At 43.9% G+C, this 248564-nt stretch overlaps 2 protein-coding genes across 3 annotated transcripts; both read left to right on the top strand.

Moving 5' to 3' along the window:
• Positions 1-31286: 31286 nt before the first annotated feature.
• Positions 31287-168727, top strand: ETV6 (ETS variant transcription factor 6). 2 transcript variants are annotated; one of them, XM_051635957.1, is made up of 8 exons: positions 31287-31538; positions 78175-78301; positions 134219-134383; positions 138197-138331; positions 144520-145065; positions 161893-162035; positions 164805-164905; positions 168249-168727. In XM_051635957.1, the coding sequence occupies exons 1-8, from the start codon at positions 31506-31508 to the stop codon at positions 168352-168354; spliced, it is 1356 nt and encodes a 451-aa protein (XP_051491917.1). In that variant the 5' UTR covers positions 31287-31505; the 3' UTR covers positions 168355-168727. The 2 variants fall into 2 exon arrangements, with proteins under 2 accessions (XP_051491917.1, XP_051491908.1); XM_051635948.1 differs by having other exon boundaries at positions 78172-78301.
• Positions 168728-229492: 60765 nt separating this feature from the next.
• On the top strand, positions 229493-235064 carry BCL2L14 (BCL2 like 14). The gene is made up of 5 exons (XM_051618270.1): positions 229493-229895; positions 231767-231925; positions 232869-232936; positions 233927-234199; positions 234943-235064. The coding sequence occupies exons 1-5, from the start codon at positions 229493-229495 to the stop codon at positions 234982-234984; spliced, it is 945 nt and encodes a 314-aa protein (XP_051474230.1). The 3' UTR covers positions 234985-235064.
• The last annotated feature ends 13500 nt before the right edge of the window (positions 235065-248564 follow it).

Genomic DNA, 248564 nt, shown 5'->3' with positions numbered 1-248564 from the left:
TTGACCAACTTGTATTGAAGCAGCTTTTCTGGAGGAACTAATGATGTCCAAGGGATGTATTAATTACTCAGGCAATAGACTTTCTACAGCTTCAAAATTATGTTCTGGCCATTAGGCTTGATGGGGGGTTACAGACAATGACATACCATATAAACAGGAGTCCTTTTCTTCTTGACAGCTGTGTGCTATTTCAATCTTTGTTATAGGTGAGCCAGTTAATGGGCACAGCCAAATCTTCAAACAAGCAGACATTTAAGGACATATTCATACCACCTAAGGTTATGCATGTCTTAGATTGTCCTTCAGCTGGACATTCAGGGGAGTACACAGGGAGTCTGGGGAAGCTGACTGAGCTGACTTCACAGGCTCTATTCTGTGACACTAGGCAGATAAAATATTTTGATTGGTATTGCCCTGAAATGAGCTGTTGGATGAAGTTCCCTCCTCATCTTCCTTTGCCATCCCTGTTTCACTATATGGGGATATCTGTAACGTTTTCACTTCCCTCTTTCAGCCAAAGACAGAGCTGCAGAGGCCCAGCAGGAGTACACATCACCACATTAACTAACCAGATACTAACATTCATGGCCTGAGTGCCACTTGGGACACCTGCTATGGGAGAAGACAAAGGGCATTGTCAGGAGGTGAATGCACCTGGGATAATCCTTGCTGTGAGGGTTGTCTCAGGGAAAAAGAGCTCAGTTCAAATAAGTTAAATAAAAATCAGGACCAAAAGAGGCACATAAATTATTTGAGGCACATACTTGACTGGCAATCAGTGATCTATACATTCAAGATCAATAATGGTGATCCAACAGATAAACAAACCGCAGTACTAGGCACTTACAAAATCTCAGTAACTACTCACATGTTCCTAAAGATCCTTCTATTACTGATTTCAAGAAGTTCTAATTGCACGTCCACGCACATGTACACACACAGCTTGTTTTGGGTTAGTGTGGTGGGATTTTGGTTGCCTGGGGGGCCACAGAGGCTGCTGGAAGCCCCCCCGGCTCCACTTACGGACCTCTCTCTGGCCGAGGCCAGGCTGACCAAGGCAGCTGGGTGTGCCTCCTCGAGTAACGTGTTCAAGAAAAGGAAAACGAACCTGCGAGAAGACCTGCAGGGCAGAGGAGAGGGGCAGGTGAGAGGGATGCGGGAACAGAGATACCAAGGATATGAGGATGGAGGGGGAGGAGGTGCCTGAGCTGAGATTCCCTACAGCCCGTGGTGGGGTAGCAGGCTGTCCCCCTGAAGCCCACGGAGGAGCACGGCAGAGCAGTATGAGAATGAGCACAGCCGTGAGGTACCATGGTGGGGCAGACATGGATCTGCAGCCTGTGAGGGATCGTGGTGGGGCAGAGGTGGATCTGCAGCCTTGGAGTACCCCACGCCTGCAGGGGAGGTGAAGTTCCCGAAACGGGCCGTGACTGCGGGAAGCCGCTGTGGAGCAGTCTGTTCCTGAGAGACTGCACCTCGTGGGACCGGCTTATGTCAGAGAGGTTCGTGAGGGACTCTCTCCCTTGGGAGGGGCCCTGCCGTGGAGCCGGGGACGACTGTGAGGAATCCTTCTCCCTGAGAAGGAAGGAGGAGCAGCAGGACCAATGTGTGATGAACTGATCTTAAACCCCCACTCCCTGTCCCCCTGTGCTGCCTGAGGAGGAGACAGCAGCGAAGTAATGATTTGGGCCTGGGAAGAAGGGAGGAGGGGGAAAGGTATTTAAGACTGGGTCTTGTTCTCTTTTTCTCCTATTCTGAGAAATTAGTTGGGTTTTTTTCTCCCTAAGTCGAGTCTGTCTGTTTTGCCCATGACTATAATCGGGTAGTGAAAACCTCCCTGTCCTTGTCTTGATTCATGATCTTTGAAGTTGGATTTTCTCTGCCTATCTTGCAGTGGGGGGCTAGGAGATGAGTGAATGGAGGCCTGGTTGTTACCAGCTGGGCCTAAACTGTGACAGAGTCGCACAGGTGGCTGCACAAACCTGTCTCAGGACAAGCAGCCCTGCTCATCCGTCCGGAAGTTAGGGTTCCCCTATGTGAGAAACCTTTTAGCATTTATGTTGTTTCTGACCTAAACAGGAGTCAAGATGCTGACAGAGTGACTTCAGGCAGTGCCAAACCTGGTTTTGGTTGCTGCTGTTTCCAGTCCAAGGTCTCTCCTCTCTTCTTACAAATTTTCATACTTCTCTTACACTTCTCGTGCTGCTTCTTTGTTTCAAAACCTCCTTGAAATTCCCCAATTACTGTTTGATCTGGGTCATGACCACCTTCTTCTTTAACATTATCAGTTTTGGCCATCTGCCTTCCAGATAATTTTTGTATTTAATCCATACACTCCCTGTGTGCACTCATAATATTTTTTTTTCCTAAGACATGAGCTTCTTCAGGTCATTTGCCAAAGTTGGGACATGAGGACCTCAAAAAAGTGTCTTGCCATTGTCATACTTACCACTGCAAATCCTCCAGGTAAGGTTATGTCAGCCAAGGTAGACTTTGTGTCAGTAGAGTTAAACCAAAAAGAAAACTTCCCAATACAAATGGCATTTTCATGGTTGGTGGTAGAAGGAAAAGAGAGGGAGAGTTTTCAGCTCTGGTTCTCATTTTTCTCAGAGAAAAGGGTTTTGCCAGAGCAAAGAGGCACTTGGGAAAACTTTGTAGGGCAAACCCTTAAAGTTGAAAGGCTCTTCATGTAGAAATAACCTCAGTTCAAGCTGCAGTCCACTAGCAGATTATGGAACAAACCCTCCTGGAAATTAATTTAACATCATGTTTAACAACTTGTTAAATGATGAGCACACTCTTATCAGACTTACAGATCATGTGAAACTGAGAGGAGCAAGTTGCTGTGCTGAGAAGTAGGCCTGCCACTCAGAGAGATCTTGACAAGAATCTCATGAAGTTCAATAGAAGCAAATACAAAGTCCTGCACCTGGAAGGCAGTAACCCCATACAACTATCCAGCCTGAGGCTGACTGTCCAAGCAGTAGCTGTGCAGAAAAGGACCCAGGGTTCTTAGTGCACAACCAATTGACCATAAGCTACCGATGTGACCTTGAGGCAAAGAAGCCCATCAGCATTATGGGCTCTGTTAGTAAGAGTGTAGCTAGCAGGCCCAGAGAAACAATCCTTCCCCCCTGCATGGCACAAGTGAGACCACATTTGGAGTTCTATGCCCAGGTTTTGTCCCCCTGGGATAACGATAATAAGAGGGATAATGAAATACCGATGAAAGAATAATGGGAGAACACTGAGCTGGGTGAGGGTCTGACCCACGACATGTGAGAAAAGGCTGAAAGAGCTCAATCTGTCCAGCCTGGAGCAGAGAAGGTGAGGGCTGGACCCTATTGTGTATTCTACTATGAACAGCGTGGAGGGAGATAGTTACACTGAAGAAGGAGCTAGACTCTCAAGATGCACAGGGAAAGGACAAGAGACAACAGACCTACACAAAAGATATTCCAATTAGATATGAGGAAAAAACCTCTTCCCAGTAAGGGTGGTCTAACACTAGGATGCTGTTGGAAATCCAGCCTTGGAGTTATGCGGATCTTCACTAGAACAGGTATTGAACAAAATCTAACCTTGAAGATGGCTTTGCTGTAAAGAGGAGGCCGGAGGAGCAGACCTCTGGAAGTCCTCTCCAGCTGGAATTATCAGTGATTCTGTAAGGGGGAGAGAAGGAGTGTTAACAGCTTCCACCCTCTGTTAAAGGTTTCAGCCTGGAACCTTAGATAGTCTACGAAGGACTGTGATCCTGCAGTCACATAAATGCAGGTGCACAGAGAACAAGAGAGTGTGGAAAGGACGTGTTGTCCTTATCAGCCCCATCTGGTCTAGCATGTTCTGTGTTTTGTTACAGAGGCTGATCCTTCTAGCACTGCCTATTGCCCCCTCTAAAACCACATCCGCATCTGGGCCCTGCTCTGCTGCACTGCCTCAGGCTTCCTTGTAGCTTTTAATGAACTTCCTAGTTGCAGATACCCCTTTTTCTGGGCTTCCACGTTCTCTTGCTTACTTGAAAAAGGCCAGCTGACTTTGTCTGCTGCTCTTCCTATCTAGCTATCTGTCTCTGAACTTATAAAGGACAGACTGACCTCTGTATTCCAATATTCTCATTAGCCAGGTCCCTTTTGTCTGAATTGTTCAAGGTTACAGTTTCATCTTAGCACTCTCATTCTGTGCAGGCCAAAACCTCCCAGCCATCAGCTAAAGCTGCTTGTTACAGTGGCCAGCATGCTCTGCTACAGCTGTTTTATCCCAGTGCTCATTTGTTCTATTAGCAGTCTTTACAAACATTGCCGAATATTTACAAGTCTCTTGAGCTCCCCAGTCTCTCTTCAGTAATCTCCCCCTGCTGTGAGACAGTGGGGTGCTGCAAATCTGCAGGAGTTGCTTGCAGCTCTATGGGCTAGATGAAAGATTACTATCATTTAGAGCCTGTGGATTAAGCTAATAGTAGAGGAAAATGAAGAGTTTTTAAAGAAGGAAAAATAAAGCTAAGGAAAGTGAAGCTAGGATTCAACCTAAAGCAAATTTTTAGATTGTTTTAAAAAAATCACAAATATCCAGTAATAAAGGATGAAAACTGAATGAGGAAAAAACAATCAGGAACAGCAGGGCAACTTGCAGGCTGTATTCTTCTCTGCTTAATATCAGACCCACAAAATCTCATCCTGTCAGTGCAAAGCACAAGAATTCGTTGCTTGTGTCCTCCTTATCTCCTTTTCCAGCTGTACCACAGCTGGGGTATGAGGCTGGACCTTTTCTCCTTGTGTGATGGCTCCTGGCCCACAAGCCCCAGGATCAAAGCTAAAGCAGTGGCTGGTAGAGGTCATTGACCTGCCGGTGTCAATGACTCAGAGAGGCAAGGGGCCAAAGCCTGTTTAGAAATAAAGTTAGGAACCGAATACGTGGTGATGATATAATTAAGATGTGTTACGTCCCGGCTGTTTGGATGCTGCTGGGAGGGGCATGTAGTCAAAGCAGCCCATTTGAGACACATCTGCTGTTGAGTTTGTAACCACTAGATGGAACCCAAACACTTTGCGTTCATCCACTCTTCAGCTGTAGGGAGTTAGTTAATTACAAAGCCTTGAGGCTCCAGGTGAGATCAAGTCCCTTTTGTACTGTGTCTTGTACAAACACAGAGGAAGAGGATATTCCTTCCCTTAAGCAAGTTACAGTCTTCATAGAAAAAGGTGTACCTGGGGACAAAGAAAGCAAGCAGTGCCCTAGTAAATGCAAACAAGCCATTGCTTTAAGTGAGGGAATTTACAGGGAAGAAAGTAGCTCAGCAGCTGGTATAAAGCTGACATAGCACTACTGATGCTGTGAGTTTACAGCAATTTTTGCCAGCTGAGGATATGCCTAAGGTAGGTGAAGTGTCTTAATGTGAGATACAAAGCCTAGCCTGGAGTTGAACCATATCTTCAGAATCTTAATCACACAGCTTTCCTTTTCATGCACTTGCTTCCCCACTGGCCAAATCCTGAAAGAGCAGCTTGCTTGTCTCAGATTGTAGTCCTCTCAAGGACTCAGCCGAAACATCATTGCACACAGCTTGTAGGAACCTAGCTGGGATGTTAGATGGGCACACAGTAGCATGGAGAAAGACGAGTTCAGATTTGGAAAAGAGGAGACTGAACACTTGTAATTCATGGCTTTAAATGAGTGTCAGGTGGAAGGAAAGTAGAATTATTACTATGACTAAGCAAATTTTAAAAATAAATGTATATTCTAAGTGATGCTTGATGATTAAATGTTATCTTTTTTAATTTAATACAGTGTGATACATTGCTGTCTAACCTTTTATGTAATAATTGAGTTGTGTATTAATGGAATATATTGCTCCAGATGAACTAGTGGCCCGTAAAAGTCATAAAAGATTATTTTTCCCTGCCTGCATTGGGATGAGATTGTGACTATATTAATAGCAGTCATGCAGCACAGTGCAATATGGAGATATTTGATTTCTCAAGACACATGGGAGGCAGATGGCTACAAAATATTGCTTGATAGTTACCTTACCTTTTAAATAAAAAGCCCAAAGGAATGACTGGTAACTATTCTGAGGAATGTTCATAAGGTATCCAGCTGTGGATTAAAAAAAATAAGCTGCTTTTTTTGTTTTGCTTTTTTTTTTTTTTTTTTTAATTTGTATGTATAAACAGAAGGCACAGCAAGAAACCAGTGGAAGTCACCAGAGTATGCAAAATGGAGCAGGAAAACCTTCTGCATTAGTAGGAGGCTAATGGTCCCTCTGGTATACTGTCCTTCAGAGAAAGAAAAGCCAGACCTCCTACAAGTGCATTTTGCTAACTGCCAAAAGTGTCCCCAGAGAGTGGTAGGGAAGTTAGTTCCTAATGTAATTTGACAATTAATTGATAGCTTATATGAAGTACATTAATGGATAGTGGAGCAGTCCAAAACTGTATCTTAAAAGTTTGTGCTGTTTAGTCTTTTAATGCTCCAAATTCAGCTTACAGGTTTAACAGGAACAGTTTACAGAACCTAATTTGAAGCCAGTGAAGTTTCATCTGGAGGGGTTCAACCAGTGGAGTAAAACTCCAGATAAAACATTACTGATCAGAGTTAGTCCCAGTCACACAAAAGAGGTATGGAAAAAGACAGAGGAGGAGTGCTACACAAGCAGCAGGCAAGTCCTCCCAATTCATAGACCAAGCTAAGGACACTGCATTTCCCAGTTCTGGTGTTTTTTCCTGTCCATGCAGTGTCATTAAAGCAAGATGCAAAGTGTCTACTTTGCATTGCTGGTGACTAGAGGAATGCCAGTCAAATGAGGTATTTGGATTGAGAATAGGTTGAACCAGGGCTTTTTTATTGAGGGTTTGCACTGAGCATGACCTCTGAATTCCCTGGCTTTGGTCAGTGCTCTTTGTTTCAGAACTGCCAACAACTGAACAACTCCATCCTCCAGCTCTTGGAATTAGGCAGCTTGTCTTAGGGACTTTCTGCATTATTCTTGGAAACGACAGAAATTAAATTAAGAGAGCAAATGACTTGTGAAGAGGCAGTGGAAAGGTTATTGTAGCAGTCTCTGCATGGAAAAGAGGCCATGCTTGTAATGATAAATTTTGTTTATCTGATAAAAAGTGGCACAACTTTACGATGGTAACTAGCATTTTAATGATTCATTGCTTATCTTCCTAAGAGAGTAATACATGCTCATTCAGGTCTTTCTTTGCTTTCATAAAGCTGTCTTATAGTGACCATGCAGCAATAGTCTTCCAGATTGAGACTACTGACAGGCATACACAACTTGTGTTTAATTACAAAATCCCTGTGGTCTTAGTTGGAGAGAGTTTTCCTAGACTTTAGGCTTGATGATCTTGTATGATATGCAGACATCTATTTATTGGAGGACACAGGTCCCTATAAGAAAGCTTGTTACTGATGTGAAACATTCACAAATGATTAAGGCTCTACATTTAGTTCAGTCCTGTTCCATGTATTCTTGAATAGTTCTGCCTGCAGAAAAGGACTGCCGATTGATTTTGGTTTTCCAAGCAACCAGTTTAAAAATGTGTTTCTCCAAGTGGACTATACTCTCACATTTGGGAAGAAACTGGAAATTGCATGGGGGTTGCATACTGCTGCAGTGTGATCTTACCAGCTCCAGGATGCTTTCAGTTCCAGATCTGAACGCCTGCAGAGACAAAGTGCAAAAAAATGGTGAGTGCTGGGATCAGAAACAGAAAGGGGAGTGAGTTATTGTTGGTGTGGATTTCGTTAAGCTTTTTCTTCTATTTAACCAGCAGTTGTGATCATAAACCAGAATTCACAAGATTCACTGACACAGGCCTTTTATGCATGGCACAGATCCATCTGACTGGAGTAGGTGACAAGGCTCTGTAGGTGGAACTCAGTTCAAGGATGTGTGCAGGATGCTTCTGATCCCCTGGTTTCCATAGTCAATATTGTTCTAGAAGAATTCCAGAGGGTGACTCATCTGTGATCAGCCATTAAGTGACTTATTTAGGGTGAGATGAAGTGTTCTTCAGGTTCCCTTGACCGTATCAGCTAGAAGTGCAGCTCAGTCTCCCAGTCCCAGCCACCTAGGACCATCCGAGATGTGATGCCTTATCCACCAGCTTTCAAGGCAATACTACAGAAGGTCACTGAATGTCCCACAGACCCTGTGCCATATCCACCAGTCCGAACACCCTGTAATCTCAGGCTGGCTACTTCCCACATAGACTGACAGACATGTAGAAGTGGGTGTCTTCTCTGGAGGCAAATTTCCACCCCCTTCTACATTCATGTTAGGAGCCCAGCAGCCGCTTGAAAGTCCAACATTTGCATGTCAAGCAGTGACATTTCAAGTACTGGCTGACAACCAGCAGTGTGCCCAGGTGGCCCAGAAGGGCAATGGCATCCTGGCTTGTATCAGGAATAGTGTGGCCAGCAGGAATAGGGATGTAATTCTCCCCCTGTACTCAGCACTCTCTTCAGCTACCTGAAGAGAGGTTGTAGTCAGGTGGGGGCTGGGCTCTTGTCCCAGGCAACTAGTGACAGGACAAGAGGGCACAACCTGAAGCTGCTCCAGGGGGGGGTTAGGTTGAATATTAGGAAGCAATTCCTCACAGAGAGGGTGATTAGACATTGGAACGGACTTCCCAGGGAAGCGGAGGAGTCGCCGTCCCTGGAGGTGTTTAAGGGAAGACTGGATGTGGCACTTAGTGCCATGGTCTAGGTGTTGTGGTATTAGGTCATAGGCTGGACTTGATGATCTCAGAGGTCTTTTCCAGCCTCAATAATTCTGTGATGCTGTGAAAACCATTGCACAGTGTTGGTGTGCAGTAAGACCACAGCGTGACAATATCCTGGAGGAGCTCTGTACTTCCCTAAAGACTGAACAAGCAAAGATTAATAAAATTAACTACCTTAGACCATTGGCTCAAGACTAAAAAAACCCCTAAGACCTCAAATTATCTCTCATAAGATATGAAATATGGTTGACAAAGGCAAAACTGGAAGCTTTGATCTAAATCAGATATCACAAAAAATAAAAGGTGGCCCACAATTTTTACTATGTGGTGGTGAGTGATGGAGAATGTGAGTGCAGCATTTGTTAGCAAACCAGTCCTGGAAACTACTTAACTGTTCTGAGGTGCAGAAACTCAATCTGAGGATGAGGCAGTAGTAGTCAGCGTTTTGCCTGAAAAATATTACCAACACTTTCTTATTGTGAGGTTAAAATTATAGGAAATATAAATATGGCAGATTAATGTAGGAGCATATGTTAGAATGGATAAAAACCTGAAAGAGAAAAGGAAACACTGAGCTAATGGGAGCATTCATTCTGGGTTAAAAGGCAGTGATGTCTTGGGGGCACTGAGTCAGTGTAGTGTAGAACAGATGAAGTCTGCAGCACAACATTGGAATTGGCATTTGAAGTTCTTAGTTTTCCCACAATTTTTCTTTAGATTTGGTCATCACCTGGAAAGATTTTTACATATATATATATATATACACACACTTGAATCTAAAGATGTACTTAGGGTTGTTTTCAAGAGCTTTTGGATTTTTGCGAATCTTACCTAACACTTTCCAGCAGCTGTGATCATCCAGTAGCTATGTGGAAAAGTGTCCTTGCTTGCTACTTGTCCTGTGTGTTGCCTACATGGGAGGGTCACTCAGGATCAGAGGTTCAGTGCCTGTGCGCACTACAAAGACCAGCCACTGTGGCTGTGCCTATACAAGCAATTTAAACAGTGTCAGGGAACATACCCCACTATGGGAACACAGTCACCTACCCTGTTCAGTGGTTAGAGTGGTCCTTGGCGGCACCTTCTGGTTTATACCAAGCAGCATGCTCCTGAGCAAAGCCTGGGCATGGTTCAGGAGTTCATGTGGGACAGGGACCATACCTCAAAAGAGGTCTGGATGCAATCAGGTGGATTTGGAAGGGTGAGCTTAACAGTGAGGTTGTTGGCTGTCCACATGCCAGATGGCAGCCAGGCCAAAGAACTGTCTTGGCTACACTATGTTTACTTGTATGCACATTACCTGAGAGTACCAGATGCAGTTTGGATGCACTGGCTAATTAACTTTGCTGGGAAAGGGAAAATACTGTTTCAGTTAAATCACTACACTAACAAGGTTGCAGCATCTCCATTACCTGCAGTGCTATGGGCATATCTATTTGTCCCATGGTGACAGGCACTACCCAGACACAGATCATTTCTGCCTGTCAATGGGCAAGAAAGGTTTGTATCTAGCAGTTTTCCTCTCAGCTGGTACCATGTGCCAAGGCAGCATATTTTTTGTCAACATAGGCTTTTGCAGCACTCAATGTGTGTGATGTGATGGGCTAGAGTTCTTTGTGAGCATTAGCATGAAGGAAGGAAACAAACCTTTTTCCTGTCCCATAAGATTTATCATCCTTAAGTTCCTAGTGACACTCATCAGCTTTCTCTGCTCTGAGACAGAGTGCACTGAACTTTCTCCAGGGCTCAGACTTTCTCATATGCTGTAGACAGGCCAACAGATGAGCCCCTAGACATCTCTCTTGGCTCTCAGCCCTTTCTAGCTTAGGAGAAACTAACAGATGTGCCCTTTTGCTGTTCTGCTCTGAGCTCATTACAGATTTCCAGGCAGGGGAAATTAGCAAAGTCTCCTTAGCATCTGCCTTATCCAGCCCAGAAGGAGTCACATGCAGACAAGCTCCTCAGTCCTGGCTATCTGATCTTATTTTGGCACAGATCACTGTAAGTTGGCTGCCCAAACTGTTTCCCTTCTTTGCCACCTGTGCCAGCCCCAGCTGGTCCTCTGGGGTGTGTGTACCTTTTGTCTCATGGGGAAATGAACTTTTTGTGTTTCAAGAGATCACTGCCTTCATGGTGTTGCTCCAGAGAATTTGCAATTGGCTTAGATGAGAAGTCAGAAAACTGAAAAAAAAAGGTCCAAGGCTTTTGTTGTATTTCTTTAACAGTGGTAAAAGAAGCCCTGGATCTGTTGCCAATCAGTTGCCATGGTTATTTATTTCTCTTAAAGCCTCTGGTCCTGTAGCCCAGTAATTACCTGAGAAGGTTGGTTCTTGCTTTAAAAGGAATTAAAATAACAGCTGTGGATAAAGACATGAATATACTTCTTCTAACAAGCAAAACAAGAAAGTTTAAGGCAAAAAAACCCCACAACAGGCACATTCATGGATGTGGAGGGAGGAAGAATGATGGCTGACTGGGCCACATCCTGGGTGGCACATCCCCGCACCAAATCATCAGATGAGGAACAATCTCAGTGTCAATTCTTGTGACAAGGGCCCATGCCAGGCCCAGTCATATGACAGGAAGGGGAACACTGTCCACTCTATCAGGCCACACATCAAAGGCCAGATCATCCAGTGACACGAAGAGGAAGATCTCTTCCTCCACTCCCCTAGCTGCATCACCTTGTCTGGCTCCAGCACAGGCAGAGGCAGGTTGTCACATTGGGCTTTGAACCAGAGAGATATGAGCACTTTGAGCAGGCAGCAGGAGCCAGGGAAGGGCAGGTTCATCACAGACTCCCTCATCTGGCAAAGCAACATCACAAAGCAAATTTTGCAGGTGGTGCTCTAGAGCTTGATGTTTTAAGTAAGTGTCTACACAGGGAGCAATCCTTTCATCATTGATCAACTGTTATTACAGTTGATAATCACGGGGACTGTTAACACTGTTAAACCCATCGTGGCAGTGCCTTAGAAAAAATAGGTGAGACAATATCTTTGCAGTTCTTGTTTACTTCTAGCAACTTCAATATTAACAATGAATTATAGAAAAAAACTTTATGCCTATTTCTTTCACCAGCAAAATATTACTGGTATTATGTTGATGTAAATCTTCCTGTTACAATAGAAGCCATGATCCTGTAAACTATTTGCATGTCAGAGCAAGGCAGACAGCACCTCTTCCACTGCTGGATATATTTTTAGATTTGGAGATGTGATAGACCATGGTAATATGAAGCAGGGGCAAATACACTGCAAGCACAAATGGAACAGCCTGGAATATATGTTTGCATGATGTTGACTAATTGCCTGAACTTCTGCTATAGTCAGTGGAGACAAAGAGATAATTCACCTGTACTTCTGGCCTATTTCAGACACCTGTGGTAGGATGAGATTGAACTTCCAGTCAAAAGCAAGACCTTTCCCTCTCAATGCCATGAAGTGATAGAGAGGCAACAAATTTAGACCCCCAGCTCTGTTAATGGCAATGAAATTTTTTTCTTGGTGTTCATCAGTAAAGGTAACAGCAGAATTAAACCCTATTTGAAGAAGGAAAGAGCATCCGAATTTGGTATGGGTTTGTTGTTGTTGTTTTTTTTTTTTTACTTTGGATTCTGCTTGACTATATTAAGAACTGACTAGTACTGAATGAGTCAATAGAGTTAGGAACAGGAAATATCCAGGTATCAGAACAAACAGGTAAGAATATTAATATGGGAGTTAACCATTCAGATTGTGTGAATGGGAAATCATATTAATTGAAATCTGGAAATACAAGATTAATGATGTACATTTGACATTACAACAGAGGTCTCTGTACTGGGTCAGTAACTCCTGTATGCACTGTGTCAATGGTCACACTGTATGGGCTACTTTTGAAATGCCAAATGAAAGGCTTTGTCTTTTTTTGTGGCAAATGGAAAAAAAAAATTAAAAAAACTGTAATTAATCAAATTATATAATGGTCAAAACAAAGACAAGACAAAACTCTCCCATTTAAAATTAAATCAAATGCCTTCTAATATGACACAGATAAATACTTTACAATTATGTGATGAAACATCAGTGCCTGTTGGGAAACAGAGAACAATATATTCCTAATGCCAGACACTCAAGGGACTATTTATTTAAATTGCACAAAGCTTTACATGCCACTAATCTCATTATGAACCATACATAGGAAGCATGGGATGAAGCACATTATATGATAAAATTGGGCCTTAAAAGATCATCACATTCACAAGGATTTTCTCCTAAATAAAGGTAGCAAGACAGTTTATAGTTTGCAACACCTGGCTCCAGAAAATAATGCTGTTAGAAAACATTAATGCTGTTAGACTTGTTTAATGAGTAATTTCTCTTTCAAGATTCCTTTTCCTATTGAAAGCCATCATTAACACCTGTCAGATCGATATAAACACATTCACCTTTCAAATTGTGTGACCTGGTTGTATTATAGCTTATGTGTGTTGCAAATTTATGTCTCTGAGGGTGATAAATTAAGTGACAAACTAAACCTTTTCTCCTACACAATGATAATATCTAGCTCTTGTGCTGTCTTTTTTCTCTGTACGTGCTCAGCTGCTGTAACACTATTTTTATGTATGCTCTGTGAGAAAGCTGTAACAGAGAGGTAAACTCACAAGTGAAAGGTACTAAACCCCAAGATTTTGTGTTCTCCGGGTCCTTGGAGGTAGGGACGACACTGTAGTATCACACTGCTGATGACACTGTGGCATTAGTACAGTCAGGCACTCTGGGGTTGACCAGTGCCTCCAGGCACATTGGGCAAATCTATCAGCAGCAGTGGGCAAAGTGGCAGCTTTGATTTAAAATCATGTGTCTATTTGAAAGGACCAAGGAACGTTCTTATCTGTTTTATCAGCCATCCGTTGCCAGGAGGATGCAGGAGAATTGCCCAGGAGGATGGAGGACAATTGCCCGACTGGGGACTTCACCCACTGTGGCTCATTGCATTCAGGTAATGATATTTTTAATGTAATTGTCAGACACATGAATCTGTGTATCCTTATCATGCTGCATCAGTGGGTGCTCTGCACAGGCATCTCAAACTGCTTCAGCTCCTGGAGCTCAGATCAAAGATTTGTGCTTTCTACCTGGTGCAAAGAGGCCAAGGAGGCCCTCCCACAGATAGGCATGTTTCAGCATAAACACTGCTAGAACATGAAACGTGCACATGCCTGACCTTAATCCTAATTATCTTATCTATAGAATCAGGGTATGTGTACATCCATCATGCTGCAATCCAGTCAGGGCCTCGGCAAATATCAAAGTAGGTGTTAGGAGAGCCATAGCAATTAATTCAAGGCTCTGGCTTGGTTCAAGGGCAGAGATCTGCCAGGTTTCACAAGATGAGAAATTCATGCCTCTGTTTCATAGGTCCTTCTTGCAGCCTTTGCTGCTTCTTCTCTGCTTTTTGCCCAAGGGCCATGGCCCGTGGGCCCTGAAGCTGTGCGGGGTAGCTGCAGACCCAGGTGGGGGACAGGATGAGGAGAAACCTTCCTTGGGTGCCAAGTGGCCCACTGCGAAGAGACTCAGCTCCTGTCTTATTGTATGGCCAGGAACATGAATTTGAGTAGGCTCAATCAGAAGACACAGTTACTGAAGGACATAACTGCTGGGGCTGTAATGCCTGTGGCTCTTCCCTGCTTGTTTTTCCCATTTGTTCCTGTGCTTTTGCCTCAGGGAAGCTAATATATCACATCCACAGGGGAGGGAGTGGGGAGAGTAGAGTGTAGACAGGCAAGGACCATGATTTAAATGACTGATTATTAACATTACATTTCTTAAAGGAGGTCCATTGAATCAGACTCACTCATATGCAAAATAGATTAAAATACCCTGACACGGTCTGCTGCTTCAATATTTCTCTCTCTAGAAAATGATATAATACTACAGCATTTTCCTTCATAAGCTACATCTGGTTCCCAAACCCAAATTTAATTCATAAGAGTCCTTGTGCACAGAGAAATCACCTCTTATATACCTGAAAAGAGTCTTTGTGGGTCCATGTAACTTACCTTTTTACAAACAGCTTGAGGCAACTTTCCCATTTGCTATTACTAAACCATCTATAAACTGATGATTTATAGACAATTTGGATTTTCAAATGCCAAATTATGAAACAAGCTGGTTCTATATTGCTGTAGAAATCCACTTGTTGCAGCAGCCTTTATGTATAGTTAAATGTTATTTCTCCCTTTGAGTCTGATAGGACTCTGCTGGTCTAGGTGTCAGCTGTTTAGCCTCTGGAAGAAGTTGAAGTGTTATTTCATGAAAGAGCAGCTAGATTTTTTTTTTTTTTCCCCCACAACTGTTGTAGGTAATTTGATATTTTATTGAAATTATTTTCTCACCTGCTTTGTTTCCTTTAATCTTTTTCAATTGGCTAAAGAAGTGAAAAATCTTATAAAAGTCAGCTTTTGATTTATTTTTTTTCAATTGGTGGGAAACTTTTTTTCCCCACACTTGAGCACACACATATCCATAAAAACAATTTTTCTTAAGCAAACTGCAGAGAGTCTTGTCACTCATCAAGTACTCATGGCACTGACCTTTAGCATTTTAGATTATTTTAATTCTATCTCACACAAACTAGGAAGCAGCCTTTCAGCTGGCTTATTTTTTATTTATTTTTATTTGTATAATAATGTGCCACTTGGCCTCAAATGAGGCATTTTAAATAGAGCCAGCTGGTGGCAAGTGTTTTCGGAGATGAAGCCTGGACTTGTGATTTTCCTCACTTTCCTCATCACAGATTTGATATCTTTAAACTGTAATACTTAGTGATTTTCCCCATCCTTTCCTCTATGCTCTGTTGGTCAGAGTTTGCTGGCTGGTGGACAGCCAGAAGAATTTGGGGCTTCACAAAAAATATGGAAGCCAGCCTGTTGATCTGGGATCTTTGGAGACAAAGGTATTGTAGAAATTACATAAACTGCTGTGGGGGCCAAAAAATATGTATTAAGCAAACAAAAAAACCCACTCCACAACAAAACAAAAAAATCCAAACCAAAACATGATTTCTGTTGCACAAATATTTGGAAGTTTTTCAGCTTGTCAGACATTAGTCTGACATTGGGACATTAGTCTGTGGGAAGGTGTATCAAAAAGGAACAGTTACCACAAGCTGTCTTAGGCTTTCTGGACAGATTTGGATGGAAGAAGCATCTACCTGTGAAGCACGAGGATGTGTCATTCGGACTTATGCATGTTATTATAGCCTCTTAGCTAGTGAGAGATTTAGTGTTATACAGCAAGAAAATCCAATCCCTTATCTTGGATACAAATAGGTGTTGTAATTTCCATCAAATATAACAAATGAAGTAGAACATCTGTCTTAAAAGGAACACACACCTTCTGAGAAAATAGGCTGCAGCATGGGAAATCTTTTATTGATGAACTTTATATCCTTTACTGGATGATTAAGTTGTGGGGTTTTAAAATTTTATTTTATTTATTTAAGGTATCCAATGATCAACATTAGAAAATTGCTTAAGCAGCAGTGCCCCAGGAGTCAAACAATGGCATGAAGAGCCAATAGTTTTTACTTGTGACAAATATTATCACCTGAAGACACACACTTGCTGTTGGTCCCCCAGAGAGGAACCAAAAGTAAAACACAATCTTTGTGGAAAGCACCTTCACATTTGAGATTCATTCCTTTTTGCAGCCTGTGACAGCCAGTTTTGGCCACTGAAAAGTGTGATGCAAGACATCTCAGTTTGCCATGGCTTCCTCTTCATCTAGGCAAGTAGCCAAGATCTGTCTCATGGGTGGAGGTGAAAAAGGGAAAGACAAGTTCTGATGTGTCAAGAGCTTGCCAATTTGGAAGTTGTTTGGTTTTAATTTTGTGAAACACATTCCCATGGCAGAATGGTGGGCATAATAGTAGATGTGGTGTTTTCTGTTTGTTTTTGCTCTTTAAATAAATGAGCACTTGGTTGTGGGCAGGAGGGTAGGTCAGAGGAAAAGAAGGGGTGGTTTATTTTTGAGAGGTGTAGAGATGCTACTGGATTTCTTTTTTTTTTTTTTTCAAGGGGAAAAATTTGTGAGCTGTTTAGCTTTAAAATATGGATAGAGATTAATTTAAATCTATGAACTTAAGTAAAACATTTTTTTTAATGTCAGCCCAGCATACAAAATTTACATGTATATACAAGGGCCCACCTCTAAGAGTAAGAAAGAGAAATGGATTTTTAAAGAATGAAATAGTTCTTGTCTACATGTGTCACAGGTGGCCAGAGTCTCTGTGCTTCTTGTGGAATGATCCACATTTGTAAAAAGTGAGCCTGGTGTTGATCTTCAGTATATCCACATCCACCTGTTGGAAACTATGGACCTACTCAGATCTATACTGTTATATACATATAGTACAGTGAATAACAACCATGCATAAAACTATCATTGCATTTGGATAGGTTTGCTTCTTATAGTGCAAGTGGCTGCCCAGTGTGTAAGTGATAATACATGATGAACTGGTGTTTGTGTTTCTGTCTGGGGCTATTCAGCCCGGAGAAGAGAAGGCTCCAAAGAGACCTTATAGTGACCTTCTGGTACCTGAAGGGGCTACAGGAAAGCTGGGGAGAGGCTTTTTACCAAGGTGTGCAGTGATAGGCAAGGGGTAATGGTTTTAAGCTGGAAGAGGGGAGATTTAGGTTAGACATGAGGAAGAAATTCTGTAGTGTAAGAGCAGTGAGACACTGGCACAAGTTGCCCAGGGAAGCTGTGCCTACCATCTCCCTGGAAGTGTTCAAGGCTGGGTTGGATAGGGCTCTGAGCAACCTGGTCTAGTGGGAGGTGTCCCTGCCCATGCAGGGGGGTTGGAACTAGATGATCTTTAAGGTCCCTCCCAACCCAAACCATTCTATGATTCTATTATTAGCTCAGCAAGCTTTGGAAATGAGACCTGCTTCTGGCAGACTGGGATGTTGAAATTATCTCTGGTGTTCCTGGAAAGAAAAGGAGGATATAATAGAGGTCTATACAAACTATAAATGCTGGGAATAGACTGAATAAAGCTACTCTTAGCCACCTTTTCCATTACAACAGGCAGGGGCCATCAGATGATGCTTATAAGAGTCAGGCTGGGAACAAACAAATGGAAGTCATGTGGGTGTTGGTAGATCTGTGACACTCGTTGCTAAAGCATGTGGTACATGCAAAAGCCTTACAGGAGCTCAAGAAGCAATTAGCCAGCTACTTGGAAGAAATATCCATTGAGGGTTACTGACAAATGACATGAGGTTCAGAAGATGCCCTGAGCTAAAAATAGTCAAAACCTGGGAAGAAACTTGGGGAAGCATCATACATGCTTCACCTTTTACTACTCTTCCTTACATATCAGCTTATGGACCCTGCTGGAAGTAAGCTGCAATAGATGAATCCTTGGTCTGAGCCAGTATAGTCATTCCTATGTTTTATACTCCTCCTGGGAAAGACATGGGGTGCCACTCTACTTGCAAGTAGTGTCTGAATGTGATCATGTGGAAATTGGCTGTTTTCTGAGACTTTCCCAGGCTTAGAAGGGGGAGAATGTAACAAACCAGTCCCCTTTTCAATTTCTTTCTAACACCAGGCCCACAGGACTAGACAGATGCTCTCTAAACCAAGAGATTCTTCATCAGTGAGAACTTACAGTACTAGCAACTGGGGAATTCAGGGTAGGGAACACAGAATATTTCCTTTTCCCAAAGACATATCAACAGTTACAAAATGATACAATTCATAAGATAAGATAGGGTTCTAAAGAGTCCTCTCACTTTGAACCTAAGTTGTGAAATAAATAACATTACGGGCACTCTGGGGTTGTCTACACATAGAAATTGTAGGACTTCAACTACACTGTCATTGACACAGTAGTTTAACCTTCTAATATGGATTAGCAAACTTATAAAAATGCTAATGCCTATATAGCTATTATCAGGCAAAAAACAGGCTATACACTACAAAACATTGTACCATAATATTATTGCATCAAAGGAAAAAAAAAATTCCATGCTTCCAGCATGCATTTTTCTACCAACAGAAAACTCTACATAGAGGCTTAAATTACTTGGTGGGACAGCTAAATTCTTACTTGATTAAAATGGTATTTTCTGACATCTTAGTGAACCAGGTTCTTTACAGGGTTACAGAGGCGTGACCCAGTATGCTTCCACTTGGCTCCCACCTGTATGCTGCTGTCACAAGCCTAATAGCATCTTCAAAGAGAGTTTGGAGAGCAGATGATGAGTTTGGGTGAAGTCCCAGGGAGCACTACACTGTCAAATCCCTCCTTCTGGCCTCACCTGCAACACTTATAGGAAAGGATGTGCTGACTTGTCACCTGTAAGTAAAGACTACATGAAAGAGATGGTAAAGAACAGTGAATGCTTTCACTGCTCCTTCAAACCATGGCCAGCATGATCCTCCATCACTCCTAAAGAGATATAATGCTGGTAAAATCCTGCAGGAAAGCGCTTTGTCACTTATGCTCCTCATGCTTCTTTGTCCTGTAACAGCTGAAAAAATCCATGGTTTGCTAATCAAAAACCCCCGTCTTCTGCAATGTGCCCTCTAAAGTTTGAAGCCACCTTTTTGCCAATGAGATTGTTTTTCTCTTTGTGCTCTTTTTCATTGCATGCTTTCTTGCATAAAATAAGAAAAGTTGGGAATTTTTCAGCAAAATAAGTTCCATCTGCTGATGTAGTAGTAGAACACCAAATAGTTGTCATATTCCAAGCACTTTAGGATTTGGTCAGAAATTCTTCTTACTCTTCCTGTCCTTCCCACCCCATAACCCCTTTCTACTTCTTGAGAAATTAGCTAGTCATCTCAGTGCACCTTCTGAGGCAGAAGGTGCCTCATGGACAGAGATGTCTGCAGGAGTCTCCATGTTGGTAGTGTCAGTACAGAACAGCTTGGACAGACTGCAACACATCTGGGCATTGTTATATCCTCGTGCTCATGCAATCAAAACCCTTCACTAATTCATCACAACATCACCCATGTGCAAGAGCTAAGGTGTACAATCTCTGGTGTATAGCTGTGCAGCTGACATGCAGGAAGATACAGTGTCTTGCTCAGGGTACCATGGAAGGTGCCATTCTAACACTTGCATCTTAAAAAGCCCCAGGAATGTCTCATCCCCCAGAAGACATCCTCCAAAGTAGGAATCAGCAGCCATTCTAATAGAGATGGTGCATCCTTGCACGGAGCAATGAACTCACAGGCTGGCCACATGTGCTGGACCAGCACAGGACAAACCCATTTGGAAATGTCGACCTTTGCATCCTTCACCCAGATGAAGTCTCTTCAGAAAAGCAAGTGATCAAAACAGGTGACGTGTAGAGCTGCATCAGAAGGTATAAATCACTCTGTCTTTACCGAGTACACCGAAAGGCGGCATTTGTCTCGCAGAGAAGATGTAGGAGGCAGATGGAGAGCACTCCTGCAGAGGGAGGATTGTGGTGTTGACGGTGGCCAGAGGGTGGTAGCACTGCACAGCTGAAGTGCCGCGGCCCTCCGCACCAGGAGGAGGGAGAGAGGTGGGATGAGGGCCCTTCTGATGCTCCTGAGTAGCGAAGGCAGCAGAAGAGGTGATGAAGTTGGAATAAATGAGGGAAACTTTAGTACCAAAAGAGTGTTACTAAAACCATGCCTTATCTTTTATCATGCTCTTCCCTTATTCCTTCCACAGATGTGTTACACTGGTTTTATCCTCTGTATTGGAGGATGCTTCTCTGCTTATCTCAAGCTATGGTAAAAATAGCTGTGGCTTCTTCATTTATTGTGAGGAAAAGAAGAAGAAGAGGTAAGGAAAGGCATTTTTTGAAATTTATAGGAAATTTTACTAAAGTATCTCACTTTCTTAGATCCAAAACCACTGCTACCTCAGACACTACAATCCACCAGTAACACTGGTGGCTATTTTCTGGGCTTCTACTTTTTGAGATAATGCTTCTTCTGGTGTGGCAGCCACAGGCTGTCAGACATATAGCTTCTGCCCTGTAGCACATAATGACCACAACAAATGACCCCACCAGGATAGTGGTCGTGTGCAGCTTCCAGACAATTGTAGGTCTGTTACAACTGAAATATTCTATTCTTATTCTATTCTAACCTATCTCAAAGGACTTGGGGAGCCTAAACATATCTGGTGTTGTGAAAACCTTCTGGAGAATAGGTGTGTCTTTGTTTTGTAGTTGTAGGTACAAATTGTTACCTTAATTTTGTTGAAAAGAAGAACAACTGAGGAATTAACTTGTTTAAGGGCACAGACCACACTAATACCAGTGTGAGGACGATTGTGTGCATGTGTATTTGTGTGTGTGTGTGCATATAATGGTGTGTCTGCCTGTTAGAATTCATAACCTTGTCGTTTAAAGCACAGAGGATCCAAAGCTCACAGCCTCCACCTGTCATCTCACTTGGCTTTATGTATTCTAGAGCTATAATAAATAGAATTGGGCTGCTGACATCAGCCATCTCTTTTTCTCTCCTATGCCACTTTGTGTCCCTGGATGCCCCACTCTTATTTCAAGTTGCATTTATCATAATAGTTTAAACTGGAATAATATGTTGGCCTTGCTGCGTGACCACAAGCAAGCGCTTCACTGCTCTGAGCCTTGGTTCTCCCATAGGTGAAACAAAGGTAATGATGCTTATCCCGCTCTTTGGGAGGCTTCAAGTTCTCCAGCTGCTGTGAAAGAGACAACAACATGATTATAATTGCCCAGGCACTGTAAGACCCCAGGCTCAGTGGCATTTCTTTGTCTGCCTCCTAGTGCAACAGCTTTCAAATGCCACTGTGCATGATCTCACTGGGTTTTTTTCTTTTTCCTCATCCCTTCGTCTCCACTCTTTCTTGCTTGCTGCTTCTCCTCCTCTCCCCGAGGCCTCTCTCAGGAAATCTACCTTTTCTATTGACCTGTTTTCCAACACTGTCATTGGGTTCTGGTTTGCTGGCTCCCTTCCCTTCACAGCCACTTGTATCAATAGTTACTTCACCAACATCCCCTTTCTGGCTTCCCTCCTCCAAAATTCTCCCTCAGTCCTGACACTTTCTCTAGAAACAGCCACAGGCTATTTCTAAGCTTCCTTCTCTCATCAAAGCACTTGAGAAATCAGCTTGCTTTCATCTCTCAGCAGGAAAGGTGCCACGCTGCCATGGTTCACAGCCCAGGCTGGGCTGGGAACCAGGAGCTCTGGGTTGATGATGGTGGCACCACCACTGACTCATTGCCTGGCCCTTGGCAAGCTGCTTGGCCTCTCTCCTCCCCTAGCTTTAAAATAGGAGTGATAATTGCACACTTACCTCACATGGGTGTTGTAAAGTTAATTGTCAGATGCTATCTATGAGTGAAATGTGTCTTTATCTCTTGTGGTAGTAGCCATGACCACTGCAATCTGTGCTTAGTTCAGGCCCTGGCAAAAAAAGCTCTCTTCCCTGGGCAGCTGAAGCCTTTCCTCCTCCTGGTTACAAAGGCCTCTTTGCCATAGTCCTCTCACACAGAGGAGTCTCCCTGGCTGTGGGCCATTACCCCTGAAAAACAAGCAGGGAGGTGGAATTCCCCTCCAACTGAGGTCACCTATCCCGCCGCTCCTCAGATCACTCCCTTCCTTTCCCCATTAAATCACTGGTGAGGCCTCTCCTGAACCAAAACCCTGGTCATTTTCCCCTCTCAACTGCCTCTTCCATCCTCACCCATTGCCTCACTCTTCTCTTTCCCTCTGCTATGGCTGACAGAACTTGTCCAAGCCACCCTTCCTCCTCCCCTTTCCTGGCTGCCCTCTCAGCCTGTCTTGACTGGTACAACCCAAGACTTAGCCTCCACTTTCCTCAGGCAGTGGCTGCAAAGACAGGTCCATCTAGTGAGATGCTGTCCACCCTTGAGAGCGGGAAGGGGTGGTAGACCAGATGCCATGCGCTGGTGATGCTGCCACCCCAGCACTGTCCAAGTGCTGAACCACAGGTCATGTGGAGAACGGGGACGGCAGTGAGGGACACATCCAGAGCCCACTGCCTCTGTCCTCCACTGCATGCATGTGAGGGCTCCATGGTTTAGTCCTCCAGCACCATGTATGCCCTGCATTAAGCAGGAGTAGATACATCCGGACATACTGCCCCTGTTCATTGCACATAAAAAGGACACAAAACCCACTGGAATTGATGTCACGAAAAACAATGCTTAAGCTGAGATCAGAAGGAATGGGCTGGGGGCCCTCTGTAGCCACCAAAGACCTGTGCAGAGTTGGGCTCAATAAGGTCAGGCCTCAGCACCCAGGTCCACCCACCTCTGCATCTCTTCTCAGTCATCTCCCAAGCTAATATTGGGTTCTGGTTTTAATTACACCACTCCCTACACACACACAGACAGACACACACAAAACCAGCAAGTTGGGCTGATTACCACCCCTTCCCTTTGAGGGGGTGACCTGTTTGGGTTAATGGAGATTGCAGAATATGCAGCACCTGAAGAAGCTCAGTTAACCCTTCTAGATGTGACATGCTTTTGGAAATGGAAGACAACAACAGAAGTAAAGGCCGTTTTAGATCAGGGCAATCTGAATGACATGTAGCTCAATTGGACTAGAAAAACTGCTTTTTTTTTGCATTTTTGGCCAAAACCTTTGTCTTTGGGGTGGATTTGGCAGTTTCTGAGCTAAAGGTTTAAAAGGCTGTGAGGTCGGACTAAGACCCATGAGTGGAAAGTGCTGCTCAGCCACAGAGAGGCTATGCCTATCCATAATACATGCACTCTAAACCATATCCATAAATGTCAGGCATGATTTAATAGGCTATAAAATCCTACATCACGATGCCACTGGAACTATTGAAAATAAAAGCAGATAAATCACAATTCTGTGCAACAAGCTGTATTCATGCTGCTTTTTTTTTCATTTGCCAGGATTTCATTCTGCTGTTTGCTGAGCATGTACTACTCTCACTCAGCCTTGAATTCAGTTTCCGTTTCCTTTTCCTTTTTCATTTCCAAGCTGGAGTTTCTACATCAGCCCTCTAGCTTGGCAGATGTGTGGTCATGCTGCTGTAAAACCCTGCCCTGGAGGGTACAGAACTGGGCAGAAACATGCTGAGTTTCCTTAGGCTTGGAGCAGCAGTACCCTTTTTTTTATTTTCCCCCAGCAATACTGGGCAATCATTGTAAGCAGATTGACTGCAGTTGCTCATATAATGCTATTCCTCACATTAGATTATGAGTATTAAATCTACTAGACAATGTTTATCTGGCAGGAAGACAATTTGTGTCACTCTTTTACTGCCAGCAAGATATAGAGTTACAATGACATGGATGACAGAGTGTGCACCACAACTCTGAATAGGCACGACAGCTGTAATCCTGTCGCCCTGTGGAGAAAATGATGCTGAAGAAGGAGGGGTTGGTGAGGCTGTGAAAATACTACTAATAGAGAGGATTTGGTTTTGAGAAAAGTTTGCTTCACCTCTGCAGCTGAGGTGAGTGAACTAGAAAAGTAAAAACCATCCATAGTACATGTAAAATGTAACTCAATTTGGACTTACCTGTCAGGAACCCTGTCCCTTCCACTTCTATATTTTTGTTTATTTTTGTTTAAAATGCTTTGCAGTAACAGAATATAGCTTGATGATTTTTTTACTTGGACCTTGTTTCATCACGTATCTTGTTATTCCTTAATTTTCCTGGTCTGAATCATGTAATTACATATGAAATAAGAAGGCAGGTTGGAAGGCAAGAAGGAAGGGGAGGAGGGAGGGAGAAAAATAACAAATAAAAGAATTTTGCCTCTCAAAATCTTGTAATTTTGAGGTGAGACACAAGTAACTCATAATTTTGAATTCATGAGGTTGTCAATGTTGACATACATTTCACTGTGCTGGACTATACAAGAACAAAACATGAAGGTACAGCTTATGTCTGAAATACGTAGATGAGGATCAAGCACTTTGCAGAATTGTCTTCCCAAAATCCTATTTTTGGTAACCTTTTTTGCTTCCCCTAATTTACTGGTGGTTTTCTGCACCCTGTGGAGCCCTGCCTGCTCAAGAAATGAGCCCACATCCATGACAATCTGTGGCATCGAGGACCTTGGACTGGCTGTGCATGTGCTTGACTGACATAGCTCTGCCCCTCTCACTGCACGTCTTTGGATGATGTCAGGAAACTCCTGACGTATCTGCAGAAATTTAAATTCCATTTAAACAACCATCCCTGCTAAAGTAGGTCGAATGGGAAGGTTTTGCCTGGCACAGGCCTGCCTCTTACCCCAGCTCCTCTGCAGCTCCCTGCTACTGATCTTGACCCCCAGCAGACTTCCCTCCGTTCCTCTCAGCCTTCCCAAACTCAGGAGCTGCTCTCTCTCCCTCCTCCAAAGAGCCTCTGATACAGTCAGTCTGGCCTTGCCCACCTCCAGCCACAGGCAGAGGTCCCCTACTTCTAGTCCTTGGCCCCTGGCATCCCTTCCACACATTCTGTCAGGGAAATATTTTGTAGGGTCAGGGCAATGAGCAGTGTTTGGGCAAGCCTCTCATCTCTGGTAGCAAGCAAGAGGGTTACTAGCATGAGCTGATGGGGGGAAGCTGTAGCTGTGGCTTCAAGGGACCACAAGATTCCATTTTAATGCATCCCTGGCAGTCTCCATCTGCCTGCACCACAGCAAGGGGAACTGAGCTGGCTTTAAATACAGGGATGGACACACACAGATGATGTATTCCTTGTGCCTTTTCACAGTGCTAAAGGCAGCAGCTGGCACAGTGAAAGGAGGATGTGCTGTGACTTGCACAGCACAAGTGTAGCATGGGGCTACACTTTGACAGGGTGGTAGCCCTGGTAACTTTGATTTGCGGTACCATACTGTAATCAGAACACTAAAAGAGATAGACAAGGACTTGGCTGTATCAGCCTTGTGGTGCCTGGTGTTGCTCCACACTGATATGAGAGGGGCCTGTGGCTTCATGCAATTTAGTCCAACCTGATAGTCAGGTTTAGCTATTGCCAGGTTGGTGGCACCAGAGCTAATGCTCTCAGGAGCTCTGTTAGGGCCACTCTCTGCCTCATTTTTACATGCTGCAACCTGAAAGTATGTATCAGGAGTAGCACCGTCAACACGTGTCTAAGCAGTGACTTGTGCAATGAAATCCGCTTCTCAAACACGACTATAAACTTGTCTCTCAGAAGATGCTGAACTGCTTTGAACGGCAAAGAGGAGTTAAATCAGTACACTTCTCAATCCCCCTTCCCCCTTTTCCTAACATAATAGTTACACATACAGCAGTAAAAGAACATTTATCTTATTTACAGAAGCAATATATTAGATGATTCAAAATAATCCAGTATATGACAACGTGTGAGGATGACATAGCTCAGAGCACCAAGCATCCTCAGGGTTATTTTTTTTACATATATTTGCCACTGGATGAATAGGTGTCATACCAAGATTTTTGCATTTCCATTTCGACTGTGCAGGTTTCTGAAATGGGAAAGTTATGCGAGTGCCTCTGTAAATTGTAGAAATATCTTTAGATCAAAATGCCTGCAGCTTTAGAGAATGCACTAGTGTTGCTATTTGTTTTAAAAACAAGCAAACATTTTACCAAAATTATTATACTGGTGCAAATCCTATTCATAGAGACAGCCCTGAGCATCTAGAAGACCACTGAGTCTCAAAGGAGATTAGGCTCTTAGGTGAACAAACAAGAATGCAAATAATATGGATTTAGCATTTCTCACTCTAATACCCCAGATTGAATTTAATACCTTTTCCTAAAAAGCCAAGGGTTTGGGACTTCTGCCACAAGGAACATTAACCTGGCTGAGTCTTGGAAAAAGGACTTGCCTGAGAATATGAAGTGAAAACTAATCTTACTGCTCATGATGAGAAGCAGCACGACTGATGCACACTAAAGCCATAAAATGCAATTTGGTTTCAGAAACCAATTTGGTAAGGGAAAAATAATTGTAGTGTTAACTGTGCAACATGGATCACTTCTGCAGCATGTCCGTGCACCAATGCTCATGGATTTCCTGGTGTGTTCTCAGGACCAAAAAATCTGTTGCATGCTAACATCAATAAACCCTTTCATGTTCTTGCAGTTTACTACTGTCTCTTACTGCATTTTGCCCCATAAGAACTTGATCCTACCCCTCAACCTGGAAAAATCATTTCTGTCAAGGCTCAGTAATGTCAGCAGAGCAATCAAACTACATCAAGCAACTATTTGTATCTGCTGAAACATTAAAAGACAAAAATAAAACTAGTAATACAAATGAAGCAAAGAAGTGAGCACTAAATAAGTGAGTCAGTTAAGTTGTGCTGGCGAAAGATAAAGGGAAGGAAAAGATAACAGCAGAGAAACAGTAGAATGAGTTCCTGATAACTGGGCATCAGGAACTAGCAAATGCCTTTGCAAACATAAAGAGGGAAGTAAAAACACCACCATAAACAAAGTTTCCTTAATAAAAGCAAGGTGAAGGCAACAATTCTTGCGAACGTCTGAGGTACTGCTCTACACTGCTGAAACCAGGAAACCAGTACACAAAGGAAGATATTAAAATCTTGGCTTTCGGCTGGATGTAGATCCCCAAGCATGTAACTCCTCTGGGAAAAAGGCTCCAACTTCCTTTAGGGACATACGAAAAAAAACGAGCCTAGCTGCTTAGAAAGTGCGGGTAGGAAGGCACTGGGAGTCTCATCACTCTAAAAGAAGCCCAGGTGACTGTGGAAACTGGTATGCAGAGGCACCACTGTGGACAGAAAACGACAGGTCCCACTGAAAGGTTGGCTTGCCTCCTTTTGTTTTTTTTTTTTTTTTCAGTGCTGGCTCTGTTTTCAGGGACAAACTCTAGATGAGAAAATACAAGCATCCAAAGCTAGATTTTCAGGTCACTACAAGGAGAAAGAATGTACTTCTGTCTATGGGTTTTTTCATCGTGCTGCTGTCCCCAGCGTGCCATCCATCTCCCTCTCCTGGGAGATCCCTAAGCCAGGCAGGAACTTGGCCTCACCTGCCCAGTCAGAGTATAGTTACCTTTTGCCTGGATTAGTGTTGCCACTATCTACCCTAGCAAAAAGTTAGGGGATTTCTGGCTAGGGTGTCAATGAAAGGTGGCTCTGTGGGATCATAAAGCCTGCTTTTAACTAAAGGGTCCTCCCTGGAGATAAGCTAAACAGTAGCTTCTAGGTGAGAGGGAAGGAAACTAACCGGGAGCCTGTTCAAGGTTTAATACAAGCAAGTGGACTTCATTTCTGCTCTGTGCAATCTCCATGCAGAGAGGAGCTAAAGGGGAGCTGACAGCTGGAGGAGCTTTCTCCTCACATTTCCAGATAAACTGTTGTGCAACCACAGACCATCCTGCTCACCAGATTTGGTAGCATTTTCTGTCTCCTGCAAGAGTAACAGCTAGGACCACGTAGTCTGAGGTGTCAAGTGATGTAACTAATGCAAAAAACTGAGAAATCAGGTCAGAGAAACGAGGGTAGAACCAAGCAGAGTAGCTAACACATTACAAGGAGTGTGACCCTCCTTTTTCAAAGGGTTCAAAGACATTCTCCAGTCACTGTGGCTAGCATCTGCCTAGCATGGTTGAGGCATATTTGCTTCTGGTGGTGGCATGTTTTGTCCAGCCACATGTCCTTCCCCACCTTTCTTACAGCAGCTTCAATGGATTGACTTGTGGCTGGATGGGTGCTGCACTCACAGCTGTGGCCTTCTCTACACATTCACCACTTCTCTCCCTACCTTTTCTATTTACCATCCATTGCATGCACATTTAGTGGAGTAGTGGAAAAAAAACCCCAAACCAACCAACCAACCAACCAAAACCCAACAGATGAACAGAGAAAAAAAAAACAACAGAGAGTAACTCTAAATGAGGTTGTGATCTTAGACAGATACTTGCAACTATTCATACTGGTTGAAAGGTCTGCCAAGACGGATCAAGGCCTGTACTTGTAAGCACCATTAATCAAAGTGGGAGGAACAGCAGGTAACAGCAGCCCCAGAAAGATGCTGAAACACTAGCCAGAAAGATGAGACTCAGGACACACAGCTTCACCACAGCCTGCAAGGGGAACACTGAGGAGTAACAACACCAGATCTGACTCAGGGTGATGGCAGGTGACAAATTTTGTAAAGCTTCTGAGGTAACTTGGAGACAAACTAAACTGTGATGAGGTTTTGGCTGCATTCACAATGGGTTGGGCAGGTACTTGTCCATAAACGTGGGCATCCATGGGCTGAGGAGATGATTGATGACCGATTGGATGGGAATCAGAGACCAACAACAATGATGAAGTGGCTGCAGGGACTGATTAATGGAAGGAGATAAAAAGAACGCATGGCAATGGCTAGGAAAAGAAGTGATACTTGAGTGCAAGGCACAAAGAGCCAGAGAGGAGAACAATTATTTAGGGGAGTACAATACATCATTATAAACAGAAGGAATTGGGTGAAACTGGACAAATGAAAATATAGGCCAAATATCTTCCTGACTTGGAGACTTGTTGGACTGTGAAGTAAGTCTCCAAAACAGAGGTGGAAGCCCCATTATGTGAGGCATTTACAATGAAAGTGGACAGAGCAATCAAGCATATGCTGCAAATCATCTACCAGTAGGAGAGTAGATAGCTAGACCTTTTCCAGCTCTGATTTCTACACTTAGGATAAGGCATCACAAAAAACCCCAGCTGGCCATGAGATACAAGATAATGACTCAGCACTTGGGGAAATCCAGTGGTAATCACACAGGTAGAAAAGGAAAATGTTATTGTGATGAAGCAGAGAGTGTAACAGGGGAGAGAGCAACATTGCAAAACCAAAAGAGATGCAATGACTCTACTCCAGCAGTTCAGCCATGCTGAGAGAAGGTGGGTAAATATGAACGGATCCTTTATGACCGAGTTGATCCTACCTTAAGAAAGGGTCATGGGTTGCTACACTGAGAGGAAATAGCACCTTCCCTCTCTCGTCCTCATTTAGCTTCAGGGTCTGGCCAAAACAAAGCTGTAAGAGGCTGTGGGGAATTGGTCCTGGTTTGCAAAACGGCCTGTGGAGCCCCACCAAGGGATGCCTTCAGGGAGACCCCAGCAGTTGCACCTCTTGGCCGTGCAGGTGAAACAGCACTGCATGTCACAGCTAAGCAGATGCTATGTAACACGAGCTAAGGCTTTCTTTAAAACACCAAGGTAGGATTCTCTCTCGCTGGCTATTTTCAGTAGAACTGAAGCAATTATGAACAGGAGCCTATTCTATCCCAATGCACAGCATCCTCACAGCAGACTCCAGAGGTGCTTCTGCCTCGCAGTGACACGGCTACAGGCAGGGCTGCCCTCTCAGGCACGTTTGGGACTTGAAATACAGCGGGTGCACGCAAAAAGCAGCCAGGACATCAAGAAACCATCTTGAAGAGAAGGCCGAGTTATTGATTATTTTTTTTTTTTCGCCGTTTCCCCCGCTCTTCTCCCTCGGGCTCGGGCTGTACCCCGTCCCGGGGGTCCCCAGGAGGCTGAGGGACAACAGCGCAGCACCAGAGCAGCTGCAAACACCGCAGGTCCGGGGACACCTCCCTGGCGCCGAGGGTGACACGACATCCCCCCCTCCCCAGCCTCTCCGCCGAGCTACGAGCCACCCGCCCCGGGCTTTCAGCACAGCCGGAGCCCCCGGGGCTCCCCTCGGAGGAGACCCCGGCGAGGCAGAGCCGAGGGGCAGCCTCCCTCCCGCCCCCCACCCCCCCGTCTCGGTCCCTCCAGCTTTGCAGCGCCAGGCGGGAGCTCGGCGGGGAGGGCGGAGGGGCCGGCGGTCCCCGTCAGTCCGCCCCGGACTTCCCGTGCCCCGCGGTAACCCGAGCCTCATTTCCTGGTCGGGGCTCTTAAAGGGGCAGCCTCGGCGGCGGAACAAAGGCCATTGTGCTGCCTGCCGCCTGCCGCCCGGCCCCCGCGCCCCCCCCCCCGGCCCCCTCCCCGCTGCACGGAAGGCCGGTCCCGCCGGTTTCAAAGCCCCAGGCGACCCCCGCCCCTCCCCCGCGACGGCGAATTCAGAGCCATAAAATGACGCGGCCTCCCGGGCTCCCCGCCGCTTCGGCCGGCGCGCAGCGGCACCCGCGGGCTCGGGCGGCTTCCCGCACTCCCGCCCCAGCCGCGGGGCACGGGCAGCGGCAGCACCGCCCCGCCCCCGGCCGTCCGTGCCGGCGGCCACCTCCGGGCGGCGCGGCCCCTTTAAGGGGCGGGGCGGGGTGCCGGGAACCCGCGTCAGTGCGGGGCCCCGAAACTCCGGCTCAATGAGCGGCGCGGGGCGGGGCGGGGCGGGACGCGGCGCAGCGCCCAGGCCCGGCCCGGCCCCCGCCGCCTTTCGCTTTCTCTCTTCCAGGAAGGAAAACACCGGCGGGGAGCGGGGCCGCGCCGGCAGCCCCCGCCCCTCCCCGTCGGAGCCCCCGCCCCTTCCCCCCCCCCCCCTCCCCGCTTCCTCCTCCCGGGCTCCCCGCACTCGCACACGCACACGCACGCGGAGCCCCAGGCGCGCGCCCCCGGGGGAGCGGCGCTGAGGAGGGGACACCGGCGGCGGGGGGGCGGGTGGGGGGGAACGGGGCCGCCTCCCCCGGGCAGCTCCTGGGGCCGCGCCCGCCGCCCGGCGATGGTGGTGGCGGCGGCGGCAGGAACTTCCCCTTGAGGGCTCGGGTCGGGCCGCGCCGCTGGGCCGGGAGAGGAGCGGAAAGTGGGGAAAGCCTGAGAACTTCCCGCCCGCCCGCCCTGCCGGGCTTCGCCGCTTCCCTCCTGAGAGATGTCTGAGGCTCCTGCTCAGTGTTGCATCAAGGTAAAGCCCCGTGTCCCTCTGTCTGTCCCTCTGTCTGTCCGACCCCTGCCAGCGCCGCCTCGGGGCGGGGGGCGCTGCGTTTTGCCCAGGGCGGTTTGGGTGAAAAAAAATCACTGTTTCTGCCTTTTTTTTTTTTTAACACCCCCTCCAGCGTGAAGGGCGGTCGCGGGGGAGGGGTGGCTGGGGGGCAGGTCGGGGTCCCTCCGTGTGTTGTGCGGGTGCGCGCAGCCCGCACGCCGGGGCGCGGCGAGGTTGGCGGCTCCCGGCGGCTGTCAGCGCCGTGCGCCCGCCCCGGGGCAGGCAGGGCAGAGCCGCGGGGCTGGGCGGCCTGGCTCCCCGCCGCCGGACCCGGCTGGGCGCTGGGGACCGAGCCACGGAGCCCCCGGCCCGGCCTCCCGCGGGGACTCGCCGTGCCCCGCCGGCAACTTGGCGGAAAGTTTCCTGCCGTCGGGGAGATGCCGGCGCCGCTGCTCCCACCGGCAGCGGGTGGCGGGGCGTCCGGCTTTTTTCTTTTCTTTTCTTTTCTTTTCTTTTCTTTTCTTTTCTTTTCTTTTCTTTTCTTTTCTTTTCTTTTCTTTTCTTTTCTTTTCTTTTCTTTTCTTTTCTTTTCTTTTTTTGGTGTGGTGTTATTATTGTTGTTGTTGTTCCTGCCGCTGCGTTTCCTGGTGCCGCTCGCCCGTCAGCAGGTAGGGCAGCCGGGGCTGCCCCGGCGGGGCCTGGGGGACCCGCTTCCCCGCGGCCCGGCCTGTCGGGAGAAGGGGGTTGCCCCGTGAAGTTTCTTTCTCCTTTGAAGTGGAGGCGGTATGAAGCTGAGACAACGGAAACAAAACTGAGTTGCCTTTTTTTTTTTTTTTTTGGTCCAGACCCTTCCTCTCTGGCAGCCTGCTAGAAGTAGTGCTTTCCTCTCTCCTTCCCTCGCCCCTCGGTTTTGTTTCACTGATGCGGTTTTTTTTTTCAGGAGTCGCGTTGCCTTGTTGCCAGCCTGGAATCTCCCTTCTGCTCACAACTAACTCTGTCTGAGTAAGAGTGCCTTAGCGGTTGTCTCTCCCTGCCTGGAAGGAAAAGGTGACTTCCAGACACTCTCTGAGGGAAAGAGCCCGGAATAAACACTTACTCAGCTTAAAAGCATGGCAGTTTTTTGTTTGCTTGTCCCGTGCCTGTGTGTGTTTACCGTGGGAGTCCTGCCTTCTATATGGTGTGACCACCATTTGAAAACTTTTGGGTGTGTTTTTTTCTCTTGCTGAGTTCAGTGTGCTTGGGCCTGTGTCCCATGGAGTCTCGTGGCTTAAGAGAGTCTTGTTTGACTTTCCGTAGCACCGATGGACAAACTGGATATTAGGGTATTGTACGTGTGTTAGAGGATGGTAAAACGCTAATGCAGGCAAAACATGTACAATTAACTGAGCGGATCCCTAGATACATAAACTGAAATACCACGGGAAGTTTTTTCTAGTAACCCTGTGGAAATGTAGGATGTGTTTAGGCAGAAGAACATACACGAATGCCGCAAAAAATATTGTCATACGAGTTGTGTTTCCTTGTCTTTGACATGGGTAGTCTTGAAAATATGAGGCTTACTTCTGCTCTTACTGAAGCTGGCAACAAAACTACTGTTGATTTCAGGAACAGTAAAACTGGTCTTTCCCTAACCTCACTAAGGTATGTTAGAGTCATACTGTAAGAGATCAGCTATGTAGCAGGAGAGGCAGAAGCATGATTCTGTTTGAGTCTTGAAATGATTGAGTGCCAGTTTTTCATTACGTTTAGAGAGATATGATGAAACATATTTTAAGTGACATTCTAAACATCATGGTATAAACTAATTTTTATGTTTTAATATGTGATTCGTTTACTTGTTGACCCTTGCAGTTACCTTTGTCAGAGGATAGGAACTAGTGTTGGCTTCTCTGTTGGTGATTATTTTAGTAGTTTCAAATAGAGAAAGTACCTATTTTCAGACAGAAATGTGGATTTCAAATGGTAGCATTTATTCACCAGTCAAAACCATTCAGGATAACTTTCTCTTCAGTTTTTCTGCCTATCATTGTGGGTTTTTTTGGATGCTTCTTTCAACCAGGCAGAGTTAAAGGTGGTTGCAGTCAGCAGCTGGATTTAAGAGATCCAACAGGTAGTTGCGATCACACCAGTACGATAGATTCTTTCTTCAGCGTGTCAGTGGGGCTCGTGGCACAGAGCAAAAGGTTGAGGCATAGGAGCAAGCTCCAAACCATACTCCAACTTTGCTGCTAAGCTGCCCTGTTCTGAAAAGCAGCCAAGCATTGTGCTGCAAGGGTGTTGCGGAGTTGCATTAGGAGCCTGTGAACTGGCAGCAGCGGTGCTGGTGGACGTATTTTCTTTCCTTTTTTCTTTTTTTTTTCCCCTTCCTCCAACACGGGGCAAGGATGTGTGCAGTAAATGTGACAGCAGCGGGGGTGATGGACCACAGAAAGCTTCAGTGGAGGGAGTGAAAGATTTGTTTATATGCATGCTGCTCAGTGCACAGTCTCCCCGCTTCACCTTATTAGAGAAGCACTCTAATAAGATTTATGAAAATTTGAGGAGGTGAAGTTTTAGTATATATTTAACTACTGGTAACAGTATAAACTTGCAGTAATGTCTCTGTTCACATCAAGTACTTATCAGTATGTATGTGTGATTGTATGTTGATATGTATTTGCTTTGTGGCAAGTATGTGTGCTTGCTTACATTAATTCTTGCTCTGAAAGAGGAGAAATATCCTAATCTTGCCAAAGCTTGGGTGTATGCTTGCCTAGCTGATGGCAGGCAGACCTAGCAACTCCAACTGTGCTGTTGTGGCAAGCAAGTTAAATGTGTGTGTGTAGTCTAAAGCTGCAGAGAGGAGTCATCATTGAGGTTTAGAAAAGAAGATCTTGGGGGTCAGAGAGGAGCGTGAAGGTTGGACTCTCAGTATTCAATACAGCTTAGGGTATCAGTGTACTCCCCATGTGAACCCATATACTTCGGGCTTGTGGCATACTCCAGCTTGAGATGGCCTGAGGGCTTTGACTCTGAGGTGGGTTGGGAAGGCATCTCTGGTGTGGTTGTTGTGTTTGGATACAATTTTCATCCCAGCTCTTGGGATGTCTACACGGGTAGTAAACCTGTTCCTCTGATCCAGAGCCATAGTAGTTAGCTGATTATATTATTGTAAGTACTCCTTACTCTCAGTACAGCATTGGCAAGTGATCCTTATGGCCTCACCTCTTCTCCCCCAGATCGGAGAAATGAGGCACAGGGAGAGAGTGTAAACATCTTGGCAAGGCTTACGTGAGAGCAGAAGTTTAAAGGGAGATGGGACTGGAAGTTTAGACACAAATTATGATTTCTATGATTAATTAAAGTCCGTGTGGTGATGAGTTCTGTTTAAAACCTCATTTGGAGCTTTCTGCTGGTGAGGATCTCCCTATTCTTTCTCTGAAATTATAATAACCTTAATAGTATCGTACATAGGCTCAAAATTCAGCAGGCAAATAGAAGTGTCTCAAAAGGCACAGTTTAATTTGTTTATTTTACTTTTTATAAATCTGGCACTTTCAGTTGCTTACTCTAATTTACCATGTGACCACACAATTGTGCTGGCACAAGTGTGGAGTTGTGGGGGAACTAAAACTGGGAATATGGGGTGGGGGGGAACCCAGGAATCCCTAGTGTGCACTTTGATGCTTGAGAGCTTTCTGTGGGCAGTACTAAAGGCATGGAACCTTTCTGCAAGTGGGGTTTCACAACTGATTCCAGTGGAGACTTTATGACTTTATCCTCTACAGCGTTGGATGTGAGCCCTTTCTCTTGCAGTGAGCTGTATGTAGTGGCCCTTCTGATTGCATGGGCACCAGAAGAGTCAGCTCAGGGACTTGTCTCATTTATCATCGTTTTGTATTTGAGGATGTATGTTGTAATCATTAAAAAAAAAAAAAAAAAAGAGGAAAAAAGCCATCCACAACTGATGGTGTTTGCTGGAGAGCAAAGAATCAGCATTCTTCCCCAGATTTACTTAATTTGTAAGCAGTGCTTTATGTCTCCTAATACTTCATTGATGCTGTTTCTGCAAAGAGCTCTCTCCCACTGAAGGCTTCCCATGCTGAGGGACTGTTCAGCACTTTGCAGCCAGAATCCTGTTGCCCTTAACTGAGGCTGAGTATCTGTTAGTGCACAGTATGTTCGTTAATGTTTATTAGTGAACTTGTGTATTAGGGGAAGGATTCTTATTCTGTTAGTATTAATGAGAAAACTCTCAGTAAGTTAGTGTAGGTTTGAATGGGAAAAGACCAGTGTTTAGAAGTACATGCTATTTAACACCTGATTAATCACTTAATTCCTTGGCAGCAACTAAATTTAATCCCTCTGAAGCAAAAATTTACTAACACTGCCCCAGTTAAACTGGTTATTACAATTCACTGTGTCATTACAGGTGAAGTCAGTTTCCTGGGAGGCAACCCATTCAAACAGCAGCCCCAATCTGAAATGGCCCAATTAAACAGAGGATACTTTAATGTTAGTGTATGTGCATTTGCACGTTGCATCTCACAGTGCCTTTTGGAGGGAGTCAGCTAAGCAGCGCTCTGCTGATAGAAATGATGATCAGCTGGAGGTAGAGTCTTGCACAGTTACAAAGAAGTGAGGTTTCTGTCTTTTAGAGAAGTTATCTGGGTTCTTGAGTGCTTGCCTTCTGAAGTCTTCTGGCAAAAGATTTCCTATTAACGTGCTTATTGTGAGAAAGGAGAGTTAAGGCAACCTGTGTTTTTTGGCCAAAAAGTCCCAGTGTGTTTTGGCGTGGTTCTGACCTGCAATCCAAAAATTGGCTAATTTGGGGTTCTTTGTATGCATTTCTTTTTGGAGTATTTGTGGTTCAGTGTTTTCAGATGGGAATCCCTAGAGCAACAGCAACTCAAAAGCAAGGGCTTCTGAAAACGCTCGCTTTGCTTTCCCTGTCTATGAAACAGGCATAAAATAATAATGAACTCACCTCTGCAGGACAGTAGCGAGGCTTTGTTTTGGTAAGGCAGCATGGAAACAAATTGTGTTTATTATAGAAATCAGTGACAGAGTGGCCTGATTTGTTCCTTGGTTTCTGTTTCGCACTGTGTTGGGGAGCAGGGGAAGCAAGGGTGCTGTTTGGCTGTTGGCTTCTTTGGTAGAGACTACCTACTTCTGCAAGCAGTCAGAGCAAGATACTATGGCTTCACTGCGTCCCAGCGTCTGGATCTGTAGGGTGGTGTTTCTGTACCTACAGCCTGCATTGAACTTGTTTTTGGGAGAGCTGCTGTGTGGTGCAGGTGTAGCTGTTGTGCCACAATCCTGCTCCTGGCTCTGGGCAGGAGTGCCTGGAGGGACAGCAGCCAGAGGTGACTGCCAGAGCAGTCCCCACTGCCTTCCCCCGACAGCTGTTCTTCCCAGGACTCCCTGAAGTCATACGCAGAGCAGGCTGTGTACTCGGTTGTCCCAGGTACTACTTTATCATAGGGATAGGGGAGCATCCCTCTCTGTTAGATCAGATACACCATCATCATCTGCCAAGGGAGATCTCGCTAGCAAAGGCAGTGGCTGGTGGTCAGCTGTGAGCATTGTCACAACAATTTTTAGGCCGATGCATCTCTGTCTCCTGAGGGAAAGAGGCCACCCAGGGCAGCCCTTGAGTAGGATGTTCCTCTAGGCAGTCGTGAAGAAGCCAAACCAAGCCCAGGTATGTGCTCAGGTCTAGCCTAAGAAAAGAGACCAGACAGGCCACCAAAACTCCTGTGCTTTTAAGAACAGAGTTGTGGCAATTAATTCCTTTTATTGTGGGCTATTTTTCAGGTCTGTGAACTGAGGCAAATTTAGATGATATTGGTTCTGGTGTTGCTGAGTTGTCTTTAAGCAATGGTTTGTTGGAGCACAGAGAAGTTACTCTCTTTATCTACTTCTTTGGTAACATCGGACTCAAGGTTAGATTATACTGTTTTGTTTTTTTTCCAAAAATGCCACTGCTGACAGGAAAATAAATGCAGAAAACTCCAGCTGGAGTTGAACTTGTTTGTGGAATGTTTAGAGCAGTGATAAATAAAGGATTCTTAAGGGAGTTAAGCTTTTCACTGATAAATGGTATTGCTTTTCTTCTGTAATGCTGCTGAGCTCCAAAGTGAACTGGGTATAGCAATTAAGTAAAGCTATAAATGATTCTTCATCCAAATTACTTTCTAAAGGTTATTCCTTGTTAAGCCAACATGCAGTAGCTTTGTTTCAGTGTTGTTCTTGTACAGTTTGCAACTACTGTGATGCTTAAGACAGTTTGGAGAGAAAATGGATATGAAAGAGAGAGATTCTCACTGTGGTGTTTGTTTGTTCTCTATGGAATGTTTGCGCACAGAAACAGATAGTATTGTAAAGATGTATATAATGCCAGGAGTACTACTGGGTGTGACTGCAAGAGCTAAGTGTTAATACAGCTCCACAAAAATACTTTGAATGTTACAACTGGGATTTACACGTTAAACTATTATCAGATGGCTAATACTAAATCTCGAGTTTAGATTTTTAGTTTTACAATAAAATTAAATGTGGTTATAAATAGGAAAAATGAGTGATTTCTTGGTGATTTTGTTGTTGTTTATTTGGGGTTTTTATTTTGTTTGGGTTTTGTCTGCTTTGGTTGTAGTGTTGGTTGGTTTTTTGAGTGTTTTTTTTGTTTCTTTTTTTTTTTTCTACCTAGCTCAGGTAGGGTCTAATCAAGCTTGTAAATAACTTTTTTAAAAGCCTTGAGAGTTTAATTTGGAGAAAACCAATTGGCATCCAGTAAGGAGTATCCTTAAAACTGATTAAATGCTACAGAGAGATTCTGTACATAGTTTGGGTTTCAACAGAGTATGGCTGAAGTGATTTTTCCTTTATGTATTCAGTGGGATCCTCTAAAACATCTGTTAACAGAAACTAAGAATGTTTTAAAGTGGTATGGGATTCTGTGGAAATGCAGGAGCTTGAAGTTCTAAGAGATAAATGAAATGTTTAATAAAAGTACCAGAGATAGTAGTACTAGAATTCAGAGACAAATTTATACAGTTTGTAGGGTCACAACAAGGCATTCGGTATCTGCAAACCACATTTCCGTTTTATCTTCCTCCTGTTTTTCCTGAAAAGGATTTCACGTAAAAGAGGTTCCTGTCATTGGTAGAGTACTGTGAATCTCTGCTGATGTGCTTGGAGGTCAAGTGGAACAAACCCCCAGTATTGCATTACAGCAATACTGGGGAGCTCCTTCCCACTTTCTAGGAACTCATCTGAGGTTGGTGTTGGGATTCCCCCTCTGTGACAGAAGTAATCCTTTCTTCTGGGGGATTAGGATTTAAGATTGGTGTTTCACCATATTCCCTCTTAATGGCAAGCTCTTGTCTTCCTGCTTGCCTTGTGCCTCAAAAAAACTTGGGCAAAGCCAAGCCTTCTCAGACCTGCGCAGGAGTTGAGGTTAGAGGTGGTAGGATGCAAGGAACTGGAGGCTCTGGAGTGAGGGTATTGGTCCCAATCAACACTGGAGGCTACTGGAAAAAATGTTCCTTGATGGATGAGTCCTCCCTGCCACATCCATGAGAAGCCGCTTAGGTATTTGCTGTAAGCACCACTGCACGAGACTGGCTGCAATGTGAAGCCTGCAGAGTGGTGAGGGTTGCATTGATGGAGTGTTGTCAGCTGTGCCACTGGCTTGCTACCATGGTGGCTCTAGTCCTAGCAGGCTCACCCCAGCTCCACAGAACCAGCTCCCTCCAGTTTAGAGCGCTGTTGTGCTGGGCTGGACAGCCTGGTGTAAGCACGTATAGGTGCCAGGCACCTGATGGATCCACCGTCTCCCTGGGAGTGAGGAAATGAAGGGCTGGACAGTTTTCACAGAGAGATGAAGATGCACTCATTCTTGCTAAGTCCCAGGGTGGCAGGAATTGCACCAGGCTGCAGGAACAGGAGTGCTGATGGGTGTAAAGGATCTTTCTCAATTGGCAGTCTGAGTGGTTGTGTCACTGTCAAATGGCTTGAGCAAATGGGTTCTCTGGAAGAGGCTTCCAGGGGAAGAAGGTTATGGGCTGTAAAATATTTCATGGCATGTGGCCTGAGATATGTATCACATATTGCACAGTAAACACTGGGCTCACACACACTGGAGACAGTGTCTTAGCTACCTCACACCAGCTGAGTCATCAGAGCCATCCGTGACTGACCGTGCACTGGCTTTTATTACCTCCCAGCTGGGACAAATTACAACTTCTTTTAAACCTCAAAGTAAGAAGAGAGTGGATGGATAGCGTACGCACAGCCAATTAGCACCGCCAAATGAACCATGCTGATGGGCAGTGGCTGAGTTTTGCAGGACTGCAGAAGTGGGCAGAAAGTGCAGTATTTTTCTCTTTTCCTCCTGTTAGTTTTGAGTGAGGCTCTCTTAGTGCTCTTTTGCTTAACAGAAACAGTGAGATGTCCTTGAGCTTTTCGATTCTGTTTGCTGATAGACCTCCCAGAACTGGTCTGGCAGCTGGGATTGTATTTTAGGAAATAGTTGGTGAACAACAGAGAAAACTGAGCTTAGTTTTCAACTTGGGGTCAAAGAGGCAAGTAAAACTGTAGTGGGAAGGGAGTAGGAAATGAAATAGAAATAATCTGTATGCTGCAGTTGGAGCCCATGCTGTGTATTGGTTCTGATTACAGCATACTTTCCTGACTACTTGGAAGATTTGTAGCAGCACCAAAAAAGATACAAAAATGAGCAGTGAAGTTGCCATAGGAAGAGAAGCTACATTGTCTAGGAGTTTGTCTTGGAAAGGAGACTGCTGAGGGAGGTATAATAGAAATCTACAAAATGGCACAGTAATATAGTATGGGGAGCAGTTATTTCTCATAGTACAAAACTATAGTAGGCAATGAAATAACCAGCCAGCAAGATCAAAACAAGTACTGTTTCCATCTCTGCTGAATTACGGAACTCACTGCTGCAGGACATTGTGGAGGCTAAAAATACCAATGGATTTTAAAAGAGGATAGAGGAATACAGGGCAAATATTAAGCCTAACAGTCTGTATGTGGGGGAAAACCCATCATTACACAGGGGAAATAGTGCTTTTTCTGTCTGTTAACACCTTTCCTGAAACACAGACTTTTTGTGTTTTGGGGACAAGATCCTAGGCAAGATAGACTTGCTCTGATGATGAATAGGCATTGAGATGCTTCAGTGTCAAATTTTGCACCCTTGAAGGCTGGTTGTGAGTGCTTATTAGTCTCCTCTGCATTGTTCCCCAAGTTGCAGGCCCAGCAGTCTTGATTTCAAGAGCACTAGTTAATTGAAGTGGGAAGAGAGCTAAGGAAGAATTTTGTGTCTGTGACTCAGAGATTTGTGAAGCCTCGATTGCTAAGACTAGCAAGAGATTGGCTTTGTCAATTTAATTACGCAGATTCAAATGAAAGGGGGGAAAACCTTCAGGGAATACAGAGGAATTACAGGTCAGCATTTGAAAAAGGGAAATTTTCTGGTTATGGAGAAGACACATTGTTTGCTTCTAGGAGCCAAATGTGGGTTGACCTGTGCTTTTCCAAAGGTCTCCCAGTTCCCATTATTGTCCATGTGAAATGTTTTCCTGAAGCATTAACTCTTTTTCACTTGAGCAACAAATGGTGTCTCAACCGGAGCTTGCAGCCTAGGCAAGAGAGTTGCTGCTTTCAGTGGCTGGCCAAATGTTGCAAGCAGTAACTGAACTCTCTCACTCACTGAGAAATGCTGTCATTTGTGCAGACCTTCCATCATGCTTTAATTGTAACTTTTCTTTACTTTTCAATTTTAAAAAATTTTTATTTAAAAAAAAAGGCAAACAGAATGGCTATACAAAATAAATGCTGGTGTTGTCTTGCGTGTGTACTTTTTAGTTACTTTTCCAAAAGAGAGGGTTATTGACAGTGTTGGATAGCCATTAAAACATACTGATGTGCAGCTAAATATGGCCTTTAACCTAAATTTAGTTCTCCTTTCTGCTAATCTGTGCAATGTCCGCAAGTATCTATTTAAGTAATAGGATAGCCTCATACAGATGGTTAGGATTTTATTTGGGAAATTAACAAATTATTTTATTTGCTGGATGATTTTTTTTTTAATTTTATGAGCTGTTTATGATAGACTGCACTTGGCTTTGCTGTGAAATGTAATTACAAGTGCTCTCTCCCCCATCAAAACCCTGAGCATTAAAAGTAGTTATTAAAATAAAAAGTTTTGGTAATTGTACATGAAAGGAAGTATCTAGTACATTTTGAGGTAATAAATAACATGCTTTTTTGCTAAGCAAATTAAATATTATCCCTTTTATTTTTTAATGTCACTGATTGTTTCTTGTCATGCTGATCTAGTACTAGCAGATTTTACTCCCTGACATCTCATTTTTATTTGTTGACTACAGGAACAAAACAAGCTTCCTGTCTCTGCAAGTCCAAAGCATTTTCCAGCTTTGGGTAAACTAGCAATTGTAGTGAACTAATTGAGTAAACTGAAAGAAGAAAATATTCTCTCTGTATTGCTGCCAAAAGCTGGCTTGGCTCTTTGGTAAGCTTGGGCTCTAAGGTGTAGAGTAGTGGCTCTTGCTCATTCAAATAGTAGGACTTTCTTTTATGCTTTGGCACATAGATTTGTGCTTGAGATTTGCCTTTAAAATTTCTGCTATTAAAGTTGACTCTTGCTATACTTCAGTTTCACGTTTCTTAGGTTTGTCTTTTTGTTTGTTTGTTTTGTTTGTTTTTTTAAATAAAAACCCCCTAAACTTAAAATTGAAATTTTAAAAGAAGTGGCTTAGAAAAATTATACATATTTAGACACAATGCCTTGGCAGATCTTGAATACAGTGCTAGTCAGAATGTCTTTGTGTCCTCTGCATGTTACCTTCTATACTGAGTTTTCATTTAATGCTTTAGTGGCGAGATCCATCTTTAGCTGTGGAGGGGTAAAGCAATGGAAAATTAGCTGACTTGAGGGTTGTTTCTCCAGTTTAGTGTGAAGGTTTGTCTTTGCAAAAAAGAGGAGAAGCCATCATAGATGCAGAACAAGCTTCCTGGTTTCAAATAAAACCAAAATCCTTATAGTATTGGTGCTGTTGGAAAGAAAAGGCCCTGAAGAAACAGGTTTCAACTTGTGTCCTGTAGTAGAGGTGTCTGTATGCTTTCTAAGATATGCATTAAGTCTCCATTAGCTCAAGGTTTTAATGCATTTGTTGTCACAGCCAGTTCCCTGTGAGGTAGGGAACTAGGATTGTCCTGCTTCACAGATGGGGAGTGGAATGGTTTTGCATAGTCTCTTGGTACCTACAGTTGGAGCAAAATAATGCTGTCGTCTCCCAGTGCCATCTCCTTGGGCCCTTTGCCTGCTGCCTACCTGGGATTCCCTCTCACTATTTGCTTGGCAGATGATGCTGTGCTTAGGCTGGTCTGTCCTGTCACTCATACTTGCCCTTCCTGCTTGCTGGGGTCAGAACCTCATGGTCCTACTGTGTGTCCCTAGGAAGTGAAGACTTACGTCACTATCGTTTCAACTAGTCCAGTTAAAAAGGTAAACTGAAATACTGATGGAGTGGGCTAGTTTCCTTCAGTCTAGCCTGGAGTTTCCTAATTCCCTGTTCATTTTCCATCTGTGGTCCACAGAGCACTCTGTCATATACAAAATACTCAGCTGGATAGACCTTGGCCTCCTTTTTATTGAAAAAGAGGGGAAGGCTCTCCCCCAACAACAGATGAAGTTCTGCCACTTTCTTAACTTCAATTAAAAAATAAACATAGGTAGACTCAGGTTGTCAGCAGATGGTTGGCACAGCAGTGAAGAAGGTGTGAAAGCCATGGATTGAAGGCACTGAGATAGCTCTTTTGATGATTTGTGTGCAAAGGCTGCTGAGCAGCTGGCCTGGACTAGTGCTTGGTTTTAGAATATGTTTAAATTTAAGCTTTATAGTGAGCACATACATATTAAAATTTTCAAAGAGAAATAAACCAACCCCAAGAACCCAAAACCCAATAAAACTGAAAATTAATGATGAGAATTAATTAGTAGAGGTGGTTAGAATTGTGACTTGGGAATGGAGGAAGTTCCATTTTTGGGTTGCTTTCAGTGTAACACCTGAGAAGCAGGGCCAGCCTGAGCAGTTTTGACTGGTTAGCAAAATTTTCCTTGCTCACTGTTCAAATTACTTGCTTGCAAAAATGGATGCCCTGGTTAGTGTCCATGTTTTGGGAAATAAAATGATTACATATACTTGAAAAGTGGACATATTTTTTTGGTTGAGAATTTGTCCTTGCGGGTTTCCTGAGAAAACTTTTTATCATAGTCTTGAAAGCTCCAACAATCTGGTGACCTGCAGGTTTATCTAGACACATACTGGTGATGGCAAGAGTCTAGGTGAGCAGTCCTGCACTTTGGAGCTGGAACTTCTGTGTTGATTTCCGCTGAAGCTCCCAGAGTATGCTGCTGTCAGCCCCTTCAGCTTCACAGCCAGACACACAGAGGCAGATACTTGGCACAGAGGTAAGATGCGAGCTTTAACATGAGGTAGCTCTCCATGCTTATGTGGATAGGGAGCTGTTTGAACCAGAGATCTGATCTGTATTTCTATATACCTACTTTAAGCTATGGGACTGGAGGTTAGTGGAGGAAGGAAAACAGGAGCCAGGGAAAAAGGGTGGTTTGAGAGTGAAGGAACTGAGGAGTAAGGGGGAGGAGTTTGCTGTGGCAGCAACTGCAGTTGGTCCCATTGCAGACTCCTGTGGAAATAGTAAAAATTTGCTCTAGGAGGTCATGAGAGGCAGAGGCAGGGAGGAGCTGAATTGGGAAGGGTTATTTCTCATCGTATGGAAAAAGGGAGGATCAGATGGAAGTATCTAGGAGTTATAAATAGTGGGAAGTATGTGTTCACATAACTTGCAATGAGGTTACAAACTTACTGCCAGGAGTTGTAATGCAGAGCCAAACAGGAAATTGGTTTCAAAACATGTTTCATACTAGATGGATCTATTCAGGACCATTAATTGCAAAGATACAGCTGCAGTCCTTTGGTCAGAAAGCCCCTATCCCGAGGGTTGCTGGGGGAGCATGCAAGGGAGAGTTTATCCCTTACGCTCTTTCCCTCAGCATTTCCTGCTGGGTGTTGCAGGAGGTGTGATACTAGTTTAGGCAGACCTTAGGGCTACTGTGTTTGTCCGTTTTCATTTAGGGCTTTCATACTTTGGTGCTGGAGTCTCTACAGATTCCTCTGACAAGTGGAAAAACAACAGTTGAGAAAATCTCTCATGTGAATCATGGAATCGGACTTTCTGCTGTGTTTCTTGCTCATGTTGTGCTGTTTCCTCAGCAAAGGTAACCTGACCATCTGAAAATCATGGGACAAATGTTCTTCAGATTATGAAGGACTTATCAGTGATTTTTTTTTTTTTTCAGGAAAATTCTTGGGGATTTTCCTGTCCTTGACTCTCCTCTTGGGCTGTGATGCCATGTATTGGCATAAGGTGCCCTGACCTATTTTATTTCTCTAGGTTTTTCCCAAGATTTGGCTGACACAGGGTGGAAAAAATAATTAGATTCTTAGATAATTCAAATGCTACGGTGCTGTGTCAACCGCACCTCTTCTGATGGCTGATAAGAGACAAGTGAACACAGTTCCTTGCAAGATGAGGATGCATTTGTTTGGATGTCACAAACACGTAACTGCATGACTGTGTGGCTGACGAACAGGTGTTATACAACACAGGGACAATTCTAGCACTTCCATTAATTTATTCCATCAACATGCCTGAAACCTGCTTTGGAGTGACTATCTTGATTTGACAGTTCAACCTCTTTGCTTTCAATCCCTGACTCTTCAAGTTCCTAATACCTGAGAAAATTGAAGACAAAGTATTGTTTACTGAGTGTCTGGACTTCATTTTTCTATACGTAATGATTAAGAAATGACTAAGCTGGCAGATAGGACCTTCTCGTGGGACCCTGCATACACCAAATGTTTTCCTTTGGTGCAAGTTGAGCTATTTCTCAAACCATGCTTGTCCTGCTCTAATACAGTTAGTGAGCAATTAGAACTAGAAAGATGAGCAGAAAGGTGAGCTGGCTACAAGAAAAAAAAACCTGACACCTGCAAATCCTTGTGTATCCTTTACCCAGCCCCACATGTAGAATGGTGTCCTGCAACAGCCAGGTACCACAGCAGATTGTTCTCACGTGATGTTTACTTGCCTATCTTTAGGCTGAACTTAGTTGTGATGTTTGTGCTGTGCAATCTCCCCTTTAACTTTCTCCTGGGGTCCTGTCCCACCATGCTGGCTTGGACAGTCTCTCTGGGGATGGGCTTTTCTCTTTCTGTTCCCAAGTGCTGGCTAGATAGCCTGAATGTCTGAAGATGTTATACCTGCTACCAACACAGTAAAACATAAGCTGGAATTCCCAAAAGATACTGATAGCTGAAGGAACTATGTTTTCTCAGTGTTAAACACAAATAAGTTAATCTTATCATTCCATACAAAAGTGAATTGAATGTCCATGTACCACATGCAGAGGTGGGACAGGCACTGTCCTAACTCAATGTTCAAGCACAGCAGTATCATGATCCTGGGACCAAGGACTGTATTGTTTGCCCCAGTTTTGTAGATTGTCTTTAATTTTTTACTGATATCCTAGCTGTTTGCATTCAGCTGTTAAAATCCTGAATTTTCCACTCAGGCTTTGGATATAAATATGGTTCATGGTGCCACAGGACTGTGTGCTGGAATGCCAGCTGTGAAATGACCAGTTAACAAAGCACTCTTGAATGCAGCCCTCCTTCTAGTGAAGCAGGGCTAAATTTTCTCATGCCTACGTTTTGCGGTTCTCAGCCTGCCCCTTTCTCACTGTTCCAAATGGATAGCCTATTCATTCATGCAGTTGCCTTGCTTTCTTTTCCTTCAGGTTTGTACCTCAAGTTTTACCTTGCCTTTCACATGTTTGAGGCCACAGTCCTTAAAAGCAGTGATGGCTTTTGGGCTACTGGGAAAACACAACCCTTGGAGATTGTAAAGTCTGTTTGTTCTTCAAGTCGCTTGAAATAGGAGCTAAATGATATGCCTGGTTTTAGAGATCAGCAGTGGTCTATCTGATCGTGTCCTTGCAGTGGAAAAAAAAGTGGAGGGTTTGATAATCTATATGGCAGTACGGTGGTAAACTTGGAGTGATTGAGACCGTTATTGGAAAGTACTTTAACTTTGATTTCTTAACAGTGTGCCAGATAAAAGGATAATCTTGCCCTTTGTGATTTCCCATTGCTGCTGGCTTGCATAGCATCTGCCTAAAATGAAAAGGCAGTGCACAGATCCCAGTGTGCAGAAGTAGCAGGCTGCTCAAATGGCCAGGTCATTAACTTCCTTTCCTCCGTTTCTTGATTTTGGGTCTTGCTGCCATCCATTGTTAATTACTCTGGCTGTGGACTCATTAAGAAGTCTTGAATGCCAAGCATTTTTCCAGGCACAGGTCTTTTGTGCCGAGATATTTGTTTCTTCTGTGGCTGACTGCTTGTCTAGCCTCCTCTTTTGCCTTTTACTTGTATGCTCGTCATTGCCCTTTTCACAGGGTCAGGGTATTCTCCCGAAACTCTGCTCTAAATATTTGTTGGTTCAACATGCACATATGAGGTCACAGGCTATATTGTCAGCTTATGCCATAAGGTGTGGGCCTTTTTTGAAGCGCAGTGGGATTTGGCACCACTAGAGATGAGGCTGTTTAAGCATGATGTGAAGAAGAGTCCTGCTCAAGGTATGGTGAGGCAAGCGAAAATTGTGACTTGAGCAGGAGCCCTGAGTCTTCATCCTAGGTTGCTGGAATTCTGTTACTGTGTGGCTGTACTAGACTGTCATACTCCCCTTCTTTTGATGGTGTCTATGTGAAGGAGTATTTGGCCATATCCAACCTTGGGCTGATGTAAAGCTGGGTACTTCGCAGATTTTTAGCCATTCTTTAAAGGCACTACAAAAGTGCACCATTGCTATTTTGCTGAAGAAGTAGTTTGATGAGACTCTTAATTCAAGATAAAGTGGTAGCACCCTGAGAGATCTTGTTTCACCCTTCCCCTTCCTCCTCCTGTGGGCTGGCAGAAATGCTTGGGTGGATGTGTGCTTGACGGGGCAGCAGATCTGGATTAAAATGGGCAGCTTGTGCTAGAGCAAGAGAGCATGACGTGAAGGTGGCAGTGAACAGCTGGGAACATGAGGAGGGCAGGGCACGTTTTTTCAGCGGTGGTGCAAGTTGATCTGGGATTAAAGCACTGATGAAACTTGGAATCAGGCTTTGGCCAGATCTGCGTTCCCTTACATCAGAACCAAAGCTTTCAAAGATTCACACCTACTTTCTTTACAAGGACTATTCCTTTAGGCTAGATAGAATAACTACAGAAAAGGTGATCACTAGTTCAGGAAAAATGGTGTTTCTTGTCTTCAGAAGCCATCTCTTCTTTTCATATGCCAGCAGAGACCAAGCCTTTGGGGCAGCATGGGTTACTCTTGTGGTGTGAACGGTAGAGCTGCTGCCTGGAGGTATGAATGAGCCTTCTGGTACCAGCGGGAGGCCCTGCTGCTGTCATCTGTGCTCTTCCAACCATGCTATGGCTTGCTTTGTGTTTCTGAACACACCTGGCTGTGCTGTTTAGGTTTAATTGTAGAGGAATGCTGCTTTAATAAAAGGAGACAAATTGAGTCTTCTGAGGTAGACTGAGAACACTAAATACCACTGCCCCCTACTTCGATTGCAAATTTATGCTGTTCTGTGCTGCTGGTGCTGACAGACCGTCTGGACCTGTTTAACCATGCAGCAAAGCGTGAAGCCTCTCTGGGTCAGGGGAGGAAGTTTGTCCCATGTGTCCTATCTAGAGGTCATTTTAGAGTTTCAATTACCTATTAAAATTGTGTCCTCAGAACATGCAAACATGGAAGTTACACGTTCAGGCCAGAAATGCTAGCTCTTTATGAGCCATGCTCACCTCAGCTTTCGGTATATATGCTCTGTATCAAACATGGTGTGAAAGATACTTGTATATGGTTATAAAAATACACCAACCTGCTGCATATACTCATTATCCTGGACAAGGAGGATAGATGTGCGTACTGTACGGAGATACAGGAGGGTGTATTTCAGTGCCTGCTCTGCTACTTCATTCCCTGTGACCCTGAAGTCATTCAATGTGATTGCCCCTCCATAAAGCGTTAATGCCTAGGAAAATGGAGTCAGCTTGTGCCTCTGTAATAGAAATAATTAATAATTATATTGCTGTAATCCCTTGCTGGAATGATTAACGTGGGATTATTGACAGTAGGACCCAAGGTTTAGTAGTACCAGGATAGGATTTTTGGATAGTTCACTTTTGGGTTTTTTTGTTTGGTTTTTTTTGTTTGTTTGTTTTTAAAACTTCTGTTAGGAGCTCTGTCTGAAGAACTCCTAAAGATACAACTGTGTTGGTTGATGCCTAAAAAGAGTCCTGAACCATGGCTACTTAAAATTTAATGAAAATTTATATTAAAATCTGCACGGTGTCAAGGTGTCAGTTTGGTGTTACCCTAATGCTGGCGTTTTGGGTAGCTTTTAGTGAAATGGCTCCTTGTGGCTGATGGCAGCTTAGATGGTTGTTGTGGTGAAGACTTGAAAAATTGTTCTCCCTCTTGCAAAGTTACTTGAAAAACTAAAACTTCTGCAGCTTAAGGAGGAAAGAACTTGCTCTTCAAGACCCAAGTATTTACCAGAGATTTGTGACAATTGTGTTTTATTGACCTTGATCTCTCTGCTCCACTGAGTTCAAGAGGATTTGGCTGAAGTCTATAGTGATAAGTGAGCAAGAGATAACTGATAAAGGAAACTCACTATTAGTCAGTGGCACTGGTCATAGTGAAAGCTGTCACTATTTTTAATTTGTTTTCTGAAAGTTCAAACAAGGAAGGGAAACAATGTCTTTGGCTTAAAAAAAACCCACCAAACCCTTAGAATTCTCGTCAGGTTCCTAGGGATTAAGAACAAGGTCTGTTTATCTCTTTTTTTTTTTAAACAAAATTACTATTACCTTACACACAAAGCAGAATGATTCAGCATTTCAAAACTCCATTCTTAATTTGTTGTTTTTTTGTTTTGTTTTTTTTTTTTCTGACTAAGCTTGAGGAAGTTCACTGAAAACACCTATCCCTCAGAATAGAGATAATGTGTTTTCTAAAAATGATAATTTCTGATTACCAGGTCATGGCAATGACAGCAATAAAAATGGAAAATGGTGGTACAAAGTAGCACCTTTTTTTGTAAGGACAGGGGGCTGGTAAAAAACTGAGTGGAGTTGATTGCATCTCTTTAACCAGTGTTTTATGTCTAACCTGTGACACCTGCACAACAGGCAGATGACAAACCCTCCAGGTTTTTTTTTTTGTTTTTGACCCACCTACCCAGGTACCTGTCCATATCCTATGTCCAATCTTTAGTAACACTGGTGACCACCTGAAAGTGCACACACTGCTGTGTCTCTTGAGCCTGCTTGATGTCTCTGTCTGGCAGGCAACCTGGTTGGGGAGGGGTGAGTCACTGACCATTCTTGCACCCCAGCAGTGAATAGTTCTGATGCTGTTGCTCTTTTCACTTGTGCCCTGTGACAGGACGAGGGGCAACGGACTCCAACTTGAGCACAGGAAGTTCCACCTTAACATGGAGAAGAGTTTCTTTACTGTGAGGGTTACAGAGCACTAGAACAGGCTCCCCAGAGAGGTTGTGGAGTCTCCTCTGGAGACTTTCAAGACCTGTCTGGATGCCTTTGAGTGATCTGCTGTAGTTGTGTGTGGCTTTTTGGTCCTCCTCTGGCAGAGGGGTTGGACTTGATGATCTTTGGAGGTCCCTTCCAACCCCTAATATTCTGTGATTCTGTTATTCTTTGCAGGGGGAGGTGACTTGCTGTCTGATTACGTGGTGTCTCCCCTGCACTAGCTATAGACTTTGCAACTTGAGCATCAACAGATTTTAAGGCTGACCTTGCCCTGGATGAGTCTCTCGCACTTTTTGGTGTGTGTGCTCTGTTGGTGGGAGAGAAAGGAGGCAGGGATACTGTCTGGCTGTGATAGAAGACTGCTTTCCACTGCCCTGTTTCAGTGCATCAGGTGGAGGCATCTTTTCTTCCCAAGGCCCTGCATTGCTTCCAGGTTGGAAAAGTTATTGTGCTCCCATACTGAGGAAGTGTTTGTATTCCCACCACCCTCTCCAAAGTGTAAAACATTAAAAATGTTTCTGACAAGTATGAAATTGCTGCAGGAGCCACTTATTAATTTGGTTGACTGCTATCCACCTGTCTTTCATTCATTTGGCTATTATTTTATTGTCAGTTCCTTGTGTGTACTGTGATTGGAAGAAATATTCTTTTTTTATTACATCCCTTTCAGGTTTATTTGAAGTGCTTGTCTGTCTTAGTTTTGTCTCCTATCCCATCTCAGATGTGATTCCCTCTTTCCTCTGCCACCCCTTACCAAACTCTTGGCACCATAGATAGGTTCCTAGGTGCAAAGGTAGACTTAGTAGTAATGTAAACCTTATAAGCATGGACTGAATGGATATTTGACAGTGAAGAGGTCCAATGCTGAAAGTTTTTGTTTTGTTTAATTTAAAAATGGAAAGAAGCCTCAGCTAGGATACTTCCCTATGAATAGGTAGCCAGAAGCACTTGGAACATTGCAATTACCAGAGAGAACTCTGAAATACCTGAGAGTGAGATTTTTTTATTTATTTTTGGCTGGAAATAAATTATGTAAGAATGGAAATCCTCAGTTTGCAAATGTTGCTTCCACATTACTCCTTCTGGACGGCACTGCATTGCCCTTCCTGCTTCTCTGGAATAAGTCCTGCCAGTACTGCTGCCTCACTGGTAGTATGGACTCTCAGATGTGTTAAGGGACAGCAGCTCTGACCTGACAGTGGGCTCCCAGGAATTTCTCCCTTTTCCCTTTCTAGGCTGAAATGGGCATTTTTTGCCGCCTTGTTTCAGAACAAGCACTTTCCAAACTTCAGCAGCTGTTTGTACAGAATCTACATCCCTCTTTGAGTAGCTGAACAGAGGATTTTCGAGCTGCCCCTGCTGGTCTTAAGTTTCTGAGAGTAATTTTTGTTGTCTCCATCCTTGAATTAGATCAACTCAAGCAATGTTATTGCGGAGTTTTTTACTTGGGACCAGTACAGCAGACAAGGAAAGGTGTGAGTATGTGTGTGGGAGGATATCTTCAGCCCTGTAAATAATAATCTCCAACCTTTGCAGGTCACTGCTTTCTTTCCTCTCCCCTTACTCCCAGAGATTGTTCCTGCGTATTTTACTGGTGAGAAGAGGTTTCCTTCGGAAGTCAGTGCTTTCACTCAGAGGCTTTATGAAAAGGTGGTTGAAGTGCTGCCGGAGAGAGCTCCTTTTGAGCATCTGCCCTTCCTGCAGGGTATCCCTGTGAAGAACTGCTTGTTCTTAAATGCCCTGAGAAAGGGCAGGAGGATAGGTTCCTGGAAGAGTTTTCTTTCCCTGGGGGACCACTGAGGAATTTTGCTTCCACCTGTAGCCATTTTGTGGTGAGTACAAATGCACCTTGCTCTGTGCTTCTTGGAACTGAGTCTGCCTCACCACTTACATCTCAAGCAGTGGTTCTGCTGTGTGTTTTCGTATACCCCTCCTGACTCCCACGATCCTGTGGTTGTGGTGGGGTTTTGGCCACCTGTGGTTTGAAGCAGAGTTGCTGAGGATTCTGTGTGTGTATATAGGAATAGCAGATTAGAAAATGAGAGGTTGAGAGGCTCAAACGGCTTCCTGAAAGTGTGGGAGTACAGGCCAGGGAAGGAAGAGAGGTCTTTTTGAAGCTATATCAGTGCTTTACACTGACAAGAATAGCAGACAGAGCAGTCTGAGGATAAATGTGGCTATGTGGCAAAGCATTAGTGCTGTAAAAATCACCACTGTCCACTAGTGAAACGCATTCTTTCAGCCTGAGTGCAGTTTTGCTGGTGTGGTTGGGTGCACGGTGTGTGCATCTGCTGGCATAGTTAGGCTAATTAGAGCTGATGGACATTGGTGGGTCTGCATGTGTCTGTAGGGTATGCACAGCCTTTCTAAAAATTGAAGAGGTAGTGCAAGGGATAATTCAGATCTTGTCTTGTGACATACTCTGCCCCTGGGAGGAGAGGTGAGATAGCTAGGTATTCTATCACAGGTCTACAATGTGTAAGGTTCATGCCAGGTACTGGTCCATCAGTGCTTGAATCCTTCCCCCAGCTCATAAAAGGTACTTCCTGGGAAAGATCGAACTCCTTGTCTTAAAGCCTGTAGTGCTGGGTATTGGGTGGGCAGTGGGTCTTGCTTCCAGTCATGGTAGCAACCAGTGCCCTAATTTGCAAGACTTCATTTACCTCACTCTGCTCCTGAGCTGCCTTCTCGAAGAGTTTTCCTACCCTTTTCTCAGCTGCAGCTTACAGCTCAGGATTGTTCCCCAAAGCACAAAACTGCTTTTTTACTGTATTAGTGTTTCCTTGTTTTCCCAAGTCCATGTTGTCTTGCCCCTTTGCCTTTCCATCTCCTGGATGGCCCAGCAGTACTCTGTTGCCTTTTTGAATGAGCTCCTGCTCCTTTTTTATGGAGCGTGTTTCTGGATAATGCAGTAACAAAACTAACTGCCTTTCCATACGGCACAGTCAGAGGGGAATAGTCCTTCCTTCCCTCTTAAGCACCCAAGAAACAGCTGAATAGACAGAGGTCCACCAGCTGTTTTTTTCTTCTAGATTGTTTGGAAAATACCTCATAAAATAGCTTGGCTTCTGGTTGGCCTCTAAGTGAAGCAAGCTTTTGTTTCATGTTTCATCCAGTTTCCAAAGGGGAAACTGAGGCAGGGGAGGACTGGTGGAAAGGGAACAGCTTATTTAGCATCTGCCATTCTGAGATAGGAATAACAACCTCATTTGTTAGATCCCAGTGCATTGGGTATTTATGCCCATGCTTGCTTGATGATAAGCATGACGTTAGCTCCCTTACCATTCCCTCTTTTCAGAGCATCATGAACAGTACTGTTCACTGAATCCAAACTGCAGGACCTGCTATCTGCAGGTTGACATTTTTCTACTTAATGCCAACCCATTAGCATCACCCAAGCTGCCAGCCTAGTCTGTATTTGCTGGTGTAGAGGATGTCAACATCTGGCCTGTAGAACCTGTCTTATTATTAAGGGTGCAGGAGATGGAGCAAAGAATCGTCTTTACAGTGAGGGAAGTGTTATCAGTTGGGTTGTAGGAGACGGAGACAAACAAACGTGCCCTGACAAGCTGGTTCTTGGATGGAGTTGACTTGAAACTCTTGAACCTCCAGGTGGGCTCAGAACAGTCACAGAGAGGCAGCACAGGGTCACCAAGCACACACTTTCATATAGCAGTGTAATGACCTCTGTTAGTCATGCCTTCAGCATTTAAGCAATGTAGTACCTCTGTTTTAGAAAAATAACAGCATACAACAACAACAAACCCCAAGCTAAACGAGCAATGACTGTTCCAATACATCTCTTTGCCTGTCTTCAAAGAGAGTTTTTAGTCTTTGTAATAGTCCTAGTGTAAAATGTTTAATGATTATGCTGAGGGGCAGACTTTGGTCAGCGTTGGAAGCTACTTTAATGAACCCTAAGGTTTGACAGCCAACCTATCTTTTGTAAGTACAACAATCAATTATTGTCAAGAAAATTACCTTTTCCAGGATCTCAACTCAGGAGCTGTTTGCAGGGTGGCAGGATTACAGTGCCTAGAAAGACTGTTACAACTCCATTTGCTACTTGAGATCTTATATATCATGTGAGAGACCACTCTTTCCCCCCCCCCGTAGGCCAACCACAATTGAGTATATCCCTTCAGGCAGTTTGATCATCTAGGGGTCTTTACCACTGATTTCAGAAGGATGTGATTCAGAACTTTCACCTGGGTTGGACTTCTTCCATGAGATTGCTTACAAGAGAATGAGTTTCAGGATCACATCTCAGGAATTCATGTACTTTTGTGTCTTTCCATCTATAGATCTGGGATTTTTGTGGGTGTTACAATCTTAGTATCAAGAAGTAATCCATTCTAGTTAAAACTGGTGGGAGTTTCCATTACTAATTGCTACTGATAAAAATTACAGTTCATGAATTTGGGATTGAAATGTGTGTTGTGTATGTTATTACGTGCTTCAGTAAGTGCAATATATGGTGTTGCCTGCTGCGTTTACTTTTTAGTATTGTTATTTTCTAAAATTAGAGACTACTGTATGCTCTCTAAAGTGTTAGTCTGAAGTGGATTTTTTGTCCAATCATGCAGGCAGCTGGATTTTCTTATGAGTGATTCCTTGAGGTCTCTGTGTGCTCCTCATCTGTGCCTCAGTATCCCCTGCATAAAAAAAGACAAAAGGAGAAATGCTGCTCTGTAGCCTTGAAGTGCAGGAAGGCTTTAACTGTGCTGCTGCCTGAAACGCCTGAATCCATGGAATGTAAGCAAAGGCCAGTAGCAGTGATGTACTAATATTGTCTGTGATGTTTGAAACATATCGGTAACTTAGTTTCCACTTTGGAGAAACAAATTCTATGAGGGATTAAAGGATTGGATTGATGTCTAAAGATGAGTTAGAGGTGAAAAACTGATGCATGGGGAAGAGAACTTGGTCACTGTCATATAGGTACTACCAATTGGGTTAACATTTAATTCCATAGCCAGAATGGTTAAGAAATATTTAAATAATATCTGTCTACATAGTGATTTATTAAGTGGTTAAATGATTTATTAAAAAGTTAAATCTATTAAATGGCTAGTATAAAGCTAGAGCCATAATACAAGGAATATTTTCTTGCTTTTCTCTTTTCTTTTGGGGGATGCATAGAGCGAATGGAACTCATGGTTTAGAAAGGAATTGCTCATTTCTCCAACATCTCTGAAGGTCAGGATTAGCAACTAACAGAGCCCAGCTGAACAAAGAGAGAGGAACATACTCTCCTCTCTCAGAAATTTGCAGTTTGTGATGCAAACTGGGGGGAGGTGTGCATACCAATTTTGAAACTTTTCCCTAGCTCACCCAGGTAATTGCCATACCTGAAATTTGTGTAAAAAAAAATTGCTAAACTTTCATAACCGAACTAGCTGAATTGTTCAAAACTTGTGTGATCTAAGGTTTTGTGGTTTAGACTTGGGTACTGAGACTTTCTGGACCTGCACTTAGTTTTGGCCAAATATAGATTGAGTATCTTGAGGGTTTGAGGGTGAAATAATTGAAAACTTTCATGTTTACAGTGATGAGCATGGCTAAAAGACTAAAACAACAGCTCTTGATCTGAACATTCCCAAATTTGGAAGTCTGAAATCCACATCTGGTTAGAATTTTTATATGGAAAGATCCTAAAAAAAAAAATCCCTGATGCTTAAACTTAAAGCAACTACAAAATAAATCCCTCAGGAAAAAAGCCAAAACATTGTATGGAGTGAATTTTTTTTGAAGGAATTGATTGCACTACATGTCACCTTGATGTTTGTAATTCACAATACTAATTTCATATTGTTGAATTTATGAAAGAGGCAGGTAGACTTTAAGCAAGGTGTATTTAATGGTTGAAAATGCTTTCAGACTTTCCCTTGGACAGCCTCTCAGTGAGAAAGTTAAGGGTTAATGATTTGCTCTGTCTGTTCTTGATGTATGGATGTAGTCTTCAGACACCAAGAACATAGTTCTGCAAATGCACATGGGTCCCACTGGGTTTGGTGGGATTACTCACGTGTCTGCATGCCTGCAGGCTTGCAGCTTGGTTTTATGTGATTTTTTTATTATTATTTTTTTTATATATATTTTTTTTAGAATCCTTTTTAAAAATACACCGGAATTAAGCAATTTCCTTTACACAGTGCCTCAGCCAAAGCCCACTGAAGTCGCTGGGATGACTCCCACTGTTTCTTAGTTGGCATTTGGATCTATCCCATATTCCTTACGGCCTAGTCTACTGGTGTGTGTATGGGGGTGTATAACTATCTTAGTTCTTCTAGAATGGCTATCCTGCTGTAATTTAGTTACTATGGATTAGATTGCCCACGTTACTAGTGGCGTAATTATTCTGGAACAAACATACTTTGATTCCAGAACTGTCTCTGTGTGAGGAGCTACTGTGGCATAAAAATTGGGCAATGGCTTAACGTGCAATAGCAGTTCTATGTGGTTGCTTTTTGTAGGCAAGGTGTTTCAAACAGGGCTGAAAAGCAGTGATGGGAATCCCTTTTTACTCCAGCACAGCCTGTCTGCTGCAAATACGTGCTGAGTTGTAGTTACCCTGGTTTACCAAACAAAGCACCCAAACCCCCAACCCCAGGTGTAGATGAGCCTTTAGTGTGGACTTCAGCCAAACTCCTGATCCTGCAATCAGATCTGTGTAGGTGGACCTTTGTGCCTGTGACTTCAGTGGGACGCTCTGTGTGTGCCGATACCCACCTACGCAGGTCTGATGGCAGGATTGTGGCCCCACACTAGCAAGAGAGCACAAGTGTTGCCCTTTGTTTAGGGATGAGTGCACGGGGAATGTGGGGTATGACCCGGGTGGTTCAAAGCATTGGAAGTGTGCTATCTTCAAGATCCCTGAGCAAATCTACCCACTCTCACATTTTAATGGGAGCCCTATTTATGGCAGTGTTGATAAGCAATCTGGAGGAAAAGCTTTATCTGTCATTGCCTTTTTGCATTACTACGGATGAAGCAAACCACTCCTTAAATTAAGTCTTCTTGTAATGTGTGTGTGGACTTGGAGCAGACTTCAAGGCTTGAGATTTACACGTTTAATGCCTGAACCCATGGATCTAACAAGACCTGTAGGCCTAAGCATCTCGGGCTCACTGTCAAAGCTGCCACATTACTCTTTGACTCTAACTGTTCCTTTAACACCCTGACATTTCTATTTATGTTAGCACTGGCTAATACAGTACGCATATGAACATACACAATATTAATTCCAGACATTTCACAAGACAGTTTTTAGAAGTTCACCCATATGATGATGTGTTAATGTTGAAGTATCCACTTCAGAAATAAAGCAGAAGTTTAACTAACAAAAAAGAGGGAGGGGGAATTTAAACTGAGATTTATTCAGTCCCTGTCTTTGTAGTACATAAATTCCTGCACAAATATGGAATTTGCAGGAGGAGATGGGTTAGTGTTTCTCTGCTGCCTTTTTTTTTTTTTTTAGATTAACCAGATATATTGAATGTGGTGCTTATTCTTAGATGTGTGTAGCGTGTTTGTTACATAGAAACAGAACTGGTATTAAGTGGCATTTCCCATGAAAAATGTAAAAAGAAATTATTTTTAATAGATTTTTCCTTTGTAATGGAAAAACAAAAGGTTCTTTTATATCCATTTTCAGCAGAAATACTTTTGTTCATAAGTGCAAGGACTTACTTTGTTTACCACAAACAGAACCAACCACTTTATTACTTCTCCTCTTAAGATCTCTGTTGTGAATGCCTGTCCCAAAAACTACTGGGTGTCTTCAACTCTCATCAATTAAAATAGATACGGAAGCTTATCAGTATGTCACTGGGTTGGACTTGAGAAATCTGGCTGAAGACCCGGTTAGACGTGATGTTCTGGCTGCAGTTAATTCAGACTGAAGAGGTGCTGCCTCAAGTACTTACAACCTTATTATTTCTCCCTTCCACCTCCAACCTACTTGCCTACAAAAGGTTCTTACTCAGGTTTGCCTGTGTAGTTGCTTCCTAATTCTTGCTGGCAAAATTATCAGTTATTTTTGGTGTTGTGGTGTTGGGTGTTTTTGGTTTTTGTTTGTTTGTTTGTTTGGTTTTTTAGGTTATCAATTTATTTAAATGGTGAAATTGGGAAGTTGAGATTCCCATCTTGGTGGGATTTACCTCCCACTGGCCCTGGGGTCTGTCATGGTTTCCTGAGCCAGATTTTCCCTATACCTAAAGCTCATTTTCTTAGTGGAATCTACATATTGAGGTAAAGATGTTTATTAAAAAGCAAAGAAGTTTAGACTGCAAACTAATTCCATTTTAAAAATAGCAGAGAATCTGTTTTTCCATTATAGGGAAATATGGAAAGCAGATGGTAGGAATTTTTGGCAGTGGGAGTTACTCTGTTTGTTGGTGGAAAAGGGCTTGTTCTGGAGAGGGTGCACAGGGAGGGACTTGATCTGTGTGCTCCGGTGCTGCAGAGCCATCCCAGATGCATCTTGAGCCATGCTGCAGCCAAAGCTTGAAGTGGTTCAGGGAGGCTGCCTAGATGAGGTGTGGAGGGGGACAGCCTGCCTTCTCGGGTCGGGCTTCTCTAAGCAAAAGCCAGCCTAGACCTCACTCTCCGCGGAGCCTCTGTCTCTTTGTATTTTCTTCAGAAGCAGCGGCCCCTTCACCGTGTGCCTCCTTGGGCTGCGGCACCTCAGAGCAGCGACCGTCTCTACCGCAGGCTGGGTGCGTACCACCTCTTCCCAAACACGCTTGCCATGCCTCAGCACCCCTGCTCATGGCATGGCCGTGCAGGGGTGATGGTGAGAGGGAGCTGGGTTACTTTGCTTGCCTCTGCTGTTGGCCAGAGGAAGAAACTTGGAAACATGCTTCACTTGGTTGTGCTAATAATGTGGGTGTAAGATGTGGGTCTCCTCTGAAAGGCGCTGCCTGGAGAAGGCGGCAGTGCGGCTGATGTGGTACCTTGTGTCTGGCTGTGCGTGTGCCTGAAGTCTGCCCAGTGTAAAAGAGGTGTTTTGCTGAGACCCCCTGCTCTCTCACAACTAAAGAGGAAAGGAAAGCGTGCAAGCTCATGCTGGTGTTACAAGCGTGGCTGCCGATTGTCCGCCCATCAGCTGGGCATGCAGGGTATTTCTGTGTGCCTGGTCTCATCCCACTTCAGGCCTTGCTGGGGAAGCAACGCATTTCTAGTCTGTTAGCACTTCTAGTATGGGCTTTGCCTTGCAACAGAGTCCTCTTGTTCTGTGGGCATGAAGAGACTCCTCTCCCTCAGCCTAAACTGTGCTGTGAACTTACATACTGCTGGCATATGGCTCTGATTAGGAGCTTAGCTGCCATTCCTCTGTGCCTATAGGCTGAGTTTCAGGTTCAGGTAACTGAAATTATCCCCTACTAGCTTTAATCAGCAGGTAGTTCATTGCCATGATGTATTTTGTGATCCCAGAGTCGCTCAGGCTGACCTGCTGGCATCCATCTGCTGGCCTGAGTGGGCAGTTACCTCCTGATGTCGGGAGGTCTTCCTTCAAACCTGGGCTTCTCTACCTCTCCTCCTACTATGCGTGTACTCTGTATGTTAATGCTCATCACCTTCTATCATGAGCTTTGCAACATCTGCTCAGCTCAATTTTCATCTCCCTGCTAGCTAGCAAGGAAGTGCATGTGCTCTCCAAAAGGGCAGGGGAAGGAAGAGAGGAAAAGAACTAAAGCAAATGGGCTTGTGAGCCTGGTGGTGCAAAGTGTCCCTTCTTTCAGGCCTTCTCTTTTGTACTAAATTTAACTGTTGTTGTGATCAAGCAGGCTTGTGCTCTGCAGCAGTGTGTAGTCCCTAAACTCTGTTTCCTGCTGATTTCATGTTTTGCTAGGAAGGACATGGCACAGGACGTGACATACAATTAAGCAGTGAGCATGAGGGTTCGTGGAATGACCGTAGTGAGAGACAAGCTTTTTCTCTCAGTTCTGTTTGAATGGAGGTAGCTGTGACCTATCATGTAACAACAGGCTTTTCCTCAGTGCTGGAGCAGTTCTCTTGTGCCATGGTTTAGTTGTGTCCCAAAAATGCCTGGTGCTGAATATTTATTAAGGGCTTAATGATCAGATGTTTGCGGTTTGACAGAAGCAGCTGACACTGGTTTTAAAAGAAATATGTTGTAATATTTCCTCTATAGAGCCACTGAGGAGAAACTTTGGGCAAGATTTTTACTTGACAGAATTCTGTTCCGACATAGTTGAGAGAGGCAAGAGAGTTCTCCTATGGCTTTTCATGACAAATAACATCATCATGAGAGCAGCATCTTTTGCATCTTGAGAATCTGTCTGCCCCTGCTGCTGTTTCCCCGCCTGAAATCTTAATTTACCATGAGTGTCATTAGAAGCACTTCAGCAGCGGCAAGCTGTGAAGAGAAGTGTGAACAACCATCCGGATGATATGGAGATTAAGAAGAGCAAAAGTTTGTTTAATCTATGGTTCAAGTAATTTTAAAGGACAAAGCCATGTCCAGGTTGTCCGGAAGCCTGTTTTCTGCATGAAACTTGGAAGAAAATGAGGCTGAAGTTCAGATAGGCTCTGGGGATTTACAGTGGTAAAGGAGATCTGTTGCGTCAGTGTAGGTAAATTTTAACTGAAGAAATAATTACTTTTTTTTTTCCTCTGAGGTATTTTTCCCCTTTCATTGGCTTCAGGGGTCTTGGAATAAAGATATGTATTTCTGAGTTCTAGCTGAATGGCAGCAAGGAAACAGTGTATGACATCTAGTGTTTGTACAGTCATCCTTAAAGTGCTCTGATATCACATGGAATACTCAGGTGTGGATTTTTTGATACAGTGTTCTGAAGACTGAGATGGCTTTTTGGCCAAAGTTTGTATAGACACAGCAGAGAATCATAACCTCAAGTACAGTGCCAGAGCATGTGGCCCTACCCCTTCTACTCTCAAGACTCGGTCAGGTATTGCTTCTCAGCAATCAAAGCTTATTTAGGTTTTACTATCTATACTGTTGTGGCAAATGATAGTTAGCGTGAACAACTACAGCCTTATGTATATGTTTAGAAATCAGACTGTCTCTCTGGGTCCTGATGATTTGCCTGACACCTGATTTGGTGTCAGTGTGTGTAAGTGGACAAAGCTTTTTTGTTTGTTCTTGTGAACAACAGTCTTGGAAATTGATAGGTAGAAAAAGTCACAGAGAAACAATAGATAGGTAAATAATCATGTGGATGCTAATGTTCTTTAATGATACAAATTGCCTATGAAAATCTGTGTCAGGGAATAGAACACTTGCTCCTGGGATTACCCTTATTGCTGTACAAATTGGCTTCCAGGAGTTTAGAAATAATCTGTGGATATTGGGAAGGGGGAGGTAGATACTTTAAATGTATACGGAATATGTGAAAACACAGATTGGCTCTTTTATGGCAGATTTTTTGGAGTTGGGAAATGTGGTTTGGAGGTTTTGTTGTTGTTGTTTTTTTTGGGATAGTGGTGTAGATTCCATGCTTTAAATAGCACCCTTTAGTAGGAAAAAAAAAAATCAAAACATCTTGAAAGATTGACCCCTCTACTCTCACTGCTCTGACAGTATAACTTTTAACTCCAGTTTCCCCGACTACTCTCTCTCTCTCCTGTTTATATGTACATCCTTACCTCCACTAGTGTGTTGCTTTCTACTTCAGTTTAAGAGGCTGAAACTCCCTGTTGCCAAAGCTCAAGTTACTAAGATAGTAGAGAGTGAGCAATCCTAGTTACATTAACTCTGCAACTCCTACTGCAGTCCCAGTGTGTATCTAATCAAATGCCTCAGTTTAACTGGATGGTCACTTTTGCTTGGGTTCAAGCCCCTAGTGGCTTCAGGTAAGCCCCTGGACTTTGCTCCGGAGCAAATGAAAGAGCACTCACACATTGCCTTCTGCCTAGCCTGCTTCGGGATGGTAACTCCAGGAGGCAGGCTGGTAAGGAGCAGCTGCAGGGGTAAGAAGCAGCAGTTAAACCCCTGCGATTGTTTACTATGCTCTGAGCTTTGACTAGACAGGAATTTGTGGTCAAGTGTAAATTTAAATATTGCAAATTGACTCCTATTGACTACCTGTTCTCAAGTTTACTAACTAATGTTTGCTCCAGGGCTCCTGCTGTGGGTAATTTGCCTATGCTGACACACCGCGTTTGAGACCGATGGCAAGCCATGTTTGTTACGGGGTCTGTGGAGTGTCTGAGTACTGAGACATGTTAGTTTGAATTAAGACATGACAAAAAACCCTCTAGATGACTCCTAGCATGGCAATGAGTTTTATTGCCAGATTAGCGTGAAGTTCTCTTTGTGAAGAATGAGGTCTTCATCTAAGTCAGCTGGTGTTAATGGATCCACACTGACCAAAAGAAATCTTCCAATTTTGGTTTAATCAGAAGGACTTATTTTGCCAGGGTTGTGAGGGTAGAAAAAAGTATTTTTTCCATTGTATTAATAGGCACCTGTAGGTATTCTGAATGGTGGAACACATGCATATTTTGGTCTCTGTTCTGTACAATTTGCTGAGGTAGTTGCATTTGCATCTGAAATCTGTGTGTCTAGTGCCATTAGATGCACCACCTTCAGTAAAAATACATTTATGCTTTTTTTGACTGTCATAGCTTTCATAGTTAAACCTCAAAGGTAAGAGTCTTAGCTGCTTTTGTAGATCAGGGAGCTTGTGGGGTTTCCTTCCACTTGCTCTCAAGGATGTCTTGTGATTCCTTTTCATCCCCATCAGTGAGATTTGATTCTCTTAATGTTCTTTTCTGTATCTGAGGCTGTCAGTGTTTCCCATTTTTATTTTCTCCCATGTGCTAGAGAATTTACTCCCCTAAATTCTCGCTTGTTTCTCAGTAATAGGCTTTCTCATTCTCTCCCCAAATTAGGAGCTATGTGTACATTTCTTAATTTATATTTTGCCAAGGGTGTTAGGTGCATCTCCCAGCAGGGTTGATGCATTATTTTCAGCAGTTCTGTTATTACAAACTTAGCTATGGCAAGGGGTATTGTCATGCCACAATGTATCACAGACTATGTCACCCATCAGCTATTGCAAGTAATAGGAGCAGGTACTTCTGCTCCCTAAAGGTACTGGTATCTCCATTTCCCACTTTTGCAATTTCCAGTGTTCAGCAAAACCTGGAGTTCTCTACATCAGCAAGAATGCACATACTTGCTCACAGTTACTTTTTAAGATTAGTTCATTCAACACGAAACAGTAAGATCTTGCATTTATTTTTACAGACTTACAGGTTGAGATGAGTTTCAGCACAGGTTCCTGATTATTATTGTAATTTTTGACATTAAGGTTAAAGTTGCAATGGCAATATGTAATGGTATGCATATGTAAGTGTATGTACACATATGCATGCAAGTGTTGAAAGATTGCAGAACTTTGCCTGGGAGCCATCTGCATCAACTAGTCCAAAAAAAAGTTCTGAGTTTCCATACAAACCAGGCTACCCTACTTTTAAATGTGTTAGTAGCTTTAGAATTTCCAGTCTGGGCCTTTAGATCATGGTATTTTTATTGATAGGATTCCCGTCTGGATGGGACTAGGAGTAGGAGAAGCTTTGAGGGTAAGTAAGTAAATAAATGTTTTCTGTGGCAGCTCACAAGGTTAGGTAATTTTAGCACTGGACTAGCAGGCAGGAGGCAAGTGGAGTGCTTGCTGGTTGCATGATGAGCACAGTCTGTTGCGTGGATATCATCCTGTTGCACATACAGTGTGCATGGTTCTAATTCAGACTGGATTTCTCCTAGTGCAAAGAACCACGCTTGAGTGCTGTAGATGAGGAGTCTGTGTAGGATGGCTGCGTTATGGCTGTGAAGGCAGATCCACACAAGTTTTAAGCATCCAGGCTGTTAAGAGGGATCCTTTCTTACACTGCTATGTGGTTATGTATATAGATATTACTCTTGGACCCTTTCATGGTGTCCATGGAGGGAGCTGGACCAGCTCAGACAGCTTACAAGCATAGATGAAGGTGTTTCTGTGTGGCTTGCAGGATCAGGAGGTCTGGCTGTTCTCATTTAAGCTGATTTTAAGGGCTCCCAAACAGCTGCCTTTCTGGTGTAACTGGAACCTGGTGCATGATTTTCGCTTGCAGGTGTGTCAGCAGTGGTGCCCATTCACTTGTTGCGCAGTGAGTTTGTAAATCCCTCATAAATTGTTCGTAAACTGCTTTGGGTTGACAGGCAGATCCTGTATAAGCACATCACCCAGCCATGCTGAGGCAGCCCTGCAAAGCCCAAGCCTTTGGTAGCAAAACCAGTTGCCAAAGAAGCAGGTGTGTCAGTTCAAAGTGGCCCATGAGGAGCAGCTGTAAGCTTGAACTTTGCCCATTTATTTGCTCAAGGTTTTATCTCATCCTTTATTATACAGCCCAGTGAAAATGAATATTTACCGTGTCAGTTAAACAAGGGCCATCTGAGTGGCAGGCTCTGTGTGTGCTTGTTGGCCTCACGGATGAGAGAACGGAGTGATACTCGAGTGTTGGAGGGGAAGGCCGTGCTTTCTGTGCCATCAGAGAGGATAGGGACACCTGAATAAACAGTGGGCACCCTGGATGACTGGTTTGGCACACTCAATTGATTTATTTTTTTTTTTCCACTTTTTTTCCTCATGCTCATATCATTTTTGTTCCATGGGGAAATTCTGATATTAGAGCAAGACGAGTACTTGGAATAGAAAACTAAGCTTGCATTTTAGTTTTCATTTTGCTTCAGGATTTTGAGTGTGGATAGCAAAATTAATATTGAAACAGAAATTTCCTCTAAATTGAAGATCAAATATTCCACTTGGAAGGTGTAGCAGTGCAGTCTGCTGCAGTGCTCGAGATAAGTAATTCTGAAAAAAGAAATAACCTTAAAAAAACAACAACCCATGTAGTAATTGAAAGGCAAATTGAAGTGCAAACTTTTGATTTTTAGCAAGTGTGTGCATTGAGGGAAATGTTTGCTGTTAAATTTGTTACCACTTCTGGTAAATTTTTCGTCTTGACCATTGTAGGAGAATAAAGCAGCATAATTTTCTAGGATTAGGAACTGTGTGGTGTTGAAGGTGAAACATCCACAGTAGCCCAGGCTTGGTTGGGAATTAGGCACATGTACATGGGGGAAGTGGTGTGACCTAAGATGCAGGGAGCCAAGTGGATATTCAGAAGACCTGCTTTCTGTCCCTGGCTCTGCCTACTTTGAAAACACCTGCTGTACTTCAACACAGTCTTAATAATAAACAGCCATGGTCTTTGGATATTCAAAATAAATTTAGGAAGATTCTGGTTAATTTTTTATTTTTCAGCTGTTTTAGCAAGGGTTGATCTTTGGACCTATATAAGCTAACTTTTTCCTTATTTGCTTTGTTATGCTGCCTTTCGAAGGACTTTGTGGAAAAGAAAGCAGCATAAAAATCACACAACCGGTTTGGCAGGTCCTGTATAAACAGGAGAAATGCCAGGAAAAGTCTCATGTCTTTGTTGCCAGCTTTACAAAAAGAAAAAAAAAATTTAATTTTCCCCCAACGAAAACCTCAGCTGTTGCAATGTGTGAGCAGGACTGTGGGGAAGGGCATGTGGTGGATGGGGCTGGAGGGTGCTTGCTGGAAGGAACGTGTGTCCTCAAATGCTGGGAGTGTTCCTATTCTTGGGCAGTTGTCCCAGCAAGTCACCTTCTTGGCTGTAGGGAACAGAAGAAGTGTTTTGTCATGCTTCTTGTAAGCAGGTTTGGTGGTTTTTTTTCTTCCCTCAACTCCTCTGACAGTCTCACAGCTCAGCCTGAGTGTTAAACACACCCTGCTTGATTACATGGGGTTGATTGATGCCCCCCTGTTTTTCTTTGCCTGTGCCAGCAGAAAGCTGTGCTGGTTTTTGAGGCTGTTTAGCTGTGAGTTTGGTCAAGGAAGGAGACCTGCCTTCCTGACTGGATCTGTGCTGTTGCGTAACTGTGGGAAGGGTTGGAGTGCCTCTGTCCTGATTCCTGTGGCAGAGGAGGGATGTGTTTCTGGAACGAGTTGGCATCTCTCTGCCGACACAGGGCATCTCTGCTACCTCTTGTGAGTCTAAAGATTTCCGTGAATGCTTTGACATCAGAAATGCTCGTGGGGAGGGTATTTAAAATCAGTGCTAAAATGCAAAGTGAAATTATGCCTTCTCAGAGCTTTTGCGTGATGTCTGTGCCATTTGACTCCTCTCCTACAGTTCATCCTTCTGTTTCCAGAGCAGCAACATAACCCCAGAAACTCGACCAGGCAGGTAGAGGGTCAAAGTGGGATTTAGGCAGCTTGCTGCTTCCTCCTGCACCTCTGTTCCTAATTGTAACACAGGATTCAAAAAGTTCGTTCCTCTGGTGCTTCCCTGTCTTGACTATTTTGCTTTGAGTTCTTCAGAGCTCTCCTCTGCTCAATATTCCTGCAGTGCCTTGTGGGCAATGGCCGTGTGGCTCAGTTTGCCTCTCCATGTTATCACTGTGTAAATGTCAAGTCCTAACAGTTGCTTTCAGATCCCGATAGAGTTCTTAGGAGACAATAAAAATGTTGAGGAAGGTTTTTGCTCGGCCCCTGTGCTCCTAATGGGCTAACCACCTAATCTACTTACGTTTTGGTCCCTTCACTTGATGAGCGTAAGGTGAGTGTAATAACACTATTCTTCATTGCAAGTGGCAAATGACATAAAATAGGACATATTTAAATAGTGTGATAAGGACAACCAATCAAAATGGGCCTAGGACTAGCTCTCCATTCTTTTTCTTAAAGATGACTGCAATTTACTCAGTTTCAGCTAGTTCAGTTTCCAAGTTTGTCTCTTACTTGGTAAGGCAAAATTTGCAGCTCATAAGCAGTCTTATGGTAAGGGTGGAGTGGCTGTCACAGCAATGTCCACTTAGTTATGAACCAGCAATGCTTAGCTGTGAAAACAAGCCAAAGATAACCAGAGTGAAACTTCAGCACTTCTCTTCTGCCAGGAGCAACATCATAACCAATGATTTGGGATTATGAGCTAAAACAAAATAATAATTTGAGGAAGAACAAAAAGCAATGCAAAGGTTGAAAGGAACAATTAAAACAATTGGGAAACTTAACAAACAGGAAAACCTATGGCAGAGGAGAGCAGCTAAGCTGAAATTTTTGTTCTTAGCCATCCCAGGGCTTCATAAACCTGTGGACTCAGCGTTAGCCCGCTGCCCTTTTGGCATAACCAAGGCAATCAGAGCTCCAGTAATGCCACAACTTGTTTGAAGAGTCAGTAGCAGGTCTGGGAACAGACTCCTGTCCCACTCATCAATTCTTTTCAAAACTCTTCTGCAGAGCTTGTTTTTTTTCCTGTGCTTTGTGGTGTGGCATCTGCCACTGAGCCCCATACAGCAACATTATGCAGGGGGTGATCCACTTCTTGTTTCCCTTCTGAGTGCTGGGAGTGCCGCTGGAATTTCCAGAGTGAAGGAATGAGGGCTGTGTGGGATGTACCCTGTCACATGGACAGGTTGTACCTGGAAGGCATCTCTTGTTTTCAGCCTAGTTGGGAAAGGATTGCTAATAGCTCTCCTTACACAACAGAATATTCACCCGCTTAGTTCATTACTTATTAGCTCCAGGCAGGGACATTGCAGATTTGTTAATGGTAATGGCCAAATCATTAGAGTGTGCAGCAGTAATGGAGGAGAAAGCATTTAATAAAGAGCCATCGCTCGGCCCTGTCATTGTCCCTGGAATACAGACCATATTGTTGAATTCAGGCTCTGTTCTCCTTCTGTCACCAGCTCTTCTTAAAAGGATGGCTTACTCAGAAGCTTCAGCTTCTTTTCAAACACGCGTTCTTTTTTTCTTTTGAGTCAGATATGACCAGCTGTTTCTGTACAAACATATTTGAAAAGTCTCCGTAAAGTTCTGCCAATCCTGATGGTTCTGTGCTGGAAGGACCATGTTTTAGATGAGATAAAGGATTTTGCTGTGCCTCAAGCTGTGAGGTGGTTAAAAAAAAAACAGGTGTTTTTTTTCCTTCTTCTAAGTAATATTTTGTGTCTGATGCATGGATAAGAAAAAAGTTAATTTTCTTCTAGTTTGCATTCTCATACCACTACCCTGCTGGCTGGAGAGACCTTCCAAAAGCTACTAAACAGCTTGTAAAATAAATTGTAAAAAAATAACCTGATTCTTGTCCAGGTTCACCTGTCTGACTTTCTTTTGATGTAACTCAGCTTCGTTCAGTGGTCTCTCATTGCATCTTAATGTTTTAGTCACAGCTTCTTATTAGCTCATCCTTCTGCAATATGTCTTCCAGATTATATCCCATTTCCTCTAGTTTTATTTCCTTTTGGCTGTTAGGCTGTACCTGTCATTTCTCTCTCTTTCCCTTTAGTCCCATTATTCCTTCCTTATAAGCTAGACATTCTGACTCTTGTAAAACTAGTCTGGCTTGCATATATGGGGTGTGTGTGTGTGTATGATGCAGCGTGAAGAGCCTCCAAATGTGCAGGATGCAATATTTAAGTGAAATCCTACCTGCTGTTTTTTATATACTCTCCTTTGCCATTTAGAGTTTCCTTTTTTTTTAGTCAAACTGATCTCATGTTGTTCACGTTAAACTAAGTGGCTGGAGTAGGTGAAAGATAGTGGGAAAGGAAGATGTTTCTTCCATATCCAGTTTCTATACAGTAGACAAGAACAGTGCAAACACAGCCCTTTAGAGGAACTCCCTCTGCATTTAATGTGCTAGGAGTCAAATGATCTGAATCCTTCTGAAATTTTATAATGGCAAACATCCATTGCCACTTGTTTTTGGAATAGCTTATTAAGACAGTCTTTGAGAATATTTTATTTGGCTGTCTTGCTCTCTTTGTGGATTCTGTTCAGTTTTCCTGAGCACCCAGTTGGATCTGCCCATTTTGTCACCAAAAGCCCTTATTATCCCTGTCTTCTTCCCAGCCTGGCCTAGATTCCCTCTGGAAGTTGCCTGTACCTAGTTAGAGGTATTGTTGAACAAGGGGATATAGCATGTGCCCTGCCATACTGTGTATGCTGGGTTACTTTTGCAGCTTTTGAACCTTTAGGAGCAACAACTACAAGGTGTAGGGTTAGACTTAGGCACTGCTAATTCTGTCTCTCTGTGGTTGGTATGTTCTTTTTCATGGCAAGTCTGTCAGAAGTCTGAAGTGTGGTGAAATGCTCTATTGAAAATGTGGTGGTGCTGTGTGTGTGCCAGTAGTGTTTTGTTTTGCCAGTGAGGAAAGTTGTAAAAATGTCAACCTTGTGGGATTAAACTGTTGTTTCCCAGTATTATGGATAGATACACCAGTTCTCTGGTCTGAAATGGTCTTCCAATGCCAGAACCCAAGCTTGTCTTCTCAGTGCCTCCAGTGGCAGGTAATTCTTCTTTGTAGAGGAGAGATGTTCTTGTGCTTACCAGGGTAGTCACCTATGTGATCAAACATAAACAATTTTTTTCCTGTTTGTTATAGTAGCTGATTTTTGGGTGTGCCTGTATTTTCAAATGGTAACAGATACAAGATAATTATGGCATATCATGATGCAATTTGTTTCCAAACAGGCATATATGCACACTGTTCACCCTCAGGTTCAAACTGATCTCATGTAGTTAAGGAGAGTAAACTTAAGTGACTGAACCAGAGACAATTAAGATTGAGGCTCGTATGTGGACTTCCACTACTGTAGATCAGGAAGAAAATAATAGTTTTTAAAAAATTTCTGGAGAACTTTACAGGTATAGATGAGAGCAGAGTCCAGCCATGCAATGGGACTGAGAAAGGTAATTTCTTACAGTTTGGAATTGTATTTTTAAAATGTGTATTTCAGAGTGTTACAGCTCCTCAGGAATTTTGTTTCATCAGTGACTGAGGATTAAAAGAAGCTATGACTTTAATGTGAATTAGTCTCCCATGACTTTTCCACTGCTTAAGCAATGGATACGTAGATAGTCCATGGCAGTGAATGAGTTGATCCCATCCATGTGACAGCTCTGACCTGTGGTTCATGCTGTGGAAGTACTTGATATGCCCTGTTGTGAAGGATCCGGTTCATTAATGGCAGCATCAGTAAAAATGTTCAGAAAGCAACACTTTTCTTGTAGAAAGACCAGGAATTATGCTTGTCCTGGCAATGTGTTTGAATACAAGGTAGCATTGTAGCTTGCCAGTACAGTGTCAGCTCCGTAACACAACTGGGTGGAAACACTTGTGCTGCCATGCCAGCCAGCCCTGAGACGCTGCTGAGTAGCTCCAGGATTCTCCTTTCCCATAACCAGTGAGAAGGCAGCTCCCTGTACACCATGTTACCCCTTAGTTTTTCCATCTCAGTTTCATGGCCTCCGGAAACTTTGCATTGAAATGAGTGCATGACTTCAATCCTTGATGTTCAGGGTGTGAATTCCCACGCTTACAGGCAGGATTGTACAACCACCGTATGTTACAGAGGTGAGGCTCCTCACTGTTCCCTGTTTGAGAGAAGAGAACATGAAAAAAATGCAGTGAAATACCTCTGAAATGTAGATATCTAAACCTGGAAAGTCTTTCTTTGTTGTCCTCCCTGCTTCCCTGATGCTTACTCACTAGCCACAGTACTTCAAAGCCTCGTGTGTTAGCTGTGCAATAAGCTCTCAGCCTTCTCTGGTGCTTTGTGGTAAGTGAGCGTGCTAACGAAATCATGATGTAGGCACAAAATGAGTTGCCTTGTGGATCAGAACAGTGTCCCACCTTTCTCTGTGTCCTGGTTAAAAGAGGTCAGTAGCAAGTTCTTCGGAGGAATGTTGCAGTGACAACCCCATAACGCAATTTTGGAGTCACATGTGGAAAAGAGCCAGGGGCAGATAGTTTCTTAACATCAGGCAGTTGAATTTGTGGCTGACTTCTGCCTTGAAGTAGTAGGTCAGGTGAGCACAAAGTCCCAGCTTTACTGCCTCTTCTTAGAGTTTCATTGCAGAAGGGTGGTGGAAGAGTCTCCCACTTCAAATTGATAAAGCTTTGCTCCTGTTTTGGAATGTGACAATTCTGCTTCAAATTCTGAACCAGAATCTGTTTTCTATATATGTTTTATGCTGCCTAGCTTGAATATCTATGGATAGCATTATTTAATATTAATATAAATGAGTAATACTTTCTTGAATCTTATTAAGCTCTTTGCATTACTATTATATTGTAGTTTTACTTGATATTATCTTCCCACAGCCTGTCTACTCTCTAGTCCCCCACATTATCAGTGACCTCAGCAAAGACAAGCTTTCGAGCATGTGGTTCAGCTAGTTTTTTCTTCATTTATATTTGCTAATTTGAGATATTTTGCAGTGCTTAGACAATAATGCAACCATATCACGACATTTTCAACAACAACATTGACCTCCACAAGCTGCCTTTTCACAGCACTTGAGTGCATCGATATTGCTGTCTGTATTATTTTAATTTAATTAGAACAGTGGCTGTAATACTTTTGGGAGCAGCATGAACTTCCCCACTGTCTTCCTTTCCCTTTTCCTTTTGTGATGAACTGTTGCACCTCTGTGGGTTTTTTTATTTGCTTGAGTAAGGGTTGAGACATGAGAGGGGAGCTATCTCCTGCCCCTGTGCTGGAAGGTTCATCAGGGGCAGACTGAAGGGAGGAGGCAGGGAGGAACTGAACTTCACAGAATCAGTAAGGTCACTGAGACAGTCTCTGCTCTCTGTGTGCAGGAAATGAGATGTTAATCTTTTCCCAGTGCTGCTTTGCATAAGGTCCATTCCAGAGAACTGTGTTTGTTTTAATTTCTGTAATTACTGATAGTGCGCTGATTATGCTGCTGTAGATTTGATGTGAATTGCTGGATTAATGGGATCAAAAATGAGGAGAAGTCTGCCATGGAAATTAAGAAGATGACAGCAACTGGGGGAAGGGAGGAAAGTGGTGAGTTTAATTCATACCCTGTTATAGCAGAGCTCTGTTTTTCTTTTTCTGGGGCCTGATCCTTAGTTCCTGGCAGAAGTTAGAGTTTACAAGCTGTAATATTGACCCAAATCCCAAAGGGTTTTAATTGTGTACCTGGTGTCATAAAGTCTGTAAGCGGGGGCTGATCTCCTCCTCCTCCCTGTGGTAGATTCTGTAATGCATTTCATAGTGGTCTTTTGCACTTTTGTATCCAGCTATAATTTTGCATACAAAACACTGGTGAACACTGCATAATGTCTTCCTTCCTCTTCCCCTCACTTGCTTCCCTAATGATTAACTTACTTGAATCTCTTATTGTCGTCCCCTGTGCTACCCTGTGGCCTGTTTACCAGCATTGCCCTGCTGAGTGCCCAGATGTGCAGGGCCTTCTGAATCTTTCCTGCAAGCACCTCATTCTCCTCAACAACCCTTTTCTCTAAGGCAGTTTTGCCCTCTACCATACCCAACACAACTACTCCTAGGAGGATCCACAGCAGCAAAACCAGACTCCCCCAGACTAACCCCATCTCCTGGCCCCATGGCTTGTCTTTCCTCTTTCCTTGCCTCAGTGTGCTTGTTGAAAAAGATAGCAGCCCTGGTCCTGTGTACTTGCAGAGCTGAACATCCTTCTTGATTTGGGGGTGTACAGTGTTGCATCCAGAACACCAGCTTTCATTACAACTGTGTTTCAAACCTGGATTTGCACAAGGCAGGGGTGTGTTACTTAGGGGCTTTAAATCTAGGGCTTCCCCATAAAACTAAGAGGGCAGCAGAACATCTGCACATCTGCTAGCACTGCCCTTTCTGAGCTTACATCCTACAGGTGAAGAGTTGGAGCAGGGTGATGGGATGATATTCAGGGAGCTGGAAGCATCCCTTAAAGCAGCATCTCGCTATCACTGTCCTACAGATAAGCAAGGCTGGCCTGTGAGGACAGGCTGCCAACTGTTGGCTTTACAATAGTTACTGCAGCACAAATTGCTGCATCTTCCACCTTGTCGTAACGCGTGCTTCTCCAAGGAGCAAGGAAAACCTGGGCCATGTGGAGAAGCAAAGATGGACTGGAAATGCCACATGACAGGCATGGAGCAGCACATGTACACCAGCAACCTAGGGAGCAAGCACGTGTCAACTTTCACTCTTGCTTAACTTTGCCCTGTGTAGTATCATTACATGTAATATAGGAATAGGTTTTTACACCATGATAACAGGCAGCTGCCTTGTCTGTCCCACACATAGTATTTGCAGACTGTGCTGGCCATTTTGGTTTCCTGAAGACACACTGCATAGGTGCTGTGTTTCTTTGATTTATCAATTTTGAAAAAAAGTCATTTTAGAATACCATCCTATCCAGGGTGTATACGGAAGTAGTCGTGTCTTTGGGGCAACATGATGGCTTGCTTAGCATGCTTTCTTATATATTTTGTTTCAATTTCTGCAAAAGCATGTAATCCTTTGTGCTTGCCATCTGAGTGGAGTTAGAAAAAAAGAAAAAAGTCTGTCAGGTGACAAGCTGGAGAACATTCATGATGAAGGCTGCTGCTTTGGAGTTTAGAATGGCATAATTTTAGCAAAAGCATAAAGCTGTTTTTACTTGCAGCTTCACTCGTCCTCAACTCTTTGAGATTTTGCCATTTAAAAACTATTATTTTAACAATATGAAATACTTGGGTTCCTGACAGAATTTTCTAACTGCTCAGGTAGAGTTTGTGTGTAAAGGATCCACCCCAGTTCTTCAAACTGAATTCATTGTGTGCTTTGATGCATTTGGGAGTCTACCCAGCTGTTGCATATGTTCCTTCCAGATAGTTGTGATCAATATAGCTTTTGAGTTACCTTCCTTTTTTAGACAGGATGGTTTAATCTAAGGTTTTCTCATCACTTGGATATTTAGTGTTTTGTACTTTTGTCGTACAAAGAGGAAAAAAAAAACATAGCTCATCTTGATTCTTAATCATGTTTGAATATGTTTCTGCTAGCTTGGGCAGGTGAAAGCATGCCAGCAGACCTGGCTGGTTGTCTAGGTGGCACTGTTGAAACACCAGCCACTATTAGAGTAAACCCCAAGGAGGGTCTCTGCAAAGATTGCCTTAATGCATCTCTTCAATTATTGTAGTCAAGGTGAAATTTCATGATGAAACTTTCCTGATTCACCGTGAGCTGAAGAAGCCTTTAAAAAATTATGGCAGCAACCAATATGCAAACTATTTTATCCACCTCATTGTAGCTACTGGCAAAATATTAGGGAGCTGCTATTCTGAAGTTGCTTTTAGATGGCAGTTGCTTGGGGCTGAGCCATTTGGTCACTTGTGGCTTTAAATGTCTCCTGGAAGGCAGCAAATCTGGAATGTGGTAATGCCAAGCTCTTTCCTAGCACTCATCACCAATAATCTCAAAGGACCACATCAAATGTGTATTGATTTAGTCTCTTTTACCAGTAGACTAATCTGCAGCAAGGCTGTTTGCTCAAGTACACACAAGTTTTGTGCTGGTTCTGCCACCAGCACTACCTGTCCTTCCTCCCAAGCTGTTGCTTGAACATCTCTACCATTGAACCATCTATTCTTGGCCCTAACCCAAGGGGGAATATTAAACTGATAGGTTAGGAAACTGTTTCAGAAAATTTCTTAGTAATGGAGTGTCTGGTTGCATGACCTTGGAAGCATGAGACACCAGCCATGTTTTTGTTTGAGGGATCCCATGGAGAAAAGCACTAGGGAGTTTGGGAGCTGTGAAGATTAAAGCAAATCTGTTCTCAGTGGTGTTAGCACAACAGGTACCTCCTGGAGGTGTGACTCTAAAAAGCCTTAAAAAGCCTGGAGAAGCATATGTGACCTTGTGCATTCAGGCGTCTGCGTAGGCCAGGAGTTGCGTGTGGCTGAAGCTCAGAGCTGTGGCCAGTTGCAGAACTGGACTGACGTTTGCAGTTCTGCTTCCAACCTTGTTTTTGACTCATTCTGCAAACAGGGACGAAGCTCATTTTTCCACAAGCTCAGTGCCTTGACCTCCTTGTGACATTACCATTCCACACCTTTTGGAAATGTGGCCAGGACAGTTACAAGGACTGCTCTTTCAGGATGCACTTGTTAAATGTATTGCCCTTGAGAGGCACACGCTGTCCTTTTTCAAGACAGCTTAAGTCTGAAATTACTTAGCTCATTTGAGCTTTGCTCTTTCTGTAATTCAAGCTGTCCATGAGTTTAATAAAAAGAGGAAGACTTACCTAATGTCTGTAAATTGCTCTGATATTTAGGTTAAAGGTGCTGGAAAAAAATGCAGGTTTGGTAAAAGAGGGCATTTCAAAGGCACTAATAAGAGTCGGATATCTAACTCTTCTTTGTGTTCTGCAAGTATTACCAAGTCACACATTACTGTGGACATCCAAGATGTGTGGAAAAAGTGACTGTATTTCCACGACTTCTTTTTGGTGTTTACTGTCCTGTTCTTATGAATACTAGGAAACAACTAATCAAATATATTTATTTATAACAGTAAATATCAATGAAGTTATCTTGGTATAAATCGGGTTACTTCATGCCTTTAGGAAGTTGTAAGTGTGGAGAAAAAGGCAGCAGGTACTGGAAGCCTGATGTCTTAGTTTGATACAGCACCTTCTCGGTGTTGAGGAAAGTGCACAGGGTTCTGGATTTAATTTCATCTTCTGCTTGCACTTTCTTCCTGCTGTTGGCCAACGAGAAGGCCCTTTGAAGCCACTGAGCCTTTGTCTTTGCAGTGGTGAGTCACTATTTCTATGAACATGAAATGTGACCTGAGTTTGGACTGTTCTTTGGGAGGGAGGAAAGGAACTTCAGGTCTCCCAGCTATCCTCTAGTGCTTGTTTGCAGAGGCAGGCATCGGTGTGGCTACATTTCAGATATGTTCTTCTCTTTTATAAATATCCCATTCAATAAACAAAATGAGCAGCTGCAGTGTGGTTTGATTATCGAGCTGTGGATCACACCAGGAAGTGCCAGGAAGTGGCCGGTCTTGTTGGGAATGTCAGGTATATGCCCCATAGTGAGAAGGTACAGATGTGCAGCAAGACTGCAGAATGGGTACAGAGAGCTGCTCCTCGCATGGAACCCAGAGTCAGCTGCTTTGGGTCAGGCAGGGAGCTGCGTAAATGGAAAGCATAATAATGTTTTGTAGCTACATAGGTACATCTTTCACCACGTCTCAATGAACATCCCTGTTTGTTGACTAAGAAAAAGTAAATTAATATGAACTGGTGGATTGCTCTTGCCTGGACACTGCTGGATAGAAAGAAACTGAGGGACACAGCAGGGTGTTAAAGGGCTTTGTGGGAGACTGGAATATAAGATTGAGCAATTTCTGGTTATAAAGGACTTAGCTGAAAGCCATGGAGGCTGGACTTGCAGAAATAACAACATAGTGGTAGTGGAGTGACCCAGGCCTGTCTCCCCACTCCATCTAAACCCAGAATAGTTAATGTTGAGATGGAGCATTTATTCTCCACATGGCGTCAGTCTTCTCTGCCATGACTGTTAGCAGTGGTGGCTATAGTCTAGTGGTGGGACTCCAGACATTGAGGCAAATCTTCTGGTTCTGCATGAGCTCCTGAGCAGGAAGCTGGTAGCGGTGCCTGGCACCAGAATGAGCTGGGCTTGCTTTGAAGTGGTGGCTGAGAGGTGCAAGACTTTCTAGGTAGTTCCATGTCCTGTTTCTTTTTGGACATGTCACGTAGTCTGCCTGAAGAATTTTCTGTCCTTGGTACGTTTAGTTATTTACTCATGTTGTACAAACCTCTCCTTCACCTTGCTGGTGGTGAGGGTGCTAACGTTATGTTCTGCAGGTTCCCTGCCACGCTGCTGTGGTAGTGTTGTGGTTCGTAATGGGAGTAATCACCTTCTCTTGCATCAGCACCAAGTTTCTTTTCCATTTGCCAGAGATCAGGGTCAGGGTGGGGAGCTGCATGTGTACTCTCCTGCAAATGCTCAGAAATGAATGTAGCTCCTTTTGCTTCTGCATGTATCTGGATGTAAATCCACACTGTTTGCACTGCTATCATTAAATGTCAGCAATGCAGGTTTGGGGAATAACATGCACTGTCTTCCAGGAAATCATATGATAATGATTTTTTTATGCTCCTGTAAAATTGCGGCAATGTTTATTTACAAAAGGGTATAATATGTGCTGTGATTGAAGCACAAGCTTAGAGTATGGAAGAATTTTCCCTTCAGGTCAGATGAAATTTCAGCCTTATATTTCTTGGCAGACATTTCCAGAAATAAAAACCTAACAGTGAGAATTATGAAACTAATGCAACATTCACAAATTGCCCTTTAACTCTTTGACTGTCCTTGTGTAGCTGCTTTCTGTATGCTGACTTAATTAGTTGCAAGTTAAACTACTTCAAAGAAAGTGCTAGTAACTAGTTTAGGCAAGGAAGAAAAGGTACTACCTTAATCAGTGGTAAATAGTTTTTAGTGATAGAGTATGGTTTTCTGCAGCAAAGACAAAACTAATAGCTTAATGTCTTCAGAAGGCTATGAAGGAGTAAAGTGTTAAATATTTAATAGAAGTACTCAGATCACGACTGATTTGTTAGCATAAGATTAAGTGTTTTTAGCACTTTCTGTAACTATGCTCTTGCACATATCATGGAGTTGCCGTCCGATTTTTACCAACGTAAAATCCTCAGACTCTCTCCGCTTGTGTGTCACTTCCCTTTCCTCCCTCAGCAAATTTCTGAAAAGACCCTTGGAAACTTCATGGACCTTTTGAAAATGAAAGCTGTCACCCTGAAAGCTGCTGGGCCCCTGGGCAGCACACTGTACTTGCCCACAGGGGAACGGGGCTGTGAGCTCCGAGGCTCCCGGGTGCATCGCTAGTGCTGTTCGCCCCCACCACGCGCGCACGCTTCCTTCCTTCCACCCACTTCCCCCTCCCCTGACTCGGTTTCACACCTCTGTTCCAAAGTTCACGTTGTCCTCTCTCTCTCTCTCCCCCCACCCCCTGCTTTCTGTTTAACAGCAGGAAAGAATTTCGTACACACCTCCAGTGAGCCCGGTACCAAATTACACTTCCTCGTCACCACTACATGTCCCAGTGCCTCGAGCCATCAGGATGGAGGAAGACACGATCCGACTGCCGGCACACCTGCGTGAGTGTCACCGTGGAGGCTTCTTGCGTTCTTGGATTGTGAGGAGGGGATGGGGTGGGGTGAGGAGGTGCCTCTATTTTTATGGAAGACAGCTGGTAAACCCCCTGGCTTTAGACTTAAAAAAAACCCCAAACCAACAAAAAAGCCTTAGCTGGTTTGATTTTTCTAAAGTCTCTTGTTAACCAAAGGAAATTACTCTTAACTACAAGTACATTGCCACCCCCCATCCCCTGCACCTCCTGTCAAGGATTTGGCTTTATTTCTCATGACAGGCACAAACATGGAGGTTTTGTTTTGACTGGAAGTTCTATATTTCTTTCCATGGTATAGGAATTGCTCAGCAATGTGCTGCAACTCAAGGTCAGTGTTTCACGAACTGTGGCAAGTAGAGTGAGTTTGTGCCATGGGCATTTTTCAGGTTGTTATGGGTCTCAGTATGAAAAGCTCCTGCTGTCCAGGCTCTCTACTACATAGCATGTGTACTGACAGAAGCAGTGAGAAAGGAGGAAGAACGAGCTTAGCTGTGCACAAAAGGATGCTGCAAAGGAGGAAGGGCTTATCACTGACGTTGAAACAAAAACTGGAGCTGGGGGCAAGGTGAGAGCCAGGCACTTCCTTGCTGATATGAGTTATGTTTGAGGAATAGGAAAGGCTGAAGGCTGCAGGCCAACAGAGGTGAATTAGTGAGATAGGATGGGGACACAGAAGAGTGGAATTTTCCTTTTTGGAGGGGAAGCAGTTCTGATGTAAATCAAGAGGTTTTAAGTAAACTTTGACAGGTGTTACATTCCTGGGGTACTTGAGCAACAACAAGCAACATGACCATGAGCAAACTTAACTTTGTGAGTTGCTATTCGACAAATGGGTTTGGGATTTCAGAGAGAGGGTAAGAAAAGTCCATGTTTGTCACCAAACATTCTCATTCCTGCCCTTAGCTGTCTTCCAGGCACTCTCCTTTTCTGGATGCAAGCTGTTCTCTCAGTACTTCTGTAATCCCATGCTTGCTCACTTGCTGGCCACCAAGTTGCACTGCAAGGCCACTTGTTGCCTACACTGCACGGTCCTGTTTTTGCCTGCTGCTGCCTCTTACTCTCTTCTGCCTGTGCTGTCATGTAGCCCGGGTTGTACTTTTTCTGTGCTTTCTAACAGAAATGGGAACAGACGCTGCAGCATTTCTGATAGTCTAGTCGCTGCTTGAGTATCCCTGAGCTCCCAAGCCCTGCTTGCCTGTGCATGTGGCTGCTGGCCTGATTCCTCAGCCCAGGGAGGATGGAATTGCTGCCACATTTACAGGGCATTTCTATGTCTTGCCCTATATGTAGAAGTGAAGAAACGAATGCAGAAGCAGTTGTTCTTTTACTGTTCTTTTTTCCAGTGTGGTTTTTAATCCCTTAGATCTCCTCCCCTGACCCTCTCCATTTCTTCAGTTGGTACTATTTGCTTCTGCTGTGGGAGCCACTGTCAGTCCTCTCCACAGCTGGGATCACAGCTAGCTTTCCAGTTACTTACTTCTCTCCCACTGGCTCTGACAGATGCACAAGGCAGGAAGGCAGAGACCCTTGATACTGAAAGCAGTGGGGCACTGGGTTTACTGCCTGCTTCCCTCCTATCAGATAGCCAGCGTGCTAGGTAGTGTGTAGCTTACAAGGCTTCTGTTCAGTGAAAACTTCTTATCCAATATTTTTAGGTGTGTTCCAGCCTTTCACCTTGAGTTTTGTTTTTTTTTTTTTCTTTTGGCACATTTTTAAACTTGCAAGGAGGCTTCTTTCCCATTAGTATTTCCACACTGGTCTGACTTGTAATATGAAAACACAGACAAATAATAATTTCACAAAGTCTTCCACAAAGTCAATGTCTTAGGTCATAAACAACATGAAGCATGTTCACATAGCCTTACTAGTTGTGGTATGCGGCAGTACAGTATTTTGTAGCTCAGTGGTAGTTGATATTGACCCAAACAACCAACTGACCCAAACCCTGTTAGAACCACTGTTTGAAGTGTATAGATTCATAGCTAGGCCAGGAGGGACCATTATGAATTCCTAAAACAATCTCTGTTATAACTTGAATTACAGAACTTCACTCTTGACTTCTGTGTTTAGGACCAGTAACTGTTTGAACTACAGCATGTTATGCAGAAGGATTTCTGCTCTTCATGTAAAGATTTCAGTGTTGGGGAGGATACAAGGTCTCTAGATGTTCTTTCAATGCTTAATTATCCTCCTTATTTCCTTTTTTTTTTTTTAAGTGCCCTATTTATAGTTTGAATTAGTCAAGCTTCAGTTTCCAACTATTAGATCTCATTATCTCCTTTCCTGCTAAATATTGTCAAAAGACTACTCCTGATATAGGTGCTTTTAGATAAAGTAACTTCTTAACCTTTTCTTGGCTAAACTGGATAGGAGGAGAGGTTCTTAAGGCTCTCAATCTTACTGTGAAGTTTCCAGATTTCAAATTCTGTTTGTATCATCTCTGTGAACTGTTTCCCACTTCAGTCATCCTTCTTAAAGTGAGGACAACAGAACTGAAGATTGTATTCCAGTGCTAGTCTTCCTAATACCAAGTATAGGAACAACTAAGAGCCTTTTGAATCTTGGGTCATGAAGTTTAAGAGGTATTAACATGGGATTTTGCAAGTCCTACATGGACCCTTCTCATTTTTTTTGAGATGTGTGTAAATGCAAACTGCCTTAAAAGTCAGGCAAAGTAGCTAATTTCTAGTTCAGACTGTGGTAGTGTGTGTGAAGATTTGGTCTAGATCTGCAGAATTTGAGGGGGTTTTTAGGTCTGAGATTTTTTTGGTTCCAGCCTGATTACTGATTAAGGCAAAGCATGAGAACCTCCCTCAACCCTCACTCCGGTGCCACAAAGAGATATGGTAAGTTTTTCCCGCCACGCACAGAGCTGGCAGCTGGTCTCCACTCATTCTCTGTTTCTGTGACATTCTGCTGGTATTTACTGAAATAAAGGTGTGGAGTTCAGTCCTCGCTCGTACATCTTCGTTTCTGCCAGCGTGCAAGTTGAAGACCTATGCTAAGGTGCAGCTGAAGCAGCAGTTGGTCCAAGCAAAAGCAGAAATGTTTCATGTGGAACATGAATGCTCTCTGTGGATTCAGACAGTTTTATGCCTTCCTATTAGAAGTGTCACTGTTTCTAATGTTTAAGAGCGCTCTGAAGGTGCTAAAAGCTGATCATATCAAGACAATTAGTAGAACAGTTTCCTTCGGTGCAATAAATTTTCTCACTGTTTGGTAGCAAATGGGTCTCAGCTATGCTGAGCTGATTTGATCCAGAGGATGGAAAAGGGAGATGTGCAAAGTTTAGAGGAGTAGAAAGCAGATCCCTCTTTGTTACAAGCATGCAGAGGACTCCTCTTTGGTCAACACAGCTAGAAATATAAAGAGAAATCCCTTTTCCTGGGGGTGGTGTGAAGACACCTTTCCCCTTCTTGCACAACCTCTCTCATTTTAATTAGCTGCTTTCTTTCCAGCTTGCCCTATTCCTATAGCATAGAAGTACAATGTAATCAGTCTTAACTTTAAAGCTCTGGGAGAGTGACAGTAATTTTCTCGAATACACAACTTTCTCTGATGCTGTACTTCTCTGTAATGGGCTTTTGACCCATACACTTGTTTGCCTAACTTCCATTTCTTACCTAGTAACCGAGTATGGGAAACATTATAAAGAAGCTATCAGTGGGGAGGCGGAGAATATGCTTTCTTCTGGTTTAGGTGTGTAGTCAGAAAGTACAGTGATCTCCAGATTGTTCTTTCTCCCTGATGTGTATGCTGTAGTAGCTTTGCAGCATATCTGATCTCCACTAGACTGCACTAATGTCAGACAGGAGGAGTGTTTGGAAAATTGAGATGTTTACCAAGGATTCAAGAGAAGCAAGTTGAGCCCTCGCACAAGGCTCTGCCCTTGGTGCCTTCTGTGACCACGGACATCTTGTTTTCATTTTCGCACTGTAAAATTAAAAAAACCTGAGTGTAAAGATTCTTAAAATTTGTGAAAACTAGTAAAGTGACTGCCCAGATATTGTTAAAATGAAGAATCCTGACATAGGTTCAAGTCCTAAAACTATTTGCATACCTCTTATCTCTGAGGAAGCTTACTCCACATTACCATGGAGAAGGAAGTGCTCTTTTTTTCCCTCTCTTTCCTTTGGTTTAATTTAAAAAAAACCTAAAAAAAAATAAAATATTTTTCTCTTGTCTGGTACAATGTTATAGCTACTCATTTTGTGCTATGGGAGATACCTTGTGGTAAAAAGTTTTTTGGAACTGGATAGAGGATACTGTATTTAAGAGATCGATATGAGAATGTGTCCCTGTGTCTATTAATATGCTGTGAATCAGAGAACAGCTTTTTCCTTTTTTGTAACAAAAAATAAGGTGGTTTTGTTTCCTACAACAGCAACTGTAAATGTGTGCTAAAGGCTTCATGATATTCATCTCCTTCAACATAAAACTTCAACAAGAGGGACAGAAAGGAACTTGTTGCATGCTCTGATCCTGTGCAGCAGCATTCCCCCTTGCACGTTTCTGTCAGTTTGTGCAGTCTGATTTTGATCTCTGAAGGGCATCTTTCTTTGCGAACTTATGTGTGTTTGTTTAGGGAGAGGGAGCTCATGGGCAAAGATTTCAGTGTTTTTTATTGATACAAGCGTGAACAGGAGATCCTTTCTCCAAACTAATTACTCTTCTTTCCTTATTGTTGGCATCCTTCACATGCCTGCAGCCCATTGCACAGTGTGCCTTGCTATGGTGTGCTTTGCTATACTTTTCTCTACACATGAAGAAATTATTCTTGCTGCTTCTCTTTTTTTTTTTTCTTGCTTTTTCCTGAACCCTCAGCAGCCTTAACTGGTGTTCAGAGTAAAATTACACACTCAAATTGTCAGGGTACATGCATGAGACCTCGTAGGGGAGAACTTTTACATCAGGAACAGTTGTGTTGTTGTCTTCTTGCCTGCACTCACTTTTTGGGGGGAGTCATGGTCATCAGGGAAGCCAAGGATCTATTTGTAAAATTAATTGAGTACCTTATGTTTCAAAATGTAGGCTTGAGTTCTTATCTTGGTTTTTCTAGTGTGTGATATATCTAGGCTACAGCTGATTTTTATGAACTTCAGAGTACCCAGACCTGGTCACATACAGCTAGTCATATCACATTTTTTATTTTGGTGCCTCTGTGTCACTTGTAATTACTGTCTGTTCTACTGCCCTCCTTAAGGAGTATAGAAGGGAAATTTTAGTTTTCTGATATGAGTGTATTAAAGCCTTTTAAGTTTGCAGTGAGTGCTTCATAGGAATCTCTCTGCATGCCTGTTTATATTGGTATTTGATATTCTGATTAGTGGTGACCAGTCTGCTATAGCCCTGTCTTGGGTTCAACACCTTTGTGACCCTGGCTGTACTACATTCTGCAAGAAAACCCCTCCGTTTAGGAGTAGCAGAGCAGGCCAGATAATTGGGCTCTCAGATGGGCAGGTCCTTTAAGACATTTATATCAGGCCTGAAAGCAGTTTATTGAGTTTCTTTTTCCTGATCACACATTGTTGCTTATACGCATCATTTGTGTTCTAAGGGCACTGTTTTTGTTTTTTTGAGGGAATATAGGAAACAAGAGGAGGAAGAAACAACAACATTGTCAGGGTTGCCAGGGATCCATTGTTCTTTCTAGTGTCACTTAATTATGCTGCTCCTTTTATTAATCCTTTGGCACCTGTTAATTATTCTACAATTTTGGCTAGCAGCTGGAAAGCCACTTTGAAGCATTAAGCATATTGTTATTTAGTTACTATAATATTCAATGCATTGAACTGAAGTATCTAGTGAGATGGGAAAAAAAGCCCTTCACCCTAAGCCACATTTAGAGCAGCAAGCAATAAAAATATTTGCTTTGGAAGAACCTTTGTGGAACAAAACTGACTGACGCACATACAGGAAAAATAAAATAAAAACTGCAGAAGAGAAAAGGACTGTGAGAGGTGGCCAGAATGTCAAATTAATGTCTCCAAGACTAGTCCTGATCCCACTGAAATGAGTGTGATCATACAGACAGGCAGTTTGGATGGGTGGGAAGCCTGCTCTCAGATTCACTCTCGTGCCATGACTGGGCCCAGCATAGATGCTACTGTTTTGCTTGAAGAGCTTTGTCTGGAATATGTTGGACTGGTAAGCATGAAACCTCAATATTCTTCCAGCTGGGAAAGCCATGGCCTTTGCATCAGGGAAATCCTGCTTCACATTTTCTGGCATTGTCTTTGTTCATCACCTGTGAGAAACTGAGCCCCTTGCCTCACAGGATTTGCATCAAGGTGATTCAGGACCACCTCAGCTGTCACCCTTGATGTAAACAGTTGCCAAGTTGAACCCTAAAGGAGCAAGCAGCTCCTTGCTGCTGGCTGGTGACTATAGTGGAGCCGTCCAGGTTAAGTATGAAAAAACTAGTCGCAAAGGGCCACTGCTGTGAGCTGGTTTCTGGTCTTGAGAGAGAATTGTAGAGTCAAGTGCCTTTTTTTTTTTCTTTTTTTTTTTTTTTTTTGTATGTACCTGCTTGTTACCCAAACAGAGTTAACACAATGGTTTCCTCCACCAGCAGTCCCCAGTGGAAGTGTATGGAGGGATGAGATCTGTCCTGCCCCAGTGGGAACTTGCAGAGCAGTTGTGAGGCAGGAGGGTGAGACACCTGAGCTTCAGGGCATGGGCAGCCTGCAGTGTGGGAGTCCCAGTGGTGCTAAGCCAGTCTTTCACCCTCCTGGAAAGCTTCACCTCAGGGTTTTAAATCTTCAAAATGCAAAGTCACCTCTATTCAGAGGGGAAAGGGAGCCGTGTTGCTTTAATCTGGGATTCAAGTTGATCCCTTGTGGAATTCCCCTGGAAAGCGTAGGGAGTAATAAGAAGCAAAAGCAGCAAGACATTTATGGTATTGCTGCATTTGAAGCATTTTTAGCTTTGTCTTAAAGGGATGCTGTCGAGATCAGTGAACCTAAAATTAGCTTGCTTTTCTCTTTCCATCCCAAATGTCTGTTTATTTTTTCATTTGTATTATAAGTGCTTCCATGTTAGTTTTAGTGTTGGGTTTTTTTTTTTAAGAGATTAATGTAAAGAACCCAGTGTTCATAAATAGCCCTATAATTAAAGAAAACACAGAAGAGAAACTGCATGTCAGCCCTGACTAACAACTCCACAATAACAAACCATTGTGTGGTGAGCACCCTGCAACAAAACACAAATGTGGTAGAAAACCCTGCAGAAACAACAAAGCACGCGTGCAGTGTCCACTCCCCTAATAAAAAACAGAGCTGAGTCTCTGAATATTGGAAGAGAGCACTACTGTGCAGCATTTAGAGGAGCATGTAGTGTCTGAGGGAGAACCTGCTGCAGGTCAAGGTACCAGGGATTAATGTAATCTGTATACACACACACACAGAAAACAACTATTTATTTGGTCCTTTATGAGAGGCTGGATTTCCTTCTGCTGTAGTTGTGTGGCTTTGCTCCCCTGTGCTGGCAGTCATTGTGCTACTGAACAAATACAGCCTTACAGAATCTCAGTTAAATAGGATTTTATATCCATTTTGCAACTCTCCATTTTACTGCTGAAGCAGAAGGACTAAATGATTTGTAAGTTTGTTGAAGAAATTTTTTGTTAAAATGGTTCCATCCAGATTTGGAGGCCCAGTCCAACACCTCAACCAGGAGCCTCTTCTCAAGATTATTTTCCAAGTGTACTGGGGAGAGGGAAGCACTTGTGCATCAGCTATTCCCCTGTTGTGGATGCTTGTGTGCTGTCTTTTATGGAATGAGTAAGTTTGAATGTGCTCACTCCTTATGTAAACTTTGTTTCATGGAGGGCTAGCAGGCTGCTATTAATGTAGCAGTGATTTGTATACTTAATAAGTATATGGTTGATGATGTTGTGAGTTTAATAAACAGATACCATTGTTTGACTTTCTAGAGTCAAAGCACTGAGAATCTCAATGGAGCTCAAGCTCCAGATCTTTGTTTGGAAGTCTTTATGCATAGAAACCATACCATAGGGAGTAGCCCTAAGCACCCAGCTATATTTGCTGCATGTACCTGTCTGTTTTTGATCTCCAGTTACCTTTGTATCCTGTTGAAAAAGTGTCCATTCTGCAGTGGAAGCAGAGTTAAGCGGCTCCATGACAATTATACAGACCAGAAAAATGAAAACCTTCAATTACACTATGGCAAGTTAAAATGAAATTTATATCTCTAACGATTAACCAATGCATTCTTCCAGCCTTCAGAGTCCACAGGCATGGTATGGGATGTTCTGTAATCAGTGGAGAGGTAGGATGAGGGACTGTGGTAAAACCTTCAGTGTTATGGGGGATGATTTGGAGACAGTGCAGGGCTTCCTATTTGAGAATTTACTGAGTGGATTCCTGTAGCTGGAGATTCACTGCTGAAGTCCTGGAGTAACTTGTGGCATTGGATTACATGCACTTAAAAAAGCTGGACCTGTGTCCTGCAGGCAGCCACTATTCTACCCATGTCCTACATGGCCTTTGCCCTGTCATGGTGCTGTGACATACAGAAGGGATGGTATTCCTGATAAGGGCTTTTGGCATCACATATTCCTGTCTTAAAGAACAAGTAGTAGTTTCGCTGACTTTTGGAGTGTGCATCACTGGAGGTGCCCTGGGGGTGGAGGAGGCAGAAGTATTGGGTAACAGGAGTTCAGTCAGGAGGCTCTGACAACTGGACTGACCACAATGGAGACCTGGCCTGAACAAACCAGTTGTAGTCAGCACCATGAGAGTCAGCTCTTTGCAGGTGCTTTCTAGTTTGGATATGCTCTAGAAACATGGTCATTTCAGAGGGAAATGCTATGATGCTGGTAAAGAAATTGCACTATCTCAACCTCCTGCAAAAAAGGTTTATTTTCTTAACTTATTAATATGTTCACAGCATTCTCCCTTTTTCAGCTCTCTAGAAGCATTTTTTTTTTTTGTTTCCCTCAGGTGTCTCAAGGCTTCTTGTTTGCAGAACAAACTTCCCGAGGGGCTGTGACCTGGTCAGAGCACTGACATTTTATTTTAAACCCACCAGCAGCAAAAAAACATAGAATACTTTTGAAGGGAAATTTCCTTTTTGGGTTTTTGTATCCCTGAAAGAATTTCCGATGTAGGCAGACAGTAATTCCCAGCTACATACTTCCTGATAAGGAAACAGCTCCAATAAATGCAGCTATAAATAGCTTCCTTTTTATTTTTTAAAAATGTAGGGAGATTTGTTTAGCTTTTCTTTCAAACTGTTGAAAGAAAAGGGGCAGTGTAAGATAAGAGTCTTAGGTTTAGCACCCGTTTGCTCTCCAGATCCACAAATTAAGGTTTTAATCTGCATGTGTACATTTAATTGCATAAAATTTAGATGTCTTTAGTTCTGCTCATCCTTCTTACAACATTGTAAAACAAGAAAACACATTATTTTTGTGTTGCAAATATAAATTGCATTTTGCCCTCCTCATAAGGGAAAAGTATTACCTGCTTGAAGCAGAATTCATAATGCTTTTGCTATGTATCTATATTTTAGCTCTTCTTTTTCTATATATAGTTTGTTAAGGTGCCTTGTTGTCTCAGAATAAGTAGCATGATCTTCAACTGCATTTTTTTGTGTTTCCTGTGGATGTGCTAAGACAAATTCATAGTGAGACATAAATCCTCTCTTTTCTAAAAGTAACTCGCTGGGACAATTTTGTGCAGTTAGTTTATAAACCTGAATTTTCTGTGCTGTCTTTCCCCTTTTTATGGTTCTGTTTAATTCTTTTTTTTTTTAATTTCATGCCTTTGCCTTTGGACTCTTGCCAAAATTTTCCTTTGCCAGTCTGCTTTTCTTTGTTCTTTTAAAAACACCAAACGCAAAGTACCTTCAGAAAAAAAATAAAAATAGTTTGCCTACACAGAACTTGTAGAGATTAATAAATTTAGTGCAGGAGTTAGTAGGAAAGTGTCTTTGCAGGTTAGATTTCAGGCCAGCTGTACCTGTCATGCAGATTATAGTGGAAAATACATACTTGTCCACTAGCTTGGTTGTTTTATAGAGGGATGAGTCTGCTTCATAAATCACCTTGATCAACACTGAGACCTTGGTTTCTGTCCTACAGCAGGGAAGGGCTTGTGGGTCTTTTTGCAGGCTGGCATGTCCTGAGTGGCTGCTGATGGGCAGGTGTCTCCAGCCACACCCTGAGGCACATCTGGGTACGGGCTTCTTCACAGGGGGTGTCAGTGGCTGGGACATCGTCTTTTCTCACTTGACAGGAGGCTCTCCCTAGTTTTCCTGGGGGAAGGAGGTGTGGTGCCCATGATGGGCTCCCTGCCATGTGAAGCACCAGTCACACCATGGCCAAAGCCCCTGAAAGGATGAGAGTGCAACTTCCTCAGTGTCAGGAGTCAGCGAGGAGTTGAGGCTCAGCACAGCAGAGAGGAGTTTGACTAATCTCCCTTTCCCTCCTCCTCCCTCCCCGGCTGCCGCCCCCTTCCAGCGATTTCACAGGATCTTATGACTTGTGGCCAAATCCTGCCCGCAAGGGCACTCAGCTGCCATGGGCCCCTCCTCTTGGCCTGTTGGTTGTGCTCCCAGTTGGCCCAGAGCCGAACAGATTGCACAAGGGTGCAGCTGGTGGAAGATCCCTCCTTGCCCTTGTCACTGGTCATCTGCCATGGCCGGGCTCAGCCTGCACCCTTCTCGGAGGTCTGTTGTGTAGCCCCTCAGCACATTGCTTGTACTGTTTTCCTTTGTAGGCACCTGAAGGGATTTTACCTTCTCTTTCCTGTGCTTCTCTCTTGGCTGCACCAGGAAGGTTGATCTGCGTGTGCAGGCCTTGCCACACCTCCTCAACAGGCCCATGGAACATGCACAATTAATACGGTATTAATTAATTATGGGGAGAAGTTGCTGCTGGCACAGGAACCAAGGCTTGCAGCTTATAAAGTGAATGCTTTGATGCTGAGCTTTAAAGAACGTTTCCATCAACTCAAGCCAGCAGAGTGATTCTGTGATATTTAAACCCTCCCTCCGTACAGACTCCAGAGCTCGTGGTTCTGCCACTAGGAACAAAAATAGAGGTGGCAAAGGAGGGTTCAGAAAGCACACCTGAGGATCGGCCCTCATGAGCAAAACTGCGTAAGTCCTAGATGGAAATGTTGGGGCTGACCCAGAAATGGTTTTTTGAGCCAGTTTAATAGATGCTTGTAGTGTGGAAAAAGAGTGACCTTCTGGACCCACTGAAACAAATAGGAGTTGTCTCACTGAATTTAGCAGCTACCATGGTTTTATCCAGAATATATACATGTGTGAGTAAATGTGTAGGTTTGTGGTGTGCTTCTACTTATTTGGCCAATGTTTGGGGGAAGAGAGATGAAGGAACGACTGTGCCTCTTTGGTTTTATGCAATACTGAGAATTTCTCCCTTTCTACTTCCTCCTTCTCGGCAGTGAAGAAGGAAGTAGCCCTGGTCCCTGCAGGTCCACAAGCCAGTTACTCATTTCAGTTCTGCTGCTTGACTAGCCCTCGTGTATTTCCTAGTGGGGGAAATCTCCCTTTATGTATATAAGTTCCTCCTTCCTATTCTCTCTTTCGTTCTGATTTCTTCCAAGCCATCTGTCTCCTTCAGTTTTTAACCTCCTTGCTGGCTTTCGCTTCCTCCCTGTGCTTCAGTGAAGGCGTTCTGTCAGAAAAACCCCTCTGTGCACAGATACTTCTTTGTTCCCCATTTTTTTTTTTCTGTGTCATACTTCTTTGTATCTTGCTTCCTTGGAAACTTCCTTGGTAGTCTTATTACCTCTGGGCTTTTAGCTGCATTACTCTGGGTAGTCATTACTGTGTTGCTGGGTGTGTAATTGTTGAAAGCATCTTACTCTTTTTATTAGAGGTTTTGTGTTTTTTGGGGGGTTGGGTTTTGTGTTTTGGTTTTTTTTTTTACTGCTTTTAAATACTAATAGGCAGAGGTGACAGATATTAAATTAACATAAATTTAAAATTAAATACACGAGGCTTTTTTCGTCACTACTCTACAGCTTGCTTGGTTTTCACTTGTTGAAAGTGAGTGTAACCAAATCACAGGAGTCATTCTCTACTTCCACTTTGTATTGTTCTCAGGGAAGCATTGCACCGTGTGGGGTAGTGGTGAATAGGTCACATGTAGAAGAAGTCAGAGATTTGGTGCAGGATTTGAAGCCTTGGAGCTCAACAAAATAGGAACAAGGAGAAGCACTCAGTTTCTATAAGAGCTGGAATATTTACAGTCCTCTACCAATTTTTATACCCTCTCTCAGTTTTAAAATAATGCAGAATGAAAAACAAACGGAGGGACTGGGAGCAATAGCAGAGGTAACAGTGACAGCAAGATGAGCTGTGTTTGTGACAGGCAGACCTGAAGCAGCTGGGTTGTTAAAAGAGTCAGTATTTGCTGTTGGCCTCCTGCCACACCATTATCTGTGTGCAGTGGTGATGGCTGAATCTCAGAAAGTTTGGTGGCTGATTTCAACAGAACACCCAGAAATAAATCCAGGTGTCTTTCACATTGGTTGGATACGCAGTGTTGTGCTGAGTTCTCCATAATCATGATTTTCTTGTGAGAGTTTTGGGAGAATTTAGCTAGTCCAGAATTACCCTATGAACACAGCTTCTCACCCAAGGCCCTTCTGGTGCTCCACCACTTGCAGTGAGAACATGTACGCACAAAAAACTGACTTAAACTCAGAAAAGAGTTAACAATCCAGATTTATTTTAAAGCTGAGAAGCTTCCGGTTATTTTTTCATCTGACACACGTCACGTCTCTCTGTAGATGTGCATATTTATATCCAGCAGAGAGAAGGCTAGCGAAAGCATTGAGGTTTTAGCACTTTTAGTCTTTGTGCTGTTTGAAGCTGATTAACACAACACGTTACAATAATTTCTTTTAGGCAAGGTTGTAAAATTACTGCCTATGATCAGAAAAAATGGATGCAGAAGGTGGTGAAAGGCACCTTCCACATCACACGTGCTGTCCAGTAGGCTCGCAATGCTGTCCTCCCCATATTTCTGCTGTGTCAAGCAGGCTCCAGAGGGTTAGCCTGTGTTTGAGACTAGAGAACCAGGTTTCAAATGGTCTTCCAATCTGTTTTTATCCGACCAAGTGTATGGAGTCAGCAGTATTGTGAATGTTTTGAATTCTCTCAGTTGGCTTAAAATTGTAGATGGGGCTTAATCAGCTGCATTTAATGCTTTCTTACTGAGTGCACTCCATGGGCCACTTCCTGAAGACTACTGATGTGAAGGCTAATCCACCAACAGTCTTGGCACCACTTTGGAAACTGAAGTAATCAGAGTGGTGTAACCTATTGTGAGTAAAGGAAGCTCACACTGATAAATTTATCCTGAAATGACTGGGCCCCCACTCTGATGCATTTTCACAGTACAGTTGCATAAGTCGATACAACATCAGTAGTGTAAAGATCCAGTGAGTGGTAGAAAACCTGTCGCTTAACCGGCCCTAACTTGCACATATGCTTTGTTTAATTTGAGCTTCAGGACAGCCATGCTCCAATAGAACCTGATAACTGGAAGAGCAGAGGCATCGTCTTTCTCTGTATGAATAAAATGCCCACCATGTCTTTAGCACTTGAAGTTATGGACATCTATTAGGTGTCATTCAGAATTGGGCTGAAAGTAAATTATTCTTATTTTAATAGTATTTTCTCAATTCTTCTTGAGAGACAACTCACATGGGACCACAGCACAGGAAGATCTCATCCAAAAGGATGCTGTGGTTATTCAGCAGAAAACAATTATTGATGTGAGTAGCTCATGACTTTCATGTGGTTTTACAGTAAAACCTGTGAATGTCCCTTGACTTTAGAGTTAAGCAAAGATACTTGTCAAAAGCCAGTCACCAGTCTCAACTTTGTTTAGCAAGTCTGCAGCAATTTCATTGTTTTGCACCAAAAATGTAAAAAAATTGAAGTTCTAACACAGTCTTCTTGAAGCTTATGAACTTCTAGAGAGCTTTCTTAACACCTCCAGTTTGTTCAAATTCAGTCCCACTCAGGGTGTGGTGGTCTCATCTGCATGGTCATTTTTAATGTGAAAGGGGACCTAGCCAGAACAGGTGACTTCCCCAGTTTTCCCATCTCTGGATATTAGAGGGGCAGATAAGACTCTGCAGTTTGAGGAAGAGGTAGTTTTGTGAGTGAATGGGTTGGCAGGGAGAATGTTATCATGAGGCTATGAAATCATACTTGGTATGGAGAAGGTGAACAGGGAATTATTATTTGCAGTTTCTCACAGAACAGCAAATCCAGAGATCCGAGATAAATCATTGGGCAGCATTTCTAAAAGAAACAAGAATGAGGGTGCATCACTACATGAAAGAAATAATTGCAGGAAGATGTTTTAAGGGCTGAAAATGGAAATAGGCCTCTGAAAGAAACTAGATAAACCTGTGGAGAGAGGGATGGCCATTAGGTCAGTATGGAAACAGTGGCCTGGATGCAACCACAGGTCATGACATCCTTAAACCACGGGTTACCAGAGACGGAGATAAGCAGTATATAATATGGAAGACATTACTTAGTGTTTCCTTATTCCTAATACCTTTTGCTTATGCAGCCATTACTGGAGACATTTGGCTAGATGGGTCGGCGATCTTTTCTAGTATGGCAGTTTTTGTATTTTACCCAATCTCATAACCAGTGATTTGACAGCAGTGTGGATGCCATCCAAGCAGATATATATTCAGTATGCATACGCTATGCCAGAGGGCTCTTTTAGGTGATAACTAACTCAGCAGCTAGAGGCCACGGATAAAAGTTAAGTGGGGGGATTTGCCTTTAAGCAATTCTGACAAAAGTCTCTTTGCACAACAGCTGACTGAATGTAATGCCAAGGGCAGCAATAGAAAAATAAGTTCATGTAAATTAGCTGGCGAGAGAACAGGGCAAAGCTATCTGGTGAAGGAGGGAATGGAGCAGGGGGCAGGCAGCCACCTGCTGGAGCTTTGGCTTTAAGGACCAGATCTCCCCCATCAAGTGTATGAAAAACAAATCTTGAAGTTGAGATGGAGGGGGAAATGTGGAGAGTCTCTCTCGAGCATATATGCCTCGATTGGGATTATTCCTGTATCCCTAGCCTTTGTTTCTCCCACATGCCCTCAAAGGGTTGCTTTCATTTTCCTTCTGTTGTCCACTCCACGATCCAGGTCAGCCCATGCCCCTCCGGTGGCCTTGTCTCATCCATGTAACGTGCAACATGAATATTAGTTCTGCTTCCTCTCTTGCCCCAAACAACAGTTTAGGTTTCTGGGCATAGTCATCAAAGAAAGTTATTATTCAGTGTTACTTGCCATTTGAAACGGTAAATTAAAAACTTACTGGAAGTCTGGCAGTGCTTCTGATCTGTGTCCCATTTGCTAAGGTGCTTCGTAAAATACCGTATGTTGTTATTCACTCTGGTCTGGATGTTCTTGGCTCTCTCCCACTTAGTGATTCACAAGATGTCTGGGAGATTAATTTTTGTAAATGTGATTTCCCCCCGTTTCTCTGTGTATTCTCCCCTCTGTTCTCAGCTAGTCAGTCTTCACTGCACAAGTTCATTAAATAAAACCCCTACTACGTGTAAAGGACAGACCGCTTCTCTCTTGGAAGAGACCTAAGATATGGTGCGGTTTTCCCCCCTAATTTCCAAGTAGGGGATTAGAGTAGTTTGGGAAGCTTTTCTACACCTCCCCTTCCTCTTCCTCTGCACTTGTATAGCTCTCCATGTGTGCCCTGTGCCTTTCTCTTGAATAAAGAGATTTTTTGCTAGTAAAAGCTCAGCAACTCATCTCTGAATGGTCCTGGCTGTCTTTGGGGAAGGGAGAGAAGGAGAAAAGCTGGGTATGGTGGAGTCTCCCCACGCCAGTGCAAGGGCAAAGCTGCTGATCCCGGCATGCTGGCTGCAGTAAGCAGGCAGGGTGTTTGCAGGGCTTGCATGCCAGAGTCTCTTCAATCAGCTCTGCTCAAAGGCATGAGCTGGGCTCGCTTCTGAGGGAAATTTCCTTTTTGGGGAAGTTGCTGCAAAGGAATTTCCTGTGTGGGCAGACAGAGCTTCCTGACTTGAAGGCTTCTTGGAAGGGAAACGGTTTCATAATGAAATGATAAATTAAAGACATACCAGCCTGGTTCGCTTCAAAACAGCTATTGAGAGAGCTCAGGCAGTGCACCATTATACTCCCGCGCAGAATGAAAATAAATTGCATCCTGACAGGATTCTCCATAGTGGAGCATATCCTTCCTCCCAGCCTTCCTCCCTGTAAGTCTCGCTTTCCTACCTCCCCCCCCCTTTCCCTCTCGCCTGCTCTTTGCTGCCCTCTCATCTATCTTTTGCAGCCCCCTGTAACCAACAGGCCGAGGAGTGTGATGTTGGAGATGGTTTGCTAAATGTACTCCATTCTCCATGGAGCAGGCAGCTCTGGTTTAAGCTGTGCTGGCTGGCACAGCAAGGACCCTGGAAGTAAGGCACAGAAATGGCACTTGTGTGCTGTGGCTGCTGACACACTTGTGGCAAGGACAAATTAGGGGTATTAACAGAGTTTAAGTCAGTGCCTACAATAAGGAATGTCTTGGTGTGGTCGTGAAAATAGCTGGGAGGAAGGGTTGCAGATACCTATTTCCTGTTAAATAAGAGGAAAAAGGACCTTTGCTCCATTGCAGCCAAGACACAATGGAGGGAGGGCATCCCCAGGGAGCTCAGGCTGTTAAAGCAGAGTTTTCAATAGGCACAAACTGGCTCACTTTATTTCCTTGCTCACACTGTCCTGATCTGTTGAAAAGTAAAGGCGAGCACTTGTGGATCTCTGCCCCAAGGGATGCCTGTAGTTGCAAACTCAGGTGAACTGGGTGAAGAGCTTTGATTAGGCTGCCTGTGTTGCTGAACACATTGTACATATAGATGGAGGACATGGTTTCAGAGGGCACGGGGCGGGGGGAGCAAATAAGTAAGTTTCATATCACCTTTCTCTGCCTCAACCATGTTGTCTGTAAGTGTGTTGAGCTTCTGCTCACAGTTTTCTAGTTCCACAAAGTGATCTGACATGCACTGCTATAGGTGTGGCATCAGCATTTTCTTTTTCCCCTGATAGGAGGCCTTTATTTCCTGCATTCAGTTTGGCTGGCAATTAAAGATGCTTTTAATTCTTTCCAAGTGTCCCCTGAATTAGTGTAGGTTATGTGCCTTGTTCTGCCAAAAAGGCTTTATCCCTCTCCATTGCTTAGGGAGTTTCTCAGGAATTTTGAAACACTGAAATTACTGGCAGAATGTTGCGTGATTTTTCCAGTGTGTTGCAGTTTTGGGAAGTTTTCCTTAAAAATGCATTTGCTGGAGTCTCCTGAAGATGAAAGAATTTTGAATTTTTAAGTGTATTTTTTAAAGCAAGTTTCTGGCCTCTGTAAAGAAAAGCTAGAAGAGGTGATTCACGGGGCTCAGAAGTCAGATCTAAAGGGCTCTGAAGAAAAATCTTTATGTGTGCGATCATATGTATATGATACAATTTCATAGCTTTAGCAGTTTTGTTTTTGCCTTCTCTTTGTTCAAGACATGTTGCCTCATTTTCAGATTCTTGGGTTTGGTTGTCCTGGAGGTATTCAGGAGACAGGACTCCAGTATTCATTTTGGAAGTTATCTCATCAATAACAATGTGTAACCATTCCTTGTATTGTACAGATACTTGAAGTGTGAAATCTGAAACGTAGAAATTTTTTTGTGATTGGTGTACCAAACCACAGCCCTTACCCACATGGCACCATGAAGGCAAATCTGGCTGTGCTGTGGCCAGAGCTGTTTTACAGCTGTCTGAGGAGACAATGTTGTTGCTTAAATGAAAGTTAGGGAGGATCTGTCCTGAGAAGCCTGTACTAGGGACATGCCAGCCTTGGAGCTACAGCATAGAGGAGGTCCCCAGAGAAACAGGCTTCTGCTGCATGATACGAGGCTCTCTTCTTCATTCAGATGTATCATTGGGCCAGACTGTGTTGAAAGCTAAATGGTCCATAGCAGGAGGATCCTCACCATGGCTTGTATTTTGAGGTGCTCTCTTTCCTAAACCAAGGAAAGTTGTATTGAAGTACTCAAATGGCAACACCCAATATAGTTGTAAGTAGTGCTGGTTTTAAGGAGACATTTTGTATAGTCAAGGTGTGTATCAGCATAGAACAGTATAGAAATACCTGCTTTTTAAAAACCTATTTTGTAGGACACCTGGTCATTTTTACTTGTAGTGTTACTCCTTGTAGAGGTAGATTTGGAGCTAAGTATAGTCTCTCAGAAACAGCTTCCAGGCCATGTACAGTGCCTGTTCAGTTTGAAAGGACTCAGAGGCTAAACTGTTACCATTTGCCTAATGTGGATGACGTACCTTGGATGGAGTCTTGTGTGGGATGTTTGACAGGTGTACTGCTCAGCCTGTTTTGCTTTGAGCTGTGAGGCACCCAGAAGTGTACTAGGCAACCTGACTACAAAGGGTGGATAAATAATGGGCTCAGGACGTTTATGCTGTTACCACCTCTTGATAGCATTACATTGATGATTAAAATCAACGTACCACATACTATTTGCATAAATGGCTCCTCTTTCTCCCCTTGCTAATGCATTTTGTTCAGCTAATCTTCACCTAAATAATCTTTATTGCATGTTCTTTATTTCCTGCCTCTTTCTTAGGATAGATATGTGATGTGTGTGTTTCTCAGTCAGTTCTGGGATGTGCCATCTCTCCTTCCCAAACTGTGAACTCCCAGTCTCTTTCTCCCCAAATAACATGGAACTCATTTCTGTGCCTTATTTTTTTAGCAAAAACTAAACAGAATTACTTACAGTCTACTCAGAACTATTATCTAGGTAACATCCTGGAGTGATGGTATCTGTAGCCACACCAGGAGAAAATCTGAGTGGAAATCTGAGGAAATCTCAACTGTTGAGCTGCATGTAGGACAGAACAGTTCCACTAAGGTTGTGTTGTCTGTGGGTTGTTTTTTTTTTTTTTTTGTAACAAAGGTTTGCATTGTTAATCAGGTGCCACTCCAAGCTCACTATTCAGCTTAATGATAGTGAGTTCCAGTAAAATGTGGGTGGGAGGGCACTTAATTTGTGCTGGTTTTTTATTGCTTTAAACGCACACATTGTTTGTTCTTGGCATGATATCAAAAGAGTGCTGGAAGGAAATGAGGTAGAAAAAGAACATAAAAATCACAACCGCATGACTGATCTCTAAGGGTATTGTTCCTACTTCCACGTGGAAAGCCCAGAGATTCCTAGTACATGTTCTTGCTGGGTTGGCAGGAGATGAAAATCTTATTCACTTTTGGCAATAGTGGGTCAATAGGGATTTTTCTAATCAGCTAAAAACTAGCAGTGATGACGTTTAAATAAATTGTAGGCAATTATTCCTATCATAGGAATAGCTCCTACAATGCAAAGGTCTTTGAGGACAAAGGAAATACAGGAGAGGTGAGGTAGGATGCATCTTACTGCACTTTCTCATGCAAGTACTAGAGCCTTATCTTGACCCCTGTTCCTTTGTGCAGCGTGCACTTCTGCTTGAGATGAGAAAGCTGGAAGTGGCAAGCACATGTCTGCACTCCGGAACAGTTAATTTCGTTACGTGCTTGTCTGCTTTGGTGTAATATCTCTGACTTCTCTTGAGAGACAAGTCTCACCCATAGGAGGCTGACATTCAGCCTCCATTTTCCTTTGATCAAGCTAAATTCTGCTTTCTGAATACACTGACTTGTACTACTCTAAATCTCTTGCTTGGGGAGCACTTATACCAAATATTTGCAGGCATTTCTCTCACTACACTGTCCGCTTCTCCTACGTTGCTGCATGAAGTATGTGCAGCGGTTTTGAAAGCTCAGCAGATTTGGTATCAGAAAAGTTGGGGAAGGAGTATGTGAGCCAAAGATAATTTCAAGGTAGCCATTCTTCAGGTTCTTCTACTACGCTGACTTGCAGGCTGTCAGGAGAGTAACTGGTATTTTATCAAGCTGGATCTCGCCCTGATCATTTGAAATGCTTCCTTTTTCACCTTAGTGTAATTTATAATCACAGATCTATTGCAGCAACAAATATTAACAGGAAAGAAATGTAAACACTCTGACTGTGTTTGACTTCCTCTAAGTAACTATATGTGTTGACTGTGCTAAGAATAAAAGTAAGAATAAAACAAAGCTTTACAGTCAACCCTGGGAGAGCCTGAATTTGAGATAGTTTCATATCTTGGATATCTGGAGGGAGGACTACGTGTGCAGCAGTGGTAGTTGGTATGTTGCCCATGCTGTCACTATGACAGCATTTCAACATGGCATCAGAGACAGCTCTACACCAGCTGCATTTGCTTCCCATGAGAAAGTGGATTGGCACGGAGAACCCTGAGGTTGAAAGTGAAAATTATGGACATGAGTTTCCTCTCTTGCAGAATCCCTATTTAAGGGTTTTCAATTTCTATGCCTGCTTGTGTATGAAAATGCTTAACTCCTTAACTGCTGCAGGATGTAATGATTTTCTCCAGGAAATCTGTCTGTCAGTGTTTGTTCAAATGTTAGTTGAAGGGAAGGGGTGAAAGAAGATGCAGCTCCCCATGTGCTTCACTTCACTAAAGCATGGATAACATACCAGATCAGTGCACTACTTTTTTTAGTTGTAAAGACCTGGATTAACATTCAGCATCAAGCACAGATAGGATAGTGTCAGATTCTTCACAGTCTTTAGCCATTTGCAGGTTTTTTTCAATGCTGTTCTTTTTCTTTTTTTCCAGGGAAGGTGGCAACCAGTGTATAGCTAAGCAAGGCATACTGGCAGTGGGTTTACTTTTTCAATTATCTTTCAAAGCCTTCCTGGAAATAGTTCAAAAGACTCACTGAAATCCACGAACTAGAATGTGAAAAGGAATTACTTGTCCTTTTCACAGAACATATTCTCAGTTAAGTAGCCTTGGGACTATAGCAGGACAGCAGGAGTTGTGGCAGGCTCGTACTGAAGAGCAGTCTCAAAACACATACAGACTTAGAGCTGGAATACTTGAAACCATAATCACCTGAATTTCCCTTGTCACTTTTACACATGTCAAAGATTCAGCTCTGCCTAGCTAGACTCGTGTGCGTAACTGTCTGGCTTAAATGCTTTTGGGGATTGGACAGTTAGCCTTTCTGAAGCAGGTGAGGAGAGTTGATCTCTCTCTTCATGCTGACACTAATTGCTTATACCTGAAAAAAACCTGCAAGAGACACAAAGTGATACTGTTTTCTTAGGGAAATTTCCTTTCTAAGGAAGTTAGTCATATAAAATAATTATTATTTTAAAATCCAGTATGAGTCGAGGGAGTGTCCTGATTACACATTTCCTGGAAAAGGCCAATGATGACGAATCTATTGACTAATGAAAACTTGCCAGTTAAAAGTAGCTCTTTTCTGTTAACTGTTTGAAAAGGCAGGAGTATTTTAAAAGTACAGGTCTTCAACTTTTCCTTGTTTCTTCTTTTTTAACCCACCATCAGTGGGCCTTTTTGCATCATCAGCAGCTACAGATTCATGGCCCTGATTGGAAAATACTAAACTATTCGGATACAACAGTATAAGTAAAATCAAATCCTACTTGCTGTCATGTTGCCAGTAATGAAGCTGTGCAGCCTAATGCCACAATCGAAAATGCAGGAAGGAAGAGAGAAGCACAAAGGAGGCACAGCAAGCATGACAGCTGATCGGTCACTTTACCTATGAAATCAGGATGATGCTTTAGCTACTGGTGAGTGGCAGCCCTCAAAGAGCTCTGTGGTCACTGCCTAGGGGTTAAGGACGGAGTTTTGTACCTGTATGAGAAATTTAGGGGAGGAAAGAGAAAAGCAGTAGAATTGAAGTTCTGTATTCCATCAGTACTAATGCACATCTTTCTAGCATGTGTTAAATCAGTGTTCAGGAAATAAGGGATTGGATGAGCCAGAACTTCCAAATACCATTTTAACTGTTATGTCTAAGACTCTGGGAATTGTGTTGCTTATGCTCTGAAGATCATGACTTGTGACTGCAATTTTTTCAACTCAAAATGACCTCCAGGCATTACTGGAAGTTAACTTAAAAAAAAAAATAAATAAAAAAATCCCCCCCTCTCCTTCTGCCATAAGAGATTTTTTCAGTTTTAAAATAATCTTCATGCAACATTTTGTTTTGAGTTTAACCCCAACAATATCAACATGACAGAATTACGCAAACAAGGAAATTTCCATGGGCTGAATTGCACAATTTGAAGAAACAAACCGAGTTATTAAATAAACATAAGCGCTGATGCCTTAGCATTGAAGGGCTGTGCACTCTCTGTAGCTGTTGGAGCAGAGAGAATAAATATACCTTTCTTCTTCCCTGTTCATTGACTGAACACACAAGTGGGTGTGAGCACACAAACACCTGGCTAAGTGTTTGTGTGCAGTGCCAAACCACAGAGGTTGTTTGGAGGCCTTAGTGCATGAGATACACTGGTCAAAAAAGTAGCAGTAAGAGGGAGATATGAGCAGTGCTGCTGTATGTGTCAGAGCTGAACAATGAGAGTCTAAAGTGTTTCCTAGTGCACTACAGATTTTCCTTTGTACTTCCAAAGGATTCTGAGTGGTCTATCCTAGAGCTAGCTCTAGGATATAGCAAGAATTTCCAACTCCACCACAAAGATTTCTGTGAAAAAGATGCAATACAGGCACCAACCTGGCAATGGGCTGCATTTCAGCTTTCAGCAACATACTGGACTTAAATCAAATAACCTTATAGTCTTGCCTAGAAACCTTAAGCTTGCCCACCAGGCTGTATCTTAGGTATGCTGAACTACTAAGCTGTATAGTTTTACTGGTGTTTCCACTGTGTAAATTCTCATCCGGTTCTGTCGAGCGTTATGCCTGTAAGGGCAGAATACCTTTTTTGTCTCTCAGTACTATAGCTTTCATTATTACAAGGGTGCTCAGCTATGGGAGGTATGAGTCTTACAGAAATTAGGATAATTAAGTGATTAAGGTATGCAAAAACTCAGTAGCAACCTCTGACTTTTTGCATGAATGATGAGAACTAAAACCAGTAATGGCCATGAACAAATTGATCTGGGGTATGTAAGGTGTATAACTCTCAGAGGACTGAGATTGTGGAACAGCCATCCAGCAGGATTAATGGCTCAAACAGTCTACGCAGCTGATGGAGCTGGTACTATTTCGAAAGGGATTATTCTGAAGGGTGATTCACTTAAAGGTCCTTTCTAAACCAGTGCCTTGTGGCCTTAAAAATCTGTGTGCTCCTCGCACAAAATCTGGAGCTCTCAAGTCTTCCAAGTAATATTTAAGAGGGTGCCTGAGGTGTTTGCAAAACCTGAGATTGACTTTCCTGTGGTTATCACGTACCTCAGAAACTCTTGTCTTATGCAGACTGTAGGTGTGTATATTTGTGGAAGGGATAGGAGTTGAGACTGAGAAGATGAGAGGTGAGATGAGCAAAAGTATTACATCTGGAGTTAGGGAATTACAGAATAGGTGTTTCTGTTATACCAAGAGGAGACAGTAGGCAAGGTATCTCCAGTCTGCTCTGTGAAAAAAGAAGAGCAGGGATCCAAGCATAAGCTACCTGCCTTGAGACAGAAGAGTGGCATATTTGGCATCATGTGACTTGCAAATGTGCAAAACATATTATTCCAGCAGAAGAAGTTGATTTTCTGACAGCTTAGTCAATGAATATGAATGAATCAATATACTCTTACATTTTATTGGGTAATAAACTGGTGAGACTCATCAGCAGAATGACAAATGTGGCTTCTTTATCTGACTGTCAAACAGAGAGTTTATGTGTCATTCTTCACTTATGTGAGTTTGCCCAAGGCTTGCATTATTGGTGAAAACTGTCCCATTTGCTGTATTTAATGATCTACAGGTTATCAAGCCTTCTGCAATACTTTACGGGCTGTGACACTTTATTGCATGATGCTACTTACTTCCTCTACCTACAAAAAGGTCCTTTGCAAGGATAAACACATTAATTCCTAGAAAATATTTTTAAATCAGCTGATGGAAGGTGCTGCTTTCCACTAACTCCGGAGTATTGGCAATAATTTTGTCTGAAGAGGATGGAAGAATATGCAGTATGGGTCAAAAGCCGCTGACAATTAGAAGTTTAGCCTCCCTTTAGTGTAAAAGAGCTGCAACCATTTGAGGAAGGGTACCTGAATGCAGGAGGATGCCTTAGCACTGAGCAATGTTGAGAGAGGCTGGAGCCCTGTGATATCGTATCTCCCCACATCTGTGTTTCCCAAGTCTGCCCTAGATGGATGACATGTCACTAACTTGGGAGAGCATTCAAGAGCTAACAAAATGTGATCCAGGGAGATCTTTCCTCATATGTAGTCACGAGGACTTTGAATATGGCTACATTGTGTTGACAGCTTAATTTTGCTCCATGGTCCATCCCCAAAATGATACCATGAGTCTACGTACAGTGACAAAGGTGATGACTGCATTTTGGAAAATGTTCTGGCACAATTACTGTAAGTGAGACCAGTTGGTTCGGTTTTTTACTTGTCACACTGAAGGCACATGCTGGGAACTTGAGAAAGAGTAGCTCTGACATTGTTTCCTGTGTGGGATTTTGCTGCAAATTTATCTTCAAGCACGTAAATACAAATGCATTTTTTTTCCACAGGGTTTCTGTAGTAGGAAAGGCAGTATAATCTTAATTCATTTCAAGAGACATGGATTTGTCTGTGTTTGATGTAAAGGTGGTTTTAATCTTACTGATGTTGTTTCAGAAGGACAGCAATTGAACAGATCTGCTGCAATGCAGAACTTGTGTAAAAGGAAAAGAAGAATTAAACTCGGGTATTTAAGACCAGAACCAATATTTATCTTTTGTATTATTTTAGAGGCCTTGACGTATATTACACTTACTTGCTTCCCATTTGTTACCTCACGTTATTGGTAGTTTACTGACCTGGTTGGTTTCTATCAAGCATACATTTTCAACTATTTACTTGCTAGGCAAGTATAAAGATGACTACTAAACATATGAATGTGAAGAGGTGGCTGTTAAAACGAAGTAGCCAAGTCCTTGACAGTGCCAGAGTGGCTAGTTGAGGGCTATCTGGTTGTTTTATGTGAGAGTCAACAGAATCAGTCCAGTAATGCACAGAAATTTCCAGCTTAAGTAAAGCTTCACTGTAAGTGAAGCATTTCATAGTCCAGATATCTTAGAGAGCTTTAGAAAACAAAGAAACAGTGTTGCCAGGGTCAGTTCAGAGCCAATATTTCCAGTCTGCTCTTTCCCATGAGGCTCTCTGGTGTTCTTAAGGTTACAGGAAATTAGGATGTTCAGTCTGAGTCTACTACTCCTTTGTCCCTGGTTGTCCTGGACTGGGTCTTGCTACATCATATTCCATGCTTATTGTGAGAGAAACAAAGTACTGATACTGGACTCTCCTTTGCAGAAATAGTAAAGAAGATAGGTGAGGGAATCTCAGGCTGCACTGGGGGAATAGTTCCAGTGAGATGATCCATGTCCTCTGACTCTCAGCCTCTCTTGAAGCCATAGGCAGACACACTGAACTACTTCAGCTGGATGAGCTCTGCTTGCAAGACCTGATGCTGCTTCTTCAACAGCTTTTTCTGTTTCATTGCTTTCCCCCCTTTCCTCCCTACCCCCAAACACACTGAAATTCAAATGTGTTTTGAAGATGAGGTTCCTTATGCCTTAGTCCTCCTATCTGTTGGGTTTTAGGGTTTTTTAAACTTTGTTATTCTGTTCTTCGTATTGGTATAGGCTTTGTTTGCTCAGTACTGCACCAACTCCACTTCTCCAAAACCCACAAGATGGCCTAGCATATGGGGACTAAAACCCATGTATCAAACATCACAGACCCACTGAACATTGATTTTTATTCCAGTCACAGATCAGTCCTAGGGGGAGAAATGGGAAGGGAGTGGCAGTGAGAAGGGAGAACTATCTGGCTCAGGAGAACATTAAAAGATTGGGAATGCTAGTAATCATGCTAGTAGTGATCATAAATAAACACTTGGTGGTGATTCAGTGGCTTCCGTTAAATAATCTGATAGTCTCTCTCCTGTCCTCAGTGAAGAACTAACTGTTCTTGTGCATCCATCCACATCATGAAACCAACTGTAGGTGTAGCCTTGAGCTCAGGGCTAGTCTGCCAAGCCCAAGGCAATTGGAGAGCTAAACAGGTTTCCACAGCTCAAGATGGCCACTCCATGCCATGCTGAGGCAAAGTCATGTAAACTAGCTCTTCTCTAGTCTATGTGGTATGGACCTTGTTGATCATGCCTGATGCTTCATGCTTTTCTACAGCACTGACTGTGGTGTCACAGAAAGTGAGAGAAAACTCAACTGAACGTTGCGCATCAGCAAGGGGAGAGAAGCCAAGAAAAACCCACTTGTCAACTGGAAAAAAAAAATTAAATTAGAAAAGTCAGCATTTTGTCAACCATGCCCCAGTATTTCCTTCACGGTTAGGACTTTAATCATCAGTAAAACAGTAATAACAAAACATGTACAAGGAGTCCAACTATCAGCTATTGTAATTCTCTTCAACACAGCAAGACGCTCTTCAACAAATAACCATTAAGAGATTAAGGCTCTTTTATGAGTAAATTGTTTGGTATGCCAAAGGCAATTTGTTTGACATTATTTTTGCAGGATTAAGGAGTTGAAGACCTTGACAACATGCTAATTGTCTCTACCTGGCATACATGCAATATTAAAGCCTTGATAATACTCCATGCCATTGTGAGAAGCAGCACTGACAGGAGATGTTTTGCTAATGCTAATGTAGTCCTTGGTTTGGCTGCTAATAAAAACAAGTGAGTCTATGTTATGATGATGCTTTTCATCCCAAGATCTCCAAATACTGTTTTTGCTGAGGGTCTTCCAAAACAGCCCCCCAGACAAAGGTGGTATTAGTGTTATTACTGTTGACCATTTCAGAGGAGGTGAAAGTCAAGGCTGCAGTTTCCCCAGATACTGGATACCAGGGTAACATAGTGCTACTGCTGGAAAATGCCAGTGCTGCCTTTCCATAGCACTGGCTGTTTCTGCCCCCTGCTTGCTGACCACTGGCAGTATTCATTTTTCTGCTGTGCAAATACTCAGACTGAAAAATTTGCCTGGGTTAAAACTAATGTTGGGAGAAAACAGTTTTTTCTTATTTTACCTGGGTCATTTCCTTGATCAGTCTGCTTGTACAGCGACTCGAACACTAACAAGGTTTCAGTGAAGCAATGTGAAAACTGGAAAGTAAGAGGGGGATAGGTGGGACTGATTTATTGTGGCAGTGCCACTTTAAACCAACCTACAGTACTCATAAAACTGTGGCATGAGGTACAGTTCAATGGCACGTTTAAGGGCTTGCTCGCATCACTCTCATGGACTTCCCCAGGTCAACTTTAGTGAGCTAGCATGCACAGGGTCCCATTCAAATTGAATCTTTTGCTGCTGCATCTGAATTGCAGCCAGCCTGGCTGGCCATACCAGCTGCATCTAAAGAGGTTAGTACAGAGAAGAGATGTCATCGTGAGTGCAGAATCCAGTAATCCTCATCTGTGTCCTCCAAAATAGTGAAAAAGACACTTCCCACAGCCTGATAGTTGTACTTTATTTGCTGTGATGTTTTTCTCTTCTTTTTAAAACAGTTGATTTACAGGTGTGAGGCCTCCATTCCTCAAAAGCAAGAGCCAGGGAGGAAGGGGGCAAGGAAGCCATTTCTCCTGAGGCTTATTTCCTGGTGAGACAGTTTTCAGTTTTAAAAGGATGTGTGGGGCAGAGAGAAGTCCTGTAAACATGTTTACATTTGCCAGAGCTCCTTGAGCTTTTGCCTTAGCCTGAATCTCACAGGACACACTGACTGTCGTTCATTGTCCTCTCAGAGGAACTTGGTATTAATTTGTAAATTCCATACACGCAAAAAGAGAAAAGAAGTGAGGCTGTGTCAGATCTCATAAAAAAATCCTGAGTCTTCAATATTTCCTGTCCTTGCTTTCTGAAATACTTGTAATCTAAAAATCACAGAAGCTGAGATCATACCAAGGAAAGGTAGAATAGATGTGACTGGAAAAGGCCCCTTTTGAAGATGTCTCGATCTCCTGCTGCTGTGCAGTTGTAAAAACCTTCTACCTTTTCTCGGCAGCTGAGTAGGTATCAATAAAGTACACAACTCAGAAGAGTGAGACAACTGTGCTTTCTGAGAAGCATGTTGGGAGATCAAAAGAATTCAGGTGGCAATGAACTCTGTGTCAGCAATTTGCTTTACTGTGTACCTGTCCAGCATCTGCTTTTTTTTTTTTTAGTGTACTGCATGGAGGAAAAACCGCTCCATTGTTTTATTCAGGCAAGGCCCTTGTTTCACTGCATTATGAAAGCATTTGTTGGTGCATGTATGAATGGTCTGTGTATGGCTGTTTGTATGGGCATGTTTAACATTGAACACTGGGTCTCTGTGTTCTGACTTTTGCTGATGACACTAAGTGAAGAATGTCACATCCCTCTGTGCTGGATGTAGAGGCAGACACCATACACCTAGCTGGTATAGGAGATGTCCTCTGCAACTTGTCAAAGGAATCTCATCCAAAATTCAGGAGGAGTTCACATCCCTGGTGCTGGTCATCACTTTACAGTGAACCTCACCCAAGCTTCTGCCATGTCAATGGGGGACAATGTGTTTTTTAACTGCAGAACTGACCACTGTGCTTTGGATGCTGAAGGTTCCAGCCTTTACTCTTATGTGTACTATGAGGGAGGCTGCACACCTCTACTAGTGCCATCTATGGCCACTTTTTGGTTTAGGTAAAAGTAACAGCTTTTAGGAAGCAGAGAACAAATAGCTGAGGTTATGACTTTGAAATTACAGCAAGGGAATCACTTCCAAGTGACATTCCTCAGTGTAACCCGCTGGGATAACCAAGGATGGGAGAGGCTGGAGGATATACACATTTCTCTTAAGTCCCCCTAGGACTGTCAAAAGACCATTGCAATGAACTCAGGTGTTGCTGTGGGTGGGATGATAATCAGGGAATAAAAGAGTAGGGCAAGGAGCTCTCGTGGCACCAGGCTTCTGCAGCCACCTGCTATCCGTCTGGGGCTTGCAGCTAGTGAAGGCTCCTGTTTCTCACTTTCTGGAGAATGGGTCAGAAGCTGTCTCTTCTCACCTGTCTGTCCTCTCCTGCTCCTTCATTCTAAAACACATCCAGGTCCTTGGTAAAACGCTGTTAGGAGCAGAGAAGAAAAAGCCACAGTGCTTTCCTCCTGTCGGGCTTGGTTCCTGGTGGTTTTCCTAGGAAGTCACATTTTGGTTGTTGCAGGCTGTAATCTTCTAGATTACTGTGCCCCACTCTGAGAGCACTTTTTGAAATAAAACCCCTGCTCACAGCTCTAAGAACATTTAATTATATCTCAGCTTTTGTTCTTTCAATTTGGGGGACTGTTTTTAGAAATGGTTATGATAGTTAATAGTAAGCTTTGACCATTAGGACTCACTCTAAACACCAGGAGGCTTATTTTTCTTCAACGGGAAAGAGGTGCTGAATGACATCACCCTACCAATAACTCTCCTCGCTTATTGATTGCATGAAATGTGCATTTATCAGCAGCTGATAAGTAAGTGAGAAGGATTTTGTTGTGATGTAGATCACAGCAGGTCTCAGAGTCAGTCAGCAATTTTTTGTCAGTGGGAAGGAGTGAAGTGGTCATCAGTGAACGTACCTAATAGATCCACGTTTTCAGTTGATAGCTGGGTGTGCTGATTGAGTTCTTTAGGTCGTTCAGTCTGTGTGTGTATGCGTCTGCTTTGTCAACTGTTGGTGATTTGCAGAAATTTGTTGCTGCCTACTGTGGGTTTTAAAAGGTGGACCTTGATCAAACAGGCAGTCATCATCCTGGCTACGTGATGCATTTCATCTATACTGTGTACTATGTCCACTTCAGAGACTGCAGTCATCCCCATGCTACTTTGCACTGTCTTTCTCTCTCTTTCTCTGTATTTACTTGCAGATGCATGTGTTTAAGTATATATTTAAGATTCAGTGCCTTTATGTCTCACTGTCTGAGAATGGGAGAGGAAGACAGAGAGCTGCCAATGCGGAAATAGTGTCTGAAAGCTAGAAGAATGGAAATAGTGAGAAGCCAGGCACATTTTTAGAGAGATGTAATGGGGAAAACAAAATCCTATTACGAATCTAAATGTCCCTAAAAGTCTTGGAATCCTGAGTGGAAACTAACCCCAGGTACTTGCATATGTGCAGATGATCCGTGTATCAAATTCCAAGTCTTCTACGGATTGTGCAGTGCCCACACCGGATTTTTCAAAATGTGTGAGGGTAATGACTTTTACTGGATAGGGCGTAACACTGGCACTTTCAACATAACAAATTGTCTGGTCCCGAGAGCAAAATATTCTGGGAAATGGTGCAATTGTATATTTAAAATATAATAAAGAGATCACTAAAGCTTTCATGGCATTATTAGACATTCAGGACAGTAAGTAAAGCACTGAACTGACTGAAATTGTTGTGGGTGCCATGGGTTAAATCTATTTTGTAGGACAGTTCTCTGTCATACTGTTTTCCTTGGAAATGGGCAACATCTTTTGTAGTGCCTGCTGTTTTAATGGGCTGACACTTCTCGCTGCCTTGAATGGCTGAGTATTTGCAGAGCAAGGTACAGCCATCAGCCTGTTGTGGGGGAGAGCTGAAGTCTGGGTGCTGTGCTGATACCTGCCTGGTCCATCAGGGCTTGCTTGATGACTCCTCATACAGACTTTGTTTTGCAGCAAACTTAGCTCTAAAGTGTCTTCATTGCCTTGGTGATTTTCTGATTTTTCTTTCTTTTTTTCTCTCTCTTTTTTTTTTTTTTCTTTCTTCAAAGACCTTGTCCAAAGCAAATCAGCTCTAAAAAATTATTTGTTCTTTATCCTTAGTGATGCATTTTCCTTAGAGACTAAATAAAAACTTTGGCTCTAAACCTGCACGTTTGAACTCTGCTAATCTTAAATGACCTGATCTAACATTTGACATTAGGATCTAACATTTCTGTTGGTGTCATAGAAACACAGGATTTGTTCTTCCTCAGTCTCCCAGATATGCCAACAGCATCCTGGAGTGTGTTAAGTAGAGCATGGCCAGCAGCTTGAGGGAGGGGATCCTTCCCCTCTGCTCAGCCCTGGTGAGACCGTCACTGGAGTGCTGTGTCCAGTCCTGGCTTCCCAGTATGAGAGAGACATGGATGTACTTGAGGAAGTCCAGTGAGGAGCCATGAAGTTGATATGGGGACAGGAGCATCTAACACATGAGGAGAGGCTGAGGGTGCTGCAGCCACTTAGCTTCAAGAAGAGAAGGCTTGGAGGTATCTTATCAGTGTGCATAAATATTTGATGGAAAAGAGTAACGAAGACAGTCTCAGACTCTTCTCAGTGGTATGCAGTGACAATGGGCACAAATGGGAATACAAGACTTCATTTATACATAAGGAAGACTTCTTTACTGGGAGGATGATCGAACAATGCAACAGGCTACCCAGAAAGGTTCTGGAGTCTCTGTCTTCGGAGGTATGCAAAACCTGACTGGATGTAGTCCTGAGCAACCTGCTCTGGCTGACCCTGTTTTGATCAGGGGTTGGACTCAGAGGGGATCTCTGAAGACACCTTCCAAACTCAACTGTACTGTGATTCTGTGATATGTGCAGGCTGATAAGCCAACCCTGGGAAGAGCTTAAAGTAAGGAACCTCACGCTACTGTTGACTTTTATTCTTAGTCTGCTGGGAGGTTGAAATAAACTAAGCAAAAGGAGTAGATGAAACAGGGAGAAGAGGACTGAATGGGACTGTGGTTGCAAACTGAGTTTCAGAACAGTCTGGAATCACAAGTATTCCCTAAATTGTTTTAAAACCTAGTTTACAGGTTATCATCTCTTCTTAGTTCACTGAAGTTCATTCAAAAGTTCTGTCTTTTAGATGGGATAGTAAGCTCTTACTCTGCTCTTGCCATTTACAGGGAATTAGAGGCTGAAGTGTTGTCAAATTAGAACTTTAAAGGATAGTGAATCTAATTTACAGAGGTATTTAGGATCACAGAGTAATTCCAGTTATAAAGGACCTCAGAAGGGCACTACTCCGACCTCCTGCTAATAGCAGGGTCAGCTATGAGGCCAGACAAGGTCCCTCAGTGGCTGTCAAGTTGGGCCTTTTAAACCTCCAAGGATGGAGATTGCACATCATCTCTGGGCAACCTGTCCCAGTGCTTTGGGTTTCCTCATAGTGAAAAGATTTTGCAGTCTGAATCTTCTACTCTTCAACTTTTTTTTTTCTTTTTTTTCTTTTAAGTGACTATATAAGCAATCTGCATCTCTTACTCTCTTGGCACTTCTAACAAGTCCCCCTAGGCCCTTAACTTTATTCTGAAGCATCTGAAAGTATGTCTGAAAATCTTACTCAGTGTCTCCTGGTAAGAATTTTGAAACTGAAATCTCTTCCCTTTCCAAAATTTTGTTAATTTTCTTGTGTTTATGAGCAATGATTAAAGATTTGGAGAGGCTTTGATTACAGAAGAGTGTGTCTGATGAAATACACCCAAAGCATTTAATTTTGAGCATTTCCTTCTGTTAGCTTTGCTGACGTTAATAATTATTAGGTAAGATCAGAGCTAGGGCCATAATTACATGAATTTTGCAAGGGGAGGAAAGATTCAGAATACCTTTCACACTGCCTAGCACATTTCTAGGAAACTGCATTAGTAAAATGTTTTAAAAAGACAAAGAAAACTTGCGTGTGGAATCTTAAAAACATTGTGTCTGTGTATATCAAGCAGGCTTTATTTCTGAATAATATTTAAGGTAGGAAACCTCACGAGTCAGCACCAGTAGCATATTTTTTCATATGTGGCAGAGACTAATTTGGTCATGCTTTTTACCCTAACCATAACTGCACTTCTTTTTTTTTTTTTTTTCCCCAGCAGTGTTTTCTTTTGCTCTGTCCGTTTCTTGTTGTTCTTAAGAACAGATACTTGCCAAAACAAATGCATGTGAGTGATAAAAGGCAAAAGGAATGTCTGTTGGACCACAGGAAATTTCCTGTGCAGGAAGAGATCTTGGGAACTTCCTGTGGAGCAGAGCATTGTGGGTCTGTTGGCAGAAGTCCCTTCACCACAGCTGCAATCAACTAGAAGAGGGTGGAAAATAGTTGGCACTGCCTGTTGCAGTTATTAGTTCTAGAGCAGAGTCTGGACTAGACACCAACCACTACATGAGCAAATGTTAAATCAGAGTTGTGGGTTTGCAGATTATTACTCTCATAACCAAAAAACAAGCAAATAAGAATAGTGCAGAATTACAGGTCATCTCTGCTCATACTGCCATTTTTCATGCCCACCTTTTAGTCTACCTTGGTGTACATGGGAGTATCCCATGGTTTGATGCTGTTGCAAGGAGACCTCTTCAAACTTGGTCCAGTATGCCTGAGAATGAAATGTGTCCTTAGTCCCTGCATTTCGTACACCACTGTAGCCTAGTACCTTCCAGGATTTGAGACATGGCTAATCAACCTGTACTCTTCAGCAGGGTTTTCCCATGTCAGTATTATCCCTGCACCTTCCATATGGCTTCCAAGTGAGTACTTCCCAGGTAATTTCAAATCTTCAAGTGAGCCATATCCCATGTATTGTATTAAGTCTGCCTGATGCTGGAAAATTGTGTTGACTGATAGATGTTCAGCACAGCAAACCCTTAATTTTGGGTCATCTTTATTTTTGCCTCAGCAGACATGCATTTCTTTCCCCACCTCTCTCAGAGGACACTTGCAGAGGGTAGGGAAGCTGCTTCTGTAGAGGCGAATGAGGAGACAAAATCTGGGTTATGGGATGCTAACATAAAATGCTATTGTAAAAAATTAAGGGAGAGACAACTGGATAACAGGAGGAAATGAGTATATATATATATACTCATTTATATAACTATATATATATATAACTATAACTATATATATATATAGTTCAAAGGGCAGAAAGAGAAGGGGAGAGAAAGAAAAAGACACCAGAAGCACAGATTTTATAAAAAGGAAAACTGGGCAATCTGGAGACAAATGTATTTTTTCTAACAGTATGTACAGAGCATTATTAGATCCTCCAGGAGGTGGGATTTGAGGGGCAGGGAGTGTCAAAACCCATTAAGATCCTTTCCAACCAAAACGATTCTATGATGAGGTGATGGCAAAGTGAGCCTGATGTGGACACTTGGAAATACATCCTAGGCTGCAGTCCCAACTTAGTCTGTGAAGACAGTTGTATGCCCTCCAGCTGTATCCAGTCCTTGGCCTTGCTGGAGAAGGTGCCACAGAAAAGGCCACTGAAGTGGTGCTTCAGGTTGTGATCTGTGTTAGCTGTAGCATTAAGGCCATTGACTCTCTTCATTGAGGACAAACAGCAGCTGTTAACATCTGAACTTAGCCTTGCAAGTGCAACCTCAGCATAATGGTCTCACCTGGTGATTTCTAAGCTCCAGCCTCTCACGTAGCATGGTTCTCCTCATAGAGTTTGGGTCCTGTGACCTAGGGTCCTTGCCTGTGCTGCTTCAGCATTTGGGTTTTTTCTTACAGCTGTATGCTTGTGCAGTTTTCTTTCCAAGGAGCTCTTTGTTTGCCTTGTAAGTGCTTCCCCACAGGAAATTTCCTGTAATGGAAAACTCTGGGGAAGCTTCCTGTCAGCCAAGATGCTGCAGGGGGCAGATAGCAGAGAGGGTCAAGCCCACAAACCGCAGCAGCTGAGGAGACGTTGTCACCTGGTGCTTTCTGCCGGAGGAGGTTGGGTGGCAGGAAGAGTCAGCCACTTTCTTGAGTGATCTGGGGTGATAGGACAGGGGAACCGCTTCCTGGAAAACCCACGACTGCTGTTGATGGAGGAAGTATTTGCTAAGGCTGGGCACTGCAGTTTGGTGGTGTTGAACCCAGCGCCCTGGAAGCTGTGGATTAATTTTTGTTGCCCAGGGACTCTTCATGGGTCAGCTAGCACTTCTCAGGCTCTGACGAAGGCTTCTAGTTAAGTGTCCCATTGCAAGCTGGGTACCAAGTGTGGCTCCGAAGCTTAAGACCGGTTGAGGAAGAAGCCTCATCTTGCCTCATGGAAGATGCCCACCAATTGCTTTCCTGAAGAGGGAGGGACCTGCAGCCATACCGTTTTTGAGCCTGTGGCTGTCCCTGGCAGTGTGTGGAGAACCGCTTTGTATCAGTTACTGGGATTGTTCTTATGTTGGTACAAAAAGAGTGGTCTGTTGTCAAGTAACTGTTCCAACGAATGGCACCCCAGGCTCCAGCAGAGACCTTTTGTCATGTTGGGCAAGGATTATGGCTGGGCAAAACTGAAGCTTGGTGACCTTATAGGAGCTGTGGCCTGCGACTGTGCTGTGGTGGTTCAGTCAGTCCAAGGCTGATAGTACAAAATTTACCTGGGGAAACCACCCTAATACAAGAGAGCTCTTCAGGCAAAGGCACACAATGTCAAAGGTCATGGCATAGCCTGTGTGGCTAGGTGAGGCCTTGGTGGACACCGTGACCAAGAAGGTAGCAGAAAATTACCTACATCCTTCCATGACTCCTGCCGTTTAGCCTCACAGTGCTGCAGATTCCTCATACATTGTCAGGATGCTAGTGCTTCTTTCTGCCCCCATTGACATCTGATCTGTCAAGATGACCAGTGGTGTGAGGAGATAGGACTTCAGAGTTGACAGTTTGTCAGCACAAAGGTATGCCTGCTCCATAAACAATCCTCTCACCAAACTACGCTCTGCTCTCCACAGTGTCCCTTTCAACTCTTCAAAGAAATGTTTACACTATCCCTACAATGCCTCAGCTTTCCGTGCTGTCTGCTGTATTCATCTGTACCAGACAATGATTTTTACAGTTACCTCCACAAAGTTATTGGTTCCTGGTAACATTTCTTAGACCTCCTTTTTGATAGTACTCTCATCTCCATTTGTGATCAGTTGCCTAAATATTGCCTACACAATGGGGTTTGTTCTTTGCTTGTAATTCTTATGTATGTTGATTTATGCTAGGAACCTATGGCAATTTTCACAGACTCACAGAATGGTATGGAAGGGACCTCTGGAGATCATCTAGTCCAACCCCCTGCCAGAGCAGGATCCCCTAGAGCAGATTACACAGGAACAAACCCAGTTGGGTTTTTAATGTCTCCAGAGATGGAGACTCCACAGCCTCCCTGGGCAGCTTGTTCCTGTGCCTTGTTACCCTCAGAGTAAAGCAGTATTTTCTCATATACAGGGTGAATCTCCTGTGTACCAGTTTGTGCCCATTACCCCTTATTCTGTCACTTTTTACCAAAATACGGAAAAGGGAGTAATCTTCCAGATATTTTGACCTGAATGTTCCTGTTTTTCTTCAGCACTTGGCCTCTTGAATCTGGTGGAGGCACTTCATTTGCTTTATTGCTTTCTTCTTTGTCTTTTTTTTTAGAAATTCAGGCTGAGATCAAATTAAATTGAACTACAAAGTCCTAAAAGGAGCTTAATTATGTCCACTAGCCCTAGACTAGAAAAGGCAGATGTTTTAAGCTTTTGGTTTTCAATATGGCATAATTTCAATACAACCTTCATTCAACCAACTGTTTTAGTTTGATTAATGGACTTGACTCATAGATGTGTGCAGGCTGGCCAGCTGGCCCAGCAAGCCAGTCACTGGGTTGTTGAGATGGGCCAGCTGGCTGTAATTTCTTGGCTGATAGGCGACCCCAAATTGCAAGTGCTGCTTCTCAGCTATGGGGCAGACAGGAATGAGCCACTGCTTTTGGTCCCCTGGTACGACAAAGGAACAACTTCAGGGTTATACAAAGCCATCAGACCCTGTGTTGTGTTACCTGCCGTGGATCAAAGGCACCCAGGAAAAATGACAAGCTCTTCATGTGGGCTAAATGGTTGCACCACTTGTTTTTCAGGTTTCCAGGCACTTCCCATGATAAGAACTTGGTTGTGATGGTTTTACAAATTTTCTACTTTTAACTGCTGTGGCTGATAATTTCTTTGCCAGGACAGAGAACAATATGTCGGTGTTGAACTCTCAAAATACCTAGTGCAGATCTGGAAGAGACTTGTTGCAACAGAGGCAGTCGCTCCTGTGCTCTAGATTACCTTCTGCCAGGCCATGCAGATGGGAGAGGAGTCTGGGTGTTCACAGGCAAAAATGAGAAGAGCTCAGACTTGGGGGGCAGGGGCAGGAGCCTAAAGCAAGGAGGCTTGTCAGTGAGACTGACGTTGCAGACTGGCACAATTAGTAGTTGAGCTAGGAAAATTGATTTCTGAATATTGCCCTTCCTCTGCTGTCATATACATCCGCTGCATACCTGCTGGCAAAATGAGCCTGGGTTATGGCAGGGTGTCTCATGCCCTCCTGCCAGTGTTGCTTCCTGTAGCAAATTACAGTATATTCCTGCTGCTATCAGTTGCCCCTTCGGCAAAAAGTGACAAAGGTCTGTAGGTTGAAAGTAAAAGTGCTAGCCCTGCTGCTGACCCATGCAGGTTTTGTTATGATGCTGCCATGGTGGAATTTCTGAGGGTTTTTTTCCACCATCACTGATACTTTAAAAACAAGGGAAAAAATTAAACTCAATATATGTGTTCTGCATTACAGCTACTAAGATTGTCAAGGTGAGAAAATGTCAGAATTAACATTGCCTGTGCGTAGACTGATCCTTCAATTACATGAGCTTTGCATATGCATCAGCACATGCAGTGTCTAGCAAAGTGTGGACTCTGGGGACTGCATGAATAACTTTACTAAATACTTATAAAGAGGAAAGAGGATAAACCTTAGTCAGTAGAGAGGATTATTGCAGGAGAAAGCTATTAAGTCTGCAGGGACTTTCATCTGCTCACTGGTATCTCAGCATGAGTGGTCTGTTTTGCAGCTCATGGGTTGTCTGTAACCACATCAGCCCATACAGCTGGGCTGGAATGGTTGTCTTGAAGCATGTGAGTTTCTTGCTGGCTGCACTCAGTACATGTGGGTTTGCTAGGTCAGAAGTGGTTTGTACCAAGTCACATAGGAGGCCTGTGGCTGAACTTGGGTTTTCCTGGTCCCTTGACCAATGTCTTCCTTGCTGAATGCTGCTTCTTTTGCAGCAGCACACAGACCTATCTTCCCTTCAATTCATATTCAGTATCCCTGTGGCAAGTAACTCAGCTGTTTACATGGGAAAGTAATAGTAGGAAAGTATTTATTATATTTTTAGCAGTCTGTAATGTAATTTAGCAGATGGAAAAAAGGAGGAGGAGAGCCAGCTTTCTGCAGACCACCAGTATGTGCTTTGCAGGCTGGAGCTGGAGAATTGGTAAGCTAAACTAACTGAGACAGTGCCAAAGTTGCTGAACAGATGTAGGTACTATCAACCTGGAAATGCATTCATGAGAAGACCTGCAGTTAAAATACTTAAAGAGTAAGCTCTTCCATTGACTGCAGTAGGCTTTGGTTTAAACTCCATTAGGTCTTAAGATGTTCGGTGCAGAGATCTGTGTGTGTTTGTGAAGTGTTTGTCATGCTGTGGAGATAATACATAAACCTCACCACGTATTTGGACAGAGTAAGTGTGCTGTGGGAAGTCCAGGATGAAGCACTGTATTGCTCATTCAAAAAAATTTAATTTGGTTTTCATAAATTCTATTGCTTAGCAATACACTAGGAAATCTTCTGTAATATATTGTGTAAACATAATAAGGTGTTGGGAAGATTCAAGTTCACTACAGATTAACTGTTAAATATTTTCGGTGAAGTAAAGTCAAACAGCACAAAGCTGCAAAAAAGGATCCTACTGGCAGGTTAGTAAACTGAGAATTTGCACTGTTAATTTGTAAATATAATAGCGAATTTCAGAAGTGAAGGTATTAAGAGATCTTATCTGTCAGTAAACTTTTTTTGACATGAATTTTAAATACTATATTAACAAAATAATAATAAAAATAACAAAATTCTTCTTACAGAAGGTCATGTGAAATTTTTACTGTTGTTTCAAAATATTCAAAGTTGGGGGGGGAAAAGAGCTTTTAGCAATGGTTATCAAGCTGATTCTTGTAATAATTACATAAAACTTTGCTTACCCCAAAACTCAAAGTAGACATTACAGTAAGTGCTAAAACAAAGCACCAAAAAGTGGTTGCATCTTGAATGCAATGATTAATGCCAGCCTTGAAATACTGCATTTTTTTTCCTTTTTATTTTTTCAGTGGATCTGACATTAAATATTCAAATGAACTTTGTTAGGGGCTCACCAGTCTTTTGAGTGCCCTGAACTCTTTTTTTTTTTTTTTTTTTTCCCCTCTCTTATCAGCTATGGAGACCAAGATGCTGCCTCCTATAGCAAAATCTGTGATGTTACCCCATCATTTCTGTTTTTCTTAGCTTACATGGGCTGGAAATTTGCAAAAAATACCAATACACTACAACCTCTTAATAGCTCTGATTAGAGATTGCAATCTAAGGAAACTCTCTGGACAAAAATTCTCGCCTGTTTGTATTCCTTACCAAGCACATTGGGGCCCTGGCTGATGATTTCAACACTACAGTTATGAACAGTAATAATACAGGCCTATTGAATTAGATTATGAAGATCATTTGATTTCAATTAGGACAGCACGTCCTGGCCCTTCACATGGACCATGGCTTCATTGTGTGAGATGCTGTAGTTACTGAAATAACTGTTCTGTCTTTCTGTACAAAAAGGGCATCAGGCTCACTGGTCTATAGATACTAGATATTTTTAAGCTGCTATGAAAAATAAGATGAGGGCTTGTGTTGTTAGAGAAAACTTTAGAATGTGCCAAAATTTCAACATAATCCTTCACTAAACAGAAGATTTGGAATTAAAGAGACACCCCCCCAAGTTTAAAACATGTATTTTTTAAAAACACTCTTAACCGAGAGAAGGACATATTTTTCAACCCTTTTCTTCCCTGGAAGGCAGTTATCCAAGTGAGACATCCCCCTGAAGTCACTGTAACTGCTTGTGTAAGTAAATGCTCACAAGAATATGGGTTAAACTATGCAACCCTCAGTGTCTTGTTTATTACTTCAATGTCATATTTACTTAAGTGGATGCACTTGGATATTCATCTTCCTTCTCTGTTTATGAGGATTGCTTTGCAATTTTATCTCAGTTTTAAATATGCAAGTACGAATATCGTATACTTCTGCTTAGAATTGCTTTTAGTTTGAACAAATTTCAGTTGTTTCATTTATGCAAATGTAATTAGCAGGCTTTCATTTAAAAGCAGAAAGAAAACCCACTACCATCTTGACTAAATATGAAAGAAACCTGTGCAGAGAAAGTAAAATTCTTTTTGCACTAACAGCACAATTTTCTTTATTTAACATTGTGCAAATAAGAATAGAGTTACCAAAATGGACACTGGCTCTTTACAAGAAGTAAAAATAAATCAATAACTGTATAATAGAATGAATATTGGGATTAACTATAGATAAGGTTTTTCTAGGGCTTCTCTGTCACATGGAGAAATGTCTGAGAACTGACAAAGTGGAGAGAGAAGGAAAAAGAAATTTAAAAATATATGCAAAGCCACTTGGGTAGAGTTATGCAAATGACCTTATCACGGCAAGCAAAAGGACTCTCTCTTGTGCCTGCCAATTAGGAAATAGCAGCCATGGACATTCTCAACTCCTTCTTCCTGAGAAGCTGCAGCTTTAGGCGTTGATGTTGGCAACTACACTGTGAAAGGAGATTAAAAATTGCCTCCTCTTTTATATCTTTTGAAGAGGTTGGCAGAGATGCTAAATGAATCCTGGACAGGGCAAGCAGACTGTGTATATCCAGTACCATTTTTTCAGTTTTGTATGGATTCTAGCAAACCAACAGAGCAAGAAACCACTAGGCTTTGGCAGAGGTACAGAAATAGTCCCAGGTTTCTTTGAAGGCACTGGTGTCCCTCCATCCTGACTCCCATTCTGAAGAGGGACAGGAAGAAGAAACACTTCCCACTGTTCAGCCCAGCTCAGCCTGCCTGGCCCAGGTGTGCTGCTCTCTCTTAACCTCTTACGATTAAATCCACTCATAGTTATTCAAGCTGAATGGAAACACAGAAAAGCAGCATCTAATCTCATACAGTGTTCTCCAAACACTGAAGTGTGTCAAGATTTATGAAGTGTTTTGATAACATAAAAGGAAGACATTGTGTTCAAAATGAGTAACATGAACTTTCTGATGTTCTGGGAAACTTTTCTCTCCCTTGTGGTGCCTTGCACACTACTCTTAGCATTGCAGCTAAATTGTCAGGATTCCCACTGATTTTCACAGGAGACATGCTTTTCAGGATTGAAAGCCAGTGTTTTCATAACCTGGAGCGTGCATTAACTCATCACTCCACCATTAACATTTAGCTGGGTGGAATAAGTTAATGGTCAATATGATGTGTTCATGGGGATTCTTCATAGCTAGTTTGACTGTGCCCCCATTGTCTGGAGACAGCTAGAGGGTACAGTCAGATGAATAGGTTGGCTGTAGTGTTACACTCTGGATTGGGTGCACACCCAGTGTGTTAATGCTGCTTTAGTCAAGTTGCAGCTTCCCAGCTTAAAAGATAATCACGCAAGTTAGTACTACTTCAGCAAGAGGGCAAAGACTGAAAAGAACAGGGTGATCTTTCTGCATGTTAAAGCAGAGCAGTATGCAAAAATAAGAACCCAAACATTTTGTCTTCCTCTCCTTATCCCCGTAGTAAGAGAGAGAATGTCCTGGGTGGAAGAACAGGATTTAGTGGAGGCCAATAGAGTTGGCAGAAACGTGTGTGCAGTGGAACTGCCAGGGTGCAGGGCTGTGGGACCAACCAACCCTGTGGGGAGCTGCAGGGAGAGGTGTTCCTCAGTACCCAACAAAATCTCTGAGCCTTGAAGGTCTTTCTTGTTGCAGAGAGTTGCAGGCTGTGCAAAAAAATCAACTCAGGCCTTCAAATTGATCAGTGATGTGAACTAGAGTGAGAACTAGGAAGTCTGAGGCAGAGGAGTTGAATTCCCTCTGTCCCACTTAGCATCAACACAGCATCTGCCTTTGTGATGAGAACCCAGTCTGGGGGCTGGGTTCATGTGTGCATCTTTGGCAAAGGCAAAAACAACAGACAAGGAACTATGTCTCAAGAAATGCTGGTATTCCATGTGCAGCTCTGGGCTAAGTTTTCTGTCAATCTTTCCTCTGTTGTGAAAATCCCTTCTCTGGACACAAAACTGAAGGGACAGCAGTATGCCCAGATACACAGAAAAATCTTAGTGTGTCTTGGACTCTTGAGGCCTTACTAATTAACATCTCAACCTGTTCTTCTAGACCTCTTCTTTGTTACTGGGTTTTCAGATTTTTTTTTTTCCTTGAAAGCTGGTTCCTGTATGGAGTTTTTAATGCCCCTTACTGAGAACAACCTGTTTCCCAGTATCATTTCTCTGGGTTAGCAATTGTTATAATTGCTGCAAGGACACCGATGAGCAGCGAAGGGGAGGCAGTGAAGCGACACTTGCTCTGCGTGCCAGCCCCTTTTGTTACAGAGGCTCACTTACAGTTCAGGGAGAGAAGGGGGAAAAACAGAATAATAGCGCTGGAATTCTGATTGTTTGACACACACTGCTCACTCCTTGTTTTCTTTCTGATAACACTAAGGTATTTAGGTGCAAACAAAAGACTCCCCTTGCCGAATCAGTCTCCTCCTCCTACCTGATTCCATCAGCAGAGTTGCAAAAGCGTAACTGTAACAGCACTAAATGAATAAGGGTGAGGTTGGGCTGACAACATAAATCTCCCCTTCAGGTGGTGTGCACACCTCAGGGGCAGTAGGGGGAAGAGGAAAGCTAGAAAATGTTCAAAACGAGGCATCAACAAAACATCTTGTTAAAATCAATCCCGGTGTTTTCTTTTGAGAATTAATCTTCAAGTGAAGTAGTGTTTCAGGACCTAGCTTAGCAAATTTGGTCAGAGCAGGGAAGAGACAATACTGAACAGGACCAACTTAACACTTGCCCATCCCAGCTGCCTCAGAGGAAGGTATAAGAAATAAATGCTATAATTATGGAATATTATTTAAGGAATTAATTCAGGAATATATGTTAAGGAATAAACCAGCCCACAAATAAACCTTTTTTTTTTTTGCTATTGTTTCATTATCCAAATACCTGAACAACACAAGGGTGTAAATCTTATCTGAAATTGTGTTCATGTCCTCAGAAACTCTGCATGGTGTCAAACACAGAGGACTGTGTTTTCATGAACGTACAGTATTTGAGTCCATATGCTCTATGTTTATTATCTGCCAGAGTGGTGTGAGACATCTAGAGTCTGCAGATTTTTTCAGGGCTTCACGGGAAAATTTTTTGGCACCTTGCACTCCATAATGTCATTTTGTGTGAAATTGCTGAGGAACACTTCTCCCCCCCTTATATTGACAATGTGCCCATGTCTGCATTTCTGTTCCATGCTGTCAGTGCTAAGCCAGTTGACCCCAGTCATGTGAAAAAGTCAAAATCACATTAATAAGCAAAGTGTTTCAGAAAAGTAGTTTTCCACTTGTAGCTTGTTAAGAAGAAAGCAAAGACCTGGAATGTCAGCCTGCTTTGCACTGACAATGTGTGTCTATTAGCTTAGTGATTTCTGTAATCTAGGAAATTATAAAAAAAAAGAATGAAGGGAAAAGTTAGGACAACCTGAAAAGTTAGGCAAGAAGGTATTCTTTCTTCAAAACATAGTTCCACTATCCTTCTCTAATGTGCATGCTTGCTTTCTACCTTCTTACTTCCCAAGTCTCTCTTTCTGCTTGCCCCACTCCCTGCCATCTCCCTCTCATACCCATGTGTACTTTGATCTACACCCCGAGAGGCTTATAAACTGTGCAGTCCTATTGCAATCTGAATTTGACTTCTGTGCTCTAGTTACCAAGAAACTTCCCTTCCTCTGATCTAATACCAAACACTGTTTCCAAAAAATGCTGTTGCTGGTGCGGCTGGCAAAAACAGTTTTCATGGGTACTTAATTTGTGACACAGTTGGCTTAACCAAAGAGGATATCCAGGCAAGTATTTCTTAGTAGGACAGAAGATACTACCTCAGGGATGGCCAAGTTCATTCAAGTCCAGGCGCATGACCAGTAGTTTGAAATGATGGATTTCAAAAATGATGTTCCATCTTGTGCAAGTTGGTTGTGAATCAGTCTTCCCAGGAGAGCAGAAACTTGAGATTATTTGGAAGTTATGATACAAAAGAATGAAGCTAAACTGGTTTGTGCATTTGTAAGCCAAGCAAGTCTTGAAGCATTGGCAGACTAGAAGAGGAACCACTACTTTATAGAGACCTCTGTTGCTTTCCTGACTTCAAAGTGATTCTCTGAGATTCTATGAATAGAAGTGGTGTGTGAACAGATACACCTATAAATCTGTATTTCTGCAACAGATAAGATGCATAATTTGACAAGTATCCTTCACAGAGCTGGCTGAAATTTGTCAAAATACGGGGGAGCACTGCTATGAAAATTTTAATTAGGCAAGTTGATGAAAAAGTATTCAACTACATTTTCACAATATCCACTAGTGAGGAGTGTATTGGCATTCCAGTAGTTTCAGTTGGTTCCCAGGGGGACCAGCATTGTATGCACTATCATGCTGTTCACTTTGCTTGTATATTCAATCCCTTCCCTCTGCTGTCTGTAATGTCCTCTGGCAAGGGACTCTTCCTTATTCAATGTTTTATGCTACCTGGCACAACAGTGAGCGATGTGAAGAAGCCATTAGATGTTACTAAATATTTCTGACAGGTGATATAATTTGATTCTCTTTCACAGTACTTAAACTAAGAAAAATGAGGTTGCCTCCCCTCACTCCTTCAAAAGAGAGGGCACTGTTAGTGGAACTGAGACAGTTAGAAGGGGATTCCCATATACCCAGTTCAGGGGTGGGAGATATTTCCCTCTAGCACAGGACTTCTCCAAGACACCTGTGAAGTTGGAGACGTGAAACTGAAGTGTGTATTTATGAGATCTGAGGCTGTCACAGAGAGGTAGCCATAGTGGACACAAGTGTGTATCTGCACTGCAGTCAGAGGTGAGTGAGACAGTGTCACAGCTGCTCAAGGATTTGCTGAAGCCATAATGCCCACAGACTTCAGCATGAACTGGCTACATGGTGTCAGGCAGGCTGTGTTGAGCAGGCAGCATATCATAAAATCGTATCATAATATCATAGAATTATAGAATGGTTTGGGTTGGAAGGGACCTTAAATATCATCTAGTCCCAACCCCCCTGCATGGTCAGGGCTACCTCCCAGTAGACCGGGTTGCTCAAAGCCCCATCCAACCTGCCCTTGAATGCTCAAGCCCTTGTGGTTGGCACCTCACAGGCCAGGAGGTACTGCAGGTGCTGCAGCCATGCCTGTGACAGCAGCCTGCACGTGTCTTTGAGACACACCGTGCAGCATCTGGGCTCCAATCTGACAAGCTTCCAAACAGGATCTTGCCTGCTGTCCCAGTTAATAAAGTTGATTTATGGTTGCTTGGCCAATATTTTCAAGGGGCCCCAAATAGAGGTGATGCCTCAACTTCATAAGACTTGTACAGAAATAATAAGTGAAAGCCACTTTTTTTTTTTTTTTTTTTTTTTTTGGGGGGCCTAATATGAAAAGTTAGTGGGTCTGCTGACTATCTTCAGAGCAAGCAGGAGTTAAACTTTGGAGAGGAAGCAATTCTCAAGCTGCAGCAAAGATAATAATGATAATTTATCATCTGATAATCAAAGAGCACACACTTAATTTGTTCTCATTATCAATGTATTTCAAGCACAAGTACCTTAGTATAAGAAGCCTTTTCTGTGTACAAGTTACACTGGAAGGATAGTGATAAAAGGCCCCATGCAAATGCAATGCAGCTACTTCCCCTGTGTGAATGATGTATAGTAGTGCAGTTTGGAGTCCATCTCAGTGGCCTTCTCAACCCCCTGGATGTGGAAAACGACCCTCGGCATTTAGAGCTGTTGTTTTAAGCACTTGATTTTTCTCTAGGACAGCAGTGCCTTCTTGGAGAAATGACTGACAGCTTGTAAGAACTGCAGGGATTTTGATCATTAAGTAGTATCAAGAAATGAATCTAAATCTGGAGTTTTTAACCATGTCGGAACTCTTGTTCACAGCATCTTGGGAGCAGGAAATGTCTGTATCTTGCTAAGAGTGGGCTTTTACCTCTAAAATCCAAGATGTGGTTCAAAACTGAGTATAGCAAGCAGTCTCCAGAGATGTAACTTACACTGTTTCCCCCAGTTATTTAATATTTCATGTCACCTGAAGGCAGGTCTTTGCATGAAGCACAGAAAAACTCATATACTGGTGGATTGAAGCAGGCTTTTATAGCCCTCCTGAATTAGGAGTCTGAAGGAGAATGCTTGCATAAGCAAGAGACAGAGGTCCAAAAGTGAAATCAGATAGAGTAGGAGTATGATGGGCTTTTACCAGATGCTGGTGGTAAAATTTTCTCTACACTGATTTGCTTAATGGTCAAAAGCAAAGTAAGCCATGGGTCTGGCTGCACTGCCAAAACATGCTTCTACAGTAGCAGTGCAAGTGCAGCTGCAGCTCACAAGGCTTGGAGCCCCAGCACTGAGGAAGCCAACAGATGACATCTTGCTGTCATGCCATAGACCGTTCTGTAGTATAGCTGGCCTCACATCCCCTGGAAACAGCCTGAAAACCATGCTCTTTGTGTACATGCTTTCCCCTCCCCACCTCTCACAATCACAGTTGGGTTAGGAAACAAAGTTCCAGCAAAAATTCCTCAAAGGAAAGAGACCCCAACTTCTTCATTATGTGAGCCTCTGAGAATTCTGAGAAGAATGTAGCTTCTTAATACAGGAGGATTACAATGTCTTGCTATGTTGGTGGTGGTGTTTTGTTGGCATGTGAAACTGAGATTTGAAAACTTTCCACTTGATTCAGCTGGTCAAAAAGGACTTCCTACACTCTCTCTTCTGGAATGATAGCATCACCTCTAAGTTTGCAGCCCCTGAAGATCAGCGTGACCTAGCTGATGATAGGTTAACGTGATAAATCACTGAAAGGAACTATTTTAATTTTAGCAACTGCATTAATTGCAGCTAGCAACTATTTCCTCAGTTTTTCCACATCTTTCTAGAATGTTATCAGGTACCTAAAACTGAAACTTTCAGTTCCATCAGCAGCATTACTGCCACATACTCTAAGCATAGTAATAATCTCAGAAGCCCTCTCCACTATACAGCAATTAGGCAGCAGGCAAAAGATTTAAGTAAAACCGTATGTAGGTCAAGACTGTGAAGATCAATTTATTTCTAATTACTTAAAAATCTTCAAAACCCCAGCCAGGGATCAAGGCCGTATTTTGTTAAAAGCAGGAAACAGCATGTATTGACAGTGCATTCTAATATACTTTGTTGGGTTTTTTTACCTTAAAATTACTGTTGCCAGGATGCACCAAGTAAGTGACACAAGAAGGGGGAAGGAAAAGTGTTAAGGACATAAAGATGCTCTGCATTTGTCCAGTTGTAAAGAGGAGCAGAATAGAGTTCCCGGATTCCATCCCTCCTATATCAGGTTCAGTGTATGGGCAGGTATCCAGTGACTTTGTGCCTCACATCTATAAAACAGATATAACAGTCTAATCTATCTGCAGTTGAATGGCACTGTGCAAGTATTAATAATGGTAGTGTCAGCAGTGGCCATATCCAATACAAGAAAACTGTAAAGAGTGTTTGTTAGACCTGAATTTTGACCTGGATTAAGATAAATTGTTTTGAAACAATAAAGAGCTGTTGAGAAGAAAAAGTTTTTATAATCTCCTTGACTTCTGCTTGCAAAACTGCTTATTTCTGGCAGCGTGGTCTTTTGAGCTAGTTAACACGTGCCATTGTCAGAGCTCAGCTAGTTTTGTTTAGGATATAGTTTTTGCACATACAAGGCAAAAAGCAACACAAGACATTTCTTTCAGCTCCTTTTGGAAGGGAGCAGTAGGAAAGCAATGTCTGCTCCATGGAAAAAGGCCAAAAATTGGTTGAGAGGGAGTCAGGAGTGGATTAAGACTATAACTGGGAACAGATCCAAACCAACATCTCCCCATTTCCCATCCCCCTGCCAGCTGCTTGTGTTGCACAAGCAACTCTCATAGGAATCCCATGGTCACCTGCCCCCTCTGCCTGTGGGCACAACATGAGCAAAGAGAGGGGTCGTCTTGGACCCAAGTAAGTTCTTTCCTGAGTGCTGCAGCTGGGGTGGCAGCTGGATGGCTGTGGTCAGCCTAACAGCATTGTGCTGTCTGCAGCTCACCGACTCGCTGTTATGCTCTGGCCTTCTCTGAACGTGGTGCCCTGGAAGGAGAGCTCTCGTCAGGCTTCTAGGAAGGTTTTGCAAACAAGTCTAAAGGGAGCTGGAGCTGTTCTGTGCAGTTCTTGGACACAGCTCATGGAACGAGTGCCTAGAAAACAGGCTGGTCTTTTCATCACCTCTGTGGTTGCTTGCTTCTTTGGCTGGTAGCTTTTCCCTTCCAGAATTTCAAACCCTGGCCACTTCAGCATGCATACCAGCACCATTTATCTAAACTGTTTGCCCCATCCTGGGTGAGTTCTCTCTTCAGACCACCAGCTGCCGGTTGGCAGCAGATGGACTACTCCAGCACTAACATTTGCTGTAGCTGATCCTGAAATGGGGCAGCTCACAGAGGAAAGAGGGCTACATCTGAAGGTCTGCTTTTTCTGCAAGCTCACTCCAGATTGTGCAGATGGAAACAGAAAAGAGAGAGGTGGCTGCTCTGGGTCCAGTGCTGATTTCAGTTACAAGAAATGTTGCACAACAGTTAAATAACTGGGGCTGGACTTGAGGCTTTATTCTAACGTCATGTACAACTCTAAGGAATTCAGGAATTGGTCTGCAGTGTTCAGGGACTTTTCTGACTCTTGTTCAGGCAGGGGGTCATAGAAAGAGCTGAGTAATTTTGTGTGTTACTTAATTTACTAGCTTGTATCTGCAAAGAAAAGTGTTTGGCTACAGAGTGAGAGGGAATATGTTGAATTCTGTAGAGTGTGGTCTTTCCTTCCTCCTTTCCCGCTTACACAGACTTCAGATTTTGTGAAGTTTTTGTACTGGTGACTCATCTGCCATCATTAATCAGCAAGCTATCTCAGCCCAGCAAGCTAATTTAGAGTCCTGCTTGTGCATTTGATCAGCAAATGCAAACCATGTGTAATGTCAGCAGGTCAGGGGAGGTGATGGAACGTGGGATTTTCACCTCAGTTCCAGAAAGGGCCATAGTTGCTTCCAGGAAGCTGAGCTTGGCACTGGGTGTGGGGAATTGAAAAGATTTATTTCCCTGTGTGAGAGTTTGGAGCTTGATCATCCTAATCAAGCATTTTCCAATCAATATGTTTTTTATGGGCTTTCCAAAGGCTGCATTAGAAAAGCAGTTTTATTTATTTTATAACCCTGGAGCCCTAAGGGATTCAGGTGTGTCAACTTTCCAGGGTCTTTTTACAGACAGTGAGAAGAGAAGGGCTTGCAGGGCACTACACTAGCAAAGTCAGCATGGCAGAAACTCAGCCCAGTTCTTCACTGGGTTTTTCTGTAGACTTTCCACACACAGAGGTCCCAAAGCAGAAACTGTGCACAAAGCATTACCTGCACTTGTGTACTGCTGTTCAACAGGACAGCAGGAGACATGAGCCTATGCCTTTTATTTCAGATAACTACTGAAAAAGCTGTTTCACCTTCTGTTCCCAGCAGCATGGGAAGCTTCCCAAAGCCTTGTCATTCTAATTACAGGTGGTTTCATGCCTTTTTAAAGGACACACAAGCCTCACTGGTATCTCTCTTCCTGGCCATCGCATGATTCTTCTGTTCCCTATCCATTTTTTTTTTCCTTAACAAGACTTGTAAAGGCGCATTTTCATCTGCTGCCATCCATTTCCCTTCTGCCAGTTTGTACTGTGTGGACTCCCAGTGACTGAGGGTTATCCTGTCGTAGGGATGGACATTCCACATGTGTGCCAACCCAGGAGCCGTCTCAGAAGGCACTTACTTAGGCTATCTATCTGCATGGGGATAGCTAAGCACAGCACAGCTCTCTGTTGCCTGTTCCTCTCCTCTGAGGAATTAGAAAGGCTTCCCAAGAAAGCAGGGTCCTTAATCTTCCTGCCTTTACCATAGCAGAGGTAGTCCCCAAGGGCTGCTGAGCACCCTGTGGGGGTGCCTGCCAGCTCTGGTGGCTAAGGGGGAGGCACATGTGGTAAGAGGTCAGTGCAGCAGCAGAGACAGCATAAAATTCCTTTCTCAGGATGACATCAGTGCCCAGCTTGGACTTTTAACTTGAAAGCCACTTCAGCATGATCAGCACACTGCTGTTGAGCCCAGTGCTGCAGCCCTTTTCAGGGAGCATTGTGGTTTGTGCTTTCAGATTTGAGTGCTGTGTCAGAACAGAGCCCCTGGTGTACATCAACAATCAATATCTCTGACCAGGGAACCAGAGAGCAGCAGAGACAGATCCCTGGGAGTATTGAACCATAGTAATTCAAAGCAGCTGTGCAGTATTTTGCACTTTCAAGGCATTTCAGATGCTAACTGGCCAACCCTCGTGACACCTCTCTGCATTTTTGCAGTCTAACTTTCCAAATGAAAAAGTGACACACAAGGAGGGGACTTGTAAAAAGTTACTCTGGAAGAGCCTGAGAGAAGGATTTGAATCTAATCCGTTGTTTTTCCTCCAGACCATTTTGCCTTTGCACAGCAATTAAAGTACAACCTCATGCACCTCTCCTGCTTGACATACATCATCAAATGCAGACCCCATCAAATGCAGACCCCATCAAATGCGGACCCACATACTCTGCTTTGTGGAAGAATTTTGTTAATAACAAAAACAAAAAAGAGAGCTTCAATTCCTAAAGAGCTAGTTGGCAGCAAACATTCATGTCTTCTGAACTTCTCCAGCATGGTTTTCCCACTAAAGGCTGAAGTACTGTCCTACAGTCAGAGCTGGCCTGCCTGATGGTGCCAGCGAGGATGTATCTGTCCCTGGGTGTTTGGAAACCAGCTGCTGATTTGCATGCGCTGGCCCCTTTGCTATTTGCCCAACTGTGCTAAGTAGTTTTCGGCGTGGGAGTGAGAATAATTCTGTCTGCCCTGCAGAAAGCAGGGATAAATAAGAGGTCTGTCTTTACCCGCTTCTCGCCTCCTCATCCTGCTTGCCAGGCGTAAGGATGGAGTGCCAGGCTGAAGTGGAACAAAAAGTTAGACGAAACTCCCTGTGAATGCTGTTTCTGCTGTGTACGCTGCTGCGTGGCTGCATCCTCATATCGAAACTAAAACGGAACAGCAGCTCTCAGCAGTACTGTACATCACACTGTGCATTGGATTTGTGTCTTCAGATTGTTCCAGAATGAGTCAAGGTGAAAACAGCCTACAGTACATCATGCTTCACATTTTAGATGTATCTGTTACATACACCGTACGTAGCAACTCATACTGCGAAGCGCATACCCTGGCTTCCAGAGCAACGAAGGAGATGCTAAACATGAGTGCTTTGCAAGCAAGATTCAAGGTTATCTACATCTCTTCAAAAACCAAAGTTGTAACCCCACCAGAAGTTTGTGGTCAGATGCAAATATTGCTGGCTGTGTAGTTTTATGTGCAGAAGGTTATACTAGGTAAGCAGAGCACTCTTTTCCAGCTTCAAAGCCTGACTGTGCTTAAGTTTTCTGAGGAGCACGCTGTCAAAAAAGAAGATAACTCCTTAGAGACCATCAGCTTAAACTCATCTTCAGCAGACCAGTACATTCTGCTTCATGCATGTGTGTCTGTGTGTGTAAGTGCTTGAACATACCTAAGCAAGTTTAGCCCCTACTTCAAGGTGTAAATTACCCCATAGGCTCCCCCTCCATTGTGCTTGTTTTTACTGTGCAAGAATAGGAAAGAACAGAGTGTGGATTTCTTCTGCAGTCCAGATTGTGTTCAGGTTGTGCCCTGGAGCGTGAGAATTGATCACTCTCAGCATTTAGAAGGTAGCTAGTGTACCAGGTGTTAGAAGCAGGACTTAGGGTGAGGAATAAGCAACGGTAGTAGATAATCTATGAAGACACCATTGCGCCAGCCTGCGGCGTTAGAGTGGTGAACATCAATTTTGCTCCCTGTTTAATGCATATGAAGCTGTCAGATTATAAACGTCTCTATAAATTACTGTATTTTACTCTCCTGGAGGTAGTGGTTGGAAGCTGATAGAAGACAGACTAGAGAATAAACTGGGATCTCACGGAGCTGGATTCTGATGGTTTACGTGGCTTTGTCTAACCTGCTTTCAGATACTGAGTTCAAAAAGTTTTTGTTGTTGTTTATTTTTACACTGTGCAGATTAGGAGACCAAGGTTGGGAATGCTTGCCAGATTTCAGCCAGCAGATCAATGGCAGAGATGAGAGCAGAGCCAGGTCTGACCCCCAGGTCAGAATTCATCCTCTGACGTCCATGGCAATGCTGGCTACCGAGAGGGCAGACCAGGAGAAAGGCAGCATCCCCTGTGTCTGATTCACACCTACTAAAAACAGCAACTGATTTCAACAGTCAGTTCAACAGGCAAAACTCTGTCCTCATTTTGCAACACAGCACTCATTTTCCTCACTTTATTTTGCTTGGTAAATATCTTTGTTAGTTGAAGACAATGCTGTTAGCTTTCACAGAGAATAAAACTGGAGAGATAAAAAGCCCATTTTCCTCCACTATGGACATGACAATAAAAGAGAAGATGGAGAGGGGAAAATAAGAAACAGCATCCAAAAAAGAAAAATTGTATAAGCAGGATTATAGCTGTGTATGCTGTGCAGTAAAATCCTTTAAGCTGCGAAGCCAACCCTCTCATGCCTTTGTTTCCACAAAAACCAACTGTTTCTTTTTAAGAAAGGGCAAAGAAGGTGGGATACAAGTTTAGTAAAGGCTGTACTGCACATGAAAGAATGATTTTTGGAATGGCAGTCTGCACACCCAGAAAAGCCTCCTGCAACTGAAGTGGTTCAGCAAATGGGCATGCAGTGGAAGCCAGCAAATAAAGAGGGTGTTTTTTAGAAACTAACTTCCCAGGAAAGGGGCAGGGCAGGGAGGGAGGACAATGAGAGAATAGGCAATCCATCTATGGAAAAGCAGTTAAGTTATTTTATGGCTCCTTACGTCTTCCAAACACGATCTAAGTATTTAATTATGGTATCACACCAGGAGTGGAAAGATGTGGTGCATCCACCCACTCATTTTAGTGATAGCCAAACTGAATTAGAATGGCTGCTTGCCAGTTCTCAGTAACTAGAAGCCGAGTGGTCCTAGGTCATACTAGTTGGGGGCTTTTCTCACAAGCTCTGGAGATGCTGCTGAAACCCAGCAGGGACTTGATTTGCAGTGTGAAGTGCTGGATCTGTTTCAGAGTTGCCAGGACAGCACGTGTGTCTTGTCCCAGTCTGTGTAGCTTATTTGGCTGTTTCAGGCCTAGCACAAATCAATTTAAACCTCTCTTTAGACATGTTATTTTTGTATTAGGTGAACAGAATAACAGAATGCAAAAATACACTGTCACCAGCACATGGGAAAGGATGAACTATGCTTGTACAGGGAGTGATTTATTTATTATATGGTTATCTGTCAGGGAGCATGCACATCATGTGAAGTTATCATAAAGCTCTGTTTTGTTTTGTTTTGTTTTGTGCATTATCTGGTTAAGTACATGTCATAAGTCCAGTTAGATTTCTACATGACAGTACTCCTTTGGACAAGTGTTTACTTCCATGGCATGGGGAAGGCAAAACAAACAACGCATGAGCACTCCTCGGTTGGTCTTTTAAAGCCTTTCATATGTTGTGGCCTGGCTGCATCATGTCTGACTTCTTTCTCCTTTAGCTGCAGTCAGTGTGCACACTGCCCAGCAGTGGCCCATAGTCTGGACTGTGTTTTCTGCAGGAGTAATCCCTTGTTCAGCAAAAGATGAGCCTCACTGGCATTTTAGACGATGGTTTGAATGTCTCTGAGCAAATCTACACCTCAGCCCAACCCCTCCAAAAAGAAAAAGTCCTTCAGAAAACTCTGGCCCCAGTAATCAGATTCTAATTGAATAGGGAGAATGTAAGTCCTTCATAAATAAATAAATAAATAAATGGTACTTCTTGTTTCTGTGTGGCACATAATACAGTGCTACAGGGGCAGTTGAAAGCCGATGGAGATTGTTGCTGCTGCTGTACAGACATCCTTTCCTTAGGTCAGCTCTGACCCTTTCTCAGGCTCAATCTCAATTCCTTTTCCGACTGAAATCCAGTTCTGTATGCAGCTGTGGCTCTGGGACTTTCCAAAGCCACTGTCTGGGAATCTGGCATAGCAGCAGAATGCAATTCACTGCAGGTGACCTCTTGCTGAAACAGAGAAAAGGGCTGCCTATCTGTTAAAGAAGCAAGAACCAAAATAAAACGGAGCACTACAACTCTCCCAGGTTTCTTTTAGTGCTTGGTAGGAGGAGGGTAATCAGATCTCAGAGAATGGTGTGCCAGGAAGGAAATTTCTTCCCATGTGCAGCATACAATCAGCCAGGTGCAATATGAGGAAGGGAGGTTTGTCTTCCTCTAAAGCATAAGGTATTAGCCCCTGCCAGAGGCTGTATACCAGAGATCTGATCAGATATGGCAAATTTTGTGTTCCTATGAGCAGTGTGAAGCTTTCATTTCTACTTAACACATTGTAGCAAGTCAAACAATGAGTCATCTCAGGAGGGGGAAAAGGAAAGAAAGCTTTTATCTCCCAGCGGATTGGAAATAATCTCTCCACCGGGGTATAAACAGGTCCATGCTGCCTTCTCTCCAAGGGAAGGAAGCAATTTTAAATTTTTCCGTAAAACAGATACTGACTTGTCACACCTCCCAAGCCTTTCTGCTTGTGCCCAATAAAGGCAGCAGGTCTTTGACTTCTGTGGTAGTGCAGCTGGGCCCCTGTGAGTAAACACAGTGATCTCGGCTGTATATGCTGTATGAGCTGGCTGGCTGAAAGGGAGAACCATTTCCGATTTGAAGCCCTGAAAAAGCTGTGCCCAAACAGAACATATCTGCTATTTCACTACAAAATGCCATACCATACTTTAAATGGACCGAACTACATTGGTATTATTTTATTGCTATACAGGACATGCAAGCTAAAGCAGTGCTAAAGGTGCCACAGCCTCAATGCTTACTTTCCTCTCCTGTGTGGGAACAGCATCTGCTAGCTTTACAGCATCTCCAGGAAGGGTGGGCCAGTCTGAACACTCCTTTGTCAACTCTACCCTTACTGACACACTCTTGCAGAGGCTGTGTGAAGCAGCCGTTCTTTACAGTCCCCAGCCACCTAGAGGGAGGTATAGCCACAGCTCTTTTGTATCCTACAGCTTTTTATTATTTGTGATCAATGACTTTACAAGGAGCATAAAGAGAGAGCACACCTCTCTGCTATGCAAGGATACACACCAAGGATTGATGGGCCCAAGGACTTTGCCTCCCCCGTCTTCTGCACCTTAGAATGAGCAGCTGGAGGAAAATACCATTTTTCAAGGAAAACCTGGAATGAAGTAATGTCCTAGAAGCTTTTCTCAGGATGCTGAGGCTGCTCTTTCTTTCTCAATATGTCACAGATAAAGCAAGGTGGCTAAACTAATGAAGTATTTCACAGTCCAGTGCTTTAGAGTAAATCTGAATCAACATGACGTTCCTCTCCTACACCTGCCCGAGACTTTGCAGATTATGATGTGGGGAGAAAGGATGATTCACTGATGTTTGCCTATATTCCCATGCTTTGTCTCAATTTGGTAACACAGTCATCGTCTCTTCCTACCACAGGTTTGCAGCCCATTTACTGGAGCAGGGATGATGTGGCACAGTGGCTCAGGTGGGCAGAGAAGGAGTTTTCCTTGAGGCCGATTGAGAGCAACACTTTTGAGATGAACGGCAAGGCTCTGCTGCTCCTGACCAAAGAGGACTTTCGATACAGGTCTCCTCATTCAGGTGAGGATTACTTACAGAAGCTGTGATTGAAAAGAAGGAGGAAGCTGTAACAAAATCTGGAAAGGGTCAGAGGAGAAATCGTAATTTTTGGGGTGGACTGGGCAAAAGGAAGAGAGGCAGGACAGAGACACTTGTATGAGGTGTGAAATCCTGATACACCAGAGTTACAGGCAAATTTGGATGCAAATCCAGCCCCAGACATCCAACATGTTTCTAGTTAAAACTCCCTGCAAAATTCCCAGAAAGCAAGTTTCTTTGGCAGCACTTTGTGACTTCCAGCTCTTCCCTGTGAAGGCTTATCTTTTCACAGACCCAACCACAGCAGCAAGTTAATCAAGTGCTCCAGCCTCTTAAGAAGCCCATATTAGCATTCTGCCTCACAGTTGGCTTGGCTGATGCGCTGCTAAAAGTGTCAGTAAAACTCCACCCTGGGGGACCTTTCCTCTATGTTACAGCCCCTGTGGGCTTTGCTTTACTTTACCATATTCTTTCACGTGCTGGAGTCCAGCCCAAAGCACAGCACAGACAGGTGTGTGAATCAGTCTTCCTACTGCTCAAATTATGTCTTCACTTATTCACAAAAAAGATTTAGAACTTTATATGTTGCCTGCCTGTATTTATATCCCCTGCGGTCTGTCTGCTCTAGTTTTACAGTCAAAGTAAGCCTCTGGCCTCCTTTGGGAGGGATGTTTAACTAAATACGAGTTATTGGTTCTAAATGAGAGTTGTGGGCTACTCTTTTGCAAACATGCAAGGTAGTCCAGTGAAATGGAAAGGCTTGTAATTCAGTCACCACAAGCGATCAAAGAGTTTGGACCCAGCAGTTACAGAAACTAGGAGGCTTCCAGAGAAGTACAGCTGCTGCTGCTTCCATCTGGCTGGTGAACAAGCAGTGGCAGTAATTCTGCATCGAGCTGCTTGGCGACTCCCTTGCACCCCCCCCCACACCCACCCTCCTGCAGGATCTGCCTCACAAACTGTGGCTTACACTGAGTGTGTGCAAAGTTTTTTAAGTATGTGCTTCAAATCCAGGACTATTTTTGTATGGAAGGAGATGCCAAACATTAATGTCTATTGCCAGTATAATACAGTGGTGAAAAGTGATGCCCAGAAGTGGTTGGTTTGGGGTTTTTTTTTTGGTTTGTTTTTTAATTCTGGAGCACCGCTATTTGAATTATTTAAATAAAAAATTAGCCCTGCTTAATGAAAAAGGAGCATTGAAAGTGGGCAAGGACTGTAAAGGGTATCTTTGTGTATTTTGCCTGCATTTCCCCTTATCATTCCAATGCCTTGCTGCCTACAAGTTATGTCCCTGTTCTTCCCCTTGAGTGCAATGAGCACACTTGAAATGAGTAGGATTAAAATGTTTGTAGGCTGGAGAAAGAGCGTTACCAGAGGAGAGCCTCTGACTTGCAAATTCTCACTTTAAGCTCTTATTTATCTAATTTGGAATGGTATAACCCCACTAAAAGCCTCCTCCCTTGCTTTTTGTCTCCTCATTCTCTCCAGGTATTACCCACTGATGATAAATCTTTTAAAGGATATCTGAGTCAGTCCCTAAATTTTAGATGAGTGTAGGTAAAGGGACATTACCTCAACATTTCCCAGAAATTAACTATACAGCAAACTTAAGAACTATGAAATAGTGTTTGTCTTAGAGTAAGTTTTTCATTACTGTAGCTACATAAAAGCTGTGTCCTTAAACCCAATGATCTTTAAGAAGGTCCCTTCCAACCTTAACAATTCTATGATTCTTTCCCCTCGTGGTTAAACCAGGAGAACTACATCCACTCCCCCCAGTGCTCCTAGCAATAAAGTGAGCTCACAGTCCCACTGCTATTCTCCTACTTAGGACTGGCCAGGGAAGGGAGGCAGCAGAGGAGGAAGGGAGTGAAAACAGTTTTCACCTTCTTAACTGTCATTACTGCATCTGTGTGTTGCAGAAGCATAACTTTTTTTAAAAAAAGGACAGCTTTATGGATGGCTGTTTTCATTAGTCTGTCAGGCTAAATCAAAAGAGGTACAAATTTGCTACCTTATTACTTGGAGCGTTACAGTAGGAGTCATGATTATGCCACTGTTGCATTCAAAGATGCAAATTATGTGGTAAAATAACTTTTTAGCCTTTCGTATAACAAACACAGAAAAGATAACTGGGTTCTTGAGGCTTTGTTTTTAATTAGATTTGAAAGTATTGCAGTCACCTTTTCAAAATGCCCTAAAGTCACTGCTGAGAGAGTAAAAGAAGCCAAGATGCTAAAAATAAAGGAAACTGAACTGTGGAAAGCAGGATGGCTTTAACTGTTCCATGCTAAGACACTAAGCTTGCCCGCAAATAGAGCATTGGCAGTTAAAAGAGACAAGGGATGAATGGTGCACTGCCTACAATCTCATAGAAACAACTACTAAAAACACCCCCCACACTTCAGAATACTGTCCCAGAAAATCCAAGATTTCCTAAGTGAAACTTCACTAAGTTCCTTTTCAGATAGTGTTTTAGCTGCAACCTGTTCCTCTGTAATATGAGCAGTGACAAACAGAAGAGAGCAAGCAGAACTAAAAGTTGAGCGACTTCCTACTCTGTGTTGTACATTTTCACTTTGAAATGTTCAACCACTTACAAAATGTGCAAGTAGCTAGGTGTTTCATGTACATGTTGTTGGAAGAAGGGCATCAGTACAAGATGTTCTACATAAAAAGACACAAAATAAGCAGTTAGTCCATTGGTCTCCTAGGTACTGCAGTGATATATTCCACTGAGGGAAGATACAAATCTGGTGCTGGGGAATGGTGGGGGAAGTGGGGAACAGCCTGCCTGCACCCCAAAAAAACAAGCATCTGGATCAATTAATGCATGTCAGCTTTGTGCAGTGCAATCTGCTGCAGTCATTTCTGTGGAAGAGTGATACAATAAGAACTAACAGACTGTACATAGAGAGCAGCAAGTTCCCTGCATTTTGTTCCTTAGTCTGCATCATATTTGCAGTCTAGTATTGCCTGTTGCAGGGAGCTCCAAACAGATTCTAGTAACTAGAAATAACTAGCTTTGGGATCCTATTTGGGCTTTTCAGGAATCTAACCAAGACTGGCATACAGAAGTTCCCAAGGCACCTCTAGCACTCAAGTGTCTCCAGCAGTTACCACTACAGCAAGGGTGTTGAGGATAAATATCTCAATTCTTTTCAAGTCTTTGAGTCCATCCCAAAGTTCTAAGAGTTCTTCCTCCTGTGGATTTCCTAGAATTCAGCATCTTAGTGGTACACAGCCTCTGGCCTTGAGGCACCAGTGATGCATGGAGAGGCTTTGCAGCATCTTCCCTCTCCTCCCCACCATGAAGCCTAAATTGTTCAGTAATAAAAGAAGAGCACCATCTTTGCTCCCAGCAACTCACTGCATAAATCATGGGCTCTGCATTTAAGAATTGTGTCCTGAGGTGTCTATCTAAGAAACTGAGGCTGTGATGAGAGATGATGGGACACTAACTACTGCTTGTAAAGGTCTGGAGCTCTTGAATGGGCAGTCATGTAGCCTGAAAAAAAAACACCTCTGTTTTGGGGTAATAAAAGCCTTGTCTTGTCATCCCCCCATTTTTCCACAGCCACTCACAGCAATGTTACGTGCAGCTTTTCTTTTTCTTTTTTTTGCTTTCAGGGAAGAACCTTGCAAAATGGTGAAATGTAGGGTTTTACTGCGAGCATTTTTGGATCTGAAAATAGCACCCAGGAGCCATTAATTCATGCATCAGATGGCTAAATGAGTCTTCTCAGCAGTATGTAGTTTTTAATTTCCTTTTTCCTGCTGTTCGTCTTTCAGGTGATGTTTTGTATGAACTCCTTCAGCATATCCTGAAGCAAAGGAAAGCTCGTATGCTCTTCACACCTTTCTTCCACCCTGGGAACTCTATCCATGCTCAGCCAGAGGTCCTATTACACCAGAATTATGATGAAGGTAACTCTGTCTCATTCTTATGGAGCTGCCATTATTGAGGCGAGTAGAGTAAGGCTATGTGGAACTAGGTCACATTCTTGCTCCAAAGGGACTTAGATAAAGCTACTCTCCTCCCTTTGTCTCCATAGCTTTAGAACAATCAGTTGGTCTAGGGAGTCAACTGTCCCATTCCCCATTTATCTTCTTGTATTTTGTCCTGTTTCCAAAGCCTGCTTAGACCTATGCCAGGTGCAGATTAAAAGAAAACAAACAGCCCAGAAAGTTTTATTGACCCCATTTATTCATTTTTCCTCACTCCTGGTAATGGAGGCAAAGATGCTTCATGGACTTTGAGTATCCTGGAGATGCAACTAGATGCAATTGTTTGCAGAGCAAGGGAGATGGCAGCCTCAGAAAGGAATACTATCACTCAAAGTCAGTTCAGCTGACAATCTGTCATGTCATCATGACAGAGGTCCTAGTGCTGAGCCCATCATATTGCTCAGCTGTTGAGCTGATCAAGCAATTCATGTTGAGAGGTTTTTTTTCTTCAGGTTTTCTCTTATTTTAAATGTCAGAATTGATGGCTTAGATTGTTAGTTAGCCTTCATACTTAGATCATTAGTTAGCCACACATACCATGCCTGTCAAAGGTGGTGAAGAAAGAACAGATGTTTGTAGAATTACATGTATGGGCTTCTTCTCTTCATTATTAGTATAGATCAAAATTTAAGTGTGCTTCTTTCAATGGAATATTGAGGTATTATTTTATTTAAAAATACACACACTGAAGTACTTATTGGTTTTCTCCAATAACAGAAAAATATAAAGTGTAAGCCTTTTAAAAGGCCCATTCGCATCATGGAGAATACACTTTTTCTAGTAAAAAAAAAAGGTTAGGAAAAATTAGTGTTTTTCCTTTTTTAAGTTAAAAGGAGAATAGAACAGAAGTAATTTAGGATATCGCCCTATTCTCTACTAACTGGAGAAAAGATGCATAATTTTTTTCAAGATTCAATGTGGGATTGCAAGAGAAGATTTAGGGGTACTGTCAGACCTCTACAAGTTGCCCATGGCCATCCTGAGCAAGCCAGAGTGAAATGGTACCAGCAAAACTCGGACACTAAGCCAAGAGCAGGACAGCAGCAGGTGGGATAAGGACGCTCCAAAGTGTTTCCACACAGCTGTGTAAATATTTCAGATTTGAAGAGGGTGCTGCAGGTCAGGATGAGGGTGAATTGGCGGAGTTGTGCAAGAGGCAGTTAGTTGCCTAGTGGATTAAGATAGGAACTTTGCTGAGACCTTTATAAAAATCTCCACTTTTTCCTGAAGCTTGGCATTCACCCATCCAGTGGCGTTCCCTTTCTCAACACTAGCTGCCCTCTCAGACACCCCTACTTTAAAGTTATGCAGCACCTTTCACTCTAGAGAGGATTTCACGGGGTTGTTGAGTTGGCCTTTCACGTGCGTCACTTACAACGTAAGTCCTTTGCAATCTGGCCCAACTTCTGTCACAGTGCAGGATAATTAAGAAACAACTTTGGTTTTTTCCTCACAATACTCTGCTGATAGCACCACTGTTTTTGCTCAAAGAACCCTGTGCTATTACTGAAAACTTTTCTTTATAATGACAAAAATCAGTTCTTGCTTTGCTGTGAGAGGAACTTCAAGCAAAAAAACCCTACAGATTACCTGCTGCAGGGCTCTGAGAAATCAGAAAATCTCTATGCCAAGAATTTGTAGACAGGTGATTTTACTTACGTATTTTGACATTCCTTCATTCTTCTTCCTGTTGCAGAGCCACTTGGGAGAAACTAGCACACTTAAGTTTACCATTTTCCCTCAGCAGAATGCACTTAGTGAAAAAAGAATGAATGTGAGAAGCAGAACTTAACCCTACCTAACTCAAAACCTGTAACAGATGGGTCAAGTGTTACTTAGGCACAATTTTGGGTAGTTAAACTTCCTTGGTTATGGATCTTTTTTAGAATCCCTTCCTACTCCTATGATCTTTTTTCCATTTTCTTCTACTGGCTCTTTTGCCTGTTTCCTATTAGATTATATACTTACGATCCTGCTTCTAAATGCTTTAATTTTAAGTTAGTTAATCCAGAATCAGATGAGACCAACATTTACATCTAGTGGCTTTTCACTAGCTTAAGCAAAGTGGGTTTGACTGTTTGAAATCAGTTGGCAGGCTATCTCCAAGATGCATTGGCTTTGGCTTGGAATCTGCCCTGTTGGCATAGGTCTCTGTCCCTGTAGAGGGATGAGCAATGGAGAGTGAATTACCTACACCTCCAGTGGTCATTCTAACTCAGCACTGATTCATCTGATGTGGTGCCATACAGGAAGCTTATACTGTCATTCCCTGCACTTTTTTTATGGGTAAACAAAGTGAGATGGTCATGCCAGCAATTGCTCACTCCTAGAGTGAGTGCAGCCACACCCATCCCTATATGGATCAGACTGGTCAGCAATTTATATGGGACCTAAATTCCCTTCCACAGCTTTTCCTTCAAGAAAGAGTGTTGGTCACTCAGAATGAAGAGCCAGACTGATGAGTGAATCTGTTCCTGTAGGAAATTACATACTGTATATGCTCAGCTTACAGTCATCAGATATGCCAAGGAATTAATGTGATGAATATTTGTTCAGGGTCATTCATGGCAGTAAAACTGCTTGGAGCTGAGTTTGAATTGTTTTATGGTAAACAGCAACTTTGGCCATGAGGGAATTCTTCAGTTAAGTATTTAAAGAGAACAATCTTGAACGAAAGTAAACACTAGTGTGTATCCATTTGTGGTTTTAACTCTTGCTCCTTTTTAGAGTTCCTTGGTCCCTACCTTCTCTCCACCCTGTCCTGCTTCAGAATTATCATGGTTTGGGAACAGACAGATAGGTCTGCTTCTATTTGGAGCTTGTCAGAGCTGACAAATGTTTGCAGAGAGCTTGGTAGAAAGCACAGCAAGGTCTTCCTTTCTGCTTTCAAGGTAGGTGCTCCCCACAGCAAAGGCACTGCCAATATAATTAATGGAGATATTAAACAACACTGGGCCCAGCACTGACTCCTGAGGGACACCACTTGTCACTGTTTTCCATCTGGACTTAGAGCCATTGACCACTACTCTCTGGATGCGACCATCTAGCCAGTTCCTTGCCCACTGAACAGTCCACCCATCAAACCCATATCTCTTCAACATAGAGAGAAGGATGTTGTGGAGGACTGTATCAAAGGCCTTGCAGAAGTCCAGATAGATGACATCCACTGCTTTTCTCTGGTCAACTGATCTAGTTACTTAGCTGTAGAAAGCCACTAGACTGGTCAGGCAGGATTTGCCCCTGGTAAAGCTGTGCTGGCTGTCCTGGATCACCTCCTTGTCCTCCACGTGCCTTAGCATGTCTTCTAGGAGGATCCGTTCCATGATCTTCCCAGGCACAGAGGTGAGGCTGACAGGTCAGTAATTCCCAGGGTCCTCCTTTCTACCCTTCTTAAATATGGGCGTAATGTGTCCTTTCTTCCAGTTACTAGGGACTTCACCTGACTGCCATGACTTTTCAACTATCATGGGCAGTGGTTTGGCAACTACAATTCCTTCAGGACTCTGGGATGTATCTCATCAATTCCCATGGGCTTGTATATCTTCAGGTTCCTCAGATGGTCACGAACCTGATCTTCACTTACACTGGGGGGGACCTTGTCTCTTTGGTCTGCATCTTGTAGGCCATCAACATGAGAGTTGGGAGGAGAGGGGTTGCCAGTGAAGGCTGAGGCAAAAAAGTTGTTGAGAACCTCAGCCTTCTCCTCATCTGTTGTTACCATTTCACCATTGTGGCTCCTCAGGGGGGTAGCTTTCTTTAACCTTCCTTTTCTGGTTTGCGTACCTGTAGAAGCCCTTCTTGTTTTTCTGAACATCTTTTGCCAAGTTCAGTTCTAGCTGTGCCTTGGCTTTCCTGACCTCCTAACTTTAAGAAAATACAGGCACAGAGGCAGGCGTAGTTGTAAATTAATTCCTGTTTAATCTTCACATAATTTGAGCTTCCCACATTAGCTGGCCACATTGCATTTAAAGCTGTTTGGGTTTAAAGAAGAAAAATAATACAGCTCTGGAGTTTCATGTCCTCCAGCTGTTTCATTGTGAGTATCTTAAATCACTCTAGAAATGTATTTTTCTTGCCTGGGGACACAAGTGTGTGAAATAAGTGTTCTGGAGCCATGTTTGTAGCCCAGAAAGCCAACCATGTCCTGGGCTGCTTCAAAAGAAGCATGGCCAGCAGATCAAGGGAGGTGATTCTCCCCTTCCACTCTTGTAAGACCCCACCTGGAGTGCTATGTCTAGTTCCTGAGCTCCCAGCACAGGAAGGAGCAAGTCTGGAGGAGGGCCATGAAGATGATCAGAGGGCTGGAGCACCTCTCTTATGGAAACAGGCTGAGGGAGTTGGGATTGTTCAGCCTGGAGAAGTGAAGGCTCCAATGAGACCTTATAGTGGCCTTCCAGTACCTGAAGGGGGCCTGCAGAAAAGCTGGGGAGGGACATTTTTCAAGGTTGTGTAGCAACTAGACAAGGGGTGATGGCTTTAAACTGGAAGAGGATAGATTTAAGTTAGACGTTTGGAAGAAATTCTTCACTGTGAGGGTGGTGAGACACTGGAGCAGGTTGCCCAGGGAGGCTGTGGATGCCCCATCCCTGGAGGTGTTCAAGGCTAGGTCGGATGGGGCTTTAAGCAACCTGGTTTAGTGGGAAGTCTCCCTGGCCATGGCAGGAGGATTGGTCCAAGATGATCTATAAGGTCACTTCCAACTGAAACCATTCTATGATTGTATGATGATTCTATGTATTTTCTGCCTAAAATTTTAGGTTTGCCCGTAGACATTAGCATCCTTATATAGATTAACAGCCCACTGAGTAGGCAAAAGCGTTGGTGCTATTTCACAGCTTGGCACTACATTTTCTCAGGACTAGAGCTTTTCTGGTTCAGCATTTTCTTTGGGTAAGTGCTGATTCCTCTCTTGATGCCTGTGGGGGTTCCAGGGCAGCGAGAGCCTCTGGGTCTTCACCTTGACAGGCTCTTCAAGGAGTATTGCTTCTTTTACAAGAGACCAAGAGGATAGTTAAAGAGTATCAGAGCCAATGGAGTGAACAGTCAGCCACAAATAGGCAGCTACTTGTTTCAGTTGTTGACATGTACGCAGCAGTTTTCTTCTCTTGTAATCCGTGGCTTTCAACAAACAGCACTGAAATGTGATCTTTGTTCTTTAGATAAAAACCTGTTAGTCGCTGTGCTCTGATGGTATTTTCCTCTTCGCCAGTAATTTCCCAAGTCAAAATTGATGGCCTTAGCTAAGCTGAAAGTTTGAACTGTTTATGTCAGGCATTTCATTTTGTGAGAGAATTGTTAGTATGTAAAGACGTTGACCTAGAGCTGTGATTTATCTCCCCCCTACTGTTAAGGAGCACAGCTGGGGAAGTATGCTCATGCAAAAGTTATGCTAAAAGTCCTGCTGAAAAAATGTAAGTGCTTACATGGGACAACCCATCAGAAGAGAGCACAGACAAAATAAAACAAGGTGAAAAAGTCCTTATGAAGTTATTACATGCTTTTAAAATCAAGCCAGGGGTAAGATTTAGCTAGTGTTTTACAAAGAGCTTCCTACCAGTGGGGTGTTTTAGATAGCCCAGTCTGTATTTCAGAGTAAGATACTCTCTACTTTGACCCAAGCCTCTTATCTAAAGCTTAGTACCAATATTTTCCTGGAGACATTTTCCCTTTTTGTCACTGCCCTCTACCTTACAGTGCTCATCATGGTAGAATAACAGAAACCACACGTAGAGACATGAATGGCAGGAGATTCAAAATGTTTGCACAGAATCACAGTGCAGCTGAATCAGATCTTACTTTCTTTACCTGTGATCCAGTCAGCTTCTCAAGATGGGGTTTCTCTTAACACATTTCCCCAGGAATTGCTGTTACATGGTGATGAAGAGAAATTGTTTTCATGATACTAATTTAATTATGTGTAGTAGTAACTATCTGCATTTATGTGTTGTTTTTCTGGGCATCTGTAGGTCACACAAATAAAAGCATTTCCAGGGTGACAGCAGTACCCAGTAAGCCCACTAGCAATTTGACTGTTAGATCCTACACCTTGATCGCAATATAGACAATCTTTTTTGTTTGTTTTGTTTGTGTTTATTTTCTCTCCACAGATAGCTTTGTCCAGAGACCTTCAAGACCATCCACAGAAACTGTCCACCACAACCCCCCAACCATTGAACTGTTGCATCGTTCTAGATCACCCATCACCAACAACCACCGTCCATCACCAGACCCCGATCAGCGGCCACTGAAGTCCCCTATGGACAACAACACTATGCGTCACCTCTCCCCAGCTGACAGGTTACCAGGGACAAGGCATCAACAAGAGAACAACCACCAGGAGTCCTATCCTCTTTCAGTGTCCCCGATAGAAAACAACCACTGCCCTCCTCCTTCTGAGGTGCTCCAGAAGCCCTCCAGCCCTCGCCAGGAGAACACCAGGGTCATCCAGCTGATGCCCAGCCCTATCATGCATCCTTTGATACTGAACCCCAGGCACTCCGATTTCAAACCACCAAGGTTGTCTGAGGATGGGCTGCACAGGGAGGTAAAGCCAATCAACCTGTCTCACCGGGAAGAGTTAGCTTATATGAACCACATCATGGTGTCTGTATCCCCTCCTGAGGATCATGCAATGCCCATTGGAAGAATAGCAGGTAAGTAACATTCTCTAGGCTACACCAGAGGTGACACTCTTCATTCATAACTAACCATGCTGTGTATTAAGAGCTTCTTGTTTCCTTTTGCTGCTCTGTGACCTCAAGAATTTACTGGCATTCTGCAAGTTTCACCACATCTGTGGTTCAGACAGTTGAATATGATTAAACCAGTTTCATGGCAGGTAAGCAGAGGTGCAAAATGACTTGCTTGTGACCACAGAATGCGTAATTGGTGTTGAAACATTTGTGTCCTGACACTCACTGCCTCTCTACCCGCTAGCAATCCATTTCTTTCCCAAGACAGCTCTCTTCAAAGCTTTGTCCTGCAGAGAGATAATTTTCCAAGAGTTGCATTCACATTAGCATCCAGTCTGATGGAAAGGAAAAAAAACCCCTCTTGTCAGTGACCTTTGTAATAATACAGTGTCAGGCTGACTATTATGGACATGGTGGGACTAATGAATTATCACCTCTGCGTCCTACTTCGTAGGCTTCCCTGTGCTTCTCACAGTAGGATTGTCCCTTTTTATGGAAACAAGGTTGCCTTTGTCCCATGCAAACCACAGGCATTGTCTCACTTTCGTTCTCGTAAATAACTGACATCACAACAGCTGAATCAGGAAGCTGAGGTTACAGAAAATGTTGTTTGTACTTGAAAGGGAACTGTAAATAGATAGGGAGAGGGGGAAGGGTAATCTAACCACTTCAAAAATGTGCTGAATGCCCCAGTAACCAATTTCTTTTGAGAGATGTAAATACACACCACACCCAAAAACATTCCATGCATTTATGTCAGCAGGGAGCTAATGTGACACCCACCTCCTATGGGGCATTACACATGTCTACAGAGGTACATTTTTAAACACCTTGTTCTCTTTTGTCCTTAAGTGCCTTAAATTTGTTACAGATGTGGTGCCGCCTCAGCTTTAATGAGGAAGATTTTCTATTTTCTTAAGACTTACCACTTTAAATTCAATTGGTAATCTCACCATATAGTCAAACATCAAGCACAACAAGGGCCATGATCCTTTCACATAATAGATGGGTTAGAGAAATTAACCTTTTGACATTTTTGCTTGGCTGACATTTGTCTCTCTCCTTTATTACACATACTATTCTCAGCAAGTTAAGAAATATACTTAATGTTATGGCAGAGAAGAAACCCTACTAGCTACATCATTGGAGATTTCCTTTCCATAAAGTACTATTGAAAATCAGAGAGGTTGTTAACTTTCATTTTTCAGAAGGAAATGTTCTCTGAGAGTGACACTTAGACTGAAAAGAATTTAAGATAAAATAAGGGGAGCAGGCAGTGGTGTAATTTTTTAACTTAAACCCAGGAGTTCTCTTACATAATCTTTGGTTTCTTTGGGAATCTTTGATTTCTGCATGTTCTGACACGAGGACTATAACTCATACTCCCACATCCTTTCCATCTCTATGTTGTTTGCAGGGCAACAGAGCCCAAGCCCATGGATATTTGGGCCTGACCCCGTTGCTTGGCACATAAGTGTAGCAGTTTAAAGTGTTATACACAGGCTATATTTGCATGCTAGCAGCTTTCACTTGAAGTCTCATGGCTTTGCTTAGACCCACCAGCATGGGTGGCATGTCTTAAAGAGCTAGTGAAGTATTTCATGCCAAAAAGACCTGAGATGGACTCAGGCTTTCAGTTCAGATGAGGGCAGTGCTTTATGGCTAAGGGTCAGGGGATTACATATCTGGCAGTTGCTAGCATCTTAGATTTCTACCAGTAAACCTGCCAGTGTACTTCCATCAGTACCCCATGGCCCTTAATTGTAAATGCCAGCAAGCCTCAGTTGCTCTACAGACACAAGCAAGTGCTGTTCTGTAATAACTCGTAAACTCTTAACTGGATCCTATAAAGGGCTCACAGCCGATTTAAAGGTTACAAAACCCAGTTTACTACCAAAAATGTGAATGCCCATGTTTAATACCTGAAGTCAACTTCACCAGTGCTAATGGATTCAATGGCAGCATAGGTAGGCTGCCTAGAAGAAAGCATACACCTTTCTCCCTGCTTCCCCCATCTCACAGCCTTCAATTTAGAGCTCTTGCCATTAAGTGATTTTGTTTCAAGAGCATTTCTTTTTTGTCAGGATAAAGCTATTTTCCACCTGAGTGTCCTTATCTTCACTGGTACTTCTATAGTTCAGTTGAGGCTTTTGACCAACCATGGCTCACCACTTCAATTTGAGAGAGACCATGAAAATTGTTAACGCTTGTCTCTTAAAACTGTAAACATACATCAATATAGAGGTAGTGCTAAAAAGAGCTTTTTAAAATTCACTGGCATTTTTTCTATTTTATGGATGAGAAAGGCTGATGGGGTTAGATTATGAAAAGATACACTAGTAGTCCAATGCCAGAGCTAAATACTTATCTGTTTACACTGGTGAGAAGAGAGCCTTGACTTTCTACTGGCTTGCGTGCAGGTGATTTTCAGGGGAGGTAGCAATGAGGAGCAACTACCAGGGAAGCCCCATGGGCTGCTAACTAAAACATTGGGCTGAGCTCCAAAACATGTTTTATTCCCAGCTCAGATATTTTAAATTGTAAAAGGAATTATTCGTCGACTTCAGATACCTCACAGCCTCATAAACCTGTTTATTTGTAGATAGAGTCTGTTTTTAAATGCAGCATGCAATTGCTTAATGCTGAGAAAGAAAACAATGGTTTTGTTTGCTGCTGTACACAAATACTGTGTTTTCAGGATGTCGATCAATAGAGCTCTGGACTTCCTGCCAGACAAAATAATGACCTCTGCTCACCAGCTGACTAATCTTTCCTACCTTTTAATGTAATATCGTTTCTCAAAATATTAATTTTACTGGTAAAGCACTTTGCCTTTTACAGCAAAGAATTTCAAATTGAGAGTCTTCTCCTTTCCTCTAAGGCCGTTTTACACTTCTCTAGCAAAGCAAGAGGCATAAAGTATCTTTATGTTACTCATTAAAGTCCCATATATTATTCATCAATGGCTAGAGTTGATTATAAAAATTATATTTAGCTATCTTCTCAACACAACATGCACAAGTCTTCTCCCTAACTTTGTCAGAATGAGAGGTCATTGTTTTGGGATGAGCCAAAGGCAGACTTGCATTCCCTGTAAATACAGCAGACAGGGGTTAAGCTAACTAACTCAGGCATCAATAGACATCTAGCTATGACAACACTTAAAATATTAAAAATACCTCAGAAGGGGAGTTTGGCACAGCAGAGTAATGGACAATTTTCCCCACTGGAACTGATAATTCAAAGCAGCAACGGTGTTTGTTGTTAGCTCCTAGCTTGGACTCAAACAAACAGGCAGCCTATCTGGCTTACTTTTAGCTCTGAATTTTTTAAATAGCCTGTCTTGGAGTCTGTCTCCTCCCAAACAGTCTCCAGTAATTTCACTCTATGGGGAAAAAGAATGTAATTTTTTTTCTTCCTTTTTTTATTTTCAACACAGTTGCAGTTTCAATCAAGAGAGGTGCCTGAAATTAGGTCTTCTGCAGAATGGAAATTCCACTGCCCATACACCTCTGATGGGAGGGTTTTGTTATCAAACATTTTAGGACTTTTAACATCTCATAAAAAGGTACTTCCCTGAGGTACAAGGAGAGGCAGGGGTTATTGCATTGGCAGGCACTTGTAGTGGGCCATGGCTGAGGCTGGCACTGCAGCCCTCATGGAACCACAGCCACCAGAAACCCTCCAGCCATCATGAAGTTCCACCTCCATGGCTTTCCTGGGACTTCTGCCGATGAGTTCAACCAGGGCAGGTTTTAATCACCAAGGTTTAGGTGTCAAAAATGTCCTTTTTTCAGATATCCAGGTCCACCTCAGCTTGTTAGTGTGAAGGAAAATGGGAACTGACCTATTAGGTCTCACCAGAAACCTGTTGGTTCCCTAAAGGAAGACACAGGAGTCCCTGCAAGAGTCAGCTATGGGATTATCCAACTACAAGAGGGCAGGTTTCTTCCTGACTTTTATCACATAGAAGTTGGCTTAGAAACATGCTAATTAATCTAACAACATGATGGAATTCACCTTACTTTTGATTCAGTCACTTAAAAGTCACTAATACAATTCTGGATGTTTCTTGTGAGGGGAAACATTGCTGAACAGGTTCCTGAGATTTCCACCTCTGTGTCCTTTGCTATACTAGCTCCCTGAAACCAAAAGGTTTGTTCACTAATCCACAGCAAACACTGGTCTTGAAACTTTGGGATATAGCTGTAACTACCCCTTCACTCGAGCACTGCCCTGTACAGGTTCTAATGAAACAGCTGCGTGGTTGGGTAAGGCAGGGTGCCAGGGAGCAGTGCTAGGTGCAGTTGGACTCCCTATCAAGGGCTTCCTGTACTCTTGGAATTTGAATCCAAAAAAACCCATTAAGCTCCAGGTTCATTCTGTGTGTGTTTGAGGCAGACCGATCCCATTTGTGCAAGCGGCCTGGAAGGATGAGAATTACTATTCTTCTGCAGAGCCCCACCTTGCCTAGTGCTTTTCATTTTGCTCTGCATTTGGCTGGGGGGGAATATAAAGGCAGGTGGAGTCTCGTGCTTATTGGTGTCTTTTGGTATGTGGTTCTTACCAGCTGGGTTGCCTTAGCAACTGGACTGTGTTTGACTTTATGAGCTGCCAGATTTGTTTCTTCCCCTTCAGGAGTCTGAGGAAAAGCCAGGTAATGTTTAAACTGTTTAGAAGCACATTGTCTACCACTGTATTGGTTTGGCCCACAAAACTATCAACTGCTGTTGGAATGAGGACAGCCAGGATTCTTACCCTGCCAAAGTAATGAAAGAGATCTACCTCCATCTCTGCCTCCCACCTGCCTCAGGCCCTCAGTGTGCCACACATCCAGAGAGTCCAGGGGCATAGCATGAACCCCACAGACTGGTAGCCAGACACATATGACTTCTCAATAAAAACAGTCTGATGGCCAAAACTGGAAATGCAGTCCCCTGTTTAGAGCACATGAGCCATGAATGACTCACATTCTACTAGAAGCTACAAAACAGTGCTTGTGCTGGGTGTCAGCTATGTGCTAGCTCTGAGCACAGGGAGGTCTTCCACCCCAAAGCTCTGTAAGAATAGTAGTCTGGTTGTTTTTTGTGGGGAGAGAGGTTGGAGGAGGATTCTCCTCCCCTTTGAAAAACTTCATCACTTCTCATAAACTTGTGTGGGAGGGGAAAAAACAGGAGGGGTTAGTTGTGTGAATCTTTCACAAACGTGCTTTAACAAAGTGTGAATCAATTGATTTTTTTATTATTTTTTTTTTACTTTAGAGTTGAGCTGAAAAGCTTCTATTAAAAGAGGATAAGAAAAACAAGCTCAGCTGATTGAGCTATTGGGTTCCTAGCAGGAGACATTTAGAGCTTAAATATCACAAGTCACCACACTTCAAAACATGGCACAATGGCATCTGGTGTCTCCTCAACTCATTTACTAGGACCAGAGCCACAGTGCCTGCATTTGCTCCAGATGTGTCACTATGACATTTACAACTGTGTCAAGTTGTAGGATGGTCTTTTTTTTTTTTTTTTTTTTTTTTTTAAACTGATTTACCAGCAAAATCCTTTGTGCAAATGCAGCTACACCCACATTTGTTAATTTTCCTGTCTGTACAAAATTGTTGTACAGGCACAGTTACTGTGCAATGGCATATGCTGAGTGGAGGAGAGGAAAGGTGGGAAAAGAGGCAAAGAACAGTTATGCCTGTATAGTGAAGAGGGTAAAAACCAATAACTAATCACAACTTAGAAGTTAATTTTTTTGCAGCAGCTGGTACCATTCGCCCTCACAAAAAGGAGGTAGCTTCCTCTTCTATTTAATTTTTAGTGTTTGCAATACAGTTTTATCTATAGGCTCCATTGTGCTACAGTCCCTGCCCCAAAGGTTAACTGTACAGACAAACAAGGTAAATAAATAAAGAAAGGGCATGCAAAGGTCAAAGGTGTTTTCAAGTGTTGTTTGGTGAGAGGTGTTGGAAAGAGAAAGCTGTACTATACTGCACAGAAAATAAAGTCATGGCACAGTGAATCAGTAGACACTAGCTGACTAGTGCCCCACTCAAAACTGAAGGTTAAATTTACTTCCAGATTCTACTGACTAGTAACACCTTCTCTTATGCTATAAAGGCTCACATTTACACATTCCGATTTCTTTTAAAAATGTATTATCCAGCTTAAAATTGCAACAATCAGTACTCTGTACTACTGGTCAGTCTGGCATTTCCCTGGGTTTTTTCTTTATTAAACATCACTGTGACAGCAACCCAAGCTATTCATAAACTCCAGAGGCTGGATATGTAACTCACACTGAGCTATCTCAGTCCTTTCATCTGTTGCAGCATTTAAAGCTAGCAGTAATGTTCCTGTGATACAGCCTCCTCTGTGTTGATGTTGCAGTCACATCCTTCAAGCAAAAAGAGAACCTGCCCAAGTGTGGCCATCTACTACTGGGACAATAACTTGGATTTGCGAACCCAAATCAGTGTAGTCTTTTTTTTCTCGGTTATGCATTGTCTACGTGTGTAAGGCAGTGAGCACAATGGGTGTTTGGTAGTAAAGGCTTGAACCTAATTCCCTCATATAGTAATTTGGTGGTTGGTGACTTCATTCAAGAATGACAATACTGCTTTGTAAGTAGAAACTTTCTTCTACAAGTCACTTACGTGGACAGGCATCTCCACACAGATCTGCCGTGTCACTTGATGTCAGGAAGAGCCTATGCCAGTCAGGTTCCCTGTGTGCACCAGCACTCTAGCTTGTGATCCACCCAGTGATGTGCAGCACTGTTTAATTCATTACTATTCCCTCTTCCAAAGCTGCATCACAAGCTTCACTGTGGTGAATTCTTACCTAAACTGAAAATGATTGATGTATCTTCCTTTGCAGAGGATAACAAACGAAGTTGTAGAGACTTAGCTTTTGTCCTGTACTTCCTTAGAGGTACTCTGTCTTTTAAAGACATAATAATTGCCAATAATGTAGGAGCCTACATGTATACATGCCTAAGACTGCCAAGGCTATCTTCACACCATCATGAGGCATAATCCCAGCAGGGGCTGACAGCATAGTACTAACTGGTGGGCTTTTGTGAAGCACCGACTTTGGGGGTGACTGTGACAAGACAGTCTCAGCAACTGAACAGTTACAAGTTACAGCCGAGGATACTACAGAAAGCTGAAACAGTGGTTCAGTTCAGCATGCTGAGTTGTAAGTGGTGGGGGTACATTGCCTGCTTTCCAGTTGGCTGACCCTCTTTCCCTTAGGGCATCAGCTCATACAGACAGATTGGAGCCTTGAAAGAACCTGGGAAAGTTGGTGTAGGCATGGTGTGTTGCTCCCACGTGGATATGACAGTGGTAATGTCACTGGCCTTGTTTCATCACTTGCCCTTGCAGTCAGGTACACTTTTACATTTACAGTACTGTTTCTTCAAGCCCCTTGTGGAAAGCCAGATTGCTGTAAAGAGACTGAAAATGTGGATCAGAGTCAAGCTCATAGAGTTCATATTCATAGGAGTTTTCATTATAACCTTGAGAGCCATCTTAACATGGCATTAACAATTAATTTCAGCAAGAAAGTATGCCTTGCCTGCTAATTCAACTAATGACACTTAAGCAGTAGCTGAATGGCAATAGCTTGGCTAGGTGGTTGCAGATTTTCTGTGAAGTGTCTTGCTTTACAGCTGCCTCCATTCGTACTGCACAGTTGTAGAAATTAAGTCAATTGTTCAGATCCATGCAGAAACCAGGTCTGACCAAGCCATAGGAAAGCTCAGTCAATTTAGATTTCACCCATTTCATTACTGTAATGCAGCACCTACATGGCTAGGCAGGTGTGGTAAGTGGATTCAGAGTACCCTCAGACTCCAGTGAGGTCAGCAGGATGTTAAACACTTTTTAAAGAAACTAGACGTTTAACTAAATCATGCCCCTTATTTTCCCTGTATACTGCACACTTCCTTCAGGCTAGAGTTGGTTTAATAATTCAGATTTTTTTCTATAAAGCAAACTTGCATCACTTTGAACCCTTGTAGTTAAAGTAGGAATAGACACCATAGTGTTGACACTACACTCTCTTCAGAGACAAGCCTACTGAAGTCTGGTGTAATACTAATCAGTTAGAATATTTCAGTTTATGTTGATTCAAATGCACACCTTTAAATGGGTAAGACTGCAGGCAAAAAGAAGGTCTCAGCAACATAGTGTTTTCCATCTGTATCGAGGGAAGGGAAGGGAAAAAAAGGAAAGGAGTTACAGTTCGACTTTGTCTGCATGTGGAGATTGAACCCACAGAAGACCAGCTCACATTTCAGTTTTCTGCAAGGGGCCTTAAGAAGTGGCAAATTACAGTTTATGAAGAAGTCCCTTCAGGAGGAGCTTCCTGGGAGCACACCAGGAGCCATGTCCTCCAGACACACCTCCAAGAGAGTCTTAGGCTTTCTGATGGAGCACAGCAGTGAGGTTCTTGGGCAGCAGTCTACAAAGAACCATTTGCTGCTGTTGGAAAAAAAAAACAAAAACAGCTCGGTTATCTCAGAAGACTAAACCCAGGGGTGAACTGAGCTTGTGACAGAAGATACTGGGGATTCTCACATTGTGAGGTCAAAAATCCTTACTCTTGTTGGGAATTACTTCACTGTAGTTTTGCTTGCTTCTTTAAAGTAGAATTCAGAAGATCAAGCTTCATCCTTAATTCTTAAGTTCTCCTCATTGAAGTGTTTGGCCAGTTTTCTGTTGTCATTGTGGTTTTGAGGTGTCTGTAGGATGTGTGTGTGAAGAGGCAGAGGTTGAATTCCTCTTCCTTTTCCTAACAATTGTCCTTCATGGGCAGTAAGGGTGAGCGAAAGCCACAGGAGGATTAGAGGCAGGTTTCTTTAGCAAGATAAACGGAAGAGTGCTCTCTAACATTGTGGTGGAGCAGAAAAAGAGCAACACTTGATGCTAATACTGGAAATACCTGTCTGTTTGGTGGAAATGGGGGAATGGAACAAGAGAACAGGGCGGGGGGAGAATCACAGTTTTATAAAAGAATATACTTTAGCTTGCAAATTCATCATCCATCAAACTGTCTGACCCATCCATTACATATTCCTTGTGCTTTGAGTGCTCTTCGCTACAACCACATGATATGAACCTTTTGGATTCTCCTTCCCCTTGCAAGTTTTTATTGCCAAGGACAGAGCTTGGCCTCATTTTGCAGTGTTATTTTTACAACCTCACAGCCCAGCTGTTAGCAGGATGACAGTCTCAGGTTTCTGCTCTCCTTCTCTGCCTGATCTCTCACTTGGTGTTTGGGGACACAACAGAAGCAACATACAACTGTTGTATTGTGTGATCTGGCAACCTCTCTCCTCAGCCCCAGCTTTAATTTACTGAGCAGTTGTCTGTCAAGGGGTTTCTCCCCATTGAAACATTGGCTTTACTGTAACAACTTAACATCCTGCTTCCAACAGCAGCCAACATTCACAGAAAGAAAACTCTTTTCCCTTAGTAACCTGGACATGGATTACTATATAGGGATGAGCAACACTGCTCCATCTCAGGATCAATGCCACCCCAGTCCTCAGACCTGTTTAACCTCTTACACATGAGACTTGATTACTTTTTTCTTGTAGTTTTGTCTGCTAAACTAAGTATGGCATAGAATTAGGTAGATACTGAGGCTGGATTGTGTCTCAACACAGCAGTAATGCTACTGTAGCATGTCTTCATTTCTCAGTGTGCTGTTTGTTGGTTTCCCAATTTGTTTATTTTTTTTCCATGGAAATGGTTTTCAGCAGGAATAGAGGAGCTGATTTGAAAAGGTCCAGCCATATGTCTTTCCTCTCCTTTGCACCAGCTTTATTTTTCCTTCCTCTCCATTTGTGTGATGAGAGCAAGTTCACTAAGGAGTTCTCACTGTACCCCTGAAACATGTTACAGTAGCAGTGTGGTGAACTTCATGCACCAGTTGGGTCGCCCAGATGTCCATTTGGCTTGTCCAGAAAGCTCTGCCTGTGTGCAGTTAGAATGTGGTTGCAATGCAATTAGAGCTCATCTCCATGAAGAGCTTTAACCAAATCAGGACTTAGGAGTTCTGTCCCAGTCTTTTTTTATTTTACACACAAGTGAACAGCAATTAACCTTTCTGATTTCTTGGTTCTGGCTACATTTTAAGCAACTCCAGATGCCCCAAAGTAGCGTTGCCTTCTCTGAGACTTGCTAGTCTTCTCAGGCAAGGGGGAGTGATCACAGACAGTAGGCTGAAGGTCCACAGGACCTTCTAGTCCTCTCCCACTTTCCCCCCATCCTCTCCTGCTCTGCCAGTGTAGTTTTGCCACCTTCTTTAGCATTCACTAGATCTTCCTGCACACAGATTCAGCTCTTAAATAGCAGAAAGCCAGCTAGTGCTTTTTTCAGGGTTTTTTGAATGTTTTGGTTTGATGTTTGTTTGTTTTTTTTTTAATACAGCAGAGCCAGCACAAGGTAAGCAGCAGGAAGAAGAGAGGATAAAATGGAAGGGAAATCAGGACATCCTTCTCACAGTCACTGTGGCTAGCTGAATTTTACTAGTTCATTATTTTGATACCATGAGCATCAATCACCATGTTAGCTCTCCTAACCACACTTTAGGTGTGCTTACAGAAACCAGAAAAGCAGAGAACTTTTAGAGAAGTTCTGTTCATTAGTCTCAGCTGTGAACAGCCATTGTTTGCTTCACTGGGAATAAATGCAGCAGAAGCACAAATCACCTTGTAGAATAAAGGGGGCCAAGCTTGAGAGAACTCTTCAGCTGCTAGAAATCACAGAACCATTTAAGTCAAATGATATCATGCTGGAGAAATTTTAGGCTTAACCTACCCAGTAAGGAGTAAGGCCTCAGCTGATGTCAGAGAGAGTATGACAACGGTACTTTGGCATAATGTCTTCCCCTGTGAAGCTATCTGAGTTTCCAAGTCAGTCATCAGCCAGACTCATTGTGGTTTACAGAATTATCTTCAGTGCAAGATGTGGGTGGGTCTTGCAAAAGATTTCTATGGTAGAGATGAGGATTTTGGTACTTGATGTGTGAGGAGGGCCAGCTCTGCTTCTGCACCATGGCCCTCACTTGAACAACAGGGGTCTCAGATACAGTGTGTGTTTTAGGAAATACTGCAGTGCAGGGAAGTGTTATATTCTGAATAAAAGAGGTCTTTAGCCTATGTATGCCTATACTACTAAGAACATTATTTAATCTAAGGGAGCACCAATGTAAGGCCTCCCACTACTGCAACATCAAGATGACCACATTGTGTCTGCCTTGGCCAAATGGTACTAGAGAAGTCATTGGTAATGGCTGGATGAGTGTCAAAATATTAGTAGCCTAAAGTCCATAATGTTTCATTCATAGATCATTCCGAGGTGGTCTTACAATTCTAAGGGATATATGTAGTATTAATCATATAGCCATTAGGAAGTATTTGTATGCCAGTGTTCTTCAGGTGTATATATTCAGAAGACTGTGCCTATAGACTTAAAAGGTATTTGTAATGAAGGATCTGTAATACATGCTCCCACTCAGACAGTGTCTATTTGACTGTCACAAGGGACTCTTAATGCCAGTATTACAGTCTCCCCCTTTTTGTAACATTACTGAAGCAGTGCTGGAAGTGTGGGCAGCAAACAGCTTTTCAGCCAGAGAAGAGAAATTGAGTTTTACTTTGCCAAGGAGGAGTGGCTGAGGTTTGGGCACTTCTGCCATGTGAAAGAGGGGTTGAAACAAGAGCAAGGAGGAAAGCTTGCTGCTATCAGTGGGGTTTAAATCCAGCAATTGCTGTTTATGGGAGAGTTTTCTTTCTACTCTTCCAGCTCCAACTGCTCTGTCTCCTCTCTCCCACCCTCCCCACATCTGTGCAGCTGCTTATTTTTCTTGTGCCTACTGTCAACCCTGGCAGCCCAGCAGCAACCAAGAGACCGAGTGGGCAGGCAGCCCCCAAGGCTTTATTCTAGCTCTGCCAGCCTCAGGACTGTACAATACATGGCTGTTATTAGCAGGAGTGTGAAATTGCTGCCTCTTGCAGTGCTGATGGGGGACATTTTGAGAGCCAGTTAAATACACCTTATCACTACCTCGTGCATAACTGTAAAAATCCTTCTAGAAGCATTCACAAGAATAAAGTTGTAGCCATGCCTCTCCATTTGAAGGTTTGCCTAGAGGAGGAGGCTGAGGGGAGACCTCATTGCCCTCTACAACTACCTGAAAGGAGGTTGTAGGGAAGTGGGTGTTGACCTCCCAATTAAATACCTAGTGGACAAGAAGAAATGGCCTGAAGTTGCAGCAGAGGAGGTTTAGATTGGGTATTAGGAAGAGTTTCTCTACTGAAAGAGTGGTCAGGCACTGGAACAGCCTGCCCAGGGAGGTGGTGGAGTCACCATCCTTGGAGGTATTCAAGAAACATGTAAATGTGGCACTTCAGGGCATGCTGTAGTAGCTGAGGTTGTGGTGATTTTTTGTGTGTGTTTTTTGGTGGAGTGTGTGTGGTTGTTGGGATTTTTTTTGTGTTGATGGTTGGACTCTGTGATCTCAGAGGTCCTTTCCAATGCTGACAATTCTGTGATTCTGTGCCCTAATACCCAGCTAAGTACGTAGTTCAGGCTTGCCCAGCAGTGCAGCTGAGAAAATGGTGGGACATGGAAATGCCTGCTTTCAGGAGCCTTACCACTTTGCTGGACCTGTTCACTGCCTTCCCACTTTGGCTAGGTTGTTTCATACTGCATCACCCTAAAGCCTCTCAGTCCTAGCTCTCTCCATAGCTAAATCCCTCTACCTTCAGACTGCACAAAGTTCAACCATCTGAGTTCACTTAAAAAAAAAAAAAAAAAGCAAAATGGGTGCAAACTGGAGCATAGGAGGTTCCATGTAAACATCAGAAAAAACTTCTTTACTGTGAGAGTGACAGAGCCCTGGAACAGGCTGCCCAGAGAGGCTGTGGAGTCTCCTTCGCTGGAGACATTCAAACCCCCCTGGACACGTTCCTGTGTGATGTGCTCTGGGTGACCCTGCTCTGGCAGGGGGGTTGGACTGGATGATCCTTCGAGGTCCCTTCCAGCCGCTAAGGTTCTGTGATTCTGTGATGTTTGTTAGGGGGAAATGATGTTTCCCTGCACTGCAGAGACACAGTTACTTTCTAAGTCAGCTTATTTTAGCCAAAAGGCGGGAATTTGCATCATGCCCAAACAATTTAGGTACCAGCCCTGACTCAACTGCCCTATTGAATTTCCCACACTTCTAAGTGTGCTGGACCTCAGCAAGATCCGTGTGCTTTCTTGCCATCGCTTACCAGCCAGCACACCCTCTCTATGGAGAGTTCCTCATGTGACTGCTCCTTTGGAGGCCTTCTGACAGCAAGTAAGTTATTTAGTCTTCATGGAGTCATTCACACCATCCGGATTTTCCTCAAACGAATGTTACAAAGCAGCCATCCACATGCAAGTCCCTCCTGCAGTTTCTCCATCCTTCCTGAAAATACATGTGACAGCTTTGACCTGCCTGGAGGATGCTACTTTTTGTATTGTCTTCACCAGCCTTCTGTTGAGGTGTATCTTTTCCCAGTGGAGAAGCTCCTCTTAATAGCATTTTCTAGGGTTACCTCTTCTTGGGTTTTCACCAGTTTCATAGGCTGCAGTTTACTAGAGATGGGCTCTACTATACTCCAAATTCATTTATTTCACCAAGAGTTACCAGGTAGCCTTTGACCTGTGGTTTCTTGCCCTATTAAAAATGGCCTAATAATGGTAGATTATTTAGTTGCTGTCAGTCAGGGAGACCCCTCCAGAACATCTCTTTTTTTTACTGTGTAGTCTGTGGAGAAAGATACCCAGGGTGTAAATGATTTGTAGTTAAAGAAGCAAAGCCTCTGCTCAAATTCCTATAGGTCTCCCATGTGAAATAAGGCAAACTGATTTAGACCATATGTATTTAACTAAGTTGTGCTGCCAAGCATCAGGTGGTCTGTGATAACAGTGTGCACACTCAGACCTCAGCAGAGGTGAGAAGAAATGCAGTCATCCTTAATCTCTTCTACTGATCTTCAAAGTTAATGCTTTTTATTTCCTATTTGCAATGGCTTGCGATACAGTTGCCACAGTTGCATTGCTGCATGCCAGCTCATTAAATTATTGCAACTCAGCCATGTATCTAAATTTACTGATAGACAAGTGTAGCTTTTGAAGACAAGTTTTTAAGTGGTTGTAGGAGCCAAACAGTTTTCAAGAATTTTCCATTTTCTTGTTGAAACAAACAGAGATTTAGAGGGCTAAGATACTTGGGCGGTTGAGGTTTTTTTGTGAATTCCACCAGCCTACTGAATACCTCTGCAAGTCTGGGCAGCTCAGTCATTTTAGAATATGGGATGAGGCCTTGATCACTTGGGAATTTTCTTGTGAAGATCTCAAGATGCAGATCTGAGTTCTTCTGATTTGAGGACTATTTATATTCATGCTTAGCCTGAATCCATTCTAAAAAATAACCCATTCTAATAACGAATCTGGAATCCTACCTCTTAGAGTCTGAAGTTTTGTTGTTACTCCAATAATTTGCTACCCAGACATCTTGGACTGAATTACCAGCTCTGATCAACTGCTAAAATATGCCCTGGGGAGTAAGAGGAATTGAAGGAAAGATGGTTAAAGTTTGTGTTGTTCGTTTTTTTTAATTATTTCTTTTTAATTAAGAATCTTGCACTAAAAAAAATCATTGAAAGAGTTTAAGAATAAATTGCATGTGTGTCAAGAAACCACGCATGTGGCCCTTATTGTGCCCCTTACTTGAGCACCTCCCACATTTTTAAAAGGCACAGATCAGTAGAGCAATATAATCTCCCTTCCCTTGTTCCTTATAAATGAAGTCTAGAAAACAAAACTTTTTTTTTAAATATGCATGTCTAAAAGACTGAGTGTGTGTATGTGAAAAGTCATGGTTGGAAAGGTGATGGAAGAAGAGAGTTTTGTGAATGTGTGAGAGGAAAGATGACAGCAATTCAAGTGGCAGCCTGAACCTTTCAATTCCACGCCCTTCTACAGACCTTCTGTGCAGGCAGCTGGGCTGTGTAGGCGATGTGGAGTTGGGGTGGAGAGAAAGAAGGGCTCCTCCACATCCATGTGCCAAGAAGGGACCCGTCTAGGCTGGTCATTGGCAAATGCATGCCAAGGGGAATTCTTTTCTGTCCTGCTCCCAGCTGCAGGTACCTTGCTGTGGGTGAGAGGAAGCTATTACTGAACAACATTTTCAGCCATTAATGGAAAAAAAAATGGAAGTGGGTTCCATTTTTTAAATTAAAACCCAGAACACTTTTGAATGGGAATGGCATGGATATTTTTTATGTGAAAACTGATAATGAACAAAATGTTTTTCTCAACAAAAAAATCTGACTGCCTCATTCCTTTCACATTCCTCCTCTTGTAGGTATCACAGTTGAGGTGACCATTGGGGTGCATTTCAGTTAGGATGGGAACCTGCAGTTTTTGCCAGATGTCATCTCTTCAAAACTCACTGCTCACAAAACTCTGTAGGACTGTTGGGGTCTACAGTAAGGGCACTGGCAAACAAAGCTCTAGTTTTAGAGACAGTGCAGGTTTCAGAGATACTCTTTACAGTTTGAAAATGAGAAATGCCATCAATAATGTTAGTATCTCTGGCCATTTCAGGTGTGCTCATTAAATGTGTTTTGTCTCTCTTTTCAAAAACCATTTTATATTCTCATACTGAACATGCCATCATCCCCATTTTAACATGCACCAATCCCAGACAGACAGGAGTAGAAAGACTGGCTGACATAAATCCATTGTAGCACCTGGAAGCTAATGTCTTTAGTTGCCTGCCCTTTAACCACTCCAACGAGACATCTCTCAGAGATTGGTTTTGCTTATCAAAGTAAAATGCAACTCTACAGCCATCTTAGGGATCTGGACAGTTGAGCTATAAAACCCCTGTTGTTTCTGACAGCAGCAGAACCCCCAGCTCTGTGCAATTCACTTTTCATATTTCATGGTTGCCAGTTATTATGCTGTGCTGTGCACACACACATTGCAAGCAGGAAGTAGGAGCAGCTCAGCTGTTGGCAGCCTCAGTCTCAAGAGACTGCCATGAAACTGAAAAACACTAAACTAAAACCTAAGTATCTGTTAGACCTTTAATTAGCGACCTAAGGAGTGTTTGCCAAGAGGAAATTTGAATTCAATTATCCAAATAGAAAGTATTTAACCTCTCAGTAGCACTCAAGTAATTATAATACTTGGGTTTGTAGGGTTGTTTTTTTTTTTGGGAACCTCAAAAAATAAAACAAAAAGCAAATTAAAAACCGGTAGAAGATGTCAGTTTTATATCACATGTAGTATACATAGGAAAGCTGTAACATTGCCCATGCTTTAGACCCCTCACGGTAGAACAGAAAGGGGGAGCCTCAAGCAGGGAGAGCAGGTTGCAGGATTGTTGATTTCTCCATGGAAACAGCCAGCAACACTATCAGGGCCAACACTGGTAGTTTTACGTGCATCAGTGCAACAATAAACACACAACTAAGATCAGCAAGTAATCTCAAGCAGCTATTTAATGTGATAAAGATGCTCAGTCAGTGTAAGAGGACTGGGATGCATCAGAGAAGGCTGTATATTCCAGTACATTTTGCAAACATCAGTCAATACCAACCAATCTATTTGCATTTCAGATTGCAGCAGCTGTTTCAGCCTTGATCCCAAATGTCCTTTCACTGCACATCCACCCAAAAGTTTCTAGGATTAATCCCAAGGCAAAAAAACTCAGTATTTTCTTCTTCCTCTCTTCACAGACTGTAGGTTGCTTTGGGATTATGTTTATCAGCTGCTTTCTGACAGCCGGTACGAAAATTTCATCCGATGGGAAGATAAGGAATCCAAAATATTTCGGATAGTGGATCCCAACGGGCTGGCCCGGCTGTGGGGAAACCACAAGGTAAGGAAGCAGTGCAGTTTTCCTCCCATGGAGCTTCACCTCGTGTAACATCACAGGATTCCCTCATAAACAGGGGGGAAAGGAAGAAAGCATGTGCACATAAACTGCTGCTGGAAAGCTGTAATCTTGCATTCTACACACATTAGAAATATAAAGCATCCAGCCTCAAGCACTGAAACTTATCCTTCATATAGAGAACCTGTTGGTTTGGTTTAAAGGCATTTAGTTTTAAATGTATTTAATTATAAAATTACAAGGAGTACATGAATTAACGGTCATTCTCTCTCAAGGCATCTCATTTTTTCCTGAAACCTGATGCTAAGGATGTTCTGGTTACTTGTGGTCTACAAGGAGCTGTATTCTGTACCTTGGCAGAGCTTTCTGCCTGTGTTCCTCTCTGCACCAACATTCAGATTTCACACACTGCCCTGTGACAGACACCAAATGCTGCAGGATTATGTATTTTCTTTTAAGAGTGGAATTCTGCTGTGTCCTCTTAACAGCAGATACTGATTTTTGCAGTTTGGGGTGAGTGTGTATAGAGACATCTATATGAGCCTATGTACATGAGTATATTGACATGAATACATGAGTAGTCAGCATGGATTTACAGAAGGGGAGTAATGCCTGACCATCCTGATAGTCATCTACAGTGAAACTGTTAGCTCAGTGGATGGAGGGAGAAGAGTGGATGTAGTTTATCTATACTTTAGAAAGACTTTTGAGACTGTGTCCCATAATATCCTCATAGACAAATGAATGAAGTATGACCTAGCCACTAATACAGTGAGGTAGACTGAAAGTAGCTGAACTGCTGGGCAGAGAAGGATGTGATCAATGGCACAAAATCTAGTCACCAGTGATGTTGCTCCAGGGATTGATTCTGGGGCCAGTAGTGTTTAACATATTCATTAATAACCTGGATGAGGGGACAGAGCATTCCCTCAGCAAGTCCTTGGACAGCAGAAAACCAGGAGGAGTGGCTAATACACCAGAGGGTACACCAAACACCTGGACATGGTGGAGAAATGGTCTAATGGGAATTAATGAAATGTAACAAGGGGCAGTGTAAAGCCCCTCACATGGGCAGGAACAACCCAGGAGGTGTGGGACTTCACATTTTGCCTTGATATATTTCATGAGACCCCAGGTGTGGGATTGTTTTACTAGGAAGTTGGTAAGTTGAGCAGGTTGCCCAGAGGAGACTGTGGAGTCTCCCTTGGAGATGTTTAGAACCCAACTGGATACAGTCCTGAGCAGCTGTCTCTGGTTGACCCTGCTTTGAGCAGTGGGACTGGACTAGTTGATCTCCAGAAGTGCCCTCCAACCTCAACTGTTCTGTGATTCTATATATGAGTGTACATAGCTTATAATCTTGATAAGGTCAGGATTTTCTCATGTGACTTGTGGCTTACAAGAACATCTATCTTAGAGGTCTTGGGCTGCAACACTGGGAATGGAGAGTTGTGCCCTTCCCCAACTTCCATGCTAATAATTGGGCCTTGCCATCAGGTCTCACGTTGTGTGTCCAGAACTGTAGCTACCTCAGACCACTGCCACTTGGGAAACGCAATGGCCTTTTACCATGTAAGAAATGGAAGAAGCCCACATGGCCTTTCAGGGGGCCTTCCCAGTGAGTGGGGTCTAGATTTTGCAAGGAAAACATTGTCATTGTTGCTGTTTAATTGCCACAGGAGTTCTTTATGTCGCCTCCCTTAGCGGGGCTGTTGTGGTCAGGGCAAGCAGAGGAGGTCTGCTCTTAGGGAGCATTTTAGACAGGTGGATCAGTCTCATTTAATAAAGCCAGGTCAACACTACAGACTTATGCCTGATCTTGGTCTGAGAGAGCTGTGCCAAGCCAAACTCCTAACATGGATGCTCACAGAGGAAAAGCATGCTTCTACTAGTTTGGCATGTTTTGCCCGTGGCAAGGAGGCCACTTTGTACTCCTGCAACCACAGCTTTGCCAGGATAGGTGCCTCTGCTGGGAGTTTCTTTGCCAGCATAGTAACTAGTGCTCCTTGTATCAGAAAAATACTCTTAATGTAGATGTAGCCTAAGGGACTGATCCTGCTATCCCAAGTCAATACTGTGGGGGCTGCCAAATACAGTGCCTGTCACTTCTGCCTTGTGGAACTCAGTCACCCTGCAGTGCTCTGGCTATGGCCTTCAGGGTCAGCAAAATGAAGAGGAGGCTCTGTCGTAGAAGCAGATGTGCCACCTAATGGGCTTCTTGATTTACACCTGTATAACGAGGAGAAACAGGCTCTCAATCTCTACAGCACTCTGTAGCATTAACTAGTTAATGGAGGGGAATCCCAGAAGAACAGCGCTCTTAGCAGGGAGTGCTGACAGATTCAGTCTGTTAGCCCTTGTTCTTATGCTTTTACAAAAAGTGGTTTCATTAAGAACAAGCCTGTCACATCCCACTTAGCACAAACATCTCCCTCCATCTAATGTCTCTTCTTGTGTTTGATGAAGCCTTTTGTTATTTATGATCCAAGAAACATTAGAAAAGCCTCACTTGGAATTTTTGTTAGACTCAATTGCTCAAATTGCCCTGAATGAAAAGAGATGCGTAAAAATTTGGTGATGAGGGCTGGAGGGGCAGGATGGGCCTGCAAACAGCAGAAGAATGGAACACCTCGTTTCCTGAACTGACTTAGTTACTTCAGCTAGCTGTGATCGTTCTGCAGCTCCTCTGGGGGCTTAGGAAGGTTTTAATGCATCGCCTCACCGTGTTTTGCCTTCTTTTTTTGAAAAACACAGAACAGAACAAATATGACTTACGAGAAAATGTCCAGAGCCCTACGCCACTACTACAAACTAAATATTATCCGGAAGGAGCCAGGACAAAGGCTTTTGTTCAGGTAATTCTTTTCTTTTCTTTGCCATTCCTTTCTACAGACAATTAGTTTTTGAAGATGGAAGATGGAATTGTGTGGGGGATGCTTCATTGCCACAGCTATAACACAGGTGACAATGGACATATATTTGTAAAAGCTGTCTAGACAAGTGCTTCCCAGTCTTTGAGGCAACTGCACCAATTTATGAAAATATGAGCCTGTTTCAATGATGAGTTGAGTCAATAGAAGTCTTTTCAGTCACTTCAAGCTGGCTGCACCATTGTTTAAGACCTTAGCTAAATGATTCATGATCTCGGCCAAATTGCTGCAAAACCCACTCCAAATTCACTTCTCAAACACAGCTGCCAGTGAAAGCTACGCTGGGGTCAGGCATTTCCCCAAGTGCATCAGCATCACAGAAATGAAGTTCTGACCATGTCTTCAGTGGTGCTGCCTTCAAGGAAGAGAGAGGGACCTGCAAGATCTGTTCTTAAAACCTAACAGATTGGATTGGGTGATACAACCAAGAATTTAGGAAGTAATGCCCAGAGCAATATTAAAGTTACTTGGACAAACATGAGTGCTTCTGACAGAGAGCAAAAGCAGTCCAGTTCTCTTCAGACAAGACCAGTGAATCCTATTGGACATGTCTGACCCACAGAGCACTGAACTCAGGCCAAAGGCTGCTTTGATGTCAGTGATCTGAATCTAGTAATGTGCATGGAAATGATAGCAATAAGAAGGCAGTGGTGGCATTTGTTTTCTTAAATAGCTAACAGAACTGCATTAGCACTCAAACTATCTACACCTGAAAAGGATTCTGTGGAATGTCTTGTTTATGTCAGCTCTTAGAATGAAACTTAGATGGGGGAAGGAGAGTGAAAGGAAGAAGGGATCACAAGCAAAATCAACCACACGATTTTCATGGGTTTTTTTGGCGGGAAGTTAAAACAAGTTTGGTCTGTCAGCAGCAGTACCAAGGGGACCTAGATTGCCATGGCCTTGTGTGAAGACTGTGCTGCCCACAGAATGATGCTAAATAGTGTATGTGCTTATCTTGGAGCCTCTCCTTTGGTGGGAGCACAAACAAAACAGGAGTCTGTCTCTTCTCAACCAGGCTGCCTGTTTCCTCAAAACTGTAGAAACTTACTACCCTCAGAGACCTCAGTTCCTCTGACAGGCTTGCCCAAAATTGACCAACAGATTCAAAAGTCACCAGGGAACATAAAACATTAGCATAAAACATTAGCATATAAACCTCATTTCCTTTGGAAAATGGAAAAAAACCCACCAAAAACAACAAAGCATTTTTTTGCACAATTCCCAATAAAAACTTTCTGATGTTGTTTTGGTAGACCTATTTATATCTGAAGGGAAAAAGAAGAACAGCTGCAAAAGATCAAGCCATTAATGTTCCTTTCTTGGCTATTTCTTGCAAGCACAGAAGTAATAGGAAATGTGACTTCATGAGTAACATGCAGGCAGTTGTCATCTGCAAATATTTGTACAGAGCTTTCAGAATAATAGAGTCAGAGAAGGATTTCCAACAGGTTGCCTGAGTGTCTTCTGCAACAAAAAAGGTCATGGATGCTGTTTCTTCATTGGTTTGTAGTTCTGGGTTGTTGGGGTTGTTTTTAAATTTAGTCAAGTCCAATTACAAATACCCATGCTTTGAGTTCCTCAACGTGTCTCACAACACAAACAAGAAAGATATACCCAAAGTACTGCAATGTAGTTCGCATCAGCCCATTTCCCGCATGGTTTAGGAAAGAGCAGGCAGAAGGGAGGGAGGGCAGTGGGCTCACTCCCCATTTTAATTTCATCCTCACGTGAGATGAACAGGACAAACACAGCCTTTAAATCAGGGCACAGTCTGGCCCTGTAGGCTTGGGTACTTTTTTGCTGTGTAGCCAGGGACTGATTCACCACTTCTGTATGCCTGTTTTTCACCACCGTAACACCATTTATACCAGCAGTGCTCTTCCAGCATACAAATGGGAGTGACACAGCAGTGAGTCACAGCTTTTTTCTTTTTTTTTTTTTTTCCCTAACTGCATATGTGCACATGATTTCCAAAATTAGAAGGGGTGGAAAAGGTTAGTTCCAGGCTGTACTGTGCATTTGCTGAGGGACTCCAGATTTTTCAGGTGGAAAGCCCTCAGCTTTATAACCTCAAAGGGAGAAGAAGAGGCAAGTCTTGCCCATTAGCTTCAGCAGTGGTTTTTCTGGGTCAGTGATAGTAATGAGGCTCCTGCCAGTTGGTTTTGTTTTCTCTGGGGCAAGGATACTGAGCATATCATCAACCTGAAGTACAATCAGCTCCTCTGATTAACACATTTTGTACTGCTGAACGCTAGCCAGTACATCGCTAATGAAAGACCGTGCAATTCTGTAACACTTCCAGCATAAACATCTTTCTTACTAATCTCTCCAGAAGTATGTAGAAGTTAGGAAACTGATTTGTGTTTAAAACGAGGATTTCATCCTTCCTGTGCCACTCTCTCTTCCTGCACCATTAAATTCAGAAAGAAAAATAGAGCTTTTCCGTGCTATCTCTGTGGAGTAGTAGTACACAAAAGCATCCTGGCAGAGATCAAGACTGCAGGCTTGTTCTGCAGGCTGGTGAATTTCCTCTCCTATTTCCTACTGCTGCCCTGCCTGGCCAGAGGCAGTTTCTGTTTCTAGCCCCCTGCAGACTTACTGCATCAAGACATTAGTGCTGGGAGCCCTGGCATTCATTTGCAGAGGATGCTGCTTCATTACAATTAGGCTTGCTACAATCACAGAGGAAGAGACTGTCTTTGCCCACAGTTCCCTAACCCAAAAGGTTTTTCTTTCAGGGCATTTTCCATTTCTCAAAACTTGTTCTGACTTGGTCACTGGCTTTTTCCATCATTGTTCCTTTGGTGTTTCATATTCCTCTTCACTCACCTACACACAAGCCTGCACAAATGAGTAGCCCTCTGCCACTCCACACCTTGCAAGTGCTTTTGCTTTGAAATATGCTGGCCACAAAGGCCTTCCTGTCACCAGACACCATGAGTGTACCTGGCACACTGTCATCTTTCATGACAACAGCATACAAGGGAGAATAAGTACATGTCACTCTTTGGAAAAAGACTGTGGGGTTTAGTTCAAATTTGGACTTTGAAGGAGTAGGGGTAAATGCATGTGATTTCTTTGGTTTCCTTTCCAGGTATGGAGAAGGGAAGACAACAGTATGCTGATGAGAAGCTGGGAAATATTAAGTCATTGGGAGGGTGCAGCAAAGATGATTCTGGGAGCTGTAGAGCTCAGAGTCCTCAATGTCTTGATGAAGGTAAAAGCTGAGACCACTGGGAAATCCACTTGTTTCTCTGTTTTGCAGGTTCATGAAGACCCCAGATGAGATTATGAGTGGCCGAACAGACCGCCTCGAGCACCTTGAATCCCAGGAACTGGATGAACAAATATACCAAGAAGATGAGTGCTGAAGGGGACTGGTGCACCTCCTCTGTGGCTCCATGGGATAAACGTCTACCCAAATGGCTGGCATGGTTTGGGAGTGGAAATAACAACACAGCAGCAGTACTTGGGGTCGCCGCTTAGCTTGAAGACCACACAGGACCTGAAGCACCTTAACAAAACAAACTAACAGGCAGAAGTGGTGCTGGCAGAAAAGTTAAGGGGAGAAAGCCTGGACTTATGCACTACTTCACTGTTCCTACAAAGTCTCCCTTGAGTTCTTTTTTTCTTTTTGGTTTGTTTCAGTTTGGGGGGGGGGGGGGTGGGTTTGTTGTGTTTTTTTGTTGTTTTTTTTTTTTCCCCTAATAAACATGCAGTTTGACTTTCCTTATATCACATAGGACAAGACGTCAGATTATGCTTTTTTTGTTGTTTTTTTTGGAAGGCTTTCCTATGGAAATAGAGCACTCATTTTCTGTTCCAATCTCATGACATAACACCGCATAAAACAATAGCATCACAGAAGGGATTTGCTCACGGGTTCCAGTTTGCTCGGATCCATTTACATTTGCTGCCACTGGGAAATGTGTTGAAGCTACCAAAAGAATTTACCACACATACCTGTCCAACGAAGAGGAGTCACCCTTCACGTGTAGGCTGGGATATCATCCCAACATAGCATGGGCTCATGACGAGTCGTGTGAGTGGCCATTAACTGCTGGAATATGGACCAAAACCAATCACCTAAGTGCTCCGAGGAGGAGAAAAATAAATGTGACAAACCTCTGCAATAGACTGATGTTGACATTTTCCCTCCCTCTAGCAAAGAAGTGATAGAATGGAGGGGGGGGAGGGAGAGTGGGGACAAATACATATATATGTGTGTATATATATAAACTCTTCATATATATATGTGTGTATATATGTAACCACCGCAATATTTCCACAATGCAGAATTTCAGCTCAAAGCTTTCTATGCAAAAGCAGAGGCTGAAGCATCTGTAATTGCAAAAGGGAGTCTGTTTCTTGCACCTTCGAGCAGTTTTGTGGTGAAAGGTGAAGGACTGTTCCTTAGATCGTAGGGAGAAAGCAAAGGGACCCATCACATGGTTTGTATTACTCAGAAACCTCTCCAGAATCATTTTGTGTTGCTGGAGACGTAGATGATTCATCCGTCTGAAAACTGATGATGGAGACCTAGAGACCAAATAGCTATTCTTATCTCTTGTAATTGATTTTGGCTTTGTTTTGATGATTTTTGTATGCCTCCAACTACCCGCCCCCACCCCACAGCTCTGCCATCAAGGGAGCTCGTCTCAGCTTGCCCATTTTTGACATGATTTAAAAGACCAGAGCAAAAGGAACCCTACAGCCATGCTGCTTTCTTGAATTTTGGTTTTGCTCTAACTGCAAGGTGTCCCATTTCTTACCCCCCTGATTTGTCTTGCTGCACTGAGAGTGCTTTCCATGAGGTGAAGAGCCATGCCTACTTTGGTTGCAGGAAGCTCAGCAATACTCTACACCCAATACAAGAGGAACTACTGGCCTTTTTCATTTCACATTGCTGGGGCCACCATGATGGGAAAGTCTGTGGTGTCCAGGTGTCCAGCAATCCATCATCAGTCGTTCTTCTAATGGAAGGAAGATCTAGCAGCAGAAAGGTTGCTTGCAAAGGCAGAAGGTGTGGAGAGAAACTGCGCAGGAATCACATGGTATCTGGAAGAAAGCACGTCCACACCAGGTCATTAAAACAGAAAGCTGCTTTTATAGGAACATGCATACTAGAAATGGAAAAAAAAAATAAATTAGCTAATCTAATCCGTTTCAACCAAAACACAAGGTACATTCCCATGAGAGAGATTTTATCAGCTATTATAACAACACATATGATCTTGCCACATGTTTAACAAGAGGGTTGATCTATCCAGGAAAAAGCACTCAGCAATTAAGTGTCCCCTGTGTTTATTCAGAGATAGTCCAGTCTCACAAAAGACGAAATCTTGAGTCCCAGGTTGTAGAAGAAACAGCTGTGTTAAGGGTGGAGATGGGCATCTTACAAAGAGGAAAGATTTTTCAGAGCCAGTGTCTGATGAGAAACAACAGGGCATACCTATCTCCCTAGGCTTTTCAAGGCACCTTTTTTTATTAAATTAGTCAATATGTTACAAGTCCCAGCACATCACACACTTGACTTTTTCTGTCCCAAAAGAAAAGACATAGTAGTGTGTATGAGAAAGATGAGCAGACAATCTGTCCCCTGCCTCTGCTGTGACTCAGAAGTCCTTGGAGCTCAGGAGGTGTGAGATGGGGAGATGCTGACTTCAGTGGTCACAGACCTGAAACCAAAGGTCCCTCAAAACCAAGGGGCCAAGCAATTACTCTGTCACCTTGCTCAAGGACACCCAAGCTGAGGCCATGTCTCAGGAGCTGGGTTGAGCAGGTGTGGTGACGACAAAGTGTGATCAGAAGCATCAATGTACAGAAACGCTTTTCCTGGTTTCTCATGTTTCTTAGGGTGTTTGGTGGTAGAAAGAAATCAAGGTTGTGCAGAGAACAATTCATAACCTTTACTTCTCTAGCTGTGACAACTGTGTAACTGCATTATTTTCTGCTGCCTGCTGCACCTACTGTTGTAAGATGGTGAGGGGAAAAAAAAGATGATAGGGACCTTCTAGATAAAAGTGCTCTGATGAGCCACCGGTTTTTGTCATGGCCAAGATGCACACTGAAAAAAAAGCAGAGAACGAGAGACAATCCACCAGTATTAACCCATATGCTCACTGCATATGCTAGAAAACAAAGCTCAGCACTGGATAAGACAAGAAAAAGCAAAGAATCCTGAAATCACCTGTCTTGTCCCATAGGGAGATTTCCTAGGGGAAATTTTGTAGAGGAAATGTTCACCTTTACCAAAAATGCAGTCACTTGCACCTGCAGAATCTAAATCAAAGGGAAAAAAATAATCTGGTGGTTGTTGGAAACTCTTCCAGTTCACATGTAAAAGACATCTTCAGACAATTTCTCCACCACTACCACAGAGACGTTCTCTCAAGGCTGACACTAACTGGGGTGAAAACAGCCTTTGCACATGGAGCAGGACGATCCCCCAGCGGCCCTTCCTGGCTGGTGCTGTCCCTTCCCTTCTGCCTGGCCTGCCTGGTGCTGCAGGCAGTGGCACAGGTGACACTGGCTGCCAGAACTGCAGGGGCTTGGGATCTGTTGTGGGAGCTGCAAGATTTGAACTGCTCCTGGCATCCTGGAAGCAAGTTTACCAGCTATGACTAAGAAAAAAAATATATAAAATAAAGCCAGGGCAGGGCAGCTGCAGTAGACAGCATCCCTTCTACCTCACATACAACTGGTAGATGCATGGAGTGGAAACAGAGCATTAACGGCCTGAGCCAAGGGAGCACTTGGTTGCCCATGTGGGCAGCAAAGGTAGCATTGTCTTTCCATCAACCCTGACACACCCCCCCCCCCCCCCCCCCCCCCCCCCACCCCCCCCCCCCCCCCCCTTCTCCCAGGTTTATGATTTCCCAGTGTAGAACTTGCCAGCAGCAAAGCAGCCAAACATTCTGTCTTTGCCACCAAAGCGTGAAAAGGGAGAAAGGGTGTCATCCTTGGAGATACACAGAAGTCACCTGGACACAGTCCTGGGCAACTGGCCCTAGGTGGGCCTGCTTAAGTAGGGGGAGGTTGGGCCAGGTGACCTCCAGAGGTCCCTGTCAACCTCAACACCCAACAGCAGATCTTCGCACTGTGCAGTTATGTTGGGACCTTCATTGCCATCAGCTTCCTACAAGTCTAAACAAGCCACAGGCCAGTCAGGTAGGACATGTTGCCATTCCACAGCAGAACGTTTTCTTAAGTTTGAAACCTTTTAACTGCTTTTCCATCCCAAGGACACTACTGGGCCCCATTCTGCGAACACTAAGTTGCTGCCACCCTCCCCAGACGTCAGACTCCATGCATGTATTCTCCAGAGCTCTTTGACAAACTGCAACCATGTGCAAATCCAGATTGCACCAGTTTGAGGTCTTTTTTTTTTTTAAAAAAATAAAATAAAATTCTAGTCTGTTTTTATTGATGATGGCTGTTTGGTTTTTTAAGGTGTGGGGCTAAGGGACTGAATCAAATGAATGTAACAAAACAAAAACAAACAAAAAAGCCTATTCTCAGGGCCAGTGAGTTGCAAATAATTTTTAAAATGCCTGTAATTACATCATCTCAATAAAAAAAAATTTAATATAAAAGTGGGAATGCCAAATTTTGTTGGTGAAATCATTACTACAGGGTCTGTCCTTTCTAAGAACTATGGTACCCAAGTATCTACAGCACATTGCAGCTGTTTTCAATCAGGTGAAGAAACCTGCAGGCTTCCCATGCCCAAACGTGCATGAACAGAGCCTGGATTTTCCCTGGGGGACATTCTTTGGAAAAGTTCAGGCTGTCCCTTGGAGTAATTCCTTTGCTGCATGAGGATGAGGCCTAGCTCAAGAATTAGTTTTGAGCCCAGAGAGATGTTAGAAGCATCCATTGGAGGCTGAAGGACAGAAGAGGCCCAGCAGCACATGCTCTCCCATTTTCCTCTCCTCTTCAAAGTTAATTCAGCTGTAAAGCAATGTGACCAGGGCACCACCAGCACAGGGAACACGGATGATGCAAACATTTGTGGGCTACCACAGGCCTGGGGTCAGTGCTGACCAGGAGAGATTTTTCAAGGGTGTCAAAGAGGACCTGAGTGACTGTTCATGCACCGCTGGGACTGAGAGAGGCTGCCAGTGAGGTACTGACAGCAGCATTTTTTAATTATGTAGAAACTAATTTTAAAGTAATACTTAGCAAAAAGGTTTTCACTCCTCCCAGATGAAACTCCACTTGTGAAGCACGAGCAAACAAGCACATGCTTTTTTCCCCTCAAAGACTTGTATGATTCAGACAATCCTGACTTCAGCTTGAAGCCCAAGCAGCTTCTGAGTAAGGCAGAAAAAGCCACCTGCAAAAGATGTGAGGGCAGGAGGAGAGAGAGGATACACTACCACAGCATAAAGCAAAAACCAAGCTTAATTAATTTATCACCTGAAAGAAAGGACGGGTGTGTTGGTGTAAATATTCTCATAGCACAGCACCAGATGGATCTACCACGTGACAGCTCTCTCCATACTGGATTCCCATGCACCCAGGGATCTGCTGGCTACACTGGATTCACCCTAGTTCTGCTGCAGAAAGCACCATCCCTTCACACCCCATGCAAAGCATGGTGCAACTGGAAATCCTGCCCAAGTTTACCCACCTGATAGGAGAAAGGTGCCCCAGTTCATGAGCTGTTTCAGAAGAAATGGCTGAATGCAGGCTGCCATCCCACCAGGCCCAGCAAGGAGGAGGGGGGTGGAGAGGGAGGAAGGAAAGGGACACATTTCAGTTCAAGCTTTGCTCTCACTGCACAGCTGCCTAAGAGCCCAAAAGGGAGTAGGGCAGTGCCAGAGAATGAGCTTCCCAGCACCTACTTCCAAAAGAGGCGAGGAGATGAGGTGCCAAGGAATCAATGCCAGGGCAGCTGCAATTCCAGCACAAAATGTAAGACAGGACTGTGCCCACTGGTGAATAAAATCATATCCGTTTCTTCATTCTAGGTGTTCCTGTCTTCCCCAGCCAACTCAAAAACTCTGTGTCATTTTGCAGCCCAGGTGGAAAAAGAGGCCCAGCTCCCCACCTTTGTCCCTGCAGTGCACCACCCCTTCCTGCAGGTATTCCTGCCCTAGGAAAAGGGGAGCAGGACGTGGATGCTCAGTGGGCAGCTGTCCCCTACACGGAGGGACCTTGGTGTGCCATGCGGTCCAGTGGTGGCGATGTCACCAGTGAATCCAACAGCCTTTTCCCTCCTCCCCTCTAGCAGTAATGCTGTATCCCTGCAGTAGCAGCCTTCATCTCCTCACAAGGACAGCACCCACAGGGATTAACAGCTGTCTTCCACGGCTGATCATCATAAACCAGGCAGCCTGTTTGTTGATTGACCAGCTCTCTGCCACCCTGTGCCCCTGGTTAGATTGCCCCACTGAAGGCCAAGGCTTAGGTTGGGTGTAACGGTTCACTCTGCAGGACACCCACTTCTTCTTCTGGTTCTTGTCAGACCAAGACAGGCTAAACATACAAATGGGGAAAATAAATAATGTCCCCACTGCTATAGGGAATTGGGGCAGCACCTACGTTTGCTTCAGTGTTGTCCATTTGTCAACAAAAGTGAGTGCACGCATCCCTGCCAGCCTCAGCAGTGCATCAATATATTCCAGCACAGGAACGAGGCTGAGACAGCAATTTAACACCAGGCAGAGCCTCCTTCTGTGACTGCACCAAGCTGGCTCCCATAAACTACAAATAACATTTGGGGCGGGGGGGGGAAAGAAAACACAGCACCCTCACGTAAGACAATAGAGGTCATTATGACCGATATGATCAGTTGTAAAACCTGCAGGGACACATCAATCTTTCTGCCTCCTGCAAACACCTGTGCACAAAGTTTCTCAGCATCTCAAAGCGCTGGAGAACAGCCGCAACAGGAAGAACAATAACTGTTCGGGAATTAGAATTGATCTCCTGCTGCCTGATAAACACTGTTAGCCTGGGGTTGTTGACTTGAAGCCAAGCTCTGCTAAATGGACAAAGTCTTCACGTCAACCCTTCCTGGTGTTTGACAAGGTAAAGGGAAGGAACTGGAGCGAAGACAGCTTGAACAAGGCAGGTATTGTTTCCCGGGGGCTCCCTAAAGATCAGAAAGCATTGAGCCATCAGAAGAAAGTGAGGAAAAGCAGCAGAGATGGCACGAAAGCCAAGGCAAGTAAAGAGTCCGTTTGGACAATCACAAAGATGAAAGCTGGGAGTGTTCAACACATGCCTCTGACTTCCCTTCCCAAGGGCAAGGCCAAGGTCAGTAGCTTTCTCTTGGCTAATGCATGCTTGCAGGATATGAACCAGCCTCTATTCAAAGACCTGCAGAATGAGGACTCCACCTCCTCTGCACCAAAGGTTAATAATTCCCTGCATTAAAATCTGTCCCTTCCTTTCTGTTTAACTGTATCTTACTTCCACTTCCAACCATTAGCTCTCATTATGCTTTTCTTCACTAAATTCCTGTAAACCCTAGCATTCCCACCCAGAGACAAAGATCCTTACTGACTGCAATCAGTGCAACTCATGGTCTGTCCTTTTTTTGCCCGACTAAACAAGCAGAATGCAAGGGAGGAACGGAAGCTTCCTGGAGGGGCTGCTCCTGGCTCAGAGAGCTGCAGGATGCAGCCACATTTGTTTCCTGGGGTGCTGCCTGGGCCACTTCTGTGGAAAGGCTCCAGAGAGCATGTTAGTGAGTATGTTAGTCTCTCGGGAACTGGCTATTGTGTAACAAAAAGGGGCAAGGGAGAAAACCACATGTAGGTGCCACTGCAGTCCCATGAGAGCCCAGGTAACCCGCCAGCTCTCACCAACTACACGTATTCCAAACCTCCAGCAAGTGTGGGAGGTTCTCTCCCCAAACTGGGAGTTACCCTGTGGGAAGATAGTGTGCAAATACATCAGAAGATAGTAGCAAATACATCAGCAAAAGAGGCTGCCTCTTTCCCTACTTCTTTTCAAAATGTTCTTAGTGTTGGTGAGTGCTCTTTAGAACACACTGTCTCACAGATGAAGGTTTCTTCCTCTTCACATTCCTCCCTGGCTCACATCCCAGTTTGCTCCTAAAAACTCAGTGGAATCAGCAAGTAAGAATAATTAACAGCCAGCTGAATTTCACATGGCCAGGACTTCATCCAGCATTCCATTCACACAGTCCAACCCAGTGCTGAAATTTTACACAGAACAGGAGGAAAACAGGCCAGAGAGACCTGCCATTCCAGTGCTAACAACTTCATGCATGTAGACGTGCACGCAGATACCTTTGGTCTGCTGATGTCAATGGAAATTAGGGCTGTATCAAACCTGTGCAGCAAAGAGATCTGAGCAGTGTCCACATAAAACATTCTACCTAGGAAATATTGAGGTTCTGCTACAAAAATAAAACATAAGCCCCACAACAACCTCTTCAATCCAGGCAGCTCCCAGCCTGGAGTGAAAAACTTCACAATTTGTTTTGATGGTGCTTTGCAGAGACCTGGATTCATTGCTGACATCCATCTGCTCCCAACACAGATGAACAGACAGCACAAAATCAGTCTCAGACCCAATTATCAAGGATTTATGTGTCCAGGATTGTCAAGTCATGTGTTTTCCAATTAGAAGAGTTTCATTAGAAATGTTTTCACACCAAAACACAAGTCTGTTGTGTCAAAAAGAAAGGCATTGTAAAATTAAGCCAAGTCCATCTCAAGACATAGGACATATGGCTCAAATTCCAAAAGCACTGGTTAATCCACAGTTTTCACTGAATTCAACCAAAAAAACTGTAATTTCATTTGGAAATTGGTCTGCTTCTTTAGGCTCCTACATCCATTGATTCTTCATTTGTGCTCATTGTTGGGGGTACCTCACATTGCTCTTTCTAGATGGCTCAGACCTAGCAGCTTTGCAGCTTTGCAGTTTTGCTGGCCTAAGGTCAAGGCTCCACCATGGTCAGACAGCCCCTGCCATGGTCTTTGCAGGAGCTGAGCTTGAGGAGCAATGCTCAGCAGTGGACAAGGGATTGGATAAGCCACATTCCCTGGAAATCCTCAACACAATGGCTGGTCTCCACAGAAGGAGGACAGGAGAAAACCAAGGTACCCAAGACATCTGCACAGGCCTGGTGGGACACACTGCAGATGTGCATCTTTCTGGTTTCACGAACACTTCTGGTTTGGGAAGTGCAGGCAACAAAGACACACTGGCAAGGGAGGATAAGGCCACCCTTTTACCTTTGTGACAGGTGACCCAACAGAGATGTTTTTAGGTGGTGTTTCAGAGGAGAAATTGTGAGTTGCCTCAGGATTAACTTGGCTCTAATGCGCCAGACCATGCAAGCAGCATCTGTGGCCAAAGTGGATGTGCTCAGCACAGGAGGGGATGGAGGGAGAGATGCCTGGTCCCTGCTGAAAAGCAAACAACAGAGCATGGCTTCGGGTGTGAGACACCGATTGGAAAAGGGTAAATATTTATGCAAGAGAATTTCAGAAAGAAGGAAACATTTTTCATTTAGTCATAAGTCTTTCAGGAAATTACTAATTTTTGCAATGAAAACATTTTATTTAAATTCAAAACAACTGTTTTTCTCCTGGCTTTTGTTTACAAAAGAAGGAAGAGTTTCAGCTCTGCCCTTTTTCATCCGTCCTCCACAAAATGTCAACCAAGCCTCACTGCTTGGGTTGAGAAGTCACTTTTTTTCAGAAAGAGAAAAAGGGAAAAAAAAAAAAAAAAAGAAGTGTCGTGAGGCTCTGCTGAGCAGCTGTAGCTGCTGCTGCTGCAGAGAGGAGGGCAGAGAGATCCTGCTCTCTCCACCTGTCGGAGATGGGTGCGAGGTTATTTGTAGTGGGCTCGTTAGAGCCAAAAGCTGACTGGCAGAAAAGCCAAGGGGAAAAACAATTGATTCACTTCTTCAAGAGTCAGCCAAGCAGTCAGAAAACAAGCATTTTCTGTCTCCAGTTCATTCCTACTTTTTCCACTTTGATACTTACTGTTTCAGATGCCTCTTGTGGGTTCCAGCCACATGGGGTTTGTATGCAGTGAGTTAGCAGTACCCAATCCTCAAACTATCTGTCCTGTTGCCTGTTGCTCTTTTACTTCCTGTTTCACAGCAGTGCTGCCAGCATCCCTAGGAAGAACAAAATTGTCAAAGGTCTTGTGCTGTGGCTGAGGGCCAGTAATATGGTATGTTACTAAGCCCAGCTTCCCCAAGGAGTTCATGCCTCAGAGGAGACATGTGCCCCTGTCCTCCACTAGGACTTGAACCACAAGGTGCTACCTCCAGCTCCACTGATTACCTCAGCTGTTGTGGTAATAACATGACCAGTCAAGACTAACTATTTGGTTGTAATTTGAATCTTACAATTTCTGAAAACAAACAAACAAACAAAAAACCCAAAAACAACAAAAATAAAATAAAATAAAATAATATAAATAAATTAAAAAAAAAAACACAACAAAAAAAAACCAAAACCCAATCAGAATTTAATGTAAATCATGGTCCATGAACACAGGAACTGCCTCAGAGTGTTTAGGCCACCTTCTGCATCTGTGAAAATTGAGTGTCTTAACATGTAACCAAACTGAAAACGTATCATGGTAAATCCACCTGGATACAGGAATGGATGTGCTTGTGTGGGAAAGAAGAGGTGTCAGCCCACCAGCAAGCACAAGTTGTTGCAAACCAGCAGGAGACAACACAGGGCTGCCAGGAGCAGCTGCAGAACAAGAGGTGCACACAGCTGCAGCTGAGGATAACAAGGGGAAAAAAAGGACAAAAATAAGAGAGCGAACCAGCTCCTCAGCTCTGACAACTCCTGTGACCAGTACTCTGGAGCAGCCAGCACAACCTGGCTCCCTTAATTGACAGCAAGGAGTCTCTCTCTCACATCTTCAGACACAAGTGTTAGTCTGGTAAACCCAGATCCCTTGGTGTTCCCACCAGCCTCTTGGTGCCAGCATCAGCCCTTTGGCAGTCACCCTGAGAACTGATATAGGTGAAAATCACCTGGACAGAAAGAAGAGTCTGGTTTTCAGCCACCTCAGCTCCACAGTCTGACTCACCACCCAACTGTGCAAACAGCAATGCTACTGCAAGATGGACAGTGGGAACATGCATCCCAAGAAAGAGAAGACTTCAGTCTGTTTAAAACAATGGAGAGACAGCAGCCCAGCTAGATCTCCTCTTGGGCCAGCTCGCTGTAGCCATCTGCTTCCCACTGAGCTCCACACTACCATTTTCTTTGTGTTTTCTGCCATGTAACCACCCATCCCTACCCAGCACAGCTCCACAACAATTCACTTCTGTTGCAGTTTGGACAGTTGCTCTATCACCTGACACCACCTGGGAGGGGGAATGGGGAAAAGGAAAGGAGACCGGTGGGTTGAAGTGAAAAGAGATTTAATAGAATAATAATCATGAGCTAATATTAACCCCAGTGCTAATATAGGAAACAAAGTTATACTCAGCTCCAGTCAGCAGTTGGTAGGTGTGTGCTTCCAGCAGGGAAGGCTGGATGCCCACACTGCCAGCACCACAGCTCCAGGGAGAACGTGACAGTCACAGAGAGCAGAGGAGGAGGCCTCGTGTGGGACAACTGACAAGACAGATGGCACCCACTTGGGAAGGCAGCCATGGTAGAAACCCCTCCAGACTTCCCAATGTATAGTGAGGGTGACATTTATGGCATGAATACTTGGATTGGCCAGCTTGGGTCAGCTGCCCTGGTCTTTGCCCCTCCCAGCCCACTTCATGGTTCAAAACTACCCTCAACCTTGTCCATTACAGAAACCTGCTCACCATTTTCTCTCTTTTGTTGCCACAGAATTGGATTCCTCAGTCTCTCAAAACTGCTATTTCTATAAACAGAAAATATTATTTTAGAGTTCTGCCCCAGCAAAACCAGGACAACCTTCAAGAAAACCAGGCTAGAAAACTGAATTCCTGGGGCATGGCACAGTGCCCCAGGGGCAAAGCCAGGGGCTGTCCTGCTATCTGAGCAGATGTAGGCAGCTGGCTGATGGTCTTCAAAAGAGCTCCTATGATCACAGCTCTCCAAGGCTTTCAAGTGCAGCCTTAACCATTTATTTTCTCCCTTTCACACACCCCCCTGGCAACTATTCTTCACCACCATCTTAGAGCAGCCAACAAAACCCACAGGTCTGCTTCAGAACTCATAGCTCTTCTGTCCAGCTCTTCTGCCTTTAGTGGCTAGGGAGAGGAACAAGACTGGGGCAGAGGAAAAACCAAAGGCCCAGCAGAAGCACAGAGCACTCCCATGGTTGGCACAAGAAGCCTCAGTCAGTTCCCCTGGTCCATCTTTCCCAGGCGTTGCCCCTTTACTCACCAGGCAGCAACCCGGCTACACAGACAACACTGTTGCCCTCCATTGGTGTTCTCCTGTGGAAAGACCACCCTACATGTAGGCTTTAGAGAGAAGCCCCATCCTTTTCAAGATAAAAATCAGCCATAAAGGGAGTTCACTTCAGTACAAGTTACATCTGATTATCCAAAACACATCACAGTCTCCTGGCTGCTTCCTTGGCACTGTGACACGCACTTCCAGCCCTTTCGTCTTGGGTAAGGAGTTGGCCGCAGAAGTAACCACCTCCACACAAGATTGCTGTAATTCCCAGGCTCTGAAATCCCCAGGATATTCACTTGCCAGCTCCCACCACTATTTTGATCTTTGCAGCCTCAGTGAAGATGAGCTGGGGGAAGATGTTGGGTGTTGAAAACTAGACGGGTGTTGCTCTGCTCGCAGAGGCAGCAGGTACTTTCCTAATGTCCCCAGTTGCCCCTGAGCAATTCCCGCTCCCCTTGAACCTTTCTGGTCTTTTGGTGTGTAGTGAAGTCCAGGAAAAATACCGAGGGGATTTCGGGGGGGGTTCAATTTTGTTGTTTAGCATCATGTGAAGAGCTTCCATTGCCACAACCTCATGTGGCAGCTGCCTCCAGAAATCCCCTAAGTGTGACCACTTGCTCGTGCAGGCAGCAGAGCCACGCCATCCTGAGACCTCCAGCCCTCTGGCCTGAGCATTTCTCCCACTGTGCACCCCAACACCTCCTGGTTTTGACTTATTCAAGCACACAATGAATCACTTTGCCAAGCCAACAACACAACTAAATAGCCCTGGCTCCTGTTCCCTCTGCTCTGCTTCTTCCCCTGAACATATCACATTAATTAATTTAATTTATCCCTGCAGGCTGCTTACTGTTTTTTGCACCTTTGCACAGATATCACAGTAGGTGTGCAGACCTTTGCTTGCATTTACAGTCGACAACTTCAGTCTCCTCTTCTGAGCCCTACAGAAAAGCACAAACCCTTGTCAAAGACAAATTGTTTTCATTCTCTTCCCTCCCCCTACAAGGAGGTGAGAAAGATATTGCAATAGGTGTTGTGCTCCCTACCCACATTTTTTCTCACTGCCAAATACATTGCATTGGAAACAATTAGAAAACTTCTCTTTGTGTGGGCCCTTGGACTATATATAAAACCCAGAAACATTTTTTCTTCTTAAAAAAACCCCCAAAAAATAAAAATAACCCCACCAACCAAAAAACACCTCCAGCATGATCTTTAGACCAGCTTTCAAGGAACCAGTTCAGCTGATAAGGTGAGGAACACTACTAGTGGGATAACTACTGCCTGGTGGCTTCAGAGCTGATCTCCCAGCGTTAGGAAGGGAGAAAAGAATGCTCAGGGGCTATTTATTCCATCAAGGAGAGAAAGATACAAGGAGAAAGCTTTTTGAAAGTTACAGCTGCATGCACTGTCTGTAGAAGGAGGTTGCAGAAAATACAGCCTAGGTCTGCAGCGACTCGTGTTCTGCCAATGCTGGTGTGTTCTTCCACAAAGCACCTTCCCAGGAAGCAGGGTCCCGTAACTCAGGGATAAACTGGCACAGCAAGAATGAAACCAGACTGACGTTCATCAAACACCTGACCTGAGATGGGAACCACAACATCCACTACCACCATTGCATGCAGAAGCACATGATCAGCGTGTGGTGCCAGAGTGAAAGCAGTAAGTGACAGGCTATAACCAGACACTGAGGCAGATGCAGGCCCAAATCACAGAATCACCAAGGTTGGAAAAAACCTTTAAGATCATCAAGTCCAGCCTATGACTAACACCACCACATTGGCTAGACCATGGCACTAAGTGCCACATCCAGCCTTTCCTTGAACACATCCAGGGATGGTGCCTCCACCACTTCCCTGAGAACTCCATTCCAATGTCTAACGACCCTCTCCATGAGCAAGTACTTCCTAATATCCAATGTAAACCTCCCCTGGAGCAGCTTCAGGCCATGCCCTCTTGTCCTGTTGCTAGTTGCCTGAAAAAAGAGCCCAGCCCCCACCTGACTACAACCTCCCTTCTGCTAGTTGTAGAGAGTGATAAGGTCCCCCCGGAGTCTCCTCCAGGCTAAACAACCGCAGGTCCCCCATCCTCTTCTCACAAGACTTTCCCTCTAGTCCCTTCACCAGCCTCATTGCTCTCCTCTGGACCCACTCCAGCACCTCAAAGGCACATCCTGAGCCAGAAGAGGTGCTTCATCTGCAATCTGAGCTGTGTCTTGGGATGTATGGTCCAGACAAAGCAAGAGTGCATGCATAACCCTCTGTAAGAAATTGAAGAAAATATTTCAAGCAGTAGCAATTTTGAATCATGCACTCAATCTGTAACGCTGGGCAGTGCTCGGCCCTGCCCTGCACACCCACACACACCTTTGCAGAGCACACGCTGGCTCCTGCAGCCACCCTGTCCCCATACTGCAGGACTTCACTGGAGTTTCATTTACCAGTAGCTGAACTGCAGGACTGGAAGTTCTTGCTCTTGGGGTCTAACTAGAGGCAGTAATTCCAGTGGCATGGGGCCATGGGCTGGGTGTGAACTGTGAGGGACTGAAAAGGGAGTGGGATGCATTGGCAAGGTCAACTGGGAGGTGAGTCCAGAGGGACAAAATTTAGCTCAAGCTCTGCATCCAGGACCCGTAGGAGATCCGCACAGAATCATAGAATGGTCTGGGCTGCAAGGCACCTCAAAGATCATCTAGTTCCAAACCCCCTGCCATGGGCAGAGATACCTCCCACAAGACCAGATTGCCCAAAGCCCCATCCAACCTGGCCCTGAACACTGCCAGTGATGGGGCAGCCACAGCTTCTCTGGGCAACCTGTTTCAGTGTCTCATCACCCTCACAGTGAAGAATTTCTTCTTAATGTTTAATCTAAATCTACCCTCTTTCAGCTTAAAACCATTACCCCTTGGCCTATCACTACATCCCCTTGTAAAAGCCCCTCCCCAGCTTTCCTGTAGCCCCTTCAGGTACTGGAAGGTTGCTATAAGGTCTCCCTTGAGCCTCCTCTTCTCCAGGCTGAACAGCCCCAACTCTCTCAGCCTGTCTTCATAGCAGAGGTGCTCCAGCCCTCTGATCATCTTCGTGGCCCTCCTCCAGACTCCCTCCAACAGCTCTGTGTCCTTCTTACACTGGGGAGCCCAGAACTGGACACAGCACTCCAGGTGGGGTCTCACAAGAGCAGAGGGGGAGAATCACCTCGTTTGACCTGCTGGCCACACTTCTTTTGATGCAGCCCAGGACACAGTTTGCTTTCTGAGCTGCAAGTGCATGTTGCTGGCTCATGTTGAGCTTCTCATCAACCAACATGCTCAAGTCCCTCTCCTCAGAGCTCTTCTCAGTAAGTTCTCTACCCAGCCTGTATTTGTGCTTGGGAGTGCCCCAGCCCATGTATCCAGTGTCCTGACTGAAGTCAGGTTTTGTTCAAGAGGAAATATGCATATTTGTTCCAGAGCCATGGCTGTGATGAAGTGGAGAGAAGCAGGGCAGAAGCCTTTGCTAGCAGTTTGTGCACCTCCACCTTCAGGCCCCAGCCAAGGGCTAAGCCCAGCAGCCTTCATCCCTGAGCTGCTGTGCCTGTACCAGACTGTCACCACCTTGCCAAGGGGCCTCTGGTGTCCTGTGCTTCCCCAACTCCAACACACATCCACCCAGCACTGCTGGCAGCAGCAGTAGTGGCTCTGGCCAGCAGCGGACACCTGTCTATCACACCAGGTTATCACTTTCTCTCCTCTGACACAAAGTAGAATGCTCCCCACCTTGCTGCCAGCAACCCTAACCACATCACAAACAAGGAGGAATGTACACAAGTATTCAAAACATCTGGATGTTGTGCCACCACAGCAATTAAATTCACACTCACTTTCTCACACAGTGCCTGGAGGGAAACTGACTGCATGGTGGGGCAGAAGAGGACATGCCCTGGTAATCTCAGCTTCCTCATAGCCCAGCTCCATGTTGCAACCTCTGAAACCATTCTTAGCAGCAGGCCTTGCCCTGGGAGCCTGATACACCCTCTCTGGGGTGGGCTCCCTCTCCTTGGAGGAGAAGCCATGCCAGAAACAGCTCTGTACCCACAAGGGGCTGCTGTGCCTGAGGCTGTCTCTTCTCCCTCCTGCCTTTGGCTGCATTTTTGGACCTCAGGTGGAGCAGGAGCTGAGCAGGGCTGGGGCAAGGGGAATGTTCTCCTGGACATGGCCAGCAGTTTTGTTCTTCACAAGAGGGCTGTGGCATGCCAGGCTCCTCTCCCCTGCCAAGCAGAGCCCCCTGCTTCAGAGGCTCGAGGAGGCAAGAGGAGGCATCCCACCCTGGCTGAGCGAGGGCATCAGTGCAGCTGAGGTACTCAGAAGCACTCTTTGTCTCACAGCCTGCCCAAACAGGTCCATCAGCTCTTTCCTTCCTTGTGTGCACTGCAGAGCCAGGCTCTCCCAGCCACTCTGCCTAGGGCCTGGGGAGACCTGCATGCCAATGGCACCCCCCATGGAAAGTTTCTCATGATCTTGTTTCTGTCACAAAAAAAAGTGAGTTTGCCACAGTGAGACAGGTCTGCAGCGTTGCTTTGACTTTGGTGGCATCTTAGAAGGTGTGAGGTGGGTTTCCACCAGGCCTTGGAGCAGCCCAGGCATGCTGCCTGGGTGCCTGCTGCCTACAGTGCAGTGTGGCTGCCCCCAGGGAGCAGCTGGGCTGCCCAGCACCCAGACTTTCCAACCCGCACACTGCAAGCTCCTGCCTTGAACTGGCCCCAAAAAATCCTCTTGAAAATTCCCCATCACCACCACTGCTGCTCACTTTTTTTCTGCTTTGGAAGCACAACAGAAAGGAATCTACAAAAGGGACATTTAATTAATTGCATTTTGATGTCCAATCTTTCCTAGCACCAATACCAGTGAGACACTCACAGAATCACAGAACATAGAATTGTTTGGGTTGGAAGGGATCTCAAAGATCATTTAGTCTCAACTCCCTGCTATGGGCAGGGACAACCCCCACTAGACCAGGTTGCTCAAAGCCCCATTCAACCAGGCCTTGAACACTTCCAGGGATGGGACAACCACAACTTCCCTGGGAAAAAGTTCCAGTGTCTCACCACCCTTATAGTGAAGAATTTATTTCAAATGTCATACCTAAATCTACCCTCTTCCAGTTTAAAACTGTTCCCTCCTTGTCCTTGTGCCCTTGTAAAAAGCCCCTCCCCAGATTTCCTTTAGGCCCCTTCAGGTACTGGAAGGCTGCTATGAGGTCTTCCTTGAGCCTCCTCTTCTCCAAGCTGAACAACCCCAGCTGTCTCAGCCTGGATCCATAGCTCCAGGCCTCTGATCATCTCTGTGGCCTCCTCCAGACTCACTCCAACAGCTCCATGTCCTTCTTTTGTTGGGTACACCAGAACTGGACACAGCACTCGAAGGGAAGAGTAACACCACTCAGAAGGCAGGGAAGAGATCCCTACTGGAAGTCTGAATAGAAGCTCCCCAGCATTCTTGCTGCCTGTTTCCCATGAACAGAATGCCAAGCCAGCATCCAAACACAGTTCTCGTTACCTCCCAGTCTCTCACCCTTAAGCTCCTGTTGCTTTCAAGGCCCTTGGACAAGGCACATACTCTCTCAATTATCTTTGCAGCAGAAGCTTCTAGTTTACTTGCAGCCCACAAATACCTTTTTGTTCCAGCTTATTTCATTACTTGGTAGAAATATGCTCATTGCAGCAGGGGTAAGCTTGGATTTACATGGATGTGTGATGCCTAATAAAACAGGGCCCTGCTTACTCACTGGAGTTCCTAGAAGTTCATTCAATAGAAATAAAGAACAATTTGGCAACTTGGCTACCAGGCTACAGGCTGCCAGCCAGTTTGCAAATCAGTAACAAACTAGATGAGACTAAAATCCTCAACCTGGCTTTGTCTGGATGAACTATTTTTGTGAAGACTGTATTTGCTGGGAAAATGGCATTTCAGATGGACCAACAAGAACTGCAAGTTCAGGGCAAATGAAGCAAGTAGATCCAGCTAAAACAAAAACAAAAACAAAACAAAACAAAACAAAAAAAAAGAGAGAGAGAGAAAGGGATTGAAATTTATAGTATTGAAAACCTTTAGTCTGGCAGCCTAGAAAATTATTTGTTCCAGAAACGTCAAATGGAAACTTTCAGACTTTTCCCATCAGGATGGAAATCTTACTTCTAAAATTGACCTAAATTTATAAAAGGACAGTATGAAACAACAGGAGTAAGCTGACTACACCATGTATACTAGATGTATACACCAAGATGATTAATCATGTATAACATTTCAAGACAATAAGAAATATTTGAACTTCTTTCTTCATTTTGCTAGGGGAAAAAAATCTGCTGCCTTCAAGCAGCACTTGTCCCAAAAACATTCCCCTCGGCCACTGAACAATAAACATGATTTGCCCTCTCCTGGGTTTTGCAAACATGAAGAATGGCTTGTAGCACTTCTAGAGAAGTGCTTTTGTTGTGGACAACTGGGACCGCAGAGAAATGACTGTGTTCAGGGACACAGGATGGGCAAGGAGAGTCAGAAGTAAAATCCAGTTCTTTTGATCCTTGTTTTCCTGTCAATAGTATAGTGGGTGTCACTGACTGGGATTGCTTTGTGTCCTGCTAAATGAGCCCTTAACTCTCTTCCCAGGGTCCATTCAAGGAATGTTTCAGAGTTGCAGCATTACCAACATGGGACAGTGAAATGCAGAGAGATTTTTGAGCTGAGTTTACATATTTGGGGCGCCTGTGTTTTGGGCTGCCTGACTTCAGATACCCGCAGCCTTATTTACATGAGTATTATGCACACAGAACTCCTACTGAGATCAAACAAACAACTCAGTGCCTTTGCAAAAGCAGGTTGTGGCATCCAAAAACAGGCACACGCAAACTCGGCGCATTTTTCCAAAATCTGGGTCCACACCCCTTGTCCAAGACAGCCACTCAGTCAAATGTGGAGTTCAGCCTCAGCAGTTCCTGGGAAAATCAAACCTCATTTCCACCTCTACAGAAATCCAGCAAAACCCCTGTTAAAATTTTGGAGGCTGTCTGTTGTTCTCTGCTCTCTGGTTTTTGGTTTTTCTTTTAATTACCCTGATTTGAGGCATTTCTGCTAGAGCCTGGAAGTACTGAAATTGCTGCACAATTACTATAGGTCACCAATATATGCACACACACACACAAGCACAATCACAACAATGCAACAGGCTGGAAAGTGTCTGGCAGAAAAGGACCTGGGGATTCTAACTGACAAGGGGCTGAACATGAGCCAGCAGGGTGCCCAGGTGGCCAAGAAAGCCAATGGCATCCTGGCTTGTGTTAGAAATAGTGTGACCAGCAGAAGTAGAGGGGTGATTGTCCCCCTGCAGTCAGCACTGGTGAGGCCACACCTGGAGTGTTGTGTCCAGTTTTGGGCACCTCGATTCAAGAGAGATATCGAGGTGCTGGAGCAAGTACAGAGGAGGGCGAAGAAGCTGGTGAAGGGCCTAGAGAATAAATCTTATGAAGAACACTTGAAGGAGCTGGGAATGGTTAGTTTTAGAAGGAGGAGGCTGAGGGGAGATCTCATCAGTCTCTACAACTACCTGAAAGGTAGAGGCTGGTGCTGGTCTCTTCTCACAGGTAATTAGTGACAGAACAAGAGGGAAGGGCTTCAAGCTGCAACAGGGGAGGTTTAGACTGGACATTAGGAAAATTTTTTTCACTGAAAGGGTTGTCAGACACTGGAATAGGCTGCCCAGGGAGGTGGTGGAGTCACCATCCCTGGATGTGTTTAAGGGTCATTTGGATGTGGGGTTGGTGGATATGGTTTACGGGAGAACTTTGCAGAGTAGGGATGATAGTTGGACCTGGTGACCCCAAGGGTCTCTTCCAACCTGAATGGTTCTATGATTCTATGAAAAGCAGGTGCAGTAGAGCAAAGACTACAAGGCTTTGCCAAAGAGCAGATATGCAGTGAAGTTGAACAAGGAGCCCATGGGCTTTTGCCATTCTGCGAGGTGGATGCTGACCATGCTCAGCAGCCCTGGGGTGCTCACGCTGTGTGTGCTTGGCCACCTCTCCATCAGAAAGTGGGTGCAGAGTTAAATCTGGACAACATGCCACCAGTCTGTGGCCAAAATAAAAAGGAAAGAAGATTTAGGAATGCTTCCTGTTTTTCTGGGAGCAAGGTGGATTCCAGAATGTTCTGCACCAACTTTCTGCAGTGTCTACCTGTGGGGTTTTGCTTGTTGGGTTGTGGGGTTTTTTTTCAAGTGGATAGAGGTGTCTGTATTTGGCTCAGAGAAGGAGCATACATTGCCAGTTTGGAAAGGGCAACGTCATGCCCAGGTAGTTAGACTAACAACAACTGGGCTCCATCCAGCTGTGGCAGGACTGCTGGGTGGTTGCTTTCATGTGCTTTTTGTTTCATGTTCATCACCCTGGCATCTGAGCAGATTGCATCTTGGTTTAGCAAAGGCTTAACCACAAGAGCTCTCTTCTTGTGAGGAGGGAGAAGGGTGAGAGGCTGAGTGCTTTACAGAGGGTGGGGTACAGCAATGAGTCGAGCAGATTTCATCTAGCCTTGTGTTTGACTCTGATCTTCATCAAACGCAGCTCGATAGGCAGGCAAATCTGCTGCAGCTTGTGGAAAGGCAGTGGCAGGGTCATTGCTCCAGGACAGTGGTGCCTAGGAGAGCTGTGCCAGGCAGGGATCCTGCCATAGATGGCAATCAAGCTGCAGAGGGACCATTTCTGAAGATGTTCAGCAGCTTTGCACCCTTTGTCTTTGTCGCAGGCAGCATTAAGAGCCATGCTTCCCTGTGGAAGAGGAATGAGAGATAGAAAGCCAGGAGAGGATGTTAAAAAAAGAAAACTAATAATTTATAAAGAGCAGCTTAACCCAGGTGGTCATAGGTACTCTGACAATCTGTTCTGGGCAAGAATTGTATTTCCTGCGAGTTCTTTCACTTATGTCAGGTCTGTGTTTCAAATCAGCTCTGACACAACCTCAGTGACAAAGGCTTTGAAGTCTGAACTAAATGTGCTGCAGAGATCATTATTCATAACCACTCAGACGGAGAGGGAATATTTTCCTTTTGAAACGTCCTGCCAAACCTGTCCTGTGCTTTGTTTGCTTTCACAGGCACCGTGGTCATTCTTTGGGAGGAAAGAGGATAGAGGAAAGAAAGGGCGGTAACAGTCTGGCAGAGAACAGCCTTCAAAAATAACTGATCAAAAATTGACTAATTAAGAAAGTACAGGGACTGTCCTATCTGGAAACCGCTGCTTTGCATGGACTCCATCTGAAGGACTTTTGTGCAGAACCTTTTCCAGGGAGCAGTCCTGGGCCCAGCTCTGTGACACCTTGATCTGCACCTATTTTACTGGGAGTCAAGCTGCTGTACTTTGTGGGTCTGTGGCTCTGTTTGCAGTGGCAAGGTGCACCCCAACAGTCAGTGTTTACACACTTGGAGAGCACAAATCCAAGTCAGTCTCCAGGGAGAGCAGTAATCATCTAGGATTTTACAGTACAGGGATTGGCAGGGTTGGGGCTGTATACATACGTCTCCAGAACAGCTTTGAAGATACATCATTTTTACACAGGAGTTATAAGAACAAGTTTTGGCTAAAGCTCTAATACTAATTTCAAATGCCCTGGGGCCCAACCTGCTCATGCTAAAGTCCCTGGAAAGACTCCAAGGCAGCAAGCTGAGACCCTTGCTCTCTGCACCTACTCTTAGTGCCTTTCCTCCATTCCTCTCTTCATTCATCCTCCACTTACTGGTCTTTGCTGGGGTTTTGTTGTTGTTGTCATTGTTTTTATTTCCTTTCTGAAAATTTATGTTGCTGCGTTCAACTACATCTTCCTCTGGCACAGTGTCATTTCTTAAAATGCTGCCACCATTTGTTTCCTGAACCCTCTTCTCTTCTCTGAATTTGTCTCTATTTAGGTTCTTCTCCTCAAGCTTTTTAGTATTGCCACTGGCCCTTCTTGCCCAGACTCCCATTTGATATCCCTTCAAATGCATCTTTCCTTCATGGTGGTTTCTATCTGCCTGCCCACTTGCAAACACTTCTCTGGTAAACATCTTATTGCCTCCTGCTGCTCCTCTTTTCCTTCAGTATCACTTCTGTATTTATCTTTTCTCCACTTCTACCTCTCAAGTTAATTTCTGCTTCAGGATATCTGCATCCTTCCCACTACCTCATCTCATCTCCTGTATTTCCTTTCCTATCCACATCACCCCATTGTCCTCATCTTAACCTCCCATCAGTTTCTCTCCTCCTTGACCTCACCTGCCTCTCTTTCTCTGCTACGTACATAATTCCCTTTCAGGAAAGGAGCTGGACATTGAGAAGAAGGAGCCTCAGGAGGGATATTTTTATTACCAAGTGAGATAAATATGTTCCATATGCAGTTGGTAGAGAAGTGTAGGATAACTTAGGAGGTTTATTAGGTGTCATCTTCCTTTATTGACTCTCTAGGGAGCCTAACTCACTACACCTAATTTAGTAGCCTGAAATTAATGAAACCATGTGAATAACCTCTGCACAATCTCACTTTTGTTTGGGCCCATGCTAAAGAGAGAGGGAAGGACAAGGTATCAATAACACAAGGAAGCTATTTACCAGTGACCAGGCAGCCTCAGCTCCTGGCATACCTGTAGGCATACAAGGTCTGTGAGAAGAGGTGGTTTTTCAGAGATCCAAAGGAGAAGAAAATGGTTTTGCTGGGAAACGGTCTGAGGGAAGTGACTCCCAGCCACAATGGGCCTTTTGAAAAAGAGCCATGGGGCAATAGATCTGTTAGATGAAAAGGACAGGGTCTGCCAGTTCTTGAGGGACTTGAAAAGCAAAAGTAGGGAGGAGTCATCCAGCAGGAGGAAGCAAAAAGATGAGCACTGTGGTGGTCAAAGCAGCTAGCCAAAACAGAAGGTTTTAGCACCATGTTTGTTTAGGAGGCTTGAGAAGACCAGTGTCATGGGCACCCAGGCTACTGCAACAGCAGTGAAGGAAGGGGGGGTGATACCAAGGGTCCACATCTAGGTTTTCATTGGGCTGGCTGACAGACAAGGAGACGCTGGATTTGAGAGATGATGCAGGCATAAGCCTGAGGAATAGAAAACAGCCTGAATGTTGGAGTCCAGTGAGAATGATGAATCAAAGATGATCAGCTTGTTACTTTGATTCCCCACTCTGGGGACCTCCCCAGACCATTTGCACACCTGACTATACCTCTGCTATTTCCTTTGCTTTATTTCCCATGTCCCCATTAGGTCCTGTGCTACAGCTGCACACGTAACACTTAGTATGTGTCCACCAGGGACAGAGCTGAACAGAGTAAGACACTGCATCTGCTTCAGGGTCAGAAAATATTTCTACAAACAGAATACTGATTGGGGACCTATCCTTTAGCTTCCCATATTTTTCACATAGGTTGCCTTGATAAGCACAATGAAAACTCCCAAGCATCTGAGTGAGCGGAACTGAATATTAACTGGGGACAACACAAAGGCTGGAGGATGTCTCTATTCTTACTGCAGTTTCTTTAGATTACTTCCAAAGCTATTAGATAACAGGCTATTAATTCTCTTGCCAAAGCCAAATAACCTGTTTTAAACTGACCAACCCCACCCCTATCTTTTACTGAGAACCACTTGCAGCTCTTTTTTCACCTACATAGAAATGGAAGCATTAGATTTTCCTTCTTTTTGTTTTTCTTAATGAAGGAGACACCCCCAAGTCCATCTTTTCCCCAAGATCTGACAATACACAGAGCAAGAAGGGTGGTGGGATGGCTCTTAATACTCCACTAGTGACTAAACATGGGAATCTTCCAAACCCATTAAGAGTCAAGTGGTGCAAGAAGACAAGTATCATGGATACTACGGACAGTTCAAAAGACAGTAAATCTTTGTCTGAGAAAAAAAGCAAACAAAAAAGGTTTTTAAAGGTTTCCCAGAGTAAGTGCTTTTTTCCCACCCTGCTGTTTTCCCTCCCCCTCAGCAATGGTACACGTGTTGAAAGTACCAAGTGTATTGGGAGAGGACAATGCATCCAAAGTGACTTTAGAATAAAACAAGTAAAACCTTTCAGCACAAGGATGTGTGGAGGTGGGGGCAGAACAAGAAGCACGAAGGCCCTGCGAGAGATTGGTGGAGAAGCTGCTTTGAAAGCGCTGAGAGGAGCCCTCAGCCTTTATGAGGCTTTCTCGATGTAGCCACAAAGCTGCTCTCTGAGTTCTAGCCCTGTGAATTTCCACTCCGGCCTTGCTGTTTATAACCAGTACACAAAGCCCTTATCTTTCAAGCACAGCTTTAGATTATGAAGAGGGCACGCCGGCAAGAGAGAATGTCAAGGCTAAGGAGCATGGGTTAAATCAATGCTGCAGCAACAGGACCCCACTCGAGGAGATGCTGCGCAGCAAGGCTGGGTTTTCAGCACATCCAGATGCAAATTTACGCACACGTTTTTCCCCCTCTCCTTGTTGCTCTGAAGCTACAGCTGGGCCACCTGATCTCAGAATATCCAGGCAACAACAGAAGCCTTTTGAGCCTGCAGGAACGTGGTGCTTGCTGTACCCCTGCAGCCACGAGCACCAAGTGGGACGAGGCAGCGCTGGCAAGGAGGGAGCCATGGGCTTTGGAAAACATTGTGGCTGTAAATTTTTTTTGTTGGTGTGTGTATGTATCTTCATGTTGGTCTTTTGGTGTGGATACCAGGACTTTGATGCATGCCAGTTAGATAACCAGGGCAATTCGTATTCTGGCTGCCAGTTTTAATGGTGAATTCACACAGCTCACATGACCCATGTGAGAACTTTTAAAAGCCATGTGCCTCCATGGAGAACACTTCTTCCCAATGCAGTAAAGAAGCACCCCACTGAGAAGACACCCACAAATACAAGAGGACAACCTTCCGCCCTATGTTTTGGCATTATCCACCCAGAAAGTGAGAATTCCCATCAAAACTATTGCTTTTTCTGAGAAAAAGCCTTTAATTCCTCAGTGCTCTAAGGTTACTTCTTCACAGCACTTAACTGGAAAAAAAGAGCAACCTGGGAATAAATTAGTTTATCATCACTATAAATGGAAGGCAGCTTAAGACTGTTGAATGTGGAAATCACAAACATCCTGGTACATATCTTTCCATTCATATAATACACTCAGATAAATTGAAAGTGATCTTTTGTATCATACTTCCCCTGCCTATCCAATGCAGTCATTTCCTCCAATAAATTTCCTAGTGCTTTGTGTGGTCAAGTGTTAGATGGCCCCAAGGGATGAAGTTTCCACCACTTCCTTGCAAGGAAGTGCTCATCTCTCCATCAAGGAGATGTTATATAACTGGATATTCAGTTAAATGTTCCATTTCTCCTTGCACTCCCATTATTCCTGATTGTCCCCCAGCCTTAAGTAAACCTGCTTAGCTTTTACTTTTTCTAACACTGGCGATAGTTACCGCATTCTGTCTTTTTCATCTTTTGACTGCTTTATGGAGAAAAATTATGAGGCAGCCTATTCACAGACAACCTTCCCCCCTTTTCTTTGGTTGCTGTTATTGAATCCCCTCCAGCATGCCTCTGTCTGCCTAGAAGTGCAGTACCCAGGACTCAAGGCAATATTCCACATGCTCTGCCTTCCCACATGTAAGGGGTGCCTTCCCACGCGTTGCCCACTTCTGCAGCTTAACATATATCATTTCCAATCAGCTAGCTCCTATCGTTCCCAGATCTCCTCAACGCTACATTTGAGATTCAAGTTGTTTTTATCCCGTTTGCATTTTTCCAAGTTGGAACTTGCATTGTTGTTTTCCACCCATTCTTTAATATCTCTTGAATTGCTTCATATTAATTTCCCTTCTATTAGGGTGTTCTCAGCCTCTCCCAGTGCAGCATTGACATGCCTTTCTCTTGTTGTAAAAAAAATAAATAAAAAGCATATGTACACAAACCATCAGAACACCCAGGTATTGCAATGAATGGTGACATTTCCACAACACACAAGATCTAGCTCTATTCCTCCCCTACAGCTCTGCTTGTTTTCTAAAATACAAACCACCACCAAAGGGCTCACAAACTTCAGGAGAAAGCATCCTAAGCACAAGTCACAGCAGTCATCCATCACCCATGGGCTTCATTCAAGTGCTGCTTACTCTGTTTCATATGTGGAACCACCATCCCCACTAAGGCTGCCATTATAACAGCGTAAGGACATGGATGTTGATAGAGGTCATTTCCATAATTTTACAACACAAAGCTCAGGAATAAAAACTGGGTGTTCCTCACAGAACATGTTAAGTCAGCCTGAATTTATCACTGAACCCTGTGGTATGTGATTACACACCCATTGCACACCAGCTTGCTGCCAGACCTCCACATTATCACTGCCCTGTCTTGGTGTTGCAGGCTGGCCTTGACCTCCTGGCCAGGATGACCATATGAGGCTTATTTGAATGGGGACAGTGTCAGTTGGACACCTGATGAGTGGAGCTTAGACTACCCAAAGGAGAGGTGACCTGTGCTGCTTCACAGAGCCTGCACCCTAACTTCTACAGCCTCTGTGCATGTGTGTACATAGGCTGCTGCAGCACCAAGTATGCAAAGAACTCAACGTGAAATCACTTCTCCCACCACTCTCCCAAAAAAAGTGTTTTAATTTCTTAAAACATAGAGGTAACCTTGGCTGTATCATATTCCTTTGGGAACGAGTACTTCAAGGTCTTGTGAGCAACCCTGCCAGCAGATGACACCAACTATTAAAGCACTCAGTGAAGCAGATTGTGTATCTATTTCTGCCTTTTCTGGAACACCAGCTTACTAATAAAAGGACTTTTTGTCATGTGCAAGCTGAGGATTTGGCCCAGCTGGCACACCTCTGTGCTCAGCATCCTACCTGTAGAGACCATACCTCAGGATAATTGCAATGCTAGGTCTCCAGCCTGAAAACCATGCATGTATTATTTCACTCCTCACACACAAGGGGGACCGTTAAGGTGAGACTATGCACAGGCACAGAGCAAAGCTCGTGCTTAGTATGACGACGGTGCCATTTGTCAGCTGGATGAGTATACTCAAACTAGCTCAACATTTGGTTCCTGCTAGCAGTGTAAAAGTGGCAATGCACTGTTGAGATGCTACTGTCATACCTGGGTGGCAGGGAGATCTATGTGGCCAAGTGCCAGCAGATTTGCAGTGCGGTCTCTTCAGAGCCACCTCTGAAACTATTCCAACCTGCAGCCCCAGCAGTGCAGACATACCCTACTTCAGTGGCCACTGTCTGGCTGAGGCTGGAAGACTAAGTTCAGAGTGATCCAAAAGAAGCATCTCTATTTTAGTGCTCACTTCCAGTGGAAAATATCTGGATAATCACCCATTTAAGTTAAAACTACTGCCTGAAATAGATCTGTACTTGTGTCATAGATTACAATAAGAAAACCTGGGTAGGAGAAAGAAGTAAGAATTTTCTGAGTACATTATTTTAGTGGCAGATGCTTCCCCAACTGGCAGGCAGGGAGGGATTTTTGCTGCTTTGCCTTGCAGAGACTTATTTGATGAGCACCACTACTCACAGCTTGCCACCCACTGTGCCTTTATCACCTGCCAGAGTCCTGTGAACATCACCTTGGCAATTATTCCTCAGAAGGAAGCAGAAGGTAGTGGCTGTGATTTATTGATTTTTTTTATTATTATTTTTTTTTTTCTGTGGGAAGAGATGTCCACATGTAAAAAACCACCATGTAAGTAAAACATGTACTCTCTTCTGTTTGTCATTAGCTGTGCAAGTCTCAGAGCCGGGAGGAGTCTGGGCTTGCATGAGGCTCTCATGGTGTGCTTCCTCGTAGCCAAACAGCTTTTTTGTAGCAAGACAGCCATGGCCAGTAGCAAATTCAGAAATGATACCACTTTCTGTTCAATTTTACAGGCACACTGAGAAAAAGGATCATGAGGATGTGAGATTTACAGGCAAGCAAAACAGGAGCCAGCGCTCTTCTTCCCTCCTTCCCATTCCGCAGGGGCCACCAGGGTTCTCCTTGGGCTGCTGCCTTTCTGCTGTCCCTGCTTTCACAATCTTTTCTTCTAGGTGATCTCTGCAGTGGCCTTGCTGGCTGCAGTGTTGACAGAGCAGCTTCAGTGCTTCTTCCCCCACGAGATGAGTGTGCCACCCCACAGGGCCTGGGAAAGTAATCCTTGCTGACTGTGAAGCAATCACATGCTTCTGGGATACTGGTTTCATGCTGGGGTTGTTTGCTCACTTCTTTCCTGTCTTTTCCTCTTCTTTTTCCATTTCCTGTTTATCTTTCCTCCCAGAACATTTAGAACTGTGCAGCTCTCCACCAGAGGAAGACCTCCAGCTCTGGAGCAGGACATAACAGCCCAAGAGCAATGTTATAAAATAGTTTGGAGCTGGGGTTGAGGAGAAATATATTGCCCAGCAGGAAGTTTATAAGGAAGCAAACCTAGCCAGGACAGTACCTTCAGATTTGCACCCCTATGTGTTCTTCCCTTCCCCTTCCCTTCCAAATGCTTTGTTACCACATGTGGGCAAGGCAGCAACAGCTTGCACCCGGGTGGGGAAACCTTCTGCAGCTCAGCATCTCCCCGGCATGGTGCCCAGTGTGGCAGCTCTGGCAGAGTGCACAGTACCACCTACTGCTTAATGGCATCACTGCCTGAAATGGCTTCGGCAGCCTGTCCTTGGAGGCCTCCTGTCCACGCTCTGATCCAGCCCAACACAGCTTAACTTCTGACAGGATCACAGCACAGGGATGTGCCCGCCCGCAGGCAAATGATCACACCAGAGGCTGCAACATGACAGTGCTGAGAATTAACCTCACCACCGAGCCTACTCTGGGTGCAGCTCTCTCTCATCCTGTGGCTCCCAGGATTACTGAAGGTAGCAGCCTAACACGACAGGCACGTACGCGGGACCATTCGTACCCACCTCACACCTGCAGTGAGATGGATGGAGGCAACACGCTGTGCCGAGGTGCCCGTGCCCATCTGCCAGCCTCCCCGCCACAGGAGGCTGAGGCTACAGCCACTTTCTCAGGTTCCCCCTGATGCACAGTGTAACAGGGAAAGAGAAAAGAAAGAACAAAATGGAAGACAGCACGTTAACCGTGCAGTGCTCATTTTCCCTAGCAGCCTTTGCCACTGATTTATAGAGCCAGCACAATTCATTTATCCAGGCTACCTTCATTTTATTGTTATTAATTGGTACGAGTTTTTTTGGCAGGGATGGGGAAGCTTGCCTACTTAAAAATAGCTCTGGGGACAGCAGCTGGCAGAATCACAATGAGAGAAGGATCCAGATCCAAATTGTTTCACAAAGAACGTGTTCTTAGCAAGTAATTGGGTGCAATCAAGTGCAGAGATAAATAGTAGCACTTCCCAAGGTGTAGCTCAAGGCCCTGATCCTACCAGTTGCTGTTGGCTGGCAAACTTTCCAAAAGGCCCAAGACCTGCCCCTGTCTCTGCAGACTTCCTGGCAAGACCAGAGCCCAACTTCTTTGTGAGGCTGCAGCGAAGAGATTTTTCTACACAGACCATGATGCCTCAGCAGGGTGGGCTTTTGGATGTACCAAATACATCACAACACTATCAAAACCATGCAGAGTTAAGTCCTGAAAATCTGGTTCCATGAATGCACATAGATCTTGGCTTGTTGTGACTGATGTACTTGTGTTTCTGCAGGGCCCTCATCCACACGCTCCAGGCAGCTTCCACCCCTTTCTCACTTTGCATTCTGCATTCAAGCAAGTTTCCACAAACAAAAATGAAAATTAGCAGCAGGAAAGAACTGACACTCGAACTGAACAGGGAGTGTGCTGAAAGCTGGAACCACACTTTTTTCAGTTACCCATTTTTGATCACTGATCATTTTACTCTCCATCATCCAGCTTCACTTTCAGCCAAGTCAGAGAGCAGCAGGACTTCTGGAGATCTGCCCTCATCAGTAGCCTTTGAACATTTCATGGAGGTCTCTGCTGCTGCCACCACCCACCAGCTCTCTGAAGCACTCACTTCCTGCACCTCTTGGGCACATGAAAATCGTGTTACCCAGTCCCACAGGGCTGCCCTATCTTTAACAGGTTGCTTTCTAATATATTTCTGTGCTCACTTCCAGGAAAGTTTTGGCAATCTCTGAAGCTCTTTCTTTGGAAAACATCTCACACTGTGTCACAAGGTGAAAATGGCCTCTGGAACAGCTAAAAAACCAAAGCATTTGCCCACATACCCTATTTGCAGGAGGAAAGTGCCTCACTGCTTCAGTCTTTTTTTTCCTTTTACTCTGAGATGTATGATGAAAACATCTGAAACTGTTAGGATTTCTACAGGCAGATTTGGCAGCCTTTTCAGATTTAGTTGGACTGTGACATACAATTTAATTTCGGAGCTTGCTTGCTTGCTATGCTTCCTGCAAATGCACCGTGTAAATCAGACGAAGCTGCAGCAGCTGAGACAGAAAGCACGGCCGCTGCGGTTACCCTGTGCTGACAATAGACAGGTGCTTGTTGCTGTAAACCAATGCGGCTACACTGAAATCAATAAACCACTACAATTTATACTTGCTAAAGTTCCGGTCGCCTATTTTCATGATTTTTTTTAAACTCCTTTTTTTTTTTTTCTTCCTTTGCCGCTTTAGTACATTTGCTCACGATTGCCTCGGCCAAACACAGCACTTCATGCCAGGGACAGGCTAAGCCCTGAGCCAGAGCAGACAGTGCCACCTACTGAAACCTGATTTTTCCAAGAGCGGTTCTTCTCTCCCCCCCCTCCACGTTCCCCTCCCAGCTTTCTCCAGGGCCTGGGATCCACTTCCAAAGGACACAAAAGAGCAGGAAAGAGGATTTAAGTTGTTTATAAGGCCATCACCCCTGTTTTAACTGGCAAAACCTTGGGCAGGGGGGAAGAAGGGGATTTGTTTTCCATCTTTTTAGTCAGCCTTAAGCAGAAAGGTACACAAAAGAGAGAAAAAAGTCCCAGCTCAAAGAACATTTCCTTTTAAATGGCATGATATGCCTTTAAGGGGAAGGTGGCAGGCAATGATCCATCTTCACCACATACAGACTTGCCTTGTTCTTCCATTTCTGGCTGAGTGATAAAACGTTAAATGTCATTTCCTGTATCAGTGGTTAACCACTAGATGCTGGATCAGAGATTTACCAGAAGTGCAATATTCAAAAGTGGACCTGCTGCTTTCAATAACCCTTTCTTGCACCCTGTGGGAACCATTTAACATTTGAGAGACAAAAAAAACCAAACAGCCAACCAACCAAAAATACCCTGGATTTGGGTAGGGAGGTAAGTCTTCAGCTTTGTGCCAATGTCTTACACCTCATATAGGCAGTCATAGGGATAAATCCTTCCCCAGCCCCAGTCTGGCACAACACTGAGGCTTGTGTGAAAGCAAAGGGAATATGTGGGTTCTTTATGAGCTCTCGGTTCTGTCGTCAGCAACTGGAGATCAGGCACCGGGGACACGACTGTTTTGTACTGATTTCCTTCTACTAAAAGCCAGCATATTTAGCAAACGGGCTGACACTGGAATCCAAAACATGTACTCCCTACCAGCCCTTACTATCCATTTATTTTACACTGCAGAGGCAAGCAGTTTATCTGCCCAGGCTGTATTCATTTTATTACCATCATCACAGTCAGTTATGGGGTCGAGGGGATTAAAAATCATTTCGGGAATAGCAGCTGGGAGAATTAGGAGCAGATAAGGAAATTTCAGATGAGGATACATTTCCACAGTATGAATTTTGAACATGTGGTTGTGCAATTGCCTGTGTAAATACAGAGTTATTTTCCTAATTACATAATATTTGTAAAGCACTCACAACATAAAATGGCTAAGCACACTTGGAGAAGTACCAGTTAGAGAAAGTTATGGCCAAATAGTGGTAAAGAGCATCTAGAAATAACAGAAGCAGGTCCTTTGGACATAGACCTGGTATCTAAACTGCATATGCATGGCTCTCAGTTGCAGCAACATGCCTTACCCTCCACCCCCTGTATCATTTCAGTATCCCTGCTCTCAAATAGCTCAGGTGGAGAACGCCCTTTCTCAGGGTGGGGAATGGCTCTGTCTTTGCTGTGTGCATGTGCCTTGCACGACAGAGCCCCAGTCCCTGAAGGCAATCTGCAGGCAGTATTGCAAGCCAAATCATAAATACTAATAACCTCAGAGCTGAGGTACCTCACTCCTTTCTTCCTTAGCCAACAGGAAACCCCTACATCTCTTCTGCCATTACTCTTTACTCATTTGCACTGCAGCAGTACCCAGCTGACTCAGTCATGAACCCGAACCCAGCTATGCTAGGTGCTGTGCAAAACACTCTGTGGCCACGCAGTCCCTCCCTCACAGAGCTGATGCTCTCAGACATGAAAGGGAAACACTCCCAACATCCCTGGCCAGACACACCTTGAGGACTGGTACCTGCACCCTAAGCAGAGTTTCATTCTCAAAGTACATGCACAGGGAGGCAACAGGAATTGTACAGTTTAGATCCTGGGCTTTCCAGGCAAACAAGGGCAGAGAACAGTATTTGCACAGCACAGCTCAGGTCGCTTTGAGCAGTATCCACCAGCCACTAAGCAGGGATAAACAAAGCAGCGCTGAGTCCAGAGGAGAGGCTTTCTGTGCCACTCAGGGAAGAACTGGGATGGTGGAAGACCCAAGAAGATTCCCCCCAAAGGTGCCGTGTTTTTTTTCTTCACTCCAAAAGTCACAGGAAATCTCCAGATTACTCATCCTTTCCCAGGAACCCTGGCTGGAAAAAAATCAAGGGGCCTCACTATTTTCCTACAAACACACACAGACATACGCACACACACAAAGGAGCCCTGCAAAGACCTTAACACCAGCTGTGCTTGCCCTTGCCAGAACTTCCTGAATCCACCCCCGTTTACCCTGGCTTGCCAAGCAATGCAAATATTTGAGAGGCCACCTCGTTTCCGCAGCGTCTGATGTAAAAATCCGCATCGAATCCAAGCGGCAAAGGCTGTGACTCACAGCTACTCAGCAGCCAGAAGTCCTGTCAGGCAGGCCAAGCTTTTATATAGCAGGAGGTCACTGGAACACACTCTGGCTCACCTCTCTCATCGATCAAAAGAGTGCAACCACTTAGAAACATCTCCTGCTTGCCTTCCCTTTTTAAAGTCAAATGCTAAGAAACTGCTTCCTAGTAGGCAAAGAACAGGATGACACAGATATGGTATCTCAGGGAAAGAAAATTAAGTTTTGCCTTAGTAACTGCTGGATTTTACAGCACAAATGAGTTCTGCCATGTAACCCAGTGACTGCAGCCAAGAGAAACTCAAGTCAAAAGACCTCATTTTGGTTTCTACCTCCACTGGTACCCCGCTGTTTGATCATGGGTTAGTCACGTAACTGCCCTGGAAATAAAGTCCTCCTCTGATGACTACTGCTTGGGAACAGCCTGGACGTTGTCAAGAATGTGGAAGAGCCAGGTGACATCTGCTGCCAAGTTCCAGACCTGGGAGAAAATAAAAGTATATTGCTGCAAGGTCTACATGGAAGACTGGTGGTAAGGAAGGAATGAGACAGAAACCAGTGCTTTGATAGCACTTGAGGTGTTAAAAAAGAATTAACAAAATGGGGACAACTCTCCCCACCCTCTTCACACACACACATTGAGAATGTAGAGCTTCTGGGCTTCCAATACACTAGCAAGCAAGCCATGCCTCACCACACAGTCCCCAGGAGGTGACTTGCCTTTCATGCTTGAAGGGTCACATCTTTGACCACATCAGCAATCCCACACATTCAGGAACCATCAATCAGGGCTTCAGAAGTTGCAAGTCTAATTTCAACTTCCCAAAGTTTCCAAAGCATGCCCTTACATATTTTTTTTTCTTTTTTTATATGAGCACCCAGATTATTTTTCATATTTAATTGACTCCAGAAGCTGGAATTAATTATCTGTTTGTCAGGGTATGCAATACTTGGGACAGTACGCCCCCCCCTTCAGTCTTCATTTTTGAAAAGCTTTTTCTGCTGCTCTGTAGTTCTGTCATGGACCACACCTACTCCACAGAGGAAATAATTCCTGACTGACTAAAGACTAAGAAAAGATACAAAGGATTGAGATTTTTTTTTTCTTCTTTTTTTAGGTCTTGCCTACACCTCAGAATTCTACTGGGTTTAAGTCAGTTCATGGCAAACTAAGGACACACAAAACATGTTAAATCAAATGTCTCAATTTTAAGAACACCTTAAAATGCATTTAGTCTTAACCAGGAGTGGCAAATTTAACCCTGGACACCTACATTTTCAGATAGAACCTTTTATGGTGGTTTCTCCACCCTTCAAAAGTGCTCCTTGCTTACATGCACACAGCTCCAGCCTTAAGCTTCAAGCTTGACTTCCCTCTTCACACATCCAAATGAACTACACAGATGCTGACATGGACAGTGGATCTGAGAGCACCCTCAGCAAGTTTGCTGATGACACCAAACTGTGTGCTGCAGTCGACACACTAGAGGGAAGGGAGGCCAACCAGAGGGACCTTGACAGGCTTGAGAGGTGGGCCTGTGCATACCCCATGAAGTTTAACAAGGCCAAGTGCAAGGTCCTGCACATGGGTCAGGGCAATCTCAAGCACAAATACAGGCTGGGTGGAGAATGGATTGAGAACAGCCTTGAGGAGAAGGACTTTGGGGTGATGGTTGATGAGAATCTCAACATGAGCCAGCAACGTGCACTTGCAGCCCAGAAAGCAAACTGTGTCCTGGGCTGCATCAAAAGAAATGTGGCCAGCAGGTCAAGGGAGGCGATTCTCCCTCTCTACTCTGCTTTCATGAGACCCCACCTGAGCGCTGTGTCCAGTTCTGGAGCCCTCAACACAGGAAGGGCATGGAGCTTTTGGACTAAGCCCAGAGGATGGCCACAAAGATGATCAGAGGGCTGGAGCACCAGGCTGAGAGAGCTGGGGTTGTTCAGCTCCAGGAGAGCCACCTTATAGTGGCCTTCCAGTACCTGAAGGGGCCTAAAGGAAATCTGGGGAGGGAGTTTTTACAAGGATGTGGAGTGATAGGACAAGAGGTAATGTCTTTAAACTAGTAGAGGGAAGATTTAGGTTAGACATTAGGAATAAATTCTTCACTATGAGGGTTCTAAGACACTGGAACAGGTTGCCAAGAGAGGTTGTGGCTGCTATCTCCCTGAAAGTGTTCAGGGCCAAGTTGGATGGGGCTTTGAACAACCTGGTCCAGTGGGAGGTGTCCCTGCTGATGGCAGGGGGATTGGAACTAGATGATCTTTGAGGTGACTTCCAACCCCAACCACTCCATGCTTCTATGATACAATTCTATTAACTCGCTGGTTGAATGTGCTGAAACTGGTTCAAAGTGGTCTTGTAGCAGCCTAGCTGAATTCTGATCCATCTATCCTTCCAGGTCTTCCCTCACATCTGCAGGAAGGGGTTGCATTGCTACTCAAAGATGTATAGAAGCTGAGGCCAAGGTACCTAAGAAAAATACAAGGTGAGGCTGCCACATCCCTGTGGCTACCACAAGTAAATATCCATTCAAGTTGGCTTTAAGTAATGAATAAAGGAAAGCAAACCCTTCTTGTTCAGAGGCTGCTTCCACAGGTATTGGCATAACAACTCCCTGAGGAAGAGCAGGGAAAATCTGACAACATCATGTTCATTAATGAAGACTTATCCTTGTGCTGATGTTCTCTTACAAGGCCCCAAGCTGAGCCTCGACAGTTTTTTCTATCCAGCAGTAGAGAGCAACCTTGTGCATGTCTCCTTCTTTATTACACTGCTATAGTTACATAGGCTGCTGCACCATGTAAACTTGAGGTCTCTACTGTTTGGATGGTCAAGGCTTCAACATGTGACAAAAATCTCAAGGGCAAAGCATGGACTTAAAAGACACACCTCCATGGGTCTGCAGAAAGTCTAAAGTGTAGCCACGGTCACCACTGGAATGGAATTAAGTTTCTTGATCAATGGTTTCTGATGTAAGTAATTAAAACACAGCAGGTTTAGCTGTCTTGCAGTTATTCAACTATGGGATCAAAAAGAGTGGTATTTCCATGAATGAGGTACAGTTTGGTTGTGCTTGGCAAGCACATCAAGAAATTTTTGAACTTGCTGAAGGAAAGTAAAGATAGTGTTATGGGGGAAAATGCAGAACTAAGTATTTGTTATAGAAAATGTCTTGCAGAAGAGACTCAAAATTAAGAGCTTATACTTTCAGAGATTTTGAGCATTTTCATTTCCTATGATACTGTCTATAAAGTGCAACATCAATGGCAGTTTTTCTTTAAAATCCAGATTTTTCTTCCTTGCTGCAGACCATGCTTTCAGGAATTCCACTCTTACAACTGTGCACATATCTGTTCAGCTAGTAGTTTGTAGAGCACTCTCTAGGCTGTGACCTAAGCAGACAAAAATGTGCTGAAACATAAACTAACATATTTAGTAGGGATGTAACACAAAAGAGTTAGACAGGTTATTAGAGTTTTGCAGATATGAACACAACAGAGAAGTAGCTCCTTCCACAGTATTGCAAAGCCTCAGGACTTACACATGATGAACTGGCTCCAAAAGCTAAGAGACAAAACTAATTCCCATTATATTTCTTTTTTTTATTTGCCTTCTACAGTTTACATTTTCAAGATCTTCTCCTTAAGCACAAGGGTTATGAACTTACATTAAAAATATAGTGGAAGTTTCACCACGTGATTCCAGGAAGAAGGGTTTAATGGGGAAAAAAAACCCTATGTGTTTTCCAGTATGTAACTCATGCCAGATAACCATAAATACTTTAAAAGTAGTGTTCCTTGCAAGTAAATCCTGGGATTGCCTAGAGACAGAAGGTAGCAGTGCATTGCAGAAGATGGGGCAGGCTGTTAGGCAGAGACAAAAAGGAGGCAGTACCAGCAGGGTATGGGAAAAGGAGGTAGACTGGGCAAAGTTGGCAGGCACTGTGGGGTGACCAGTGTGGGAGGAAGCCAGCCCCAGCTGCCTCCTGCAGCTTCTGAACAGATGGGAGCAGCCCACACTGAGCCAAAACTCCAACCAAGGGAGAACGGAACACCTCCGCTCAAACATAAATAAGCCTGCATGGCAGCCATGAGGAGAGGAGTTAAGTGAGGAGACGTGTTTGGAGACAGGTGAAGAGATGCAGAGGAAACACCGAAAAGGCACATGAGGAGATATGTTAAGAGGAGTGTTAGGAGAATGTGGAGGGAGAAGATGCTGGGGGCATGGCTTAAATATGCACTCTTCAAGAAGGCAATCCAGACTGGGGCAGGGACACCTCGAGGAACTGCAACTACCTAAGGTCCCACATCAGGGCAGCAACAGTGCCCAGAGGAACACTCCCTAAGAAACGAAGAGCAGCAAGATAAAAACTGTTAAGAGCACAACCCCAACATCACCTGACACCTATCACCCTCGCTGAAAAGACTGGGAGAGACTGGACTTAACCTGCAATGAAAGGAAGCACAGCTGAGCCTCAGAAGCAGGAAGGAAAGGTGTGTGACAGAAGATGAGTGTGGGGAAGGGGGAGGAAAGGTCAATGCTGCCATCCTGCTGGTGAATGACAACTGGGGGGTACGTCTTTTTTCCATTCCTTAAAAAAAACCCAAAGAAATAGCACATGGTTTATCCAGCTCATAGCTTATTACAACTGCTGCAAAACTGTTTCATCCTGCTTCCTGTCTCAAGCTAGTGCAAAAGGCAATCATCCCGCATGCCTTTCTAGGTCTAGTCCTCTAAATTTGGTGAGGCCAAACAGCTATTCCCTTATAAGGTTCATTTTGCAACTACCCACTTCTTGCAATGCCTCCCTGCCTTCCAGCTGTTTTGTTTTCCCCAAACTTTCCTTACTTCTTTCCAGCAAATAGGATAAAATCTCCCAAGTAGCTTTGTTTCTTTAAATTTGTCACTCATTCCCTCACAGACCTGAAATTATAAACAGCTGTCTACAAAAACACAATTGCTCGTAGAGCAACCAATGTTAAGGACGCCCAGAGAGGGTTATGACTTCAGCATGCATACAGGGAGAGAGACAGGGGTGCCAGAAACAAAGATCCCGTTTCAGTGCAGATTATCCCAGCATGAACAGTAGAGGGACGTTTGGGATGTACAGCCAATTCCTCATAAAGAAAACGCCTCTTGTTTAATCAGGAGGCTCCAGAAAACCAAAAGCAAAGAAACAAACAGCAAAGCAGGTCCCACGCTGTGTCCCCAGGTACCTGGCCACGTGACAGAAATAAAAGCTGTACAGAGCCACCTATGCAGATGCCCATGGAGCCTGCCAAGGAGCAGATGCCTTGGGCAGTGAGTTAGCTTCTCTGGCTTGGCCTCTGGGGCCTTCAGACTGTCATCCAAAAATGCCAGGATGAGGGGAGAGGGTCACTGGCATTAAGCAGCAGTCAGAGAAGCAACTGGCCACTATCAGCTGTTGTAGTAAGAAATGTTATTGCATTAACCCATCTGGTGCTCAGGAATGAAGATTTTCCAAACTTACACATAAGCAAGAAAAAAAACAACCATAAAGGCTACTTTCGTTAGCAAAAATTAGCTCTAAATAAAAGCCAGAACTATTTACCAGCAAACTTTTAGGAACGTCCTGTGGATAAATGCAACTTCTAAATGAGAAACATGATTGACTGTGAGTGCGAACACTTTCAAGATTTAACTTCTGCATAACTTTATAAATAAGCGTATTAACTTGGACTTGGATTTTCCCCTCAGTGTTGACACTCAATGTTTCCCTCCTGTTAATAATACCCATGTGTCCTCAGCATTCCTATTCACAAAACCAGTGCCCACTCTGCTACTCCTGTCTGCCCAAGGAGAGGTCTTTCTTATGTCAGGCAGACAAAACTGAGGATCCCAGTTTATAAAAGATTGTAACCTGGATTAAAAAGCTAAGTCTATTGTCTGCTTTCACTCTTTAAAAACTCTTATTTTTTTCACTCATGTGATAAAGCACTTACTCTCCTGCAAAAGGTATTCCCTACATGTAAACCACTGGCTGGCAGACAGAGCTCTAGCAAACTATTTTCCTGAAACACACGGGTGTGCATTTGGTTTGCATGCAGGAAACACAAGCAGGCACATGAACATGTATGTCCCCACCCTCTTTTTCACTCATTCATTTAATAACTTTAGAGAATCTTGGAAATTATCATTTTGTAATGGCAACAGAAGCCAACTTAATTCTGACCTGTGATGTTGCAGGACTTAGGATGCAGGTTCATCAAAGCATCTACCACAATGCAACTGCTTCATGGTAAAGATGACTCTGGCCTTGGATGAAATTTAGCACTGTCTGCAGAAGTGCTTTTTTCCTTATGTTTAGACAGGCATTGTAAAGAGAAGAAACATCTGTTTTCATCCTATAATCTAGTAAGAAAGAACAAAAGCCCCATCTTCACACAAATCAACAGGGCACCTTTCCCCTTTCTCTCTCTTTAAGGTCTGTCTGTATATTGCCACAGGAAGGGGAGAGAGGAAAGGGAAGTGGAAAAGACTTCTCCATTTAATGGTGCAGCACTAGAAAAACAACCCAGGAAGAGAATGGCCATATTTTTAAAAATGACATGTTTGGGGGTTTTGGTTTGGGATGGTTTTTTCTTTCTTTCTTCCTTTCTTTCTTTTCTGAAGTAAAAAATAGTTTTGAGTATGTATTTCAAGGGAAAAAAACATTTTGTGAATGTGTGTTGCTATCGCCACTACCAGCTCCTCTGCTTCTAGTTTACTGGTTAACTCCAGAAATGTCTAGGTGTGGAAGACTTATGTCCCAACACTTTCATGTCAAGAGCCCTCAGGGTACCTTTTGACACACAAGTTTCTAGGAGCAGTTTTAGCTGATGCGAGCACTGTGTTCCCTCCTTGTCTCCACACTGTTTGTTCCTGTGCCCAGATCAAGCCCTCTGTTTTGCTTATTCAAATGTTTGGAGCAAGGAATTGATCCCACTGAAAATTAACATTCCTCCCCTTTTTTTATGGCTCTCAGCTGGATCCAGTCACTGTCATGCTTCACTGTGCAAATGCCAGAAAGGAGGAGGTGGGAGGCAAGGAGGAGGATGCTCCTCTTGGTAGCAATGCCATCAGTTGGACTGACAGCAAGAGAAAAAAAACAGCATTCATCGCTCATCTCATGCTGCTGGATATCTCATGCTGCTGGATATCCCCTCCAGGCCAACACCCATCACATTCTTTAGGGCAGAGGAAACTGCATCACGCGAACACTTTTCAGCAAGATCAGACTGTTTTGAAATGGACTGACACAGGACCCTTCACGTCCCAAGCAAAGATGCAGGAGGACCGTGCACAGCCGTGGACTGGGAAGGAACTGCCCAAACCCCTCTGGGCCTGCTCTTCCACGTGGCTTCTCCGCCCCCCTATCCTTCAAGGCAAGTCCTTCACGTTTTGGTGACTTCATCAACTGCTGCAGCTTGGCATAAACTGCCCAGGGCAGAGGAAAGCAGAATTAAGATCCTAGGAGACCTCTGGCGTGACGCTTTAAGCTAAAAATCAGTAACGAAGCAGCGCAGCACAAGGCCTGAACAGGCAGCAGGTCACGGCAGCCACCAGCCAGTGGAGGGGCTGGAAAAGCAGACTGTGCATAGACACACATGCACAAGGTGAACTTTTCTTTCCAATGAAGGAGGGAAAATAAAAAAATAATTAAAAAAAAAACACAAAAAGCGCACCGGTCCTCCACTTTCTCTCCCCTTCTCCCAACAGCAAACGGCATCCCAGCCAAAGCCTGTCCCTTCCGACAGCAGACCCACCGTCCAGCCGTTCTCCGAGCCCCTCTCTGCCGGCTTTCCACGGACGCAGCCCAGTTTGGGAGGGGAACGCCGTGGGGCTGAGCGGGCTCTCCGGACCGGGGGGCGGGGGTGTGTGTGTGTGTCTGTGTGTGTGTATGTGTGTGTGTGCTGCGGGGCTGCGGCCTGCGCCATGAGGCGGGAGGCCCCCGCTCCCCGCCAGGGGCAGGCCCGGGCCTGGCCCCGCTCCCACCGCAAACCCCAACCCCGCACCACAGCCCCCTCCTCGGTGCGGTGCCCGCTGCCCCGGGGGGTGTCCCGGGGGGTGTCCCGGGGCGGCGGGAGAGGCGCAGCGCCCGCCGCGGCAGAGCACGGCCCCACGGCGCCATCTGCTGCCGCGGCCTGGGCCGGGGGGGGTCACCCGAGTCAATGAAAACGTCGAATTTAAGTTGAAAATAAAATAAAAATAATATTTCAAATGTATCAAAAGGGATTTGGGGGAAAAAAAAAAAAATATATATATATATAAAATAATCCGTGGGAGCCGAAGTCCCAGCTTTTACTGACCCCCCCTGACACGCTGTGAGCCATCCAAGCGGCCACGTCACCTCGGTAGATGGTGGATTGCAGCCCCGAAACGGGCTGTTGGGTCTTTCCAGGAATTTTACCAATCACATCACAGCCGAAGAAGCCTAGCAGTGCCAGACGAGGCTGCCCAACACCCCAAATTCACTAAAGGGTCTCCCAGGAAAGGCTTTTCCACCCCCTGCGCTGAGCAGAAGGGGACAGGAACTTAACCGTGGTCTGCTGGCCAGGTTCCTCCTGGTGTGGTCTACAGTTCACTTTGCCTTCCTTGCCCTGAGAGTGCCCTGCCAGCTCACAGTCATAACCCTAATGCGCAGAACTGCTGCTCAGGCAGCTGCTGATATGTTGGGCAATTCCGCCCCAGTGTGGAACTTCACCTCCTCTCCGGGTCGAGGCTCTGCCATCAGTTTCTGTCACTCTCCCTGCTTCGGTGTTACAGGCAGAGATGCTGAGGGTTTCCTCTGCGCGCTCCACACAGTCCCTGCTGAAGGTGTTGAACAGCATCAGCCTCAGTATCGACTCCGGGGCTGCCATTACCAGCCCCAAGCCAGGTGATGAGCCACTGTCAGCTCTCCTTTGGGTCCGGCAATCCAGACAATTTGCCCAGCAATCCTTTTGTTTTCCCCATACTACCTCACCTTCCAAATGAGAATGCTGCGAGAGACAGCACACTAAAGTCAAGATATCCCCACCAGCCTCTCCTCAGCCGCGAAAACCAGCCATTTTCTTAATGCCCGTTGCTGGCTTTATCTCAAGCTGAGCTCTGGCTTTCTGTGTTTTATGTCCAAGTACCTAAGCAGTGCTTTTGTAAATTCTCTTTTGCCAGGGCATAAAATGCACCTTGTAAGACTGCTTTTCTTCCTCAATAGCGGGATGATGTGTCCCTGAGTTCTGCAGAACCTCTATATAAATAATCCAAATCTCCTGAACGACTTTCTGCTTCATGGCTTACTCCCAGGGATTCTACCTTGACTTGGTGCTTGACCCGAGTGAAGCAAAGCCCTCCCTCCTGAATGGAGCATCCAAAGCACTGCTTACCTTCCCAGTCTCACCTCCAGTTCCTGAGCTCCAGCAGAGGGCGGCAGGACAGGCAGCTGAGACTAGTCCTGTGTGGAATCACCACAGCCCGTACCCTTAATGCCCTCAGGAGATAACAGCACCGGCGTCTGGACTAAAAAAAAAAAAGAAAAAGAAAATTAGCCGAGTTAACACCCCATTTAGAATTCACCTGCTTTGTTCTCATTAGCAGAGGTACAGAGATCTGTAAAGCTGCAGATGGGCAGTGCTAGAGCTGGTTTGTCAGTGGGGGAGCAAGGGGAAATTCCCAGTGAATTCTCCAGTGAGAAAGGGATGAGAAATGTAATGGTTCATTAATGTCTACGCTGCCTATATGGAGTTTGTAAGGGAAAAATCAATTTTTTCTTGTCAAATTATTGGTCACTGTATCTGAATAACGTGGTAGAAGATTATATTTGTCATGTAGCCCTTGGGCTGTGATTAGGGGCAGCAGCCCAGCAGCTTCCAGCAGCTTTCCTCATTCACACAGTAATCAACCCTGCTCTGCTGTAGAGAGGGAAGAGGTAACAGAAAATACACTAGGCTCTTCCTGTCTCCAAAATGCTGCATGATCTCTGTGAATGCATCCTACACCTCCTTTTTGTACCTTCGCCTATGGTTGTATGACAAGGATTGCTGGTTGCTATGGAAGGTGATACAGGTGGACATCAGTGCTGGGGAAGCACTCGTTGAGGCTGCATTGCTGCAAGATGGCTGCATGATGGAAATCATCCTGCCAGACCTAAAAAAACAATGCTGCATGGTGTATGCTTTTTGTCCAGCTATTAACTGGGCACCAGTTTTGGTTCTTGCTCCCTTCCTCCCCCCCCAGGTCCCCTGCAGAATCCTCCCTTCTGCCACAATGGGCTGAATACACCTCATTATTCTGAAAGGCTTAGTAGGCAGAACACATAAGGCACTAGAGGAAATGTTGTCCTTAGAAAACCATCCCTGTTAGTCCTACAGGCACAGAAACATCTATTGGCAGAGCAGGAAAGCAGCAGCTGAGACTGTGCTTAGATGCAGGGAGCCAGGTGTTCCTCCTCCTGAGGTGAAGAAATGCAACAGGAGATCTCAGTCAGGCTGCAATTACTGCAGTCCAAATAAGAGCTACTAGCAAGCTGCTCTTTTTTCTCTGCTGTAATTCAAGAACAGAAGCACGTCTGTTGCTAGCTCTAGGGTGAAGAAGTTGATCTTTTCAAGCAAGAGTGTGGGGAGGGGGGCCTGTGTCTTTAAAGCCAGGTATGGCTCATTATTTTTGTAATCATTATTTTCTGAGTTGTTTAACAGCACACAGATGTTTGAAGGGCCTATTCAGCCTTTAGCAAAGAAAATGCTTCTTTTCTTCACCAGTGACTGCAAGATTTTGAGGAAAGGACAAGCATCTTTTCATGAGTGCTGACAGAATTCAGCACATGATAAATATTACTTGAATATGAATGATTTGTATGAAAACTGGTAGCAGCCTGACTTGGTTAATAGCACTGTTCTTACTAACAAATTCTAGACACTCTTGATCCAAATAAGTGTATTTTAAATATTTAATATTGAATCTTTGAACTTTATTTCTTTAATATCCAAAGCTGGATCGAGCTATGCTTCTAAAAGTCATGAGGATAAATTACTTTAACCATAAAAGCAATGCTTATTTAAAACCTGGATTTATTTTTTTTATCTAAAGAATCCATTATAAAGCTAATCTCAGGCAGCTCTCAGAAAACCTCTTCAACATATTTAGCATCTTTATTCAGTGAGTAGGACTTGTTGCACATCTGGTTTTTTTTTTTATCATCTCTTGAGAAAACAAAACAAAACCTCACCAAAATTGTACAACCCACTGAGAAACAGTGACATTTGAAAATCCTTAGAGTTATGAAAAAATTTAAAATATAATATTCTCCTTACATACGGACACGCAAATTTCTGCTTAAAATAACATGAAAGTCACTTTGAAATTCAAATAGTTCTCACCATATCTGTCAAGAGGTTTGAGACTTCAGCACAGAAGTGACTTACACCTGATATTCTACTAATTAAGTAAATTAGAAAGGCTTGTCCTAACAACTAATTAGGACCCTAATTTCTGTTTGCAGTTCATTGGGCACTGCAGGCTGTAAGTTACTTCTGAAGGTGAGACTTGGTGTCTTGAACATTTACAAACTTATGTTTGTAACCCAGCCTCAGTTCTCAAAAGGTAACCCCTTAAATCTCCAGAGTACATATTCCTCTTCACCCTGAAAATGAAATTAATGCTGCACCAAAAAAAAAAAAAAAGAAGAAGCAACAAGACACAGCACCTTGGGACAGAGAACGGGAAAATGGGGCAAATAAAAAACAGAGCTTCCATGTTGTGGGAAATTCAGTATTTTGTTTTCTCCCAACTTGGGATGGAGAGCTGAAGACTTTAAGTATTTTGGGTTAAAGCAAAACTAAGTGTTTTACTGAACTGCATTTCTGCATTGCTGTGCATTGCCCCATGCCAGCCCTGCCAGAAGGAAGAAGCTGTTTTCTGGGGAAACAAAACCAGAGCACAAAATACAACCTAAACTACAACTCCCATTAAGCAAAGCAACACCAGCCAAGGCAATTACACATCAATAAAATTAAAAACATATGTCTGAACATATGTTAGTCCAAAGAGGCAAAACAGAACAATTTGGTCTGGAGGGAAAATAAGTTTCATTTCAATCCTATATCCCCCTTAAGGATTTTTTTACGTATTCAGCAGAGCTGAAATAATTTCAGTGGGAAACCCCTTACAAACTTCTTTGGGAGACGAGCTGCTACAAGTGGTCTCTGTCTATATCTAGGTAAATAACCCTTTACAAAGAGCCCTAGATCCAGTTTTAAAGGACAGTAACGCAAATTATAATGCTGTGTAAAGGCTTCCTCTTTCTTTCTTGAGTGACCAGAGGTTGCAAATGTTGTTGCAGGTGTAGACTCTCCTTTGCCATCACCTACACCTTAGAGTTTCCAGCTGGAAAAAAGTGTGGAGGACAGCCCTGTTATCAGGAGGAACTGCACCGTAGGCCTCAGTCCCACTTATATTTTTGGGAGGCCCTGCTGTTTTCTGAGCGGCTCTGCACAAGCCCAGTGACCAAGCCACTTAAATTCTCTTACAGAATTAAGGCCCTCATGGTAGCAGGGAGTTTTGGAGATTTACAGCACTACAGGAGTGCTAAGTCTTAACGATTAATGGACTAACAAATGCCAGAGAACTGGGAAGATTGGAAATGCTGTATCTTTGTCTCAGAGGAAAAGACCCTTATGCACACAGATGGTAGGTTTTAAGTTAAATGGAAAAAGCAGCTTTTATTGCTAATGTAAAAAAAAAAAAGGTAGTAATTCCCAAAGGATTGCACAAAATGGATATCCCAAAATTCAGAAACCATACTTCTTCCTCAGGAAGCTAAGAATTTTATTCCACATATTCCTTTGGGAATTATTATACTAATTTGACACAAAATTATAAATTCTTAATCTTTTAATTACTGAGGCTTATACATCTGCCATCTGTGTTATCCACCAAGGCCCACCCTCTAGTAGCTGTGCAAAGCATGGCAGTTCAGCTCATTTTGGGGTGTTTTATATTCCAACACAATGTTTTTCTCTGACTGGAAATCTTGTTAAAATACTACTATTCTGGGGAAATCCTGATCAAATAATTTATTCCATTTAACCTGTGTGGATAACAAACAAACACAGTAACTGCAACTGCATTTTCCTCTGATCCCCTTGATCCATATGGTTTCATTCAGCTGGTGGTTCCCAGTCCCATGCTTCCCACTTCAAAACATTTTTGCCTTCATGGCTATTTAGCTGCAGTGAGTCAAGTGTGTAAGCACAGTATACATACTTCCTACCTGAAGCTAACAAAAGTTTTCCATTCTACAAAGGAAAAAAAAAAACCCAAACTATGCATACTTACACCAGGATGTGTTCATACTGCTTCAAATGTCAGTAGCAAAGAGGAGGAATTAAGACTTTCCTTTGGGCTGAGTTACACCACAGCTAGTGAGTTCACCTCTGCCAGCTGAGCTGTGGTAACTGGGCATCCATCTCAGCTGGACAGCTAAGCAAATCTTTTCATCTACACGTATGGAGAACACACTTAGGAAGTTACTGAAGTACACTCCTTCAATGTGTATGAAGTCATTAGCTATTCAATGGAATCACCGAATGAATCACAGAATGGTTTGGGTTGGAAGGGACCTTAAAGATAATCTAATTCCAGCCCCCCTGCCACGGGCAGGGACACCTCTCACTAGACCAGGTTGCTCAAAACCCCATGCAACATCTTGAACACTTCCAGGGATGGGACATCCACAACTTCTCTGGGCAACCTGTTTGTTCTAGTGTCTCACCATCTTCATAGTGTAGAATTTCTTTGTAATGTCTAACTTAATTCTCCCCTCTTCCAGTTAAAGCCATTAACCCTTGTCCAATCACTCCATATCCCGGTAAACAGTCCCTCCCCAGCTTTCCTGCAGCCCCTTCAGGTGCTGGAAGGCCACTCTAAGGTCATGCCACAGCCTTCTCTTCTCCAGGCTGAACATCCCAAACTCTCTCAGCTTGTTTTCATAGCAGAGGTGCTCCAGCCCTTTAACTATCTTTGTGGCCCTCCTCTGGACTTGCTCCAACAGCTCCATGTCCTTCTTATGTTGGGGACCCCAGAACTGGACACAGCACTCCAGGTGGGGTCTCACAAGAGCAGAGCAGAGGGGTAGAATCACCTCCCTTGACCTGCTGGCCACAATAATGAACAAAAGCATGCACAAAAGGAATATACAGTTGCAGATAACACAAGGACCTGGAACAGCTTAGTGACATTAGGAAAATACTCTTCTGTGGGTGGGAGAATAGTGGCAGCACTAGTGTAGTGCATCATAGACATCCCCAGATGTGATGTAGTTTGCCAGAACTACAAAAAACTACTGAGTGCATAAATTCACCTGTTTGGTGAAGGATCTGCAGGCTGCTCAACTGCCAGGCAGGCTGATAGGGTGAAATTCAGCCCTTTCCATGCTGAATTTCATCCCAGCCCAAGGCTTTGCCCAAACTTGGAATAAGCCCTGAGTTCCACGCAGGGCACAGCTGCTCCACTGCAGGTTTCTGGGGCTTTTAAGAGTACAGCCAATTGTGCTGTAGCAAGTACACTAGTGGCTGGGTTGTACTAACTCAATGCTTTAAGACAGTCTTTGGTTTTGTTAGATACTGGGCTTTATTCAGTACAGTTGATGCCAGAGGCTACCAGTCCAACAATAACTCAAGTGTGAAAATAGTTTCCAGAGATGGCTGTATATGATTTTTTAGTCTACGCCTATCTCACATTTCATTATTAATCCAGAAACTCAAATGTTTTGTGGTTTGTTTTTTCTTTTTTTCTTATAGAGTATAAAGGGATTAAGAAAAACTTGCTTAAAGGGATTTTTGGCTCAGTGGCTTTCAGGCAAACTCTAGTTACTGTCTTATTGAAAAGGCTGGGAGGAAAGAGGACAATATTCAAGCTCTTTCATGCTATGCTGACTCTCAGGCTCTGCAACATATCCTTGGCACTCAGAGCAGATCACAGCCTACGGCATCCTCAACCCAACTGGTTTAAGAACAGGATAATGGGAGACTGGAAAAAGTGTCTTTACCTGAGCTGCACTGAGCTGCTGGTTAGGACCTGGTCCAGAAGTGACAAATAACAAAAAAAAAATAAAAGGGTGTGGATTTTCCCCACTGAAGGTACCAAAATAAATAAAGTGCAAAATTACTTTTCCACTGACAGCCTCATTGCACAACCTGAAGGCCTAAGGAGTCATTGAGAGCCACCAGAGCAGGCTGCTTCATAGGGAAAGGGAGCCTGGAGCTGAGAGACAGCAAGCAGCCCAGAGCAGCATCCTCACGGGCACAGGGCAGCCCCACAATGCCTGTGCAAAGTGAACAGAGGAGATCCAGTGATTCTAACTGAGCGCAACCAGGAGTCCTGTGATTCTCAGAGACATCTGCAGCCAGGAGGCAGGTGCATTGGAAAGCCAGCTGGTCAGTCAGGGTGTAGATCTGGTGGCCAGGCACAGGTAGAGCTGCAGGACCAGGGGTGAGGGCCGGAGCAGATATGCAACCCCTGAACAAAGCAGGAGGGATGTGGTCCCAGCAAGGCCTCCTACCATGGCTTTTTCCCTGGCATCGGGTCCAGCGTCACCCACACATCACCTCAGAGCTGGCCTGGGCTCCAGTGGCGAGCACCACGGACGAGCTGGGGGAAGGCAAAGGGTTGAGAGGGGAGGACAGCAGAACCCCCCTGACCACACACCTCCCCTGGCCTCCCCCGCGCTCGATGGCGACACGCGGTAGGGAAAGACAAAACACTTCCGGAAAAAAGCTGCATCATGCGCTACTTTGAAATAATAAAAAACCAATATTTTCCATCTAACTGAAACGAGTGAGGGTAGCGAAGGAAACCAGCTACAGCCCCCAGGGCAGTTCCGTGCAGTCTCCCTCCCCACATTTCACTTTTGGCTGTGCAGCGCCACGCAGGCCAGGAGCGAAGCACGGCCCATCTTTTGGTCCTTTCACCTTCCCTAAAGCTCAGAGTCGGTTTCAAACACAGAAGCATCACCTCGGCCAGCTCAGGCGAAAGAGCCACGGGCCTTTCACGCCCTGCCAGTCGCATTATTTTCCAGCGGTGTCACCCTGGGAATCCCTGCAGACAGGCTGAGAGAGCTGGGGCTGTTCAGCCGGGAGAGGAGAAGGCTCCGGGGAGACCTGATAGCAGCCTGCCAGTGCCTGGAGGGGCTGCAGGAAAGCTGGGGAGGGGCTGTTTTATAAGGGCATGGAGTGATGGGATGAGGGAGAGTGGTTTTAAGATGAGAGTGGATTTAGATTACATAGTAGGAAGAAGTTATTCACTGTGAGGTGGTGAGACATTGGAACAGGTTGCCCAGAGGAGCTGTGGATTCCCCCTCCCTGGAAGTGTTCAAGGCCAGCTTGGATGGGGCTCCGAGCAGCCTGGTGTAGTGGGAGATGTCCCTGCCCACATAGAGTGGTTGGAACTAGATGATCTTTAAGGCCTTTTCCAACCCAAACCATTCTAGGATTCTATGATTTCCACCCTGTAAGCCAGGTCTGATGTTCCCTGCTGCTGCAAGCATCCCATCCCTCTGATGAGCTAGGCTTGAGCAGTCAGAAAGCCCACAGTCTGCATGGCAGTGGCCTTTTAGATCCAAAAAGTTGCAGGTATTCGTTAGCAGATGATGCACGGAGGCACTGCTCACCCACCTGGAGTCAGACCTCACCATGCCCAGCTTCTGCAGGCACTAGAGCAGGACTTCTCAAGTGTGGCTGATGGCTGGGGTACTTGGTCTGCCTTGTTTGACAACTCTTTGGGGTTTTTTCTGTCCTACCCTTCCTTGGTGCAAGGAGCCACTTCCTAGATTTTGCAGTCAGAGAAAGGTCCTTAAGGTAGAATGACCAGATCACGTTCTCCTCGGCTGTTTCAGACTTGCAGGGCAAGGACTAATTACATACTGAAATTGCTGTAGAACTTTTCAATCAGAATGGACAAATGCTTAAGTTGTTTCTAGTGGGAAAACAAAACAAAACAAAACAAAAAAATAACCCAACAAAAACACAAACAAAACCCCACCAAAACAAAACAAATAAAAAACAAAACAAAATTTAAAAAAATCCAACCCAAACCAAAACAACAACCCCTAGCCTTCCTTCTCTTAAAATAATTTTTTTCCCCTTTGATTTATTTTTCCCTCTTGGAAGCAATGAGTTCTCTCAGTAGAGATCACAAGCTCTTCCCAGTTTTTGAAGGGAATCTTCTTACACTTTTGGCTCAATACTTATAGTAAAAATAAAACCTTTTAAGGTCAGTGGAAACAATGGTTTAATTTTTAAGTGTGTCCTTTTACAGACCATGCGAATCAAAGGTTGGGATAGCAAGGATTTTAGGCTGGAAGGTAAGAAACAAAACTAAAACTAGCTTATAGCTGACCTAAATTTGCCCAAGGTGGGAAATGAAAAAAAGTCCTTAAAGCAGCTTATCCCCTTTAGATAATTGCATGAGTCAACATCAAGTGTATGGCCTATTTAGCTAAAGGTAGGACAGTTTTAAAAAAAAAAAAAAGGCTGGAGGAGTTAGATAAGATATACGGCAACAGAAAAGGTAAGAAACCTAAGAAGATAACATGAGGGTTCTTCAGGAAATTAAAATCTATAATACAAAATCCATAATACAAGCAAGATAGAGAACCTAGTTTAGTTCTGTATTTAAGAAACAACATGAAGGGACAGAATTGAAAGATAAACCAAATGTGAACCTCCTGTAAAGCAGGGAATTGTACTGCCATCATTTAGAATGTTTGTTCTTCTACCCACTTTCAGGAAAGAGTACTGAAATAAATTTTCCTTGGCAGGCAAAGCAGTGGGGGGAGAACAGAGAAGCACAATGAAGCAAAAATAATTAAAGTGTATTTAAAATGTATGGTATTATCTATGAGAGTTTCCCTTTTACATCCATTGTGCCTTCTCTGGGACTGTTCCTACTTCTGTTTGTTTGAAAAAGCTACTACCAAAATGCAAAAAAGGAGTATTGGTCAGAGCAAGCCTTCCCTTACACCCACATCTGCCCAGGCTGCCTGTAACATGCTTAGAAATATCCCTGTTCCTAATATTGCTCCATAAGGAAAAACGTCAGGTCCCAGAGATTTTGGTAACCCAGAGCTCCAGCCAAGGCAGAAAATTGGCTACAGCTTTTCCTGTGTGCAGCCAGGACTGACAAGATGCAAACGCAGACGGCCACACTCTTTTCTAAATACCACCAGGGATTTAAAAGAATCCAGGTATTTTGATTCCTCAGCAGATTAAAATTATTACCAGAATGGCTACTCTCAAGGGCGTAGGGATATTCAGGGTCTGAGGTGGAAAACAGCAGACAGAAACTGTTGGAAGTGGTGGGTTGGCTGAGTAGCTGTGTGTTGGAGGAGGTCATTGCTCCATGGGTAGTGATGCTGCCTCAACCAAATCAAGCCAAATCAAATCAAAGTTTTACTTTGCCAGTGTATTTCATAAGTTATGGATGCCTGTACATCCAGCTCTGGTTATAAGGTCAGCACAAGTGCCGAGGAGAAAATGGCCAATTTTTGCTTGTTTTGTCATGATATGGCATGGAACAACATGCAATCATTTCTACAGGAGTAGACAAGATAAAATGGAGTAGAGTTGACATTAGTATATATTTTTTTTTCTGAGTCCTCTCACTTTCTGGCTGGTGCTATGAAACACAAAATTGCACTTTTAAAGAGATTGTTGTTTAGGTCTTTTTTCATGCTTCCAGCAAGCCAACCTTCCCTTTTCTGTGACTCCAATACCACTTCTTTTTCTCCCTCATAGTATCGGAGAAAGTATATTCTGCACTGGGGCACAGCATATGTTTGAAAAGAAAACGAAAATTGAAGTTTTTGCAGTCTGGGGAATGACAGATCATTAATAATCTGTAATATGCAGGCTTTCCATCTGCTATTATTGGTCTCGGGTCAGTTGGCCCTAGGAAAGCAGGAAGGAAATGGAAAGCTTCAGTGAACAAGAACAAAAAAGTTCCTATAAGCCTGCAACTTATAAGTGAACTCCAAGCTGCTGTTCCCTCGAAATGCAAAAGTTGGCTCTGCTTGTATTTCTGTTTCTACCAGTGAATTTCTCCCTTAACAGGAAAGACACCAGACAGACCTTTTCCATAGAACAGTCTCAGATGAAGGCACAGCCTCAAGTACTTCTGTTCCTGAGAACAGATCTCCTTCCTGTCAAAACCTCCTCTGTCCCTCCTAAAACTTGTTTCTGCCACAGATAAAGGGAAGTGTTCACCCTCCTCGGCTGTTTCACCTGCATCAGGACCCTCCCAGCTAGCAATTCCATCTACAAGCTTATTGGAAAAATGGAAGATCACTGGCATGGTGAAAATCCCTCTTCAAATGGCTTTTGACCGAACTAACTTAAGGTTAGTTACATGGGTAACAAAATCACAATTTTGTTCCACAAATTATAAGAGCAATACCATGTCACTGTTGTGAGCATTTTGCCAATCTTATCTGATTATGATTACCATTCTTTTGAAAAAAAAACGCAATGACAAATAGTAAAACATAGACTAGTCCATGGTTGCTTATAGAAGAGGAGGTATAATCTTTTCAAAACACTTAAAAAACCCATTCCTGTAGCAAAATGATGCTTTGATTTGACCCGTACCATGAAGAAAAAGAGGGTTTGGAAGGAAAAATAAATAAATAAATAAATAAATAAATAAATAAATAAATAAATAAATAAATATAGGTATCTAGCACTTGGCAAGGAGCCCCAGAGCTCTACAGGGTGTTTTCCTTCTCTTAGCATGCTGCTGAGAAGTCACGTGCAGGAGGGGCTGGCCCTACCCTTTCTGCTTCTTATAAGCCAGCTGACACGTTCCAACATAGTTCTCATGAGGAAGTACACAGGGCACCTTTTTGTTAACTGCAAGTGCAGTGCCCTCCCCAGGGAAAGCTCGTGCTTTCATGAAAGACTGAGAACATTAAAAAAGTGAACTTCAGTTTTCAGAAGGGAGGTGCTATGCTTGCAAGGCTGGGTCTAGCAAGGCAAGTATAGCCACTGGAAGAGAAGGAGAAAGAACTGGGAGCAGGCACCCAGGGTTGCTGTTGCAATAGAGCTGGAAGGTAATCAAAACTCCTTTTCTTATCTGAACTTGGTTTCTCATGTATAATGTTTGGCTGTCCGTAATCCACTACAAGACTCTCTGAATCATAGTTGTATATGGATTAAATGGCTGTATTTATTATCATTAATTTAGGTACCAAGCAATATACTTTCAGGTTTAGCTGTGGTGTAAAAAAGGGAAGGAACTGCTCTGGAACTTTTGCAGGTGTGCCATAAAGCTTTGCTGTTGTTGGTGGTATGCTTTTGAATTAAGAGATTGATGTATCTAGCCAAGGAGAGCCAATTCTGTTTCTGCCAACCACACTACCACTAGTTGTGGAAGGCTGAAGTTAAAATCTGGGACTACCCCACTGTGTTTGTGTAGGTTTAAATCCTCACCATCTGGTTGTTACAAGCTGGCCCACTTCAAGATAGGTCACCTTTTGCTGGTAAAATGCTTTCATTTACAACTGGAAGAAACTGTAATCCAAGCAAGGAAATAGTGGAGGTGACTCAGCATGTTAAATGCTCCCCTAAAATCATCAGTAGGCAGATTTGTTATTCCGTTTTTGCTCCCCGATGTTTGCCGCACAGTGACAACTGATTTAGTGTTCTGGAGATTATAAATACATGCCCTACCATTTCTGATGGCACCAAGTAGTGTATCACTTCTTTTCTAGAGGCCGAGTCTTTGGCAGCTTCTCAGCTTTGAATACGGGAAGCCACAGACTAGAAGACAACTTCTCTTCTGAAAGACATGGATTGGCTTAGACCTTTTTATATAGCTTGTGTTGTATCTGTGACATAACAGTGCTCATGAAAAATCTGTTGCCACTAGGGATTTTTCCTTGGCATCCTAGTGTAACTCTGCCTTCACTAATTATGTCGTATCCTATTTAGTTAAGATTAAATAAGGGGCGCATAATCCTTCAGCTTGGAAGTTCCTGCTTTCCATCCTAGAGGCAACTGTATTGCAGTACCACATGGAGGAGGCCTTTCTGATGGGCTTGTGTGCAAAACCAGCTTTCCACAGCATCTCTACAGATTAAAATGGTTCAGCCTCTCTTGTACAGACAATACTTCTCCGTTAAGGGCTTGATGGGAATGACTGGCTCAATATATACAAAATAGCTCTTCAGTGAAGCGTGTTGCTTACATGCTAGTGAACCCTGGAGACCCATGATGGTCCTGTTTTTCTCCATGAGAACTATCAGTAAGTTAGGGTGATCCACCCAGAGGAGAAGATCTAGCTTGAAGAGCTGGGACAGGAATCCTGGCCTTTGCTTACTCTTGCACAGGAGTCTCCACTATCACCTGCCCTAGTCTGCTCCTCTGTATGTGAGAACAGAGCTGAAGGGAAAGACCCACACCTGGGATAAGTGGTGCTTTTATTGTTAGCACCTTTCTCCAGCATTGCCTCAAAAATAAAGTGTTTTATTTACAACTGGTGTCCCAGGCAAGCAACCCCATTTCTGTCTCTGCTGATTGAGAGAGAAGCACCAGATCAGACCAGACCTGTACAGCTTGGACTAATAATCCAAGGATTGTTAGTTAGGACAAGAGGAAACTGCCTCAAGTTGTGCCAGGGGAGGTTTAGATTGGTACCGAAAGGGTTGTCAAGCACCAGAACAGGCTGCCCAGGGAAGTGGTGAAGTCACCATCCCTGGAGGTATTTAAAAGACATGTAGATGTGGTGCTTAGGGACATGGTTTAGTGGTGGACTCAGTTTATGGTTGGTCTTGGTGATCTTAAAGATTTTTTCCAACCTAAATTATTCTATGACTCTATGATCACTTTTTAGGGGCTCTTTCACTTCTCCTTCTGCTTTGTCTCTTCAGCCTTTCAGGGTAGACACTGCCTCTTGCTGCAGAGCCATCTTCAGCTAGCTGTGCTTCCCTGGGGCTTGCTAGCACTGGTGAGAGAGTATGTGACAGGGAACTGAGCTGAACAGCAGTGTCAGCACTGACATTGCATCTGCTTGGTCACGGTCCTTGAGCTTTTTGGGTGGAAATCCCAGTGCTGTCTGTGAGGCAGGGAGATGAACCTTCCTGTGGAAGAAACAGTGGTAGATCTTGTCTGTGCTCTATGGGGACCTGAAGTGGAAGGACGAGAGGCACACCAGCAGGGTTAGGAGGAGAGGAGGGATGGGGAAAGCCTGAGCGTAGCACCCAGGTTTGAGCTTAACTGGCATCTGTGGTGAGCACGGGACAAGAGGACTTGGAGAGTTAGCCACCATCATGGTTTCAGCTGTACATGCAACTATATATTAATAAATAACACCAATACAACAACTGTTGAGCAAAGTCACAGCCAGAACATCACTAGTTTCAGTTGTGCCAAACACAGGCCTATAGCTGGACAATGCCCTCCAAGAGTTATTTCATCTATACTTGAACCTCCAGGCTACACTTCACCCTAACAAAGATCAAATAGTCACCTAGATAGTTTATCTCTTTTCTCTGGTTTTATTTCTGTATTTCTGTATCCTGTCCGCTCAGCCTCGGAAAACAAACTTCTCAAGCTTTCAACTGACCATCATTGCTATTGACCCAGAGTAGAGTTACAGTGCAGCACGTTTTGGGGGTATTTTTGTGGACTTGTGCAAGTTTAGCCAGTATTGGCTCTCAGAGACTCCATGGGAAAGCAGGTATTGTTGGTCCTGCCACTCACAGAAGTCTGTGTTTTTTGCCAAATTTCTCCATCCTGGAAGATAATTCTTGGAGTGGATGGACAGTTGTACCACTATATACCGCTAAAAGTACCTGTGAGTGTTGGCAGTTCAGTTTCCATTTTCTGGGAAATGGCACATGGATGTGACATTTGGCAATGGAAGAAAAAAATGTCTGGGGGAGAGTGAAAAGGGAAAGGGTAACACTGTTCCCTCAGAGCCTGCAAGCTCCAGAATATTAATAATTTAGACCAGAGTTTTTAAGTAGTCAGAATAAGACTGTGCTGCTACTTCCCCTAATCTGATCATCCAAGTTTCTTTTAATCATCCTAGGAAATAATATGCAGATTTGGGTTTTAGCAGCACTTCCAAGTACTTGTCAAAGAAAATCAATGCTTGCATTAAAAAAACATTCTTTATAGAAGCTCATTTTGGAGAGAGAGTTTGTGCAAAGCAAGTGCTGCTTCTGCAAAAGGTCTGGTTCATCTCTGGCCCACATCATAGAGGGTAGTGGAAAAATAACAGGATTATAGTATGAAGAACTAAATCTAAAGAGACGTTAACTCACTAATTAAGATTCAAACTTTAAAATGAATTGAAAAACAAGCTCGCTACTGGCAGCCTCCTTTATAAATGCTAGACAGCATGTGGTGATAACTCCTTTTCTTGCTACCTGCAACTAATGGCATGAATGAGCTGTGACCCCTTGTTCTCTTTTATGCTTCTCCATTTGCCTGGTTGTAGACGCCGGGGTGAAATTTCTTGCCAAGAAGTCAGTGCTGAAAAAAGTCTCAGTAAAGAAGCTCCTGTACCACATTTTTACCAACATAATTTGTTTCATTTCTCAGAGGTTCCCCATCAGAGCAAGGTGCAGGCTTAGCTGCACAGCTGCATCTCATGTGTGAGTGCTTATTTGATGTTACGTGCTAGCAAACTGTAATAATACCCTGCCTCCTGCTCTTGTTCTGCACTTGGCCTTGTTTAGGAGAGGAACCTTTGAACTCTTATTTGAATTTTATCTGTACAGCCACCTTGGATAGGGCTATTCTCAGTGTATAATAGCCCAGTGTATAGGGCTATAAAAGTTTTTAATGCTGTTGCTGATAATTCCTCTTTCTGTTTCGTAATGAATTTTCTAATTATTTAATATAATTACTTTATAATTTATATAGGTTTTCTATATATAAGGTATCTACTTTGTATTGGTTTTTACATTAGTGAAAAATGAGCATATATATGAATGTTACACAAATTATTTTAGCTCTATAAAGAGTACTCATGGTGGGGAAGGCTATGCTGTTTTAACTAGTGCCCGTGTCAGATCTGAAGGGCACTAGATCTGTTCAAGGAGGAACTTGAGTTTGCATAAAGTTAATAATTAAATAATGAAGAAAGAGTGGCATAGCCTTTACATTTTTCTCTCTATTTCTAGACAAACTTCAAAATGAAATAAATGCTTGGTCTGGTTTCCAGAGCAAAGGGAAGTGCCTGTTCCTGGGCTCATTGGCTAGCTGAAGGGATTTTCTGTAGCCTGACTTTGTGTGTAGCAGGGACATTGAGAAGTGCAGTGCGGCTTAATCCAGTCTCTAAAGTGCTCTGATTTGCACTTGGAGAAGGACTCAAACAATTATGGGGCACACAAAAGGTCTTACCTTTGCTCCCCTGCATCCCCAGGGTGGTAGGCGCATCAGTGCTCCCTTTCCCGGCACAGCAATGAAGCAGCAGTGGCCCCATGCCTGTCTTGCATAATTTCAGTTCTCCTTTCCCTCCCCGTCCCCGTATTTCTAGCTCCTACTTCTTTTTCTCTTATTGCTTTGTTTCTTGTGTCTCTTGATGACTTTTTTCTTGCTGGGCTTCCAGTTTCTCTTGCAGGTTCCTTGAAGCTGCCTGCACAAACGCTGTGAGAAGAGGCAGAGCCTCTGCTGACCCCTTGAATATCTCAAGGCAGCAACTACCAAGATAAGGGCCTGGCCTCCAAACTGCCCCAAATATGTCCAGCAAATGGGGACTCAGCTTGGCATGTGAGCAAGCAGCTTGCTCTTGCGAGCAAGAGGTCTCAGTCCAGTACTGGGCCCTTTGAAGGACAGGGCTTCTGCTGAAGCCCAGGAGGCTAATTGAAGACAAGGCAGTTGCTTGTACCTTAGATGCTATTGGGATAAATTCCCATCCAAGTACAGTGAGATGTTTTGCCACATGAAGCTAAGTATAGGTTTCTAAATATTAAATTGCAACACACTGCTAGCAGAAAACTGGGCAAGCTGACACCCAGGCTTGAACTGGAAAGACAAAGAAGTTGGTCTAGTTTCTGATTAGTAATACATTTGGTAAGGAGGGTTTTGGGGTTTTATGTGTTCCTTTTTTTCCCAGCTATTGCCTCAAAACCATCAAAAACCAATGTAGCATGGTGCAATTAAGAGGCTTATCTAAGTTTTGTTACATTAGTTGCTTTCTGCAGCTAATGGCAAAACAGCACAGAATACCACAAACTTTAGTTAGTTTATTTTAAACGTAAAAAGCTTACAAATGAGAAAATTAACCAAAACGAAGTTAAAATCCTAAAAAAAACCCAAACAACAACAACAAAACTAGTATTGAATAAAATCTTATAATAAAAGTAGTATTGAAAACAAGGTGTTTGGCTTCAACAAGGCCAAGTGCCAGGTCCTGCACTTGGGCCACAACAACCCCAGGCAATGCTACAGGCTTGGGGAGGAGTGGCTGGAAAGTGTCTGGCAGAAAAGGACCTGGGGGTTCTAACTGACAAGGGGCTGAACATGAGCCAGCAGGGTGCCCAGGTGGCCAAAAAAGCCAATGGCATCCTGGCTTGTGTTAGAAATAGTGTGACCAGCAGAAGTAGAGAGGTGATTGTCCCCCTGCAGTCAGCACTGGTGAGGCCACACCTGGAGTGTTGTGTCCAGTTTTGGGCACCTCGATTCAAGAGAGATATCGAGGTGCTGGAGCAAGTACAGAGGAGGGCGAAGAAGCTGGTGAAGGGCCTAGAGAATAAATCTTATGAAGAACACTTGAAGGAGCTGGGAATGGTTAGTTTTAGAAGGAGGAGGCTGAGGGGAGATCTCATCAGTCTCTACAACTACCTGAAAGGTCATTGTAGAGAGGTTGGTGCTGGTCTCTTCTCACAGGTAATTAGTGACAGAACAAGAGGGAAAGGCTTCAAGCTGCAACAGGGCAGGTTTAGACTGGACATTAGGAATTTTTTTTTCACTGAAAGGGTTGTCAGACACTGGAATAGGCTGCCCAGGGAGGTGGTGGAGTCACCATCCCTGGGTGTGTTTAAGGGCTGTTTGGATGTGGTGTTGGTGGAGATGGTTTAGGGGAGAGCTTTGCAGAGTAGGGATGATGGTTGGACTCAGTGATCCCAAGGGTCTTTTCCAACCTGAATAGTTCTATGATTCTATGAAATCATCTGAGCTTTGTTTCTTTCCACAATGTGCTGGGGCAGGGAAATCTTTCTGGACTAATCAGTCACTTCGAACTCTTTTCTTAACTTCCTTTAAGTGTGCCAGTCCTAATACCACCTATGTCCAGAAGACAAATGGTATCCTTTATACCTGAGGAGAGAAATGAGATGCATGTGAGTTAAGTGTCTGTTCCTAATGGAGGTGATCTGAAGTTTAAAGCCAGACTTTGCTAAAGTCGAACCAGTATCCTCCTGTAGATTTTCATGGAACTAGGATGGTTTACACCAGATGAAGATCTGGCACTTTGTACATACATATAGGACTTCTTTCACCCTCATTCTTAGGAAAATTAATCTTTCAGGGTGAGTAACAGATGCTCCCTTGTTGTGAACTAGGAGGTATGACTTGCTCTTATCCCAACAGCAAAAGTAAAAATACATGGGGAGAAAGGCACATCATTCCCACTGACTTTCTGTTAGGCTCAGGACAGGTGTGTTTAACTCCCATGTGAGTCTCCATGCTCAGGATTTAAAGGTCTGCTTAGATACACATCAGCAACAGTGTTACATTCCAAGTGGCAGATAGCTGAATGATATTCCAGACAGAAAGAAACTGGCTTAGATTTGCTTCTGTCAGTCTGAGGACACAGTGCAAGTGAATTTGGTACTTGTTCAAGAGAGGGCAGTGGGAACAGAAGCCTCCTATTTTGGCTTGTCACCAACAGAGACCCTAGTGACAGGTTCTAGAAATGTGCATAGTTTTGTTCACCTTTATGTGGGTCATTGAGAAAACCTGCAAAAAGCCTGCTCTCAGTGGTCTGGGCTGCCTGCTCCAACATCAAAAACCTCACCTGTGCTCTGCAGAAGACACCTTTTCATGGATGGAAAAAGCACAGCAGCTAAGTCTCTGCATCACAGCCTATCACTCCCCTTTTTCCCTAGTGTTGCTCTGGCTTCAGGGAGGGCAGGTGGCAACTGGGTCTAGTGCTAAGCAAAGATATAGAGTGTTTTGTGTGGTGGCTTGAGGAGTCACACTGCTTAGGGGAACAGGGAAATGTCAAATTTCCCTGTGCATGCTGTGGGTTAGGTATGTTTGTTTAGATAAGATCAAGTTACACTAAAGAAGTGCCACCACACCATCCATTGCATGTAGTCAAACATACAAGATTGTTGTCTCAGGTCCCCTAAAGTGAAAGAACAGTTGAGAACATTATGATAGGTTAATATATTTTTTCTTAATGTTTGGACTAGTTGTGGTTTGCTTTCCTACCCAGAGCACTACCCAGTCCAAGCTTTCTCTGAAAGCACAATTCTCATGTATTGAGACACTTGCTCATTCAAACCTCAGTGCTTTGATGAATTGTTTTTCTTTCCACCCCAAGAATCTGTTCCTATTGCTATGGACTTTCCTCTTTTCCTGCATTGCACCCCAACCATAGAATACTGCCTGAATTACCTCATCTGTTGTGTCTTAAGACACCACATGCAGTAAAGAACAATGTATCAGATCTCCCATTCCCCTTCTTTGATGTGCCTCATTTGCCACTTGAAATATTTCACAGAAACCAAATTCTGCTTCTAGAAAACTGTGCTTCTTGGGCTCCCGGGTACTATAATCCTCTTCACATCACTACGCTGTTTGGTGAAATGTTCTATAGAAATGTCAAATACTGGTTGGCATTCTTGAAAAACAGGGAGTCCCCTAAGCCATTGAAACTAAGATTATTGTTAGAATCATTAAGGTTGGAAGGGACCTTAAAGATCATCAAGTTCGAACCCCCCTGCCATGAGCAGGGAACCCTACCACTAGACCAGTTGTACAAAACCTCATCCAGCCTGGCCTTAAAAACCTCCAGGGATGGGGCATCAAGAACCTCCCTGGGCAACCCATTCCAGTGCCTTACTACCCTTATAGGGAGGAATTTCTTCCTAATATCTAATCTAAATCTCCCCTCTCTCAGTTTAAAACCATCACCCCTTGCCCTATCACTGTCTTCTCTTGCAGGAACCAAGATGGCTTCGCCAAATGATGTCAGTATGGAAGAAATACCTCTGGGAGATGATGAGCGAGACAGCATAGAATACAAGATCCTGATGGCCTACGCCCAGCGGCGGTTGTCTGTCAGGAAATATGGAACACTCCTGGAAAATGAGGCTAATGTGTGGAAATCATCATCCTTAACCAAAAGAAAAGTAAAGCTGGCCCATCAAAGTAGTATAGATGGACCAACCCCAATAGCAGTTTATCAGGGTGGCAAGGTGGAACAGCAGAGCAAAAACCAACCGAAACAAAAATCTAGGGCTTATCCAGGCACACCTTTTCCCTGTGACAGACCAAAGCAGGAAGTGCACCGAATACCCCTGTCAGGAAGATTTAAGTTTACGCATTATGAAGAGACATCTCAGCATCAGACAAGTACGTCTTAGTTCTTCTCTTTTGCTGTTTGTCTTTAAATCTCTCTCTAAACAGCTTAAACAGCTGGTGGCCTGTGGAAAAGCAGAAAGAGAAAGGTGGTTTCGTGCACTTTGTGGCCACCTCTGTGCTAGCTCTGTTGACTTTCGACTCAGAAGGCTCATTGCCAGACCTTCAGTAGTGCCTGCACACAAATGATTCATGCTTGTGACTGGCTTTTCTGATTTCCATCATAAGGTGGGAAGTCTCTTGTAATTGCTCAACTTGTTGTTTTTTTTCCCAGGTGTTGGCTTTTTCTTTTTCATACCTGGTTAGAAAGAAAGCATAAGACATCAGTCAGACTGAAGACATCCACACTAAAATCAAGGAATAAAGTTGTTTGAATGCACAGTCAAGAATCTTTGTCATGCAATAAATATTCCCCCCTTAAAGACAGAAGTGAAATTCTTGGTGCTTGAAATTCCGGTGCCAAGCAGTTGGCAGTAGCCAGCTTTGAGCACAGAGTGGTCCATATCTGTTGGCCATTTCTCATATCCCCACCATGCATCTTAACTGAAAACAGTCTTCCAGAGTTACCTAAGTCTCCTTTACACATTGGTATTCCACTAAGTCTGAATGTGCCCTCCCATGTGCTGGAAAAAGAGGTGATAGGTGGCTGTAATACCTCCAACATCTAGGGATCCCATCCATAAAAAAAAGTCTTTTACCCCAGCCCCCAGAACCATGCTCCCTGCAGGATTGATGGCAGCATGGCCTCAAGGCCAAGCCTCCCCATGCTGGGTGTCAGCCTCCCCAGGGCTGCTCCTTGGCTTCAAATCCAAGCTTTATCTGCCCCTAAAACATTATTGTTTGTCACTTACACTGCTAGCACTTACATTGCAAGCTTGGCCAGGCCATTCTGGAGAAAATGGGGCTGCTTTTGGGGACTAGCCATTTAAATTGAAGGCCTGCTCAGTTTAAAACCAGTTGCTCAGTCTTAGGTTTCCAAAGTTGGGAACTGCCTGATCCCCTTCATAGAAGTTTAGCAGCACCCTCATAAGCTCTGGAGGCAGATGAGGGGATGGACATGTCTATGGGTTGATTCACCAGCCTTGAAATACAATTTTTATTGGCTGCATTAGCCCCTGCTACCCTCACAGTCAACTCTGCTTGTGAATTTTACATACATTATGGGGTCAGGCTGCTGCTGAGCTGGTCTTGATGTCTACTGGTCACACAAGAGCTACCACTTGGCAGTGGTGGTGGGGAGATGGAGTTTTACATCCCAGGGTCTGTGAGGCAAATTGGAAGGAAGAGCCCCTTTTAGAACCAGTCTGGTTGCTGAGTTCTCCCAATATTCATGTCTGATTAATACAACAGTCTCAAGGATACAACAAATTTTTGTGATAGAGGTGCCTGTGAACTGAACTCTGCTTCTCCTTTGCTCAGGATTAGCCTGTGGGAACAAGGAAAGAGAATTCAAATAGAGCATCATTTCTGAGTCTAGACCTATGGCTGAACTAATCATGGGTAATACCACTCTTGTAGTAAGGTCCAAGATTCACAGTTCTATAGAGCAGTACTCTTACATATCTTAATACATGGTGTGCTTCTGGCTTGCAAGGATGTAGACTAGTGAGCTGCACTCACACTTGCTTCTGTACAGCCTCTGTGCAGTTACCTGCTGCTCAGAGAGCAGATAGGGGTAGTACCATGTCACTTATCCCTCCAAATTATTATCAGCTGAGCTCAAGCAATAGCAAAGCCTCAGCATGGGGAAATATCTCTCAGTATCCTCTGGGCACTTCCACCTCAGGGGGAAACAAGTAAATCACTGAATTATTTCCTGGAAAGATTAATTGCCTCCTTTATTTCCCACCCTCTTTCCCAATCAGGTGAAACAGCAGATGTCAGCCACATTGCAGACAAGCTTGCCAAACTTGTTACTTCCAGACCCCAGGAATCTCCTTCAGATGTGTCATTCAGGACACTTGATGCCGGAAGCGAGGAAGATGACATTGACAGTCTTCCTGGTGGAAGTGAGGGCAAAGAACGTGGTAAGGGTGAAGAATTTCACACTCACAGACAGTATGTTAGGTTGGGATTGCACACTGAGCCATCTTCTGCAGATATAGGGAAGCACTCAGGACTTCGGCAGCAAGAGACTGTGAAGAAGAAATTTTGCTCTGCTGGTTTCTTGCTCTGTTGCCCACATTTCAGGGACTGCCCTTGCAATCTTCTAACAAGTCCTGCCTGCTACTGCAATTAGAAGGAGCATCCTTAAAGATCCAAGGAGATGTGACATGAGAAAAGTAGGATGAAGGTAAAGGGACATAAGATGAAAGATGAGTGGTAGGAGTGGCAGGGCTGGGAGCAGAGTAATACACCACAGCTCTAAGACTGAAGACAAGTCGTTGGGGCAATAATGTCTTAGTCAATCCCTCTTTGGTGATGGGTCAACACTGCTCATCCATCTGTTAGAAGTCTGACCTGCTTGTCTTCCATAAGGTCTGCAGAGACTAAAAGTTTTAATGCAGGCTTTCTGGGGATTTCTGGTTACAAGAGGGATCTTGCCATTTTAATCCAGCAAGCCTAGAGTTTGTCCTCATGAGCTGCAGAAGATATAATTGGTAATGATGAGGGGATTTTTTTTTTTTACCCCCCTAATTTTAAGTCCATTTTTGTGGACTTCCTCTAGATCCTCCTTTGTTCTGGCTTCTTACCAGCCATACCTCAAAGCCCAGAGGGCTGGGAGTGGGATGTTAAAGGCCCTGCTCTTTGCCAGATTCTTAACTGGAGCAAAAGATTGGGCAGATGGAGAAATAGCATTGCTTACTCCACACAGACTAGAACAGTGAGCTTCTGCTTAAAGCCTGGATACACAACACTGAATTTGCAAACAAAATTGCAGCTGTTTTCATAATTAATTGACACAAAGTTTACTATCTGGATCCTCCTAGAAGGCTGTGATATTTATGTTACGTTTTTCTTTAACAGATGAAGACAAGATAATTCAGGAAATAGTTTCACTGTTGAGACGAGAAGGGGATCGACTAGACGAAAAGGTAACTCCTGTTTTCAGGAGCTACACAGGCACGAGTGTGAGGAAGAGATTACACTTCTCTTGGGAGTGAATGTTTTGTAACCTAGTGCTCCCTGTCTCTATCCTGAACTCTTTCCACATTTAGGGCTTTCTGAAACCTTCATCATTCATCCTGATATCTTTCTTAAGACCAGAGGACTGGCAGAGAGCTCTGTTAGGATATAGGAGTAAGGCAACAAAAATGTTGTGCTCTTTAAAGAGTCCCTTTCCTCATTCCTGTTGAGTTTCATGGCACGTTGAGCACTTGACTGACTCTGAGAAACTCTTGTGTTTGCATTAAATTGGGCATACAAGTTGTTCCCAGTGGAGGGAAGGAAACTCCACAGCTTTGAGAGTTGCTGTAGGGAAATAAATCTTTGGAAAACATTTTAAAAGCCCTTCCAAAAAGCTACAAAAGAACTCCAAAAGGAGTCCTTCAGTTAGAGTGGGTATTTTCTCTGTTGAAAACATAGGTGTTGGTTCCTTTAGTCTCTTCTTTAGCTGCCCCTTCTGCTCTATAAAGGTGTACTCCCACAGAGCAGAGATGCTCAGCTCCTGCAGCAGAGGGGTACCCAAGTAAGCAGCATCACAAAGGCCATAACTGAGAAAATGGAGCCTAGCATGGCAGCTGTTGCCATGCTTCTTATAACCTTGGCCTTTCCTACCACCCTCCCACTCCTGTATTCCCATGGCACCTTACCTGCAGGTCTCAATATCAGTGTCATACTTATTTTGCTTTCTCTCTCTCTCTCTGCTCTCTCATCCAAATGCAAAGAACTTAAAGCCACCTCCAGAACCTGAAGGAACAGCTTTGCTGTGAAGTGTGAGGTTTGTGTGTCATCTCTTGCTTTCACCACCGCAACTAGACTACACTGCATGTATTACCTAGAGATGCTCTCTTTTCCTAACAGGATGGGCAAAAAAATACCAACGAAAGTGGCTCAGTTTAATCACTCCTTATTCTTATTTGCAGATCAAAAAAGACAAGGTTTTATATCAGCATTTTAAAGAGATGCTCTCCTACCCCTTCTTCAAGAAGATCACTGATTCGTTCCTGGAGGGTGTCGTAGCAGATTCAACAACTAAGCCAGGAGACCAACTGCAATGCACAAAAGTTGCCTTTACAATGGAAGTCGCCATCAGACTTACTGCTATGGACAACCATCCTATGAACCTGGTCTTGGGCTTTGGATTGAAGTACCTCAGAGAGCATTTCAAGCCATGGATTCAGGACCGTGGTGGCTGGGTATGTGTTTTGCCTCTCTTGACTTGTGTACAGCCTAAGGCACCTTGAAGCAACGCACACTTGCACAGAACGAACATGGGCCCAACACAGCCCAAACCAAACTGCAGATTCTTTTACACAGTGTGTACTCCAGCTGTGGGATGACTTGCAACAAAACGTCACCTATGCTGCAAGTCTTTTCTTTACCTAGGTCCAAAAGTCAATAGGAGACATTCTTGGAGGATTGTTGAGTATCAAACTCCATTCCTGGCACAGACAGTCTCTCCACCATAAAAAGCTGAGGGCTGGGAGAAACACCAGGAATCTTCACAGTTGCCCTAATCCTGTACTTCTCCATAGAGATCTGCTGTCAGCAGGTTCTGGGGGCAGCACTGTAGTTCAGCAGTTCTGCCCTTATGGTGTGTGGCATGCCTCTGCTTTCCCTCTACAGAAAGGCATCTTTTTATCTTCGTATCCCTCTTTCCAGGTCAGTTGTGCCAGGTGCTCTTTTGCCAGCACTTTGTAACCTGGATTTGCTGGCAGGCACATGCAATGGAGATCCTGGTCCTGTCGTGCTTCATGAAATGAATGGAAACATTCAGCAGCTGTACAGCCTGTGTCCATCAGAACAGTTGCCATGTGAGCTCAGAAAATTCTACTGGCAAAGCTACTGACAGGGTTGAAATTAGGATGACAGTCCACATTGCTTTTATAATTGCTTTTGTAATTTTATAATTAAATCAAGTTTTCTTTCTATGTTACAGGAGAAGGCTTTGACTTCACTGGATGAGGAAGAAGTAGAGTAATCATGACTGAATTCTTCAGGGTGTATGAGCCTTCAATTAAGGAACACACAGGATCTTACTACAGTCCAATGCCAGAATTATTAGCGTTTCAATGTTTCTATGGAAGGTTGGAGTGTGACACAGCTAACTCCGATGGGTGGAATTACACTTCCCTAAAGTTGGTATTGATGTAGAAGCGTTCAGTGTTTATGAAGGCACCTCCAACTCCCCTGGAGCATTCAGACACACACGTAGTAATTTTAGGTACCTTTCTGAGTAGAGATGCTTGCCTCTGCTCCTGTGAATGGATGTTAAAGTGCAAACAGGAGGAAAAACATCAAAGTACATGATCAAGAACCACTGGACTGTGATCAACCATTAACCAAGTGAGACAAATGCTGCCATCTTTGTGTGGTTCATAGTGTTATCTGTTACCAGTTCCAGTTCCTTGCTAGAAAATATACTTCACACACTGCTATTAGTTTCCTCTCCCTCTCTCTCTGATTAGGTTCTCCAAAGTACTTATGCCATTTTCTACTTCAGAAAGGGACTGAGAAAGGTTAATGAGGGTTACCAGTGCCTTCCCTGTACTGTCTAGAAAACAGGCTTGATCTACCTACAGATGCTTTTAATTTGAAGTCTTCTGTTTTAAAACCCTTCAAAGCATAGTGCAATAGATGTTGACTTTTACAGCATTATTTTGTCCATTAATGTGGAAGATACAAACATTTTAAGAGCTTTGTAGTCCAAGAAATTTAAACTTATCCTACTGCGTCAGTTTTCTTCCTTATTCAAAAGGAGCTCAGTTCTATGAGTAATCTCAGGGATTTCTCCATAAACTGAACTTGCCCTTCAGCCATTGAAAGCAAGTGATCTGGTAAGAGTTCTTGAATGTGTGGCAGTGGAAGGAGTAACAGTGCTTCATTTAGAGTAGAAACGGATGCCAGTGAAACGATTTGTGATTTTGAGGCTTGGTTTGTGGCCCATTTATTTGATGACTTTTGGATTTACATCCTCCACAAATCCCCACTGGAGAAAGAGGGAACTCAGAACATCTGCTGAATCTGTAAAACCATGACATTGTTTCAGTGATTTTCCAGTACAAACAGGTAATGTTTCCTGAACTGGGTCTCTGCCCCTCAGTAAGATGCCCTTCTGTTAAGGGTACTCTTTCTGCATGTACAAGTACATTGTACTACAAAGTTGCATAAAGAAGTTATTAACAAATCATGGATTTGAATTAAAGTGATAAAAACATTTTAAATGGATGTGTAAGATATGCAATGCTATCAAAGATCAAGTATTTTTCTAATGAACCTGAAACTTTCATGTGCAGCAAACTCTGCCTCTGTTTGGACATGTACGTGTGAAACAAAAGGAAGAGAACTTGGATGTGAGTTACCTTTGTTTTCCTTCTTCAAAGGAGCTGGGAAATACTTGATATATCTCTAGACTGTAAATCTAAGATTCCCTTAGTTTTTATGAACATCCACTCCTTCTGATCAATTAGATGTCCCCAAAGGGGAGATGATTTGTGGGAGAGAGGCAAGCACTTACCCGAAAGTTAAAAATGTTGTTAATCTACTTCCGTCTCCTTCTCCAACATCTTTTTCCTACGGAAAAAAATAATTATGAGGTGTTGTACCCTCCCACACATTGGAGGCTGCTGATTTATTATAAATTTGATTGGTTTCTAGGGCAGGCTTGTTAGCTAGATCTTGGCTCTGAAGAACCAAATCTGGTTTCATTTTAGCTACACTACGACTAGACTCAGTCTGCTCGTATACACCAGTTTGCCATTAGTTGGGCACTGCCTTATGGAAGTCACTTAAAAATTTTTCTCTGCTTGAGTAACAGTCTGCTATTTAACAAATTCTGTGCTTGTGAGCGTGGTTTTTCAGCTGAAGGTTTAGAAGCCCTAAGCCCACACATGTCCCTCCTCCCCAGTTTGGTACCTCAGGACCAGTTTCATGCCAAGAATGGAGCCAACAGCAAAACAGGACAGTGTTGAACGGGAATGTGAAAAATAGCCATCTAAGAAAAGATACTCAGCTGGTTTTTATTTTTCTCTGGGTTGTTAAGAGGGATTTTTTTCAGTAGCAGTCGGGGCCAGCATAGGAAACCAGCCAAGTGAGCTGTTTCTTATTTAGCCATTCTTATATTTGCCATTTGCATCAGTTAGATTTTAAGAGCAATCTACTCCTTTTATGGCAGGGATCTGTGGTAGCCTCCTTGCTGGAACAGTGGCTTTGGTTTATTCTAAGAGCAGTCAGCAGGGCTGAGCATCGAGCTGTTGCCACTGCTGCTGCCTGGGATGAATCAACAAAGCTCTACTACTGGCTCAACCAGTCTCCATCTTGCTGTCTTCTTGCAATCTGGGATGACTAAACTAGCAGGAGACAAATACATGCGTTTTGGGTACATTAGGAAGTGGAAGGGATGTTGTGAGGGAGAGCAAGCAGCTATGCCTTCATTTTATGTCAATCTCTCACAAGACTTCTTTTTCTGTGTTTAGCTGTAGGACCCTATGGGGCCAATTTGGGGTGTTACTGCAAAAGACAGGGAAGTTTACTGTTAGAACAAGAAGTGTCACTTAGTTTTTTTTCTTGCTGTGTATCTACCCAGGTCAGGATTGTGCCATTTAATATGTCAGCAAGTTTAGTTTTAAACTTGTTGATTTTACTGTGTGTTAAGGTTGCAACAACAGAGTTTAGCCCTGTGCAGGTGATGCTGGGATATACTTTTAAAGGACACTTGTGTGTTGTGTTAAAGGGATCCAGTCCACTGGAGCAGCCTGTGTCATAACCTGGGGCTGGGGCTCCAGCAGCAAGTGAGATCTGCCCTGGCTGCCATTCCCTGGAGCAGCTAAAGATAAGAAGATCCTACTGTCCACGTGCACATGTGTTGCACAGAAGAGCTCTGCCCTGGCTCGTGGCTGCAGTGCCCCTTGCTCCAGTGACTAAGCAGGGGGCAGAAATAATACAAACAGCTCACAGCCTTCACTCCAAACCAAACACTTTACTTGTCTGTTACTTACCTTTGCTTGTCAGAGGGTTGAATTTCTTTAAGCTTTCAGGAAATGCTGGCAAATCCAGTATTTCTCTGGCACAGGCTGATGAGGCATACGGAGGCATCCTTGGATCATCTCGCCACATTGCATGGTATCCCTGTTTTTCAGCTGCTTCTCCTTTCTCTCCTTCCCACAGGTGAGTAGTGTGGCTCTGCTGCTGATACACACACTGGAGTAGACAGAAAAGCAGCAGGTGGACAGAAAGTGAACTGCAGTGAAGCACCGAGGGGAATAGCTCAATAGCCACCATTGTCTGAAAAGTGGATTTACTGCCTATGACTTCCCTGCTGTAAAGGCTGGCAATCTGGAACAAGTCCAGGGTTAAAAGTTCACAGCTGGGGTGTAGTAGTGAGAGGGAAGGGTGGGAACCAAGCAGAAAACATTAAAGCTGATTGCCTTGCTTGGTTGTTATCTGCAGCTGTGATGCTCTTGCCAGTGATGGTGTAAACCCCAGAAGCCAGACAGAAATTCTGGCTCTGTTGGATGATACCTAGCACAGCAGGTTGTGGGGTGGGGTTAGGAGATATTCTGGGTTTGGAGCTACTGTCATCCATCCTAGTCAAACCACAGAGAAGGTTTCTCCTGTGTCCCATGATTTGCTCCTCTGCCTATCTGCTGCAGTCAAAGCAGAAAGCTTTTCACTGTGTGGATGCAGGGACAATATATTTTCCTGCCTGGGGTGGTAGAAGTGATGGGTTGCAAAAAGATTTCTTCCTGGAGTCAGCATCTTTGCTGACTGATAGGATCTCTATGCTGACTTTCATGATAATCTTTCCCTTGTCTTTCTACCCCAGGGTCGCTTTTGGCAGATCCATGCCAAACATGGCTTTTACTTCTTTTATAAGTGGAAGCTCAGCTGCTTCCCAGTGAAAACCAGCATGCTAAATGGGAAACCTAATGAGTTCATCACTGGGTCCTGGCATGAGATGGGACTTCAGTTTTTAGAAGTTTAACACCCAAGGGGAACTTTCTGTCTGCCACTACAGTGGTTCCGTTTTATATGTTCATTACACACAGTCCTGCAATGGAAAATCTGGGTTATGCTTATGTCATCTTCCACAGACATCTGAACCTTGATTTTCTTGCATGCCAGCTAGCTCTTCTGAATCCCATCACTTGGATAGTACCACCAGTATTATCCTCTCTGCTCACCCCAACCTAAAATTACACATCCAGAGGAGCATCTGCTGGATTGGTCCTGTTTGCTAAAAAGGCAAGAGGATGGTCAGTACCAAGCAGCTCATCACTGCTCAGACTAAGGGCTCTGCTCATGTCTGGTGGCAGCAATGCAGGCATGTATGGGACTATTTTTGTTAAGCAAGACCCAAAGAAAGTATTTGGTGATGCCAGCAGTGCCTAAATATTCAGTATAAGTGCCTGTAGTGAAAAATATTTTGGTGAGCGAAGGCTCAAGGACCAGCTGGAGTCAGGGGTATGAACCACACCAGGATGCAGGAAAACTACACACACCCCCTGTATTTAAAGTAGCTGTGTGTGCCTGGCTCCAGCTGGCTTGGGGATTTTTTTATTTCATTCATCATTTGTGTCTCTGCATCTTGGGAAAGGTGCCTTCCTGTGAGCACCTGGTTATAAAGATTTTCTGCGGGGCAGGGGATACAGGAATTGCTTTGGGCATTATCATCATGTTACGCATCAGAGAGAAGGTGAGGGTGACCTTGTGACTGACTTTCTCTGGCAAAGCTATGGAAGGCTATTAATAGCAGCCAAGTCGTCTGCTTTGCCTTGCCAACCCCAACATCAAAAAGCCCTGAGCAAGCTCTTCAACCTCTCCCAGAAAAATCCTGGAAGATTAACCCCCTCAGGGGGTGTTCTGGGGTTTTAAAAATTTTTGTGTTGGCTGGGTGTCATATTTGCTTTCTGTATTTTATCTTTCCAGACAAACACAGATCACTTGGTTACTTGCTCTTCAGAAGCGGGAGAGTGAAGGCTTTTATTGGAAAGCTGAGTTCTCCAATCCCACCCTCTCCAGGATCTGCAGACTAAGCAAAACGCTGAATATTATGTAAAAGCCACAGCACTTAGACTTGCAAAACCCCAGCGTAATTTAGAGAGGAGGTGTCTGTAGCAGAGCTGTGTTCTGTCACACTGATCCGTAACAACTCTGCAGAAATAATTGCAACAAAATCACACTGCACAGAGTACATGGACAGATGATTTCCATATTGTTTTTTCCCCAACTCAGTGCTCACTCAAGGAAATATCAGCTCTTTCCATAGGAAAGAGGAGCACTCACAACCACCCCTGCATGGCCTGTCCACTTCTTTTATCTGTTGTGCAGAGGGGGTCACTTCAGCCACTCACTGCCCCCTGGTTTGCATTCATCCTTATAAAGGCATCCATCTGCATCCCAGTTTGGGATACTTGGGTGATTATTACCAAAATATGGGACATAATTTGTCCCACCTTCAGTGTGGCAAATCTGGGGTAGCTATTGCTGAACCCTCCCAGCTCATAAAGAAACCTTTGAAGGTTGCTGATCAAGAGAAGTCCTGCATGGGCTCAAGTGACGGGGACCTGAGCACCCACAGAAGTCTCAGATGTAGCCATACAATGACACAGGTTAAAAAAATCCTTGAACCTTGAAAGTCTAAACACCTGACCCCAAACCTGAAACCAGGTTGGATATGTAATAGACCTCAGAATATCTATTAGATCTGAGGTCCTCCCTGAAAATGGATTTCTGCCCATCAAGAGGGCAGAGCACACAAGCTGGAGGAGGTCACGCAGGACGTGGTGTGGCTATAAAATGCACATGCCAATGGAAACCTTCACCCAGCCCACATCTGCTCCTGTTTTCAGAGACAGTGCCCAGTGGTACCACCCCATGCACCTGTTCCTTCTTACCTCACCGTGTCCTGTCCCTGAAGGTGAAGAGCAGAAGGGGCATTGGGCCAGTCCTGCCAAAGCAAGGAGGAACCTCCTGCTGGTTAAGTGAAAGTTTCCCTTCCAACAATAACAAACAAACAAGTGATGCCCACAAGCCGGGAACTTGCACATGCTGGGCTGAACTTGGTGTGAAGTGATGTGTAAAAGTATTAGCAAGGAGCAGGGCAGAGTTCAGCACTGAGGTCAGCCGTCTGCTTTTAATTAAGGCAAGTAGGAGGCAGGAAAGACAATATCCCATTATAGAGTGGGTAGTGCCTGTCATGTTAGATGCAGTGTCTGCATTCAGTTAAAGGAGGCAAATTAGCCTTTAGTGCCAGAAAAAAAAACCAACAAGAGAGCCAGTTTGATGGACCAAAATTAAATGTGAGACAGAAAGAATTCATCATCCCCACAAAAATGTTTGGATTACACATCGGAAAGAAACTTCAAGAAATCCATGGAAATGCTTTGAAGGGGAGTGACTCACAATCACTTTGAAGGCTAAGTTTTCTTTTTACTTTCTGCTTTTGGAAAAGGTTTTAAGATTAATAAACTGTATTTTGCTCTAAGTGGGAGGGCCTGGGATAGCTTTCTTCTCCTTGCTCCCTCAGCTGTTACTGAGCAAACTGCTTATCCTCTTTGGTTACCACTGGGCCCCTGAAGGGTAATGCTCAGCAGCCCATCCTGGGCACTGTTTTGTGACCCCAGCAATGTGAAAACCCAACTTACGGGCTGACACACAGCCTTCTCTTCTCCTGCTTGAGCAGACCACAGGACTAAGCTCAGGAGAAGGGGCAGATACATTTGCGTGGATATATAGACCAGAGTCTCTCCTATGGGGAAGAGGAGCAGGGAAACCTGCAAAACACTGTAATTAGCAGCATCAAATGGCTTGCTTGTCCCATTACTACTGTTTTTCAAAAGAATGGGTTGGAAAGTATCATATTATTTTACCTACAGATAGGTACTCAAGCAAAGCAAGCTGAAAACCATTATGGGAAAAAATTTGCTGTTAATACTATGTGTGTGAGTTTGCAGTTGATTCATGAAGATTCAGTGCGGACCTTACCAAGCATCTGAGTCTAAAAATTGGCTAATTACCTCTGGCCTCAGGGGCCCTCTTTCTAGCAGTCCAAGGACGGGTAAAGATTGTTTCTCTCACAGCTATTGCAATGTTGAGCATTTTGCTCTAGTTGTTTCCAAGAAATATGGTCTGGCAGCTTCTTTGTGCACATACTGAAATAGAAATACACATAAAATTAAAAAAAATCCAATATCTGTGGGTTTTCCTGAAAAAGTTGCAATGAAAATAAGTGAAGGTAGCTGTAATTACAAATAGAGTATGGAACTCTTCTAGGTTTAGAAAAAAAATTATATATAAATAAATATTTTAAAAGCACAAAGATGTAAAAGATACATCAGATCACTGAACTTACTCTGTCTGGAAGGAACCAATGTAGAAATAATTAAACAAAACTAACACGGCAGCTGCAGTGCAGCAGTAACAGACAGAAGGAGAGGGGTAGATTCTTACTCTTGATGCTGCATGTGAAATGCAATTCCTTCTAAGAACATTTATACTTACAAGTAGCAAAGCACCTTGGGGCAGAAGGGAGGGACATTCATATTTAATACAATCCTTGCTTCCAGGGCTTTTTTATTTTCCTCCCAACTCTTCCATGTCACAAAACAACACAGGAATAGAACTGGCCAGGGATCATTTCAAATGTGCAGTGGTCTCACATAGCTATGGAATAAAGAAAAGCATCTTGTCAGAAGCAAAACAAAAAAAACAATCCAAGCTCTTCTCTCTGAAACCATCTTTTTCATGATTTACAGCTGGCTCCCAGCAGCATGCTGGAGCCAGGAGACCAAATCCACCAAGTACCTGCTTACAGCAACAGCAGCTAATCATGCATAACAGCAAGACAAATGCCAGGTAAATTGGAAACAAATGTTGAAGGAATCCTGCAGTAAATGATGAATCTGAATTGCCAAGCCCTCTTAGCTCTACAAGGTGCTTTAGCTGTTGTCTTTTACAGTTATGGAAAGAGATAGGTTTTATTACCAACATAAAATTAGCTCAAGGAAACAAACAGTTGGAAGATGAGGATTATGTGTTTTTTCTATATTTTTGGTCCTCTCTTTTTGAAGCCATCTAAGGCTGAAGGATGATTCAAATGAGAAAAAATACTCATGTGGTAGAAGGAGCCAAGTATCCTAAGCCAGCAGAAAACCCAGCTTTCCCTTTTCCACTCATTCCCATGCTCCCTGTGCTGACAGACAGACCTGTGCTTTCTAGAAAGACCTGGAAAGAATAGAAGGAACTCTTCCTTACCTGGTGCTATTCACCAAATAACTTTCCCTCAGATTCAGGCCCTATTAATGACAAGCCCACACATCTAACTTTTTACTTTGGAGCATTGTTTGCCTCTTTTTGGAAGACAGAAAGGTGCCAATGCAAGAAACAATTTGTATTCCTGCCCCTCCTTTTTCCTAATTTGAAGGAATACGTCTTTCCTACTCAATTACTCCAGCTTCACTGACGTCAGCACTTTCCCCCAGCTGTTCAGGAAACCCTAAAATTCAGGGATGTTGGAGTGTTGACAGAAAGCACTGCTGGGCTTCCCACTCCATTGGGAAATGGCTGAGCAGCCCCTTGCAATCTCCCCAGCTCCTCTCCCTGGGAAGGGGTGTTTGCTGCCCTTCCGCAACACCACTGGAGAGGTGGACGCAATGCAGAGATGGCATGCAGAGGATGTGTGGGCATGGCACTGGAAGGATGGCAAAGAGAAGTACAGTCTTTAAAAAAATCTGCCTTCATTATTAGTGCTGGTGGTGGAACAACCTTTTATTAGAAGCATCTGAAAGTGGTTTTCTTCCATCAAGTAATTCATCCCTAACAGCTGTGCTTCAGAACAGCAGCCCACGTTGAGCCGTCCATGCAGCAATGCTGCAGCCACAGGGTTTCTCAAAACATTCGCAGGATGGAAAGAAGAAAGCAGTGTCAAAGGAGGAATCACTCTGTCTCCAACAAACAGAGCGTGCCTGAAAAACATACACTTGGGAAAAACAGGCCAGTGGATTTTTTCTTAAATTTTTTTTTTTTAAACCATCTATTGCCTCATGATCCATTTTAATAAAAAATTCTCCTTACAAACTCTCCTCCCATCAACAGTAGGTGTCATTTTCCGATCTTTCCTTCCTTTTACTGCACAGGGCATGTTTGCCTAAAATCTGTATCTGTACCTGCAGGCTTCAACTGCTTCTTGCTCCCCACCTGAAGTTAAATCAGCGTGTCAGCATCACCACGCTCACTTCCACAGCGGCCAAATGAGATTTCACAGGGAGAACAATAGCAGCCTCCATTAAGGAACGAGTCGCAAAAGCAACTGAAATGTGTTTGGAGGCCAAGGTCTGGTTTTCATTAGGCACCCCCCATCATGAGAGCCAGGGAGGTGCAAGCCAGGGAAAAGGCCAAACACAGGCACAGCTCACAGGAGATTTTTATCACACTTTCTGCAAGCATCAGCGAGCGTACGGGAGAGCAAGGGGCTCACGGCATCCTGGGTGTAGATCAGCAGATTCCCAATGCATTGGCCCCATCACCTCCTCCAGCTCACCTGCTGCCCTCCAGCCGGCCCCAAACTCTGGCCACTGGCAACTCTTGCCCACACAACAGCATCTGGCTGCACAAAACAAACCCGTCAGGGCAGTGCACAGGAGGGACTACCCCCACCAGGAAGTCCTTGTGGCCTCACAGAGCAGCCCAGGACTGCCATGTTTTCTGCCCCACCAAGGCACAGTGCTGATTTCTGTACTGCTGCTCAGCTCTTCAGACAAAAGTGGCAAGGCTGGCTTCTTGTGAACCAAATCATGGAAGGCCTAAGCAGAAAATAGCTCATCTCCCTGTGTTATCATCACCAGCACCCTCAGCCGTGAAACACTGCCTTTCCCTGCCTGCAGGTACCTTTGCCAAGCAAAGGGAACCAGCAGCACAGGCATTTCTCTGGCTTTGCTTCAAAAGAGCCTCTTTGTTTCAGGGTTGTTTCCTTTTCCCAAAGACCAACCAGAGGGAGGGAGAAACTTATCACATCTCCAAGATCACAGAATCAGCAAATGGCTCATACCAGCCACCATCCCTGTAAGGCCTTATCCAGTGCTGGCCTTGGTCAGTCCTGGCATCTCCCTCTCCCACTCTCTGCCACACAGCCGGTGACTCCCCTTTCACTTCTTTATTCCCACCTTTTTTTTCCCAGCACCCAGGGTAGGAGCACTTCATTCTCCCATCTCAGGCTCTACGCTCAGACTGATGTCCAGCCTTGGGGTTCTTCTATACATCCCCTCATCAGATTACACCATTTTGATGTGTATTTCTTGATCTGAAACCAAGCTATGTAGCGAAAACACTCTTCTCCCATTTTTCGTCCTCCTAGTCTCTCAGCTGCCACATCATCCAGAAAAAAAAAGAACAATTGCATGCCATGAAGAGACATTCTCATCTGGAGCCTTATCTCCTCTGTACCTTGCTGTTTGCTGTGCTGGATATCACTGCCTATGCAGGAGGGCTGCACTAGATGATCTTTAAGGCCCTTTCTGACCCAAACCATTCTGTGGTTCTGGTTTTCTGCAAGTGACATCAGGCAGAAAGCAGCTGTGTAAAACACTTAACATACGTGCAGGTGGGTTTCACATTAAGATGGAGCTAGAGTTTTGCAGTTATTTAAGAAGGTTTCTCAACTAGTTTCTTTTTTGTTAATTTTAAAAGGGAACCAACCTGGGAAAAAGCCGAGAGGGGATCAACTATGGGTGTGAACACAGAATCATAGAATCCTAGGGGTTGGAAGGGACCTCAAAAGATCATCTAGTTGAACCCCCCTGCTAGAGCAGGGTCACCTAGAGTACATCACACAGGAAGGCGTCCAGGCGGGTCTTGAATGTCCCCAGTGAAGGAGACTCCACAACCTCTCTGGGCAGCCTGTTCCAGTGCTCTGTCACTCTCACAGTAAAAAAATTTTTCCTGATATTCACATTGAACCTCCTATGCTCCAGTTTGCATCCATTACTCCTTGTCCTATCACTGGTCATCACTGAAAAAAGCTTAACTCCATCTTCCTGACACTCACCCTTTACGTATTTGTAAACATTGATGAGGTCACCCCTCAGTCTCCTTTTCTTCAAGCTAAAGAGACCCAGCTCCCTCAGCCTTTCCTCATCAGGGAGATGTTCCACTCCCTTAATCCTCTTCGTGGCTCTGCGCTGGACTCTTTCAAGCAGTTCCCTGTCCTTCTTGAACTGAGGGGCCCAGAACTGGACACAATATTCCAGATGTGGCCTCAACCAAGGCGGAATAGAGGGGGAGGAGAACCTCTCTTGATCGACTAACCACACCCTTTCTAATGCACCCCAGGATGCCATTAGCCTTCTTGGCCACAAGGGCACATTGCTGACTCATGGTCATCCTCCTGTCTACCAGGACCCCCAGGTCCCTTTCCCCTGCACTGCTCTCCAGCAGGTCAGCCCCCAGCCTGTACTGGTACATTATGTTTTTCTTCCCCAAATGCAAAACTCTACACTTCCCCTTGTTGAACTTCATCAGGTTTCTCCCTGCCCAAAGGAAAGCTGTCAGCTACTTCAGCATATCCCTTCTTCCCCCTGTCCCATCCTCTATGGAGATGCAGGGAGTGGAAAGAGGGTGTTTTGTGTGTCCTGCTCTCCCACATCTATTCTTTCCTCCCTGCTCAAGTACTGGGGATGTAGCTGGGATGGTAGGAGAAGCCTCTCTTAAATTGTCTCCTCTGCCCCCTAAGTAACTGATCTTGTCTGGCCCTTTAATGCTTATTTCATCCCTAGTACAAGCAGGGCACAGAAAGAGAGGACTTCATGCTTTTCTGCCAGATCCCCAGGTTTTTTATCCCTGAGCTGCACAATCTTTTCCTTTTCTCCACTCTTTCCAGGTTATTCCCCCTGCATTCCCTGCCATGCCAACCAGGCATGTTGTTCTTATGCCAATGCTGAGAAGCAATCACGGTGTTCCTGAGCAACTTCAGAGAACCACCTATATTATCTTTTCTACTCATTGCCACATGCTTCCAGATCCTTTTCTACCATATGTCCTGCATCCTTTATTAATCTTCTTTTATGCTGTACTTCCCTCATTGCCTTCCATGCACACTCTTGGTGAGGAACGAGCAGCCTGGAGCACAAACATTACATCGTCATTGCACTTCTCCTCTCTCCCCTCAGTCCTTCCAGCCTTATCGTTCCCCTCTGCCCATTTCTGACATGAGCAACATGTTCCTACTACTCTTTAATTGCACAGGGAACTGGCCCAGGAAAGCAGGGGCAGATCTTACAGCACACCTGAGCTGCAGATGAAGGCCTCTGGGCGTCCCTCCTGGGACAGCTGGAATGCTTCACCACAGGTTCCCAGGACCCCAGTGCCCATCAGAGCTGCCTGTAGCCCTTTATTTAGCGAAGCACCAGCAGTGATCATCAGTTGTTTGAAACATGTTGCTCAGGGCAATGCAGGGGGGAGCTCGGTGGTCAGTCACTCAGTCGTTCCTATCCAGCCACATGTTCTATGGGTTAAGGTGGTTATTGGTTTCTTGGCAAGGAGACAGGGCTAAGAATTTTGGCAACACTGACAAACAGAAAACACTTACCACATGAAATCCTTCCATCTCCTCAGACCCAAATGTCCTCAAGAAGCAAACTTCGTAGTTTCTGCAGAGCGCCCCTTATTCATGAAGAAGGTATCTTGCTGTGAAAGCAAAGCTGGGTAAGATGACTGCTGTACCACACCAAGCTAGGCAACCCAAGACCCCTTCCTAGGGTACAAGCAGGAGAGGGCTGGCATCTCCCAATCTTTCCTATAAAAGGGGAGTTTGCATTTAGCTCCATCATAGATCTTCTGTGCTGAACAAGCACAAGGTAAAGATTATTTACCTAGACATGCAGCTTCCACAGGAGAAATTAGAATTTTGTCATTGTTTTACTTTTAAAAAAAGTCACTAAGCCCAGCAACATGTATCTTCTGTTCCTATCCTGATGCACCAGGAAAAGGGCAGCAGGAATAAGGTGTTGCACACAGACTCAATAGAAGGCAAAACTTTCCCTTGTCAGGTGCCTGCTTTTCAGTAGGCAACTCTACCAAACATCCCATGATTCCCAGGCAGACTCTACTCAGCTAGCTACAAAATCTCCTTGGTGAAAACAGGTTAAACACGTTCAGCAGTTTGCCGACAGGAATAAGCATGTGATTTCACATTCTCACCTTCCTAAGAAGTGCTGCCAATATTGGGGAAAAAAAAACACAACAAAAAAACCCCCTCATCTTTTATGCTCTTAACAAAGCATTCTTCCCCCTACCAAAACAAAGATGCAGTGTGTTATCCCTCCTCTAGCATAAAATGAATGTCAGGATTCTAGCACTTGCAGTCACCTCTGCTGGGATGCACGTGTGCAAGGGGAGACACAGGATCAGGCAAAGGAAAGAACTTATATTCAGACTTCCAAGTGGTCTTTTCTAAGACAGGTAGGGACATGCTTTTAAATGATGGAAAATACCCCAGTGTCCCTTACTATGCCTGTTGCCCTTTAGTGCCTGGTAAACATGATTTCAGCAGCTCTGCCATCTCTGGAG

The sequence above is a fragment of the Apus apus genome, chromosome 1, assembly GCF_020740795.1.
Source record: "Apus apus isolate bApuApu2 chromosome 1, bApuApu2.pri.cur, whole genome shotgun sequence".
Taxonomy (NCBI): Eukaryota; Metazoa; Chordata; class Aves; order Apodiformes; family Apodidae; genus Apus; species Apus apus.
Note: the sequence above shows the minus strand (reverse complement) of the source record. Positions and strands in the feature narration are given on the sequence as shown.

Coding starts and splice junctions, on each gene's coding strand:
- ETV6 (XM_051635948.1), top strand. CDS start 31,506: ATGTCTGAGGCTCCTGCTCAGTGTTGCATCAAG. Junction 134,384..138,196: donor ATACAGGTCTCCTCATTCAG/GTGAGGATTACT, acceptor TTCGTCTTTCAG/GTGATGTTTTGTATGAACTC. Junction 162,036..164,804: donor GGCTGTGGGGAAACCACAAG/GTAAGGAAGCAG, acceptor TGAAAAACACAG/AACAGAACAAATATGACTTA.
- BCL2L14 (XM_051618270.1), top strand. CDS start 229,493: ATGGCTTCGCCAAATGATGTCAGTATGGAAGAAATACCTCTGGGAGAT. Junction 229,896..231,766: donor GACATCTCAGCATCAGACAA/GTACGTCTTAGT, acceptor TTTCCCAATCAG/GTGAAACAGCAGATGTCAGC. Junction 231,926..232,868: donor TGGAAGTGAGGGCAAAGAAC/GTGGTAAGGGTG, acceptor TTTCTTTAACAG/ATGAAGACAAGATAATTCAG.